This window comes from Marmota monax, unplaced genomic scaffold, assembly GCF_021218885.2.
Source record: "Marmota monax isolate L192 unplaced genomic scaffold, Marmota_monax_Labrador192_F-V1.1 WCK01_AAM20220418_F8-fsc00055, whole genome shotgun sequence".
Classification (NCBI taxonomy): Eukaryota; Metazoa; Chordata; class Mammalia; order Rodentia; family Sciuridae; genus Marmota; species Marmota monax.
Window position 1 is genome coordinate 9,634,997 of NW_026695205.1, and position 287,669 is coordinate 9,922,665.

The 287,669-nt window shown below is 45.2% G+C and overlaps 7 protein-coding genes across 16 annotated transcripts in view; 4 read left to right on the forward strand and 3 right to left on the reverse strand.

Annotated features, from left to right (window-relative positions):
• Nucleotides 1-13,721: 13,721 nt before the first annotated feature.
• Nucleotides 13,722-45,133, forward strand: Gpr161 (G protein-coupled receptor 161). 3 transcript variants are annotated; one of them, XM_046429983.2, is made up of 7 exons: nt 13,730-14,265; nt 15,841-15,965; nt 27,537-27,954; nt 33,769-34,493; nt 39,385-39,489; nt 40,490-40,609; nt 42,311-45,133. In XM_046429983.2, exons 3-7 carry the CDS (start codon nt 27,581-27,583, stop codon nt 42,574-42,576), a joined length of 1,590 nt encoding a protein of 529 aa, XP_046285939.1. In that variant the 5' UTR covers nt 13,730-14,265; nt 15,841-15,965; nt 27,537-27,580; the 3' UTR covers nt 42,577-45,133. The 3 variants fall into 3 exon arrangements, with proteins under 3 accessions (XP_046285943.1, XP_046285939.1, XP_046285941.1); XM_046429985.2 differs by lacking the exon at nt 13,730-14,265 and adding an exon at nt 14,700-14,886; XM_046429987.2 differs by lacking the exons at nt 40,490-40,609; nt 42,311-45,133 and adding an exon at nt 39,651-39,886 and having other exon boundaries at nt 13,722-14,265.
• Nucleotides 45,134-50,533: 5,400 nt separating this feature from the next.
• Dcaf6 (DDB1 and CUL4 associated factor 6) lies at nt 50,534-161,952 on the reverse strand. Of its 6 annotated transcripts, XM_046429976.2 has the most exons (22): nt 161,793-161,952; nt 147,721-147,782; nt 137,503-137,595; nt 127,925-128,110; nt 123,419-123,532; nt 120,733-120,868; nt 118,399-118,613; nt 112,482-112,575; nt 110,786-110,905; nt 110,038-110,298; nt 102,289-102,459; nt 94,726-94,785; nt 81,424-81,541; nt 76,608-76,723; nt 75,659-75,745; nt 75,109-75,436; nt 70,099-70,140; nt 58,702-58,840; nt 56,807-56,963; nt 56,146-56,234; nt 54,353-54,458; nt 50,534-50,936 (listed from the first exon to the last, which is right to left on the reverse strand). In XM_046429976.2, exons 1-22 carry the CDS (start codon nt 161,887-161,889, stop codon nt 50,872-50,874), a joined length of 2,856 nt encoding a protein of 951 aa, XP_046285932.1. In that variant the 5' UTR covers nt 161,890-161,952; the 3' UTR covers nt 50,534-50,871. The 6 variants fall into 6 exon arrangements, with proteins under 6 accessions (XP_046285932.1, XP_046285934.1, XP_046285933.1 ...); XM_046429978.2 differs by lacking the exon at nt 102,289-102,459; XM_046429977.2 differs by lacking the exon at nt 70,099-70,140 and having other exon boundaries at nt 161,793-161,951.
• Nucleotides 161,953-162,745: 793 nt separating this feature from the next.
• Mpc2 (mitochondrial pyruvate carrier 2) lies at nt 162,746-180,192 on the forward strand. Its single transcript, XM_046429988.2, has 5 exons — nt 162,746-163,048; nt 174,190-174,230; nt 178,042-178,126; nt 178,628-178,739; nt 179,886-180,192. Exons 1-5 carry the CDS (start codon nt 162,940-162,942, stop codon nt 179,920-179,922), a joined length of 384 nt encoding a protein of 127 aa, XP_046285944.1. The 5' UTR covers nt 162,746-162,939; the 3' UTR covers nt 179,923-180,192.
• An 8,996-nt stretch (nt 180,193-189,188) lies between these two features.
• Nucleotides 189,189-245,611, forward strand: Adcy10 (adenylate cyclase 10). 2 transcript variants are annotated; one of them, XM_046429990.2, is made up of 32 exons: nt 189,189-190,606; nt 191,553-191,657; nt 192,576-192,614; nt 192,706-192,849; nt 194,067-194,272; nt 196,163-196,256; nt 197,571-197,659; nt 200,350-200,541; nt 201,595-201,713; nt 202,086-202,162; nt 203,978-204,167; nt 204,442-204,497; nt 206,692-206,845; nt 208,785-208,977; nt 209,794-209,880; nt 210,336-210,610; nt 212,096-212,232; nt 216,253-216,381; nt 218,264-218,542; nt 218,675-218,965; nt 225,463-225,532; nt 226,404-226,635; nt 228,463-228,570; nt 228,962-229,137; nt 233,353-233,509; nt 234,483-234,687; nt 234,766-234,862; nt 235,626-235,741; nt 236,538-236,655; nt 238,680-238,875; nt 244,053-244,241; nt 245,135-245,611. In XM_046429990.2, the coding sequence occupies exons 1-32, from the start codon at nt 190,459-190,461 to the stop codon at nt 245,294-245,296; spliced, it is 4,830 nt and encodes a 1,609-aa protein (XP_046285946.1). In that variant the 5' UTR covers nt 189,189-190,458; the 3' UTR covers nt 245,297-245,611. The 2 variants fall into 2 exon arrangements, with proteins under 2 accessions (XP_046285946.1, XP_046285945.1); XM_046429989.2 differs by lacking the exon at nt 189,189-190,606 and having other exon boundaries at nt 191,351-191,657; nt 245,135-245,607.
• A 9,038-nt stretch (nt 245,612-254,649) lies between these two features.
• The window catches only part of Mpzl1 (myelin protein zero like 1), a 47,626-nt gene continuing 14,606 nt past the window's right edge, over nt 254,650-287,669 (reverse strand). The window contains exons 3-7 of the mRNA XM_046429971.1: nt 273,697-273,863; nt 267,360-267,573; nt 266,551-266,683; nt 263,959-264,061; nt 254,650-257,128 (exon numbers count right to left, since the gene is read on the reverse strand). Coding sequence (XP_046285927.1) covers nt 257,027-257,128; nt 263,959-264,061; nt 266,551-266,683; nt 267,360-267,573; nt 273,697-273,863 — 719 coding nt within the window. The 3' untranslated portion in view covers nt 254,650-257,026. The remainder of the gene's footprint in view (nt 257,129-263,958; nt 264,062-266,550; nt 266,684-267,359; nt 267,574-273,696; nt 273,864-287,669) is intronic.
• LOC124083391 (transcription initiation factor TFIID subunit 9-like) lies at nt 270,503-271,189 on the forward strand. The gene has a single exon (XM_046429992.2). It carries the CDS (start codon nt 270,506-270,508, stop codon nt 271,172-271,174), a length of 669 nt encoding a protein of 222 aa, XP_046285948.1. The 5' UTR covers nt 270,503-270,505; the 3' UTR covers nt 271,175-271,189.
• Nucleotides 274,665-275,424, reverse strand: LOC124083390 (chromobox protein homolog 3-like). 2 transcript variants are annotated; one of them, XM_046429991.2, is made up of 2 exons: nt 275,296-275,424; nt 274,665-275,212 (listed from the first exon to the last, which is right to left on the reverse strand). In XM_046429991.2, exons 1-2 carry the CDS (start codon nt 275,317-275,319, stop codon nt 274,685-274,687), a joined length of 552 nt encoding a protein of 183 aa, XP_046285947.1. In that variant the 5' UTR covers nt 275,320-275,424; the 3' UTR covers nt 274,665-274,684. The 2 variants fall into 2 exon arrangements, with proteins under 2 accessions (XP_046285947.1, XP_058430372.1); XM_058574389.1 differs by having other exon boundaries at nt 274,665-275,379.

The following is a 287,669-nucleotide window of genomic DNA, read 5'->3' on the forward strand; positions in this document are numbered from 1 at the left end:
TCCTTAGGAAAAGATGAAGGCCCTGTTGAGCGTTTCTTAGGAGTCTGCACCTTGGAGGGCTATCCAGAGCCCTGTACCCTCAAGGGAGATGCAGCTGCTATCACGGTCTGCAGTTGGAGAACCTAGAGCTTGTGATGGCCAGTGCTGGACTCAGAATCAAACCCCAGAGACCTGACTCCTCCCACTGCACCATGTGAGGGAAGGAATCCTTCTCTCTAGAGTCTGAAAGAGTGGTTTCTTTTTTCCTTTCTCTTGAAACAAAAACAAAAAAAAAAACTGCATAATTTTTTTGTCATCTTCTAGAATGTTCTGTTTGCATACTTAAATTTTTACACATTTAACACAATGTCGGAAGTAAAATTTGTAGTTTACATTTAAAAGGCCAGCATATCATTACAATCTCATCATTTTTGTGCATTCTACATATTTTATATATTACATGTGAATACATCCTATGTGTACATTTTAATTCATACACACAGATACTTTGTCGTGATCTGGCTGGTTTTTTTTCTCTTACAACATCCTTGCCCTCTCCTCGCCCCAAAACAGAAACACTTACAGCCTGGTGTGTGTTTTCTCATTGATTATAAGACAAGAATTGAGGGATTGGCCATTATTTATTTTATATCTTTTTAAATATACAGTTTCATATACTTACATGCCTATAAAATTTTTCTGATATTACTTTATTTTCTTAACAACATACATGGTGAAGATGCTTCCAAATTGATACCACTTTAACTCTCTCCGGCCTAATACCATAACCCATCCTGTGGTTAGTCTACATTTTATTCATCTTCTCTATGTTTGAGTGTTGCTTTGTTTATATTTTTTTCCCAACAATGTTGCAATAACCTTTCTTGCCTACCCACTTCTTCTATTCTGGTGCTCTGACTCTGTGGGATAGACTTGCAAGAATAGAGCTTCTGGGTGAAGGGCATGTATTTATTTAACTTAATAGGTACTGCCAGTCGCTTTTTAAATGGCCACAAAAGCATAAACTCACAGCACTGAATGGGGTTGCAGGCCCCGTGTTCAAATTCTAGTTCTGAGGCCAAGCCACCTCCAGAAGCTCCATTTATGAGTAAGTGGGTGTTTCCCAGACCAATGAGAACCTTCAGAGTTCTACAGGAAATTTCAATAGAAAATAAGGCTTTGGAATGTGAGATCCACTTTCCTGGGGCGGTTTATGAAAAGGCAGGAATAGGGGGCAGGAGTCAAGAGAGCCATTTATGGAACCCTTGTTGCCAAAGGACTTCAAATTTAAATGTTTCACCTAATAACCCAACAACATTGTAAAGAACAGAGACGCCGGTCAGGACTGAAAAAGAAAATAATCATCACTCAACCTTAAACATTCCTCTTATCAGCCCACCCACCCCACTGTTAATATTTGTCTTTTCATACATTTTGTGCTCGTAGCACAGTTATATGGTAGAACATTGCCATCTGTGTGGAGCATTTTAAATTCAATTAAGTCTATACCTTATGTGTAACATATGGCCATCATTCAAGCTGAAGTTGGAAGAAATATTTCAGCAATATTATTTGTTGTAAAAAAAAACTATATAGATCAAAATACTTCAGTGAGTCTGATGTTTCTGAGTAGAGAAACAAATTATTGCATTGTATTAGAGAAGATTATTAAAAGTATGTATTTGCTAAAAGTAAATATTGAGTCCGCCAGATGTTTTATAAGCCTCTGCTGGCTCTTCTGTTCTTTTTTGGACTTCTCCCTCCTTCTCCCTCCTGCTCCCCCACCTCCCCTCACTTGCTGAAGCCCAGGAAGGGCAGGGAGTCGGGGTTCTCAGGGCAGCTCTTCCTCACCAACCAGAGCCTGGGTCCTGGGCTGCGGCTTCTGCAGCTCCAACACTGGCCACTGGGGGCCTCATACCTGACCTGAGGAGAGGGACAGTGCCTTCTCTGTAGAGTAAGTCTCATGGTTCCTTTCAAAGAAAATCCCACCACCACCACCACCACCCCCCCCCCAAAAAAAAAAAAAAACCCAAGGGAAAAGAAAGACAAAAGATGCTCCAAAGAGCAAAATGGTTTTCAAGTTTAAGGTGCCCAAAGCCCACGCCTTGCTGTCGTGATGGGCACAGCCTTGGTCTACCTCCTCCGTCTAAGGAAGCACAACCAGGATGAAATTAAACCTGCCATGACTTGAGGGTTAGCAAGGCCCAGCCGCTCTCTCCAGCCGTGCCCCTGCCCTGGGGAGATCTCCTCTGCAGCCCATGTGACCTCTGGTTGTCTACTGGCCCACAGGGAAAATCTGGGCTGCCTGCTCCAGTCTGGCCATTTTGCCCTCAGTCCCCGCGGTCGTCAGTGCGGGAAGCTTTGTCCTCTTGAGCTCCTTCCCTGGGCAGTCCTGCCTCCACTCACACCTGTGGCGCCCACTTTAGCAGGCCTGGCCACGGTAGGACCAGAATCCAGGTCCTTTAACGCCAGGGGCTGACATTTATACCATAATCTCCGCCTCCAAGGGCCAAGCGTGAGGTGACTTTTTCTTTTTCAAGTCAATGGCAACCAGAATAGAAAGTTATGATTTTAATATGTGAATAACAATGAGCGATCTTGAGTTCCAAGGCTGAACAAAGTAAATGTATGGAAATAAATACTGTTAGAGTCTGTAAACAAGTCAGGATGGTGCCCGGCAAATGTTAGAGTCTGTAAACAAGTCTGGATGGTGCCTAGCATTTTGCCAGAGGGAGTGATTTGTGAAGTAATGCCAACAAGCCATTAAGTGTAAAGATTCCTTATTGGTTGACTGATGTATCTAGTTTATGCTAATTAAGATAAGCTGTGCAAAATGTATAAATACCTCTGTTGTCCTACAATAAACGGCTCCACTCCTGCTATATCAACGTACACAAGTTATTCGTCACCCACCCCCACCCCCACCCCCGGTTATTTTGCTGCAGCCGGACTGCAGCAAAATACACTCTGCCTTCTCAAGTGGTTCAGGTTTTCAGTGAATTTCTTTCTCTCCAGCTTGCATGTACTAGTTTTCAAGAACTCACATTGGTCAGCCTGCAGGGTACTTCCCATGTTCAATTCCACGACTGGCCAAGTCAAGTGCCAAGAGGCAACTTGAAATCAGCATTGTATCATGGCAGTAAACAGGGGTGAGAAAGCCTGCTCCGAGTAAAGTCCTGACACAAGTGGGAAAGTTCCAGTGATAACCCTGACTTCTGTCGGGTCTTAGAGATCAGCTGTCAGTATTGGTGCTTGAAGCCTATGTTGGTAATTTTCTGTTACTACTACATAAAACCTGATATAAATCAACTTATAGAGAAGGAACATTTATTTGGACTCGCAGTCTTAGAGGTCAGTCCATGACTGATCATCTGTTGCTTTGCACCTGCGGCGGCACAGCACATCATGGTGAGAGTGTGTGATGGAGGGGGTCGTTTGCCTCCAGGGGGCCAGAAAGTGAAGAGAAAGAGGGAGAGATCAGAACCCACAACTCCCTTTGAGGGACTGCCCCAGCGACCTAAAACCTCCCACTCAGCCCCCCTTCTTTTTTCTTTGTTTTTGAAATGGGGTTTCACTATGTTGCTGAGGCTGGGTTCAAGTGATCCTCCCTCTTCAGCCTCCCAAGTAGGTGGCCAGGTGCACACCACCTGCCCAAAGGTCCATTTGATAAAGTTTCTGCCTCCTCCTGACAGCACCAAGCTGGGGGCTTGAACACAGCACCTTTGGGAGATTCCAGGTCCAAACTCGAGTGGAGTTGAGCATAGACATGTTTTGACCTGCTCAGTGTCTCTCCCCAGGCAAGATGCATGCGGGATGTTTCCTGGTGCCGTGGAATGTTTCCCTGTCCCACAGTGTGTGCGACACAAGGATGGATGGGTTTCCACCCCCATTCACCAGTGACTGCAGGGGACACAGACGACTGCGGCTGAAGGAGCCGAAGTGGCACAGTCACTGTGCCAAGCTCTACTCACCAGGAAGCTTATCCACAGCAGGGGTCACGTCCATCTAGGGCAAGCCTCAAAGAGTCTGTGGGAGGGACGAGCCTCACGGACCAAGGCTGGAAAATAACCTCGATCCCCAGACACTGGCCATGCGGCGGCACCGATCCTGGTTAAACAAGCTCTTTGGAGTGACCCTTATCTCCACTAGCTTCCACCCGCCTCCCTGCGTGTCTCCTGGTGACATCCCTGTAACTTACCTCCTGGTCCAGATAGCCATTCCATCTGTCATTCCTTCACAGAGTTATTGTTCTTTGTCCAAAAAGCATACAAGCACACTCTGATCACTTCTTTGGACAACACTCTCTTAGGAAAATCCCCTTGTACATATAAAAGTAATGAACTTCTATACTTTCTCTTGCGAATCAATTCTTACCTTAATTGGGTTCCTAGATCTAGCCAAAGAGGCCACACAAGAACTTGGGGAGAAGAAGGGACAACTCTCTTTCCTGCCTTGCATATGACACTGCTTCATCAAGGGTTGCAAAATGGTGATTCTAGCTGGGCACAGTGGCACATGTCTGTAATCCCAGAGGCTCCGGAGGCTGAGGCAGGAGGACCATGAGTTCAAAGCCAGCCCCAGCAACTTAGCAATGCCCTAAGTAACACAGTGAGACCCTGTCACAAAATAAAAAATGAAAAAGGGCTGGGGATGTGGCTCACTGATTAAGCACCCAAGGGTTCAATTCCCAGTACCAAAATTAAAAAAAAAAAAAATGGTGGTTCTAAAATTCTGTCCTTCTGCATTTATTTGCTGGGATTTTTTATTGAGGAAAACTTTTTCTAACTACTCTTTGATTACAGTGAAATGCAATTCCTACAGGAAAAATAGAATAAATGTTTGATTCCTTATCTACTAATTTCTCAGAGGAATAAATTGGTTGCCTAGCAATCACCAATGGTAACAAATAGTCTAAAAAAAAATCAAACATAAGCTCAAAGATTCTTCTGTGTTGAATATATCCAATCCATTGTAATTATCATTCTTTGTGAAACTGGAACTGTCTGTCCCTCCAGATCAGCTCTTTTATCTTTCTTGAAATGACCCCACTGGTGTTTGAGATTTATTTTCTTTTCTGGTACAAGACGATGTTCCAGATCCATTTCCTACCCTTCCTGGTCCGTTTCTGCAAGGATCTGAAATGCCAGGTCCATTTCTCACCCCTAATGAGGAATGATATTTTGGGGCCACAGGTGGCTGCTAGGGGTGTTCATCGCTACAAGAGTCCCCCTTGCTTCTGGGTGGTCTTTTCTTTTGCCTTTTGAACAGAAGTGTTAGGAAATTGTCTAAAGAAAAAGCCACAAGGCCACGCAGACTCTTTGTGCAAGTTCCTCTGTAGGTTTTTGTGTATCTGCTCCAACTTCATTCCATCTCTTCTTCACTAAAAATCGCAGGTCCTGCGATGGGAACATGATTACTTGTTGCCTTTTCTAAGCAATCGCTGTAGGTGTTTCAAACAATGATAGCCAGATACCACTGACGTAAGACAGCTGAGTGGACTTGAGGGGCTTTGGCTCTTGTTTTAAGATTCTCTCTGACCCTAGAACACGCCCCACTGGGGAAAGACAGTCCCAGTACTGCACTCCAAACACACTTGGAATCCTTTCTCCATGTTGTTGTGGCAGAAGGCGAAGGTAGCTTCACAGAGAAGTCCATTCTAATCCCCCAAACCGTGAGGATGACGAGCTGTCACTCTGGAGGTTGGGTTGTGCTATGTGACACCATGCGCCTTTAAATGGGGATATTACCCAGTGGGTCTCAGCCGAAGGCAGGAGCACTTCAAGGCAAGGAGCTCTCCCTGGCTTAAGAGGGTGTGAGGGGAAAGAAAAAAAAGAGAGAGAGAAATGTATCACAGTAGATTGGGTAGAGAGAGGTGATGGGAGGGGAGGGGGGATAGGAAGGGCAGCAGAATACAGCAGACACTAGTGTGGCTGTATGTATAAACGTGGCCGTATAACCAATGTGGTCCTGCAATCTGTACACGTGGGAAAAATAAGAATTCATACCCAATTTGAATCAAATGTATGATATGTCAAGGTCATTGTAATGTTTTGAGCAACTAATAAAAAAATTAAAAGAGAGGGAAAAAAAAGAGGGAGTGAGGAGGTCCAGAGAGATGGGAACCGAGCGGGATTGGCCCACTTTTGCTGCTGTGCATCGAGGGAGGCCATGTGGGGAGGGGTGTGGGAGCATCCAGCAGCAGGGGCCCACAGCCCAGGGAAATGGAGACAGTCCCGCCACGCAGGGAGCTGAGTTCCACAGCAGCCTGAAGGTGTTTGGAAGCTTAGTCTCCACCAGACCCTCCGTGTAGGAGCCCTGCTTAGCCAGCGGTGGCTTTGGCACTGTGACACCGGCGGGCTGGGAACCCATGGAGCCAGGTAGGTCTTCTCCAAACCACAAGGTAACTCATGAGCTCTGGGCTGGTAAACTTGGAATAATGTTTATGCAGTGACAGAAAAATAATAAGGTTCTTATGCCACCTATTAATTCTAGTTTTTCTCCCATTTTAGGGTTAATTCTTCTTTTTTGAGTTAACTTTTTTCAATTTTGTAAAATATGTACCTAGTTTCAAAGTCAAAATCACATAAGCAAGGACTCCCTTTTGGGTTCCTTCCACCCACTTGTCCTTTTCCCTGTATTGGTTTGGGGCTTGTTCTTCTGCTTTTGAGTGTGAGCAAACACCTGTATGTTCATCTGCTTTTCTCTTCTCTCTGGAGGGTGACCTGCCACTGCTCAGTGCCTGGCTTTTCTGACTGGACCAGGCAGTGTGGAGGCCACTGCGGTTGGGCTACGGAGATCATCTGTTCTTTTGTGCAACTCGATCACAACTTGGTCAGCCAACCCCCTATTGATGCATGCTTGGGCCTTTCAATCTCCTGTAATCACAAATAATTCCAGTTTTATCAGTGACACTTTTAATTTGGGGTCTACTCCTGGGAGCGCTACCATTATAGATGGAAGGGCGGATGTGCATTTATTTGGAGTTCTTTTCCGTCCTGACACCAAATCTGTGGTGTCTTTTCCAACACTTCTCCGTGCCCTCGTTCTCCTACTCCCAGTGGGTGTCTCACAACTTGATTCGATTCTGACACTAACTCTTGGAGTTGGTGTAGACAGAGGGCCCCCCTCCAGATGTCAGTCCAAGTCCTAGACCCCTGGCCCCCGGCCGACTTTTTACTTGACTTCAACTCGGGGTGTCCAGGACCCTCCTCAGGTCCTGGACCACTCTGAGCTCACAGGACTCAGGAGGGCACTTTCGAGGCTCTTGCCTTTGCTTCTGTCTGTCTGATGGTCGTGTGGGCAGAGGGGAGAGGTCGGAGGGACGTGGGCCCCCAGCGCTGTTTCCCTTCAGCCTTCCCACGGAGCATGGGCCACACTGTGGATTGATGCCTCCTGATTAGTGAAATAGGTGCGTCAGTGTAGCTTGAAAAACTGCTTGCCGAGGGACATCACAGACACCAGTGGACACACGAAGACACACACACGGCCGCTCAGGCCCCCAGGCCCTCCCCGCCTCCCCATCGCGCTCCTCCTGGCAGAGGTCAGTGTCACCTCCTTCTGCACTTTATAGAAATGGAACCAGCCATGAATGTCCCCGGGCTCTTCTTAAAACTGATCACTGTGCTCTGGAGATTCACCCCCCCCCCGGTGTGTGCAGCTGTGAGGTCGTGGGTCCTCTGTGTGCGGATGTCCAAGGGCCTGGGAAGATCTCCAGGTGGAGACCTACAGACAGGGCGCCTCCCGCACCTCCAGGACCGTCAGAGTGGGTCGACAGAACCCATCAGATGCACGGGGCCCAGCAGAAGAGGATTTAACTTGGTTGGGCAGTTACCAAATCTGGGGTCCAGTGGCTGCTCCCTGCCCCAAGAAATCAGGGCTGTGCTCTGCTGTGACAATGAGTGAGGCCCTAGACAATGACATGTACTTCTTAGGAAAAGCTAGTAGAGCACACGGCACGGCTGAGGAGACCCGAGCTCAGAGGTAGAGCTCTTGCCCAGCATGTGCCAGGCCTTGTTCCATAGCACCACAACCCACTCTCACACACACACACACACACAGACAGACACAGACACACAGACACAGACACAGACACACACAGAGACACACACAGACACAGACACAGAGACACACAGAGACACACACAGAGAGACAGACACAGACACAGACACACACAGAGACACACACAGACACAGGCACAGGCACACACACACAGAGACACACACAGACACAGACACAGGCACAGGCACACACACAGAGACACACAGAGACACACACACAGACAGACACACAGAGACATATACATAGATACAGATACACCGAGACACACATACAGATGCAGACAGACACAGAGACACAGAGACACACAACAGCCGCAGACACACAGACATGTGGCACATGAGGCGGGGAGGAAAAGGGAAGGTACTGGGGAATGAGACTGAAGAGTTATGTGCAGGTACAGATGTGGCATAATGAATCCCACGGTTGGGTATAATTATAGTGCACTAATTAAAATTTTTTAAAAACCCACACATTCTCTTAGCAATATGGTGAAAACCTGTAAATGAAATGAAAAAACCTTGTCAGGCCTTAAATTGGAGCACTGATAGGGGCACACATATTCTCAGTAAAGGGCCCAGGAAGTTGTGCTGTGTAGAGCTGGGTGCATAGATATGTGTCTCTGAACGCTGGTTTATTTACACACACATACACTTGCAGTGAAATAATGAATATGTTTCACCAATGTTAAGAAACAGTGTTTGAAATATTTTTTCACATTTATCATCTCTGAAATTATGCTGCTTCTTGCTATCAGCGGTATCTTGTAATTGATTATTTGATGAAATATTCTCTCTCTCTCTCTCTCTCTCTCTCTCAGCCGTCCTAACAGGCCCACTTTAAAATCTTTTTGTTTGTGTGCTGGGGATGGAACCCAGGGCCTCACTCCTGTTGGCAAGTGCTCTGCCGCTGAGCTAATAATCCCCAGCCCCAACTTTAAGTTCCCGCCACAGCAGGTGTGCAGCCCCGGCGGGCACCCACTCCCTCTGCCACAGTGGTCACCTGCCCTCCTGGAGGGGGCTTTCACAGCTTCATTTCTAACTCCCAGCTCTTATTCAGCGTTGGCTTTTTATCTGACTTCCTACTTCCTGAGGAAGATGGAAGCCCTGGAATGTCCACAGCCCAGTGCCCAGGGCAGCCCCCCCAGCACCCAGATGACTGTCCCTGCCCTGCCTCAGCCAACCCCGCACCAGGCACAGTCTGGCCGCCTGCCAGCAGTTTCCCCTCTCTCTCCTCCATCCTTTCTACGTGATTGTTACTATCAGTGCAGAAACATGCTGTTGTCTTCTCTGTAAGAAGAAAACAAGGCCCAGGGCTGTGGCTCCGTGCAGCAGCACCGTTCTCGCATGCATGGGGCCCTGGCTTCCATTTCCAGGGGCAGGAAGAGAGGAAAACCTGCCCTTGGCGCCCCCTTCCACGCCAGGCCATACCCGGGATCTTGCACAGGTGCACACACACTTTATGAAAATGGAGTCGTACTACTTTAAAACTCCTCAAACGCTTTCTGTGCTCATCCAGTTTCTCTCCTTTCATCACTATTAAGCTCGCTCCAATTGGGCTTTGGTCCTTGTACTCTGCAAAACCCTCTTGTCGAGGTCATGAATAACCTCACCAAGTCCAGTAACCTAGAGGCAATCCGTACGCTGAAGAGCCCACAGTTTGTTTGTTTGTTTTTCTTTTCTTTTTTACTATTTTTTAGTTGTCAATAGATCTTTATTTACTTATATGTGGTGCTGAGGATCAAACCCAGGGCCTCACACATGCCAGGCAAGTGCTCTACCGCTGAGCCACGACTCAGGTCCCCTGAAGACCCCGCATTTACATCTGTCTTATACCTGTTTCCATCATCCCTCCCTGGATGACCAATAGACGACACTGCAAACAACGTGACCAACCAGATCTCTGTCCCCCATCATTCATCTCCGTCTCAGTCTCCATTTTTTCCACTAGTGGATGTTTAAGGACCCGGGATTCCATCCCCAGTACCACAAAAAACAAAGCAACACAAAACAAAACAACAACAGGACATGCACAGGTGCACACACACTTTATAAAAGTGCAGTTGTACTATTTTTACATTTTGGGGAGCTTTTTCATTTACTATATCATGGACAACTTTTCATGTCAACCTAGCTCTTATTTCATTGGTTTTTAGAAATGTTAACTACCTAGAGATATTTTTTTTTATTCTAGAAAAATTTCTTAATTTGTTTGACATATTTGGGAAAGGAACTGGCTTAGTTTGCCTTTAATTATAAAGAAAGGAATTGTGAAGCAAGTTATTTGTAAATTGTGTGGGGCGGAAGTTCGAGGGGTCAAATCTTGGGTCTCATACATACTAAACAAGCACTCTACCACTGAGCTCTATGCGCAGCCCTATTTGTAAATAATATTAATGAATATTAATGTGCAATTTAGAAAATAAGTGCTTCCACATTACTAATAAAGATAGTAAGAGAGAAGTCTCATTTACTTTAAAACTAAGGAAATACCCCAGAGGCCATCCTTTCCCACTGGCTGAACCAGCTTTGGGGGAAAGCTCAGAGCTCTTTCAGTGAGTCCACTCCTGCTCCCCGGGCGCTCCTGCCGGCTCCCAGAAGTGTGCATTGCACACACAGGTCGGACTCAGGAGGAGCTGGAGGGGCTGCAGAGCAGAAACTTGAGTGGCTTCCAAAAGTGATCTCCATTAGTGATTTTTAACAGCCTTATTCAGTTTCTCTACTAGACTTGGAAGTATTCAAATCTATTTCTTGCCAAATATCTACCTCTCACGAATTCAGCAGGACCCCATCTCCCTGCCCTGCCTCCCCCGCTTTGTTACTTAACACTGATGTGGCCCTAAGTGCCAGTCCCTATTCCAAATGCCTTGTAGTTCTGGAATCATTTGATCCCTGTAGCAGCTAGTACACAGTCTACCTCCCGTACGTGTGTTCATGTGTGCCCACGTGTGCACAGGGGCACCTGCATTTATTGGATGCCTGCTGTGTATGCTGTTTCCCTGCACTGTGTGGGTCTGTCTTCACCGGCATCCAGTGAGTTAGGTACAGCTATGATTCCAGGTAAGAGGTACAAATCCTAAAGCAGGGAGGAGCTCCCCGAGAGGTGCGTTTGCCCGCTCTTCCTCGTGCCTGGGTCTCAGTTCGATAGAGCTATTTCATCAGCCACATTGGGTCCGTGTCTTCCTTTGTAGGATTCCTCCAGCATTTTCTGGAAGCAAGACAGAACAGAAAACTGCTTACATAAAGGATATGATGAAAGAAGAAAGAATCACGCTGGAAGGTCAAACGTGGGGTCCCTGGCATCTGCACCAGCCGTGGGCCCCGGGGGTGTGATGCAGTGTTCTGGGCCCTGACCCTGAGCGGCCAGGTTTGTTAGAGAAACGGTGCTCAACTGCACACACCCCGGGGCAGAGTGGTTCTGCTTGCCCTCCTTTTCTGTGCTCTGCAAGTCTGGGCTTTGCTCGGGCTGGCTTCTCCTTGTAGTCCAACAGTGGCTGCCCAAAGCTAGAGCCATAGGCTTCATTTACAGCCACCAAGACAAGACGTCCAGCTGTCCAGGGTCCTCAGCAAAATGTCCCAGAGGCTTCCCTCTGCCCAGAGAGTCTGGAGGCTGCCTCCTAACCTGAACCACCACGGCGGCTGAACACAGGAGATGCTGGCCTGCAGAGCCCAACTCTGGAGCTGGGGAGAGGCCCACATTGTGCAAACCCCGAGGCTGACCCCAGAGGAAGCAGTGGTTTCCCAAAGGAAATTTGAGGGTGTGCTCCCTGCGGCAGAGGGAACAGATGTGGAATAGCATCGCCCTGTGAATGGGGCCTGGGACCCGCTTCACAAACCACCCCCAGGGCAGGGGGTTTTTCTGGGGGTTTCTCTTTTCACTTTCTTGATGATGGAGTCCAACTTATTAAACGTCTCTCTGTTGCATGTGCCTGTGGTGTTGATCTGAGAAATCTCAGGCGATTCTTCCATGTCCTGCAGCTTATGGATCAGAGGTTCCTGAAGATAGCATTTATTTATTTTTGTCATCATTTATTTTAAAAGTTTTGTGAGGCTGGGCCCTGGCTCTGCCCGGGCGAGAGGGAAAGCTCTGTGTGAACTCCGTGGAGGACCTGCTGTCCCGCAGTTTACCAGAGGACGCCTCCTGCAAGCCAATGCTCAGAAACAAACAGGACTAGATTCTAAATTGGGAGCCATTTTATAAAGAAAAAGCACAGGGAGCCGAGGTGGGGGGATAGGGTGTTAAGGAGCCTCTCTCATACGGCTCAGGGAAGACTTCTCTGGGGAGGGCACGTTGGAGCTGCCATGGGGTCAGGGAGGATGCCTTGGCCTGGGGAGTGGATTGGGGGTACTCGTGCTAGTTTTTGTGGCCTGATGGACTGAAGTGACATTTTATATAAAAGAAGTCTCATCAAAGGTGGATTCTTCAACACACACTTGGGATTCAGTTGGACGAGGCCTGTTATTATCCTAATGAAGACGTCTTTGGAGGATCTTTCAAAAGAATGGCTTATAAAACCAATTTGGGAGCTGGGTGTGGTGACGCAAGCCTGTAATCCCAGCAGATCTGGAGGCTGAGGCAGGAGAATTGAAAGTTCAAAGCCAGCCTCAGCAATTTAGCAAGGCCCTATAGCAACTTAGCAAGACCCTGTCTCTAAATAGAATATAAAAAGGGCTGGGGATGTGCTCAGTGGTTAAATGCCCCTGGGTTCATTCCCTGGTACCAAAAAAGAAAAAGAAAAAAGAAAGAAAAGATGGGGGGAGGAGAATTTCTTGTTTTGAAAAAAAAATTATATTCTTGCATAAAATCAGTATTGTGTTTTTTCACACAATAGTTGCTTATATATAGTCACCTACACATATAGTGAAACACTTTGACAACAATTTTTCTATTTGCATCTAACCCAATGCTGCTCATAGCTTGATATTAGCTCTAGAAGAAAAAAAGAAACAATCTTAAGAGAGCGATGGAAACATGAGTTCTTTGGCAGCAGTTTCTATCCCTGAATGCATGGTGAGTTCTGAGGCTAGGAGCTCTGGGGTAAAACATCTTTGTGATTAATAATATATTTGATAATGAGCAGGAGGAAAAAATATGCTTTCCACTGAAGGATTTAAAACGAAATAGAGTAAGCTGGGAAGACTGCTGAGTGTGGAGGACATCTTTCGCATCTAGCAGGGAGGTGGAGCTGGAAGAGCCGTGCTTGTTTGCCTTGGATTCTCATTTCCTCAGTGCTGGTCTGTGGCATACAGTTTCTGATCTCCTTTGAATTCCCACTTTCAAAAGGACTTAGTCCTCAGACTCCATGACACTGGGAGATTTACTTGTGCTATCTCATTTAACCTTTTCAACCCCACCAATAGGCCATATGAGTGTCCCCATTTTATAGATGATTAAGGTGAGACTCAAGAAGGCTAAAGAACTCCCCCAGAGCTGAGCTGGTGACTGAGTCAGTGTAAATTAAATCAATAACCAGGGATTTCAGAACAAATGTCTGAGATACTCTTGAGAACAGCCTGCTTTGAGCCGGTTCAAGCATCTGGCTTGCTGGGTGACCTAGACTTTAAAAGAAGCTGAGCTCCAGCTTCTGACCAAATAAAGCATCTATCCCACGGGAATAGTAAGGCATCCGTTTCCTTTTTTCCTCCTCATTATCCCATTTGTCCCTTAAGCAGTCTGGGTGTTTGGCAGGTGCTAGAGAGTAAATTATTGTTCTAAATGGTGCCTCAGTGGCCCAATAATAACAAGGAAGCCGCTCCAACGGATGGTATCACTCTGTAGACAAGAGCATAATTAATGCGTTCATTAAAGCCGACGGATCCGGGGGAGTTGAAGCCCTGCCCAGAGCAGGCAACCCTTTTCTGCTGGAGTTGAGGGCTGGGCTCTGGAACTTCCTAGCTGACTGTTCTGCTGCCGTTTCCAGGGTTTCGGTCTGTTCTCTCTTTTCTCAGCAGCTGCACGGCTGGCTTCAACTCCCCCCACCCCCCAGACCGATGCGTCGGGGACGCCGGAGGCTGGGGACAGGCAGAAAAGCGGGGCGCGGCAGGGGACGGGGGGAGGCGCCCTGGTGGCCTGGGAGCAGGCCTCGGGTCCGGGGGGAGGCGGCCGCGTCGTAACTCGGTTTACACCACCGCCCCCTCCCACCTCCTGCCGGACTGGCCGGCGGCGGCCCTGCGCCGTGTCCCCGGGTCCCGCCAGCGCCGGGCGGGCCGCACCGACTGGTCGGCGTGGAAGGTGAGCGGCCCGCGACGCCCGGGGACGGGGCACGGGGACGGGCGACAGCCGGCCCGGAGGAGTCCGAATGGCCGCGGCGCCGGGGCGGGCGGGGACGGGGCGAGGAGCCGAGCGGGCGCGGAGACAAAGGGCGGCGGGCGCCGTGGGGCGCGGGCGGCCGCCAAGTTCCGGGCGGCGGGCCGCGTGGGGCGGCGGGCGGGGCTGAAACCCGAGACCCGCGTCCCGCGCGGCCCGGGAGGGAGCGGCGGCCGGGCCCGGGGAGAGCGCGGGCCGGACCAGGGCCGCGGGGACGCCGCGGGGAGCGCGCCGAGCGGGCGAGGGTCCCCGCGGAGGCTGTCCCCGGCCGCCGCGCCGGGCCCGGGGGCGCTGCAGCTCTTTGTGGGGCCCGGGGCGCCCCTCCCTCGGCCAGGGGCCGCCCAGGCGCACCCACCCGCGGGTGCAGCCCGCCGTTTCCCCGGCGCCCCCGGGCCCCCACAAGTCCTCCGGGAGGGGACAGCCGGTGCGCGCCCGGGACTCGGCGGAGGAGGGCCGCGCCCCCCGGGGCAGGGGGCTCCGCGCTTCGCCCCGGGATCGGGCGTGGGACGAGGCGGCCGCGGCCCTCGGTGGGATCCGCGAGGACAGGTAAGCCCCCTTCTCTGGAAGGGGACCAGGGGCGCAGTGTCCCGAGCCTTGGCGGCGGGAGCGTCCTGGAGTCGCCCAGAGCTGGGGTGAACGCCTCCGCCCCCCAGAGCTGCTCGTGGAAGATTCGGTGGGTTGGGGGTCGGGGGTCGCTCGGCCTAAGGCGCGTGGGGTGCGAACGGGGGCTGGAGGGCTGGGAGGATGTCCGGAGCGTCCGAGGGATCGGCTCCCAGTGACCACGCAGCGGGCGGTGGCACCGCTCACGGCCGTGAAAGGCTGCATTTTGTCATGGTACCTTCCCTCCGTTTTGCACAGTGCTCCAACAGCGGGTCTTCCGACCCCCCCCCCCCGCTGTGAGGTAGGGAGGTGGTGTGAGTGTGCAGGATCTGTCCAGGGAGGACACCGAGACCTCGGGCCAGCCAATCTCACCGCATCCCTGCGCCCCTTCCCGGTAGAGCCGGCAGCCAGTGCTGCCCGGCCTCCGACCCCGGCCTCCACTGGAGCTCTGGACAGCTGTGCTCACCGCAGCCAGCGGAGAGCTGAAGGCCCGGGACAGGGCTCTTCATCCACCCTAACTGGGAGGCCAGCCGTGGCCCCATCACTTCTTCAGAGGGCTCCTCTGCTGTGCTCGTCCGTCCATCTTGTACCCGTAAGGTGCTGAAAAGCACTTTCGGCTACAGCGTCTTGATTCAGTCTCAGGACAGCCCTGTGACTTTTAGGGGGCGAGGAGACTGAGACTCGGGAGAGGTCAAGGAATCTGCCCAGCTTGCCCTTGAGGCCAGGACCTTTGACTGGGCACTTGCTCTACTGGCCTTCGGGTTCCACACGGGGGTCCCTGAACTCAGGACTTCTCCCTGCCTTCCAGAAACAACGACCCCACAGAAAGAAGCCTTCTTGGCATTTTGAAACTAAATCCAAGGTCTCAGAGTACCCCAAATCCATCTCTCTGTGTTGCAGGCTCGCGCACTGGGAGTGCTCTGGCAACCGGAGGCCCAGCCGTCAGAGGGGCGTGAGTTCTGCGTCTGGGTTGTGGAACACAGAATGGGCTGAACTGGAACCGACCCAACCGGCAGCCAAAGGAGGTAGAGTTCTGTGGGGTACCCCTCCGCCAGTAGGTAGTGGAGGGCGGTGCCGAGGGTCCCCGCAGGACCTCCCACCCACCCACGCAGCTCAAGGGCCTGCCCTCTGGGCTCCACGCTCAGTGTTCCCTGCTCAGAGTTTTGGAGAAACTGCGAAATTTTTTATGGAAAAAAGTTCCATATTTTTAAATCTGTCAACTAACTCAACATTCTAAAGAACGTACAGGGTAACTGAATTGTGTGCGCAGGCTGGTCCCGGCCGCAGGTTGCCGGTGGGCAGCTTCTGGCCCACCCTTTGGAAGCACTGTCTTTCTAAACTGCCTGACTGGAGGGAAGGAATGGTGTCTTCATGCAGTTTTTCTTTAAGAACAAAAAAAGAAAACCAACAACTTAGAGATACCATCAGCTCTGCTGCCGGAAGAAGGGTTGACCTCATGACTCAATTCTTTATTTTATTTTATTGCATAGTGCTGGGGATTGAACCCAGGGGTGCTCTACCACTGAACTACACCCCAGCCCTATTTTTAAATTTTATTTTGACATAGGGTCTCACTAAATTGCCTTGGCCTTCAACTTGCAATCCTATCTTCAGTTATAACTGTGGGACCAACTGGAATACAGTGGATATATACTTTGAATATATACTTTTAAACATATATAAATGTGGGACATATATAATAACGCCCTGTGGTTTGCTTTTTCAATTTAACAATATAACTTGGAAGTCTTTCAGTATCAGTAATAGATGTTTTCATTCATTCTTTTTAATGGCAACATAGTATTTCATAGTATGGATTCATTATAATTTATTTAAACATTCCTTGTCCACGGACTCTTAGATTGTTTCCAACCCTGTCTTTGTATCATTATTGATCTGTGTGCATGCAGAGAGTCTTTCCAGGTAGAAATTGTTCCTAGCAGTGAAATTGGCTGGTTGAAGAGAATGCACATTTAAACTATTATTTAAGCAGAGTTCTCTTTATTTATTGATGTCTTAGAGATTGTGCAGAAAAAGAAATTTAATTAATTAGCTTATTTAGTTTAGTACTTGTTTGGAGATAGTATATTTTAAAGGTACAAGACTGAAAGTTCATGAAAGGTAACATCTCCCCCCTCTCCTGTTCACCAGCCCTCTGTTTTCCTTTGGGGATACAATTAATTTTGCCAGAATTTGTTTATTCTTTCAGAGAGAATCCATGTACCTACAGGGGGGAAAAGGATCTTTCATTTTTTTTCCCCTCTTTCAATGAAGCTTTTAGAAGCTTCATCTAGATCTTGGAGACTATGCCATATCAGTCATGTGCATTTTAAAGGCTGAGAGTCTTCCAAGTTTACTCTTTTTAAAAAACCTTGAATCAATTTATACTTTCTCTAATTGTTTGGTCAAATCATTTGTCTATTTTTCTGTTGAATTTCATGAATTTGTGAGGCTCTTTCTGCATTCTGACCTCTTGTTAGTAAATCAGGCATCTTGTTTCTATGTCTTCAATTTACCTCTTGTACCTTTTATGGTGCAGAACTATTTAATTTTTATGATGTTAAATTGGTGTCATTTTTCTTTGTGGCTCCAAGTTTTCTGCTTGTTTAGGGAAGCCTCCTATTTCAGATTTCCCTATATCAAAGTTTCCCTGACCTGCTCTTCCTCTCTCTCCTGTCTCTGCTGTTCTCCATCTACAGTACCCTGCCCTCCTGCCTCTTTCCCTTCCTTTGTGGGTCTCCCTCTGCTCTGAGACCACAGGTAGATGGGGTTTGCGTCTGCCCATGGGCTTCTGTAGCCAGTCTGTTTTCTTGGGCTTCTTAGGGATGCGCTCTCCCCGGCACACAGAGCAGAAGCGAGGGCGGTGCGGGCTGGATGGCCCAGTGCACGTCCCAGGTGGCCCAGGAGCAGCCACAGGAGCACTTGGAGGCTGGGGCGTGGTGGGGCAGCAGAGGGGCAGGGCGTCCCCAATGAGTACCTTCTGCAGGAGTGGGGAGTGGCATGTGTGATCAGGCTGAGCAGAACCTTCAGTCTGGCAAGAGTGGGGAGGACAGATTGAGTGGGGGTGAGAATGGAGATAGAAACATCTGGTGATGATGGCGGGGAGAGGGTGAGGCTCTGAGCTGGGTAGTGGCAGTGAGCTAGAATTTAGTGATGGCCTGGACATCTGTGACGGGAGTGGAACAGACCAACGTGTGTTCGATTTTCTCATTCAACACTGGAGAGTCTGCGTGGCAATTCATGACTCAGAGGGGTTCGTTAGTCTACCCAAGGCCACATAGTCAGAAAGTGTCAGTCGGGGCCTTAGCTCTGCTGGGGTTACCTGGCAAGACCGTCGAGGACACCCTAGCTGTCTGTCTGGAGAGTCTGGGTGGTGGGTGGTGCTTTTTCTAGGATACACAAGAACATGGAGAAGAGCATATTGGGAAGGTAGAAGCAGAGATGCCGGATTCCCCTTTGTACAAGTCTCATTCCTGGTGTCCGGGTGGCACCTGGGAGGAGACATCTAGCAGGTGGGTAACTTGACTCTGGGCGCTGCAGTGCTGCCCAGGATGTCGATGGCTAATTTGGAGTCACTGGGGTTTAATGGGCTGAGCGAGGGAGCTAAGGAGACAGGAGGGATCTCATGCAAAAGGCCCCTTCCTCCTACATGTGGCAGGAAAGCCAGTTCACATGGAGCTAAGCCAACAGGAAAGTTACCGGCTGTCACAAGGGCCCCACTACGCTTGGCTCCTGGGTGGGTTCAGGGTTCAAGTGCTTTCCTTGGGACCCACGTTCTCACCTTCTGTGTTGGCCTTCCTAATGCTCCATGAGGTGGCCCCTGGCATTCGGGCTCCCCAAGAGGGCAAGGGGACCTGCAGGTGTCTGTCCACTGGAACGTCTTCTCCCAGCCACCAGCAGTGGTCTGCTAGGCCCCTCTGCTCTGCCCCAGTGACAGGCAGTTGGATGAGGCTGATGGGGGGGGCAGAGGTCATGTGTCCATGTCCACCGAGGCAGTGGGTGGGCGGAAGTGGGGCTCTCCAGAGGAAACGCAGGGCGAAGGCAGAGTGGGGGATGGACCGTTGAGGAGGCTGCACTTGGTCTCCTCTGAGGGTGAGCCGAGAAGACACAGTGAGATGGCAGGATGGTGGGCGGGTCATGAGACTGGGGAGGAGCTGGGGAGGGAGAGGGGGCTGGAGCAGGACCCGGAGCCGGGAAGGGGGCGTCTCAGAGGGAAACCACAGCAGTTGGGGTGTCCCATGCTGCAGAGAGCCAGGGAGGCCCCTTGGGTTTGGTCTTTTATTTTGAACCTGGCTAGGACCACCTTCAGAGGGCTCCTTCCCTGCCTGTCTTCCAAGTTGCCATCACAGCTGGGGCGGCTGGGTAAGGGCAGAGGTGTGGTCGCGAAGCCCCCAGGAAGCATGGGCGTGGGCTGCAATCAGGCCTGTGACTGGGGGGAGCGCACTTACCTCTTAGGCTTCCGTTTCGTCTGGAGATGGACCCGTGGAAGGAGCTACCCGGAGGCCTCTCAGTTCTGAAACGCTGCCCCTCCGGGAGCTTGCCGCATCTCGTCACCCCTTGCCACCCGGCCAAGCCTCCACCTCCGCCTCTCGCTGGCCTCCTGGGTGCACGCCTCACCCAGCAGCAGTGTGAGCCCCTGGGACAGCAGAAGAGTGGCTTCCCGCCCTGCGGCCGCGCGTCCTGCGTGCCAGCCCCAGTGTCTCGGGAGTCTTCGGCTCTCCTCCAGCTCCCCCACTTTCTTGCTCGTTAGAGAGGCCACGCGCGCCCCGGCCTGGGGACCTTCACGGGGCTCTTTCTCAGCCTGAAGTCCCTGGCATCATTTTCTGGTCCCCATTCAAATGTCGCCTCCTGAGAGCCTTCCCTGACTGCCCAGTCCCAACCCACCCACCTGTTCCCTCCCGGACCCTGTGCTGTAGGTGGGGTGGGTTCTCCCCTACAGTTCAGGTCTTGGAAGCTTGTTCCTGGTGTGGGGATGTTCAGGGGTGGGGTCCTCAGGGGTGCAGCCCGACAGGAAGTAGTGAGGACAGGGGGCCTGCCCCTGGGAGGCATCAGTGTTGTTCAGTGGGACCCCAGTAGTTCCCTGGAGAGTGACCCATCCCGGTGCTTCCGTGTCATCTCTTCCTCTCGCATGTGCTTCTGCCAGGTGCCACCCACCATGACATGACACAGTCAGGGGCCCCAAATCAAAGTCAGTGCCATGTTGTTTGGAATTTCCAGCCTCCAAAACTGCAAGCTAAAAACCTCTTTTCTTTATAAAGTACTCAGCTGCAGGTATTTCATTGTAGCCATAGAAAACAGGCGAATGCACCCTGTTTTATTTTCCTTCATGGCACCTGCTGACCTGGAATTATTTTGCATTGTTATTATTTGCTGCCTGCCTGTGTCCCCTCTCGTTAAATGTGAGCTTTGGCATGTCTTGCTCCATGCTATGCCCCAGTTGTAGAGTGGAGCTGAGCAGAGAGTAGGGGTCAGTGAAAATCGTTGGAGCAGCTCAGTGAGGAATGAGAAGGGGAAGGCTAACTGGAAGATAAGAATGTGGGAGGCTCCAGAAACCAGTGGCAGTCGCTGCCACGAGGAGGGAGAGAGAGGACACCTGCCTTCCTCCTGCATCTGTCTCACAATGGCCATCAGAGAAAATGTACTTGGGAGAACTTCTCCCGTAAACCATTTAAAAATGATATTCTAAATTATAGAAACGGATGTGCGTTTGCTTGGCCGTGCGAGGGCGATGAACAGAACAGTTATTGGTCCGCCTGGTGGTGCGGGTGGTCTCCCGCCCTGCTCTCCACCCCTTGCCTCCTTGGAGCTGTGCCTTTGGTATGGAAGGACAGTGCGTGTCCCCCTGTGTCCACCAAGGTTCACAGTGAGACATTTTCCCTGTAGTCTTGGCACCAGCGACACCTTGGGCTGCTCACCTTTGCCATGTGGGCTGTCCCCGTGCACAGGGTGTTTAGCAGCCACCGGCAGCTGTGTGACATCATTTCCAGATGTCCCCTGGAGTCTCCTGCTGGGACGTCTTCAGACGCTCCCCGCCACCTGGTCTTCTTCACTCGTGTCACTCAAGCTTTTCTGATGAGTGAAGAGATTCTCTCTCACGGGGAAGGGGCTGTGGCCAAAGCCAGCAGGGGACACCAGCCCCCAGGCACAGGTGCAGGTTTCGTGGGAGGCTGGCACCTGGGTGACCTGCCTCAGCTGGGCAAGGAAGTGCTTCTCTCCCTCACCCTCGAGCCCCGGGCCCTGAGCCCCTAATGGAGTCAGCGGAGCTCCCGTTGCGTTCCTGCGAGGCTGCCTTCCCTCTCCCTTCCACCCAGGTAAGTGGTCGGGAGAAACCGCTTTCTCTTTTCACGTCTTCAGGGACTCACTGAAACATTTTGCGGTTTGTCTTCTGTCCGCCGCTCGGCCGATGCTCTTATCTACCTTAGCGCAGACATCCCTCTCCGCAGTCCTGAAAGTGCATTAATTCTGTCTTCAGAGGCTCAGAGAGGTTAAGAGACACTCACAAGGTCACGCGGAATTCCCATCCAGCTTTGGAGAGGAGTCCAAAGCCCGCGTTCTTTCTATTGACATCAGGCCTAAGTGGACATAAGTGTGTAGGGGAATATAAATATTTATGTTCCCAACAGCAGAGTGCTGCTGGGAATTCAGAGGGGAACTGAGGAAGCTTTTGCCAACATCTGGAAGGAAGAACAAGCATCCTAGCCTAGAGTAGAACCTCGTACTATGAGAAGACATGCTTCTCTGAAAAAATAGCTAAAATATAAAAGGGAGAGTGTAGCCAGTAGGGGTAGTGAGGGTCATTGTATGTAGAATGTTCCAGAAAGTCTTCCTCCGAGTTCAGCTCTTCAGGTGGCCTTGAGGCTGATGGTATTTGAACAGGTGACAAAGGAGGCGAGTGCCCAGGACCTGGAATGGCTTACGCGGGGATGGAGCTTTCTGGGCCGCGGATCCTCTCCTGCCCTTTTTGGTATTCCAAACTGGAGAAGTGCCTAATTATGAAAAGCGGCTGAATCAATGTCAGTGTAAAAGTGGATTCCTCAAGGAGCATCCGTGGACCTCTGCAGTGCGCAGATTTGTGTCCTGTCACTTGTTGGTCTTTGGACAGTGCTCGGCGTCCTGGTCGGGAAGGCCTCTCACAGTCACCGGCCTCCACCGTTGGGAGCGTCTGACCTGAGGATGTGCAGCAGGATGGTTCAGAGAGGAGGTAGAACCAAGGGGAAGCGAGGTGGCCCAGGGGTGGTGATGCTGTCCTCCTGGGCAGTCCCATGCAGCCCTCCTCCACGGGCAGAGTTGGTATTTGAGCACATTCTGCTGGCACCGACTGCACCCACATGCCCACCTCTCTGCAGGTGCAGCACCAGCTGTGCCCTGCACGGCCACCATCTCCTTCCACACTCCTCTCAACCTGCTGCGACCTGAGCAGCACTCTTTGCCAAGGGAGAGGGACTGCTCAGCGTTGGAAGGAGATGGGCACCGTGTAGGGCACAGTCGGTGCTAGCCAGAGGGCACTGCCTGTGTCAGTCTGAGGGGTCGCTGCTGCACATCTCCTGCAGCCTCCTCCCAGGTTTCAAAGAAAGCTGCACCGCATTGACAGCGAAGGTCTTTGCTGAACCAAGATTCCATGCATCTTGGGTCCTAATGACCTTGAATCATTATGCAAATTACCATTTTGTGGACTTTGCTTTAAAATATAGATGAATCTATGACAGATTGGCATGAATTTTGCTTAAAACTTTGATACCCAGCGTTGGCATTTTAAGTGGTGAAATCCACCAATTCAGAAAAAGCTCCACCTTCCAGGACGAGTCCTTGCAGAGCATTCGCTGGGGCTCGCTTCATTTCTAAGGGGGTTGTTCCCGAGGCCCTCTCCTTGTGACATCAGGGTCTCTGATTCTGTTTAGGGTTGTGCTGGGAGAGGCTGACCAGATCAGGGCTGGGGGTCGGTGCCGGGGCTGGAGAGCAGGACAGGGTGGATGGGGACGATGGGTGGGGTGCGAGGCCCCAGCACCAGCGCTTCCCGGCCACACAGCAGTCACCTCCGCCTGCGTGGCTCTCCTCACGCCCACGGTGTGTGAACTCGGGTTATGTCTGAGCGTGTAAAGGAAACTGCTGCAGGACTCACCTTGGTAGGGGTGGCTGGCGTGGCCTGCCCAGCGGCTCCACAGCTCATCGGGCTTGGGCTGCTGGGGGGTCCTGTCTGCATTGTGGGACACTTCAGCTGCCAGGCCAGAAAACGGCTGCTCACCGTCACACGTGGGTGTGAGTTCCCCTGGGAGAACGGGAAGGAACAGGGCCAAAGCCACAGCTCTCCACACCCGTGGGCTGGGCCTGATGGCCACCAGCCTCTGCAAGCCTTCCCTAGGTGCCGTGGCCCTCCACGCTGGTCAGTTCTGTTGGTGGGGAGAGGAGAAGGGGCACCGACGTAAGTACCAGCGCCTGCCCTGCTGCTGTGGGACACCCTACCTTGTCCAGGGGTCTCCTGTGGTTCCCTTGTACGTCTGTCCATCACGCAGTGAAAGCCACTGGGCGCAGCCACTGTCCTAGATCTGACCAGAGTGTCCACAGACCAGGCCGCCTTCGTCCTCACGGATTCTGCAGTGTTGAGAGAGAGAGAGGTCAACCTGATAAACATCGGAGCACACCCAGAGAACGTACTGAAGGGGCCAGAGCCGGGCTGTGCGGGAGGCCGGGGGAGGGTGGCGCAGAGTGCCCGGGGAGGGCTTTGCTCACCTAGGCGTGAGAACAACCCGCCAAGCTATGTGGGGTGAGGGCATTCTGGGCACAGGTCAGCAAGTGCAAAGGCCCTGGTGAGGCCTGCGTGACGTCTGGAGAAACAGTAGAAACAGTAAACCAGTGTGCGTGGGGCAGGAGTGAGGGGGCGTTCATTCTGTGCTTGGAGCCGTCGTGGGGACCGGGCTGGACCCTGTGGGCGCTGCGGGTCTAGGTAGGAACTCTGGAGGGCAGTGCTCCTGTCCCACGCTGGCTGCCTTGTCAGGCTCACTCTGCTACCTGGGCAGAGTGGGGGAGGGCCCAGCAGGTGGACTGGTGGCAGCTGTCCTCATAACCCGGAGCCTGGACTGGCGCGTGGCGGCTGAGATGTGGTCAGACGTGGTCAGGTTCTGGGCAGGTTGCTGGCCCAGAGTGGGTGTGGGAGAACGCGAGGCATCAGGACCTGGGCTTTCGGGTCTGAGCTCCTGGAGGGCAGGAGCCATCGGCGAGGCGGGGGGAAGAAGTGGAGAGTGGGTTGGTTGTGCACACACTGGACGCAGGAAGCAGGCGCCCCAGGCCCTCCTGTGAGCAGGGCCTGCCGAGTAGCCTCTTGGCCTTAGGGTCGTCCCAGCCACTCGGGCAGCTGTGCCAGGGGGACTGGAGTGGCCTTTCACCTCTGGGATGGGCTGGGATCCCGGGTCAGGGCAGGGGCTTCCCAGAGCCTGCTGTGGAAACCTGGCCTGAGCCCCTCCCTCCCCTGGGGAGGCCCGGGAGAGACTGCCTCACTGAAAGGTGTCAGACTTGCTAAACGCTTGTTAATTCATCCACAAGTAGGGGACAGTCCACGTGGAGGGGGACGCAGCTGCAGCCAGCCTGGGCGGGGGCGGGGGGCAGGGCTGGTGGTGAGAAGCCCGGACCTGGCCCAGGTCAGGCTGGCTGCAGAGCCCGTGCCAACTGCGCTCTTGACCCGTCCACCACTGAGCCCCAACCCCCGTCCTGTACTGTTGGATTTTGAAGGGATTTTTTACAAATTAGAGTGATTGGTCCTTTATCTGTGATGTGAGTTGCAAATGTTTTCTGACAGTTTTTCCATTGTCTCTTTCTCTGATCGCGCTGTTCCCCTTGTGCAAGGCAAGTCTGGAGTAACAGGCTTATGTGGAAGCTTTATTTTGAGCACCAATTAATAATTTAGTTATAAGAGCCCACAAAATCCAGAGCTTGCCAAGTTACAGGAACAACTTCCAAAGACACGGGTGGGCAGTGCACTTACGGAGTCTATTCGTGGTGCAAAGCCGGAGTAACGAAGAAGTTGGGTAACCGAAATCAACATGCAGAGGGTTTTAACAGCCTGGAATCAGGAGCTGAGTGTACAAAATAAAATTTAGTAGAAATAATGTTTTGTATTTAGGCTTAAAAACATTAATTCCATATGTTCAAGATGGGGGACATCTGCCTTCCCAGAAATTCATGGATGTATTAACTTGGGTCTTTGTAGACCACACACTTACATAAAGTACAAGAAATGCTTTCCTAGAGTGACTCGGAAGGAGATTGTCCCCATCATGGAGAAAGCGGCCCCTCTGAACCTACCCTGATCAGACCAGAGAAGCATTTGCAACTTACATTAGAGATGAAGGACTGACCATCTGTGCCGGCCTGGGGACACACATCAGGGGCCACCGTCTCTGTGAGCAGGCACCAGCGGATGAGTAGCCGGTGGGAGGCAGACATTTCCCGGGACTGGTCGGTCCTTCTGAGTGGGGAGGCCACTGCTCGGTGCAGCCTGGAGCAGTGTGGGCAGATGGGCCTCTGAAGGGCAGCTGTGCAGCAGGTGTTGTGACCCTTGCCAGGGGCAGGCCTGCTTCTTCCCCTGTGGGCTCCTGTGGCCATGGGTCCTGGGACAGAGCCACAGGCCCACTAGGAAGGGGGTTGTCCTGCGGCTGAGTGGAGGCGGTTTGGGCCCCGGTTTCTGTCATGTGGCTTGCAGGACCGTGGAGAACGAGAGCAGGTGGGGAAAGGGCTTTTTGGCTGACTGAAGTAGGTGAAAAGTTTTGGGGGAACTTGAGTCTGTGGGATCTGACATGGAGCTGTGTGAGGCTTGAGTGGCAGCCAGGATCCCGAGCCCGTTTCCTGAGCGCAGAGTCTGCACCTTGCAGTCTGTGGGCAAGACCTCAGATGGGCCTCTGCTGACCCACCTGTGGTCAGTGCCGGGTCCTCGTCCTCCCTCCCACGGCTGCTGAGAGCAGTGCAGCGTCCCCCATGGACTGTACGTGACCCCTGCTTGGGGAACCCAGAACGGCTCCTGCCGTGATCTTGTCCCATACGTGCAGGAATCAGCTGAGGACGGGGCCCAAGTGCCGACTTTGATTCTGTGGGTCAGAGTGGCTCTGAGCTTCTGCACCTCTGGTAGCTCCAAGGTGGTGCCACCTCTTCAGTTCAGTATCCCCCCCGAGAAGCAGAGTCTAAAGCAGCACTCTGCAGTGTCCCCCATGGACACTTGTAATGGGGTCACTGCTCCCACTGGCTTGCTCAAAGTGCAGATTCCCAGCTGTACCTGATCTCCAGGACAGGAATCTGTAGTGGTGATACCTAAAAACTGGCTTTTTGAATTGGTACATCAGGTGATTCTGAAGCACATTAAAGGTTTTGAATAACTGGCTTTGGGAAAATGGTTAGGCCGGTGGTGAGTCATCTTTCTGTTACTATAATGAAATACCTGAGATAATCAACTTCTAAGGAAAAAAGGTTTGGGACTGAGCATGTAGTTCAGGGGTAGAGTACTTACCTAGTACACATTGAGTCCCTGGGTATGACTCACTCCTTTCAGTAGCACCAAGTGGAGGCCGAGCCTTTAGCACAGGGGCCTTTGGGCTCTGCAGACCCAAACTTTGGGCTGGAGAATGACCCCCAGCACTGCCCAAAATCAAAAAAGCCAGCACAGTTGTGCATGCTCTGTCCAGCTTCCTGCTGTCCATGTTGGTGCTGCCGTTCATGATGACAGGCTCCCAGTAAGATGGGAGGCTGAAACAGGATGATTGCAAGTTTGAGGCCAGCCTCAGTCACTTAGCAAGACCCTCAGCAAGACCCTGTCTCAAAATAAAAAATTAAAAGGAATGGGGAACTGGGCCCAGTGGTGCATACTAGTAATCCCAGCAGCTTGGGAGGCTGAGACAGGAAGATGGCGAGTTCAAAGTCAGCCTCAGCAAAAAGCGACTCAGACTTTTACTTTTATTTAGGGACAGAGTCTGAGTTACTCAGACAAGTAACTCAGACTCTGTCCCTAAATAAAATACAAATCAGGACTGGGGACGTGGCTCAGTGAAGCGCCCCTGGGTTAGATGCGCAGTAAGAAGAAATGGAAAAGGGCGGAGGGTGAGCTCACCGTGGCTCTCAGTTCTGGAGGTGGCCCGCAGCAAGGCAGTCTACCGTGGTGGAGCAGAGATGGTCACCTCAGGGCAGTCGGGAGATGAAAGAGGAAGAGACGGGGGTCTTATGGTCCCCTCCAGGGCACGCCCAATGCCCTAACCCTCCCATGAATCCTGCCTCCGGAAGGCTGCACTCCTCCCAGTAGCACCAAGTGGAGGCTGAGCCTTTAGCACAGGGGCCTTGGGGCTCTGCAGACCCAAACTTTGGGCTGGAGAAGAAGTCCTCAGGTCAGAGTGAGTGAGCCACACACAGGGGAGGGAGCACACCGGAGGACTGGCTAGAGAGGCTGGCTGGGGGGCTGGCTAGGGGCTGGCTGGGGGCTGGCTAGGGAGGCTGGCTGGAGAGGCTGGCTGGGGGGCAGCCTGGGACTTCCTGGCCGAGCCTCTGCTGCCTTTCTTGCAAGCTGCATGCAGATGATGTGTGACGAGGCCCCTCCTGTCCCCGGTCCTGTCTTGTTTCTGCAGCCGTCCAGCATGCTGTGCCCACCCCAGGCTGAGGCACACTGACCATGAGCCTCAACTCCTCCCTCGGCCACAGGAAGGAGCTCAGCGACCTCCCCGCGGAGGAGAGCGGGCCAGGGGGCAGCGGTGTCCCCGAGTTCGTGGCCATCGTGGTCATCGCCGTGTTCGTCTGCCTGGGCAACCTGGTCGTCGTGGTCACCCTGTACAAGAAGTCCTACCTCCTCACCCTCAGCAACAAGTTCGTCTTCAGCCTGACGCTGTCCAACTTCCTGCTGTCGGTGCTGGTGCTGCCCTTCGTGGTGACGAGCTCCGTCCGCAGGGAATGGATCTTCGGGGTCGTGTGGTGCAACTTCTCCGCCCTGCTCTACCTGCTCATCAGCTCGGCCAGCATGCTCACCCTCGGGGTCATCGCCATCGACCGGTAAGCTGGCCTCAGGGAGTGCAGGGCCACGGAGAGGCAGGGCCTGGTCCCCGACTCAGACTCCCAGGCCTCGCTCGGGGCGGGGTCCAGCCGTCTCCGCTGCTCTTGGCTCCTGGCCCGGAGCCCTGCTTCCTTTGCCTGGGTTCGGGTGGACAGTGGGCCCCGTGTGACACCCGGGTCCCCGTCATCCAGGGCGGCAGCCGTGTGCGTCCGTTCCATGCAGTGTTCTCCGCGATGTTTACAAGTGACGAAATTGCCCGGTGACGGGTTCTCAGCATGGTGCCCTGTTTTAAGGGACGCGTGACTGCAGTTTTTTGTAAGCTCCATTGCTTGAAAGCACAAAACAGAGGCCGGCCTGGAAACCGCTGACCCTCCTTTTCCCCGTGAACGCGGAGCCCAGGAAGGACAGGTGCAGCAGGCTGGGCCCACTCCTCCCGACGTGGCCCGCTGGCTCTCACTTTGGCAATGGCCCCAGGGCCCCCTCACTCCTTCACAGTGCAGGACGGAGGGGCAGCAGGGGACAGGACAGCCTGGGCAGTGCACACAGTGGCACCGGGAGCGGCTGAATGTGCCTGCTTCAGCGGGGACTGTCCCTGCTGGCTCCTCTGGGCCCTGCAGGTGCTGCAGACCCCGCTGTCCTGGCAGAGGTGGCCGTGCAGGTCTCAGCCCCTGGCCAGGATTCACCTGGCCCTTCACTCCCCACGTGGAGAAGGAGGGCGGGTCAAGGTTCGTGCCATGTGGTCAGTGGCCGGCAGACTGGGGTGTCCTCACTGGTGCCAAGTCCCCAGGCTCTCTGGACCCTCGGGTGTTCGGTGGTGTGTGGTGGTGGACAGTCCGTCAGGAGCACAGGCCTCCCCTGGGCGGACTCCTGTGGGCCCTGTGCACAGGGCGAGGATGGAGAGGACGTCCGGACAAGGAGCCCGCCAGCTTCTCCACGTGTCTGGTTTTCCCAGTGATGAGACAGAGAGTAAAAGGGGCCGTGCCAGTGACCTGATCCGCCAGGGACAGTCCCTGATGCTGTGTTTGCCTCCAGCGGCTTTGGGTGGTGCACAGTCGATTTTGAAATAGGCTCTGCACACATGGTTTTGTGGCCTGTTTTGTCATCTTCCGTGGTCTGCAGCTTCTTTGGGGTGCGAGGTGGTCCCTGGGTGTGAGGTGGTCCCTGGGTGTGAGGTGGTCCCTGGTTATGTGGTGCTCCCTGGGTGTGAGGTGGTCCCTGGGTTCGAGGTGCTCCCTGGGTGTGAGGTGGTCCCTAGGTGTGTGGTGCTCCCTGGGTGTGAGGTGGTCCCTGGGTTCGAGGCGCTCCCTGGGTGTGAGGTGCTCCCTGGGTGTGTGGTGCTCCCTAGGTGTGTGGTGCTCCCTGGGTTCAAGGTGCTCCCTGGGTGTGAGCTGGTCCCTGGGTGTGAGGTGCTCCCTAGGTGTGAGGTGCTCCCTGGGTGTGAGATGCTCCCTGTCTGTGTAGTGCTCCATGCTGTGCATGGCCGTGCCTTTGAGACTCTGAGGTTTCACGGGTCACCCTTCTGAGGGGTGTGTCCCTCGGAATTGGCTCGTTTTCAGGGAGGGAGACGGTGCTTTCCTGCAGCACCTCCGGGTGTGACAGCGCACAACCTCGGAGACATTGCCAGCCATGCCCCCAGCCCACTCGCTGAGAACCCCAGTGAGTGGAGTCCACCAGGCTGCTCAGTGGTCACTCAATCTGAGGGCACTGGGAAGGAAGGGCGGGAGAGGCCGGGGAGAGGGAAGAAATCCGTCAGGCTGGGTGGACAGACAGCCCACAGAGCAGAGGCAGACGGTGGAAAGAATGCAATGACAGTCACCAAACCCGCGAGTGGAAGCCGCCAGCAGGGCTCCCCGTGAGCAAGTCACTGCTGCTGGGGGTCACGTGTGGTCACCTCGATCGGAGCCTAGGTGGCTGGGCTGCTGGGTGGCCTTCCGCCCACACCGTGGGCCATGACACCCGTTCTGAAGACGGCAGCTCTGAGGACAGGAGCTCTGCTCAGGATGAAGGTCGCTGCACTGTTAGGGCTCCTTCGTGGGGGGCAGCCGAGTGCTGCTGCAGCTGGGAGTGGGGCCGGCTGGCGGGACAGTGCTGTGGCCATGGCGGGGGCAGGCCACACCTCTGGAGCTGGGCTCCTCACAGGCCCTCCGTTACTCAGGACAACCCGAAAGCCTCTTTGGGGTCTGAAGGGCTGTGCAGGCTGGTGTCTGAGAAGGACGGAGAGCCGCAGGGGACAGCCCACTCCCGGGGCCTGTGGACAGGGACTTGCTTTTGTTCCGTTTTTCTTTGAGCTTACAGGAGCTTCGGTTTAAACCGGAGCTTCCAGTCTGCTTACGATTCAGGGCACATAGACCAGCTTTCAGTAGGAACGTGGGCGGGCGACTGCCCTCACCTTGACAGGGCCGTGGATTGCTGCACTCCAAGGCCTATACCCCCCTCTGCAAATCAGGACTAAAAGCAAGGTGGCCCCAGGGCCTGTGGCTCCTCAGGGGAAGGACCCGAGGGCCTTCCTGCCTCAGAGGCACACTCGGGAGGGAGGGGCACTGTCGTGTTGGGGCGCTGCCAGTGGCTGGACCTCGTCAAGCAGTGACCTAGAGCCGTTTGCTACAGGCTTGCCGTGAAGTCGTGACACGGCGGAGTGGAGGCCCGCAGGACAGCCCAGCAGAGGACCGCCTGTTGGCTGCAGTTATTGTCATGACTGCCGGAGCAGGGTTGGTCCAAGGAGCCAGGACGGTTAGCCTGCAGCAGCCTGGTCCCCCACAGCCAGCTGACACCCCCGGGGTTCGGAGGGCTGACACCCCCAGGTTCTGAGGTCCCCACTCTGTAAAGAGGTGGAGAAATGCAGGAATCTTGGCCCGTGTCTTCTGAGAAGTGAAGGAATCTTCCTGGAAGTGTCCCCATCCCTCCCTAGCCAACTCCTTCACATTCCTGTTGCCTGGATGGCGTCATGCAGGTCGGTGGCTCAGCTGGGCACTCGGCAGGGGAAAGAGGACGCACAGCTGCTTGAGTCACCCCAGGGCTCAGAGGGCCCACTGTCCCCAAGGGTCACGGGAGAGGGCCGGGGGCAAGGGGAACAGGCGAGAGCAGGCCCTGCCCACTGCCATCTGCCTCTCAGGCTCTGAGCCATCCACTCCTAGGAGCGGGCCCGGCCTGGAGGTGGGCATGGGGGTGCTGCTTCCCGCTCACGAAGGAAGCACCGCAGCTCTGGGGGCTGAGCTAGAACGTGGGGAGCAGAGCAGTGGGAGCACAGCAGTGGGAGCACAGCAGTGGGAGCACAGCAGTGGGAGCAGAGCCGGTGGGAGCACAGCCGGTGGGAGCAGAGCGGTGGGAGCACAGCGGTGGGAGCAGAGCCGGTGGGAGCACAGCCGGTGGGAGCAGAGAGGTGGGAGCACAGCGGTGGGAGCAGAGCGGTGGGAGCAGAGCGGTGGGAGCACAGCAGTGGGAGCAGAGCCAGTGGGAGCACAGCCGGTGGGAGCACAGAAGTGGGAGCACAGCAGTGGGAGCAGAGCTGGTGGGAGCAGAGCCGGTGGGAGCACAGCAGTGGGAGCACAGCCGGTGGGAGCAGAGCAGTGGGAGCAGAGCGGTGGGAGCACAGCGGTGGGAGCACAGCCGGTGGGAGCACAGCCGGTGGGAGCACAGAAGTGGGAGCATAGCTGGTGGGAGCAGAGCTGGTGGGAGCACAGCGGTGGGAGCACAGCAGTGGGAGCAGAGCTGGTGGGAGCAGAGCTGGTGGGAGCACAGCCGGTGGGAGCACAGCCAGTGGGAGCACAGCAGTGGGAGCAGAGCTGGTGGGAGCAGAGCCGGTGGGAGCACAGCCGGTGGGAGCACAGCCGGTGGGAGCACAGCAGTGGGAGCACAGCCGGTGGGAGCAGAGCGGTGGGAGCACAGCAGTGGGAGCACAGCAGTGGGAGTACAGCAGTGGGAGCACAGCAGTGGGAGCAGAGCAGTGGGATCACAGCAGTGGGAGCAGAGCTGGTGGGAGCACAGCAGTGGGAGCAGAGCTGGTGGGAGCACAGCCGGTGGGAGCACAGCAGTGGGAGCACAGAAGTGGGAGCAGAGCTGGTGGGAGCACAGCAGTGGGAGCACAGCCGGTGGGAGCACAGCCGGCTCCCAGGCATCTCCTCCCCGGCTGCACACCCTCTGCAGAGGCAGACCCACGCGTGGGTGCAGCGGCAGCCGCGGCAGGGCCCTCTCCCCAGGCCGGATGTTGGCCTGACTCAGCTGCAGATCAGAGCAGCCCCGCTGAGCTGTGGGGACACTGGAGGCAGCCTCTCCTAGAGGCAGCCTGTCCTGGAGGCAGGTGGCACTTCTGCTCTGGGACCAAGGGTGATGCAGAAAGTGCTGCTGGAGGGTGTCTCACGATGACCTGGAGGTCACTCCCTGCATCCTGCTGCTTAGGGCAGCATTGGTGTGGCCACACTGTCCCCCACGCCATCCTCACAGGAAAGTCCTGCTCACGTAAGCGGCGGTGCGGTGGAGGGAAGTCTGGACGGGGCTACTCCAGCCCTGAGGTCTGAGTTAGACCAATGGCTGACCTTTACCAGTGCCCATTCCCAGTTAAAGGTCCAGTCCGGGGCCGTCTGGCCGCCGCCTGCCCACCCTCTGCATCTTGTGTCCTGCCCCTGCCTGCTGTGCCCTTCCTGACCGACGGCACCAGCTTGCCCTTCCACCTGCCTGCACACCTGCCCGGCCCGCTTTCTGCCTGGCTGGCCTGGGCAGTGTCCCCCACCTTTCCAGGCCTGGGTGTTGGTGTTGCCCCCTTCAGGAGGCCTGTTCGCCCGTCTGACTTGGGTCTCTGACCTCCACCGTGGAGCCGACTGGGGCCCCGCCCCGTCCCTGGTCCCTGGACTCTGGAACACGGTGGCTTGCCAGGCACGGCTCACATGTGCCGTGGGGACCATAGGGTCAGGTGGCCCGCATTTACGTCGTTTCTTCTCTTGGTCGGGCGGGCCCTGTACTCTCCAGTGGCCTTGCCTGTGGAAGGAGAGCCACACACCGCGGCTCACAGCTGTGAGGTCTGGCCTGTCCCGCTCCCAGCCCCGCTGCCGCCCGTCTGCCTTCCCCGCCGCTGCTCCTCACCTATATGTCCAGGCTTTCAGGAAGTGCCCACTGAGCAATGTCCACGTTCTTCATGTTCTTTTTTTTCAGGGCGGGGGGCGTACTAGGGATTGAACTCTGGAGCACTCGACCACTAAGCCACACCCCCAGTCCTATTTTGTACTTTATTTAGAGACAGGATCTCACTGAGTGGCTTCCTGCCTCACAGTTGCTGAGGCTGGCTTTGAACTCCTGATCCTCCTGTCTCAGCCTCCCCAGCCCTGGGATTACAGGTGTGCACCACCCGCCCGGCAACCTTTGGGTTCTTTAAGATCCTGGACACTGATCTGAGTGGATTACCATCAGCAAGAGCAGCCCTGTGACCCCCTGCAAGGGCTGCTCTGATGGTGGGTGGGTTCTCCCAGGACTGTACCCTCGCCTCTGGCTCAAAGCACAGGTTTCCTGTGGGGAGGGAGCACACCAGTGTCCCTGGGATCCCAGGCACCTTCCTGTGCCACCTGGAGGCCAGCGTAGTTTCACAAGAGTTAGGCCGGGGACGCCAGGATGCGGAAGGCCACCTGGAAGCAGCACCTCCGAGGTCTGCTCCCCCAGCGCCCGCCGGCCCATGCCGAAGGGCCTGCAGAGCTGTTCCACCGACGGCCGGCCACTCCTGTGGGGGGGGCTGGGTGGGCCCAGGGCGTGGGGCCCCCCGAGAGCAGGTGCCGCCCCCCTTGACGCCCTCTCTTGCCTCCCTCTCTTGCCTCCCTGCCCTCTTCCAGCTATTATGCCGTCCTGTACCCCATGGTGTACCCCATGAAGATCACGGGCAACAGGGCCGTGCTGGCGCTGGTCTACGTCTGGCTGCACTCCCTGGTCGGCTGCCTGCCCCCGCTGTTCGGGTGGTCTTCGGTGGAGTTTGACGAGTTCAAGTGGATGTGCGTGGCCGCCTGGCACCGGGAGCCTGGCTACACTGCCTTCTGGCAGATCTGGTGCGCGCTGTTCCCCTTTCTGGTCATGCTGGTGTGCTACGGCTTCATCTTCCGCGTGGCCAGGGTCAAGGCGCGCAAGGTGCACTGTGGCACAGTGGTCATCATGGAGGAGGACGCCCGCAGGGGCGGGAGGAAGAACTCCAGCACCTCCACCTCCTCCTCGGGCAGCAGGAGGAGCGCCTTCCAGGGAGTGGCCTACTCGGCCAACCAGTGCAAGGCCCTCGTCACCATCCTGGTGGTCATCGGTGCCTTCATGGTCACCTGGGGCCCCTACATGGTCGTCATCACCTCCGAGGCCCTCTGGGGGAAGAACTATGTCTCCCCAGCCCTGGAGACCTGGGCCACCTGGCTGTCCTTTACCAGTGCCGTCTGTCACCCCCTGATCTATGGACTCTGGAACAAGACTGTCCGCAAGGAGCTCCTGGGCATGTGCTTTGGGGACCGGTACTACCGGGAGCCGTTCGTCCAGCGGCAGAGGACCTCGAGGCTCTTCAGCATTTCCAACAGGATCACAGGTGACTTGGGAGGCAGTTAGGAAGGGACCCACCACCGGGCAGGTGTAGTGGGGGGCTTTCTTCCCAGACGCTCGGTGGGTGGGCGGGTTCTCCTGTGGCCTCACCTCCTGCTCAAAGCACAGACTTCTAGCTAGACGCGGTGGCACAGGCCTATAATCCCAGGGATTGGGAGGCTGAGGCAGGAGGATCGTGAGTTCAGAGCCAGCCTCAGCAATAGTGAGGTGCTAAGCAACTCAGTGAGACCCTGTCTCTAAATAAAATGCAAAATAGGCCGAGGATGTGGCTCAGTGGCCGAGTGCCACCGAGTTCAATCCCTGGTACCAAAAAAAAAAAAAAAAAAAAATCCAAGCACAGGTTTCCTGTGGGTAAGGAGCACTCTGTCCCTGGGATCCCAGACACCTTTGTGCCACCCAGGAGGCCAGCGTAGTTTCAGAAGAGTTAGGCCAAGGACACCAGGATGCGGAACTCTGTCTTCAAAGCCCCGTCTGGGGCCCTGGTCTCAGCGCGGTTGCTTCCTCTCTGGAGAGAAGGGGTCTGTGTGGCACAGGCCTGCCCGCCCCCTCCCCTCGCTGCGTCCCCTGCCTGGCTCCCTGCCCAGCCAGCTGCTCACCCAGACCTCCCTCCCAGGCCAGGGGTGTCCTCTCTGGCAGGTGGCAGTGCCAGACTCAGCCCTTCACTGAGATGTCACCATGGGGACCACCTGCCCCTCCCTCTGCCAGCTGACCCCCGTCAGTCTCACCACACTCTGAGACCCAGAGGAAGCCTACTCTCCAGGGCTCAGGTTTCTCTCACTTTTGAAACAGTTTTAGACTCGCAGGAGCGTGGGACACCGACAGGAGCTCCGCAGCACAGGCCAACAGGCGCGGCCGGGAGGCGGGCTCACGGGGCCTGTGGAGCCCCCCTCACAGCAGGGAAACTGGACATGGGCAGGAGTGTGCTGGCGATGGCCCCCGGGTCCTGCGCTGGCCGAGCCGCTGGGCCCCCTGGTGACTTCTGTGGCAGTCTCTGTTAGTCACCTTTCTCCTCCAGCGGCGGTGGCTCCGGCTGTGGGTCCTGCCCCATGGCTGTCGCTCTGCTCTTCGGAGGGGAGGCAGCTGGGAGTTCTGAGGAGGCCACGCGGCCCACGGCAGGAGCAGCTCCAGGGCGCAGTGGGGTTGGGGTCTGACCTCCAGGCGACTTTGGGCAGCTCCTCAACCCGCTATGAATTTCCCCTCATGAGAGGGAGGGGTCCCCACTCCCCCTCAAAGGGAGAAAGAAGTGACTCCTAACAGCAGGGACACTCGGTGGCAGAGGTGACAGGGCATACCGATGGCTTTCCTGGCGTTTTCCGAGTGTCGTCCTGGAGACAAGACGCCAGTCCGAGGGTGTTTAGTTCAGTCATGGAGAAAGGCTCCTGCCGTGTCCTCGCCTTCCGCCAGCCGGAGCCCTCCCTGTGCAGGGCCACCTGTGCGCCGGCAGGACCTGTGCTGGCGTCCTTTCGCTGGCCGCCCCATCTGTTCAGATTGTGCAGAGTCCGTCTTCCAGGCAGAAACGATGGGCGCTTTCTGTTCCCGCGAACTCGAGGACGAGGCAGGAAACGAGGAGGACAGAGGGGGGAGGGAGGGGGCAGCCAGTGGGGCATCTGCCCAGTTCCCAGGCGCCTCGCCATGACTGTCCTCGGGGTCCCGCGGCTCTGACCGGGGCCGGTGGAGAGCAGCTGCTGTGGTGGGGTTGGCCAGCCAGTGGCTGCGCCCTGTCCCACGTGGTGAAGGGCTGTCCTGTGGGTGCCTCGGGTGGAAGAGCTCGTGGACGACGGGCTCCGAGTCCTTGGCCTCCTCCAGGGACAGGACCTGGGGAGTCCCTTGGTTCCTCCTGGCAGGGCCTGATGGCAGCAGGAGGCAGCCGCAGCGGTAGGAGTCGGGAACGAGGCAGGAAGCGCCCGTCCTGGCCGCGCCCTGACTGAGCAGGCAGGAGGCTGGTGCCCCTGTCTCAGCGCTCTGTGGCAGGGCTGTGGCCGGCAGCTGATCCCTAAACCCAGAGGTCGTTCCTGCCACAAACCTGCCTCTGGGCCCCCTCCTGGCCCCCGGAGTGCCCCAGAGCTCCTGTGGGGAAGGATGGTCTGATCCACTCCAGAGCCAGCAAGAGTGCCCTGGGGCTCTGTCTTGGTCCTGCGGGTGTCCCTGTGCAGGGCGCCTGGGAAGCTTTCAGCAACAGGTGCAAAGGCAGAAGCCCATTCCGCAGTGCCCCGAGTCCCCGCTGACCGGAAGGCCTCACGTGACAGCGACCCCTCAGCTGCAGGTCTCAGCCACCATCAGTGGGTTCAGAGTCTCTCATTTCTGTTTGTCTGGAGTGGAAGCTTTCCGTGGGGTACCATCTGCCACGGGGCCACCAGACCTTCTGCTTGTGGGGTCACCGGCATGTTCCCACTGGCATCCTACCTAGCAGCTGAGGTGTCTGGGCCTCCTGGAGGTTGTGGCAATGCACCTCATGGTGGTGGGGGGGTCAACCTGAGTGGACCTTGGCTTCAAGTGATGAAAGGTGTGCCCCATGCCAACATTGGCCTTAGGCTCTAACCCCAAGTCCAAAGCTGGCAGGCAGAGGGAGGAGGGGCCTTTGGGAGAGCAGGCAGCCCTTCCGCCTGCAGCGCCAGGCCTTGGGAGCACGGCCGGACACAGGTGCCCTCACCTGGGGCTGCGCTCTGGGCTCCTGTGGCTGCAGACAGAGCCTCCCGCTGGCCTCCTGAGAAGGAGGCTGCTGCCTCCCATCAGGCCCTTTGAGGTGCCAAGGCTGAGGGGAGGCGAGGGAGCCCTTGAACTTGCCCCTTTGCTATTCTGAGTAGCTTCCGGGAGGCACCTTTGGGTTCTTGGTTCCTGCAGGTGCCTGCTTCACCCTGGAATCCTGTCGTGGTTTCAGTTCTAAAAGGATCAGTGGCTTCTACCCACCACGTGCTCCTGGGAGCCGCAAGCCCAGGGCCTGTCCCACTGTGCTGCTTTTTTAGGGGTTGGATTGGGCCCCAGAGATGTGTCGTTCCTTGGGGAACGTTGCAGGGTGCCTGGACTTTCCGGCGGGAAGTGCTGGGTAAGCAGCCATGCCACCTGGTGCCCAGCCACAGTGGTCTGGCACAGACGGTCCTCCCACTGGTGGACGCTGAGACATGTTCCAGGCATTTGCCACGGCCTCAGAGATGGTGTCCAAACCCATGTGGCGTCCACCCCCACAGCTGGCAGGGGCCCTGCGGTGCTGCTCTCCACACCAGGCCTCCTGTTGAACACAGCCATGATCTGCACCCAGACCTGGGGGAGTGGCCAGGTGCAGGGAGGTGCTGGGTGTCCTCTGGCCCCAGCCTGTAACCAACACCCAACAGTGGGGAAAGCAAAGGTGCATCTTCTTGTGGGGTTCCCAGAGGTGATGAAAACAAAGTTCTGAGGGAAGCTTGCTGGGACTGCCATTCCTTTGCCACCACCATTTCCTCCCTGGCTCCAGGGAAGAAAGGAAATAGTACATTCTGTCACTTTGTACCCTCAGAAGCACGAGGAAGAAATCAAAGATTGAGGTCTTCTACTGGGAGTGTATGGTAGAATACAAGAGCGTCTTTAAGGTAGATCATTGTCTTAGACCATTTTCTGCTGCTGTGACAAAACACCTGAGGTCAGATAGTTTATAATGGACAAGGATGATTCTGGAGTCTGGGAAGCCCAGGAGCATGGTGTCATTGGGCAAGGGTCTCTGTGCCATGTCATATCGCGGCGGGAGATGGAACAGCAAGAGCAAGTTGAGGCCAGACTCACTTTGACACCACGCCCACTCTCGAGGTCACGCACCAGCCTCTAGAATAATGAGGTTGACCCATTCATCAGGCCCCACCTCCCAACGCGGCTGCCCTGGGGATGACGTTTCCAACCCGAGCTTTGGGGACCCATGCCAGCCACGCAGTCGTCACATCTGCTGGGCAGGTCTTCCTGGGGCATCTCAGGAGTTTTGCGTTTGTCTTCTGTTTTAATTTCTCAGAGCTTTTGGGGCCTGTGGTCCTTTTCCGGGAGCTCCGGCCTCGGGTCTTAGGGATTCTTTATTTTCGCTCAATGGGGTCCCCATGGTGGCTTTTTCCTTAAGCTCTTTGCACAGTCTCCCCAGGCCCCCCGTCCCCCATCTTCCTGCTGGTGCCTTTCCCAGCTGCTGCTGGTACTTGCCAGACCCTTAACGTCCAGCACCGCAGCCTGGGCAGGCGGCTGGGAAGCCATGCAGGCCCGCCCCGCAGGCTCTTCGGCCTGGCCCTGGTCCTTCTGGGCAGGTGATGGGCAGCTCTTGCTCTCCATCTCCAGGGCTTCTAGCTTCTCCCGGGGAGGGGTTCTCGGTCCGCCCTCCTGGCAGGTCCAGTGGGACGAGGCCGGGGCTGCCGAGTGTGACTTCTCACTCCCGGCGTCCCCCGTGTCAGCCCACCCTCGCCGTGCGTGCCCACGTCTCCCACCTCTGCCAGCCCTGGGGGTCGGGCAGCGAGGCTGAGGGCCGAGAGGCCGAGGGCCCAGCTTGGCCTGCCTGCAGCAGCACCTGGCCTCCGGTGCCCACGCCTGCTGGCCCTGCCCTGCCGGCCTCGGTCCCCTTCCCTGGCCGAGTCCCATCCTTATGCGTGTTTCCAGCTCCCAGCATCCTCTCCTCCTTTGTATTTGAGCAGGATTTCGGGAGGGGGACCCGGGGTCTGGCCTCCAGGCTGACTGCTACCTCAGGTGCCCCCACCCGCCTCACTGCCCGGGCTCCCCGTGGAGACCCGAGGCCTGCCCCAGTGGGATGGGCAGGGGGACGGAGGGCAGCAGAGGTCTCCTCCAGGGCACAGAGTGAGTTTTGCCAGGGAGGCCGGGCAGAGGGGAGTGGGGGTCAGCCCCTGGTCACCGTGTCACACACCCATGTTGCTTTTCAGACCTGGGCCTGTCCCCACACCTCACGGCACTCATGGCAGGAGGCCAGCCCCTGGGACACAGCAGCAGCACGGGCGACACTGGCTTCAGCTGCTCCCGGGACTCGGGTAAGCTTGCCGGCTGGGCCTTCTGCCGCTGTGCCCTGCTGCCCTGTGAGAAGGCAGCTCTGGGCCGCTCTCCTGCACGGGGTGGCTCTGTGGTCGAAAGTGTCTGAGAAGTTGATTCAAAAGTAATTTGTTATTCTAATTATAATAACCTCTGACCCGAGGTCCTGGAGTCCACCTGCTGGCCTTGTCTCCCGCTGGCCCTGGGCAAGCTGCTTCGTCTCATGCACCCGAGGGCCCCCACTTGGCAAAGGGGGGCAGAAGCCCCTGTATCAGAGGGCGTCTGTCCCTGGCATAGAGGAAGCCCCCGGCGAGCTGTGGCCTTGTCATTGTGGTCCACCACGCCTGCTGCCTGGGAGAAGCACCTCCCAAGCCCACCCAGTCTCGCTGAGCCCCTCCCTGCCCACTGGGCCCGCACCGTGAGCCCGTTCTGGGACTGTGGGCCTGGGTGAGCACCCCACCCCCCCGAGGCTGCCAGGGTCTCCACGGGGCCAATTCATGGCTCCACGCTGCTGAAGAAGCAGGGCACTGGCCACACCTGTCACCCGTCCTGCTGGGGCGTGAAGGCGGCAGTGCCCAGCTCAAGCAGTGGCCTGGGCAGGGGTGTTCCACTGGCCGCTCCAAAAAATCCTTTGTTTTTCGTTTTGATTCCCTAAGAACTTCAAGCTCCCAGGTCTCCGTGGGCACATGGCACTGAAGGGGTCACCCAGAAGACCCTCTCCCCCAGCCCTGCCCGCCTGCCCCTCCTAGTCTGGCAGCACCCGTGCGGGTGGCTCATAGCCCACTGCCCAGGGGGGATACCGGGCGGCTTCTGTGTATGGAGGCCGCTCCCTGCTGTGTGCGGACCCCAGAGTGTAGTGACGGCTGGGGCGGTTCGGGGAGGTGCTGCAGGGCAGTTAGCTGCCCCTGGCCAGGGTTTGAAGGAAGGGAGAGGGCCGAGGGGTGTTGGGAGGGAGGGGACCTGGCGTTGCTATCAGACTGCACAGTCCACCCTCCGCCTCAGGGACAGACGTGATGCTGCTGGAAGACTGTGCGTCTGAGGACACCCCGCCCGCCCACTGCACCTGCCCGCCCAAGAGGAGGAGCTCGGTGACATTTGAGGATGAAGTGGAGCAAATCAAAGGTGGGTCTCTGTGACGGATTGCTTCAAGAAAACAGCGGGGGAAAGGAGGATCTGGGGGAGACGGCTTGGCCGAGCCCTGCCTGCCCCAGACACCCCCCCCCCCGACTCCCAGCCCTGCTGCTCTCACTGGAGTCCGCAGGCTCCTAGCTCAGAGCAAGCGGCATCTAAGCCGGGGAAAGCAGCTGCCCAGCTGCCCGCACACCGCCCAGGCCCTGGTTCCCTCTCCTTCCTCGTGGGCGATGTGCGATTAGGAACGTGGACCTGGCCTCTGAGCCACAGCTCCTTCCAGTTGGCCAGCGAGTAGAAGCCACAGCTGCCCCTAAGCTGAGGTGGGCGCTGCAGCCCCTCCCTCCATCTCCCGCTCCACCTGTTCTGAGCACCCTGCCCCTGCTGCTCTGGGCCTCGGGGTGCAGCCTGCCGAGTCCAGGGACCACAACAGAGCCACCCAGCTGCCCACAGATTTCAGACTCTGTTCCCTGAACCCAAGGGCAGGCAGCAGCCGCGTGGCTGGGAGGTGGATGTGGTGGAGGGCCAGGGTTTTAAGTCTCCAGAATGGTGAATGCAAACATGAGGACAGGCCCAGCAGAGTCTGTAGCCATCATTCATTTCTTCTACTTTCTCTCTACAAAATTAATGTCCTGCTGAATTCAGAGTGAACACAGAGGTGGTGATGCACGGCAGGGGGAAGAGACCGAGTCATCCACTTCACAGACAGAGTCGAGAATGGAGCGTGGACCAGCAGCCCCCCAGGCTTCATAATTATTATTTTTACAGAAATGACTATCCCACACAGGGCCACCTGTCCCTTCACACCTGCGTCCTGGGAGGGCAGCCCTGAAAGCACCTTTTTGTAGGCCTGAAAGAGAAGGCACTGGCAGGGTGCCACCCCTGCCCCGTGAGAGGCAGAGCAGGGAGGCCAGTCCTCTCCTGTCTGCCCTCCTGGAGAGTGGCATGTAAGCTGGGCATATGGCCCACGCCTGGAGTCCCCGCCACTCAGGAGGCTGACTTAGGCTGAGGCAGGAGAATGGGAAGTTCAAGGCCAGCTCAGCAACTCAATGAGCACTTGAGACCTTGTCTCAAAAGAAAGATTAGTGGATGTGGCTCAGTGGTGGAGCCCCTGAGTGTGATCCAGTGCTGACCCAAAAGGCAGGGGGTGAGTAGGTTGCTGCTCCTTAGGAAATGAGAAAGGCAGTGCGTCTGTGATGTAGGGCCAGGGTGTGACGTGAGGAGCGGCCTCCCTGTCCTCTTCGTGTCGGTCGCCAGCGGTCCCGATCCTGGTAGGGTTCCTTAACATCTCTCCACCCTGAGGTCCCATGACTTAGGAAGCTCTAGCAATGTGGAGAGGAGAGAGCTGGCATCTGGGTCTGTGGTGGTTGCAGCCACGGATGGTACCCGAAGCTGGGGATCCGGAAGAGCAGAGAACTCTTCCCAGACGGCTGAGCACCTCGAAAGGAACTCACTTGTACTGCAGAGACCCTAGGAAGTAAGCGCCCTCCTCTGTGCAGATGAGGAACCAAGGCCAGACTCAGTAACTTCCGAGAGTTTCTGGGTAGCAGGTTGGGAGTCCAGGATTGTAGCTGGGGAGTCTGGCGTCTGCCACCGCAGTGTGCCTCCCCTCCCAGGGCAGGGCAGCTGCGGCCGCCTCTGCAGCGCAGCCATTGGTCCTGGCCCTCTGCTAACTTCTCTCTGCCCTCTCCCCAGAAGCTGCCCGGAACTCTGTCCTCCATGTGAAAGCCGAAGTACACAAGTCCTTGGACAGCTATGCAGCCAGCTTGGCTAGAGCCATTGAGGCTGAGGCCAAAATCAACTTATTTGGGGAGGAGGCTTTGCCGGGTGTCTTATTTTCAGCACGAACTGTCCCAGGGGCTGGTCCCGGGGGTCGCCGAGGCAGCAGGGCTCTTGCGAGTCAGCGGCTGCAGCTGCAGAGCATTGAAGAGGGGAACATTTTAGCTGCAGAAGAGAGATGAGGGCCCCAGGAAGGGCTGGGCTGGATGGAGCCAGGGGTGCTGGCCTTCACGGAGTCCCCGGCCATCTGTGCCAGGGCCTGGGACATGTCATCACGCTCAGGGAAGGAAGCACCTGGTGTGCAGCCGCGGAGGGACTGAAAACGATGGCACCGGTCTGTGACTTCAGTATCTGCTGTGAGATGCGTGTCGGCTGCTTCTAGGTCCCAGTGACAGAACCAGAGGCATCTGAAGCACCCAGGGCGGATGGAGGTGTGGCCCGCAGGAGGAGCAGGGACTTGGAGGAGACCACTGCACGGACCCTTTTCTCTTCTTCACAACCTGTACCAGGAGTCCAGCCGCACACTGTCCCCGACGCCTTGGGCAGAGGCGGCCCAGTGTGGCTGAGCGCAGCAAGGCACTCCCTCACCTGCAGCTTGCCCTGGGCGCTGTGGGCTCCAGGCAGGCATCACGGGGCAGCCACAGGTACCCAATAGTCCACGGGGAGCATCCAGGAGCAGGGATCTGGTTAGGACCTGGCCCACAGGCTGCCAGGACACCCTCCCCCTCCCCACTGGCAGATTCTTTGGTATTTCAAAAGAAGGGAGAAACCACTATAAATAAGACAGAAAAGGCAGGTGCCAAGTGTTCCACTTCCAGAATTTAACAACAAACACATCTGGTGAGGACAGGTCAGTGCGTCACCAAGACTGACTAGGGTTGTGGCACCAAGCCAAGTCAAGAAGCGGACACTGTTAGTAGGAGGGCAGTTTCTGCTGGTCCTGTCTAAGTGCCCTGTGAGAAGGGCTGGCCTTGGGGCCACACTGCTACTCCTGGGAGCAAGTTCCTGTTACTGTGGCCCGGGGGCAGCACAGGATAGAAGGCACTGGACCTGGACTAAGCAATTCGAGTCCTGGGCCCGGCTCTGCCTCGGTCCCCACATCATGGGACACCCTGTCGCCTCTCGACATCCTTTGTAAAATGGGAAAGGGGAGTGGGGAGTTGACCTGTGGTCTCCGAGATCATTTCTAGCTTCTGCTCTTCTATGATATCGCTGAATTGATAAATTAGATACAGGGAAAAAACCTTCGGAAGTGGAGCACAAGACCAGAACTGGAACACCTGGGTGTAGCTCCTGATGGGTGTGAAGCACTGCCAGTCCGCCCTGGCCATGGCCTGTGTGGCTTGCTGTTTGGAGCACAGCCCTGATGGAGTGCCCAGCACCAAGAGTGAGGGAGGAGGAGGGTGTGGCCCCAGAGGTGGAGGCACAGTGGTGAGGTGTCTCTATGGCCAGGTTCCTCTCTTCCTGTTGATTTGCAACAGCCCTTGGAGTGTGGGCTTGTAGTTGCTGTGGTGAACCCCTCCTGTGCTGCCCTTCAGCCTGGTGATCACCTAAGCCAAGTTCAGGACTCTCCCTTGCCCTGGTCAGCAGGGGTACTTCCAGAACTTGCTGTGGATGACTTCCGAAGTGTGCCCCTTGGGAGTCTCACCATCCTCTGGAGAGGCAGCCTTTGCCGTGTGGCAGATACCAGTGGCTGGCTGGTCCCTGCCCTGCAGCTCACAGAAGACCTTCTATGAGGCCTAGGGCAGCCACCTCATAGTGCCTGACCTCAACAAGGCAGGTGCACAGGCTTCCACTGCTGGCCCACAGGCAGCCCACGCTCCCGCTGCCAGGTGGTGTCCGTTTTCTATGTATATCTGTGTGTATCCTGTCCTGTTTCAGAAGGGACCATATTCCTGATTAGTATGCACAGAGACAGAACAGGGCAGAACCTTACCTCTGGAATGAGTTCCTGTTTAGGGATTTTTGAGTGCAGTAAACTGGCTTGGGACCCAAGGGCTGAAGAAAGCTCCCCTGATTATGCTGCTCTAGGGAAAGAATGCAGACTCCAAGCCCCCATTGCTGACCACAGACCAGCTGGGATACAGTAGGATTTAGTCTGAATTATCCTAGAATAACTGCATCTCACAAAAGGATTCGCCTTCCTTACTGAGCGAGGTCCATTCATTTTACTCTTCTACTGGACACTGCACACCTGCTGTTTGTGAAGCACCAAGCTAGGTGCTAGGGGCAAGAACACTAGAGTATCTTCTCCCTAATTTTGGGAGAAATACCTGGGAGATGTGATTCTAATACAAGTCAAGTACTGATTCTAGAAACAGAGGTGGGTATTTCCAACCAGGAGTTATGAAGACCCCCCAAATTGGTGACAGTGCAGCTGTCTTGAAGGATGTCTGGTAACTAGAACCATATTCTGCAGTATTCAGAAATTCAGATTTGCTCGGTTGACCTAGAGGGATGTGTGTGCGGGCACCAGGGGGCAAGAACATTCTACAGTCCCCAAGCATTTTGGAGAACACTGCTTTTGCAGCTCAGAACCCCCAGCTAAACCCACACTCATACGTGGTGAACCCACGGACAGTGCAGGTGGGACATCTGGCCACTTTTATTTAAAAACCTCAGTCCTGGCAGGGGTGTAGCTCAAGGGTAGAGTGCTTGTCTACCATGCATGAGAGTCCTGGGTTCAATCCTCAGGACCACGAAAAAACATAACACAACAAAAATAAAAATCCAGACCCACATCTTCTGGCTTTGTTGAAAGGGGAAAACTTGTGGGGCTTTTGCAAGTCTTTGCTTGTTTCACTGAGATTTACACCTGGCTCCGCCCTGTGCTGCTCTGGATGCCAGCGGTGGGGGCTGCTGTGGCCCAGGAGGCACAGGGTCCCACGCGGAGGAACCCAGCTCAGCACCTGGCCCTTTCCCTGGCCACACGAAGAAGAGCTCGGGTCCTGAGACGCTAGGTGGCAGCAGCATGGCTGAGAAGGAGGGGACTGTGGCTGAGGGCCACCCTGCTTTGATCCTCCCCGCCCACTGTTCCCATTCATTTAGTTACCACCTCTGCTCAGCTGTGTGACCCTAAGCTAATCACAGCTCCTGGAGCAGTGGGTGGAGAGTCAAGACAGGACCACCTAATGCTCAGGTTCCTTGATTCTCATTTGCAGAGCTGCTTGGGGTCTTTCTGCAAAGAATCAAACCACCATTGACACTAATTCAATATTTGCAAAAGGCCAACAGGAGAGGGAGCAACAGTGCACCGACGAGGGAGGTACTGAGGGCTGTGCGCTCTGACAGCCTGCCTGAGAAGCCGGATGCTGGGGTTCTGTGGTGTGCTCAGGCTGCCGCCTCGTGGCTGGGTCTTCTGGGCAAGCTGCTTGGTTTCTTGTGCAAAGTTCTGGAATCTGTTTCTGTGTGAGACACAAGAGTTTAGGGAGGAGTCCCTCACAGGGATGACAGGAACGTGGGCAAAGCACCCAGGGAGGGCCTAGGCTGCCAGAGAGCAGGGCCAGTGGCTTTTCTCCTCAGGAGCTGCCCCGAGCAGGTTGGATCGTTCCTTTTACAGGGGTCTCCGTGGCAAAAAAGTGAGAAGTTGTTGAAAAGATAACTTTATCCTAGAATGGAGGTGCTGACAGCTGTCATTTGCTGAACAGCACAAAAGGACTGTGAGGAAGGGGACGGCAACAGGGAGGTAGGGAGGGAGCGCTGAGTAGCACCAGGAGCCAAGGAGTCTGAGGGAGCAGGAGCCTCTACTAGAAACGCCCTTCCCCCATGCGAATGGCTCTTTGCAAAGACAACGTGCTTCTGTATCGCCCCGAATGATCATGAGAGAGGATGAGTCCCAAATCATGATCGTAATTCATACAGAGCAGGGGCATCCTCTCTGGGAAGTGCTCCTCAGGAGGTGAGGACAGCTCTCCCCAGCAGTGACAGTGCTTGATGGATTGTGGCTCTTTGGTCACAGCACCCAGAGCTCCAGGCCTCTGAGGGAGGAGGCAGAGACAGGCGTCCGTCCATGCACTATCTGCAGTGAACACAGAACCCACAGGGAAGAGAGAGGAAGTCAGTCTCAGCCTGATGCTTGGAAAAATGGCCATGACTAGCCATAAATGAGGATGGGAAGGGCAGACCAGCGCCATCCTTATGGTCAGAGAGAAGACAAACAATCCAGGAAGGCCCAAGAAAACTGCCTGAGGTCTCACAAGAGTTAAGCCAGAAGCAGGGCCAAACTCCAGGTCTTCTCCACAAAGAGAGGGAGTCTTCTCTTTGTAGCCCAGAGGATGGGTGCAGTGATAGCCGCCTGCAATCCCAGTGGCTAGGGAGGCTGAGGGAGGAGGGCCACCCTTTCAAAAGGACTGGGGATGTTGCTCAGTGGTTAAGCACCCCTGGGTTCAATCCCTGGTACCAAAACAAAAAACAGTCACTGTTATCAGAACAGGTCAGAGGCTTTGTAAGGTAGGCAGAAAGAACTACCATCAACCAAAGGGCATGGGAGGTGTTAATATCTGCAGCCTGACCTCAAAAACTGAAGACACAAGGAAAGCAATTAAATTTGTTGAGAAGAATTCAAAGCACAAACCCAAATCTGCACAAGATTACCAGGAACACAGTTTTGGCCAGTGTTCCTTTTATAAGGATATAATCCACATAGCTGTGTTCATTTCCTTCAGAGGCATTTCCTGAGCAGTATCAATAGCTTAGGAATGGGTACACTCCTCCTTTCCTCCACACCACCATTCTGAGATGCCGTGAACCAATGCCAATCACCCCAACTCCTGGCAGTCAAGACGCACCGAGCGCAGCGCAGGCTGTGCCTGTCCATCAGTGTCGTGCACATGCCCAAGGGACAGTCCTGCGCTGTGTTCTGACAATGGACACCTGAATGCACTGGGTGTTAAAAACTGCACTACAAACAAAAACCCCAATCCTGAAATATATTTAACTTGAATTTTTGGGATTTTTTTTTGAAGAAAAATGTTTAGGATTATAATCAATATTTATAAATGTTATTTAGAATAGGTTTGTCTGATTAAATGTGTTTCGGGTACATGTATAGTGGCAGAAATTGTGACTCTGTACTGGGACTTGGGCCTGTGGATGATTCTGGGTGCCTCTCCCCTCCCTGTTTTTGCAGTCCTGTTCCTATCTCGAGCCTCCCCCGAGGGAGAGGACTCCGGGGCAGACTCAACAGGTATATCCATTCATGCATTTTCATAACTCCCCATGGCAATTACATTCATGGAATATCATTAAATGAATAATTCTCAGCATGCCACAAAAAACACTCTTAAGCCCAAAGTTTTAAAAGGAGATTTAATGAACATCAGTGGTTTATTATTTATCCATCAATCAAGATATGTATTCTCTGTCCCATAAGCAAAGTCAAAGAGGGTGAGAGGCAGATCATATCATTGAGATGTAGCAACAAAACCCACCACTTTTGCCTGACCCTACCTGTCACCACTGAAGCCACCTTCTGTTTCCTGAGGGAGCCCCAGGGTCCAGCCTCGCTCCTTGGGGCCCAGCCTTGCTCCCTGGGCCCTGAATCTTGATGTGGCTGGCACCTGCTCCCTTTGCCTCTATGGAACGCTTCCTCTCACTGCTGCCTCACTACATGTCTTGCCCCGATCCTGAGTCACAGAGCGTCTGTCGTTTCCCTATGGACAGAGGTCCTAATTCCTCTGACAAGTTAAAAAAAAATTTTCAGAGCAGTTTCAGGTTCACAGGAGAACTGTGCAAAGCAGTCCTGTACCTCCTGCCCTCCCCCAGCCACAGCCTCCCCATCAGCGCCTGTGCAGGTGGAGAAAAGCCACTTGACCTTCTTCTGTTACCTTTCCTGCTCCCCGACCCTCCTGAGTCCTCCAGTAGCCTCTGTCCTCTTGATTTCCCTACACCCTCTACAGCATATCCATGTTACTGCTTTATCAGTGAAAGAAGTGACATCTTCTGTGTGCTGTGTTCCTAAAACATCCCCTGTGACATGGGATGGAGGGTGTATAATCACCCCTGCTTCAGAGAAGAGGAACCAAAAACCCAAAGAAAACAGGGCACAGAAGTAGCTGAGAACCAGAAACCAAAACCATGGCACCCTCCAGGAATCGTGGCGTCATTAACCTGTTTGCTAAGGCTCTGACCCTTCGCCATGCTGAACAACACAGACACACCTCTGTGGCTTTGTCCACCAAGTGCCAGATGGTGAAGCCATTTCCCTTGCTTCACAAAGCTAACCATCTCCTTTTGGCAGGTGGCGGCTCTCAGCTTGTGCCACTTAGGGGGAGGAGAGGTCTCTGATGCTCCATGCAGGAGAGAGGCTCTCCTTGGCCATATAGTGAAGCTGTTCATGGCCCAGCTGAAGACAGGTTATGTCTCGGTCCCTTTTTTCCCAGGATATTTAGATTTCTGAAAATAAAAGGTATATTTAAACTACCGCTAATTAAATGGAAGTATTACTTTTTTTTTAAGAGAGAGCACATGCGCGCGCCAGAGAGAGAGAGAGAGAAATTTTTTAATATTTATTTTTCAGTTTTCAGTGGACACAATATCTTTGTTTGTATGTGGTGCTGAGGATCGAACCCTGGCCGCACACATGCCAGGCGAGCGCGCTACTGCTTGAGCCACATCCCCAGCCCCGAGATGTATGCAGCCATCGAGGGTCTGGTTTCCACCTCCAGAGTAGAGTCAAGAGCAAGAGGTCAAGGCTGGTGCTGGCAGTGATGGATGAGGTCCGTGAATCTACAGCTCTGACCCTGACAACTCCATATTTCTTTCCCATGTCACGGCTATAATTTTGGCAGCACTGGGTGGCTAGTTCCAGGTGAGCAACAGTAATCCAAGCGTGTAATTTTATTTCTTCTCCAACTGTTGGCTGGTAAGGAACAGCTGCTAGTGGGAATCGTCACAGAGAGGCTGTGGGTTTGCTGCTCTCCTCTACAGGGAGATAGTTCCAAGAGCTCAGGCTGTAGTTTCAAGTTATCATCTTCTTAGAAAAGAAGAATCAACATGTTATCGCAGAAATCTGTAACAGCAATGCTGTGTGTGTGTGTGTGTGTATGTGTGTGTGTGTGTGTGAGAGAGAGAGAGAGAGAGAGAGAGACAGACAGACAGAGATACTGGTTTTGAAATTATCCTGTTGAACCAGTGAATAGTGGACAAACCACTCTACCGTACTTGATTTTCTGCCCCCAAGGACACAACAGATTGACGCCCCTCTCCCCACCTAGCAAGTCCAGCTTCTGAGAGGCTTTAGACATCAGGAAAGCAGCACAAAAAAGTCATAGATATATATGCTGTGCTCATTTAGATAATAACCAGAGTAGAGAAATTAGAAAGTATATAAAGAGAGAATAGTTTGGTATTAAGAAACGATTTTCCTTATTTTGTAAAAGGATTGAGGAGATGTGAGCATACAATTAGACTGAGGGAAAGACCAATAGAATAAATTTAGAAATGGGGAGGGAGGATGCCTGCAGGGTTAAGCCTACAGCAACAGTTTTGGGGCATAACCTCTAAGGTACAAAGGCCTAGGTGTAAACTATGTCAGTCCTGCTAGAGGGGAAGGGGACACTGGGTGCAGTGGCGCACACCTGTAATCCCAATGACTTGGAGGCTGAGGCAGGAACACTGCAAGTCTGAGGCAGGCTTAGCAAAACCCTATCTTAAAATAAAAAAATAGAAAGTTCTGGGGATATAGCTTAGTGATAAAGTTCTCCTGGCTTTTACCCCCAGTACCATCCTTCCCCTCAAAACAAAACAAAACAAAAACTCTGGATGGTCAACAGCTTACAGTGAAATCTGGAATTTGGAAACAGAGGTAAAAAACCAGAAACCAGCACCTTCAGAAGCAGCTTGTACCCATGTTGCTTCAGTGACTGAGTGCACCAGGCACCACTGATCATGGGAGGACGACCCACAGGCAAAGACCAAGGGCTTTGAAAAGAGAAGTGAAAAGCCTTTAGTGTGATTTTATCATCCCACTGAAGTAAAAAAGGAAAATGTTATTAAATTTAAAAAGAATAGAGAAAGTCCTTTTTCATTACAGAAAGATTAGAAAAGGCAGGTAACAGCAAGGCATTCAATAAAAACTCCATTTTAGGATGTCTTAAAACAACCAACTTCTTTAATTACAAAGCGACAAACATGCAAACGGCAAGTGTAGAAATTTATTTGACCCGCATTCTCCCTACAATGAAAAGGACCCTCGGCACTGTCCTGAGCCCCCTGCAGATCAGGGAGCGTATTGCACCTTGTCTTCCAGCACTCCTCACACACGGCAGAAAGCTGTAAAAACATTTTGTGTTTTGTTTTACGCACTCTCCCAAATTCATGCACACACTCACTCCAAACTAATGTTAGGTCATCCCCCCAAGGCGGAAAACTCCAAAAACCATAACCTTAAAATTGCACTAAAGTTCTGTAAAGAAAAAAATATAATGAATGTCTTATACAAATTCCAGAACATCCAAGTGCTTGCCAAATAGAGGTGGTTACTCCTCATCTTCATTTTCATTCTCCTGACCAGAGCCTTCTGATCTGTCACCCTCCGACCGGTCTGGAAAAAAACGGACAAGACAATCACATAAAGAAATGCTTTTAAGGGGCTGGGGTTATGGCTCAGTGGTAGAGCGCTCGTCTGGCACGTGCAAGGCCCTGGGTTTGATCCTCAGCACCACATAAAAATAAATAATAAAGTTAAAAAAAAAGTTTCCCAACTAAGATTAAAAAAAAAAAAAAGAAATGCTTTTAATATTAAAACTACAAATATTTTTCTACATAATTCAGAAAACATATGTAAAACCAGTTCACAACTGTATGTAGGTAAGTTTTTAATTTTGCCTCTGAAGGTAAACAAAGATACGGCACCATGAGACTAGGATACTTTTTTTTTTTTTTTTTTGGGTACTGGAGATTAAACCCAGGGGTGTTCTAACCCTGAACTACATCCACATCCCTTGTTACTTTTTATACTGAGACAGGGTTCTCCTTAAGCTGCTGAGGCTGGCCTCAAACTTGGGATCCTCCTGCTTCAGCCTCTGAAGTCGCTGGGATTACAGGCATGTGCCATGGCACCCAGCGTGGACATTCACAAGAAAGCATAAGTTTTACATATACAAAACACAAATATTAAAAAAAAACAAAAACAAAAAAAAAAAACAAAACTTGTACAGATCTTGATATATTTGAAAACCACCGCAATTGTGTAAAGCTCTTGGCCCTCGCCTGTCTCCTTGGGGGCATGCTTTGGCCTAACCCTTTACTGCGGATTCCCTGACTTGAAAGCAGTAGCATTTCCTCTTTACCCTGTTTCCCCATCTTCATCTGTTGTGTGGCAACTGAAGAAACTTGATGAAGCAGCCCACAGACTTTGAGATGGCTGATGCTGCCTGACAGCAGGTTATTGCCTCTGACATTACTGCTAGTACCATAAAAGAAAAAAGAAAGAGTTCTTTGACCTACTTGGTTGCTGGGTGAAAATCTTATTGTATGAGGGCAACAGTAAAAACGAGACCACAGGTAGGTGAATGGTTGCAAAGGCAGGTATCTTTTGGAGGAGAGTAGACATCATTTGCTGATGGAGCGATCTGTCAAATAACTATGAGTTCTATTTGATGATAGGTACTGAAAACCCACCACACAAACAATGGCTATTGAGATCTCCAAGGTCCACAGGTATAAAGGAGAAATATCAAGAGCTAATGTAAAATTTTACGTTAATATATTTAGACTCAATCTTAAAAACATGGAGAGGTAAAGAAGAATTTTAAGCAGGGGAGAAACCAGTCTGGATTCTAAAATATTCTAAGAGCTTAGAATGGTCCATACACACCATTACCTTTTTCCAAAGCTTCTCAAAGCTCTTAGAGGATGTTGGAACTGCCTTACATTTCAAGAAGTGGCCTAGAAGCCAGATGTGGTGGCATACATGATCCTAGCAATTTGGAAGGCTGAAATAGGAGTGTGTCAGTTTAAGGACAGCCCCAGAAACTTAACAAGACCATGTCTCAAAATTAAAAATGAGCTGGGCGCAGTGGCTCATACTTGTAATCCCCAGCAGCTTGGGAGGCTGAGACAGGAGGACTGCAAGTTCAAAGCCAGCCTCAGCAAAAGTGAGGTGCTAAGCAACTCAGTGAGACCCTGTTTCTGAATAAAATACAAAATAGGGCCGGCGATGTGGCTCAGTGGTCGAATGCCCCCCAGTTCAAACCCTGGTACCACCAAAAAAAAAAAAGGGGGGGGGGGTGCTGGGGATGTAGCTCAGTGATAAAATGCCACTACTTTCAATCCCCAGCACACACACACACACAAAAGGAAGTATCCTAGAAATTTTTAGTCAACTATTATTCATGAGAATAATTTTGTTTGTCTCTTTAAAATACAGAAGATCACACCCTACTCAGATAACATGAATCAGAATCTTTAGGGGATAGAATCACATTATTTGATTATTTATAGTTTTAAAAAGCCCCAGAGGTGATCTGATGAGGATCCTTCATTAAAAAAATCACAGCTGTGTGGGAGTGCTGGGGAATGATACTGACCAAATTATATTGTCATATTGTGTAGATGCATGAATATGTAAAAACAAATCCCATCAGTATGCACAACTATAATGCACCAATGAAAAAATGTGGAAAATAAATTTTTTAAAAATCACAGCTGTAGCAGGATGGAGCTACTGTTTAATTCCTTGGACCTCCCAGGAAGTCTTCTGAAGGATTACAGTAAGCAAAGGAAGAAATGTGGCCTGGGATCAGATCACCAGAGGACTGCATGCCTTAGCGACCTGAATACGTCACAGGGAAGAAATGAATGGGTCAATGAAGTAAGGGCTTGGAAGCTGGTTTCAAATTCAGGCTTTTGACATTTATTAGATGTGTGATCTGGTGCAAGTATTAAAAATAGCGTACTTTGTAAAGGGTTGGGGCTGAAAGAGGATAAATCTCTGAAATGATTACATAATACTTAACATATATGTACTCTATAAATGGTAGCTATTATTACTAAACAATCAGTCATATCTAATATGAAGAAATCATGAAACCAGTGAAAAGAGATAAATACTGTTTATAATGAATACTGAACTTTTTCTGTTGTTGTGAATACAGATTCTTCAATTTCCTCTTAAATCTTAGCTGTATTATATGGATTTTTGGTTTATCTGTGGCTCTGAATCTCAGTTTATAATATAAAACAAAAAAATTGAAAAAAACACTAAACTATCTGTTAAATCTTAGCGTATTACAATGCTTTTATCTGGGCTGTTTTTAAATAAATCTATTAAAGTATACATATTTCTGGTCACAGTGGTGCACGCCTATAACCCCACTGGCTAGGGAGGCTGAGGCAAGAGGATTTCAATTTCAAAGCCAGTCTCAGCAACTTAGGCCTTAAGTAACTTACTGAGAACCTGTCTCAAGATAAAAAATAAAAAGGGCTGAAGATGTAGCACAATGGCTAAGTGCCCCTGGGTTCAATCCCTGGTACAAAAAGAAAAAAAAAAAAAAAAAAAAGAAAAAAAAAATATATATATATACTATTTTAACATTTTAAGGTTTATGGTACAGTCTGTACTCTGAGGAGAAAAAAAAAAAGGAGCTGATAAAAGTTTCATTTTGGGGCTGGGTATGTGGCTCAAGCAGTAGCGCACTCGCCGGGCATGCATGCGGCCCAGGTTCGATCCTCAGCACCACATACAAACAAAGATGTTGTGTCTGCCGAAAACTAAAAAAAAAAAATAAATATTAAAATTCCCTCTCTCTCTCTCCCTGTTTAAAAAAAAAAAAAAAAGTTTCATTTTGACCATTTTTCAATATAAATCACTGCTAAAAGGTCAAGTGTTCATAGAAATCCTAGTTAAGTTGCTTTCATTTTGTGATATTAAGGAAATTATATAAATCCCTTTGAAGTAGAACTTTTAATAAGATGTTGTACAAATATAACAATATTAATAGAATAGTAAACTCTTACCAGCTCGGATGTGATTCAGAGAGGCTAACATCCTCAGCATGAAAGAGGCTGGGACGGTGATGGTGTTTCTGGTTTCTTCCAGCATCAGCTCGTTGCGGGTTATGACCTACAGGCAAGGTAAGCAACCATGTTGACAGAGTGGCTATCTGCTCCCAGAAGATGAAGGAAATTCTAAGAAATTAGTAGATCCCAGCAGGAATGATTTCATTTGCCTTTCAGCTACTCAACAGCAAATAATTAGTTCACCTTGTATTTAAAGGAGGAAGATCAGAGAACACTCTTTTAACTAGCAGAAAGACTAAGAGGAAATGTTGTGACTGCTTAGAATGTTCAGAGTTCAAATGAGCTCTTCAGTGCTGGCTCGTGTCCAGATCAGTCTTTGTGCTGATTTCTCATTCAACACAACGTGTTAAACTGTTATCCCTAGTCATGTACGTGTATCCCTTGAGAAGATGCTATTCTGAGACAAAGTAAAAAAAGAAACTTTTGGGCAAGCTTTGGCAATAAACTGAGTAGCAAGAATAGTACCCAAATGCATAATATTCATGAATAGCTACGGACCGAATGTGTAATCATGAGCAAAGGGAAGAAGAGGAATAGTAGAGTATGTGGTAGGAAAAGAAAAGGAAGAAAGAAAGTGTCAGAGAAGATGTAATCTCAAAAGTTCCCCTATGATGTAACAACCGTCCCACGTTCATCAGGGTTGCCCGTGGGCCCTGTACAGACCTGTCCTGCCTACCATTTCCATCCAACTGAGATGCTTTGTCTACATACTCTGAGGTTCATGCACACTGACGGTCCATCTACCTTACAGTCTCTTGGCATGTGCGAAGCCTTGTGCTCAAAGCTCCTCTGCTCCTCTGCTCCTCGTCTAGTTCCCAACATCTCTGGGGGAGACCTCCCCTTCCCATCTACCATATTTACCAGCACAGTGTTCCAGCTTCAAAACAAAATGTATACGTCTCTGATACTGATCCCATTATAATCTAGTTATTTGTTTATATGCCTTTCCAACTAGACTTTAAGTTCTATCTTTTTAAAGTCAGCACTATGACTGACAAATACCATGTATTTTATAAATCTCTATACAATGAATATCAGCATAGGTGGTAGCTTGTGCTGTGAACCGTCCATCTTGGTAAAGTAGTGCTTTCCAACTTACACTTTTAAGAACAGACCCTCATTTTCCTAAGAAATCTCATACAAAAACCCACAAATAAAAACCCTCATTAAAGTTCGGGAGGAGTTCAGTCTTCCTATCACCTGCTTTTTCTCCCAATTCCAAAAGAAACTGAGAGCTTTACAGAACTTAGTTTGGAAATTTCTGCTTCAACAAGAAGCTAAGGAAAATTTAAAATACAGTAATTAAGGAAAAGATTCTCTAATCATTTGTTCTGTTATCAACTGATTCCAGAGGAGACCATTTCCTTTTTAAGAAAAACAGAAAATGTCTATGATTAGGGAGGGTAGCTTATAGTGCACAATTATTTTTAAAAGGACAGAATTTCTTAATGATTTTTATCATAATTAGCACACCAGCCAAATCTATTTGTCTTAAACCACGACATACCTAATCTGATAGTACTAAATTTCAATAATATAATTACAAGACACCATTTTGGTTTTAACTCTCTAGTCTTATAAGCATGTTTTATCTTAATTTTTCTTTATAAGAGTTTACCTCATTAACTGCATTAACTTGTTTTATGTTACTAATAAACTGCTTTTTCCTTAGAATAGCATGCTAGGAACCAATTAAATATGGCCTATCATAAGTATAATAAAAATCTTACTTCATCAGCAAGTTTTCGGTTAAAAATCCTTGACTCTTCTAGTGGTGACCAGATTTTTATGTCATAATCTATGCCAGATGAGGCTAGAACTAGAAATAAAATGTACATATTAGTATAAAGCTTAGAAATATGCCATTAATTCAAGACATGAACATATGAAGCATATATATAAACAGCAAAATCCAGCTTGAAGGGATACCATACCTGTTCCTTTGCCTGTTAATTAAGAATATAAGATAATATATTTTGAAGATCTCTGAAAAGTAACCCTTGAATAAAACTTTAAGACCATTTTGAAGTCCCTTAAATTTCTGCTTATTCGCTGCTGTATTGCAAGACACATGATAAGGTCAAGCATAAGAGTAAGCCAATGCTCTTTTGCTCTGGTAAATTAATTCAGATACGTGAAGATTAAATAGACTTCTAGGTTCTTTGGATAATGCCAAGTTTAGTCCTTCCAGACATCTATGACTGATGAGATCAAATGTAGGAGAGCTACTAAAGACACTCTTAACCTGTTTGCTTAGCCATTCTGCTGCGGCAGACTGTTCGAAACGCAAGCATAGCACACTCAGCTCCAGAGGCACTCAGCAGGACACTCTGGGGGATGCTCGCATTGTACAAAACCAGGAGAGCACAGTGCTGAGGAATGGCGCCTTACTGGGGTCAAACGGATGTGGCTGCAAGCAGTTCACCACATGGTTATCCGCTTCCAGAAGCATCAAGTGCTCGGCTGTATGCCGATCCCAGATGAAGATGTGGCCACAGTCGGAGCCACTCATCACAAAGTTAGCGCCCCAGAAGTTGGCTTCTTTTATCTAAGGGTTTAAAAAAAGTGAATTATAATAAAATTCAAATTAAAGATACCAAAACAAGATCTATTCTATTCTTACGTTAAAAAAAAAGAAAGAAAGAAAGAAAGAAAGAAAGAAAGAAATTAGCTTGGAAAAACAAAAAAGTTAAAAACCCGAAGAATGCCTTGGTCTTCCAGCATGAAGTCATTAGCAGGGATAAGACAGAGGCAAGGTCTGCAAGGTGCCCCTGACAACAGACTTGGCTTTGTTGGATACTATTTTTATAGCACCCGAAACACTATTTGGCATGGAGCAGATACTTTTCTAATGACTGCTAAATGAATGAATGGGATTTCTGGGTTTTGGCAGTATAATAGAAATTTATTTATGTGTGTCGAACTCTCAAAATTGTTCCATTTTTCGCTTTATAAGACAATTAAATGATTCAAAGAAAAAAGAAATTGTCAGCAGGTGCAGTAGTGCATGCCTGTAATCCCAGTGGCTCAGGGGTTAAAGATAGTATGATCATGAGTTCAAAGCCAGCCTCAGCAATTTAGAGAGGCCCTAAGCAACATACTGAGAGACCCTGTTTCGAAATAAAATATAAAAAAGGGCTGGGAATGTGGCTCAGTGGTTACACACCCCTGGATTTAAAATTCCCTGGTAACAAAAAAAAAAAAAAAAAAAGAGAAAGAAAAAAAAAAAGGAAATTATATTTAACTAAAGGAACAAAAAATACCATTCTTTTTCATTAGCAATCAGAAGCTTATACAATTCAAGATCTTGGAAAATATAAACCTAAGTACATTAATGAAGCAATAAGAAAAAGCAATATGAGATACTAGAATGAATATAAACAAACACAAGAAGGAATACAACGACATCTTTTGATAGACACATGAATGAATCATCACAAAAACCTTTGAACTTCAGATCAGGATTTTAAAAAAACATCTTTTCTGCAGCTGCTACTATGCCATGTTTGGTGCTTACTCAGAAGAGGGGAGCCAGCTTTGATGGCACTTGGAGCTACTGCTGCATTTAATACTTGTCTTCTTTTTAAAATCCCTTTCCCTAATTATTTTCATCTAAAATTTTTACCAGAAAAGTGAACAAAACATAAGCTGGTTACTGCTATTAAGGAGAATCCTTTAAAAAAGTGATTCAACTGTTAGTATTGATGATATCCACAGAGACAACCAGCTTATTATTTTCTCACCTCAAAGTTAATTTCTACCTACATCCTAAAGAAAGCAGGTTAAGACAGATTCTGTCATAATACATGATGGTTCCAAGTAGTAGTTTTATTCAAAATCCTGAAAGGCTCTATTACTAAATGTCATAATTAAAGTAGTTTGTTTCTATTGTGTAATCAACCTGGATGTCACAAATCTAAGTTCTTCTTTCCAAATCTAACAAAGGTGCTAATATATGCTTTAAAAAAAAAAAAAAACTATAGCAGGTTTCCTGGTAGACATCAAGTACGAAAGAGCAAAAAAGAAAGTAAAGCCATAGCAACCTGTGTATGTTATAAGAAAGATCAATAAATATTTATTCAGAAGGGTAGAATTTTCTTATAAAAATAATGCTCTTCCATAATATGTCAGAGGATTAAAAGAACCATGTTTGAATAAAAAGGTAACTGAAGGTTCAGTGTTATACTGAAACCATGCTGGCCATGTAGGAAGACCAGTCATTTTGGGGAAAACGTTTATATAATGAAACTGCTATTTCACCCAAGAACGCCAGGAGCATTTGGTACCATTGTCCTGGAGTTGCGATGACCCTTGTAAACCATCTTTACTAGAGGCCTTCTAATGTTCAAAGTATCCAGTTCTTCCATTTCTTTCCTTTCTTTTCTCCGCCTGAAGAACTCCTGAATGCGGGCAACAGCAGAGCGCCTGTGTATTAGTATTAGAACAAAACAGAAAAATTAAAAAAAAAAAAAATTTCACTGGGCAGTTCAGAACGACAATGAGGAACTTCATAATACAGTGACTCCAAGACATACTTACATATATTATTTCAAGAATGCACCCCCAACCAAAAGCATAAAAAGGCAAACACAACAGTGAGACTACATCAGACTAGTTGAGTTACTATAACAAAATATTTTAGTTAAGAGGTCACTTAGAAATTTGGTACTCATTGAAAAAGTAAAGGAAATAGCATGCGACACACTGGTTTTTTAAAAAGCTACCTTAGAAAATCAGAATACACACAAAATTCATGTGCAATTTTACTACAAATAAAATATTTCCTAGTCAACATTCTCTATCCTCTTCATATTAGGAAAAATAAAAAGTGTAAAGAGAAACCAAAAGAAACTACTAGTCAGACATAATAGCAAGTGATAAACTAATAGTTTGAGATTTAAACATTGTTTAAATATGTTCCAAGAACAGACTAGTCAGGAAAAAGAGAATAAATATTAATACATAAGGAATAAAAAACTTTGAAATACATCCTTCTATATGAACTCCACACAGGAGCAGAAATCTGGAGCTACTAACACAGATTTACCCTCCTAGGAAATGAGGCAATGATGGAATTGAGGATTCAACTCTTTAAACTGATTTACTTGTAGAAGAAACTCCTCCTAACTTAAGTTATTACATAATAATTTTGTAGTTTGAATTTGTTACTTAAAATATTTTTATTTTGACATAACAGAACAACAGTTTATTTTAAAAGCCTACAAATCAGAAAGAAAAACAAACTACATAACATTAATACACAAAAAAATGTTCAGTTTCACTAATAATAAAATTAGCAACAAATTACTCTCTTTTTAAATTTACCCAATTGAAAAGATTTCCCCATCTATCAGAGTCAAGAGTGTGGGAAACCATGCCACACTGTAGGAGTTTCAAAGACGTTCTACCATCAAAAGAATGGACACTGACTTATCCTAAACACTCCACGAAGGACAACACACACACAGGAAGGCCTAAAACCACAGGCCCACAGTCTCCCCCATGGGACAGGCCCATCTGCCAGAACCAGCACTGGCGGACAGAGCATGACAGAAGTCCACATGCCTTCATACCTGCTCCTTTGAGGAAAAAATTGTCTTTTTCCTTAAAGAAAAACAATTTACCGACTTAAATTTTTTTTAACCATGTGTTGATTTTGCTTGTTGGTGATGTTTAATTAAATGGAATCATACAATACATATTCTCTTGTGTCCATTTGTGTGTGTGCGTGTGTTTGTGTGTGTGTGTGTGTGTATCGGGGATTGAACCCAGGGGTGCTTAACCACTGAGCTACATCCCCAGCATTTGTTTATTTTTTTTATTTTGAGACAGGGTCTCACTAAGTTGCTGAGGCTGGTCTTGAACTCACAATCCTCCTCTTAGCCTCCCATGTTGCTGGGACTACAGGCGTGTGCCACCACGCCCAGCACATGTCCAGCTTCTTAGCTTCATCCGTGTTGTTACATTTAGCTATAGTTCATCTTCTTTGCTGTAGAGTATTACTTTGTGTAAATATATATTAATCCATTCTACCACTGGTGGATATGGGGCGGTGGGAAAAAAGTGTGGGAAACCATGCCACACTGCATATTGGACGGTAAGTTTTGATTACTGTTCATTATTATCAACATTTGTTTGTCTTTTGGTGAACATATTTACATTTTTATATTGGATACATACCTCAAAGAGTAAACTACTAGACACAGGATGAGCATACTTTTCAACTCTTAATAGATATTCCCTGTTTTCCAAAGTGGTTGTACAAATTTAAACTCCCATTAGCATGTATTAGAGTTTCAGTACAATCATTTTTTAAGAAAAAAATTAAATATATTTAAGGCTTAAAACATGTATAAGCTTTGACTGAGTATTTTACTTTGAAAGTGTAATCTGTATTAAAGCAAATATGCACATATACAGATATCTTTTTTCATCATAGAACTGTAAGTGACAAAGACTGAAGAAAATCATCTAAAATGTTCAGGTAGAAAGGACAGTTTAAATTATGACACAGTCATACCATAAAATATCTGTTGCCAATAAAAATGGTAAAAAAGATCCATAAAAAACGACATGAAAGATACTGAATTCAAGACACAGGCTCAACAATAATTCATAGGAAGCAAATGTACACATGCACAGGAAAGGATTGAAGAGAGGAGTGAATGATTGGTAAGTTGCTAAGTGATTCTATATTCTGTACTTCCTTTTTTGGGGGGTACTGAGGGTTGAACCCAGGCGTGCTTGAATAGTGAGCCATATCCCCAGCCCTTTTATTTTGAGTTAGGGTCCCACTGAGTTACTGAGACTGGCCTTGAACTTGCCCTCTTCCTGCTTCAGTTTCCTGAAGTGCTGGAATTGCAGGCATGGCCACCACACTTGGCTGTACTCACTTTTACATAAAACAAAACATCACACTCTACGCTATTCAGGCTAATTAGAAAAGTGTTTAAAACTTTCTCTGGGGTTGGGGCGTAGCTCAGTGGTAAACATCTGTCTGGCATGGGAATTGATCCCCAGCATCATGGGCTGAGGGGTAGAGATGGGGAAGAAGATGAAGCAACAAAAAATTAAAAAAAAAAAAACACAATCTAACCTTTTTCCTCTAAGAAGGGAGACTATGCAGAAGGTTCAAGTTAGATCTAGTTAGATCTAACAACCAGACAGGAAGCTGACTTGTTTTAGTTTTCTAATTATCCCTTTCTGATTGGGAGGGAAAAAGTGGGAAGGATTGTGAGGTCAAATGTTCTCAAAAGAGACAAAATTAAAATGGTTGGAGATCTATCCCTTTTTTCCTAAAGTGAAAGAGATTAGAAAGAACACTATGAATTAGTTAGCAAGTGGTTAGAAGGGGTTGTAGAGGTACCTCTAGAATAGACTAAGTGCTTAGCATGCTCATGACAAGTTCCTGGTTTCAATTCCTAGCACAAAACAACAACAAAGGTGATTAGGAAGAAATTAATAAAGGAAAACCTCTTTCACTAAGAAACTAGAGTAGGCAGCAGAGGAAATAACCTTGCTGATAAGCAAAAGCTTTTAGAAGCTGTAAAGGGAAGAAGAAATTATGTGGGACAGGTTAAGAATTTATGAATGGCATCTCATGTAATAAGAATAAATGTGGACAAAATTAAGGCTGTTATTAATGAAGTGATAATAATCAATAATTAGAACTATACCAAATCATAAAGGTTCATTTGAAAGTTTTGCTATATAAATTGGTCTAATTTGCTACTTAACATTTGTTTGGTTTAACTGTCCTATCAAAGAATCTTTTTTAAAACCTCCAAGTTATACAGTTGTTATGTAGTTTAAATTAAAAAATTAGATCACCTACCGTGAAGGAAAATTACAAAAATTATAAAAGCAGGAGAAAAAGCTTTAGGTGCAAAATTTCAAACTAGAAGATACAAAGTGACAACAGATATTACAACTATACACACAGTCGTGTAAATATCCTACTCAGCTAAAAGTTGTAAAGAAACGATAAACTCAGATGCACTGAAACAACTTTCCTAGAGGACACTTTATAAGAAACACTGAACAACAATTGAAAGGTCATTGAAAAAAATAAATTGGTAACATATCACTTTGCAAACTGATAAAAAAATTAAATGATGTTTACATATGAAGAATACCAATTAGCAAATATTTATTAAAACTTATTTGCAAAATTTTTCTGAGACTATTTAGCTATAATCAATTAACAAACAAACAAACATGGTACTAGAAATTGAACCCAGGGCTTCATGCATGCTAGGCAAGTGCCCTACCACCAACCTGTATCCCCAGCTCCAGTTATTACTTTCATGACATGTTATGTTCATTTGGCATACAACTTAAAATCATAAAAGACATTACATGGCTAAATAAAAAAAGGAAAAGTTGGAGGTAAATAATAAAGTAATAAATAACAAAGTACATTCCAACCTAATGGAGGAAAAAATATTAATGAAAATAAAACAAAACAGCTGGATGCGCTGGCCCACACTTGTAATCCCAGTGGACTGGGAGGCTGAGGCAGGAGGATCCCAAGTTCAAAGCCAGCCTCAGCAACTTAGCAAAACCCTGTCTCAAAATAAAAATTAAAAAGGGCTGGGGATATGCCTCAGTGGTAAAGTGCCTCTGGGTTTAGTCCCTGGTCCCCACCCTGCAACCCCCGAAAATAAAGAAAACAAAAAGAGAAGTAAAAAGTTTGAAGTCAATCCCAAAATAGCCATAATCATAATAAATTCCAATTAACTGACCTATGGAGAAAGAGTCCAGAACATATCTAAAACATAAGGATGAGAAAGGCCTAAAAGATACTGAGCAAATACCAATTAAACTAAAGGCGGGACAGGTGCAGTGGTGCATGCCTGTAATCCCAGTGGCTTGGGAAGCTGAAGCAGGAGGATCTTGAGTTCAAAGCCAGCCTAAGCAAAAGTGAGGTGCTAAGCAATTCAGTGAGACCCTGTCTCTAAATAAAACACAAAATAGGGCTGGGATGTGGTTCAGTGGCCAAGTGCCCCTGAGTTCAATCCCTGGTATCAGCTCCCCCACCAAAACCAAAACAAAACAAAACAAAAATAAAAAAGGAAAGGCAGCATAGTATGTTAATCAGACAAAGCAGACTAAGGTCAAAAAGAGCATTAAATACAGAGGCTCAATTTTTGATACAGGATGGAGGGATACAAGGAGGAAGATTTGCCATGTTTGTCTCAAAAATGCATTGATGAAAACTATAGAATGCTAAAGAAAGAAATTAAGAGAAAACCTTAGAAGATGGAAAGATCTCCCTTATTCCTGGATAGACAGAATAAATATTGTCAAAATGAGCACACTACCGAAAGCACTATACAGATTTAATATAATTCCAATCAAAATCTCAATGACATCCTCATAGAAATAGAAAAAGCAGTCATGAAATTCATCTGGAAAAATAAAGAGACCCAGAATAGCTAAAGCAATCCTTAGCAAGAAAGTGCAGCATGTGGTATCATTAAACCAGACCTTAAACTATACTACAGGGTAACAGTAACAAAAACAGCATGGTATTGGCATCAAAACAGACTGGTAGACCAATGGTACAGAATAGAGAACACAGAGACTAACCCACATAATTATAGTTATCTTATATTAGACAAAGGTGCCAAAAAAAGTACAATGGAGAAAAGATAGCCTATTCAACAAATGGTGCTTGGAAAACTGGAAATCCATCAACAAAATGAAATTAAACCCCTATCTCTCACCACACACAAAATTCAACTCAAAGTGGATCGAAGACTTAGGAAAAAGCCAGAGACCCTGCATCTAACAGAAGAAAAAGTAGGCCCAAATCTCCATCTTACATTAATAGATAAAGAGAAGGAGCCACACAGGGACAGCAGCAACACAAACTAAGATTTTCAGAGGTTGAACGGCTCCTTCCTCAGTCAGATCAGGCTGCAAAGCGCAGGCAAAGCTCTGTCCCTGCCCTCCCTGGGCTGGGCTGTGTTGTGAATCAGCTGAGCCGAGAGCTCACAGAGGACAGAAGATGTCTCGTCACCATCACCAGCATCCATCAGTAAGTGCACAGCTGGCTCTTGAGTGGATAAAACAACTATATCAAAATTGACTCATCCAGGAATTTCAAAGTGCCAACAAACAGCACAAGAATATCAGTAGTTTTTCTATTTTGGAGAAACATTTAAAAGAGAAAGACTGAGTGAATCTGAAGGACATACAACTAACCTAAGGAAATAAAATGTAGATTCCTGACTTATATTTTTATTATTAAAACTCCACAATCCAGAAAATTCTGTTTCTAAAGGTTCAGCAAAATTTTGTAACTCCAAGGTTAAATTAAGAAGACATAAGAACCAGAAATGGTCTATAAACCACATTTTGAAAAATACCGATTTGTCACATTTAGTAAAGAACTAGGCTAACTATAAGCATACATCCATTAGGCAGCATTTTTAAAATATAAATCATCGATTACTTTGCCTGCTGTTTTCAACATAGTAAACCATTTTATAGAACACCCTATAGACAGCTGAAGAGGCACAAAGTATTGGTATTTTAGGTATTGTTAAAAATAGCTTGCTGGAGAACAAAGAATCTTTGGCATAGAAAAATCAAAGATTGGAGAGGACTGATTTGTTCAGACTGGGAAAAAATGACTTAAGGGTTTGCTGGGTGAGGTGATACACCCCTGTAATCCCAGCGGCTTGGGAGGCTGAGGCAGAATACCTAGTTCAAAGCCAGTCTCAGCAAAAGTGAGGCACTAAGTAACTCTGTCTCTAATAAAATACAAAATAGGGCTGGGGATGTGGCTCAGTGATCCAGTGCCCCTGAGTTCAATTCCCAGTACTCCTTCCACTGAAAGACTTAAAAGGTAATTCAGTTGGCCTAACAAGGCTAATAAAAGACACTGTTCTAAAAACAAGACAGGAAGATGACTAGAATTACAGCAGGTGGATTTTGAATATGTAGACATTCTTTTCTATACAGGTATAAAACTCTAAACAATGAGGTTGTAGACAGCCTCCTTGTCTAGGTTTCTAATGCCTAGAATGCAGTAAGAATGATCTGGAAGGACAGCATTTCTAAAATTGTGGGATTTTCATAGGTGTTCCAGAAAATAGTTTTATGATCAAGTAAGTGTAGTCAATGATGAATTAAAGCAGGTTTCTTTGCTGAAAGTTGTCTTAGAGGTTTTATTATGCTAATTGCACCATGAATCTCAAAAAGAGGCACACACAGTGTAATAGTCCCCAAATTTTGTCATCAGAACCTTCAGACAAAAGTCACCTCCATCTTCCCAATTTTATAGTTGAATTCTTGTTTAATAATTTTTTATTTATACACGACAATGGAATGCTTTACAATTCTTATTGCATATATAGAGCACAATTTTTCATATCTCTGGTTGTATACAAAGTATATTCACACCAATTCATGTCTTCATACATGTACTTTGGATAATAATGTCCACCACATTCCACCATCATTAATAACCCCAGCCCCCTCCCTTCCCCTCTACCCTATCTAGAGTTCGACTATTCCTTCCATGCTCCCTCTCTCCCTATCCCACTATGGATCAGCCTCCTTATACCAAAGAAAAAAATTCAGCATTTGGTTTTTTGGGATTAGCTAACTTTACTTAGCATTATCTTCTCTAACTCCATCCATTTACCTGCAAATGGCATGATTTTATTCTCTTTTATTGCTGAGTAATATTCCATTGTGTATATATGCCACATTTTTTTTTTATCCGTTCATCTATTGAAGGGCATCTGGGTTGGTTCCACAGTTTAGCTATTGTGAATTGTGCTGCTATAAACACTGATGTGGCTGTGTCCCTGTAGTATGCTGTTTTTAAGTCCTTTGGGTATAGACTGAGGAGAGGGATAGCTGGGTCATACAGTGGTTCCATTCCCAATTTTCCAAGAAATCTCCATACTGCTTTCCATATTGGCTGCACCAATTTGCAGTCCCACCAGCAGTGCATAGTTGAAATCTTATATCCAAAATTAGAGTTGTGTTTATTTTGCAAAACTTGAGTTTGATTTTTCAACTCAAAGAATGAAGAATTAAGTTTTTATAAACTTAAGCTATTCTTACACCACCAAATATTTCAACAGCAGAGTCTCTGTAGTAATTATCACATTTATATGCCTTTATAGTTTTATAATAGCTAAAATCTTTGGTAACAGAACCAAAGCTATTAGGGATATGTGTCAAAGAAGAATCCACCACGTATGAGTAAGAAAGAGAAAGATACTAAAAGCAAAGAATAAATTCCATTTATCTATGTTTCATTGTAAGTGTTAACTATAATTATGAATACCACAGTTTTTAAGTATTCGGGTTCAAAACCCACAAGTTCTCTTAATTTATACCGTGTATACATTTTTTTTTTTGAATTGACTTAGTGATTTCAGAGAAAAAAGCCTAATTTAGAATCTGATTATTCAGACAGGGCAATTAACTAAAATTTATCATGAAATTATGAATTTAAAAAGTATGGGCTGGGGATGTGGCTCAAGTGGTAGCAAGCTCCCCTGGCAAGCGTGCGGCCCGGGTTCGATCCTCAGCACCACATACAAACAAAGACGTTGTGTCCGCCAAAAAAACTAAAAAATAAATATTAAAAAAAAAAAAAATAAAAAAAAAAATAAAAAAAAAAATAAAAAGTATTTATAGGGCTGGGGTGTAGATCAGTGATAGAGCTCATGTGTGAAGCACTGGGTTTGATCCTCAGCACACATAAAAATAAAATATACTGTGTCCAACTACGACTAAAAAAGATTTTTTAAAAAAGTGTTTATAGTACAAATAAATTTATGAATTTAGAGGATGTATTTCCTTTTTAAAAGTAATTCTTTTAAGTGCTTTAAAACACTTGTTTTATAGAAAAGTCATGTTAGTGTTGCTATTTCACTTTACCAACAAGAAAGGGCTTCCCTTCCTACGTGGGGATTTCTGCATTTCAGCATGCGTCTTTATCCTACCTGAAGTGTGTGGTGGATGGGTTGGTACAGCATCTTGCTGCTCCTGCTTCTCTTGGAGGGGTTTGGGGGAGGAGCTGGAATCTCTGCCTTACAATGGATTAGTAGACAAGGGAAGAGCAGCAACTGGCTGCTGTCTTCAGCAATGTCTGTTTACCAGGTGACTCTTACTGGTGGCTGGACAGCTGACTTCTAGAATGTTCCCTGCTTTGTTAGCCTGCCTGAGACACTGAACCCTGCTGCATCAGTGCCTACACTGTGTGTAAATATGACATGATTTCTGGTGAACACTTAATTTTCTTCAGGGTCTGGAATTTAGGTTGCTGTGGTTGGGTGCAGAGGCCGAGAGGGTGTCTCCAAGACCAGCCCCCAGGGAATACCCCGAGTTTTGAGTGAAGCAGGCTTACCTGGGTAGAACCCAACACAAGTGTTACTGCATGTCATTACTGAATGAAGGTATACATCCTGCGTGAGGCCTCCTGGAAGAAGGCTTGAAGGCTGTGCCTGGATTCTTCCATTTTAATATGTTACGTCCTTGGAGTAATAAATAATCTCTGTGTTCCAAGTGACTTTATACCAAGGAGTGTAAATTTCTGTTAAATTATTCTCTCATACCAAGTCATTAAATATGTGAGAAGTCATACAGCCTCTAAAACAACAATTCATAAGCCTCTCATTGATTTAATGTTTTAGAAGGTCGAGGAACAAAGCAGTAAGTGACATTGTCTCGGGAGATATGAATAGTAACCTAGTGAGTGGGTTTGTCAACTTTTGATTTCTATATGCACATATGTATTACACTGTTCTTAAAGGTGCTTACAGTCTTGTATAGGAAAACAAACATACATGCAATAAAATATGATAGGCACATAGTCGGGATTATGAAATACGTGGGCTAGGTAAAGTTTCCCAAAAAAGCCCAAGACGAATATTGATGAGGCAGCCAAAAAGATGACAATGGTGAGGGGAAGTCATTTCGGTCAGAGGGCACAGGTGGCATAATGCACGCATTTAGTAACACCCCAAGTTCACCTGATCTCAGCACCAGTCAGAGATCAGAGAGGCTGCACACCAGGCAGAGGCTCTCGCTCTGCCCCAGCAAGGGCCATAGGGAGTCTCTGGAGGCAGGGTCACAGGGAAGGCCTGAAGCGGATAGGAGGACTACTTTAAGAGACCACGTGCGAGGTGACCAGAGAACAGCAGGATGTAGGTAGAGGATGACTACCACTGTACCCATCATCAAGAGGAGCAGGCAATGCAGCACAATCACTTAGAATGCTAGAACCTTATAGTAAGACACACTCAGAAGACACTACACGACAGTTCCTAGCAAAGAACAGTTACATGAATTGTAAAGAGAATCTGCAATTATTTTATCTTAACAGAAATTTACACTCCTTGAACATCTATCCCTAATTGCTAACAGGGGAAGCAGAATTAATGTGTGTATTGTGTAGGAAATGACTGTCTTCCAATTACAAGTTTTCCCAGATAATCTCTATGTGAGGGAGAGAAGTATAAGTGTAATATCATTAACTCCAAAGGGAGGTTACTGTCACATTTTCTGTTTAACCACTGTCTATTAATTCAAAATAATCACCTCTTCAAGGCTTTAGCTTTTCTAAAATTCATTTAAAGGAACATAGTACTTTTAAACTACAATTTTCATTGAAAAAGAAGAAACCAGTTTTGAGCTCTTGTGCTAAAAAATATAAACCAAGAAAATCACACAGTCTTGAAACAAACTGGAATGATGATGGCCTGGCTGGTAGCTCTTCTCTATTACTAATTATCTACTGTCATTAGATAACTAGTAATAAGCTAATTTGCAAAAAGTTATCTCACATATACCATAATGTTCAGTCTAGAAACATTAGCACAAGAGGAAAAATAAGTTTGAGACTTTTACATGAGAATCCTGAGGACAGGAACTGATATTTATCTATAATTTTTGGCTTATTTTATTATTTCTGTGATACCTATGAACAACTATTAATTTTACATTTCTGATTATTGCTACATATTTCATATTTCTACTCTGTTTTTGAAACTGATGGTAAGTAACAGATAATATACCTCTAAGAATTAGGTATAAGTTGATTCTGTCAGTAAACCAGGTTTTGGGTAGATGACTGATAGGATTGAGGTTCACTTTAAAGTTCTACTTAAAAACATACTCTCATATCAGACCTTCAAATTAGAGATGAGTTTGAGGGTCATATATCATCTTGATCTGTGACATCCTTAAGTACTGAATTATAAAAAAACAGCTTTGAGAAATCAGAATCTTAAAACCTATGCAACATAATTAGAAGCAAGTTCATTTTTATTTGATTTCAGGAAAAAATAACGAAAACTTGATAATTATTACGCCAATCAAGTTTTTAAAAAATTTAAGTTGCATTCTTCAACAAAATACTCAAAGAGTACCCAATATTCAAAGGATACCATTTTGGATTACAGTTATTTTGTCATGACACACTTGAAGAGAACACCAGATATATCTGCACACAGATTTCTTTTATTTTATTCCCATGCAGTGCATGCAGCTAAATATAGTTTGTGAAAAGCAACCTGCTTTACAAGGCTTAGCAGAGTTCAGTAAGTTCAAAGGAGTATTAACTGTTAATAGGAAAGGTGGTTAGCTGTGGAAAGAGAGGACCTGGCAAATCCATCATAAAGAAGAAATAATGAAGGAACATTCTGAATTACCTCATTATTCTATCACCTATTGTAGTTCCTCTGATATTAAATCTAGTGAAGGGAACACAATAACTAAAGTCACTTACAAAGACTCCAAAGAACCAAATATGTAAAGCATTAAGGTTACCACTTTTACCATCAATCATCTCAATCTAAAAAGAAATTTGCTTCCCTTTGTGACTTAGGGAATTAAAGAAGAATATGTCATCCAACTAAATGTGTACAAAGAAATTAAGCAAACAGACACAATCACTGAAGAAAGATTAGAAGGAAGACACTGCTCTCAATCTCTTTTATCTTTCAAATAAATAGAACTGAACCTGTCACAGAATGTGGGGAACTGTACTGAGTCATGAATACCATCCCCTGGAACACCTACATTATGCTCCGCAGAGCTGAGCTGTGATTTGGGAAATAAATCATTAGGCCTGGAGCTGACTCATGTGGCCTAAGCACAAGAGGATATAGAAGCAGCAAGCAAAGAGTAACAGGGCTTTTACCTCCCTAGGAGACCAGTTCTTTTTCTTTACTTTTTTGCCTCTGCAATTTTCTTTTAATAAAGAGTAAACTAGAATCACCAAAAATATGGAATGAGTGGTTATAATGATGACTGCTAACACAGGTTGGCAAATTCACAGTACAAAGAATTCTGGCTTTAAAAACAATGGCCACCTTCCACAGAGACCAGAGTAGGTGGATACATCCACAACGCTATGCAAATAATATACACTTTAAAAAAATTATTAACAGGCAACATGGGATTAATCTTTTTTAAAAATATTTTTTAGTTGTTGATGGACCTTTACTTATTTATTAATTTATATGTGGTTCTGAGAATCGAACCCAGTGTCTCATACATGCTAGGCAAGCGCTCTACCACTGAGTCACAACCTCAGCCCAGGATTAATATCTTTAATCTCTAGGGAGAAAATTGTTAAAGCTTCTTAATTAAACTGAGGCTACAACTAAAATTATTCAACATCAAGTGAGCACTGCTTCAGGAAGTTTCATTTGCTTGTTTTGCACATCAATTTCATTTTCCTCTTAAATTCAGCAAGAGAAGAACTACCAGCCAGGCCATCATTCCAAGGACTGCTCCACAGTTGATCTGACATTAAAAACTGCATCTCTTCCGCCACTCCAAGAGCACACACTCGACCTTCTGAATGCATCCCATAGGCAGTAAGGGGCACATGTGCTAATCTCGTGTGCTGCTTTTTAATTCCAGGATTACAAAGCATATATGTATTTATTTCACTTTTAGATTCATTTTCCATTTAATATCTAATATTAATATTTAATATATTCTTGACCTAGACAAAGTTTAAGGGACCAAAATATGTGGTGATTTATATAGTCCATTGTCTTAAACTTTGGAATTCTGCCAGTAAAGGCATTTTCCACAGACTTATGGCTTGGTTTCTCTCTATATGACTGACTGACTGTAAGGAGGGATCTGCAAACTGTAGCCAGCTGTTTTTGTAATGGCCTTTAAATTAAGAACAGTTTTTACATCTTAAAATGCTTATATTTAAAATGTTATATAAGTACCTCATAATAGTCTCTACTTTGCTTCTAGGTCAGCAAAGCCTAAAATATTTATTATCTAGTCCTTTAGGAAAAAAATCTGCTGACCTCTGCTGTACAGGGTCCCAGTTACTCATATAGACTTACTACAGTTAATCAGAAGAGCATTCTGTTTAAAAATATCTATGTTAGTTGTTAAGGCCTTTTTTTCTAAGACATCCTTCTCATGCTTGATCTCAGTCCAAAAGTGAAAACCTGGGTCATTTCTAATTAACCAAATTATAAGAATGCAATTTTTTAAAAAAATCATTACTCTGCAATACAAGGAACTGCTGTGATATTTTTAGATTACACATGTCCAAAATAACTTATCTATGTCTTTTAAATTTAATTTTAAAAATTACATTTGGAAAAATAAAATTGAAGTAAAAATTAAATTGGGGCAATAAATTATGAGATCCATTATGGAGTTGTTCATATGAATTAAGGTGTAGGTTTAATTAACTATGCACTTTTACCATATTTACTTTTGGGACTAGCAACTAAACTAATGTACCCTAACTAAACTAATATGGACTGGGCTTTTCAAAAGGCAGCAATGAGGGACCTCTACGATATGCACACGTTTAGGGGGTCATTTCATCCATGTGTGATTGTAAGAGCCAAATGTTCCCGTTTTCATGGCAGCACTTCAGGATTCTTAGCCTCTTCAGATACAAAAACTCATCTTATCACATGCCTAAATTACAAGCTGATAAATAATAATTCTCAAGTTCTTAAGAAACAAAATTATCTCTTAAGACTTTCTTTCTTTAGAATAAAAGTCAACTTATTTATCTCTTTAAATTTAGAAGTAACAAACTGGCAGTAGTCTCAAGGATAAAGCACTCTTTTAAAAGTGCAGAAATATTAAAAGCATACTTAAAAGCATATTAAAAACATACTTAAAAAACATATTAAAAGCATACTTCTTATAGGTAATTCAAATTAAGTCAAGATGGTGCTGAGGAGGTTAGAAACTACAAGAAAAAAAAAAAGGAAAATTCTCACCATTTGTAAATTCTTGAAAGAGAAAATAATAATGCAAATCTCAAAGGAACAACTTATGTAATTATGAAATGAGTACTCTAATCATGCTAGTATCACTGCAGTATATGTGTTTGTGTGTATTTATATACATAAATACTATTTTTACTTAATTTCATATATTTATTAAATTTGTTTTCCATGTTTTAAATAGCTTGTATATTTCTTCAATAATTACTAAGTATCTTGAGGGGTAAGAATTTTATTATTCTTTTACTATTCAGTAAGTTTATTACTGTGACCTGTAAAACAAAACAAAATAATATACAGGGCAAACTAAGGTTAACATCCAAACTGAGCATACAGAATATAAATAACATTTAATTTTTAAAAAGGTAAGGAAACCAATGTGAACCTAGGGTGTTTTTAAATCTGGATTTAACCATGAGAGTTTATGCATAAAATGGGGTCACAGTTCTAGGCTGATGTCCATAATTACCAACTTTGGAAGATCCTGCTAGTCTAGTTTAGAACCTGGGTTTCCTGGGTTAATGAAGCTATCAGGTGCCAACTGTGGCAGATCCAAACCCTAAGAAAATCCCTAAAACATATAAATCATCTAAGTATTATGAAAATGGTAAGTAAATGATAATCTCTATAGAAAGATATTATAGTTTCTGGATTCTCTAGGATTCTTATTCCCTCAAACCCTCCTTTCTTATTGATGTCATATTATTGGGTTTAAAAAGAAAATTTTCCTTATGTCAAGGATATACAAAACTCCTTTTAGCACCTCACTTTCCTCAGCTTAGCATAAAAAGGTGTTACTTAGCCTGAACAGAAGATGCTAAATAATTACAATTTTCTGCAATTGTCTAATAGCCATTAAAAAAACATTAATTCTTTAAATAAATGAACACAGAAAGTGATATGGTACACATAATTAGAAACTGGACACTAAAATTTTGTTTTTATGAACAATACAGAAGAAAAAATTTTAAATTAAAAATATAACTTACATACATAGAAGACTATAAGTGAATAAGCTTAATTAATTATAGAACACAGTTTTTCACTCAGGGTGTGGAAACCATCATCTTGATTTTCAAATTGTACTGTGTTTGTTAACTATCTGCATATATTATGAGGTGATGATATTGTAAGGGACTCTGCTGTGGGTATGGAAAGAAAAAGAAGTAACTTTTACTCATCTAAAATATATATTAAGGGGGCTGGGGTAGTGGCTCAGCGGTAGAACACCTGCCTAGCACATGTGAGGCCCTGAGTTTGATCCTCAGCATCACATAAAAATGAATAAAATAAAGGTATTGTGTCCATCTACAATTAAAAAAATAAACAAATATTTAAAAAATAAAACAATATATTAAGAATGCTAAGGACTAAATGGGTGGTAGGAAAAGAGAAGATGTTTGATCCAAAGCAGAAATGCACTTGTTGTGCATTTGAAAACAGTCTCATGGCAAAGTAAACATTTCCCAAAGATGACCAAGGAAGGGCATATCCTTTCCAATTAGAGAAAGGGGTTTCCATTGACCCCGAAGGTCATGCTGCTCAGGGTTTTTACCTGTCATCTGTCAGTTTTTCTCTCTTGGAGCTGCTGCTCACTGTCATTGTTTTTTAAGTCTACATGGCCACAGAGAATAAATATCTTGGGGTTATTTAATACAGCCATCATTTAGTGTTTTCAGTGTGAGCCAGGTCCTATGACTGACTGATTTTTAATTCTTACTAAAATGTAAGCTGAATATAAATATGTGAAATGGTCTGAACAGAACCTCACTCCTGTGTAAACTAGGATTTTAAGAATAAACTGGATTTTCTGGAATAAGACAGAACTTACAATGACATGATATCACTGATTATAGTAAGTTTTCTACAAGTATGGAATGTATTATTTATTTTATCTCCTAAAAAATAAAATATGTTCTTGTGATCACATACACTGAAAAATGAAAAAATAATATGAACGTATCAGCAATTCAATTTTTTATTGTTGCTACAATATTTGTTACTTACTGTAATTTTTCATTTTCTAAATCAAGTCATTAAGCTTATTAAAAAGTCAGAGCCAGCAGGAAAGCAGAAAAACTTAACATAAAACAAAAACAAAACAGATAGAGGTCAGAGTACCTATAAGGCAATCTGACAACTAAATATAACTTAGCTTTAAGAACAACCTTTTGGTCAATGTCAACATTCCTTTCTCTTCATCTGCAAACCAAGGAGTAATCTGCTCTGTACAGAGGCACAGAGCAAAGATGATTTTTTATTTCTCTCTTAATGCAATGTGTTCAAAGAATATGCTATGAAAATAATTTACTGTGGGTTATACTATGAGAAACCCTTAAGGAAGGGATGAAAAACATCCTCTCTCTTATGTGACTTTTCAACAAACCCCTGTGAAATGTGCTTTTTACAGCTTAAGCTAATTAAAACTTTACTCACCTATCACCAGGTCCCGTTCGATACCTTGCACCTGGTATCAGCACTGGGTCATCATCACTGTCATCTGTGTCCTGGAGCGCAGAGTCCCTGGCTGATGTTTCCTCATGAGCCAAAGGACCGATGGCTTCTGTTTGGGACTGGGGCTCAGGACTGGTATTAGTTTCAATGGCAGCACTCTCACTCCTGTTCTGATCTACAGTTTCCAGTTCCTTGTCTTTTTCAGACAAGGTAGATTCTTCTGGAACCCCACAAGGGCTATCAAGACTGAGATCATTCCTTTCTCCTGAGCTGGAATCCAATGGCTCAGCTGTGAAGTTATCTAATTGTGCTGACAGAAAATAAAGTAGCACCTAACAGTTAGCGATATGGACAACATCACTTAACCTAACTTAGTTGCTGACAAAATAAATATGAAATTTCATTCCTCAACGAGGAAAGCTGTACAACACACCCATTTAGAGGTGGTCTCTAACTGTGGAGGACTAACACAGATTAAGTTTGTTCATTTCCCCATAAGAAGCAATTATGTAGAGGGAGCAAGAAAACTTACCTATATCTACACAGCTCTGAACTGGGTTTTCTGCAGATGTACCTTCCTCATATTCTGGCATATTCTCTGATACTTCTTCAGAGGCTTCTGGAAATAAATCAAATCATTATTAAATCTTAATTTTTTTGAAAAATAAATACCAACTTAATACTCCAGCTTCCCTATAGATGAAGTGTCATAGAAACCTTTGACATTTAGACAAAACTTTACCCCAGTACAATGCAAATATATATTTGTGCACAGAACTGTACAAATGCAATCAAGGGTAGATGGGCCCACTTCCTCTTCCCAAAGTCCAGGCCCTGAGCTTTGTTGAGTTCTATATGCATAATATCTGCTTTAGATTACCCCTCACTGCTGATATAACTTGTTCTTGCTTTTTCTAACCTAAAAACATAATTCATTTGTAACTTCATTTATCAAGCATTTACTGAATATCTTCAGTGTTCTAGTCTCTGTGCTGGACACTAAAACTTAACTAATGTTTGTGTAACAATATTCTACTAGGAAAGGGTTCTAAAAAGTTCCCTAAACGGCATTTCATGGGCATCATTCACACTTTGTTTAGGCTTGACTGCTTCTGTTTTCCCTCTATAAACCATCTACACTGTTTAACAATCAAGACATACTATGGATTTCACTGCCACATATGAAACTGGCACAGTTCAAATTAACACTTACATCTCACACACTCACATCAAAATGACCACTCATCCTAGTCCTGGTATCTACACGTGGGACTGTGCGCTTCACTATGCCTTCCCGTCCTGATGGCCTAAGGTCCCCCCCTTTTGTATTTGCTACTTATCAATGTAATAGCTGGGCTACAGTAGGTTAAGAGTAACTTGTTAAACATAAGAAACAAAAGTGTAGCACTGGAGGGAACAGAAAAAACAGGTGGACATCCAACACTGGGGATTCATAAAGACAAAACAAAAAAACCCCTTACTTGTTTCACTGTCTCCTTCTGGTGCCTGCATTGAGCTCTGCGGACCCAAGGATCCCTCCTGACCTTCAGATTTGCAATGGCTCCCATTTCCTCTAGAACTTGAGGCTACACTGCTCCTACCACCAAAAGACAAATGGTTCCACCACAAAGTTAATAAAAGTGAACTTTAAGGATGCTTTTTGTTTTACAACTAGAGAAGTATAGCAGAAAATTCAGAATAGAAATTAAAAACAAAAGATTAATCTAACATACTTTCAGTATAAAGAAGATTTTAAAATGAGGAACACCTGTTCGCTGTTTTGATGCTTCTATGATCTAGTATGCATTTCTACACATCTGTGTGCATGCGCACACCAGGGTATAAATCCAGGGCATCTAAGCTACACCCCTCTAGCCCTGGTCTCTATGAAATTTTAAGTGAATTATATTTGACTCTCTCTTTGTCTACAGCTAGTCACCAGACTTCAATTTTTAATAGTTTTATAGATTTTGATCATATGCCCTTTTAGACTGTGGTTCAGACTATTTTTATATTAATACTTGAATGGAAGGCTGTTCATTTCTTTGGTCTCTGAAATGCTCCCCCATTGATCCCTTCCAGTTCTGGTTTGTTGTTCAAATATGACAGCAGCCAGGTGTGGTGGCACATGCCTATAATCTCAGTGGCTCAGAAGGCTAAAACAGGAGGATCTCAAGTTCAAAGCCGGCCCCATCAACTTAGCAAGGCCCTACGCAACTTGGCAAGACCCTGTCTCTAAATATAAAATGGGCTAGGGATGTGGCTCAGTGGTTAAGTACTTCTGGGTTCAATCCCTGGTACCCCAAACAAAAACAAAACAGAATAACACAACAAAAACAACAAAAAATCAAATACAGCAGAAGACTGAGCATTATGATTTTATCAAAAGAGGTGATGGTTTCTGCTTTAGTTTTAAAACCCACCTGATTATAGCTGTGGTGCTATTAGTATTCTGGCCACAAGAGAGTACTAAACTAATTTAAATGAGCAATTTTCAATGAGTATTCTGTGACAAGTTTCGGGAAATGTGTAAGGAGGAATTGAGTCGGAAAGAATATAATGTATTATAACATGACAGATTAAAATTGAATTCATAAAAATGTAATAATTCTCTAAATTCAGAATAAATATGAAGAAGTAAGCTTAAGAGAGACAATAACTTAAAATGTTAATTATAGATGAACAGCAGTGACCCAATAAACAATGAAAATTATTACGAATTTTTGCCAAGATTTTATAACAACCCTTTTAGACTAATTGCAGAAGTAAATTTGATATTTTTAAAAAGCATACATGTATAACTTGGTATTATTTCAAATAAGAATATATACCTACATGAGTATATATGCAGAGAAAAATGTCAAAGAGAGCTATGTACCAGTGTTGCAAGTGTCATCTTAATAGGATCACTACAGATGAAATTTTTTATGCTGATTTGTTTATTTTTGCATTTCTTTTTAACCAGTAGGAAATAGGCAGCCATTGAGGTAAAGATAAGCCACTACATGTTTCTTTTTCCCACAGAGAAAGCTGTGGTATAGGTATGAATAAAATGCTTAGTGTATAATTCATAATAATTAAAATATTATGGTTCCGGTGTAGGAATATAGATATTCATAGAAAAGACACACTATCCAAATAAATACATTTAGCATAGTTAACATAGCATTTTAGATCACAGAGAAAAAAACTGTTTAATAAATGATACTGGGACAAAGAAACAGTCGTGCAGAACAACTAATGCTATAGCTCTATATTGTATTTTATAGGAAAATAAATTCCATAAGTGTATAGTTTTTAATATAAAACCATAAAAAAAGAGGAAAATAAAAAGAAAATTTCTCCCTAATTTTAGGAAAGACAAAGCTTTTCTAAGCATGAGCTCATAGGTTGAAATCAGAAAGCAAAACCACCCTAAGTAAACTACAAAAGGAACACCAAACTGGGAAAAATATTTGCAACATAAATTATATCCTCAATTCTATATTAAATAGACATCATAAGTCAATAACAAATCTTCAAAATAAACCTTTGAAGTAGGATTATTTTGTAAGCCTACTCATTTCTAGGTAAGAAAACTGATAAGAGCGTTTCCACAGCTTGTTAAACCAGAGTCCAAGTTGTATGTCCTACTACTTCATTTGTCACCAAAGAAACTAAAATGAAAGCAAGACACCATATTGGATTAAAAAAAAAAAAAAATAAGACTGCATACTTTTGAGGGCCCTTTTGAAAAAAAAAAAAATGGAATTATGACTTTTCCTAAAACAATGTTTTTATAAGAAGTCAGTCTGTTTTGTACAGAAACATAAGAAAAGATAAGGCAAAGTAAAGGGCCACAGATATGATTTTAAAATGTTAAGATCAAAAGTCAGGACTCATGAAGAAACCCAATGACTGCACCTTTAATACCTGCCTAGACCCCAGGCACTTTTCACTACCTCCCCCCCTTCCTTTCCTCACTTTTCTTGGCACAGGGAATTGAACTCAGGGGCTCTCAACCACTGAGCCACATCCCCAGCCCTATTTTGTATTTTATTTGGAGACAGGGTCTCACTGAGTTGCTTAGCACCTTGCTTTTTACTAAGGCTGGCCTTGAACTTGTGATCCTCCTTTTCAGCCTCCTGAGCCTCTGGGATTACAGGCGTGCGCCACAGCACCCAGCTTGTCATTGCCTTTGAATGGTTCTTCTGACTTGTACCTATGGCAAACCCTCAGTGCAGAAATCAAAACATCTTCAATTCTTTTTTCTTTTTTTTTTTTTTTTTTAGTTTTTAGTTTTCGGTGGACACAACATCTTTGTTTGTATGTGGTGCTGAGGATCGAACCCGGGCTGCACGCAAGCCAGGCGAGCGCGCTACCGCTTGAGCCACATCCCCAGCCCCTTCTTCAATTCTTCTAGATACCTTCTCCTTGCTGGTTGGCCTTCCCTGCTACCTCTCTCCCGTTGGTCACTCCTCTTCAGCTACACTGGTCTCTTAAAGATCCATGCACACAGGTCTGCTTCTGTCTCACTGGTTTTCTGCCTAGAATGCATGTAGGGAAAGCCCTGCACACACAAATGGCCCTCTGTTCAAGGGTTTGCCCAGTGTTACAACCTCCATGATGCTGACCCCTCCCTTGGTCTCCTGATCACCTCTACCTGTTCCACTTTCTCTCATGGTGCTCAGGACCCCCTAATACTCTACACAGAACACTTTATCACTATGTTCACTGTTTCTTTCACCTAGAATGTAAGCTCTGGCATAGCAAAGATTCTCTTATCTATTTTTTTCACTGATCCATTTCCAGTGTCTAGAATTGTCTCTGGAATATTAGGTATTCAATAATACTTCAAACCCTACTTAATGAAAGATTTTAATATACACATAAATGAATATAAACAGTGAATGGAATAAAACAAATATTATCATGTATCAATATAGTTATATGTCAATAAATAACTACTAAGTAGTGTTAGTACATAAGATATTTCATATTAATAGCATGTGATATTATAATATATAATAAAATGTTAATTTCAAATAAAATAGAGTTTATAAATTGATATAATTATGAAATTATATCAATACACGATCATACATCAAGAAATAATACACTGTTGATCTCAATTGACATTAATATATTCATATTAATAAATTTAAATAAAAAATGTAAATATCTCATCAAACAAGCCAGTAGGCACTGACAAAGAATATAAGAAGCTTACATGATTTTTTTAAATGTAAGAATCAGAGCAATGTATATTATCAGATGTCATTAAAGAGAACCTATACAACCATTAAATAAACACAAAGTTCAACCTTATTAGTGATAAATTAAATAACAATTAAAATTATTTTAAAGTCAAATACACAAGTTAAAAGATAAATGACTACTGTGAACACTGGCCTGGAGACCATCAAATGCATTCATTCATATGCTGCTGATAACAATGCAATGAGAGGGCCCTTCTGAAAATAATCTGGCAATACCTTTTCTCTAGATACAGTTCACTTATGGATAAATAGCTTTTCCTGCCTTCAGGTTTATTTATCAAGATAAGTAAAGTATTTATGTCAGATGTGGTGGCTCACACCTGTAATCCCAGCAACTTGGGAAGCCGAGACATGAGGATGTCGAGTTAGAGGCCATTCTCAGCAACTTAAGAGAGACCCTGCCTCAAAAATAACAAGGATTGGAGATACAGCTCAGTGGCAAAGCACCCGAGGGGGTTCAGTCCCTGGTACACGGTGGTAGTGGTGGCGGGGACTAGGGGATGACGGACGACAGAATTACAGCCCAATGAAAGGAAAATGCTTAAGTCATTCACACCATATCTATCTGATGAACTAGTAAGATAATATTTATGAAGACTAGTAAAATGGGAATATTTAATATAAGACAAAAGCAGGGGAGAATAGATGTATTCGGTATAATTAAAATTATGTTGTGAAACAACAAAAGTCCTACATAAATGCATATTTTTACATAGAACCAAGATTCCACATTTTTACACTAATAATTTGAAGGTTATTAATATTATATTTTCTATCAGAAGAAATATGTCAGGATAAGCAACATCATCTGGAAAATTTCTAGAAATGTAACTTCTCAAATCACACGCCAAACATAGTTGAAGTGGGGTCCATCAATCTGTTTTAACAAGCTCTCCACGGAATTGTGAAGCACACTGATAGTTTGAGAACCAACACATTATAGCAAATCAAAACATAAAGATGATAAAAAGCTAAAAATGCACATCTCACACAATCCTACAAAATGGCTAAGAACATCTTCACAAAAAGATTAACTTACCATTCATCTGTAAAGTTCAGTTTTATTGTGCTTGTAGTTGTTCCTTCTGTGCTGTAGTGCAAACTTAAAACTGGTTCACCTGTCCCTGGTTTGGGGCTCAGCTTTTCATTACTGTTATCTGAAAATTGTGTTTAAAACATTTGAAAATGTCTTTGAAACCAGTAAAAATATGACATTTCCTAAAATTTATAAAATTTAAATTAGACTGTCCTTGTCGTAATTCTCATATCTGTTATAATTCTCACTTGAAATGTCAGGTAGCCCTGCATCAAATTCTAGCACTGAATGACTCCTCTTGATTCAGAGGGAAATCAAATACACTGAGAACCATATTTAATTGTTATGGAAACAATATTAATATGCAGTGACATACATTATCAACCGGCACCTTCATTTAACAGAAAGTTCATGGTTATTATTCTTTAGTTGTTGGAGCATCGAGACTAACTCATGTGGGGTCCTTCAGGAACACCAAGACACAAGAGGCCAGGGCTCTGCACGAATTCTGCTGTAATTATATGCTACTGAATTTCCTGCTCTCTCAAATTCAGATCTATCCTCCAGTGAGAGATCATGGCCTACACTCCATAGAGGGGGTGTTTATTATGCTTGAATATTTTCTAAAACTTTGTAATAATATTACACATTTTGGTATACTTCATCTTCTATTCTTGACTAATCTTACAAGGAATTTGTTTCTTAATTATGGAAAGCAAAATCACCTTAAGAATTATAGGGATATCTATACATATAAATACTTACATATATGTCCATATATATATATATATATATATATATATATATATATACACACATGGTTCATTTATATAAAGTCTTATTAAATGACAAATAAAATCAACTCTACAGAAATTGATATATACTGTTCCAAAGCTCCTTCAAAGGAGGATATAAATATTCAAACATAAAGATAGCACTTTAGAAAATTTTCACTTTATGATGCCTGCGATCTTGGTGAAACATTAAAGTACACAGGGAATAAAATGAATATACAGTCAAATATATGACACTTTCACTAGCTGCTGCAGAAAGAAAAACTTCTAATATCATGATTAGTTTCTTATATTGAACACAGGACTAATGTAACATTACTAAAAATAAGCTGCTTTTTTTTGGTGGAAAAAAATGAAAGCAATTACAATTTGATAAAACCCAATTGCTTAAGGTTTTAGTTTTTTGCAGTGCTGGGGATTGAACTCAGGGTCTCATGCACACTAGGCAAGCTCTCTATCACTAAGCTAAGCTATACTCAAAGGCCTGCTCAGGCATTTTGATTGCTAGTTCCACTTTATATTACAATGAAGGACATAACGCTTTTCATTCCTCTTAAAGATGTGGCAGCAGAACCTCTGCTTTAGCTTTTATCATATAAAAGACAATTAATAAGACTTCAAATACAGAACTGTAGTAGAAGTCATCTCTTGACTCCCAAGAAATGAGCAGTTAAATTGACAGTACCAATGTCTTAACTTCTAACTCGTGAAAAACTCTGTCCTATGAAATCAATTCTGATCTGAAAACACTGTAAATCACAGAGTTGGCATCCCAAATGGTAAAAAACTTTCTGTATAATTTTTGTTGTAACTTTATTCTGATTATCAACAGCTGCTAAAAAGAGCTCATTACAACTGTCAAAGATTTGGTATTACATTCAGTGTTTGAGGTTATTTTACCAAACAGTAAAATAAATGAATGAATAGACTTTTAGCTTAGGTAAAATGATTAAGAATATATACTTTAAAAACATCGCTCCTCATCTTCATCATCTTCAAAAAATTCACCTCTCACTAGCCATTTGTCCTCACAGTTTATCCCCCTTCTTCAATTAGCTGCAACTTTTGTCCCTTTGCTGCCAGTCGCTATGGTCTTTAGGCTCCCGGCATTGGCAGGGACAGACAAAGATTTGGATGATCAAGGAAATGAGAAGCACTGTTGGGGCTAGTTCTTCCGTTTTCTCTCACAGTATCTCATAAAGTGTTTTGCTATCTGTTTTTCCTTTAAGGGTGAAGAAGGAATGGGAAACAAAAGCAAGCTCAGGAAAGAAGGCAAGACTGAATTTCTGAGGCCTACCTTGATTATACACAAGAAGTTTTGTGAAATTTAAATGCTCTTTCAAAATCTTCCTTTTGAGAAAAATTAAAGAGAGACAGCTACAGATATTTACAAGCTAGGACCATAGGAATATAGAAAACAAAGAGATCAAAATCATGCAGAAACACGTTTAAATTTATACAGTCCCATCCCCCCCAGCAAGAAGTCCTCTGAGATGATCAGTAACAACTAAAACTTTTTTCCTAGGGTAGCTACTACAGTTATTCAATATCTCAGGGATATACTGTATATTGTAAATCATATAAAACATGATAGCATTCATTTAATTATAAAATGATTACAGTTGACAGAATTTGCTCATTGAAGTTGTTAATGAACTCATCAAGCCTGTATAAAACTGGCCCTTCACTCTAAAAATGGATACTTCCATGTAGTTACCAAATCTCCAGACTCCTAAGGGTAGTGATTTCCTTATAGCCTGCACATAGACAAATTTGTGTCTCTGGCAGAAACAGTGCACAACACAGAACCTGTTTTCCTTTTCTGTGGTATTAGTGGGAGTCTACCTAAGGTTCAAAACTCAACTTCATAGCTTCCTTCCACCAGCCTCTTCCTAGCTGAATCCTCCACTGTGTGATCACATATCAGGTTGAATTTTCTCAGTAATGTAGAATCCTGAGCTAATAATGAATGCCCTCACCATGTTTGTGATAAAATGCATATTTCAAGCTACAAATGTTTAAGAAAATCTACAAAAGACCTAAAGAAAAAAAATCAAATGTTTTATTTTTACATTTAAAAAAATAACTGCAAACATCTAAAATTTCCTAAACTTGTTGTGTGTTAGAAGGTGGCTCAGCAAACACATACTTTTTAAACAGTTTTTTTTTCACAGCCTTACTTACATAACACACAGTATACATTACTGAAATGTTTCCTTAATAACAAGTAGGTTTTTATTTAAAAGCCTTAGGGTTTAAAACTTCACCTAAATGTACAAATGGCTTTATTCAGAAAGCACAGTCACAGTAATAGCTGCAATTTACTGAGCCTGACCATCAAGATGTGCATGAACACACATACACATGTGTTAACTGTGTTTAAGATCTTTGTAGCAAGTATCATCTCCATTTTACACGATGCTGAACTTTTTTTTTCTGTTACACAGCATTTCCCGCAAAGACTTAGAAATAATCTGAATAAAAAAATAAAATATATTTAAATTATCAATTTTAAATAAAAATATCAATTGTCAGTGTCAAAATTCCTCAAAAATGATATACAATTCACATCAGCAACATTGATATAACTGATAAAAGCTCTGGTAGCTCAACTATGATTTTGGCCCTGGACTACAGGAAAGCTATGTGTCTTCCAGCGCACATTTTTCCTTCTTCTAAAAACACAACAGGAGAATTCCCTTGTAGTGTGCTCAACCACACAGAAATGCAATGGAGGGAAAAAATCACTCTTAACTTGTTAATTAAATGGCTATTTTTAGATGTCTATTTATATTGCTTAGTATTTATAACTATTTAAAACAACTAATTAGCAGCTTAGAGTGCTATCCAGGTAAACTACCACTGACTGAAAACATATGCTTCAGAAGCAGAGTAGTAATCACATAAACATCAAGGTGAAACAGTATAAAGGACTTAATTTTCACAACAGAAAAGTCAATTATCATGAGACTCAGGAAGCCAAATTAAAAAGATTCTTTCTAGAAATGATACTAGGGACATTTCAAGCCAGTGTGTTGGCTTAAAAAAAAAAAATTCAAAATGGGTTGAAATATACTTTGAAAGCAATACTTTTACCTGTTATATATAATGAAATATTTTCCAAGTCTTTCACATACCATAAATTACTTTTTGTAATACATATACTTTGAAACAGTTTAATCTGTATGTTTCCACCATGAAATTATAATCATTAGTGGTGCTATAAAAATGGTACAAGCCATACCAAAAATTAGGTGTGATAATAATAATATAAAACATACTATCTGGTACTTAAGTCTGTTTTAATACTGATTTGAATATTGTTACAGATCTAAATGCTGATATTAATGCATAGATCCTTAACTAGGATACCCCTGGAGACCTGGACTATGTGAAAATTTAAATAATGCATTCAAAATGAAGATAATTAATGAGGATACTAGCAGTAATAACTTATTTAGAACTACCATGTCTAACATTGCTATCTGCTGCTGGGTATGACTATATATTAGCTAATTGTATAGCTGGGATAAGCTGTGGGACATAATAATAAGAGATTTTCTACAATATGGAAACCTATTATACAATATTTCTCATTTCATCATACCAAATATTTTTATATATTTATTTATTTGGTACTAGGGATTGAACTCAGGGGTGCTGGACCACTGAACCACAACCTTAGCCCCCCTATTTTGCATTTTATTTAGAGACAGGGTCTCGATGAGTTGCTTAGTGCCTCACTTTTGCTGAGGCTGGCTTTGAACTCAGGATCCTCCCGCCTCAGCCTCCAGAGCCACGGGAATTCAGGCATGCGCCACTGTGCCCAGCTAATTTTTAAAAAATACTTGTAGATACACTCAATACCTTTATTTTATTTATTTTTATGTGGTGCTGAGGATCAAATCCAGTGCCTCACACATGCTAGGCAAGCACTCTACCACTAAGCCACAACCTCAGCCCTCGTTATAACAAATATTTAAAAAATCAAATCTAAACTAGAATAAAATATATGGTGAAAACTTCTGAAAAAATGTAGGCATGACAACAATATAGTCTATTCAAATGTTTCAGCCCATCTTACTTGGATTATGTAGAAGAAAAGGCAAATTCCTAAGGTCTAGTTTCTAAACCAATGCAAAGCCTTCCATTTTCATAGATCAGGAAATCTCCAACTTCTCTGAAGATTCTATATTACAGAATACAATCATATGTATAAGGAACATGTTCTGATTCACAGAGGAATGCTGCTTCTTGGAATGGAATCTATCAGAAAACACCTATCTATCATAAAGACAACTGTGAGGCAAAGCATTTCACTCTAAAAATGGATTTTCATGCTTGGGTCTATAAATAAAAAGTTAAAAACAAGTACAATTTCAGTAATGACATACATTAAGAATTCTCTTCTATGTAATCTTTTAGATATAATATTGTAGTCAAATTTTCTTCTGTCAATTAAAACTCACCCTATGTCCATTACAATAATTTTAATCCAAGAACTATTTTGATGATACAACACAGCGATGGAAACTGAGCTGAAACAGGGCTGTTGCCTGTTCTACACTCTAGGATTTACAGGTTGAAATCTGATTCTATCTTTTCTACTGGATCTCCCTTTCAGAACTATTAGACTTGTATAAGAACCTATTTCTTTCTTAACTTTCAATCTTAAGAGCAATACAGGAATAAAAAAGGTAAAGAAGCCTACCCTCATAAGTCTTGCAAAAGTACTCTTAAAAATGTAGGCATGGTATCAATAACGTTTCTTTTCATGACTGTTTCCTCTGGTATATATTCACCTTCTTTAAAAAAAAGAAAAAAGAAAAAAAAACCTGTCGTACACACTGACAGAGTGGATAAGTTACTGTGTTAAAATGTGATTTCCCGGAAAAACACACCCTCTAGCCACTGCCCTCCCTCCTTAATGGTCTGAGAGGGGTTTCCTGGCTCTCACCTCTACCTCTTCACTCCTGCGCCATCACCCCAGGCACTGCTCCACTAAGGAAGGCGATCACCTCTAAGACCACCAGTAGAGTGGAGGATCTTCTCAGATCTTCCACTAGACTTCTCGTCTTTAGGACACCACACTGTTCTTTGCCATCCACTCTCTACTTCTCCCCTCAGTCTCCTTTACTAGCTCTCCTCTCACAAAATTTTTAATTTTTCAATTATTTTCCTGGTTTTTCTCAAGATGTTCTAGATAATCTACTTCCACCTCTACTTCTTATTTTCATCCTAGTTGATTTCAATGACTTTCAATGGCTTCACTTTCTTAACATTTCTATATGCAGAAAATTTCCAATTTACTTCTAAACCGACATCTTTTCTGAACTCCATATGCACTGTGAAAGTTGCCATGATCAAAATGAAGTTATTTATGCCCAACCTTAACAAAATGGTGTCAGAAGATCAAAAAGCAGGGCTCCCACACACACATGCTTATGACAAAAACTATTAAAAAACTCTGAAAACCACAACCTTACACAGAGAACACTTCTGCAAGGATAACTGCCCCACAACTGCCTCTTCTATCTTGGACAGACACCATCCTTGTTATTAATCTTAGTAGCCAATGATTATTATTTTAAAGTAATTTATGTAATACTTCTCCATTTACCAAAAACCCTTTCCTTCCTTTACACGCTGATTATGCCTATTAGCCATCATAGCACACATATTCCAGATTGTGTCTATCAAAATGTGGGAATCACCCTTATCGAAAAGTTTTCTGCTAATCTCCATCAGTAACTCCCCAAAGCACCACAAATAAGTGTACAACCTCAGGGGGGGAAAAAAAAAGAGTACTTGTATTATGATAAACTCCAGATTTGTGCCTTGATCCTAGTCACTCCAAACAGAATGTCTTTACTGAAATGTTTCTGCATGAAAATTCTGAACTGTTACCAAGTCTTACATTCTGGACTCCTTCTCAACCCCTCCTCTCACTGGCTCTACTAGCAAGTCTTACTTATTCTATATCCTAAGTATTTCACTCCATCACATCTCTTCTTACTTTTATTACCAGGTCAAGTATCACTATGAGAACTTCCTAAGTGGTTGTTAGTGTTTAGATATGAGGTGTCCCCCAAAAGCTCATGTGTGAGACAAACAAGGATTTTCAGAGGTAACATGATTAGATTATGAAAAGTGTGACAAAAATTAGTGGACTAAGCCACTGATGTGGACTAACTGGGCAGTGACAGTGGGCATGTAAGGTGTGGCTGGAGGAAATAGGTCACCAGGGAGTGTCTTTAGGGTACATATTTTGTCTCTGGTAAGCAAAGCTCTCTCGGTACTTGGCTGCCAGGTCCTGAGCTGCCTTCCTCTGCCACACCCTTCCACCATGATGTCCTGACTCACTTTAGGGCCCAAGCTGTGCAGTCAGACAACCACGGACTGAACCTCTGAAACTGTGAGCCAAAATAAAAACTTTTCCTCCTTTACATTTCTCTTGTCAGGTCTTTAGAACACAGTACAGAAAAGCTGACTAAAACAGTAACTGTCTCTAGTCAATCTCTATATTCAGGACATCAGGGAATCCTACCTCTTTTAAATCCTTTATTAGCTTCCCTCTGATTTTTAATTTAACGCCTCAGGTGGTCCTCCTCAGTTTGGGCCTAGGGCCCAGGCAATTCTCCCACTCATTCTACTATCAGAGTTCTGCATGTCTCTTCCTGCTTACCTTTGCACACCTGCCTCCCCTGGCTGGCTGACTCAACTCTGGGGTCTCCTCAGGAATGGGGTCCCTGGCCCGCTGTGCGAAGGAATGAGGCTCCCTTACAAGTAGCCCTACGATAACACTCACCACACTCCTCTGTCTTTACAATTAGATGAGGCAAAGCACAGAGATTATGAGCAGGTGCTGGAACCAGGTTGCCTGGTTGGACTCACAGTTCTAACATTTACTGCGTGTGACCTCGAGACAAGTTTGTTAACTTCTCCTTGCCTCAGTTGTGTCATCTGGAAAACAGGGATAATAACAGTACCTACTTAGTAAGGTCACAGTAAGGATTAAAGAAATGAATGTATAAAAGCTGCTCAAAGCAATGCTCGGTGCAAAGTGGACATAATAGTAAGTGTCTGTGCTATTGTTCCTGTTATTATTCACCAATTCAGTCTCTAACAACAGATAGCATTAGTTTCATTCACCCATGCATCCTAGAGCCAAGATGGGCAGTGAAGCCTCAGTTGAATAAATGAAGCAGACATACAAATGTGGCTCTTGCACTTATTTCATTTGTTTTTATGCCTTAGCTTCTTCATGAGTAAAATGAGGTTGATAATAACATTCATTCATTAGTATCAGGATGAATGAGATGCATAAAATGCTTAACACAGTGTTACATAAAAACTCAATAGATGTCAGTCATTTTTATCATAGACAATTGTAAGTTAGAAAACAAACTGGAGGTACAGCTATAGATATGATTAAGAGGAGAGTACATCGAGTGCACACACAACACAAATAGGGTTTAACTTCCAAAACATCAAAAATGACACTAATTAAAACAATCTAGACCTAGTAGTTGCAGCCTCTTCAAGAACTGAGTTAGGAAGACAGCTTTCACCCAGGAATTTAAGACCCACTGGGCAACAGAATGAGACACTGTCTTAAATTAAAACTACTAAAACAAGCAGGTAGCTGCATTTACAACTCTGAAGGTTTAGAGTAAATATACTTTTGTTTATCACACTGTAATTTGTTTTAAAAAATCAATACAAAAAAGCAAAACACTGACTGCAATCAACCACTTCAATAATGTACACATGCACACAATTATATGACCAGTGTTAACTCTACATCATGTACAACTAGAAGAATGAGAAATTATATTCCATTTATGTATGATTTATCAAAATGCATTCTAGAATCATGTATAACTCATTAAAATAAAATTTTAAAAATATTTTAAAATAATGTATACAGTTATTCAAAGAAATGAACTTTTCTTCAGTGAAGCAAGCCTATTAAAATTAAAAAAATTTATTAGCAACAAAGTTATCCCTAGGAATCTTCTCAAATAAAGAAATTTAGGGGACCGGGGTTGTGGCTCAGTGGTAGCACGCTTACCTAGCATGTGTGAGGCACTGGGTTCGATTCTCAGCACCACATACAAATAATAAAAAATAAAAGGTTCATCAACAACTAGAAAATATTTTTAAAAATATTAAAAAAAAAAAAAGAAAGAATTTTAGGAATTACACAGGAAAGTGCCTGGGCACTTGAAAGATGATGAATTAATATTCCAATGCATAAATATAAAACTACAGTAACAATTTTAAAAAAACCATCATCATCTCTTTAAAAACAAAAAAAAATTATGCTCAATCATTAGTGAGAGATACATTAAAAAAGACAATGTTAAATGTATTACCTTTTACATTTTACAGGGTAAAACAGAACAGGAGTGTTGGTAAAGATTAAAACCTTCAAGGTCTGGGGGCATAGTTCAATGGTAGGTAGTGTGTGCTTACCATACACGAGGCCCTGGGTTCAAAACCTCAGCACCAAGAAGGAAAGGTTAAAGACCTTTACAGTACATATAGGGCATTAATAACCGTACATTAGGACATTAACTACTCCCTCTGTCATTAATAAAGAATTTCTGTGCTTAATCTGTACGTAGAACATGCTTGGTCTTCAAACTACAGCTCGCTACCATACAAACCACATTCAGGCTGCAGCAAGGTCTGAATATGGTATGAAGACTGCTACCATTTCTCTCTCTTCACTCTTAACTGAGCTTTCACGTCTCCATTTTTCCTAAACCTTTCTCTTCACACACTGCCATCAGGTTTGTACTTCTATCATGTTGTAACTCAAACTTCATGTCCAAGTAATCAACAGCCCATGTGCTTCCAAATGCAGCCCTCTGGAAGCCTTTCCTTTAGATCTGGCGTTCCTTCTGCCCTACCTCACTTCTCTCACCCTTCTTTTCCAGTCTCCCTAAGCTAGGTCCTTTTGCTCTTTTTCCCTGGAGAGCAGATTCTTTTCATTTCATCCTCTTACAGACAGTATCACCCATTCCCATTTTTTCCAACTATCCATAAATGTATGGTTCCTAATGTTTCATCTCGACCTCTGACTCCTGGTGACTTCCAAAATCATATAGCCAAATAGCCGTCTATGAGACTGCTCCATTTGTACATCCAATGGTCTGAATACGGTTTGTATGTTCCTCAATGCTAGTGCTGTAAGGCGGGGGCTTGTGAGAGGCTTTGGGTCTTGGGGCAGAGTCCTTACAAAAAGATTAATGTCAACTTGCAGAAGAGATCTCCTCTCCAGGAGACTGCATCAGGTAGTTCTGGAATGAGTTGTTATAACTGGGTTTGGCTTCCTTAGCTTTCTCTTGCTTCCTCTGTTTACTTTTTTTTAAATATTTATTTTTTAGTTTTAGCTGGACACATCTTCATTTTATTTTTATGTGGTGCTGAGGATTGAACCCAGGGCCTCATGCATGCTAGGCGAGCACTCTACCACTGAGCCACAACTCCAGCCCTGGCTGTTTCACTTTTTAACCATGCATGGAGTAGCACAAGGTCCTCATAAGAAGCCATGCAGATATAGTGAGAATAGTGAGCCAAAATAAACCTCTTTCCTTTGTAAATTACTCACATGAATGTATTCTTTAATAGCAACTGAAAACAGATTAAGACACACTTCAAACTCTACATTTAAAACAATATCTTAAAGGGATATTTCTTTCCCCTAAAATCAGCTATTCCTCCTGGAAACTCTCTTGGCTGATGGTTCACTATCACCTTACCCAGACATCATTTTTACCTAATCAGTTCCAAAGTCCCATTTATTCTTCTTGTCCTTTTCAGTGCTGGAGATTGAACAAGGGCTTGGTGCATGCTAGGATGGCACTGCACCACTGAGCTAAAAGCCCAGCCTAACTCCCATTTACTCTACCTCTCAAACTTTTTTTTAACCAATTTGACCATTCTCATTTCCCACTGCTATGGCCTTAGACTGACTTCCTCATCGTTTCCAACTGGATGAATGCAGTAGCAGCCCCTTATGTGCTCCTACCATTGCAACCTCCCACCAATCATTTGTAAAACTTCCAAAATGCACTTGCCAATATTTAAATATGGTCTCATTTTTCCCAAGCTGAAATACTTTCCCAAGCTTCCCAGTGCTTAAAGATTCAATCAATCTACTTACTAATTCAACACAGAAACAAACAATCCCCTAAATTAATGTATGATTATAAAGCAAATGTGGGAAAATAACACGCCATAAAGGAAAAGAACTTCAGAAGGCAGGGAGACCTTATTATTTTTGACAAAGTGAGATTCAAAGGATAAACAAAAGTTGCTTAACAGAAAAGCAGTTCTAGTAAAGGAAAAGCAGGTCCGGGGGTTTGAGAGGTAAAGGAGCTCAGTGGTAGGACTGAAAGGAGGCTATCTGGCAAGACTGTAGCAAGCAAGCAGAGTGGCCTGAGACACGGCTAGAGAGATGGGGCCAGGTCATGTAAGCAAAGCATGGATTTGGATTGTTTTAAAGGCCTTTATGGAAGCAATTAAAAAATTGTAAGCTGATAAATGACACAAGTATATTTACATTCTTTAAAGTGTCACTCTGGATGCTAGTAGAGAATAGATGACAGCCTGGGTGAGAAGAGCAGCTAAGAAAATATTACATTAGTCCAGAAGAGACAGATCGGTGGTGGGCAGTCTCCCTTAATTTTTCTGGTAGAAGTTATCTTCAGGTAACCTAAGCCCTTAATTGAAGCCCTCAGGACATTAATCCTACCAAGCAAAGGCATGTAAAAAAAACAGGACTTAAATAATTTGGAGATATATTTTCCACCATTACAACATTTCTGTTCAGAGGTCTTACCACAAAGCTATATTTTAATGGTCTATTATAATGCACTTTCTGCCAAATCATCTCAATATTTGACCTCACATCTTACATGGCTAAAAGACATACTATACTGTACATGGCCCCAGGGACAAAAAAAAACCTCTTAATTTCCACTTCTAAGCTAGAATTATTACCATTTACCCAGGAGCTGAGTTCAAAGATCTGCATGTTGAGCTTGATTCTTCTCTTTTTGTCATGTCCCATATCATGCATACATTCTCAACTTAAAATGAATTTAACATTTAATACAATCTATGAAAATTACTGTTATATTATAAGAGTATGAATTTGGCCACTGTCAAATATATAATGCTATAACTGTGATTCACTTTAGTTAGTCTTCTGTGTTGCTCTCTCTATAATAAATGTATAAAGATAAAACATTTAATTCCTTGGTTCTCAAAGTCATTACTAATTTTTTTTTTCACTTACAGGAAAAAAACCTATAATAATACTGGTCATTCTCAAGTTCACGTAGAATAATTTAAGGTTCAAAGTACAGAAGTTTTCTACCCTGTTTTAAAAATTGTTTTCAAAGATTTTGCAAAGATATAGTTAAAATTAGACCTACTTCACACTATATAAAAATATTTAATTTCCCTATTGCTATTAACAAGTGAGTCAGCTTACGTGTGTAAACTTTCAGCCAACCAAATCTTACAGCTTTTGCTACTTGAAAAAAAAAAAAGTCTTTTAAATAAATATTTCTAAACTCTATCAGGCACCCACCTGCCTTTTTTAATAGTGAAAAAAAATAAAAGCATTTTAAATTTTTCTTTATGACCTAACATCAAAAATTAGTAACATTTATGATACTGTGTCACAAAATACTTAGAACACTCAGGGAACTGTGAGTGGAGAGAGTAACCCATTTGCCCTAATTCCACAGAGGCTATTTTAGCTGTTTATAGTCTTCCTTTCTCCACCCTTCTTTTCAGATGCCCCCCTTTTGTCAGAATGCCTTCCTTCCCTCTCTGTGCTGTATTTGATGGGCCAGTAAAAAAGCTTGAAAAATAAGTAATCTATATCATCAGGTTCTCCTCAAGGCTTCTCGGACAAGTCTACCCCTCTGATACTTCAAAAAGTGCAAGTGCCAAGTAGAAGCCATTTTCCCTTCTGATGGGTGGCTTCTCAGTTTACCTCTGGGTTCCTAAGTATATTCCTTATAGTTAAAGCTAACAGAAGTCAGATCACCAGATAAATGAGACCAGACTAAATCAAGTGTCATTACTATGAAAATCTAATGGAATATTACTATGCTCAAATGACTTTTCCTAAATGAGTGATGAGTTGATTATGCTAACCACACACCCACAGTTCTACATAATTTTATGAGAGATACCTAGCATTTAAAATGGATATAGTTTATATCCATTACAACACTGTTACAGGAAAAAAATTCAAATTTGCCATAAAAGGTCAAAGACAGAAATTAGCTTACACAGAGCATAATTTGTAAAGGCCAAGGGGGCCCTTTGTGCACAATACCACCTGGGGTATTTAGTCTATAAAATACTAATGTTAAGACCATAATCAAAATGAAATGCTATGTAAAAATGAAAAAGAACTTTGTTTATGCATTGCAATAAAACTATGGATGGATGGGCATAGCGCATCTCCTGTTGCACGCACCCTGTTGCTCGTCAAGTGACATGGATCCGAGCTGTTTGTTAACCACAGAAGAAGGAGAATCTGAAACAAAAATGAGATTTCAACTTAAAAGTAAGCAGCAGAAAACTGCACAGCAATGTTATGATCATCTATAAGCTTAAGGAACAATGTATAAGGGTGGGGAATAGAAGTAAGTACTGTGGTGTTTTCTCTAAGCAGTGAGTAAGCAAGGCCATGTGCTTATGATTGTTATTTCAGGCAAGCATTTAGCAACTTTGAGAATAAGTTGAGAAAATATTCTTCTACTTCCATGCACATACTTTTTTTTTTCTTCAAATTCTTTCAGCAAAGGCACAGAGTACAAGGTAGATAAAAATTAGAAATGGGGTATCGCCACTGAACAGGAGAGACTCCCTGTCCTTCTCAGATGCCCTCTCCAGCTCCTGATACAAATCTAAATCTCGTGGAAAATTTAAAGCATGAAACGAGATGCTCACTGCACTTAGTGAGATGTTGTTTGTTATACCATAAGCTGAACAAGTAGCTCAAGTCCAGATGTTAGACAAAGGAAATGGTTTATAAGATACTCAACAAAGTAATTACTTTTATAGAAACATACATAATGTTAAAAATTCTAGAATATATTGTGCGTATTAAAACTATACTCAGTGAAAGCTTAGATTTCTTTTTCTTCTTCTTCTACTTTTTTTTTTTTTTTTTTCAGATACTGGGAATCAAACCCAGTGCCACTGATCTACATCCCAAGTCCCTTTTATTTTTTAGAGACATAGTCTCATCAAGTCACTGAGGCTGGCCTAAAATTTGCAATCCTCCTGCCTCAACTTCCCAAGTCACTGGGATTATAGGCAGTGCCACCCCGCCTGGCAAGCTTAGATTTCTTTAGAGGTACCTGGTAGGGAAAGAAAGAGAGAGGCAAGGAGAATGCTTTTAATACTCTGGGCTCTTTGGCTTCAAATAAAACAGATTTGTTTTTATATTTTGGACATACTGTGTTTCTATATGAGAATTTCTAATAATTGTATTTTACTATGTGAAAAACTCTGGTTTAGGAAGACATCCTGATAAAACAGAAAAAAACCCTCCCTTGCCTGTGGGTTTTTTTGTTTTGTTTTGTTTTGTTTTGGCAGTACTGGGGATTGAACCCTGGACAAGTGCACAACTGCTGAGCAATACCTTTAGTCCATTTTATTTTGAGAAAAGGGTCTCATTAAGTTGCATGGGGAGACCTCAAATTTTTAATTACCCTGCCTCAACCTCCTAGTAGCTGGGATCACAGACACGTATCAGCATATCCCTGCCTCAATTAAGTTTTGATTTTACACTTGATTTTGACAATAATTAGCATGCTTGGGCCTCAGCTTCTCCTTTCTTCCTTATCAAACTGTAGATCTAGTAGCCTTATCAAAATACTGGGGAATACAGGCTGAGCATCCCTTATCCAAAAATTTGAAATGCTCCAAAATCAAAAGGTTTTTGGATGGCTGACACGTGACAGGTCAGAGTCAAAACAAAATTGAAATAAAAACATCAGTGTTGGGCTGGGGCTGTAGCTCAGTGGTAGAGTGTGAGGCACTGTGTTTGATCCTCAGCACCACATAAAAATAATGTGTCCATCTACATCAGTGTTAAAGAGTATGATATACACAGAACACATAATGAATTAACATTAATGAATTTCATGTTTAGACTTGGATTGGATCTCCCAAGATATCTCATTATGTATATGCAAATATTAAAAAATCCAAAAAATTTAAATTTGAAGTACTTCTGGTTCCTAAGCATTTCAGATAAAGGATACTCAACCTGTATAAGGAGGTAGTCCCTTTCCATTCTTGACTTGAGTTTCAGAATCCCTGTAGAGCTACAGTCATAGGAAAAATGTGGGCACTAAGCATAGCTCTCCCAAAATATAAAAATAATTCTTAATTTCTAACATCCTATTCTCTAGCTCTTAGTAAATATTAATGGGACCCTTCTACTCATGATGGCATTTCATTTCCCCAAAAGTAAATGTTTTAAGTAAAGATCATCCTTAACTGGATAACTGAGGGAGGTTTTACAGTGTATCCTGGATTCAGGACACTTTTATATCATTTGATTGCTTTCATTTGTACATTTAAACATCTATATTCCATTACTCATGCTACTTGCTTCAACTTTAAATCTTCCACTTTCTAATATCATACCAGTTTGCTCATAGATTTTTATCTTACTAGATTTTGATGAAGCATGATAGTTAATTGAATAGTTGTTACTCATCCTTACTCATTACCTCTTCATGAGACAGTTAAGGAGTCTTTGTTAAACTAAAAAGAAAGCCAGAATGGTAGACTTCCAATCAGTTCCTTAACCTACTATGCTTTACTTTGCTTTGTAAGACTTGTCACTTACCTATTTCAGAGTTAGACTCAATACTGTTGTTTCTGAAGAACAATAAATAATCTTTAGAAATAAAATTATACTCTTTAAAATTTAAAAAAACCCTGCAACTCAGTGAAATAAATATTGGAAAAATCTCTTTAAAAAGTCCCTTGTAAGACACAGTTCATCTCTTTGGATTTACCATACATAATCATTGTATTCTCATTTAATAATTAAGAGCTCAAAAAAAACTATAAGTCCTCCAAGAAACCTTCTTTGCAAATATTTGTCCCAAAATATTATGGAATGCATAAACCTTATTGAAGTAAATTCGTCTTTTTTAAGTTTTTTAGTAAAATTAAAGAGTAAGTGAAACCACATCAATCAAGTATCTAGAATGCTGTCACCTCTATAAAACTGTTTTCAGGCTTGAAAAATTTAAAAGATTAAATCTTAAATTAAGACAGAAAAATACTCCCAAACTAAAAGGGTTTCCTGTTTGATTTTATAGTCTCTTACAGATATTGTGCATTTCTGGAAAATTATTTGTTATTCCACACATCTTAAAGGCTAATCTTTGTGAAGAAATCCCTCAAAATAAAATATTTTAGTTATAATCTCAGGACAATGCAACTGTTTTTGGAAGGTATATTTTCTTGTCACATAAACATATTAAGTGACATGCTTTTATGCCACTAAGTGTGCATAAATACAGTATCTATAGTTCCTCTTAAAAATGTTTTTAAGTTATTAATAACCATCAAAAGAGCAAATATAAAAAATTGTACTTATTAGTTTACACTGACTGCTTCAACTGTTTGCCACATTGCTTCCATCTCTCCATGAAATACCACCACAAAGTAAAATCTGAATATATGGTCAGTGATAATTTAATGTTAAATGCAATATGGTTGATCAGCATATGTAAAGTGTTTAAAATTATTTATTTTATTTTTGTGTTGGAGATTGAACCCAGGGGCATTTAACCACTGAGCCACATCCCTGGCACTTTTTTTTTGATTTTGAGACATGATCTTATTAAATTACTGAGGCTGGCTTTGAATTTTCAATCCTCCTGCCTTAGTTTCCTGAGCCACTAGGGTTACAGGCATGCGCCACTGTGCCCATCTAGAATTAAATTATTTTTAAGGTAGAAATAAACTTTAAGTAAAAGCTCATTTTATACTAAGCTCAGTGTATATTAGAGTCAATTACTTCCAAAAAAATTTGCAGGTCAGTCTTCAGAAAATTATCTTAGTCCAATAACACTAGAATTTCCCCTGTAGAAAAGACTGACAATTATATAATTGTCAATATATAATAGTTGTTATATAAATAATAATAACTCTTCATCCACACTTCTTGATTTTGAATGTGGCTTTTTACTCAGTTAAATTGTAACTCTGGACAAATTATTTAACTTGCTTAAGTCTCACTTTTTCCACGTATAAAATGGGCCTTATCATAGTATCTACCACATAGTGTTCTTGTGAAGACTTAATGAGGTCATCCATATAAACTTTTCAGGTGGCACATAGGAAAGGGCAATTAATGTTATTGCTACTTCCCTAGTTTTCAGAAATATGATAATGAAAAATAGTAACACAAAAATGTTCTGAAAACTATGGAACATATTATCACTTAAAGTTGCTTAGGACTCAGTCATTTAAGCAGTTAAAAAGTTCTTACAGAAGTAGGCAAATATCACTAACTACTTTTACAAACACTAGAAACATGGATCAAATGTATCTATTTGAGAAATGCTACAATGTGACTGCCATTATGTACACTGTGGGGAATCTGGGGAAATAGTGAGTCTACTTGCACAAGATCGTGTAAGTGCTGATTTTTTCCAATATGGCTCAGTTTTGAAAAGCCCTTTTTCAAAATTAATCACCAATGTTTTATACCCATTTTTGGGGTATAAAAGTTACTTTTTTTTTCCAATTGGCAAAACCGTGCCATAGAGTGAAAAAACAGTTCCTACCTGACCCTCTCTAGGCTGGCTCCATGCTCCAGTGGGGCTCTGTGGTGGTCGGGCCAGTACCAGCAGAATCCACAGGGTGCTGTCACTCTGAGCAGGAGCCAGCAACCCATGACTTCGGGGACCTGAAATGGAAAAGAAGAGTTGGGCTTAAAATCAGCCATATGCTGAATGCCTCTGCAGTAGCTATTTAGGGTATTCACCTGGTAAACACTGATACAGCTCAATACAGATCCCTGAACTCTTATCAACCTTGAATGTCCCTGAGGTGAGGACATTTTAAAATAGTAAGTGAAAGCTACTATTATTAAGAAATATAAATACTATATATGCAATATAGTCTAACCCACCTTTATGCCACCTCTGCAAATTGTGGAAGGTATAGTATCTAAATAAATTAGTAATTGGGAAACTGAAGCATAAGGCAGTCAAATGACCTATAATGACCTATATCCAGGGTTATCCAGTCTTAGGGCCAGGGGCAAGAATTCGTCAGTCTAATATCAAAATAATGACATGAAGAAGAAAAATCTACCTCTTTGTGATTAAAATTAAACAAACAACAAAAATCTCTGAGATATTTTTTATGTATTTCCTAGAAGTTTAGAAAATTATTTATACTGTATTCCCTAAATAGTTATATTTCCTAAAAGTCCAGAAAAAAATATGTATATACTTTAAAAATATTTTAAAATAACATATTCTGACTTGAAAAAATCTTATTTTTGTAAATTAACTCTGAAAGATTATCATTTGTAGGTGTCAGAGACTCTTTTAGAACAGTGCTTTTCAAATTGGGCTTGGAAGACCAGAGGAGCCTGGCGGGCAGCATGAGGGCAAGCAGGGTGGCTCATCACTCATCTCCCTCCACTGTTAAATCAAGAGAGCCACTTTTACATCTTTCAAATCAGAACTTCCATAGAAGACTGATGAAAGAGTTCACAGCTGAAAATAAAAAAGGAAAATCACTTTTAAAAATCTTTTAACAACGTTTTATGTAACTTACTTTAAATAATAATTTGAAACTGAAGGTGGTATTCATTTGATACCTTGGGATTATGTTTTAGTCTTCAAATGCCAAGAAATATGGACAACTAAATAGATAATATTCCACTTGGGATTATCATTAACTACTATCAAATCCTTTCCTATATGATCCCACTAAAAATGTAGATTACTATTTCTGCATAGTAGTTTGATATTTTGATCTCACTTCCCCACAGAAATAAGGTATTATGGGTTCATCTTCCACTTAACCTTGCACAAAAGATTCTCATGAGTCCTGTGTCTTGAATGAGTATGAAATATTTGCCAGACAATGTAATAGTTAAGAGCCACAGACAAATGAACACAAGTTGTGCCACAGATGAGACTTATGAGGGCCCACCTGCATGCTGCCAAAACATTTAAGCATCTTATTGCCAGGTGAAGAGTGCAGCCTGGCTGAGTGGGAGCATGGTTTCTAACACTGGATCACATGGACTGCCTCAGGGCCCCAACCATGATGCCCAATAACAATGAAAAGATGTTTCTCACTTTCGGATCTGGCAAGGTGTCTACTCAACTTTAGCTTTTTAAGGAACACAAGCCAGATGGTGTTATTAACTAGAGTAATACTGAGAGATTAGAAAGCCATCTTATTCATGGAAGCCATATAATCACCCTAAATTTGTGATTCTAAAAAAAAAAAAAAAAAAAAAAAAAAAAAAATGTTTCAATTCAAATTTCTGAACTAGATATGAAAGGTTAATAAGTCTCAAAGTATTTTTCTCACATCTACAATGTACACTTCTTTCTTGTAGATGAAGACAATTGTGCTTTCTATTCATACATCCCTTTAATACTTGGTTTGTTACCTGCTAAATTTCAGTATTTTTAAAGATATTTATACATGTAGGGACATATTATTTACCTTTTTATTGACTTTTATGCTTCATTTCTTTTTACTTTCAAAATACTTTGGTTTAGAGTGTTATTATAGCATAAAATGCTAACAGTTTTATTAATGAATGGCATTATTGTAATCTGATCAAACTTTCCTACTGCTAGTTTTAGGGGTAGGAAGAGATCTCTTATAGGAAAAAAAAACAACACTCAAGAGACACCTTTGCCTGGATAAATTTCCGTTAATATTACATTGAATTATACATGAAGAACATGATTTGTCTCAACCATCATATCTATATTACAGTGGCTAAGATTTATTTTATATTTCCATATGCTTTTGCCACCAGCGTACTCACTAGAACAGATATTTATAAAGTGATGGCTGTCCAGTTCTGCTCACATACAATACAAACTAATCCCAAGTAATTACATAGGAGTCCCCAAAGTAATTAATGCTCAAACTCATCAATGCTCAGGATGGCAGAATGTCAACATCTTATAAACTCATTAATATGACAACCTAAGTGAACATTTATAACGTCTACTATAATAATTATACTGCAGGATTTACAGTACATATTGTTCACCTTAAAAGAATTAAGGTAACATTTTTTTGTTGTGCCTTTCATTAATTCTCCCAACAAATATTGAGCATTATAAACTTTTCTGTTCTTAAAAGAATAAAGCCATCAAAATACTCCAGAGTGGCACAGATTATCACTATTTTATGAGAATTTGATAATATAAGAACAGGAAAATGAGGTCATGAAGTAGTTTGGCTGTCCTATATATTAGGAAGTTAACTGTATATAGAAAGGATAAATGAACAAATATTGAAAAAACAATCTCATGACAGAAGGGAATGATTGACTCAGCATGTTAGTATGGCCTAACCATACTATAATTCTAAAGCCTAGCATTACTAGGTTTATGAATTAGCTAACTATTAAAGCAACAAACAAAGAAGAGCTAGGAGCCCATAAGCATAGATTCATTTCAGCATATACAAAGTTTCAACAGAAACAACAGCAGGCTCTAAATTCACTAGATAATTATTAGAAAGTACACCAAGCTGTAAAAGTAACAAACACTTGCCCTTCTCCAAATATGTTACAAATAAGGGATTATTTTATATTCACAGCTCTGGCCAATGCTGCTGCCAATCTGTCCCCTCACTTGAGATGTGGACACGGCTATGTGCAAGGGAGGGATAAGCTAATAAGCTGAAGCGCATTAGCTCTCAGTCTGAATGGGGACAGGGAAGCATCTCATTACGAGCAAGATTAAACAACAATGTTATCAGCTGCTAAAGGACACTTGACATTAATAACCTGAAGCCTGAGGGTCCTGGGAAGAGCCCTCCTGAGAAGACTGATCAGGAGTGGAAGGCTGCTGCTGGGCGCGTGCAGCGAGCTCCTGCTGCCTCTGCTGCTCAGCCTTCTTAAGCCTCAGTTGTTGCAGGCGCTTACGGAGCAAAGCTATCTCAGGCCCCCTTAAAAATTCTGACACAGACAGGAAAAGAAAGGTCAAGAGAAAGTAATAAGGTGGAAAATAAGAAGAATTTGGTAACACATTAAAGAGGGGAAGAATATAAATTAAACACTCATAGATGAAAAATAAAAACAAATTACTGCTTAAGAAGAAATTACTGGCCATTAATTATGAGACAAAGTATACACAGACACTCAAATGCTTCTCTTTAAAACTATGATGAATTAAACACATTTTTCCAGGAATATTTAAGTAATTAAACAATATAAAAATAAGGTCCTCCATAAGCAAAATACTATGCTGTACACTCTGCCACTAAGCTACACTATATATCACCAGCACAAGATTTGAAATTGAACATTCCTTTCCTAATTTTCACTTTTAACATTTTTAACAAAATGACACTAGGAAATAAATACCAATTATAAAGTATCGCTTAAATGATCTAATCTATACATAAAATTTTTTAAAGTTACTTCACTAATTGCACTCAAATTACTAAAATTTAATTAAAGTGATAAAAAGTTATGCATTATAGTCTTTACAAAGCTCTCTTAAAAAGCTTTCTTAACCTTTATCTGAAGAAATGATTCAGATGAAAAGAAAAATAACAGGAAATTTTGCAAATAGGTATTTGCTGAGTGTTTCCTATGTATGAGGCTTTGAGAATAAATTAAGTAGTGTACAAAATAAGTCCCTACTCCTGAAGAGTTTGTGTTCTAAGGGAAAAACAGACATCTGCAAATGAACATACACAAGTGTTTGTAGTGTCCCATGGTGGTGACTTACCAAAGAAACTGCCAAAATAAAGTGAGGGAAGGAGATGGTGGGGAGGAGATGCTATCTTGTACATGGCCCCTGGGAACAAAGACCTTGAGGATGTGAGGGAGTGAACCTTGTAGATATCTAAAGAAGAGTGTGCCAGGTGGGATGAAGAGCAAGGGCAAATGCTCAGTGGGAAGCTTGTCAAGATGTGAGATACAGCTTAAAGGTACAGGCAAGAGAATTTGTTGAAAGTTTATACAAAGTGGTCCCAAAGCTTTTGGCCTAAGTAATTAGAAACAGAGTTATCATTCCTTGCAGTGGGGAACAATGAAGAGGAAGAGTCAAGCTAGGGAGAAGAGAGAATACACATCCAGGTGGACAAATGAAGACTAGGTAACAGTCCAGTGTTCACAGGAGACAGAAATCCAGTGTCACTGGTGACATTACTGTAAGCCCCCAAACAGCAAGTGATGACAGAAGAGGTCTACAAATTGAACCCAGAGGACATCAATGTTTAAGAGGAGAAAGGGCACAAAGGACAGCTTGGCAGGGGACTGGAGAACTGAGCTACCAGAGTTCTACAGGGTTAAGTGAAGAAAGTGTGTCAAGGATGAAGTATGCACTTTTATCAAATGCTGGTGGTGCACTGGAAGATACTGAGCTCTAGATTTTGCAACAAGTAACTGATGACACTGAAAAGAGCTGTTTCATTGTAATAATATGGGCCAGAACCAGAGTACAGCAGGTTCAAGAGGATGGGGAGGTATTAAAGTAGAGACACAAAGCACATGGACATGTACTCTTGGTAGAAGTCTTATTGGTAGGGAATAGAGAAATAAGAAGATTGTTGGTGGGGAAAGAGAGTCAAGAGAGCTTCTTATGTTTTAATTTGGGAGATAATATGTATGTTTATGTCCTAATTTAAACTGTTTAATCGTCGGGGAGGAGAAAAGCTAATGCATAAAAAGTGAGCAACTGCAGGAGAGAGGTTCTGAAGTAGACCAAGGAGGTGGACTCCAGGGGGTAAGAGGAGGCCTGCCTTTGGATAGGTGAATTATAAACTTCATCAGCTATAACCAAAAGGGAGTCAGTACATACGGGTAAAGACTTGACAGTGGTATATTTAGTGGTTAGAGCATGTAGAATTTCGCTCAGTGACAGCAAACTATACAAACTACCAAATAACTTTCAGCCTCTCATATACAGATTATAAGAGTAAAATTTTTGTTTTACTGTTTCAAGTATCAATCATGCCAGAAACACTAATCACTATTATTAGAAATAATTTTATTCAATTAGTAATTAAGATTTAAAAAATAGTTCAAGTATCATCAATGTCTCTCATTGTTAGCTCTTCCTAGTAAATTTGCTAGTAGGAAGTAGGATGCCCTAGGCACAGCTACTTCCTTTACAGTTCCATATAGATACTATGTTTATAGTCAGCTAATAGTAATGCTTTTAGCAACATAATATAAAGCATTATTATACAGCCATAAGGTTTGTCATTTTACCTCTCAGAAGAAGACTACCATAATAAAAGAGTACTTATTTGTGAAATTCTTCTAAATATCAAAACCAAATAGAAAAAACTCACAAAGAATTCACCCAATTTCACCCGAGTTCCAAGCCCTCCCTCATGAGCGGCCAAGACATTTTATGAGGATAGAAGTCCTCATTCTAGAACCACTTAGTGATATGGCAAATAAGCAGCAGGTTCCAGATAGACACACTTATGCTCCCTCCTTGAAAAATCAAGATTTAGTTACAATAATCTTAGGAATCATTTATTCAGTGTTTCCAGTGCTATTTAAAGGAGATTTTTTTTTTTTTTTTGAGGCTAATTGGTGGCTTTTTTCTCCCTTAGGTTAAATTTTCTTTTTAACGAGGCTAGGAAAGGAACTCACCAATTAACTAAATAAACAGTATGCTTAACAGACATAGAAATACACGTTATATCTTTTTAAAAATGTATACACAAATATACATAATATATAAATGTGTGTAATGTTTAGAAAATTTGTATTTATTTGGTTTTGGTACTAGGGATGGAACCCAGGGAACTCGACCCCTGAGTCACATCCCCAGCTCTGTTTTGTATTTTACATAGAGACAGGATCTCACTTAGTTGCTTAGCGCCTCACTTTTGCTGAGGCTGACTTTGAACTCTTAAGCTTCCTGCCTCAGCCTCCTGAGCTGCTGGGATTATGGGCATTTGCCACCAGGCTTGGCTCGACACAGTCTTTTTTTTTTAAGCTGTAGATGGACACAATATTTTATTTCTTTATTTTCATGTGGTGCTGAGGTTAAAACCCAGTGCCTCACATGGGCTAGGCAAGCGCTCTACCACTGAGCCACAACCCCAGCCCCTCTACACAGTCTTAAATATGGCCTAGGCAGTGCAGGAAAGATAATGGATCCAAAATGATAACTGGATACCTAATCGTAGCATCTCTCCTAGGTATCATCAAAATAACACTAAATAGACTATACTCTGCTAGACCAATTTTAAATTGGTCTAACTAAATTCTCATAGATAGAATGGCTATTATTGTAGGGGTTGGAGGGACACACTCAAAAACATTAGAGATAAGACATGTCCCTGTTTTTGTTTGAGCATATTCCAGTAAAAGAAATGTCATAAACAAATCAGTCAAAATGAAATAATTAGAAAAATTTGTAAGCACTATTCAGGAAATAAAACAGGGTAATAGAAAGGAGTGTAAAAATTTACAGAGAGTAAAAGGACTCTATCTAGGACAGTTACAAAAGATCTCTCTTGGGTAGTAGTTCAACTGAGACCTAAGGAAAAAGAAGTTGGCCATGTGATAAGCTATGGGGTAGACTTCCCAGGTACTGAGAACAGTAACAATTTAGGTTCAGAACCAGAAAGAAGGACAGGGGCAGAAGAGAATTTGACACATCAAAGGAAATGAAAGGAAATCAGTATGTTTGGAACATCTCATCTTGGACTGAGAAAGTAGAATCAGATGAAAGCCATGTAGATCCTTATAGGTCCACAACAAAGAGTTTGATAGATTTTAAACAGCAATTATATAATCTGATTAATATTTTAAAATACTCATTCTGGCTGCTCCATGGATAATAACTTATAAGGAAACAAAGTAGATGGCAAGGAGACAAGAAATTATGGTAAAAGGAAAGGAAGTAAAAATATTTTATAAACAGAACCAATAGGACTTGCTGATGAACTGGGTATGAGACATGAAGGAGAGGAGAGAATAAATAACTCATGGCCTATTAAAATAAGCAAATAGGTAGCATTATAATTTAGTCATAAATGAACTAAGATAGAACTGATTTGGTGTCAGAAAAGGTAGAAGGCTGAATAAAGTTTCAGCAGAACTGATTAAATTCAAGATGTCTAAACATAATCAAAAAGAAGTGTTAAAAATAGCAATTATAGGGCTGGGAATATAGCTCAGTTGGTGGAGTGTTTGACTCACATGCACAAGGACCTGGGTTCAATCCCCAGCACACACCCCCCCACACACACACACACAAACACACACACATAAATAAATAAAATAAAAAATAAAATAAATAAAATAAAAAATAAAATAAAAATAAAAATTACCGGGGCTGGGGTTGTGGCTCAGAGGTAGAGCGATCGCCTAGCACGTGTGAGGCACTGGGTTCGATCCTCAGCACCACATGGAATAAAGATATTGTGTCCACCTATAACTAAATATTAAAAAAATAATAATAATAGCAATTGCACACAGGAGGCTGGAACTCGAGGTATAAGATCAGACTATTGATATAACTTTAAGAGTTATAAACTTAGAGGCATCATTAATATCTATGGAGGATGGATAGAATCACCTAGGAATAGAGAGTATATAGAAAAAACAAGAGAGCCAGGACCAGGGGGTAGACAAGAAGTAGATAAGACACTCAGAATGATGGTTACTGAAAACGAGACACAACCTATCAGTAAAACAGGCAAATGTGGTGTCATCAATGCCAAGAAGGAGAACGTTCCAAGAAAGAAGTGACAGACTCTGAAATGAAACTGTGTCAAACAAAATCTATGAAGATACTAACAGGGAAGTATCCTGTAAATCTGGCAAAATGGAAGTCACTTGTGGCTTTGATAAAAATAAAGTTTCAGAGAAGGACGACTTTAAAAAGCAGATTTCAGTTGGTTGGTGAATAAATGCGTAAGAATATGAAAGCAGTATATGTAAGCAATTTTGAGGACCATAATTATATAAAAGGGGCTGAAACACAAGGCAGTAAAGTGGCTATAAGGAAATATCGAATTCTTAAGAGTGGATCTTTTAAAGAAAGGAGACAAAAACATGTTTGAGGCCAAAAGGAAGAATTCAGCAGAACAGGAAATAATGATGTGGGAGGAACAAAGTCCTTGAGAAATTGTAAAGGGATGGGAACTGCAACAGTTAGCACTTGACAGGAAAAGAAACATTTCTTCCAAAATGTGTTTCTGCTTCTACCACAGATAATGTGACACAGATGTTGGAAAGCTGGGAGATTCAATAGCAGGAAAATGAGTGCATTTCTTTTCACTGTGAATGAAAAGTTACCAGCTGAGGGTGGGTCAAGGATGCATGGAGTGCTAAATTTGAGAGATGGGAAGGGGTAAATAGTCATTTTGTGTAGTTGGACGGCAACAGTGTTGACTTCTCAGACCCACCTTGTGGGATACCCCCTGAAATTGGTCATGACTTTCTTCACCACCATAGATTAAGTTGTACACTAAGAAAACCAAAAAATTAGGGTTCAACCAGTGTGGAGTTTTGCCTGGCAATTTTTCACACTGTCCCTTTCCTTCAATATTGGAAATGCAAGGGATATGAAGGAAAGGGATAAACATTTACATAGTCTTTGCAGCAAAGCAAGTGCAGACAGAAACATACTTGTTTTTATTTTCTGTCTCTATCCAAGGTACTAACAGGAATCCTGGCTCTATGTTGAAATTTCCACTACTATAGTCCCCCAACGGACAATTCCCCATATCTATAAAACTATCTGGACTTTGATAATCTTTTTACATGTGAAAGTGATTGTGCAAAAAAGCAAACATAATACAAAACAAAACCCATTAAGTTCTTACTGCTGAAATATTGAACTCTGGGAAAAACCAAAGGGCTACTGTCAGAACAATTACAGTCATAACCTTTAGATATTATATTTAATATCAAATTATTTTCTTTAATAGTCTATTTCAGAATCACTAAAATATTTTAATTATCCACAGTTTAGTCAACCAAAAATCTCTCAATAATCTCTCACTTAAGAACATTTCCTTGCTCTCTGAAAAATTTATGGGCAAAGGTGCTAAGCAATATTCTAACAACGATCAACACAAAAAAAATTATTTCAGCGATTCAAATGACTAGTATTTTTACTAAAAGGAGCTTAGCAATTTGAAATACAGTATTAATGTATGTTACTTATCCATGAAAAAAAAGTTTTAGAATGAAGCCCCAAAATATTTAACTCATAAATGTGTTGAATAAACAATCATAATGAGTTAGGTAAGACTCATTGGCACCTGAGCATGGATCAGATAGTCTTCTTGCTAAGTTTTCCTGATAACTTGTAATTCATCAAACTCTTTACAAATATATCCAAGAATGCTATCACTTTAAAAATTTTTGCTTTTACCAATTTACCTGCTTCGGCAAACAAATTTTTAACTTCTTTTGCCCTAGGTCTCAAACCCAACAAAATACTCTACTTGCCCTTTCGTTGAAATGCTATCAATCAAAACGTGGAAAAACTAATTTTGTAGGTCATCTTTAGCTTTTATCATGGATAAAATGTACATACTGTTAACAGTTATGTAATTGACTTGGCTTCTATTCCTATAGAAACTGAAAATGAATTACTATAAATGGGATATACTGAAAAATAGTGCTCAATTTAAAACATCCCATATATGGTGATCTGGCATCAGTTTCTAGAGAAGCAAGAATAAAGTGACAGCTTGGCAGTGAAGCTGTTAGGAATTTTTATAGGTTTCAGCTTGGCCCACCAGCTGTATCTCTTGCTAATACTTTTGGCTCAATATCAAGTAAAATGCTTCTTTAGGAAAACCTTAAAAAAATAAATAAATAAACATCTTATTGGTTATTATGACTACATGTATTTAGTTAAAATCTCAACTAAACTATATCCATATCTATTGAAAATTACTATTTAAATACTGTACATTTCATAGAAGAGAAAAAAACGGTATTTAAACAATTTAGGAATGGATTTATTTTCAATAGCATCAAGTGTCAAGAAGATAAGGATTTAGTAAAATACTTATTTTTTACATAAATGTATTGGAGAAACATTTTTTTTAAGCATATTGTGTTGTTAACAAGAGACCATATCCAACAGAAAGCATACTAAAAGTATTTCATGATTTGAAGAAAAAATAATCAAGAATATAAAACCACAGAACTAATAACAACAAGCTACATTTTTACTATCTCTTTAATATACATACATAACCAAATAAATCTAGAAAGATATTTTGGTCTATAATGATTTGTAAATAATCTTTAAATGAAATGCATTAAGCTATGCCAAAACTCTACCTGTTGGTACATATTTTTTTTCAAAACTGTTATGTGTAAACTGAAGATTCTTGCTATGTGTTAAAATTTACACAAGTTAGGCAAACTTGAATTTTGTGTTTAGGTCACATGTTCATACACTGTATGTCATTTTGATCATTTATTCCAGCAAGAAGTTGGTGTGATTTAGTATCTTTCAAAACAATCTGTAAAGTTTCCATTATCAGAAATCAAGAGAGGAACAACAGCCTACTTGAAGAGTAATATCCTCACCAGACTGATGATGTGTATGGTGTCCAGATGCCTCAACAGACTGCCTCTGTTCACTGTCTGGAGACGACAGCAAAGAAGTAGAATGAGGGCTTTCTGTAGAAGAGGATGTTGCATGAACCTGAGCGGACACAGCAGAAGATGTAGAAGGTTGAAGAAAGTGTTCAGCTGGAGTATCTACATCCATTGCAGTTTCACCCACTTCCAGATCAGGACTCGATGGGACCGTAGGGAGAGTCGATACATCTGACTGACTTGTTCCACCTTCCAAAAACAGGTTAGTGCAAACTCAAATATTGAATGCTTTAATAAATCAACAATTTCAAAAGATGCAAAGCACAAACAAATTTTATAATTTTAGAATACCAGAACAGCCACTGTGGTGTGGTTCACTTGACCAAATAGGTTTAGTAGTGAGGTTTAAAAAAAAAATCTATCTACAACACATTCCTGTTAAACTAATCAATCTTTTCAATGATATAAAAATTTGCTCATAGAATCTTGCATATTTCCATTCTCAAAGTACACTTAAAAAGGGCTTAACAATGAGGAATTTCAGAATCTTCTCTATTTTGTTTTTTTGAGAAAAACAAAATAAAGGGTAGATTTGGCGTAACTGGAAAGGACAAACTATACAAACCTTATGGTTATTATAGATATAAAACAGTATAACTTAGATGATATAAATAAATGGATTTCATAAGCAGCTTTTGCCAGCTTTCTGATGCTTATAATTAATAAGAAAAATTACCTCTAGGTCGAGACCTTCCTCGGCCTCTATTGCTCTGTGCAACTTCGCTTGCTTCTTCAAACCATCTTGACAGCATGTCAGACATTCTCTGCATCAGTGATACATTGGGACTCTGCTCTCCTATTAGAACATGAACCTTATTAGGGATTTTACTAATCAGTCAGGCTCTTTTACTAACACAAAAACCTAGATTTGAAGGCTTTAAAGTGCAAGCAATTTTAAAAAAATCAACTTACCTACATAAATTATAGGAATACTGAAATATCCATGAAAGCTCTCACTGCAATTTATAGCAATTGTATGAGTGACTTTCCCTATGTATGGAAAAATCCTTTTTTTATTTGCAAGAGAACAAGCAGGGAGGGAAGAACTAAAATACCTTCTGGCTCCAGCTAATTTCCAATATCTGAAATATGCTTCCAGTGAAAAATATGGTTTGCATCTCCTTCACATTTTCCTATTCTTAGGTACCTCCACATCTCCCACCCTTATCCTAATTTATCTACAGTTTTAAGTCTAAGTAAGAGTGCCTTGCTAGAAAGGGCTCGTGAGTTCTAAGTTAAACAGACTGAAAAATGGCTTTTCCTCTTACTAGAGCATTATCATCAAACAGATATAAGTGGAATTGGGCTTTTGCATGAATTTTCCTAAAAACTAAATTTTCATCATTTTATAAGCAAATTCTGGATATTTAAAATTAGCTGAAACCAGAAAGTATTGTGTCTCTTCCTTTACTCCTTTCACCATGTTAAATAAACAAGCCTTCTTAGGGGCATTTTAAAACTTAAAGTATAATATCAAATTTAAAACATGACAACTCTATTCTACAGTCAAGTCATTTAACATTTGTTCTTACGTTTTCTATGGATTTAGACTTCTGCACTTTATATTATATAGCTTCACATTTAAATATGTATTGTAAAATAATATTGAGGATAATATACAAAATAATATACTTTTAATCATGAGTTTTAGAAGTCATTAGAGTAATATTTTGGCTAAAGACTCAATTAATATATAATACTTTCAGATTATTCTAAAGTGAGCCTTCATTTTCTAGTTTTTATATTGGAAACTAAACCCAGAAGTATTTTATCACTGAGTCATATTCCCACTCTCACCACCCCCCTTTTGGAAATGGTCTTGCTAAGTTGACAGGGCTGGCCTTGATCTTGTGATCCTCTTGCCTCGGCTTCCCAAGTTGCTGGGATTACAGTTATGTGCCACTCTGCCCTGCTCTAAAGTGTGCCATCTTAAATCTCCCAAAGTATTTTTTTGCACTTATAAAAGGCACTTGAAAGAAAGAAAGATGGATATACTATTATAAAACTCTCATATTACAAATTTGAGAATTTCCACTCATCTTTGTATCTAACAGAAAGTAAAAATTGTCTGATAATACCCAATGTTCTAAGCTCAATGGGCATGTTTGTATTTTTAGTAAAAATACAAATTAGTGCAACATTTTTGGAGAGTCATTTGATAACTATCTAAATTAAATGTTCTAATGATGTTCTTCAGCCATTCTACTTATAGGAATTTATTCTAAGATATATCTACACAAGCACACCAAGAGAGATGTACCGGAAGTTCACTGTAGCATCCTTTATAATAGTGATAAAGTTGGAACTGAGTTACAATATTAATTTTTAAAATACCATATACCCCCCAAAAAAGCTGACCAACGTATAGTTACCATCTCGTTCTCGTTCACTCTCAGGCCTTGCTCTGGGCCCTGTATCTGACCAGTCACCACGAAGTCTCAAACGCTTAACTGGAGGTTGTCGTAACTAAAAATTAACAATAAAAAGTTAAGTCTAAAAGAAAGCTCATTTGCTCTCAACTCCCCGTGTCCCTGTGCTGGGACATTTGCTCTCAAACCCCAGGCCTATGCATGCTAGGGAAATGCTTACCGCTGAGCTGTACCTCCCACCCTCAATTCACAAAGCATACTTTAAGTCTAACAGATTACTGCCGTCTTCTTACCTTCTTTATTCAGTATGGAAATGAGACGCCAAATCAAAATGAAACCATGATATAAATGACATCAGTCTTTTGCAGTATTCATGATGGTAAACATCTGGTGATGCTGACAGTTTTTACTAAATCTCTTCAACCTAAAGTCTGAAGGTAACTTTGATATCATGTATGTGTGATTTCTACTCCTGCCTCCTTCACCTTCAAGCTGACAAAAGTAAGTGAACTGTGTGCCTCAGTCCTACAGGTGAGTCTAGGTAAAGCACACTCACCCAAAGACAGGAGCTACTGTTTTCACTTAGTCTCGACAACTCACTCTCCAATTCCACCAGCATCTATATCAAAGATGTTTCACTCCTCAACTTTCTACTCCAACTTGCTGCCCTCATTTTTGGATAATAACTTTTCCTTCTACTTCAGAAAAACATAAAGAAAGCCCTGTAGAAATATGTATCTATTTCCTTAGCTTAAGTCTATAAATTTGTCCTTTATCTACACCTTCATAACTACTTCAAACCTTCCCCAAGGTAAGGATCATTTACTCTGTTTAAGCCTAATCTCTCCACTTGTGCTTTTTATTTCTCCAAATCCTCAAACTCACTTCAATAATTATCCTCTCTATTCTACATCTGTATGTCTCCTTTCACCTTGTTCTCTCAAATACACAAAAACCCCCTCAATTTTATATTTCTCCCCAGCTAGAGTTCTTTTTCCTGCTTTTAACTCTACTCTGAAGCTTCTTGCGAAAAGTCTACATTCACTTCATCTACCATTCCCTCCTCAATACTGCAGTCAATGTTCCCACTGATTTCACTCTACCAAGATCACCAATGAAAGGATCACTCGGCAAGTTCATAGATCTATGATAAAAGTGATAACAATACGATTAATAATTAAGTGTCAGGTCAAATGGCACCTTTAAGTGACTACCTGACACGTTCATTGCACCTGACACATCTGAGAACTCCTTTAACTTCTACATTTCTCAACATTTACATTGCAACACAAGTCACGTACCATAATGCTCAACATTTTATAAAGTCTACAATCTGAATGTATATTCACAAAGGTGTGCAACTATTGTCACTATCTAATTCCAGAACATATTCATCATCCCAGAAAGAAACCTTATGCCCATTAGCAGCCAGTCCACACCTGTCAATTCAACTCAGCTCCTAGAAACTGCTAATCTACTTTCTCTTTCTATTGATTTGTGTATTCTGGACACTTCATATAATTGGAATCATACAACATAAGGTCTTGTGTACTTGGCTTCTTTCACTTAGCATAATGGTTCCAAGATTTTCTTTTTTCTTTTTTAAAAACACCTTTATTTTGTTTATTTATTTTTATGTGGTGCGGAGGATTGAACCCAGGGCCTTGCACGTGCTAGGCGAGTGCTCAACTGCTGAGCCACAACCCTAGCCCCCGCAAGGTTTCTGACACAATATTTCATTCACACTTATCAATATTTCATTCCTTTCTATAGCTGAATAATATTCCATCCTATGGATATAACATTTTGTTTATCCATTCATCAGCTGATAAGACATTGATATTTCCACTTAGTGGCTATTCTGAATAATGGTGCCATTATTCATGAATAATAAATAACCAATATGTATGTCACAGGATAACTCATTAATTTTTTAGGCACTACTAATCTTTTCCAAAGCAGCTACACTATTTTACCTTCCCACCAGTAGAGTATAAGGGCTCCAACCTCTTCCCATCCTCACCAACTTGTTATTGTTTGTCTTTTTTTTTTTTTTTCCTTTTGGTTTTAGCTATCTTGATGTGTGTGAAGTGATGCCTGACTCTGGTTTTGATTTGCACTTCCTTGATAACTAGCTTTGCTGAATACCTCAGTATGTGCTCATCGGCCACTTACTTGTGTATTTTCTCTAGGGAAAAAAAAAAGTCTATTTAAATTCTTTACCCATTTTCGTAAAATTCTTTATACATTCTGGATTCTACAATCTAATCAGAGTTTTAATTTAGAAACATTTTCTCTCATTCTGTACTCTCTTTATTTTTATTTTATTCTTTCAAATAACAGTCAAGGGCTGGGGATGTAGATCATTCATAGAACACTTGTCCAGCATGTGTTGGGCCCTGATATAATCGTTAGCACAAAGAAAAGAAAACAGACAAATAAATAAAATAACATTGATTCCCACCCCCCTCACGATTAAGGAGGTTTTATTTTAAAACCTTAGTGACAGCTTAATTGTAGATTTTCTGATTTCTCCTGGACACCAAACCAAGCAACAAGAATGGGGTGAAGTGGATTGCTAACATCTCCAGCAAATGAGACAAAAAAAAAGTACATCCCACAAAAGCCACATCATGTGAAAGTATGGCAAAGAACGACTGAAAAATCATAAAATCTACACAGGAGACCTCAGGTTTATCTAGAACAGGGGAAGATCAGTGTGGCAACAGTCCAAAAGCTCAATTATTCCGAAAAGAAGGCCTCACCCTTTAGAAGAACTATATGTAGAATATGCAAGCAAAGGACCACCATTATAATTTATTTTTGGAACAAAATCTTTTTTTTTTTTTTTTGCATTACAAGAACAAAATCTTTTTTTAAAAAAATAGTTTTTGGTTGTTGATGGGCCTTTATTTTATTTGTATGTGGTGCTGAGAATCGAACCCAGTGCCTCACACATGCTAGGCAAGTACTCTTCCACTGAGCTACAACCCTAGCCCTAGAACAAAATCTTTTCAAATTAAAAATAACAAGTCTGATATGGAGAAGAATATGTGAAATAACCTAGTCAAGAGGACTGAAATGGCACAACATTTATTCAGTCAGTAAACAAATATTTTTGATCACCTTTTATGTACTATTATAGATGTTAGAAAATTTACTGTTATAGATCTTGGAGCGAGTACTATTCCAGGGCTGGGGATGTGGCTCAAGCAGTAGCGCGCTCGCCTGGTGTGCGTGCGGCCCGGGTTCGATCCTCAGCACCACATACAAACAAAGATGTTGCGTCCGCAGATAACTAAAAAATAAATATTAAAAATCTCTCTCTCTCTCTTTAAAAAAGAAAAGAGTACTATTCCAGATCCAGAAAAAAAACAATGAATAAAATAGAAAAAAATTCCCATTGTCATAGAATTTACTCTCCTCTTGAGCAGATTATGACCCCTAAGAAGATGGTCACAGCAAAGACCTGATAAACACAGAGGTTTGGAAAACCCAGGTATGTGGGAAGGAGCATTTCAGGGAGAGCAAATACCAAAGCGCAAAGGCAGAAGCATGCTCAGCCTGTCTGCTGCTAAGTAGGTGGATGTGGGTAGAGCCAAGATCAATAAGAGCAGAAATGTGCACTTTTAATATTAGGTCTTAAAGGACCTCAGCGTGGCTTTGCTGGGAGATGGGGAGCCACTGGCACACTGATCAGAAAAGCAACACAACATGGCCCATGTCTCAAAGATCACGAGGCTGCTGTGTAACTAAAGGACCGTGCAGGTGAAAGTAGAAAGACTGGTTAGAAAGACACAAATGATGGAGGAAAAAGACTTTCATGCCTGTCATCATGGCAGTAGTGTGGTCGGGACGGTAAGCAGTAGTCCTCTGGGATATATTTTCAGAGAAAGGTTGCCAATAACAGGAGAAAAGGAGAGAATGGATTTAAAAAAGAAGTTCATCAGGCAGGGAAATGCCAAAAAGATACTGGAGGAAAAGAAGAAAGACGATAAAAAGAAAAAATGCAAAAATAAAACTGAGGGAAAAAAATACAAAATATAAAATTCTTAGAAGGCATGAGGAAATAAAGAGGCCCCAACAAATTAAGAAATACACAAATATATGGAAACAAAGGAAAACAAATCAGAAACTATTATTCATGCTTTAAAAACTGCCTTTACTCATGTTTTCACTCAATTATTTTCTCCCTTTTTCTTCTTTTACAGAACACAGTATTTATAAATACAATTTTACTATTTGAGTTTTAGAATTCAATTTCTTATGTATTTATTTATATGCATACTTCACTGGATAACAAACTCCCTGAGTAAGGGCCATGCCTACGCAGTCCTCCTTAATTCTCCAGAGTAGAATGTAGAACTTGTGTACAGTAGGCACCCAATAAACCTTTGGTGAGTTAAGAATAGTTGGTCTCAATACTGCTGTCAGGGTTTAGTATAAAATTTGAAATTAACAGGAAGAATCATTAATTCTGTCTATATACATCCTCTAATCATTTACTTTGTTATAAGTAGGATTGGTTTTTTTATAATTTTACTCCAATTTTAGAATTGTTTTTCTTATTTAGTTAATTCAACAAAGATTACTGAGAAAAACATGTTGAGGAAAAGAACCTGTTCATGACTCAGCACCACTCACTCACTCTGATGACATAAGTATCTTCAGGCCAAGGACTCTGGCAGTCGAGCCGGTTGGCCCACTTACAGATCTGTGCACTTCCAACTCTCCAGTCATCTTACAGGTGCAAAGCTGACTATAACTTACCCACAAATTGCAAGGGGAAAGTTAGAAGCAACAACAGAATGACAAGGCAGATTCTGTGTTTTCAACAAGTCCAATAAACTCATAAATAACTTTCATTAGCCATCATACATACCCTCCTTCTTTGTCAACTTTCTAATTCACACAATGCACTTTCACATTTAAAATCCTAAAACAGATTTATAAAGAAATTAGAAAAACTGAGTTTAGCTGGGCACGGTGGTGCATGCTTGTAATCCCAGGGACTCAGGAGGCCAAGGCAGGAGGATTCAGAGATCAAACCCAGCCTCAGAAATTTAGTAAGGCCCTGAGCAACTCAATGAGACCTCTCTCTAATAAAATATATAAAAGGGCTGGGATATGATTTGGTGGTTAAGTACTCCTGGGTTCAATCCCTGGTGCAAACAACAATAACACTGAGTTTAGTTTTGCATCTCATAGGAATTGCAAAATTGCTACTGTTCAGTAACCTTTAAAATATGTTCCTAATGGGCACTGTGACAATACCTAAATCACTACTGATAAAAATCAATGTTTATTTCAAAAGACATTCACCAGCCAAACTATAGGGTGAATAGTTGGGACGTTATAAAATACAAAATCCAAAGTGAAAAACAATATATGGAAAGAAATTTAACAAGGTTAAAGAAAACAATTTTATTTTTTAAAACGACTTCTTTTTTTTTTTTTTAAATGGACACAATATCATTATTTTTTAATTTTTTTTTTTTTTTTTTAATGTGGTGCTGAGGATGGAACCCAGGGCCTCACGCATGTGAGGCAAGCACTCTACCACCAAGCTACAACCCCAGCCCTTTTCATGTTTGAGACAGATTCTCACTAAGTTGTCCAGGCTGGCCTCATTCTCCCAAGTCACCAGGAAGACAGGTATGCAACACATTTCCTGGCTTAAATATTTTATTAAAAAAAAAAAACAAAAACTTTTCTCTAGAGTCACCTTCGCATTCATTAGCCCTGTGCTTTCAGGTGTGTTTTGTGTTCTTGTTCCCTAAACCCAAAGTGCCTTATAAGTGATCCATGTATATATGTATGCATGTATGTTTGTGTGTATATATTCGGCTTTTAGGCCTCAGAAATAACACAATCAGTATTTTCTTAACTGAATAAAGAATATGGTTTTGAGCAAACCTACCTCTTCACGTCTCTCTTCTGCAGAAGGAGTTTTAAGTTCTCGTGCTGTATCATCTTTTGGGTCAAAAAGATATATGTAGTCTGAAGAGTAACTAACGAGAATCTCTTGACCATCTTCACTGTAACACAGAGATGTCACTCTGCAGGACTTATTATTAAGATGGGAAGGAATAAAACGGGCAACCATTCCAGTAGTCCCTCGACCTGCATAATTCCCTAAGAAAAGAGGGTGTTATTTAAAACATCTTAAAACTCTTAACCTGAATTATGAAATATGTGATTTACTGTAGCTATATAAATCTAAAGCTATCACATTTATTATCTAGAATAGGGTTGCTTTATCAAGAGTTTATAACAAAAAAAGAATACCAAATAAAGATAACATCTACAAAAAAATTCATGATTATCTGGAATTCCAAATCATACAAATGTTCTGTTTAAATATCAGTTATTTAATAAATTTGTTCATGATCATGGTTATACAAAGTCATCTTCCAAAAATTCCCCTCAAACTAAAATAACATAAATTCTACAACAGGAAAATTACTTTCCTCTAGTAGCATATTAAGTAGCTTATGATTCCAATTTTAACAACTTCAGTAGCCTTTAATACAATTCGGTATGACAGGGAGGGACAACTGGTACTTTGTGGCCTAGAGGTCCAGGAATACTGACTTCCAAGAACCCCACAAAGCTATGTAAACGTGCACAATCAAGTGCTGTCCTGCTCAAAATTGTCAGTTGTTTCCCATCTGTTAAGAACAATAATTAGGGGCTGGGATTGTGGCTTTATTTTAATAAAATAAAGGTATTGTGTCCAACTATAGCTAAATAATAATAATAATACCTACAATTTCATATCCTGTTACTACTACTGTTTCCCCCAAATATGCCTACCCACACTGACAGGACATAGTTCAAAACAGGAGAACTCTCATCTAATATTCCCATTTCATAATCTATTAATACTAGCATCATTGTGCTGACATAGTCTTGCTGTCACCAGAAGTCTGTCAACATCAAACTTCTCCTGGTGGAGTACTTCACCACCTTCCATGAGTATGTAATGGAGTCAAAAGCAAACAAACAAACCCAAATAAATCTGCCCATGATGTTAAAAAAAAAGACACTCTTGGTTTCTGCCCAAGGACAACTTTATTTTTCACACAGTTTAAAACATGTGAATATGTGTGTGTGTGTGTGTGTGTATTTGATACTCATGTTTATGTATGTATATGCTTAAAACTAATTCTGGCCTTCCTTTATTGAGAAAATGCTAATGGAATTTGGCTTTCAATTGTTTATTCTAGTAGTGGTCTGATATCATGCTGGATGAGGAGAAAAAGCACTGGATTAGCCAAGCGCAGTGGTGCACGCCTATAATCCCAGTGGCTCAGGAGGCTGAGTCAGGAGGATTGCGAGGTCAAAGCCAGCCTCAGCAAAAGCGAGGCACTAAGCAACTAATTGAGACCTTGTCTCTCAATAAAATACAAAATGGGGCAGGGGATGGGGCTCAGTGAGTGCCCCTGTGTTCACTTCCCAGCACCAAAACAACAACAAAAGAATGCTGCAGCATCACTAATAGCACTTGAAGATAGGTAGGCAAAAATATATGCTATACAATAATAAATACCCAAGTCACTCATCTTTCTTTTACCCTACTATGTTTAACATGAGTCCTCTTGACTGAAAAACAGCAGAGTACTCCTAAAATTCATGTTTACCCAGAACCTCAGAATGTAATCTTTTTTGCAAACAGGGTCTTGGTTGATGTAATTACATGACATGAATTATACTGGATTAGACAGACCCTAAATTCAATGTGGCTCATGTCCTAAAAAGAGTGAAACCTGGACACAGAAAACAGAGGAGAATAGAATGTAAAGATGGAAACTGAGACTGAAGTGATACACCCAACAAACCAAGCAATGCCAAGAATTGGCAGCAATCACCAGAATCTAGAGGGGGAGGCATGAACAGATTTTTCCTGAGTCTTCAACAGAAACAAAACATGAGACATCTTGATTCTAGATGTCCAGCTTCCAAAAACGTAAGACAATAAATTTCTTTTAAGAGACTCATTATATGGTGATTTATTATGGCATTTTTGGGAAACTAATACATAAAGTGTTAAAGAATTTTTTTTTAAATGAAACTAAAAGTATCATCCCCAAAGGGTCTTAAAAACTTGATGCTTTTTTAGAAACACAATAATCTATATTATTTAACTATGTTGTATTTCTTGAAAGTTTATAACAAAAACTTTTAATGGAAAATTTCATAAAGATTTGTTCTTTGAAATGACAGTCCTTTATATTCTCTATAATCCCCCTACCTGTGGCTCTTGTGCCCAGCATTCGTCGATCATATATTCGTACTGAGCTATCCGAACAGCCAACAGCAAGATAATATGGTACTGGTGGACAAATAGCTACAGATGTGGCAGCACGGCGACAGTTAATTAAAATGTCCTAAAAAAGATAAGACAATATCCAATACATATAGCTACACAGTAACAATGATACCATATTTAAAACATTTTCCCCTTAAATAAGAAAATAACTTTTCTCAGAAGTTCTAATAAAACCAGCAAAACAAAAAGAGGGGAAAGAGGTTTCCTTTTAATATATTTCTTAGGTTTCTATTAAAAATTACTTTCTAAACACTTGTCCTATATGAAACCCCCCAAAAATAGTTAGTATTCCTTTTTAACACTTTATGAATCTAAAGATCACTTTTTTCTTTACAGCTTGATAAGCAATTTCAAAACTGATTGACAGTACTGTAAAAACAATCAAAATAATAACAGAGAACACTAACCTTAGATTTTAAAAAACTATCACTATTTGAGTAATATAAAATATATTGGGAAGAGGGCAAATTAAAATTAGCTCAAATATACAAAACACTAAGCAATGACATCAGATCATCAGCTGTTACAAAGAGAATAATTCAAGAAATTTACATTACTATAATTGAAACCTCTTCTTCAAAGCTAGCTATATTTCATATGATAATAATACTTATCTGATGTGCCTGCTAAACATTCCCATGCTCATGAACAATAAGCATGCATTTATAAATGTAAAATATTCATACACTACCTAGTAATGGATGGCTAAGCCATTAATACCATTAGAAATGCCTGGTCCACTTGAGAGTAAAGGTAGAAGTATGATCTGCTTTGCTTTTGTCTGAGAAGTGTTCATGAGTACATGAAACTCATAATATTTAACTATAATCCATTGTTAATAAAATACAACAAAATATTCTGAATTGATTTTAAATTTCCAAAGTTTTCTCAAGTGGTAAAATCTTTTCTCCATACCAGCTGAAAACTGAAACAGCACATGAATAAATACAAACCCTTCTATAGTAAGATAGACCTTACTATAAAGGAACTTCTTACATCTATAGATGCATTAGAAAATATAAGTGCCACCACCTTAAAAATATGTGTGTAAGGTACACTGTTGATTTCATATTACTTCGGCTAATGACTCAAGCTCTTTACTCTATTCAGGATAGCCACACTTTGTTAATTTACCTTAAACTTTGCTTATTAACCTCAAAATATTATTACCCAGAAGAGATTTACCAGTGCCTTTCCTAATTCTAAGTTGTTAGTAGTTAATTCCTCTGGTTATTCTATTTCATGAAAATTTGGTTTAGAAAAGCATAACTAAATCCTCCTATAATAAAGTTTAAAAGAACTTGAAATAATAGATTTTAGTATCAAGCACATTTTTAAGAAACAGGTATTGCAAATGCTCCCACAGTCTGATATGTTAAGCTGAATTCTGCCTCCAGTTCCTATTTGCTTATGTATGTTTATGCAAAAATACACACATGCATATATGAAACCAAAACTGATTAAATTTGTATATTTAAGATTTTTTCAATTTCTACTTCTTGTTTTCTATTATATTTTTCAAATACATTAACAATCTTTTCATTCCTAAACCATATTAATTACGGTAACTTGTTCAGTTAGCAACACTTAATTTTATTACTAGTATTCTTGTTTTTGTTAACTTTCAGTAAACAGAAACTGCGTAACACTTTTTATTTTCATTTACTTCTTCAAAACAATCAACGGCTAGGGATTCGGTTCAGTGGTAGAGTAAGTACTTGGCTAGCATGAACAAGGCCCAGGATTAAATTCCCAGTATTGGAAGGAGGGGGAAAAAAAATCCAAGAAAAAGCTATAGTGCTCTAACTAATGCTTGACAAATAACAACACTTGGAGTTAACAGTGTGGGCCAAAAGACTGAATGACTTCTCAGAGCTTATATAAGTTTAAAATAGTACTGAAAAGTCAAATATTGAAAATAATGCTATATCTTTTAGAGAAGTGAGCTAAATTTGAATGAACATGTTGACAGACTTTTTTCTTTCAAAAAAATAACATAATTCTTGTTTTAAAAGATTGGGGACTGGAGGGAAAATACTGAACTTACATAAGCTTTTATCACTGGTATTTTGATTAACCAAAATGGTCTACATGAGTAAATCAGAGATATTGACAAATTCTCCAAGTTTCAATACTAGAGTATATGCTAAATAATTATACAAATTGTCACACACACACACACACAAACACACACACACACAAACACACACACACACCAGGGATGAACCCAGGGGTGCTTAACCACTGAGCAACATTTCCAGCCCTTTTTATTTCTTATTTTGTGGTAGGGCTTGCTAAGTTACCTAGGGCCTTGCTAAATTTCTGAAGGTGGCTTTGGACCTGCAATCCTACTGCATCAGCCTCTGGAGCCACTGGGATTACAGGCATGCCCCACAAAGTCCAGTTAACAGATATACTTAAAAAATATGCAGTTAAAATATAAGTTCTTCAACTTCATTAAAAATACCTTATTTAAGAAATTTTATGATTGAAGATGTTAGAGAAATGTTTTAAAGTTCACCCTGAATCACCCAAAGATAAATTATTGTGCAAATGTAATTATAACCATAACTTTTCTTCATCATTTCTACAAAAACTGGATTCTTACATCTTTGCAATCTTCTTTTGTGCAGCTAGTTTTGATGCGTGTGTCAAACCACCTAACAGTTCCGTCTTCACCACAAGACAGGAAAGTGTAAGGGTCATTGGGTACAGTCATGATCTGAAGACAGAAATGGAAGTACAGAAAACCTTATTGAACATTGAAACAGGTGGCTTCAAAACATACTGCTATTATTTTATGAAACAATTAAGTTAAAAGCATTAAGTTAAAATTCATTCATTTTAACTAATTATGACTTACCTACACCATGAATCAGAATAATACACTTTAGACAGAAAGTTAATATTATAAGCTTTTATCAACTTTGATAATAATCTCCAGCTTCAAAGATTCTCCACTAGCTAACTAGTTCAAACAATTCCAAAACTAATTTTTATGTCTTTTTCTAATAAAATTATCATTATATTATAAGTATATGATAAATGTTCTCTCTGATGCTAAAAAAAATTACTGGGGAATGCTGAAATGATTAACGCTGATAAACTGAACTCTCAAAAAGAATCTTACATAGTGTGACAGTTACACAACAACATTAATGGCACTGTACTATACACAAAATATGGCTACCATGAAGAATTTTATATTATATGTATTTCACCACAATAAAAACATTTTCAAAAAGTTAAGAATAATTTAGATGTTCCTGTAACCACTTCTAACTTAGCTATGACAATAATGTAAGTTAATGTCCTCTGTGAAGTCTAGCAGAAAATTCCCCTTTCCCTCCATATCTAGAAATACATACTATCAATCTTGGGTATTTAGCATTCCCATACATGGAAGATATTTTTCTGTTTTTAAACACTGTGTACACAAAAAAGTGTTAAACTCATTCATGCATCAAAAATACAAATTAGCACCACCTGGAAATACTACAACATACCACCAGTACAGCCAAAATGAAAGAGACAGATAATACTGAGTATTGATGTGTATATGGAGAAACTGGAAAAATAAACACTGTTAATGGAAGTACAAAAGGGTTCAGACACAAAGGGTACAGAAATAAATACACACACACACACACACAGAATGGAAAACCATATGTCAATATCAATTAAAGGTTGTTCATATGCCTCTCTTGTAACCTAGCAATTCCACTAAAAATAAATGTCTGCACAGAGCCACTTAAAGATATGCACTAGAATGTTCATAGTAACACTGTTCAAATTACTCAAATGATTGAAACAAACTGAATTATCCAACAACAGAATGGGAACAGTAACTATAATCTACTTCTAAAATAAAATACTACATAAGCAATAAAAATGAACAAATCTGGGCTGGGGATATAGCTCAGTTGGTAGAGTGCTTGCCTCGCATGCACAAGACACTGGGTTCAATCCCTAGTACCATTTAAAAAAAAAAAAAAAAAACCCAAAAACTAAAAAAACAAATCATCACTATCATCATCAACAAGGATGAATCTCAAAGCTTTGTGAAAGAAGCCGGACACAAAAATAACAGTTTTTTAAACAACAGAGCCAGAAATGGGATGCGGCTCAGTGGCAGAATGTCTGCCTAATATGCATGATACTCAAGTTCAATCCCATGCACCAAGAGAAAAAGGAAAAAGGCCAAAAAAAAAAGAAAATGAAAGAAAGAAAAAAACCATCCTGTTTTTATTTCTATAAAGATCAAAAACAGAAAAACAAAGGTGTGTTAAAACTTAAAAATTTAGAGGTTTAGAGGTCAGGATGAGGGAGCTTCTGGCATGCTACATGTTCTACAGTTCTAGGTGACAGTTACATGAACAGATTTGTTTTGTGATAATTCAAATTCACTGAGCAATACATTTCGATTTTTTTTTTAATTTTCTTTTTTTTTTTTTAGGGCTGGGACTGTGGCTCAGTGGCAGAGCACTTGCCTAGCATGTGTGAAGAGTTCAATCGTTAGTACTGCATAAAAATTAACAAAGGTATTCTGTCCATACACAACTACAAAAAAATTTTTTTAAATATTTTTTTAGGTGTTGATGGACCTTTTTTTATTTATTTCTATGCAGTGCTGAGAGTCAAACCCAGTGCTTCACACATGCTAGGCAAATGCTCTACCACTGAGCCACAACTCCAGCCCCCTATATTTAGGATTTATGTGCCTTTTCTCAATGTGTTTTTTTTTTTTTATAAACAGATACAACATTTTTTATACCTTTAGTTTTTTTATTCATTTTTAAGTGGTGCTGAGAATCAAACCCAGTGCCTCACACATGTTAGGCAAGCCCTCTACCACTGAGCTACAACCACAGCCCCTCAATTTCAAAAATTCAGAACAATGGATAGAAGAAGGTCTAATATACAGCTAATCAAAATTCCAGCACAAAGTAAATAAAATAACCAAAGACTTATTATTGACTACAAATTTCCCATATTATTGAAGATGCCAATTTATGACATGAGAACATCAATAAATCCCTAGTATGGGGGGAAAATTCCATACTAAGATACATTGTTGTGACATACAAAAGAACTAGCCAAAAAAAAAAAAAAAAAAAAAAGAACTGAAAATAGTTAAAAAAATAAGAGAGAGAGAGAGAGAGAACGAACACCTATAAAGGAAGCACAATTAGATTGAAAGCTAACTTTGTGACCTCAAACAATGAAACTCAGAACACTAAGGCTATCACCTGGAACAGAATAACATCAAACAAAGGCTGTACTTGGAAAAACTGCCTTTCAAGAGCTGGTATTGGGGGTGAGGAGGAGAAAGAGGACATTTTCCAACAAATAACAGAAAAGAAAAGGAAATTAAAATCATTTTTTATCAAAAAAGTACCAGTAAAGGTACTGCCAAATGGTTTACTTTAAAGAACAAAAAGATCAGGAATGATGAGTCAAAGGTATTTATCTTGTAAATACAAAGGTAAACCTAAACACTGACTAGTGAACAATGATACTGTCTACTTCATGAAAGAAAACAGAATATAACCAAGTTCTGAACAACATAATTATTTAAAATTAAATAAGAGCTATTTTACAGTCCTTCATTTAGGAGAAAGTATGAGGATACTGACTTTAGGCTTTGTCAAATATTCCTGAGAAACCAAACGAGGCAACCTCCAGAATAAAAGACACGCATGTCCACCTTCTAAGCAAGTAGCAGAACAAAACAGACAAAAGGAAAGACCTCCAAGCACTTTGAAAAGTGGATGAAAAAAGGAGATGCCATCAATAGAGGAAAACTGGAAAACACACACAGAGTAGGGGTGTGGCTCAGTGGTACAGTACTTGCCCAGCACATTCAAGGCCCTGTGTTCAAGTCCCAGCCCCACAAAAACAAAACAAACCCCATACAATAAGACACATAAATAGACCCAAATGTATCAGTATTCACCATAATTTTAAGTTGACTAAAATTTCCAAAGATGGGTCAAAATTTTGAGAATGGGTAAAAAACAATACCCAGTTCCCTGTTATTGATATAAGCAAACACCAAAACATAATATAAAAGAACTGAAATTCAAATGATGGAAAACAATTAACAGGTTAATTGTTTTTGATATAAAGAAATCAGAAGCAAACATTTTAAAAGTGCACTAGGTGCTGTGAGTGATATTTCTGAACTAAATTAAGAAGTATAAACTGAGTCATAAATCACTCTACCTCATTCAGTTCAGCTCAAGGTTTGAGTTTATAAACAGATATTCCACAAATCTCTCCCTCTTTTTTTTTTTTTTCTTTTTTGGCCTACTAGTATTTCTTCTAATGTGAAAATTTGATAAATGCTACGATCTTGATATATAGTTCTCTGAATTCCAGGATTTCATGTGTTTGAATTTAATCCCCATTCTGAGTAGTAAGAGGGTAGAAATTTAGTTCCAACCATGACTGTTAGAGGTAGAGGTATTGAAGAGGTATAAATGGGATTAGATCAGGCCATTAAGATGCAACCCCGATTGAGTGCTGGTGGTTTTATAAGACCACAATACCCATGTACATATGTGTATGCAGGTGTTCCCTGTCTACTGCCATATGAAAACCTGCAGTGCCTCAGGACTCTGCCAGAAAGGCAGTGCCTCAGGACTCTGCCAGAAAGGCAGCACCTCCAAATATACACCCATCAGTCAAGTAAAATTCTTCTCTTTATAATCTACCCAGTGTTATTAGCAACAGAAACAAACGTACACAGTAAGTTTGCTACCAGTGACTTTACAAAAGCACATGATAAAAGTATTTGAGAGGTTAAAACCTAATGCAGAGCCATGTAGCGCAGTAACAGAGGCAACCTTAAAGTGCTGGCATCTGTTTCCTTAAAGTATGTTTGCTCAAGCAATTACAAACCATCTCATAAGACTATTACGTGCATCTTATTTCTTAACTTTATCCACAAGTCTATCAAGATAAATTTTCTCAAATGCTTGCTGAATTCTAATCTATCATGAATATGTACCTATATATACACATCTATGTGTATATACATGCACACACATCTCACATTCTTATTCAAAAACATAACATTTCCACAGATAGAATGGATATCCTAACACTGTACCTCATATGTAGTTCCATAATGGCATGTAAACTGGCATTGTCTGTTGGTTTCTGCATCTTGCTCAACATTTGTATAAAATATTACTCCATCTCCAGAACAGGATACAATCTGCTTATCATTTGTGCATGGTAAGAACTTTGCACTAAATATATTTGCTCGATGCCCTGAACGAATTGTCGTCAAAACCTAAAACACGCAGAGAAAGTAGTTGTAATTAATTTTTCCTAGGAAGAAATTCATATTTAATATAATCACAAGTAATAAATTCTCATTAACATTCTCATCTCAACAAAAGATTATCCTTTAATTCCCAACTATCATAATTAGAATCAGAATCTCACATATTTTTCCCTCTGAGATGGGAAGACTGCCTATCATCAATGTGAACAGTGCCATGAAAAGCAAATGTGCATTTTCCACTTACATGGTTTATTTCACTCAATCATAAAACTACTAAGAAAGAACTATTTGGACTGACTTTTGATATTGACGGGATGCTGGATGATTAAGTTATTCCCTTTTAGGATAAACAAACTGAATTTAAATCACTCATTGTCAAAGTAACAAAATGGTACAGATGAGGCTATAGCAGAAGTTCCAATAACTTACTTATATTATGAAGACCAAAATTACTGTAACAGATATAAAGTTTAAAATTTTAATATATTTAACATACACTGCAAATAAAGGAAAAATTCCCCTAGCACTAAAATTTGGAAGGAAAAATAACCAACAAGACCTGATTTTTTTTTCCCTCAAAGATGGGCAAAAGATCTAAATCGAAAATCTGCAGATACACAAATAACCCTTAAAAAAATACAGAAAAATACTCCTTTTTCGTAAGAGAAATGCAAATTAATATTACACAAAGATACTAATTCTCTCTTAACAGAACTTGGCAAAAATTCAAAAGCTTGACAAGTGAGCCTGTGGAAAACAGGTTCTTAACCATGGCTAGTGGGGTGCTAAATGGTACACCCCCAGTGGGGAGAAATTAGGAAACTCAAAGCACAAAGTGTACCTCAAACAATATCTCACACACACACACACACACACACACACACTCACACAGAGTTACTTATTGAATTTTATTTTCAATAGAAAAAACAAGAAACTAGTTGAATAAACAGGCATATTTCCACAATGGGTAGACAATGATGTATACAAGGTAAACAGGAGCATCTGCTGTGACTGTGAAAAAACTGGGGAAAACAAAACAACAGAGCTTGGTTTTGTCCCATGGAATAAATTTGTGATAATTTGAGCATCCCCCACCCCCGCAAAAAAAAAAAAAAAAAAAAAAACATTGATAAATCACAACACATTGAAAAAAAATAAAATCTGTTAAGTCCATTAGTTGCTTTTTTTTTTTTTTTTAAAAAAAGGTGACAGGAACAAAAATGTTGTATTTACAGAATGTTGCTCTAGGTTGAACTCTGATGTCTTCCAAAGGCCCATGTGTGAGAGTGGAGCTACTGGGAAGTGGTAGCACCTTCCACAGGTGGGCCTTCTGGAGGTCCTCAGTTCCCTGACAGCGTGTCTCTTAAAGACTATTGTAGACCCTGGTCTGTAATTCCTCTTCTCAACTTCTTGGTTATGAAGTTAAGAAAGAGGCTTTGCTCTTCCACATGCTCACCAGAGGTCCAAACAACCATGAAAAGAAATCTCCAAAACTGTAAGACAAAATAAACCTTTTCTTTGTATAAGTTGGTTATCTCAAGTAATCGCTCACAATGGCAGAAAGCTGACCAACACAAATATAAACTAATAAATGTAGAAGGCCATGCTTGGGAGTATAGTTAAGTGATAGTGTTTTGTCTATCATGTATGAGGCCCAGGGTTCAATTCCCTTCCTAATTAAATAAATAAATAGAAGGAATGACAATTTTTAAAATTGCTCTTTCATAAAAATTGATTCAGATAGGAGTCATCAAATGAAAACTGCCAAATGAAAGGCCTGGGAAAGAATATTCACACAGTTTCAATAAACCATCTCACAGGATAGCTATTAGTTTCAAAGGGTAACCCAATGGAGGGATCAAATCTAACATCACCAATAAGAAGTCAAGCCAATATCACATACCACCTGTGGGGGATTCTCAACAAAAATATTTACTCTGAATCTACTCATGAAGATCAACCAGAAAAATCCAAATTGAGAAAGATACTATAAAAGAACTAACCTGCCATTGATGTCATGAAATAAATAGAAAAATTAATGTGAAGTCCTTGAAATAAGATAGATACCACAGTCTTTAACCCTGTTGACACATTAGGGTGGTTTACAGTAGTAGCTATGTGTAAGTCACTCATACGGCTATAACTCCTTAGTCTAAGGTTTTCAAGTAGCTAACTTCCTGTAAGTCACTCATATATTATAGTCTGTAAAACTGGTGGTATTAAACATTTTCACCAATACAGAAAGTTGTATATATCCTCTTTATGTGAACTCAAGAACTAAGCACCAATAAAAATCAAAACATGATTATAATTAAAACTCAGTGTGATGTCATAGTTTATTTAACCAGATTATAATCTAGTCACTATAAACTGATAAAATCATTTCTTAAACTACTCAGCTGATGAATAGGTTCTGTGAACCTATAAGCAAATTTCGAAGTACCTTGCAAGATCCAGCTAGAACAGCCAGCCAGGCCTGTTCATGTACCACTATCTAACCTAAATAAATAAACAAAAATTTTTCACAAGGCAGAGAGCAACAGAAATATAAAATATTTATCTTAGAAAAGATTTTAGACATGAAATTGTGATTCTTAATTTATGTAAAAGGAAAATGGTTTGGAAAACTTAAATAACTTGGCACGAGTGATAGAAAACTAACACAAGCCTACATATACCATTATACTAATAATAATGCAATTAAAAATTACCATGGAACTCTTCTTCATTCAGAGACCTAAATATAAATGAAATAAAGCTCATGCTGAAGTAGTACCAAAAAAGACACACCGGTACAACTACTGTGCCACGTATCAAATTACTGCCTCTCAACTCCAAATTTACCTTTTATTTCTACAGACTACACAGTGGATCTGGCCCAGTTAAGTGTGTTTCCTTTGTAAGTTGGCGTATTGTAAGCTCCGATAACAGGAAGCTCTGCAAGGGAGAAGAGTTCCTTTCCTTTCCTGATGTCCTCCCCTGAGCCGGCTCTGAGACATGCACAGGTTCCACAGTGCCCGAGACAGTGTGGAGAGCTGCAAGGTGGTCAGCTATGACAAGCTCCCACATAAACTCTGCAGTACCTAGCAGTCACCTGCGTCTCCTGCAATACCATCTCCCCAAGTCCTGAGACAGGCTGTAGGACAGTGCCCTAGAGGAGATATTCCAACAAGTTCCAAGGGAACGCCCCCTAGTTCCACTAGCATAGCATTACAGCAACTGCTCTGCCACCCAATGAGCCATATCATGCCCTTTCCAACAAAGGTCCAGATGTCAGCATTAGAGAGAGGGGGCATTTCTTTAAATAGTTTATCTCAGCAGTGGCTCACTATATCTGTTATTTCTGTAATATTTTCAAGTCTTTTAAACATTCTAATAGACAAGCCCTTATTATTCTGATCCCGTTTTATTGGTAATAATTCTTCATATTAAAGTTTCCCTGTTGAAATTACTATGTGATTGTTCTGGGTCTACAACTGCTACCACCAGTCATTTTAGTTGCTACTATTGAAAAAAGAAATAAAGAGAGATACATTTTCAGAATTATTAAAAAGAATAGATGTTAAAAAAGATATGGCATTGGGGGCTTGGGCTATAGCTCAGTTGGTAGAGTGCTTGCCTTGCATGCACAAGGCCCTGGGTTCGAGCCCCAGCACCAAAAAAACAAACAAAAAAACTAACAAAAAAAAAAAAAAAAGATATGACATTGGAAATGTAATAAAAATGACCCCCCAAAACAAAAACAAAATAACAAAGAGCTGAGAGGCAGCTGGGAAATATACAGTCAGCAATTCCTATCCATGGTTCCACATTTGCAGACACAACCAACCACAGACCAAAAAAAGTTTTGTCTCTACACTAATCATGTACTGATTTCATCATTATTCTCTAAGCAACATATAGTACAAGAACAATTTACATAACTTTTGTATTTATTAGGTATTATAAGTAACCTAGAAATGACTTAAAAGTACATGGGAACATGTGTGTGGAATTATATGCAAATACTATCCATTTCATTATATAAGAGAATTGAGCATCCACAGATTTTGATATGCACAGAGATCCTGGAACGAATTTCGCATGGGACAACTATATTCCTATTCTTAACCAGAACTTTAAATGGTTCTAAATGTTGAAGATCTTACAAACTTTTAAAATAACTGTTTATAGATGAATGGATAAGAAAAATGTGGCATATATACACAATGAAATATTACTCAGCAATAAAAGAGAATAAAATCATGGCATTTGCAGGTAAATGGAGTTAGAGAAGATAATACTAAGTGAAGTTAGCCAATCCCATAAAAACAAATGCCAAATGTTTATAAGGAGGCTGATTCATAGTGGGGTAAGGAGGGGTAGCATGGGCGAACAGACAAACTCTAGATAGGGAAGAGAAGTAGGAAGGGAGGGAGGGGGCATGGGATTAGAAATGATGGTGGAATGTGATGGACATTATTATCCAAAGTACATGTATGAAGACACAAATTGGTGTGAACATACTTTATATACAACCAGAAATATGAAAAATTATGTTCTACATGTGTAATGCTTTCCACTGTCATACATAAATTTTTAAAAATTATTAAAATTAAAAAACAATTCACAATTGCTAGACTGTGGAACCAACCCAGATGCCCTTCAATAGATGAATGGATAAAAAAAATGTGGCATTTATACACCATGGAGTATTACGCAGCACTAAAAAATGACAAAATCATGGAATTTGCAGGGAAATGGATGACACTAGAGCAGATTATGCTTAGTGAAGCTAGCCAATCCCTAAAAAACAAATACCAAATGTCTTCTTTGATATAATGAGAGCAACTAAGAACAGAGCAGGGAGGAAGAGCAGGAAGAAAAGATTAACATTAAACAGATACATGAGGTGGGAGGGAAAGGGAGAGAAAAGGGAAATTGCATGGTAATGGAGGGAGACCCTCATTGTTATACAAAATTACATATAAGAGGTTGTGAGGGGAATGGGAAAATAAACAAGGAGAGAAATGAATTACAGTGGATGGGGTAGAGAGAGAAGATGGGAGGGGAGGGAGGGGGGATAGTAGAGGATAGGAAAGGCAGCAGAATACAACAGTTACTAATAGGGCATTATGTAAAAATGTAGATGTGTAACCGATGTGATTCTGCAATCTATATTTGGGGTAAAATTGGGAGTTCATAACCAACTCGAATCTAATGTATGAAATATGATATGTCAAGAGCTTTATAATGTTTTGAACAACCAATAAAAAAAATAAATTAAAAAAAATTTAAAAAAATAACTGTTTAGCCACGAATAAAATTGATTTCCCTTTGTAAATGGTACATGAGTCTAAAAAATGTCACACAAATGCTTTTTACTAAAACCAGTCAGCTGTTTATATCTTTATCATTCAGTAGTTACGTTTTCTTATTCTTGAAAATTGAACATTCTTTTGTTATTTTAATGATATATATGACAAGAGAACACATTATAATTCATATTACACATATAGAGCACAATTTTACATATCTCTGGTTGTACACAAAGTAGAGTCACATCCTTCATGTCCTCATATATGTACTTAGGGTCACGATGACCATCGCATTCCACCATCTTTCCTACTCCTCTGCCCTCTCCCTTTGCCTCCCTCCCCTTTCCCCTTTGCCCTATCTAGAGTTCATTTAATCTTCCCATCACCCCTGCTGCAGCATATTATGAATCAGCATCCTTAAGCCAGAGAAACCATTCGGCATTTGATTTTTTGGGATTGGCTAATTTCACTTAGCATTATATTCTCCAGCTCCATCCATTTGCCTGCAAATGCCATGATTTTATTCTCTTTCAATGCTGAATAATATTCCATTGTGTATATATATCACATTTTCTTTATCCATTCATCTACTGAAGGGCATCTAGGTTGGTTCCACAGTTTAGCTGTTGTGAATTGTGCTGTGTCCCTGTAGTATGCTGTTTTGAAGTCCTTTGGGGACATAGCTGGGTCAAACAGTGGTTCCATTCCCAGTTTTCCAAGAAATCTCCATACTGCTTTCCATATTGGCTGCACTATTTTGCAATCCCACCAGCAGTGTATGAGTGGGCCTTTTCCCCACCATCCTCGCCAGCAGTTATTATTGTTTGTATCCTTAATACCTGCCATTCTGACTGGAGTGAGATGAAATCCTAGAGTAGTTTTGATTTGCATTTCTCTAATTGCTAGAGATATTGAACATTTTTTCATATATTTGATTGATTGTGTATCTTCTTCTGAGAAGTGTCTGTTCAGTTCCTTGACCCATTTTTGATTGAGTTATTTCTTTTTTAGGTGTTAAGATTTTTTAGTTCTTTACATATTCTAGAGATAGTGCTTTGACGAGCATGTGGTAAGAATTTGTTCCCAAATAGTAGGCTCTCTATTCACCTCACAGATTGTTTCTTTTGCGGAGAAGAAGCTTTTTAGTTTGAATCTATCCCATTTATCGATTCTTGTTATTAATTCTTGCGCTATGAGTCTTATAAAAGAAGTTGGGGCCTAATCCCACATGATGGAGATTTGGACCTACTTTTTCTTCTAATAGACACAGTGTCTCTGGTTTAATTCCTAGGTCCTTGATCCACTTTGAGTTGAGTTTTGTGCATGATGAAAGAGAGAGGTTTAATTTCATTTTGTTGCACACAGATTTCCAATTTTCCCAGCACCATTTGTTGAAGAGGCTATCTTTTCTCCAATGTACATTTTTGGCAACTTTGTCTAATATAAGATAACTATAATTATATTATGTGGGTTAGTCTCTGTGTCCTCTATTCTGTACATTGGTCTACAAGTCTATTTTGGTACCAATACTATGCTGTTTTTTTTTTTGTTTGTTTGTTTTTTACTATTACCCTGTAGTATAGATTAAGATCTGGTATAATGATGCTTCATTCTTCTTGCTAAGGATTGCTTTAGCTATCCTGGGTCTCTTTTCCAGAAGAATTTCATGACTGCCTTTTCTATTTCTATGAGGAATGTCATTCGAATTTTGATTGGAATTGCATTAAATCTGCATAGTGCTTTTTGTAGTGTGGTCATTTTGACAATATTAATTCTGCCTTATAAAAGAACAAGGGAGATCTTTCCATATTCTACAGTCTTCTTTAATTTCTTTCTTTAGCATTCTGTAGTTTTCATTGTAGAGGTCTTTCACCTCTTTTGTTAAGTTGATTGCCAACTATTTTACTTTTTTAAGGCTATTGTAAATAGGGTAGTTTTCCTTGTTTCCTTTTCAGAGGATTTGTCACTAATATACAGAAATTCATTTGATTTATGGGTGTTGATTTTGTATCCTGCTACTTTGCTGAATTCATTTACTAGTTCTAGAAGTTTTCTGGTGGAATTTTTTGGGTCTTCTAGGTATAGAATCATATTGTCAGCAAATAGCGTTAATTTGAGTTCTTCTTTACCTATCCATATGCCTTGAATTTCTTTCGCCTAATTGCTCTGGCCAGTGTTTCAAGAACTATGTTAGATAGAAGTGGTGAAAGAGGGCATACCTATCTTATTCCAGTTTTTAGAGGAAATGCTTTCAATTTTTCTCTATTTAGAATGATATTGGCCTGGGGCTTAGCATAGCTTTCTTTTACGATGTTGAGATATGTTCCCGTTATCCCTAATTTTCCTAGTGTTTTGAACATGAAAGGGTGCTGTGTTTTGTCAAATGCTTTTTCTGTATCTATTGAGATGATCATATGGTTCTTATCTTTTAAGTCTATTGATGTGATGAATTACACGAATTGATTTGTGCATGTTGATCCAACCCTGCATCTCTGGGATGAACCCCACTTGATCATGGTAGACTATCTTTCGATGTTTTTGTGTTTTAAGCAAGTTGAACATTCCTAAGTAGTAGTAGTAATTAAAATAAGGTATCTGAGAATTAGTCACATGACAGTGAGTTGACTAGTATCTAAAAAGTTTTAAATACTATTAAATTTTTAAAAGATTAAATTTCAACTAAAAGTAATGAAACAATGACTAAGTTGGCAACTTTGTTCACACTATTCTAAACATTAAAATACCCAAACTTTAAAATGTTAAAATATTATACTAAAGTAACACATAAAACTAATTTTCTCAATTCATATTTTATACATAGCACATTGTAAAATAGTTAAGGGATCTTTATAAATGTGTTCTGTGTACATGAAAACACTTCTTATATGGCTTATAACCAGAAGAGTTATGCAACTGAATGCTTTGTCTGGAGTAGCAATTAAAAACTCCCCAAATGAATAAGGCAAACTGTTACAAACATGATAGAAAAACCTTCTCCTTTAAGAAATCCTTTTTGTACAAGTAGAGCACATCTAGCTTTGTGTCCTCAATATCATTTCCAATTTTACCTTGAACTACATAATACTACAGTATTTATCAGACTATATTGCTAATATTTAACCATTTGCTATTAACAACAAACTGGACACTTTTCAAAATCTACAAGAACAAGATCAAAATAAATTAAGAGCACTGTATGCCTACAAATTATACTTTATATCATTTTACCTAGCACATTGCTGGGCAGAGAATAGCAACTTTGTGTTCTAAGAAAATGTAACAGTACAATAAAAATATAGTTCATAATATTTTAGGGAACAAAAGAATGAAACTAGTAGTGGCCTGTTTCACATAACAGCCTAAAGTCTGCACAGTAAAACCTTTACTTTTAAAAGTAATCTTTCCTTAAAATAAAAATTAATAGTGAAAGTAAACATACTAACTATGCCAGTTGAGATAAGCTCATTCTAGGTGACAGAATAGAAATTTTTTTCATTATCTATAGAAATTTTAAATAAATTTTAAAATCGAACACTTTTACTATTCCTTATAAATATTAAAATCAGCATACTTGAACATGTTTATAAAATTGAAATTGCTATATACAGAATGTCGTAAGTATGAGTAAGGATTACTGAGATTTAAAACTCCAATTCTTTTGGAAAACTAGTAATCTAACTTCACTAATGTGCATTATTAGTTCTACTGTGAATATTTATATCCAAAAATATTTATGAAACAAAAAAAGCACCCAATTTGGAGATACCCTTGCTTTATAAACAGTAAAAATTTAAAGTTATTTCTAATATGCTATAAATAAATGACAATGGTAAGGAAATTCATTTACTGAGACACCTTTATGCTAAAGGTTTAAAAAAAAAAGGGTCATTGTCTTTATGCCTAACAATGTTACTGGGATAATGTCACTTGGACAACTATTATGCATTTGAATAAAATGAAGCATATTTAAGTTTTCTAGAGTGTAAGGCTGATTAAAGTCTCACACAGCCCCCAAGGGAACTAAGGAAGCTACATGTAATAACTTCTAAATTTTATCATTAATTTTGGCAAACCAGAGTATTTTTTTTTTAACTACTTTACCTTTCTGCCGTAAGGATTACTAATTACTAACTTGGTGTCATCTGAGCCAGATAATATATATTCTCCAGTGTCATTCCAACAGATTGTATTAACCTAAAAAGAAAGCAAAAAAAGAAATATAAGCAAACTGTACATAAAGTATATACAAAATATCTTTCACTTACCTGATAGTACAAAATTTATATCACTAATGAGGTGATATCTATAGGAAAAAAGTATTAGAATTTATGTATTGAAATAAACAGACTTCAGTTCTTAATTCCACTGAAAGAAACCACTCCAACCTAACAATAAGTGAAAAGCTGAAAAGACACAATATCAACAAGTCATCTTCAGAGAAGTGAGAACATAGGAGAACTTGCTACCACTAAGTCCACAGAGACCAAAAGTGAATACAGGTAGTCTTAGTTTACTGGAATGCAAAACTAAAACTTCAGCAGGAAACAATGTCAGGACAAGAAAACCTGAACCATAACTGATGAAGCTATTGGAGGGTCAGAAAGAACAAGTGTATTGTTAAAAATTATAGGTAACTGCCATCACAGGGACACATATTTTGATGAGTTTTAACTTCAGTGGCTCATCTAGGTTCTCAAAATAAAATTTTAGAGAAAAATCTCCTTGTCCTTCAGTCAAAGAACCATTTTGAAATTCAGTAAAGTACTGCATGCTTAACAAGAACTATCCTTGAAAGAAACTATTTAACAAGATCTAAATCTGCTAGAATTTTATCAGACCTTAAATGACATGGATAAAGAGAAATTCTAAACTCTAGCCATTTCTATCCTTCTACATCATAGACCCAATTTCCGTCCACTTTATTATCAATCTAACCTAAAGTAGGTAAGAAGGGGCATAGAATCCATTGTGAAGTTCAGAGACCAAAGGCACAAACACATTAAGAGATTGAGACATAAAAATAGGAGTACAAAACACTCCCTTCTAGACCCTTACTGCCACATTACTAAAAACCTATTTACAGCTGGGTGCGATGGCACACACCTGAAATCCTAGCAGCTAGGAAGGCTGAGGCAGGAGGATGAAGAGTTCAAAGCCAGCCTCAGCAACAGCAAGGTGCTAAGCAACTCAGTGAGACCCTGTCTCTAAATAAAACACAAAACAGGGCTGGGGATGTGGCTCAGTGGTTGAGTACCCCCGAGTTCAATCCTCGGTACCCACTCCCCCCCGCCAATAAAAAAAAAAAAAAACAACCCTATTTACACCAGTTCCTTTTACCAAGTATACCAATGAAAGGCAATAAGAAAAAAATTACAAAGCATACTAAAAGGCCAAAATAAAATGTGAAAGGACAAAGCAAGTATTGGAACCAAACATGGCAAAGCTATTGGAAATACTGGACTAGGAAGTGGAAACTACTATGATTAACATACCAAGGGCTCTAAAGCATGTAAGAACAGAGGGCAACGTAAAGCAGAGAGAGAGGGAAGTCTAAGATAAAAATAGAAAAGAAGAATGTCTTTGATAGGCTGATTAGTAGATGGGACATAGTTAAAGAAAGAATCTCTGGGAGGGAAAGGGAGAGAGAAGGGAAATTGTATGGAAATGGAAGGAGACCCTCAGTGTTATACAAAATTACATATAAGAGGTTGTGAGGGGAAAGGGGGGGAAAAAACAAGGGAGAGAATTGAACAACAGCAGATGAGGTAGAGAGGGAAGATGGGAGGGGAGGGGAGGGGGGAGAGTAGGGGATAGGAAAGGTAGCAGAATACAACAGTCACTAATATGGCATTATGTAAAAATGTGAATGTGTAACCGATGTGATTCTGCAATTTGTATTTGGGGTAAAAATGGGAGTTCATAACCCACTTGAATCAAATGTATGAAAGATGGTTTGTCATGAGCTTTGTAATATTTTGAACAACCAATAAAAAAAAATAAAAAAAAAAAGAAAGAATCCCTGACCTTGAGGATATAGCAACAGCAACCCACAAAACTGAAGCAAGACCAAAGCTTGGAGCAAAAAAGAAAACAAACAAACAAATCCAAACCCTAAACAGAATAACCAAGGACTGTCACACACAGAAGATTCAATTTGTGTATAATCGATACACCAGAAGGTAAAGGAAGAGAGAGAAAAAGGAAAAAAAAAAAAAAAAAAAACTGGAGACAATAATGACTGAGAATAGCCCCCAATTAATGTCAGATACCAAACCACAGATTTAAGAATCTCAGAGAAGACCTGGCAAAATGAATAGCAAAAGAACTCCACAGGCTGGGGTTGTGGCTCAGTGGTAGAGCACTTGCCTGGCACATGTGAGGCACTGGGTTCGATCCTCAGCACCACATAAAAATAATAAATAAAATACAGCTATTGTGTCAATTTTCAAATTTTATATATATATTTACTTATTTAAATAAATAAAAAGAACTTCTTTACCTAGACATATAATTTCACACAATAGAAAAAACTAAAAATTCTGATTCTGAAAGAAGCCAGAGGGAAGTAACACCTATCCACAGACAAATAAAGATAAGAATTATATCTGACCAGCACAGTGACACATGAGGCTGGGGAGGCTGAGGAGGAGGATATCAAGTTCAATGCCAGCCTCAGTAACTTAGGCCCTAAGTAACTTGGTGAGAGCCATCTCTAAATAAAATATAAGAAGGGCTGGAGATGTAGTTCAGTAGTTAAGCACCTCTGGGTTCCATCTCATGTAGCAAAAAGAGAATTACATCTGACTTCTCAAAAATCATGTAAGAGGGGCAAGTGAGGCAAGCGTGTGGCCCTGGGTTTGATCCTCAGCACCACATAAAAAATAAATAAATAAATATAAAGATATTTTAAAAATTTTAAAAATCATTTAAGAGAAAAGAGAGTAAAATGAAAATACTTAAGTGTTAAGAGAAAATAAACACTAACCCAGAAATTTCTGTACCCTATAAAATTATCCTTCAAAATCATGGAAGAAATATTTTTTTTTCAGCTAAACACACACTGAGGAAATTTATTTATTTATTCATTTATTTATTTATTGCCCAATAGACCTAAATTCTTTAGAGAAAAGGAAAATAATATAGATAAGAAACTTGGTTCTACAAAAATGAAGACTATTAAAGAGGAATAAATGATGATAAAATACTTATTATGCTTCTTCATTATTCTTAATTACTAAACAAAGAGCACTTCTTATTGTTCAAAATAATTTTCAATTGTATACAAATATGCTTATATCTATGTCTCAAACTGAAATGAATGACAGCATTAATACAAAGTACAAGAGAGAGAATTCAGGGTTAATTTTGTACTCAACTACTAATAAAGCAGTATGGTGTTCTCTGAATAAAGCAGACTTGGATTCGATGTGGATGTATTTTGCAAACACCAAGAGTTTTTAAAAACAGTAAACCTAAGAGAAAATGAAATAAAAGGATCAATTAAATCACAAAAGGCAAAGAGACCAAAGACAAAAAAATGGAACAAAAAGCAAGGGCAACAAATACAAAAGAAAAAATAATAATGATAATCCAACTATATCAATAATCACTTAAACATCAACAGTATAAATGCACCCATTAAGAGACTGACAGAGTGGAGCAAAAAAAAAAAGTCCCAAATATATGTTATCTATACTTTAAACATAAGACACTTATTAATAGTAAAAATAAATAAAGAGAAAATATACATAATGTAAGGGTAAAAGAAATTGAAGTTAAAGTGTAAAAGACAGGGCATTGTAAAGTTTCTAAGCTGCAAGGCCTGAGTTAAAAAGTAAAGGACCAGGTATTGTTAAGTTCCTATGCTACACCCCCAAAACCTGAAATTCCTGTAGTTGTTAGGACAATACCCGGAACTGCCCAGTAAATATTCCCCTGACCATCTGGTTGTTTAATAACCTAGGACCCTGCGCGGCCTTGCACATAGGCATCGCAGGGCCTAAACCAATTAGTTTGAATGTACCTCCCCCCTTAGAACTCACCTATCACTCCCGCCAGACCTGTTCCCGCCAATGAATGAACTAATCATGTTTAGGAATTGTTGTTTGATTTTCCCGTGGTGTATGATGATTTGTTAAAGGAGACTGTGATGTATGTAAAGTCCCCACCCTCCCCAAAAAGTGTACTTAAGCACTGTTCAACCCCTGCTAGGGGCTCTGGGCTGCTCTCCCTTCTTGAGTGAGCACGGAGCCCCAGCACGCTGGATTGGATCCTCAATAAACCCCTTTTGCTGTTGCATGAGCCTCGGTCTCTGGGTGGTCTCTTCCTCCGACGTTCGCCGGACCCTTACAATACTAACTAATCAAAAGAAAGATGGCAGATACAGATTTCAAAGCACAGAGAGGGATCAGAGAAAAAGGAAGGCCTTTCATACTGATTCAAAGGTCAGTTCAAGAAGACAACAATGAATAACATGTAGGTGCTTAACAAAGTACTTGAGGCAGAAACTGACAGGAACACATAAACAGATGAATCTACTGTCACACTGGGAGACTTCAATACCTCCATCAGAAACAGATCTAGCAGATTATTCTATGTACAGTTATGTCATGTAACAATGGTCATAAGTCCTGAAAATGAACCATTAGGCCATTTCATCCTCATGCAAACTTCAGAGTACACTTACACAAATGAAGACTACTTTATGATGAATTACAAAAAAAAAGAAACAAACACATGAAGACTACTATGACAAAAGGAAGCACTATGATCTTAAGGGACCACTTATAAGATAGAGAAGATAAAAGCAATCTATCACTGATCAAAATGTCACTATGCAGCACACAACTGTATCTTATTAAGTGAACCAAGACAAGAACTGAAGAGACTACATACTATGGAATTTCAACTACAGGATATTCAGGAAAGGAAAAAATTATGAAGACTATAAAAATATTATTGGCTGTCAAGAACAGCAGGCAGGAGGGAAGAATTTTAAGACAGTAGAACAACCCTATGTAAGTACTATAAAGGGGTTACATAGCATTGTAAGCTTGTTCGAACCCATAGAAATCTCCAACACCAAGAGTGAATTCTTAAACTCTGACAATAGGTGATTATGCAGGTTAAGTGTAACAATTGTACCACTGGGGATGGGGGGATGATGCTGATAATATCGAAGGTTATACACATGTACAGGTAGGGAGGGTATAGAAAATCACTATACCTATGTCTCTCAACCTTGCTGTCAATCTAAAACTGCTCTTAAAAAAAAAAAAAAAAGTCTGGAGCTCCAATGCAGCAATCAGTATGCAGTACTAATAAAAGAAGTAAGTATTAGCTGGGATGTAGCTCAGTGCTAAAGCATGTGCAAGGCCCTGGGTAAAATCTCAAAAAACAGTAACTACACACACACACACACACACATAAACATACATATATACATACACACACCCCTACTACACAACCCATTTGTTCTACTTCCAGCTATTTAACAAACAAAAATAAATGCATTATATGTCCTCACAAAAACTGCACACGAATGTTCATGGCAACTGCATTTGTAAGAGCCCTCAACTAGAAACAACTCAATGCCCATGAATAGGTAAAGAGACAAGCAAATTATGGTATACCCACATAATGAATGCTACTCAGTAATAAAAGGTATTAAACTATTGATACACTCCACAACATGAATGAATCCCAAAAATGTATTCTAAGTAAGACTTGAATGTGAAAGCAGCCAAAGAAACAAAAGCACACAGGGACCATGAGTATAGCTCAGCGGTACAGTGCTTGCCTAGCACGCGCAAGGTCCTGGGTTCAATTCCCAACATATACCAAAAACAAAACCTGGATGATTCCATTTATATAAAATTCAAAAAAATGTGAACTAATTTACAGTGATGAATAGGAGGTCAGTGGCTGACTAGGTGGTGGTGAGAAATGAGAGGGCACACTGACATTAATGGGTGATGGATAAACTTATGATCCTGACTGTGGTGATGACTTCATGAATGTATACACAGCTAAACTTATTAAAATGCACAATTTAAATAGTATAGTCAACTATATTTCAATAAAATCTCTACAAAATTTAAACACAAATACTGAATTCATAAGCATACAGTTATTTTGTAATTTTGAAAATTAGACTGGCATTGTCCCTTTCTTATCAGCTACACTGGATGTCAAAAGGTCTTCAAAAATACTACATGAAAATAAAGTCCGACTAGAATTCTATAAAACCATCCAAATCATTGATCAAGTGTGAAGGCAGAGAAAAAAGAGGTTTAAAGTTGTAAGAAGAGTTTACTTTCCACTCACCCTTTAAAAAATATTTGAGAATATACTCAGCAAAACCTGAAAAATGTTTTTAAAACTGAGATGATGCACAATACACAGCTGTATAAACTTAAAAATATAAAAATGGCAACTGCACATCATGAAGGAGAATCAATTTGCAGTTAGCTCTAAAATAGTCTCCTTTGGGTAGGTAAGTAAAAGTTTTGACCCCAGGTCCAGAAAAGACATAAAATTCAACACATAACACACTCTAAGACTCTTAAATGAACAATTCATAAGTGCCACATGTATGCTATGTGCTCCTCCTGATATTAATTGAAAGGGGAAAAAAAATCCGAAACATGTCTCCTCAGTCAAGTAATCCAGAACAGAGGGGGCAGGTATGTTGACTAAGATCAAATTAATGGGCTTATGTAACTAAATGTCAGAAAATACCCACCATGGGGTTGGAGGAACCTACCAGAAAAAGAGACACTGATCAAGGTTGGCACACTAATTAATTAGCATGGTCAGGGAAAGCTTTTCTGATAGGTAATTGTTAAAAGAGTGCTGAACGAAATGAAGTAAGCTTCACAGAAGTGTGGAGGAAGAGTTCTAGGTTTAAAGCATAAAATACATAGGGCAGAGGTATACTTGGCATATGTAAGAACAGCAAAAGTAGAAAGTACCAAATAATGCAGGGCCTTTCAATGGTAGCCTCTGGTACATGTCCATGATCCCAGTAACTCAATGCTGAAGAGAATCCTATGTTCAAGGACACCCTGGGCAATTTAGCAAGACCTTGTCTCAATATAAAATTAAAAAGGGCTAGGGGACAGGCATGTGGCACACACCTGTAATTCCAGTGAGTCAGGATGCTCAGACAAGAGGAACACAAGTTCAAGGCCAGCCTCAGCAACTTAGTGAGGCCCTAAACAACTCAGTGAGATCCTATCTCAAAATAAATAAATAAAAACGGCTGGAGGATACACCTCAGTAGTAAAGCACTCCTCGGTTAAACCCCTGTATCTAAAGCAGAAAAAAAGAGGGCTGGATCTGGGAGTGTAGCTCAGTGGTAGAGTGCTTGCCTAGCATGATTGAGGCACTGGGTTCAATCCCTAGTATTCAAGAAAAAAAAAGTTATCTTTATGAACAACAAAACAAAAGGACTTTATATATGTGGTTCAAAGTTAGAGTGAATACTGGAGAGACTGAAAACAACAATAATTCTGAGAAGCCCTAATAATTCTCAGAAAGCATAAGTTGTCAGGAATTGCCACATAGGAACCAAGTCCCCCCCAGCTTTGAGCAATGAGAATGTGGAGATGTCCAGCCATGGGCTGTGTGTGTGTCAACTATGAGCATTGAGCACACAAAGTGGACTGAACCAACACTGCCCCTCTGATTGGGAGGGGGACATATGGGTCTTTTTGCTAACTAACCATGACTAGATTTGTATGTGTAATTTAGCATTTGCGTATTGAAGATATTTTAGGAAAATCAGAGTGGAATAAAGTATAAAATAAGGTGATAGTGCGAGTAGTTTAGGCAAAAGAAGAGGATAACCTAGGACTGGGTACAGTTCAATGGCAGAGAACTTGCCCAACATGCTGGGTTTAATCACCAACACCTTGAAGGAAGAGAAAAAAGAGAGAAAGAAGAGCCTAAATTGAATAGTAGACAAAAAGAATGGGATGGATTCCAGATAAATTCTCAAAGTAGAATTTATTCATGGGTAGACTGAATGTGAAAGCTGAGGAAAGAGAGATCAAGGATAACTAGAAGTTTTTTATCTTAAGCATCCAAATGGATGGCAGTTCTATTTACTGAAATACGGAAAGTTGCAAATTCAAGGAAGAAAAAATTAAGTATTCGTTTGACAACTCAAATTCTATGATAAATCTTAGCCTAACCAAAAGTAGGAAAACAAAATACCATAAGCTTCTTTATTCATTACAGTATATAGTATAACTTAAGTACACTTGCCAAGGAGAATCTAATCAAACTGCTAGAAGTGACTTAATAACATCACAAGAAAACAAACAAATCTAGCGCGTGAAACACTCCCATAGGAAAATTGCACTGTTTCCTCTAACAAGTCTAGCAGGGTACAGACCTGAATAAAAATTTGAGAACTATAGTAGGGACTGAGGCATAGTAGCTCACTGGTAGAGCACTTACTTGATACGAGCAAAGCCCTGGATTCGGTCCCCAGTACAACAAAAATAAAAATTAAAAAACTTGGGCTGGGGATGTGGCTCAAGCGGTAGCGCGCTTGCCTGGCATGTGTGCGGCCCGGGTTTGATCCTCAGCACCACATACAAAGATGTTGTGTCTGCCGAAAACTAAAAAAAAATAAATATTAAAATTCTCTCTCTCTTTAAAAAAAAAATTAAAAAACTTAATAAGAAGCACAGTGATCAAGATACGGAGCTGATCTAGATCATCTCTGAACAAAATAACTATAAAAAGATACTGTTATAATGAGGGAAATTTCATTATAGTCGATGTATTACATGACACTAAAAATATACTGTTAAATCTTATTAAAATGCAAAATGGTGCTGGGCATGGTGGTGCATGCTTATAATCCCAGGGGCTTAGAAGGCTGAGGCAGGGGGATGCGAGTTCAAAGCCAGTCTCAGTAAAAGCAAGGCACTAAGCAACTCAGTGAGACCCTGCCTCTAAATAAAATACAAAATAGGGCTGGGGGTGTGATCAGTGGCTGAGTGCCCCTGAGTTCAATCCCCAGTAGCACTCCCCCCAACCCCACCACACCATAAAAAGCATAATGACAGTTTGGTCATATAAGAAAATGTACATTAGGGCTGGGGATACAGCTCAGTTGGTAGAAAAAAAGAGAAAAGAAAAAAAAAAAAAAGAAAATGTCCATTGCTTTAAAATACTTAAGGCAAGAGTGAAAGAACTAAGGAAAATGAAACAGAAGTAAACATTAACAATCTTTTTGTAAATTTAAATATTTATTTTTTAGTTGTAGTTGGACACATTACCTTTATGTCATTTATTTATTTTTATGTGGTGCTGAGGATCGAACCCAGGATCTCACACGTGCAAGGCGAGAACTCTACCGCTGAGCCACAACCCCAGCCCCTCGTTAACAATCTTAATAACTGCTAAATCCAGGCAATGAGTGTAAGAAAAGTATGTTTAAAACTTTTAAAAAGAAAATGGCTCTGTGTTTTGGACCTGTTAAATCTGAATGCCTATGAGACACGCAACTGAAAAAGTTAAAGTGGAGTTGGACCCGCTATTCCAGGAGCCACGGAACTAGAGACAAAAAGGTGGAAGGTCCCACCAGAGTCTCTGGCCACCTAACATCTAAATGTCAAGAGCTGGAAGAGTCGTCAGCTAAAAAGACAGAAGACAGGACAGGAAAAAAAAAAAAGAAAAAATAATGAGAAATAACAGAAAAAGTATTTTTAAGAAAGGTTGGGTTCAACTGATGGTTAAAGTTTCTAGAAAATGATCACAGTTGTGGAAATACAAAAAGCACAAGTAACTACAAAAGCAGTTTCAGCAGAGTGAAGGAGGAAGGCTTTGAATATTTGAAAACTCATTTTAAAAAAACCTTACATGTACTTTTCTAAATTCAAATACACTTTTTATCTTTTAATATAAAAGCACAGTAGTACATGCCTGTAATCCTAGCATCTCAGGAGGCTGAGACAGGGGAATCACAAATTCAAGACAGCGCCTCAGCAACTTAGCAAGACCCTGTCTCAAAACAAAGGGGCTAAAGATGTAGCTCAGTGGTAGAGTGCCCATAGGTTCAATCTCCAGTACCAAAAAATAAACATAAATTTAAAAATCTAGACTATTTATTTAGTGATCCTAGGGATGGAACCCATGGCCTTGCACATGCTGGGAAGGTACTCTACCACTGAGCTACACCTCCAACCCTTATTCTCTCATTTTATTAAAGTTAGTTACAAACCCTCCTAGGATGATTGGGGCCTATTATCAAATATTAATTTAATACACATACTTCATAATTGAAAATTAACTATTACTTACACAGCCATCATGCACATTTAGAGTTGCTTCAAGTTTCAATCTTTGGATAAATTCTCTTCTTCCTGTTTAAAAAGAAAGAACTAAATAAATCATAGAATCTACTAGTGACAAAAAATATCACAAAGAAATTAAAAGCCTAAAATCTGGCATAATAAGGTAGACTCAAGCTCAAATTTCAGCTCTGCCATTCATAAGCTGAGTGACACTGGGCAAATTAAAATTAACCTCCTGAGCCCTGGCTCACGCATTAGCAGACCTACACCTCATGTGTACAGGACTAAATGAATCAAGGAATGAAAGGACTTTGCACAGTATCTGGGCCACGTAAACATTCAAATATATATTCATTGATCAATTCATTCAACAGATATTTATGTGGTGCTCCTTGTTCCAGCTAATTTCAAGAGCTTGTTACAGTGGTAACAAAACAGAAAAGATCGACTCCTCTCATAAAAGGATAAAGACAATGAACAATATGTCAAGTTAGTGAGAGCATTATGTAGAAAGAATAAAGCAGGAAGGAGGATAAGTGAGGGTTGTGGATAGGGATAAAGTTTTTAATTTTAAATAGGGTGACAAACAGTGGTAATAAGATGCCACCAATTTTTAAGCAAATCTCAATTTTAGAAATCTTAAAAATATATCAAATTTTAGTGATGAAATGTGACACCAAAAAAAATAAAATTAGCCCAAGGTCCAGCAACAGCAGAATAGCTAAAATATTGCACAAATAAAGTTCCCTCTTTGAGCTGGGCATGCAGCTCCCAGTAGCTCGGGAAGCTGAGGCAGAAGGACCGTGGGTTCAAAGCCAGTCTCAGCAACAGCAAGGTGCTAAGCAACTTGTCTTTAAATAAAATACAAAATAGGGCTGGGGATGTGCCCCAGTGGTTGAATGCCCCCAAGTTCAATACCTGGTACCCACCCCCCAAAAATTTCCCCCTTTAAACTTTTAGTCAAAGTTCAGTTTGTCCCTCCAAGAACTTTACCAAAAATGGACTAAAAAGCATGTTTATTCAGAAACCGTAGTGAAAGAGAGCTGAATTTATGACAAAAGGTGACAATGAAATAAGTACAATCAATCAGGCTTGATGAGCTCTCCAATAAAATTAAATCTGACTATATTCTCCATATACTGTTATATAGGACAAATTATTGTGTTTTCTTTTCACTCAAGGTAAAGATCAAGATCCTCCTTGAAGCCAATTTGTTTTATTTCCCTAATTATAACTGTTAAGATGGCTAGGTAAAGGGTAAACATACAGGTTAAAATGTAAGTTATGGGGATGTTTTGTGGAGGATGGTCCATGGTACCTAGATTTTAAAAATAAAACAACCTAGAGAAACTCAGTAAAGTGTTTTCATGAACTAGGTTGTTCTTCATATAATTAACTTTTAAAATCTGATTTTGTTTTAAAAAGATGCTACCTGTGGCAAACAGGTAATTTTCTTTTTAAAAACTCCTCTCCTTTTGGCTAAAGACAGTCTTGATAAACCTGCTAAATTATAAATTAGACTTAAGAAACAAAGTATTCAAATTAACAATAGGACAGCAATTAGAACTCATTAAAATGCTAAAATACTAGAAACATATTTTTTCCCCAATTTTAAAAATCTGGTTTCAAACCCAGCTCTAGCCATTTTGGTCTAGAGAAAATGGTAGTAGGACATAAGAGAACAGAAGATAAACTGAGCTGTTCTGGCAAAAACTCTCACCTGTGAAATTTGCACCTAAATTCAAGCACTGAGACATGATACAGTTAGGTCCTAAATGACATTTTTACATGTGACTGTGGAGATAAAACTGACTGTGCTGTCCAGATATGGGCTTCTACAAGATAAAAACCACCATAGAGTAAGAAAGAACTAACTTATAAAAATTGAGCTCTCTAAAATTAAACTCATGTCTGAATGTCATTAAAAACTGTGAAGGTTCTGCCCTATGTGCAAGATCACCAGCTAGCCTGATACTATTTCTTGCATAGTAGCAGAAGACTCAAAAGACTTGCTACCTACAGCATGCAAGCAGTGTGAGCTTCAGGTTCACACTGGCTCCCGACCTCCCAAGCCCCAGAGGGCACCTCGGAGAGGTGCGGGTGGATGGCACGCAGTGAGTCTGGATCACCAATGAAGAGCCTGAGCTGGGGGACCCAACCTCTTATCCAGCATGTTGGCCTCAACTTTATCCAGAAGTGCAGCACTGTTTGTGTTAAACTAGACAGTAAACTCGCCCTCTGTTCCAGGAGACAATGTATCTTCCAAGGCTGTTCTCTATATAAACATCATTGAAAAGACAGTCCAGAAAAAAGCAGTTGGGGGGGGGGGGGGTCTCTGCTCACAAGATGTGCAGAATGAAAAGAGGCCATGGAGAATCCTCTCCCAACAACCCCATGTTTGTTATGGATGAACTTACTACTATGCCTTCCTATTCAACTCTTTCTGTACCCCAAGATCCCTTTTACAATTCTACCTCCACTTTGATATTCTACTCTAATGACTGATAATAAGCTCCATCAGAGGAGCGCTCATTTAGTCAAGTCTCCTCAGTGTTAGAACAGTGCCTAGCACAAAGCATTCAGTATACATTTGCTGAATTAGTGAATAAATAATTAGGATATTATCCCATCCTGTTTTCCCAATAATACTTAGTGAACATCTTTCAATGACACTTAAGAGCTAATTATTGCTCATTTTGGTAGTTGTATAACTTATTAAACAACTTCCTGATTTGTGTGTCCACATATATACCTCCACCTCCACGCTACAATGTTTGCGACAAGAACATAGGTTTAATAAATATCTATCTTGGGACATACAACATTTATGCTGGGTGAAACTCTTTATCCCTCAAAGCCTTAGTTTTTTACATTTGTAAAAGTAAGAATAATACTAAAAATATCACAGGTTTGTTATAAGAAGATTATAACATTATGATTAGCATATGCACAACTTCTAAACATGCCTGAAATACTGTAGACATTTAAAATCAGTTCTCTATATGTGTGTGGGTTGTTCTAATTTAAGATTGTCTGAAAAGACAATTTTTTTTAAATATATAACTTCAGTAAAGGAGTTAACTGACTGAGGAAAAACAATTATGCCAATGTTACTGAAAAGAAATGGAAGAGCATTTTAACAAAGTTATATTCCATTTTCATTTGACAGTATTGTCCTCTGAGCTTTCTAACATGAACTTCTCACATACCACACATACTGCCATTCCTAGCCCACTATCAGGCCTTCCTTTCCTATTCATGGGCCCCAACTTGGTTCATTCAGGCCACTATAACAAAATGTCTTAGTCCGGGTAGCTTATGAAGAAGAGATTCTTATTTCCCATAGTAACAGAGGCTGGAAGTTCAAGATCAAGGTACTGGCAAATCTGGTGTCTGGTAAGAGCCAGTTCCCTATAGATAGCACCTTTTCACTGTTCCCTCAGATGGTAGAAGCGGCAAGAAGCTCATCAAGACCTCTTTTATAAAGGCACTAATTCATTCATGAGGGCTCTGCCATCATGACCCAATCACTCCCAAAGGCCCCACCTCTTAACACCATTACCTTAGGGGCTAGGATTTCAACACAGAAACTTTGGAGGGGCACACACATTTAGACCCACAGCAGTCCCATTGGCCGTTAGTTTGATTTCAGAAATCACAAGTGCTGGGTAAATCCCCAGACACATTTTCATGACCCCACGGTAACATGTGTCATGGCTAATGACTAAGCCTTTAGATACAACCTTTTCTGGTTGCCGTGGCTCAAGGTAACAAGGAGAAATGCACACCAAAGACAACCACCTTCTCCAAGGAGCAGTGGGATATAGAACTGTTTTCTTCTTGGCACAAGGAGGAGAACGCCATGTAGCAAGTAAGAAGAAATCAGGGAAAATTTAAATGGACACGGAATACCCACTGTGGGCTACAAGGACAGCTCAGAATCTACAGGAACCCTAGACACAGGCAGTCTATACTCAGTGGCCAGCTCTTCTCCATGAGCTTCCATCAAGCTCTCATAGGACTATGAAAACTGGGCAGGACACACAGAAGATCCTTGTCTGAAAGAGTATAGAACTCCATTCATTTTCTAGGCTGTTCCCTCATGGGAAGCAAATGCCTCGAGCCCTGGCAGACAGGACCTCAGCAAACTTCCCTACTCAACACCCACTTAGGCAAAGGCAAAATGTCAGGGGACAAACTGCCTATCCTTAAGGGAGGGGCAGAATTGACCCACCCAGTCCTCCCATACACCTTACATTGAACAACAAGCAAAAAGAGTAAGTGTGGTAGCTCCAAACTGTCTCAACACAGCCAGACTAAACTGTTCCCCAGAACTCCTTCCCTCTATGTTTCTGCTTAGAATGAGTCACAGTCATTTTACAGTGGGCTTAGAGGGCGGAAATAAAACAGAAGCCATATTATTTTTAATACCTAGAAGTCTGGAGCAGATGATGCTCATGTATCTGACAAACCTTAATACCTACCTACTACCTCATCTTGCTGGAATAGACAGCAACTAGGCCTTCAACTGCCCCACTTTCCCTTGTATCCTCCTTTAGTTTCTTCAAACACTAGACCAACTGTTATATTTAGGTCCATGACAAAGTGCGTCAGCTGTTCCTACAGAACACCCGTATCAATTAGATTAGAGACACTGTGAATTGACACAGTGTTATGTCTTCTTGGGATCCTGCTTGGGCTCTTTTGAAATCACATATCTTGTCTTTGTTCTCCCTCACTTTACAATGCCTTCCCTTCCCAACTGCCTGTCCTGCAGATGTCAAGCCCCAGAATCAGACATGAAGAGAATAACTTATAAAATTGTTTTGGTGAGTAATTAAATAAGGTCAAATCCCTATAAAACATCTTTATGCATATGTATGCACGTTCTGCTTCTCTGATTGAACCCATGCATGACAAACACTCAGCAACTCAGCAGGAGGGAAATTTCCTCAATATAATATGAGCACCCCACCCGCCTACCCCCACCCCTGCCAAAAAAAAAGACCCTATAGCTCACTTATTTAATGATGAAACAGTGACTGCTTTCTACCTAAAATAAAAAATAAAACAAGGATATCCACTCTACAACTGTTATTCAACATAGTTCCAGAAGTTCTCACCAATGTAACAAGGCAAGGAAAAGACAAATTTAGATAAAAAGAAATAAAACTATTCCTATAGGAAGATGACAGAATTGTCTGTATTCAAAATCCCCAACAATATACTCAAAAAACTACTTGAACTAATAATAAGTATTCAGCAAGGTCAATGGATACAAGATTAACACACAAAAAGTAATCACACTTTTATATACCCACAATGAACATGTGGAAATTGTACTTAAACACAATACTATCACAACTGGTCTAAAGACAATTAAATTAAAAAAAAATTGTTGAAGATCTGTATCTTGTAATTACAAATTGCTGATGAAAGAAATCAAATATGTAAACAGACAGACATACTGCATTCATGTATTAGAAGACTCAATAACACATGACTCTTCCCAAATTGATGTTTAAGTAAATACCTGTCAAAATTCTAGCAATATATTTGGAAACATGGACAAGTTTATGCTTAAGAGTTATATGGAAAGGTAAAGGACCTAAAACAATCATAATAACTTTTAAAAAAAGATGAAAAAAAAAAAAAAGGAGAAATCATTCTACCCTAATGTTAAAGATTAGTATACAACTACAGAAACACAGTAGTCAGAGGAAAGACATGGTGGCACACAACCGAAATCCCAGGAACTGGGGAGCCTAAGGCAGGAGGACACCAAGTTCAAGCACAGTCGTTGCAACTTAGTAAAACCCTACTTCAAAATAAAAGGATTGGGGGCCTAGTTTAGTGGTAAAGAGCCTGGGTTCGGTCCCCCCACCCAAAAAAGAGAGAGAAAACAGTATGATATTCACAGAAAGAGAGAGATCAATTAAGCAGAATTGAGCACTCAGATTTAGATCAACATAAATACGTCCAAATGATAAAAAAAAAAAAAGATGCAAAAGCAATTCAATAAAGGAAACAACTTTGAAATACACTGTGCCAGAATAAGTGAACAAAATGAATTTCAGAGCCAGGCACAGTGGTGCACACCTGTAATCCCAGTGGCTCGGGAGGCTGAGGATCAGGAGTTCAAAGCCAGCCTCAGCAAAAATGAGGTGGTAAGCAACTCAGTGAGACCCTTCTCTAAATAAAATACAAAACAGGGCTGGAGATGTGGCTCAGTGAGAGAGCTCTGGAATTCAATCCCTGGTACTCAAAAAAGAAAAAGTGAATTTCAGGCTGAATCTCATACCTCATATAAAAATTAACTCAAAATAGATACTGGACTTAAATGTAAAACTGTAAAATTCTAGAAAGAACACATAGGAAATGATCTTTAGAACACAGTATTGAGCTAAGTTCTTTGACTTATAATGCTATAACAATCCATAAAAGAAAAAAACGCTAAACTGGACCTGTCCAAAATTTAAAAGACACCTCTGATGAGAATCCAAGGGCTGGGTTGTGGCTCAGTGCCTGACATGTGTGAGGCACAGGGTTCCATCCTCAGCACCATATATAAACAAACAAATAAAGGTCCACTGACAACTAAAAAAATATTAAAATAAAGGTATTGTGTCCATCTACAATTTAAAATTAAAAAGAATGAAAAACAAGCTACAGACTGGTAGAAAATATTTGTAAACCACATATCTAACAAAGGACTAATACCTAAAATACATAAAGAAATCTCAAAACTCAACAGCTGAAAAATAATAATCCAGGAATGAAGAAAACTGAGATATTTCACTGAAAATATACAGGTGGCAAAAAAACACATGAAAAGATATGAAATATCATTAGTCATTAGGGAAATGCATATTAAAACAAATGAGACATCACTACACATCTAGCAAAAATTATTAAAATTTAAAAAAAGAGATAACATCAAACGATAGGATACAGAGAAACTACATTTCCCATGTAAAAATGTAGTTTTTTTGGTAAAATGCCCTGGAAAACGAGTATGAAAGCTTCTTACAAAATTAAACAATACACTTACCAAACAGCCCAAATTAAAATTCATGTTAGTATAAAATCTGGGCATAATTTTTTTTTAATACCAGGGATTGAACCCAGGGGTGCTTTATCGCAAAACTAAATCCCCAGCCCTTCGTTTATTTTTTGAGATAGCATCTCACTAAGTTACTGAAACCTGCAATCCTCCTGCCTCTGTCTCCTGAGTCACTGGAATTGCAGACATGCATCAATGCATCCCCCTGTGCAAAAATATTAACAACTTATTCTTAGCCCCAAACTGGAAGAATCCAAATATTCAAAACCACACACTCATACTCTAGACCACTACTCAACAATAAAAAAGAATAAACTATGCACACATCAAGTTGGATGGATCTCAAGATAATTAGTCTGAATGAAAACTCCAATCTCAAAAGGTTACACACTATAATTTATAAGGTTAAATACATATACTGTCTATACAACATTCTTTTTCTTTCTTTTTTTTTTGGAGACAGGATCTCACTATTTGCCCCATGAGTACAGAATTGCAGGCTCAGGTGATCCTGCTACCTCAGCCTCCCAACTATGGGCATGCAATACCATGTGCAGCCTAAATAGTATTCTTTAGGTGACAAAAATTATAGGGATGAAGAACAAAATGGTGGCTGCCAGGGGTTAGCAGTGGGGAGGGAAGGATGTGGCCAAGGTTACACAAGGGTCTCAAAAAGAGTCCTTTAGATAGAACTGTTCCCTATCTCATTAGTCAATTAACTAATTAAAGTCAACATTAATCTATTAAAATTACTTAATTAAAATTAGTAGGTTAAACTGCATGGAATACACACACACACATACACACACACAGACACATACAAATGAGTCCAAGTGACCCTGTGAAATCTAAATGAGGTTCATGAATTTTATCTGTCAGTTTCCTGGTTCTTACACTATTAAAAAAGTTAACATAGGAGGTCCTGGTGGTAAAGTTTATTTATAAGTTTGTAGTATTTCTTACAATTGCACATGAATCTACCATTACCTTAAAATAAGAAGCTTTTAAATATATTTAAATCCACATCCCCCAAAAATACACTCCACAGGGAGGGAAAAAAGAAAACTCAAAGTCCAGATAGTTTCAAAGTTGGTATCTATCAAACATTTAAGGAAAAGTAGTTTAATTCTACACAAACTCTTCAGACAAAAGGGAACACATCCTAACTCATTCACCAGCATTATCCTGATATCAAAATCAGGTACAATTTTGCAAGAAAACTATAAACTAGCTCAAAATTCTAACCAAAGTTGAAGTTAGCAATACAAAAAAAATAATGTACCATGACAAGGGAAATTCAACCCAGGAATTAAATGTTGGGCTCAATATTCAAATGTTAAATCATTATGCTAATATGCCATATTAACAGAATAAGTGAAAGAAAATTCAAAAACTCATTTCAGTAGAGAAAAAAACAACTTTGACAGAAGACAAGAGCCAGTTATGAAGAACCTCTCAGCAATCTAGGAAAGGAATTTCCTAAGTCTGAAAGGGCATCAACAAAAAGCCTACAGCCAATTACATACTTAATAACGAGAGACAATCTTTTCCATCTAAAATCAGAAATACCAGGGTACAGCAGCACACACCTATAATCCCAGCAACTGGGTAGGCCTAGGCAGGAGGATGGCAAGTTCAAGGCCAGCCTCAGCAACAAACCGAGATCTTGTCTCAAAATATGAAATAAAAATGGTTGGGGATGTAGCTCAATGGTAGAGTGCTTTAAAAAAAATCAATAAATAAATTGTATATTACATCCTCAATGAACAATTAGATATTGAAACTTAAAAAAACAACCCAAGACAGCTTGAAATTTTTAATTTATGAAAAACTTAAAACACTGCTGATGGGCTGGGGCTGTGGCTCAGTGGTACAGCACTTGTCTCACAAGTGCGAGGCCCTGGGTTTGATCCTCAGCACCACATACATAAAAAATAAAGGTATTGTGTCCACCTACAACTACAATTTAAAAAGAAAAAAAAACAAAACTTAAAACACTGCTGAAAGAATCTTAGAGCATCTAAATACACACAAATAAACCAGAATTGTAGTTTGAAAGATTCAGTGTTGTAAAGAGTAATATTCTCCCTGAAATAATGTATAGATTCAACTCAAACTTCCAAAAGAAACAGGCTGCTTATAAAATTTATATAAACCACTTACATTTGTTCATAAAGAAAATCATGTCTTTAAATCTCTCTCCTGTAAATACATGATTTGCTAAAAGTCACCAATTTTTTAAATAACTTTATTTATTTATTTATTTATTTTTAATGTGGTGCTGAGGATGGAACCCAGGGCCTTGCACATGTGAGGCGAGTGTTCTACTGCTGAGCCATAACCCTAGCCCTTCTTTTTGTAGTTTTTTAAAAATATATATATGAAAATGAAAAAGGCCCAGGGGCTGGTGTTGTGGCTCAGTGGTAAAGCACTCGCCCAGAATGCACGTGGCACTGGGTTCGATCCTCAGCACCACATAAATGTAAAATAAAGATACTGTGTCCACCTACAACTTAAATAAATATTAAAAAAAAAAAAGAAAGAAAGAAAAGAAAATGGAAAAGGCGCAAAACAGCCAAGACAATTTGGAGTAAGGAGGGTGGACCAAGAACAAAGTGTTACACAGTGGATTTCAAAATAAAGTACCAACAAAGACAGATATCTAGATCAATAACTTGTTGTTGAGACACTGAAACATACAGCCAACCTATTTTCAACAAAAGGAAAAGGACAAATGGTGCTGGATCAATTATACATGTGTATGTAAAGAAAGGAAACCTAACTCTTGCCTGACAGTATATGTAAAACTTTACTAAAAACTATTCACAGAACTAAATTTCAAAAGCTAAAAGAAAAAACTTCCAGGGCTAGAAACGAGGCTCAGTGGTAGTGCACTTGCCTAACATGTGCAAGGTCCCGGACACAATCCCTAGCACCATAAAACAAACAAACCAAAACTTCCAGGAAAAACGCAGTACAATTTTTGTGACTTTGGATTATGTAAAGATTCTCTGGATACGAAAAGTATAAACTATAAAAGACTTTTTAATAAAAGACAAGATAAAAACTGAAAGAAAATGTTTTAAATTTTTTGATTAAGGACTTTTACCAAGACTACATAAAGAATTTTTACATATTAAAAAGGTGAACTTGAACACTTTTAACCAAAGTATATAGACAGGGGAAAAAAAAAAAAAAAGACACTTGATACTGTTAATCATTACAGAAAAACAAACTGAGAGAGTAACAAACACCTATCAGAAAGGATAAAATAAAGAAGACTCACTACACCAAATGCTGAGGAGAAAGTAGAGTGACTAACTCTCATACATTACTGGTAGGAATTAGTATGGAACAATTATTTTGAAAAACAGTGTGGCAGCTCCTTATTAAGTGCAAAGCACTTATCGTGCAATCCAGCAATCTCACTGTACATATTTACCGCAGAAATGAAAACTAAAAAGTATCCTATCCTAGTTATTTTGTCCAAGGTGTAAACAAAGTTTTGCTTTTTATATACATTCCTTATAAGCCATCAGAAGACATCAAAAAAACGTTTAAAATCTGCTTTAAATACTTAGGAACTTCACCCACCCTAACTCTGAAGTCAAAAACATTCAATCAAAATTATAAAAATTATACACCACCTAGAAAAGTTTTGCAAACCTCAAGCCGAGACTCATTAGTGGGTATTCTACTGGGTCAAGACCAACTTTTTAAGAACATGATACAGAACAGAAAATAGAACTTACCCTATCTAGTAAGGCTAAGTTTACATCTGAGGGATCTTTTATTTTAGCTGAATCACAAGGTGCCGTGTAAATGTATTTTTACCGTATATCACGTCAAAACATTCAAAACTCTGACCTAAAACATCATTAGATCAAGTTTTATGCTACTAGAAGGTTTGCCATTTCTTTGATTCATCCCCATGCCAGAGAAGAATGAAATCCAGAGAGGTGTTACTAATGTTGTCTACAAATGTAATGACTTCAAATATCCTCTGGTAGTCTTTACCTTAAAGAATTATGAGTATACTTTATTATGTTTGCTATATTTGACAATCACTTTTAACTACCAAAACAATACATTTTCCACTTTCATTGGGATTCTGAGACTAAAGAATTCTACAAACTTTTCTCCAGTGACTAAACAAGGAAGCAAACATCAGAACTTACTGATCCTCCTATTATATACTGTAACTTGGCAACACATTATGAAGAACCTGGTAATTCAGAATGTAGATGAATTCAGGATTCACTAGAGAGTAACCTGAAGGCAAAATTATCTATTTCAATACATAACCAACTCACAATATTCAAAGGACACAGACTTCCCCTTACAAAAAAGGAAATTTTAACATCTATTAAAAAGTTGTCCTTGGGCTGGGGTTATGGCTCAGTGGAAGAGTGCTTGTTTGGCATGTGTGAGCCACTGGGTTAAATTCTCAGCACCACATATAAATAAATAAAAATAAAGGTTCATTTGACAACTAAATTAAAAAAAAAAAAAGTTGTCCTTGGCTGCATAATCACGGCTTAAGCATTTTATATAAAACATTTTATGTTATAGTAAACAAATCCTTAACAATTATAGCCTTTTAATTTAGAACAGTTAGAGTAAAATCAACTGCAGGCAAGTATGTGCAAAAGAAAAAAAAATGAGTAGAAATAATGCATGCATACAAATAAAGAGTTTCTTTTCTAAACCAGGTTTATCTATATAAAACTGTATATAAATGTTTATGAAATATGTATAGATAATGAGTAACTGTAACAATCACTGAATTCGAAAGGAACTGCTCTACAGAAAGTATACAGTATCTTGAGAAACTGAAACTTTTAAACTTAACATTGTTATCTGATTCTGGACTTCTGACAATTATTCATTAAAAAAAAAAAAAAAAAAAAAAATCCTACACTGGAACTTAGATCAAGCTCATGGAGATTACAATCCCTGAACAAACTTTTGAATTCATGTAGGTCCAAAATAAGACTCCCTTAGTTCAGGGGATTCTTGTGAATTTGGGAGCTATAAAGGCATACATCTTTCTCTCATAAATAACATACACAAAATTATTCATCTTCATTCCCACAACATAAAAGGCTATTTTGTGAATAATTTTCTTTTCGAGCTGGGGATGTGGCTTGTGGTAGAGCACTTGCCTAGAATGTGCAAGGCCCTCCCTGGGTTTGATCCCCAGAAGTGCAAAACAAAAATAAAATGTTTCTATATACCTTTTGTATGGAAAGAAAAGAGATAATTAATCAATTTATGTACAATCAGTTATGAAGCTTGAATACTGCTATTAGAAAGACACATGCTTTGGTGAAACAAACTGTAAATGTTAAGAAGAAAAAAATCTGTTTTATCCTAAATTTTAGTTACTTAGCAGTAATTCATTATTATAAATACAAATAATGGAACTATATCAGAAATATATTCACCTTACAATACTGTAAAAATTATAAGGTTTAGACACTGTCTTTAAAGGAAAAAAAAAACCTATCTACTTCCTAAAATCTTGGACTTAGAATTAAAAGGAAGGCTTTGTAAGAGTACTTTTATTTTTTTTTAAAGAGAGAGTGAGAGAGGGAGAGAGAGATAATTTTTAATATTTATTTATTTTTAGTTATCGGCAGACATAACATCTTTGTATGTGGTGCTGAGGATCAAACCCGGGCAGCACGCATGCCAGGCGAGCGCGCTACCACTTGAGCCACATCCCCAGCCCCTGTAAGAGTACTGTTAAAAAATCATAAATTTTATCAGTCCAGCCTGGCAGCCACTCATGTAATACCAACTGTTTGAGAGGCTGAGGCAGGAGGATCAATTTGAGGCCAGTATGGGCAACTCAGCCAGATCTTCGAAAAAATTAAAAAATAGAAAAAAAAAGGGCTGGTGATATAGGTCAGTGGTAGAGCACTCCGGGTTTAATTTCCAGTATTCCACCCCCACAAGTCATTTTTTTCACCATCCAACAAAAAAAGAAAGTAACTATGTGAGTTGATGGTTTCTACTTAGAACAAATGCACAAAGTCCTGTACAAAGACCTTAGGTGCACTGCCGTTAGTAGCAGTGAACATCGCATAAAGCAAGACAGTGGAGTCCGCTTCAGTATTTCAGTTTGTTAAAAATTATGTAATAATTTTTAAGAAGAGTGAATCAATCTTAATGGTCCTGGAAGGATGTCCAAGACGTAGTGTAGAAAAAGCAGGTGTCTTTTATTCAGGCTAAACACACGCATATACGGCATATGTGATGGTCAAGAACTCAAAGAAAGCTAGACAATGTGGTGCTGGCCAGCAATCCACTCGGGAGGCTGAAGCAGGAGGATCACAAGTTCGAGGACAGCCTCAACAACTCATTGAGACCTCAAAATCTAAAATAATAAAATGGGCTGGGTATGTGGCTCAGTGGTACCGCGCCTCTGGGTTCAACCCCTACCAAAAGGGGGGGGGGGGAGAACTCAGAAAAAGTTCTGGACTCAGGAAACAAAACAGGACTCCCTCCAGGGCGGGAGCGAGTTGGCAGGGAAGGAGTTTCGCAGGGAAGGGGTTTCGCTCCCTGGGGCGACTCCACCGAGAGCAGGAAAAGCAAGGCGAAAGTCACCTAACTCCGGCCAGGCCACCCACCAGCCGGGCCGTTGGCCCCCGGGTGCCATTTTCCTCCCTTGCCCAGGGAAGTCGCGGGCGGACCGCGGCCACACGCCGTCCACCGGCCGGACGGCGCTCGGGGACCGGCCACAGCGCCCGCCCGAGCCGGCGCCGGGCCGTTCAGGAGGCTCGCCCGGCGCCCCGGGGTGGAGGCGGGACGTGAAACCCGACCCCGGGCGGCGGCGGCGGCGGGGGCGCTCCGGGGCCGCGGCCGCCCGGTTGGCCCGGACGCCGACTTGCGCCGAGGGCCCGCCCGCGCCGCCCGGCTCTCCGCGGCGCGCTCAGCGCACGGGGCGCCCCGGTCGCGGGGCTCGGGAGCGACCCCGGCCCGGCGGCCCGACCCCGCCCGGCCCCGCTCACCCAGGTAGCGGCTCCGCAGCCGGGACGGGTCCTCCAGCCCCAGCGACCTCCTCCGCACGTCCCACAACAGGTGCGGGCAGGAGCCGCCCCGCGACATGGCTCCGCCGGGGCCGCGGAGCTGGGGGCACCGCCGCGGGGGAGGGGCGGCGGGACGCGGCGCGCGACTTGGCTCCCGCGCCGCTCCGGCACCGTCCGCCGCTCCGGCACCGTCCGCCGCCGGCCTCGCGCGCAGCGACTCAGACGGCCGCGGCGCCTTCGTGCACGGAGCCCGGCCGCGCCCGGGCCGGAGCTCGCCTCATACTCTCCTGCTCAGACTACCCAGAACATCCAGAGCCCGGCGACAGTCCCTCCCTGCCCCCTCCCGCCGGAGGAGGAGGCGGAGGCGGAGGCGGTCGCGGCTCCTCCCTCCCTCGGCTCGGGACACCGCCCCTCCTCGCCTTTCTCGCGAGATGACGCCCCCCCCCCCCCGCGGGGCTGGCGGCCAGCGTTCGTGACGGCGGCCCTCACCCGAGGAAAATGAACTCAGGCCGCTCTAGCCAGATGGAAGAGGAGTAGAGAGAGAAACCGCCTGAAGTCTGTAATCTCTCGCCCACGCTTCTCGATCCAAAGGAAGCAAGAGCGTTGTGCGGTGTCATCTTTAGTGCGGGCACGGAAGGCCCGAAAAGCCCATGTTAACTGCGGGCCTCGTTCCTGAAACCGAAGGGGCAGTGCAGCCAGACGAGCTTCACCTTCCCTTCTCCATCATGGCCGCGCGGACAGGAAGGAGAAGCCCGGGCTTCCCGTCCCGCCCGAGCCGCGGAGGGCGCCAATCGCTGCAGGCGGAGGGGCCCGCGCGTGCGCTCTGCCGGCCGGCTCTGGGCTGACTTAGCTGGGCGGTCCCCGCACCTGTTGCCATGACTCCTCCTCCGTCGCCGGGTCGCTTGCTGGAGGCGGGTGGGTTGGCGCAGAGCCCCCGCCCCTTCGCCTGCGCTGGGCGCGGGCCCTGGGAGGTTCGCCGGGCGGGCAGAGCCTGGGGAAGGGCGTCCTGGGCAGAGGCGGCCGCGAGGTTCCGTGGCAGGGAACGTGAGGAGGTTTCCTCCGCCTCCAGCCGGGGACCAGGACACTGCGGCGCTCCCGCCCCACTGCCCGCGATCGCCCAGCGGCCGAGATGGCAGCCGCCGGCGCCCGTGGCCTGCGGGCCAGCTACCACCGGCTCCTGGATAAGGTGGAGCTGATGCTGCCGGAGAAGCTGCGGCCGCTGTACAACCACCCGGCAGGTACGGCCCGGCCGCCGCGGCCCTCCCCGACCCTCGGAGCCCGCTGACACGCCGCGGCGGGCGGCCCGCGTCCGCGTCCGCGTCCCGCGACCTTGGCGCGCCGCCGCCGGGCACCTCTCCCGCACCGGGCCCCTCCCCGGCGGCCGCCGCTCGCGGGGGCGAGCGCCGCGCAGGTGGCCCGCGCGGGGCCCGGGGAGGCCGTGCTCCGCCACCTGCTGCGGCCGGCGGGGCGAGCCCCCGGGCCGGCGTTGGGCCAGCCTCGGCCGCCCCGAGCATCCCCGGGACCGATCTGATTGCGTCGGCGCCGGCACTTCCTAGGGTGACCTTGGGCAGAACCCCAGGTCTCAGTGCCTGGGATGTGGCGGGTGTGAGAATCACAGGTGCGTGCTCGATGGTTGGTCAATGCTCCCTAGATGTCCGCTCTCTCTGGTCCCACCGGAAAACAGTGTCCTTGTGATGATGATGATAATAATTCTGTAAGAAACTGGCAGCTCTCAATTCCTTCAGCTATTTATTCAAGACCTACAATTCGGTTATTTCCCATATAAGGGGAATTAATGATACTTGGCTGGGGACTAAAATCAGATATATTCTGAGGTCTTTTTCAAGCATAAAATTTAGCAAAGGAAAGCTTGTTTTAAATTGAGAGATGTAAGTGCTACTGAGAATGTGGGTTTTTTCCCACTTTTAATTCTACCCATATTCGACTGTGAAGCAGCCCTCTGGAATCCTATATGGTTGCTAAATATGATTTCCATTTTGATAATGTGTTGAAATATTCCTCTGAATTATACTTTAGTTTAATCCAAAATATTATTTACTATAATACTGAATCCATTATAAAACTAATCTTTAAGGAGAGGTGGTTATTGATTAGGAAGTGTATTTGGTTTGTCTTTTAGTTGTTTTTGCACTTAGACTTTTAGAATTGTGCTTGTGTTTTTTTGGCAAAGACTTTTGGGGGGTTAGGCATAATTTTGAAATGATATGGGCATTACAGTCAACAATTTTGATAGGATAGAGGAGGAACAATTTTAAACTACTAAAAATAATACAGAATTAGAAAGTTGTCTTTATTTCTTCTTGATGATGTAGTCTCCTGTTGATCTTTTCCAAGGTCTTGGCTTTTAGTCACATGTAATTATTGCTTAGAATTACTTATCTTTCAGAATAGATTGTTTCACCTGAACATCTCTTCAATTGGTTCAGTTATTTTAATCCATTTCAGAGTATTGGAAGGAACAAAGGCTAGAAAGACTAAGTTGAGTCTTGCCCATGTGATCTTAATCTTAAATTTCTCAACCTTTATTTTCTACTCTATAAAATGGGGATAATAATTATCACCATTTAAGTATTTTTGAGAAATGATGTAATGTCTGCAAAATATGTGTTTGCCCTTCAACTCTCAACAAAAGTTGGTTCTCATCTGAGCTTTTGAACAAGATGCAGAGTAAAGATATCTATTTCTGAAGTTATTTATGATTAAAAGTTGAGGAAAACCAAAGTAAAAATAGAGAACCACAAAAATATGACTGCTGACTATTAGTCTTAGATAAAATCTGAGGAAACATTGGTTCTTTTTCTAAGAGTTATACAGAGTAAATATTCAAAGGTTTTAACATACTATTTTGCATATTGTTATTGAATCACCCTTTAAGCATTAGACTAAATTCCCATTCGGGAAATTTTTTTAATGTTATGAAAGGCTAAATATTAATTGCTGGAAATAACACATTGCTGATTCTAAATTTTTGAGATTTTTTAAAATTTTTTTGTGGTACAGGGGATTGAACCCAGGGCCTTGTGCTTACAAGACAAACACTCTTTCAACTGAGCTATATCCCCAGCTCTTTGAGATTTCTTTTTATCACTAACATGGATATCTAGACAAGCAACAAGAATATGTTTTTGTGTACTGGAATGTTACATGATCCAGTATCCTTAGGCCTTCATGTCTTTGCCTCTGTGTTTCTAGCACATCATGATCTGCCTCTATAAAAAAGAATAGAATTCTGACAAAAGGTGCGACCTAGTCAGGTTCCTCAACTCAGGGATGTCACTCCCTCCCCACCACTGCCTGACTGTATGTTAAAGTATGTGGCTCCAAACTAATCACCTGTATGGCTATCCTCCGGACCTGCATGGCTATCTCCGGGTATGCTTCAGAGAATACTTGAAAGTCAGTTGCCCAGTGTTTATTAAAAGCTTAGTTGGTGCTATGGTAAGTGACGAGGAGTAGATAAAGGCAGTAGGGTAGAGTGCCATGACTGACTCTTGGTGGGTGTAAGAACAGGGACCAGATATGCACATGTGGACGCGAGCTGTCTGTCTATTGCTGTGGAACCTGACTAGGTTGCACCTTTAGTCAGAATTATTATTATTTTTTAATAGATTTAGATCATGATGTGCCAGGAACACAGAGGCAAATGCATGAAAGGCCTCAAAATTCTAGGATCATGTAACATTCCAGCCTTCCTACCTCAGGAGTTTGTCAGCAAGGCCATCACCAGATAAGGCCCCTAGATCTTGCACCTCTATAATTGTGAGCCAAAATAAACCTCTTTTCTTGAATATCTCATCATAGTAATTAAAATGGATTATCTACCACTAGGGGAAAAGACATTATTAGTTAAACAGATGTCATTGCTTTGCTTGTTATGTGCGAGTTACAAAATAGAGTGGATTGAGCTGATGAAACAGTAGCCCAGTCATGTTGTTAGCATTAGATAAGAACTAGCTTTTGCAAAATAAAAATGAATAATTTTTGGCAGTCAGTCTGTGTCAAAATCTAAGCTTTACAGATTCTAAGGACATGTGCCTGTAGTTGGTCACATGATAGTGAACAGGTGGACTTGCACAAGACTAAGGAATTAAGGGGTGTTGCAAAGGAAGGGGAGAGGAAGAAATAGGGAAGGTTAAACAATGGATACCAGTTACATTGGATAGGAGGAAGGAGTTTGGTGGACTATAGGTAACAGTTGGGTACTGGACATCTCAAAAAAATAATAATAATACAAGAAAAGATCTTGAATGTTTTCACCATAAGTTACAAATGTTTCAGGAGATAGATATGTTTGCCCAGATTTAAACATTACACAATGTACACATGGGGGAAAACATCACATCTGCATTAATGTGTAATTTTTATGTTTCTTATATGAACTAATAATATGAAATAAAAAGGTAGCAAGTGATAGAGGAATGGTATTAAAGGTATGAGAAGAGGTAGTGGGAAGGTAATGATTTATATGGCCTCCAAGATTTTGTTTTTAAGTATGTTTTAGTTGTAGATGTACACAGTATCTTCATTTATTTATTTTTTATGTGGTGCTGAGGATCGAAACCAGTGTCTCACATGTACAAGCCAGGCGCTCTACCACTGAGCCACAACCCCAGGCCCCTCCAAGGTTTTAATAAGAAATTTTTTTCACATTGGAACATAGTGAATGCCTCAGTTCAGTGTCTGGATGTGTCTGGATGTGTATGTGTCAAAATCACCTGTTCTTTCCAAGGAGGAAGCTTTCCTTGAGGAAGGAATCACATATACACATGACCTACTTTCTCAAAGTCATATAATATCTTACTAAGTAATTCTTTTCAGATGAACAAATTAGGAAGTAAAATTTGGTTTGTCAAAGCGTGTGCATGAAAACTAGATTTGTTAATTTGTTTGAAAATTTATGTCTGTTATTATTTGTTCTGCTATTCATCCGGAGAATTTCTTAAATTCTTTTATGAAAACTTAAACTTTAAAAAACATCAATTTAATTTTAAGACAGTAAGACACAAGAGAAAAAAAAAACATTATAATAGTCTCTATATTGTTTATTATTCTTAAATGGCTCATAGTTTTATATATACATATAGAGGGGGGAGAGGGAGAGGATATGCTTGTATGAAGTTTCTAAATTGTCAGTTTGAGGCCTTTTCATTCCAAAAATAGAGGGGTTTTGTTTGTTTGTTTGTTTTTGATACTGGAGGTTGTACCCAGGGGCACTTTACCACTGAGGTATATCCCCAGCCTTTTTTATTTTTTATTTTGAGAACAAGGTCTTGCTAAGTTACTGAGGCTGTCCTTAAACTTTCCGTCCTCCTGCCTCAGCCTCCCTAGTCACTAGGATTAAAGGTGTACACCACCATACCCAGTTCCAAAAAGTAGAGTTTTAAGAAACAAGGTGAAATATATTGTTAATTTTTTATCTAAATGAATGAACATTAATGGGTTGGGGTTGTAGCTCAGGGGTGGAGCACTTGCCTCACATGTGTGAGGGACTCATCACCACATTAAATAAATAAATAAATAGATAGATTATAATATTGAGACTATCTACAACTAAAATATATATACATTTTAAAAAAGAATGTACATTTATATCTGATAGGGACACATTTCCTTTCATCCTGGGCTTTAAGATGACGTCATATGAGGTGATTTTTGTTTCACTCAGTTTATTTTTAGCAATTCAAATTTTCCACATAATCAAGTTGTTGCATTTATCTTAATGGATATTAACAGTTAATTTTTACTTTTACTTATCCTGATAATAAGGTGATATAAGCACTTCAAATACCATAATTATCTCATTTATTTTTATGTTCTTCTATGAGAATAACTATGACATGGTATAGAATCCAAACCCTTTTTTTTCAAGGTCTATAATAATATATGTAACATTGTTGCTATTTGAGAAACATTCATTTGTAAATGCTTTGTTTTGTCAAAACTTTCTGTTTAGGCCTGTTGAAGTAAGTTGTGATGTGTTCTCACTGTGTGTCCAGTGACAGACTGATTGTTGCATGCAGATTGCTTGTTTCTGGAAAACAGCTTCTGTATCTGAATTTATTTGACTTTATTATTTACTTTTAAGGCAGAAAATAATTCATTAAGGTAAAAATAAGTTTTCTCTGAAATTTTCAGAGAAATTATGTAAGCACACTTATGTAAGCACATTTTTTTTTAAGAATTAAGAAAACACTATTTGTGTGTATATATAGGTATCCACCTCTGATTACTTGTTACTTGTAAGTCGTCTCTGGTATCTCAGAAAAATTAGTAACTTAGAATGTGTTATATATTTGCTACCAATGTTTTTCTGTTAGTACTTTGCACTTGTTAAACTAAGTTAGGGTTTGTTTTCATTGTTTAAAAATGCCCCTGTTGGTCCAGAGTTCTAGCCACCATCATTTCATGTTTGAAGTTTTTTTTGTTCTTGTTTGGTTTGGTAGAGGGCTGGTACATAGTTAATATTTTAAAGTAGCTTGGAGCATTGAGTAAATTAGTTACCAGGCAAACCTACTGAAAAGCTTGGCTGTTGGTTAACCCCATAGAATCAACCATTAAACTTGTAAAGAAACCAGAATCTGGGGCTGGGGATGTGGCTCAAGCGGTAGTGCGCTCGCCTGGCATGTGTGCGGCCTGGGTTCGATCCTCAGCACCACATACAAACAAAGATGTCGTGTCTGCCGAAAAAACTATAAAATAAATATTTTTAAAAATTCTCGCTCTCTCTCTCTCTCTAAGCTATAGCTATATAGGTATATTTATTTAAAAAAAAAAAAAGAAAAAGTGCCGCAGTCTGGCTGGTCACAATTCAGGAGCCACTTGTCAAAAGAAACGAACTTTATTTTTAGAACCACACACCACACCACACAGCTCCTCAGGAAAAACCCTCAGAGCCCAACTGCCACCACCAGCTTCCCCGCAAGCCTCTCAACCTCCCCCACTCCTGCTGTTGAGGCCGATTGGCTGGGTCATGTGGGCGGAGCCAAAAAAAAAAGTCCCCCAATGAGCAGCTCCCTGGTCTGAAAGGGCCGGGAAACAGCCCAATGAGCATCACAGCAGAGGAGCCAATCAGTTGGCAGCTAGAAGTTTCCTGGGGCTGCTGTGAGCCAATCATCAGCTGGCTGCTGGAAGTTTCCTGGGGCCCCTTTCTGCTGTGGCTCTCAACAAAAAAGAAGAAGAAGAAACCAGAATCTGGAGACATTATCCAGGAAACAGTTTGGGGTGACAGAAGAAGAAACTTTAGTTTAATTACAGGAAGAGCAGCGCCTGCAGAGGAATCCAGAGTAGCCATGAGCACACTCAGCCAGAGGCAGCAGCAGTGTGCTGACTTACCTGAGCCCCAGCCGAGCTCCTCGCCTGAACAGGAAATAAACTTGGTATTTGCACTGTACATGATCCAGAAGTTCTGAGTGCATCAAAGAGAAATGACTGAGGTGTCATAACAGCAATTCCAGAAGCATGGCCTAGATGGAGACTTGAAGGAGTTCAATTATAGGATCAGCACATTATGGCTAGGAGAAGAGTGCCCTGTGGTCTGAGAGAGCAGACCTAGCCTTGAGTACCAGGCAGTGTCAAGGCAATCTGGGTCACACCTGAAGATGAACTATCTTGGATCCACCTCCATCCTGAACATGGTTAATCCAATGCAATTCTGTTGACAAATACATAACTGTCTACGAAGATTAGGCAGCAGTCCTTGTTTTTAAGGAAGTTATTGTCGGTTAAGTAACAGATGGCATAATGATTTGATGAGAACAGAAAAATGTACAGACTACTTTAGTAGTTGAGAGAAGGAGCATTTCACCGGAGGAGGTCTTCTGTGAGAGAAAGCTCAGATGAGTGTTTGAAAGATGGAGTTAGGTGAAAACAGGGCCGAATATTGGGAGGGGACAGTGTAGGCTGAAGTATAGTCTCAAACAGTGTGAAACTAAAAGCCTGGAGGCTGCCCACACCTGTAATCCCAGTGACTTCAGAAGCTGAGACAGGAGGAGGCTGAGGCAGGAGAATCGGAAGTTCAAAGCCAGCCTCAGCGATTTAGTGAAACCCTGACTCAAAATTAAGAGGAAAAAAAAAAAGCAAAAAGGACTGGGGATACAGCTCAGTGGTAAAGCGCCCTGGGTTAAATCTCTAGTACCAAAAAAGTGAAACTAGTTGAGTGTTCGCCTATCTTATTAGTCTCTGGAAGCCAGAGTTTCTTAACCTTGCACCATAGACGGTTTGAACTGGATGAGCCTTTGCTGTGGCGTTGTCCCCTGCATTGTAGGATGTGTAGCAGTATCCCAGGCCTCTAACCCCTGGATGACAGCAGCAGCAGCACCTCCCCCGCCTCGGTGGTGGAATCTATACAGGAGGGCAGAATGTCCCCTGGGAACAAAATCACCCTGCCCAGATGCTCTGACCTGGTATGAAATCTAGTTAGATTAGAATTAGAAATGTACATTCTGGAAGCTGGTGCCTTTGTATGTTCTTTTAAATTCCTTTTTCATTGGTAAAAGTTTCTTTTGAAATCCCAGTCTAATAACTAAAAAGGAAAGGAATTTTTTTCCATATTTTGTTGAAGATAGAAAGTGATGTAACCAGAGTTCTAGATATGGTGGTGACAGAACCTAGGGAACTGGAGAGAGGATAAGTACAGTAAACCAGAGTTGGAGGTAGATGTTTTTCCCCCCACTCATTTGTAAGCTCATCCAGCTTTAGAACTCCTTGATAGTGCCAACTCTGTCTCCAGATTCATCCCACAACTTAAGATATGGAAAATCTGAAGGTGGGCAGGATAACATGAAAATGATTACATTCCAGATATCTCAGAAAACAATGTTTAGGATTCTAGTTGTTTGTGCCCATAGGGAAGACAGGGTCTGTGCTATGATCTTCTAGTGTTCAAAAAATCATTCTAAACATGGTATACAGTTCCTTTGCAGAATAAGAGGAGAAAAGAAAATTTAGATTTCAGTAGAAGGACTTTAGAATTAAATTAAAAAATGAGCAACTTAAAAATGTATGCCAGCCTTTACATATCTATAATCACCCCTCGGTAGACACAGGGGATTACTTCCAAGACTTCATTACACATCAAATCCAAGAATGCTCAAATCCCTTAGATAAAATAGCAGGATATTTGCATATAACCTATACAGGTCCTCCTGTGTATTTTTTCAATCATCCCTAGATTACTTACAGTGACCTACACAATCTAACTAGTAGTTATACTGTGCTGTTTTAGGCAACTAAAACAAAAATAAAAAGTCTCAAGTATTCAATACAGGTGCAGTTTTTTTTAAAATTTTCAGTCTGCTGTTTGTGAATTCATGGGTGTGGAGCTCACAGAGATGTATTTTAAAAGTTGTTTGTAAGGACTGGAGACTTAGCTTAGAGGTCGAGCATCCGTTTGTATGCATGAGGCCTGGATTCCATCCTTGTTGGGGGACAGGGGGTTACTTGTATATGTATACATGCATACACCTGTGTATTTGTATAATATATACATGTGTATACTAGAGTAATAAACTCCAGTTAATATAACCTACTTTCAACTCTGCTGGCTAACTTTCCTAATTATTTAACATTAATACTCATACAAATGTGAAAGTGAGGCCAGAAGTTTTGAGAAGCTATAAATTTGATAGGTAAGTAGATACACAACTGACAGGTAAAGTACACTATAAATCCTATTATATTAAAATAACATTGAGGGGTGGGGTTGTGGCTCAGTGGTAGAGGGCTCAGCACCACATAAATGTAAAATAAAGACATTGTGTTCACCTAAAGCTTAAGAACAAATATTTTTAAAAAATCACATTGAGTTAATGAATTTAACTGTAAGATGTTAATTCATTTGAGAGGAGTAAAAAATAGCAAGAACCATATTAAATTTGGAAGAACAGACAAAATGTGTAACATGCTAATATTTACTGCTAGAGGCTAGTTATAGTTCAGAGTCTTGAAACAGCCCCTTTGGAAATGGAAAGCTCCAAATTGTTCTAGGTCCCAAACTCCCTCAGGCTGAGAATGGAAACTAAAAGATTATTCCGGCTGGAAGGCTGGAAAACTGGCTTCTTCTCTGGCCAGCAGAGCCTCGCTCCATCTACATATGTACATCTCCTGACTTTTTTTTTTTTTTTTTTCTATTAATTGTCACTCCTTCCGTAGGACCAGGGGAGAAACGATCCGGCTGCTTCCCAGTTTAATCAAATTGCATTAAATTCATTTTTCCTTTTTCCATAGTTGGCTTATTTCTAGTTGTGGGCAGGCAGATAGCCAGGATCCAGGCAGGTTCCCCAGTTTGGCTGCTGGGAATACTACCTGGGATGTGTTTCTAAAACTTCTCAATAAATAAATTTTGCAAAGAAAGCAGACTGCCCAGTTTTACATTTGTCAAATGTTTCTGCTTAATGTTAAAATTAACATTGATTCAGTCAAAATGCACCCAAAACAGGTGTTGTCACTGGGCTCATTTTCATTTGGGTCCTTGCTATTGCCAAGGTGTGAACTAGTTTGGCTTTGATGGAAGCACTTGAGAATTTAGTTTCACTGAAATGTGTTTATCTGGCTCCCAGACATGATTTTACTTCAATAGCCTTTCTGTGCTTAGGTTATTAAGAGCCACCACTATCTTTTATTTACTAACATCTCCCCAGTGCCTGGCACTCTAAGTCACACAGTGAATACTGTGGGTGAATGATTGAAGGGTGGCCCTGTCTGCAACAAACTAGACCCAGCTCTTTACCCAGCTCAGTGCTTTTTCCACTTCATTATCTTTTATTGTTTGCTTTGTTTCCAAATAATGGGTTTAAATCAGTTTTATCTAAGTGTGATCTCAGCATGTGTGAACAGAACATCATGTTATGAATGAGAGTCAGTACTATTTTGGGGGAAAGAACAAATGCATCCTCACCTGCTAGTGCTTTTGAGAAGTGTTAATTGGGAGTAGATTAAAAAGTAAAAGGTATTCTACTTGGGTGATGGCACCATTTTAGATGTGATTTTTGTGACACATAAAGGCAAATTTTTTTTGCAAAGTAGAGTATTAAGGCAGCAGTAATAACTTGTGAATATAACAGGATATTAAACTGAGTATGTTTATGAATCACTGTTCTCTTACATAAAATTCCTTAATTTGTACATTAAGACATAAATGTCTTCTGTTGATCCAGTGTGTAAGAGCATACACAACATTTTCACGGCTCTGGTATGCAGTGGACTTGTTATGTTTAGTTGTGTTTTAAGTTCCCCTGGACAAAGTCTCTTTCTGTCCTCTCACTGTGTCCCCTGAAGGTGAGCAGCAGTGTGTGATGTGGAGGAGTTACGTAAAGAGCAGTAGTTGCACAACAGGGGCCAGTTGCAGTCTGCTGATGAAGTGACCTGAGTTTCCTTCTAGCTCTGAAACATCATGCTCATCAAATACTGAGTTATCTTAGAAACCAGAATATTTTCAATACTTCAGGCATTTATTTAACATTTTGCACAAAGCAGGTGGGTACATGGTGACTAAAAAAATCATGGACCCTGCTATTGATGAGTTTACAGGTGGTCTCTGGTCTCTCCTCTTTCTCATGAGGACTTTAAAGTTAGGTTCACTGAGCCGGGGATATAGTGGTAGAGTGCTGACCTAGCATGTGTGAGGCCCTAAGTTCAGTCCCCAGCACTGTGAAGAAGAAAAATTAGGTTCGTGGATGGTGGAATATGTAGTTTTGTTTTTGTTTTTGTTTTTGTCTTGCACTAGGGATCAAACCCTGGGGCTCTCGACCCAATGAGCTACATCCCTGATACTTTTGATTTTTTATTTTGCAGGTCTTGCTCAGTTGCTGAGGCTGGTCTCAAACTTGAGAGGCTGGCCTCAGTCTCCCCAGCAGCTGGGATTACAGGCGTGCACTGCCACGCCCAGTGAATATATAGAAATTTTGCAAAAACTCTTACTATGATATATATGGAAAGATGTCATTTATGGTTATAAATATTGATAAAATCAATGTATACACAGATATCTACTGAAGCTCATATTATAAAACTTTATTATAAATTTCATTTTCCCAACTGGAAGATTATCGTTATCATTAAGTTCCATGTTCAAGGCAAAGCTTTGGAATTAGTTTCCAAACTATCTCCATTATAACTTAGCTTGTTGTTAGTGAATCACAAAAGTATAAGTAATTGACAAAGATCAAACAAGTTTCATGACAGATTTATGCTGTGACACTGTGGTAATTTTCTAAATGTTAAATACAGAGTAATACAGAAAGCATAGTAAAAATTATTATATTGGTAAATCTTTGGGTTTTTGAAATTTGGTAATGGTTGTTAAAAGATATGTATGTGTAACATGTTTGGTTCATTCCTGAATTTTTCTTCTTTATTTCAGGCCCTAGAACAGTTTTCTTCTGGGCTCCAATTATGAAATGGGTAAGTCTGAGTTTTTGCAGCATCTACTGAAAAAAAATTTCCTCATTATGATTTTATTAATTTGAGGTAAATTTTATGAAAATATACTTTATTATTGGTATACCTCTAACTGATTTTTTGGAAAATATTCTTGGGTGTATCTTTTACTACACAGAGGATGCCACCTACTTACATCTTTCTGAAGTTCTTAGATAACAGACCTTTTGGGAAACATTTCCTATCAGAATATACAAGCCAGGAGTGATGATGCTTACCTGTAATCCCAGGAACTGGGAGGCTGAGGCAGGAGGAGCGGAAGTTCCAGACCAGGCTCAGTGATTTAGTAAGACCCTGTCTCAAAATAAAAAATTGAAAGGGCTAAGGATTGTGCTCAGTGATACAGTGTCTGTGGGTTCATTCTCCAGTGCCAAAAAGTAAAAAATACAATTGTGGGCCCCTAGGAACATGCAGATTCATCCTAAAGTCTTAGGACAGGGGTAAGGATATAGCATTTGAGAGGGCCTGGGTTCCATCTCCTGCTCGGCAAGAAAGACAGAAGGATCGCTTGAGCCCAGGAGTTCGAGGCCAGCCTGGGTAACATTGTGAGAACCTATTTCATCAAAAAGAGTAAAAAAATTATGACAAGGAAATCATTAACCTAGGTAGAACCCCCAAACCAACTTTTCTTATTAACATAGTAGATTGGTGGTACTGAAAGCTTACTCCTAGTCCCTGATGCTGATCCAATAGCAAGGACAGAGTTTTGAGAAAAAGGAAACAGAAGTTTTATTGATTTACTAGAAAATGAGAAAATGCAACAGGCTCACATGTCAGGCAGTAATTCTAACTGCCAGGGGAAACAGAGGGCTTTAAAAAGGGAATACAAGGATACAGAACTTTATTCCAACTAACTAATGAATGTTCAACATATGTCCTTGAGAGAGCTCTTGTTCCAGTTTGTAGGTTTGGAGTTTTATTTTGTTTTGCTTGGTACTGGGGTTTGAACCCAGGGGCTCTCTACCACTAAGCTACATCCCTAGGTCTCGCTAAATTGCCCAGGCCGGCTTTGAACTTGCTGTCCTCCTGCCTCAGCCTCCCAAGTCACTGGGATTACAGGCCTTTCAGCATGCTAGGCAAGCCCTCTACCACTGAGCTATATCCCCCACCCTGGCATATGTTTTTTAATAAGTAAGAAAATACTAAAAGAAAGAATTTTACTCTAAGCCATCTCATAAGTATTTATTCTAAACCTAGTGAAGATAACCAGATGCCAGGAAAAAAGTGTGGGCTTCAGGCATTTGAAGAACATGTTTTAATTGATGAGAGTAGGGGAGCTAGCTTGAGTCTGCCAGATGTCACATGTCTGTGCTGGATTGCTGAACACAGCTCTTGTTCAATCTTCATCCAAAAAAACTGTTTTCCAAATAAGGGTTCTGGGGTTCAAAGAACAAGGTGACCACAGATGCTAATTTTAGTAGGTGACAGAGTCAGGATTGAATATCCAGGTCTGTTTGACTCCAAAGCCTTTGCTCTGAGCACTTCCATCATCTTTAAACAGAAACTGAGTCTGGTGCTTTCTGAGTGTGTTAGGGAATATCTCACATAATCCTGAAGTGAGCACTTTCTGAACCTGTGGTTCTATTACATGAGTGAAGTTCAGAGTGAAGTTGACAAGGAGCACGGGAAAGATGCAGAGAAGAGCACTCCTTTATGCAGGCACATAATTTCATTCTATCATCATGTCAATCTCGCAAGGGTAGGCAATAATAATCTCATTTTACTTGTGAGGAATTTAAGATAGGTTAATGTAACCAGATCAGAGTCATACAGCTAGTAAGAAGTGGAGATTAGATTCACAGTGAGATTTTGTAAAATAATTTCTATGAGATTAGAATGTTATAGAAGTAGACGGGGATTTTTTTTTTTAAATATGGGAAAGACAGGCATGGTAACCATGTCAACCACTTGTAGTACCAGCCAGGTTGGAGGCTGAGCCAAGAGGATCACTTGAGCCCAGCCTGAGCAGCATAATGAGACCCTGTCTCAAAAAAGAAAGAGAGACGGGGGAGGGAGGGAGGGAGGGAGGGAGAGAGAGAGAGACAGAAAGGAAGGAAGGGAGGGAGGGAGGGAGAGAGAGAGAAACAAACCATGGGAAAGGAAAATCAAGACCTTTGTGGGACACAACAATTACTAATACCCCAGGAAATAAAATGTGTGCTGGGAACATAAAAAGTCATAAACTGCTGGCTCTTTCCAAAAGAGAATGCCAGAATACCACTCAGAGTTTCCGTGGACATGCTCAGTGAGCCACCCCCCTGTGTTAGTCCGTTTGTATCACTGTGCCCAGAACACCGGGCAGGAACCACCCCAGAGAGGAAAACTTCATTTTGGCTCATGGTTTCAGAGGCCTCAGTCCATACACACCAACGCCATTGCTGTAGACCTGAGGTGAGGTGGAACATCATAGCAAAAGGGTACCACGGAGGAGGGCTCTCAGTCATGGCACTGGGAAGCAGAGAGAGAAAGGAAGGGGCCTCAGGGAGCAGGCCCCAGTGACCACTGCCTTCTCCAGCCGTGCCCGCCTTCCTACAGTTAGCACCCAGTCAGGCCATTCAAACTGGGATGGACTGGTTGCGCTACAGCTTTCAATCCAGTCACTTCATCTCTGAATATTTCTGGAGTAGCACTGGAGTTTTGGGGGTAGAGGGGAACCTCATATCCAAACCACAGCATACAGTGTAATGCATGGATCCTGCAGAATAATTGAAATTGGTCCCTTTGTTCCCCTGATAGGCAATTTTCCACCCTGCAGAAGAGGTAGAACAAATAAGGAATAGAGAAAATACACATTGGGGCCTGGAAGGAGGGTGTAGGAGGGATAAGTTTTAAAGTAGAGTCATTGCTTTCTTGAACTACTAGATTCATTAATTCAAAACAATTGGGGCTTGTTTTAAGTTTTTTTTTTTTTTTTTTAAGAGAGAGAGAATTTTTTAATATTTATTTTTCAGTTTTCGGTGGACACAACATCTTTATTTTATTTTTATGTGGTGCTGAGGATCGAACCCAGTGCCCCGTGCATGCCAAGCGAGCGCATTACCACCTGAGCCACATCCTCAGCTCTTGTTTTAAATTTATGTATGGACTCATAAGTATTTCTGTGTTCTGTTAAGGAGCAGAACCTTTTGCTGATTTCTATTTTTCATACAAAAGCATCCTTTAGCAATTCAGTAAAAACCTGAAATAATTTCTTAAAAACATTCTCTAATAACATACTTAGAATTTGCTTAAAATACTTCAAGAAAAATGAGAAAAAGAAGGAGGGGAGGTAAAATCTCAATAATTTTTAACTCTGGGTCTGAATTTTTCATTAATAAAAATTGTTTTATTTTGTATTCTATTCTCTGCAAGAAAGTAGCTAACTAATTTTCTAGTGAGGACTTGTTATCTTCTCTGAGTGACACTGATGGTGGAACAGAGTGGGATAATTTACAAAGTCAGTATTCAAAACCTAACGGAAGAAATGACCATGTATACTTTGATATTGAATGACCTAGCAAAAAAATTAAAATCATAACAGCTTTTCTGATACTTCCACATTTAAAAAGAATAATGGGGCTGGGGTTGTGGCTCAGAGGTAGAGTGCTCACCTAGCATGTGTGAGGCCCTGGGCTTGATCCTCAGCACCACATAAAAATAAAACAAAGGTATTGTGTCCACCTTCAAACAAAAATAAATATTTTTTAAAAAACAGAATAACATTGACAGAAAATTGAAAAACATTATGCCACGCTTATTATGTCTTTTTTCTTTCTACGTGTATGTGCATTTTCAGGGGTTGGTGTGTGCTGGATTGGCTGATATGGCTAGACCTGCAGAAAAACTCAGCACAGCTCAATCTGCTGTTTTGATGGCCACAGGTAATTAAATTAATATCTTTCATATTCCATGAACAACATAAGTTATTTTGTTTTTGTTTCACATCCGTTTATTTAACAATTTAATTTTAAAAATATATACACACTCTTAGTACTTGCAAAGGAATTTAACAGTGTTATCTATCTCTAGGAAGTCACTGCATTATGCATGGAGGGGACAGAGAAATGTAGCTAGACATAAGTATCAACATGGGTTTTTGTTTCTCACATTTTTGTCACAAACGTATTTTTTTTATTCTCAGGAAAAAAAAATTAGAGTTAATATTCTCTTGTGCTGTAAAGGTTCCCTGTAGCATAAGAACTCGGGATCGTGGGGAACACTGGATCAGAGACCTTTTTGAAGATTAGATCAGTATTTCCTCCTTCCTCCTACATCATTGTTTTGCCGTAGTCCTTTTGTATCTATTTACTCTAATATGAAATATTCAGATAAGTCATTGCAGCAGGAGGTATGCTTTTTAAACAAATACTTTGTTTCAATAGGGTTTATTTGGTCAAGATACTCACTTGTAATTATACCAAAAAATTGGAGTCTGTTTGCCGTTAATTTCTTCGTGGGGGCAGCAGGAGCCTCTCAGCTCTTTCGCATTTGGAGGTAAGCCTACCGACTTTCATATCTGCTTCAGAAGCTACCCAGATGGCAACATAATTTTTTTAGGATTCACATATAATGCTAGGACAGGAATGTGCCTGAAGCAGAAATTTAACATTTCTAAAAAAGTATGGTTTACAAATAAATTAAAAGCAGTTACACAGTATGTTTCCTAGCTTTTAGACCTAACTGCATTGTCTACATGGATAGCCCTTTTATACAGTCCCTTTTATTATTAAGACAGCATCTAAAGTGTGAGGCTTATAAGTAATTTCCAATGTAAATCTCTGATGATTCACATTCAGTAATATATATAAGGCAGGATTTAAGTGTATGAAATTTTGAAAATGACATTTAGGGCAAAGTCACTGGTTTCATTGGGAAATATTTCAAAAGCCCTGGAAGTTTTTTAAGCCATTTACTCACCAGTAAACATTGTTTGTCAGTGACTGATAATATGAACAAATGTTTGCAATCAGGATCTTTTGGAAGTCTGTGTAGCACAGTAGGCTTATGGGATAAGTTCCTTCTTGAGCTTAAACTATTTTCCACTTGTTGTAAGCTGGGAAGGATAGTAAGTGAAATCCAGAGTGTTATGGAGGAGAGACTCTGGCTCAATTTTCTGAATAATTAAGAAAATTAATTAAGATATTGAGAAAACAGTCCTTAGTTTCAGTAAACATAACCTGTTAACCTGTGTTTAAAAAAAAAAAAAAAAACACTTCTAGTGACTAAACTACAACCCATTCCCAATTGATTTTATTGTTAAATGCTTACTGAGTAAGTGACAAATTCAAGTTGACCAGATTCTAATAAATTTTATGCATATGTTCACGTTTGTCATAGTCTTGTATAGCCCAAGAGTGAAAATATTCATTAAAATAATACTTTTGCACAAGAAACTATATGTCATGTAAGATGTTGAAACTTCTTGGCAGTTGGGATCTTATTATCTGCGATACAAATCAAATGCAGATGAGCCCTTGGATCACTTCTGCCTGTTCTTATCTGGTTTCTGGGAAGACTGTTGGCAACTACACAGCCACCTGACCACTGGGAAAGAGAAATGGAATATGCTTCCTATTCTCTCCTTACTATAAATTTATCTATTATTACTGATGGTTATTTTTCTTTCTCTCTTCTTTATAGATATAACCAAGAACTAAAAGCTAAAGCAATCAAATAAAAGAGTTCCTGATCACCGACCCTAGATGTGGACATAACCACTGGGACCTAGCTTATTATTTGGTTATTTTAAGGCATTGCTGGCTGTGCTGACATTTGAAAGGCACAACAAAAATCTTGCTGAAACTGGTAGCTAGTGCTTGATTCCATAGAAAATAAAGTAAATTTTAATAACAGTCTTCTCTTTACACATGACTTAGGGAACTTATCTGTGGATACTAGGAATACTTTTTCTACCATCTGTCCATAATAAACCATACTTGGTCATACATCCCATAGCCTGCGGTTTTAGTCAACAAAGTATGTATATAAAAGAACAAACAAATTGAGCAAGCTAAAAGACCACTGAAAGGCTATGTGCTCTGCTTATTTAGTTTAGGATGGTCAAGTGAAAGGAAATCGTACTGAGGAGGATGAGAAATGGGTGGTGGAGTAAGCTCACAGAATGACTTCACACTACCTGAGAACATTTTGACCTGACACGAAGAATCTGGTTTTATTTATTTATTTTGCATATTATGTGAAATTTTTGAACAACTATAGGATTTTCTTTCTTTTTTTTTGGTGGTGAGGGTGGTGGCCCAGGGGCACTCTACCACTGAGGTACATTCCCAACCCTTTTTATTTTGAGAGAGGGTCTTTCCAAGTTGCCTAGGCTGGCCTCAAACTTGTGATCCTCCTGCCTCAGCCTCCCAAGTCGCTGGGATTATGGATGTGTACCACCACACCTGGCTACAGCTACAGATTTTTAAAATAGTATTCTTATAAAGATCAGTTGAGATTTTGTTTTGTTTGGTGTTTTTGGGGGGAGAGGTGTTTTGTTGGTACAGGGAATTGAACCCAGGGTACTTTGCCACTGAGCTACATCCCCATCCCATATTTTATTTTATTTTATTTTGAGACAGAGCCTTGCTAGGTTGCCCAGGCTTACCTCAAATCCAGTGAGGTGATATTTTAACACAGCACCTGGGCCATGAAGCATGTTAGATGTGTATATTATATTCTGTAACTAATGTAACATAGCAGGAAGAGCTGAATCAGATGGCCTGAATCTGAACCCCAGTTCTGTGATGGATGAGCTGTGGCTTGGAGCACTGAGTGCCTAGCAGAGTGTCTGGGACCCAAGGAGGCTTTCTGTGTATGTTATAACCTTCCTCCCCAAGGTGAGGAGAGACGGGCATGGATTACTCCACACTGGAATTATGCAAGTCTGTTTGATTTGGGTTTCAATTTTGGGTGGGGGGATAACTGGGGATTAAACTTAGGACCACTGAGCCACACCCCCAGCCCTGTTTTGTATTTAATTTAGAGACAGGGTCTCACTGAGTTGCTCAGCACCTCACTTTTGCTGAGACTGGCTTTGAACTCACAATCCTCCTGCCTCAGCCTCTCAAGCCACTGGGATTACAGGCGTGAGCCTCTGAGCCCGGCTTTGGCTTCAATTTTGAGTACAGAGGTTTTTTTCTAAAAGTTCTAATAAAGTTGACCTTCGTTAGAACTATAGTCATATGAATAAGTAAAGCAAGTTATTTCAAAATTTGAATAAGCGAGACAAAATAACTTGATAGATTGAAAATAGGGTCTTGCACATGCTAAGCACACATTCTTGACACTTGGGTGTCCCAGCCAAAGAACTTTTTAAATTAGTGTAATATACTATGACTGAAAATTGGCAACTAGCAGTTGAAAATCTTAAATTTTATCATCTACCCCTTCACCATAGTCTATTTTTGAGGAGGAAAAGAGAAGAGATTTTGACATAAGCAAAAGTGAAGAGGTTCTCAGCTGTCAGATCATTGCCTTTGTTTCATAAACCATACCATTAAATTCAGCTATTTGGCATATATGTGTTTCCAAGGTGAAGCATCTAGGAAAAACATGAAATGGGGCATAGAAATGAAAAATATATATGTTGAATTGATATTTTACTTCCTTTTCATGAAAACCTGCTCTTTCCTGTGATCTCCAAAGCACCCTTTGCCAGTCAAATTGTAGCATTTAGCTACAATCACAAGCAGTCCTGGTATTCCTCAAGTCATCCACAGGACTAGGGTGTAGCTCAGTCACTTGCCTGGCATGCACCAGGCCCTGGGTTTATCCCCAGCACCACAAAAAAAAAAAAAAAAAAAAAAAAGCATTTGAGGTGGGGAAATAGAGGTAGGGCTCTTGTCTAGCATGTATGAGTTTGATTAAAAAAAAAAAAAAAAAGATGGGGAGAAAGAATATTGGGGCTGGGGTGTGGCGAGTGGTAGAGAACTTGCCTGGCATACATGAGGTCCTGGGTTCCATCCCCAGCACTGTGGGGGGAAAATATTAAAAACATTGACAATTCATCTGTCATTTCTGCCCCCAAACGCTTAATCTCTCTCATTATTGAATCTTAAAATTTAAATGACTCTAAAATGTAGCCTGTCAAAAACTCTTATTGCCTCTTGGAACTCATAATCTAATGTTTAAATACACATTTATTTTTAAAAACTCAGAAAGATTTATGTACTGGAAGTTCTACTCTGACTATAGATGCTGAACTCCATGAAACAATCTTCCACAGTGGTACAGATCACTTGATCAACTCAGTGTAGTTGAATTGAATTCTCTCACAATTTTCTAACAAGTTCTTATCTATGGCTTTATTTAATAAGTTTTGTCAATGCCAGGTCTGATAGCCATGGGTTTCAACTCACCTCTACTACATAGGACTGAGATTTCATTAACATTTGTCTCTGAGATTGTCATTTTTATTTTCTTTAGGTACTGGCTTGGACCCAAGGGTACTTTACCCCTGAGCTACATCTTCGAGATTTTTTTACTTTTGTTTTGAGACAGGGTCTCACTAAGTTGGTGCAGTTCTTACTAAATTGCTGCAGTTGGCCTCAAGCTCAAGACCCTCCTGCCTCAGTCTCCTGAGCTGCCAGGATTAGGCATGCACCATTGCCCCTGGTGGATTTGTTATTTTCAAAAGTAAAACAGGAGGGGGCTGGGGGTATAGCTTAGTTGGTAGAGTGCTTGCCTTGCATACACAAGGCCCTGGGTTCAATCCCCAGCACCACACACACACACTCAAAAGTAAAACAGGAATAGTAGTACTGACTTCATAAGATTGTTGTAAAGATGAACTGAGACAGTGTTTTAGCACAGTGCCTGCTTCATGCTGAGTGTTAAAAATATATAGAAAATTCAGAAAATAGTAAACTTAATTGAACATAGACTCAAAAGTACTTTTTTAGACTTAGCAAGTTTGGATTTAGCTGCAAAAAATATATATATATGCCTTTAACATATCCTTTTTTGTGGTTTGGCATTCATTTCAAGGAAATGTTGATCCAGATCACATCAATGCTGCTATTTCTTCATAGTAAACAGGATTTTTTTTTTTAATTTTTTATTGTGGGTTGTTCAAAACATTACAAATTTCTTGACATATCATATTCCACACTTTGATTCAAGTGGGTTATGAACTCCCACCTTCACCCCATACACAGATTGCAGAATCACATCAGTTACACATCCATTGATTTACATATTGCCATACTAGTGTCTGCTGTGCTCAGCTGCCTTTCCCATCCTCCACCCTCCCCCCTCCCCACCTCTCCCCTCCCCTCCCCTCCCCTCCTCTCTCTCTACCCCCTCCACTGTATAACCCTGAGGGTCTCCTTCCATAGTTGTTAAAATGACAGTGAAAGGTTGGATGTTAACCTAGGATTGATCTGAAAGCCAAGGTTCCTCTTTAAAGGCAAAGTCTCTACTAGAATTTGTTTGTATAACAAAACAAATAGAAAGCCCTGGCATTTGCTAAGACTGGCTCCCTCCCTAAGGGGTCTATTTAGTTACAGGAGGTATGATTCTAAGACTGGTTTTCAACTTATACCACGTGTTAGCTTTTCATTGCTGCAACCAAATACCTGACAAAAACAACTTAGACTTACAATGAAAGGACAACAATAAGTAACTTAGAGGAGAAAAAGGTTGTTTGGGCTCAAGCTTTCAGAGAGGTCTCAGTCCATGGAAGACCAACTCCGTTGCTCTGGCCCAAGAGGAGGAAGAACATGGTGGAAGGACCTGGTGGAGGGAAGCTGCTCAGCTCATGTGTCTACCTGTTGAGATCAGAGCCCTCATCACTGCCTGCAAGTCCTATCTATCTCTGAACCTTGCTGCAACCAGGACCATGCTTCTAGCACATGATGAGTATTTAGGAGTATTCCAGAAACAAACCATGATGAAATTCTACTCAACAAATATCATTAAGTGAACCTTTTTTTCCTCAAGGCAACCATGTTTCACAACATTTTGAAGTGCATGGTAAATTTAATTGTAAGGCTGGATTTACTTGATAACATTTGAGTTTTCAATTATATTTTTAATTCAAGTTTTTAAATGTGCCCTTAAAAGTTAATTATTGTGATATTAGTAAGAACAGCTAGAAAATCCAAACACGCTGTTAGAAAATATACCACCCTCTGAAAACATTTTGCCAGTGTCACACTGGATTAAGAAAATTCAAGCCAGGCACACTGGCGTACACCTGTAATTCCAGAGACTGGGGAGGCTGAGGCAGGAGGATCACAAGTTTGAGGCCAGTCTCAGCAACTTAGTGAGACCCTGTCTCTAAATAAAAATCAAACCCAGTGGTAAAGCACCCCTGGGTTAAATTAGGGTAAATTTGGCTAGAAGCATGCATTTCAGAAGTATGTAATTCCTCAATTTAAAAAATTTACCTCTCTGAAATGAAGTATTGAATTATATATAACTGGGACATTCTGTATTCCTAGTGCAAGCCATAATCATAACAGTGGGTGCCCCCTATCTGAGGTGAGTGCCCCAAGACCCCAGTGGATACCTGAAATCATCTGTTATCTTCCTGTACATCATACCCATGATAAAGTTTAATTTATAAATTAAATATTTATCACAGAGATTAACAACACCTTATAATAAAAATTGTGTGTGTGTGTGGTCTGTCTCATCTGCCATGGAGGAAATAGCATATACAGGGTGGATACTCTGCACAAAGTGATGGTCCTTATCTCAGGACAGAATAGGGCAGCATGAGCTCCATTGTGCTATGCAGACTACAATGTAAAAACTGGGACTTTGTTACTTCTGTAATTTTCTGTTAACATTTTCGGGCTGTAGTAGACTACAGGTCACTGGAGCTCAGAGAGCAGAACCACCATAGATGAGGGATAGCCACGTTGTCTAAAATGAGGCGCTTGCTCCCTCAGGAGCCACAGAGGCCAGTCTCACTAAGTTGCTGAGACTGGCCTCTGTGAAAATCTGCTCTTGCCTCACTTTAGTCACCCTCCATGTGGTCAGGAAGAAAGCTGTGGAAACTGCTTTGGGGGTGACATCAGGGTCCCCTTTCCCCACTCCCCATGTCTAGCCTGTGCTGGATCCCTGGGCCACTCCAAGTGGCGGGGGAGGGCAGCCAATCAGAAGCCTGCTTGGGGCACGTGCAACAGTGGACTTCAGAGGAGGGTTGGCCTGGAAAACGGCTTTCGGACGAAACTGTCATTTTATTTATGGACCAGCTATGGACAGACATGGCACTTCTACTGTCTTCCAAATAGTGTCACCCAGCCCCTTTCACGTCTTCTGCACTCCTGGAAGATGCAGTCCCTGAGTGGGCTCTGGCTTTCCTCAGCCTCGGAGAACAGAGGTATGTGGAAGCAGGAGTCTCAGGACGAGGGTCGGGACAGAGCTGAGGGCAGCCATCTGGGAAGGAGACGGGCATTGGGGTGTAGAGGAGCCGGGACAGCCGCGGCTGGCCGTCAGGCTTGTCGGGTCTAAGTGAGGGTGGAGGTTTGAGGGCTTAAGTGCACCCTGTGCTCTGCACCCTGCTCACCCTCTTGGCCTCTGCCGCCACCCCTCAGTCACAGCCTCTTCCCATCGGTCACTGGATGGCGCCTACCCACATGAGGGTCACAGGAAGACGCCTGGGAGAAACACCAACGAATGTGGTCTCAACAGGGAGCTGACAACTCAGGAAAGAAACAGGAGCAAAGATAACCAAGGACACTGGTGTAGGCAGTGAACCACATAAGCTTAAAAGCACCAGACCCCACAGCGGCTCAGAAGAGAGCGTGGGGCGCTCGAGGCCAGCAGGCCGTCCTGACCCTGCCTCCAGCCTGCCCAGCTCCTCGCCACTCTCCAAGCAGGACCATGAGGATTTTTTTCCTTGGACTTAGGATTGAACCCAGGGGTGCTCTACCACTGAGCTATGTCCCCTGCCCTTTTTATTTTTTATTTTCAGACAGGGTCTTGCTAAGTTGCTGAAGCTAGTCTTGAAATTGAGATCCTCCTGCCTCATCTTCCTGAGTTACCAGGATTACAAACATGTGCCACCATGCCCAGTTGGCATGTTGATGAAAAGTTGAACATAAGCCGAACTGTTTTTGAAAATTCTAGAAGAGATTTAGAGAAACAGAGGATAGTATCTATCCCAAACTTCTCTGTAATTTCCATACTGAGACTGCTGAGTCTTCCCTAAGCAGAGCAGAACTGCAGACACGTCCCTCTTGCTGGCCACCCTGGGGCCTCGCTCACATGCTCAGTCCTTGACTTGGTGTCTGCGCGCCTAGATGCGTTCATGCTTCCACAGCACCCACTCGGATCCCGCTCTCCTCTCACTTCTTCAAGTGGCCACACAGTTGTGGAGAATGCCATCCGTGTGTTCAGCGCGCTCTGAGATGGGATACACCTTTTTTCTGGGCCGTCACATCCCCAAAGTGTCATAAATCATATTCAAATGGGATTCCAGCCTGAAAGAGAGGAAAGAACATGGACTCTCACTCCCTCAGACCCGAGTTCTCCAGCTGTGTGACTGGGGCAAGTCAGCACCTCTGAGCCTGACTCCGTGCTGCTTGGAGGGTTAAATGAGGTGACCTCATCATGCAAAACAGTCTTAACAAATTATGATTACAATGTGCTCTATGTCATAGAAAGTACATATCTCTGTCACTAAAACCATGCCCTAGTGTTGCAGAACTTAAGATAGGATTACTCTAAAATAGAAAATTTCTCGTATCATCTATAGGTGGCTGTTCAGAAGAAAAACTCCCAAATATTTTAGATGTGTCTGCTTTTTTGTCAGGGGCAGGGAGGGACATCAAGGATTGAACCCAGGGGCACCACTACGGCCCCAGTGCTTTTATTTTTTTTAACTTGAGACAAGGTCTTGCCCATGTTGGCTTCAAACTTGCCATCCTCCTGCCTCAGTCTCCCAAATCACAGGGATTACAGGCATGGCCACCACACCCAACTAGATGTCTCTGCTTTTTAAGCCCATGAACAAAAATATTCTTTCACTTGTCATTTCAATCAAAATGCATCTGGTTTCCTTGCTTAGTATTCATAAACTTAGAAAAAAATCTGTCCTCAAATCACTTTTTTTAATTGTTTTTAATATTTATTTTTTAGTAATAGGTGAACACAATGTCTTTATTTTACTTTATGTGGTGCTGAGGATTGAACCCAGTGCTTCACGCATGCTAGGTGAGCACTCTACCTCTGAGCCACAACCCCAGCCCCTCAAATCACTTTTTTTAAAACAATGAAGTTGTTTGATGGTGTACAACTGTAATCCCAGCTACAAGGGAGGCTAAGGCAGGAGGATCTCAAATTTGAGACCAGCCTCAGCAACTTCAGGAGACCCTGTCTCAAAAATAAAAAATAAAAAGCACTGGAGATATAGCTCAGTGGTAGAGCACTCCTGGATTCAATCCCAGGTACAAAAACAGAAAAGGAATCAGCCATCATCTCTTCCCACTAACTTGTAAGAATGGCCTCTACCCTCACAGGCAGGCAACTAGGCAATCTTCCCAGCTGCCCAGAGGGGGTGTTCATCTTTACGTCATGTGCGCCCAGGAACTGCCAGTCATCGATCCTACCGACCTTTCCGAGGAAATGAGTCTTTCCATGCAGCATTCAGACTCAAGCCGTAGGTCCACATGGTGCCTGTGAAGAGGGGTGGAAAGATGCAGTGAGGCTGCTTGTTAGGGGACCATGTCTGGAGCTGGATGCGGAGGCGCACGCCTGTAATCCCAGCAACTTGGGAGGATGAGGCAGGAGGATCTCAAGTTCAAAGCCAGCCTCAGCAATTTAGCAAGGCCCTAAGCAACTTAGTGAGACTCTGTCTCTAAATAAAACATAAACAGGGCTGGGGGTGTGGCTCAGTGGTTATCCACCCCTGGGTTCAATCCCCGGTAAAAAAGGAAAAGGAAAGGAAAGGGCATGTCTGGGATATATTATCCTAAGAATTCACTCATTTTCATTTAAAATTCAACTTAACTGGGCATCCTGTATTTTCACTTGCTCACGCTGGCAATCTCACAGGCAGGCAGTAGCCAGTGGGAACAAATTAGAGACAGTGCGCCAGTAGGACAGGAGGGGACACTGCACCCCGCTCAGCTCCTCGCGGTCGTCTCAGTTCTGGGGCTGCTCAGCACACCTACAGGGGCCTTTCCAGGGCCTCTCTGGCTATAAGATATAGAAGGCCACTTATTCCTCGATAAACTTACTCCCTCCACCAGAGAAAAATTGCCAGCTTTCTTTTCTCTCTTTACTTTTTCCAGGAACTTGATTTTTTTTTTCCTTTTGGTACCAGGGATTAAACTCAAGGGCATTTAAACACTGAGCCACATCCCCAGCCCCTTTTTCTTTTTTATTCTGAGATGGGTCTTGCTAAATTGATGTATGTTCCAATAAACTCCTTATTGTTTAAACCACCTTTTAAAAAGAAGAAAAAAAGAAGTTCATCAGTACGCCTTATCCTCTCTAATTCCCACGGCGGAGAACGCTGAGACAGAAGCATGGAGGTTGAGCTTTGTCCTTACTCCTCGTTGATTTCTTTGCTCTCAATAAAGCCAAAGAATCCCTCTGAAGTTTTCTTAACTTAAGCATTTTCCCTAAGTCTGAACTGAGTCTGGACGTTCAGTTTCTCACACCTTTGTTTTTCTTTGTTCATTCTGTGGATCAAACCCAGGGCCTTGTACATGCGGAGCATGCGCTCCATCACTGAGCTACATACCTGGCCCCCAAATTTCCCTTTTAAAGTTTACCGAATATCTAACATGTACTACTCATTTTTAGAGGTTTCCATAATTCTAAAGCTTATCTGTTAAAAATACTAACATTTTCCTTAACATTAAAAGAAATTGCTCAACTCAGGAGGCTGAGATAGGAGGATCACAAGTTCAAGGCCAGTCTCTGCAACTTAGTAAGGCCCTAAACAACTCATTGAGACCCCGTCTAAAAAAAAAAAAATTAAAAAAGGGATGGAGATTGTATCTCAGTGGTAAAGCCCCCCTCGGTTAACTGTCTAGTACTCCCATCCCCCCAAAAAATAAATTGCTTCCCTTAAGTCTAAGGAGCTTATGTGGCGGGCTTACTCTTTCCTTTGAATACTCCTGCATCCCAATATGACCTGATTCTGGTTGAAATTACCAACCGGTTCCTTCCTGCTGGCCAGAACGAAAACAAAAGTGACCACTTTTCTTTCCTTTTCTGTAGTAAATCCTCTTGTTTCAGAAATTGGTTTGCTCTGGAAAACCTGGAGCACTGTTACCGTCTGGCTGGCAGAGTTGGGCCTGAGCATCTGATCTCCCCAGAGTGAAGGAGGCCCCGGGAACCCTGCTCTCCTCCGATCCCACGGGCGGGGGCTGAGACTCCAGCTCTGCCGACCTCCAGGCTGCCTTTCCCAGAGCCTCGCCCGCTCAGGCCTCCCGGGGCCCCCGAGCTGCCACTCTGTACTGGACACTGACCTTGACGCATGCGACTTCTTGCCTGTGCATTAAATACTCCACATTCATCTACAAAGAAGAAAACTCACCTTCACTGTGGTTGTTTGTGGTGCTGGGGATCGAACCCGGCCTCGCACACTCGAGGCCGGCGCTCTGCCTGCTGAGTGGCATCCCCAGCCCCTCACACCTGTACTTTTATCTAATTTTTCAAAAAAGGAAAGATATAAGACAGGAAAAAGGGGGAAGGGACGGATGCAGGACGACAGGAGAGGGTCTGGCCAGGGGAACCGTCTCCCAGGCTCGCGAGGGGCTGTCCCGGCGTGGAAGTGACGGCCTTGCTGCGATGGCAGGCGTGTGTTTGGGCAACGGCTGTTTGGGGTTGGAGGGCCTCAAGGTCTGTGAGGGCTTTCCTGCTGCACTCAAGGGGGTCCTTTTGAGATGCCACTCACCCACTCTGCCACTGTCACCACCCAGCCATCTAGATAAGCAAGGCCAGGTCGGAACAAAGCCGGTGAAGAGCAATGGGCCAGGTGCGGGTCGCATGCCTGAGGCAGGAGGATCCCAAGTCTGAAGCAGCAACTTAGCAAGGCCCTAAGCAACCTAGGGAGTCCCTGGGATGGGGCTCAGTGGGCAAGCACCCCTGGGTCCAGTCCCCAACACCAAAAAAAAAAAAAGAGAATGAGAAATAGGAAAGTGAGCCACGAATGTGTCAGACTCCACCATCCCCAACTTTTCTTCCTAGAAGGCCTATTTGAGGACCGTCTCCTGTCACCAGGAAGTCCTGAGCACTTGTCCTGAGCATGGGCACCGGGCGAGAAGAACTGCAGGACCGGACCATCGTCAGGATCGCGGCTCACCTCCCCGACCTCATCGTCTACGGACACTACTCTCAGGAGCGACCCTCTGTGGACTACTTCGATGGAGTCCTGATGTTCGTGGACATTTCAGGCAAGTGCTGAAGGGGCCCTGTCCAGTGGGCCTGAGCCTCTGGGCTGGCTCTCTGGTCCTCAGCACCTCAACTGCCAGTCGTGGGCAGAGCTTCAAGAGGCCCACGCCCCACACCAGGGAGGGGACTCCAGGCTCCAGCGTCCCTACTCCTGTTTCACTGACTCATGCCCCAACCCCACTCCCGCTCCTATCAAAGCAAACTCAGAAATGATGGCCCTCGAACTTGCCACTTCTTCAAAGGAGTTGAAATGTGTGTTTTTATTCTCCTGGAATGAAAGTTCTATTCCCAGTTACAGGAATTGCAGCCATCACTGTACAAGTTGAGAGTCTGAAAAAAAGAGCCATCTGGAACCTCTCCTTGGCCCCTAAGATAATGAACACAGATAGAGGAGGCTGCATGTGTGACACCTGACCAGCCAAAAGATCATTAAGAAGAAACTCTGAGCCACGTGCAGTGGTGCACCCCTGTAATCCCAGAAAGCCGGGGCCACGCTGAGGCAGGAGCATGGCAAGTTGGAGGCCAGCCTCAGCAATTTAGTGAAGCGCTCTCTCTCTCTCTCTCTCTCTCTCTCTCTCTCTCTCTCTCTCTCTCTCTCGGTACTGGAGATTGGCATTTACCATTGAGCCACATCCCCAATGCTTTTTTGTATTTTACTTAGAGACAGGGCCTCACTAAGTTGCTGAGTCTGGCTTTGAATTTGCAATCCTCCTGTCTCAGCCTCCAGAGCCACTGGGATTACAGGTGTGTGCCACCGCACCTGGTGTGGCCCTTTCAGGGGATGTAGCTCAGTGGCCGAGTGTTCTGGGTTTAACCCCAGTACCAGAAAAAACAAAAAGGAAAAGAAACAAACAAGCCCCCTGCTCTCGAGCGCAGCCATGGTCCGCATCTTCTAGCTCAGCTTGTGCCTCCGAGTAGCCAAGAAAGCCAGCTGCACATTTGTTGCAGGTTTCACTGCGATGACAGAGAAGTTCAGCACAGCCATGTACATGGACCGCGGGGCCGAGCAGTTGGTGGAGATCCTCAACTACTACATTAGCGCCATCGTGGAGAGTGAGTGTCCCCACGGCCCCGGCTGGAGGAGGTGTTGACGCCTGCTCCTTCCCTACGTGTTGTTTGTGGCCAAGTGCAGTCACCCAGCTGACTTCCTTCCCCAGTGTGTCGGAAGCAGGTCTTTCCCTGCATGGGCTGTGGCACACTGAAGGAGGTGGACAAGCCTCAGGGCACAGACGGCCCGAGGGAAAGGTGCTGTGCACCCAGCATGCTCAGCTCTTCTGAAATCTGGCCTCCATACAGCCCAGACTAAGGGAGAGTGTGAGCAGATCCCAGTGGCAAATAATGAAGCCACCAACCGTGTGTCCTGAAGCCCTCCCAGCGGGGTCAGGCCTCTGGTTTGCAATGATAATTTGAACTGTTCAAGAAGAGAAGGGTTTGCGGGTGGGGTGATCTCTATGCCCACAGGGCCATCAGCTCTGAGTTCCCTGGCAATGCCGTAAGGTCACCCTCTAGGCAGCGCTTCAGGCTCACAGAAGCAGACATGGCCGATTCCTTCTGCACCCTGCTCAGCACGGTAGCTCTCAGCAAGTCCGTGCAGATGCGCAGCTCAGAGAAGAAAATGTCCCTTTACAGCGCAGTGGAGACAAACAGCACAAACCCGCAATGACCCCGTGGACTGCGATCTCCCCACTTCCTGCCTCCTGTGCTGGTGGGGTCCTGTCACATGGGCACACACATGTGCACACACACTCACACAAGCCCACCTTGTCCCCGGAGGAGGGCAGCCATCCCCACAGGCACAGAGTGGAGCCCTGAGGCCTGGCCCAGCGTGCTCCTGACAGCCTGGAGGCACCGCTAGGCCTGGTGGGAGGTGTCTTGAGACCAAGCCTGTCCCCCGAGCTGCTGCACCTGTGGCAAGGACCCCTTGGCCAGTGGCGGAGGCAGAGCGAGCTGACCCCCTTTGTCTCTCCTCAGAAGTGCTGATGTTCGGGGGAGACATCCTGAAGTTTGCAGGTATGGAGGACGCACGGGGGGCTGGCTGAGAGTGCACCTCACAAAAGCTGCCCTCCACCCAGGCCCCAAGTCCCGGGTGTCTCTCCCAAAGGTGACGCGCTGCTGGCCCTGTGGAAGGTGGAGCGGAAGCAGCTGAAGAACATCATCACCGTGGTGATCAAGTGCAGCCTGGAGATCCACGGGCTGTTCGAGGCCCAGGAGGTTGAAGAAGGGCTGGACGTCCGCGTGAAGATAGGTGAGCTCCTGGGCGGCTGCGAGGCCGGAGAGGGTGGCTCTGGAGACCGGCGGAGCGCTGTGCGCCACCTGAGAGAATCTGGGCCGGCCGTGACGCCTGCCCAGTGGACTACCACAAAAGCAGCGTGGCTCCTTCAGTAGCTGGCACACGGGCACCACCGAGCAGAGGGTCCTTGTTAGAGCCGCGGCTGGCATTACTGTATCTCGCTGTTTCTCGAGATCGTGTGGCATCAAGCACAACCGAGGGTAGCTTGCCATTGGGTAGATTCAGCGAGGACATCAGATGGGGGCCACCTGTCCCCCTTGTAGGAATGATGTGCAACAAAAGCCGGTCCACGGCTCCCGCTGTCTGCAGCACTCCCTAAGGTCAGGCGGAGTGCGGCTCCTGCCGCTGTGTTCCCACAGTGCTGCGGACACTACGCAGCCAGCTCTTCCCCTTGACCACTGTCCCAGGGTGCAGGCATCATTGTGCCCATTTCACAGGTGAGGAATAGGATCCTGCAGTGCAAACCATGAGTCACATAGCAACGTAGCGGATGTTGGTGTCAGTGTCCGCTCGGCTAAACCCTTTACCCCAGGAGCCTCTGTCAGAGCCGATGGGAACGTCAGAGGTCATCCAATTAACTGTTCCTCGCCTCCTTTAACCTCTGCCCCCTTTTGCTGTTATTTTAAATTTTCAAATAAATTACATGTTCTGTTGGGGAAAAAGAAAGCCCTCTTTTTGTTTTCCAAGTAAACACCTAGAGAGACGGACCTATAACCCTTCTTGAGAATGACGGGAGCCCCAACCCTCAAGACTCGTTTCCCCTCCCCTCTGGCCATGTCTAAATGCGGGACTCTAAGGTTTCATTTTAGTTGAAGCCTCAATCTCTTATAAAATGAAAATCCTCCCCAAATCAGGATTATTAGAGTTTTTTCTATTGCCATTATGTACAAATAAACCAAAGACCAGGTAAAATAACTTTGGGCACTGGTAGGGACATCTGGGGACAGAATTGTCACAGAAAGGCTGATACTAGTAGCTGAAATTTCTAGCTTCAACAAATGGGGCATTTCAGAAGACCCGAGCCTGGAAGGGACATTCTCTGATCCTCATGTAAAACGTTGGAAAGGGGATTTGCCTTGAGGTAGAGTAGTCAAGATTCTGACTCCTCCAACAGCTTGTGCTGCTGGGAATCCCCAGGACTTGTGCCCACCTGTGGCTCCCCTGCTTGCCAGGGCTGGCTGCTGGCCACATCTCCATGCTGGTCTTTGGAGATGACACACGCAACTACTTCCTGGTGATTGGACAGGCGGTGGATGATGTGCGCCTTGCACAGAACATGGCCCGAATGAACGATGTCATTCTGTCACCCAACTGCTGGCAGCTCTGCGATCGGAACATGATTGAAATTGAGAGGATTCCGGATCAGAGAGCAGTTAAGGTAGGTGTGACTTGCTGCCTGCAGAACGTCCTGCCAGCTTGTGCCAGAGGTTGGTTCCCCAACATTCCTGGGCTGCAGACAGGGTGGAGCCAGTCTGGGCTAGACTAAGTGGGCTTTGGCTTAGGAGCCATGTTGGTGGGCTGAGGAAGAAAGGAGGCTTACTGTGGGTGCCTAAGGATGTGGAATTGAGGTATTGAGGTCCTGGCAGGGGCAGGGGCGGGGACGGTTAGTGACCTTGCTTAAGGAAGGACCTGCTGGCTGTTACCTGGGAGCAGAGTGAGTTGTTTTGGGGGCAGCCATTGGCCCTGATTATCCCTACCCAGCACCCTCCTACCCAGGGCTAATGCTCACTAGCATGAGGACTGGAGGCAAGTGATGACAGCCAGGCCACTGGAGGGAGGTCAGGCCTCTTTCTTGCCTAGAACTGTCCTTGCAAATTGGCTAGTTAGAGAATCAGTGCCTTGAAGACAGATATGGTGGTTCACACCTGTAATCCCAGCAACTCTGGAGGCCGAGGCAGGAGGATTGAAAGTTCAAAGCCAGCCTCAGCAAATTAGCAAGGCCCTTTCTCAAAATAAAATATAAAAGAGGGCTGGGGTGTGTCTCCGTGGTTAAACACCCCTGGGTTCAGTCCCCGGTACCCTGTGCTTTGAGAGTGTGAAAAGGGAGGAGAGCTGAGCGGGCAGGGAGGGGCTGGCACCACGGAGATGAGGCCCAGGTGGGAGGCACTCCCGCCCCGGGACATCCTTCCACCACCCTCCCACCACTGACCCCCCCCTCCCCCGCCACTCCCGCTCCTCCTCAGTCCACGCCCAAGCCAGGAGCCAGCTGGCTAGGGCAGCCATGTCCCCACCTGCCGTCATTTTCACACCTTTCAAAACGGTTTTAATTTTGAATTGATTTTAGACTTTCAGAAAAGGTATAAAAATACAGTTTGCACATATTCTCACTATCAAACAAAGTTTATGTGTTTGGGGGCAGAGAAGGCAGAATACTCCAGAGGCTGGGCATGGGGTGGGTTGCACCCTGCCGTCCCAGCTCAGGAGGCTGAGGCAGGAGGACAAGGCCAGCCTCATCAACCTCAGTAACTTAGTGAGAACTTGTCTCAAAATGTAAAAAGGACTGGGATCTAGCTCAGGGGTAAAGTTTAATCCTCAGTACCAAAAATAAATAAATAAATAAATAAAATCTTTTAAAAAAGAAAGAAAGAAGGAAGATTTCAATGCTCAGTATATATACCCAGATACACAGAGGGCCCTTCCAGAGGACTAACCTTTATATCTTTGGCCAAGTTTCCCTTGATGAAAGAGCATCGTGTGGATCTGTTTGTGTTCTTTCTTGTGCCCCCATTTCTTGACGCACCCAGAATGCACCTTGGCTATGGTTCTCCCACTCTTCTTCTTTTTTTAGGAGGGGATACTGGGGATTGAACCCAGGGGTGCTTTACCACTGAACTACATCACCAGTCTTTTTTATTTTTTATTGTGAGACAGGGTCTTGCTCAGCTGCTGAGGCCGGCCTCAAACTCTGATTCTCCTGCCTCAGCCTTCCCAGTTGCTGGGATTACAGGCAAGTGCCATAGTGCCTAGGTGAACATTGAAATCTTAATGAATAGTTGGAGAAACTTTTAAATTTTTCTCTTTGGAGCTGAAGATGGAACTCAGCCTCTCACATGGTAGGCACATGCTCTCTCTGAGCTATAACCCCAACCTCTAAAATTTTTACTTAAATTTTCAGTTTTATAAATTAAAGATCTTTTGTGTTGAAGAACACCAATCACTGTTTACCTAGACATGCAAGAGCATATTCCCGAATTTCTACTGGAAATTCACACTAAAGGACCAGATAACCCTCAGAACAAGTGAAAACTTCTCTTTTTCTTTTATTTAGGTTAACTTCTTAAAACCACCCCCTTCTTTTAACTTTGAGGAATTTTTCACGAAGTGTATGACCTTCATGGATTATTATCCTGGTGAACACAAAAGTAAGTACCCTCCATGTAGGTGACCCCTTGCTCCTCAACACAACCCCCGGTCCTACCAGCAACCCAGGGACTGCTTCTCGTCCCCTAGAAGAGCAGTTCTCAGTAGCACCCTCTCCCCTGGACACTGGTCCCCGTCCTCATCTTCCAAGCTTTGGCTGAGTTTCCCTTGATGAAAGAAAAAGTGAAGCCTCTTTGAATCCGACTCAAGACTCAGAATTCTCTGAAGAGCATCGTGCGGGTCTGTTTGTGCTTGTTCTTGTGCCCCATTTCTTGACGCACCCACAGTGCACCTTGGCTATGGTTCTCCACTCTTCAGTCTTCTATTTCTTCTTTATTTTAATTGTTTGGAGGCTGGGTTGGGCTGGGGTGCCTGGCTCATCACAGCTGGGCTCCAGCCATCCTCCTGCTTCAGCCTCCTGAGCAGCCAGGTCGGGCGTGCCAGGCTGAGCCACTGACACCTTGTCCCTGCTCTCAAGCTTCTGCCCTCTTCCCTGTCTGGGGCTGCTTCTCAGCCACCAGTAAGCCCAGCTCAATGGCTTCCTCTCCAGCCTCGCCCGAGGCAGAGGACAAAATTACGACAATTTAGAGATCACCATTGGCTGTAGTTGGTGAGTCCAAGCAACACCTGGGTCCATAAAGGAGAGTAAGGGCTCCGAGGAGGGGCGCAGACCGAGTTGGTTTTGTAAAGAGAAAAGGGCTGTGGAAGCAGGATCAAAGCAGAACAAGTGACTGGTCATTTCAAAGTGACTTTCTTGGGAAGCAGGGCCAAGGAGACAGACAGAAAAATACCTGGTAGCATCCATCGGCCTCGAGCGCCTTTTCATGTGTCAGTTGTGCCAATTGACACTGTTCTGTTGGGAGAGTTTGCTGATCCCTCTTGTCCTGATTCTCCCAGAAGGTCAGAGACCTTCTGCTTGGTTTCATCTGGGGACCTGGAGCTTCATGACAAGTGGCTCCCTTTTGACCTAACCCAGTCAGGCCCCTGTAGGAGCTTAGTCCAAAACAAAGGCCTCCTGCGGTTTCCTTCAGCAGTCACCACCCTCCTGCTGTCCTTGCCTGTCATTCCTGCCCTTCTGACTGCATCCTCCTCTAGGGTCATGCGCTCTGTCCACTCCCATTCCTTTGGCTGTAGCTTTAGATGAAGCCCAGAGGCATCACCTCCCCAAGTTCCAAAGCACGATGAAAGTGAGATCGAGGTTTAGAGCTACATGCAGCTGAATTTTGGGAAACCCAAGCCTGGAAGAACGTGGATGTCCCTTGGCCAAGGGACCAGAGCCTCCTTTGCTAAGTCCACCCCTCCTCCTGCCCTCCTAGACTTCCTGAGGCTTGCCTGCATCCTGGATTCTGATCCTAAACTGGAGATGTCCCTACAAAAGTATGTGATGGAAAACATTTTGAAGCAGGTATGTTCGTAATTGAATTTTTGGCTTTTACTAATGGCTAGTAAAATTGTCTAGTGAAATTAGGACATTCTGTATATGTCGATGACAAACTTGAAATTCATTATTCAAACCAGGATACTACCTAGGTTGGGATGTTGGGCATAGCTCAGTGGCAGACAGCTTGCATAGGATGTGCGAGGCCTTGGGTTCAGTCCCAGCACAAAAAAAGATGAAAGTGGCCTTATTCGTAGATCCACTGTGACAACAAGCATCAACCAGAGGCCAGGCGCCGTGGAGCCCACCTCTAATCCCAGCGGCTTGGAAGGCTGAGGCAGGAGGATCTCAAGTTCAAAGCCAGCGTCTGCAGGAAGGCCCTAAGCAACACAGTGAGACCCTGTCTCTAAATAAAAAATAAAAAGGGCTGGGGGTGTGGCTCAGTAGTTAAGCCCCTGGATTCAATCCCCAGTACAGTACAAAAAAAAAAAAAAGAAAAGAAAGAAAAAGAAAAGAAGAAGAAGAAGAAGAAGAAGAAGAAGAAGAAGAAGCAGCAGCAAAGCAAAGCATCAGTCAGGCTGTGTTGCCTTATGCGACTGGACAGGCAGGAGGAGCTGCAAGCAGGTGATGCAGGAGCACCCGTTCTGGGTGCCACAGGGCACACTGGAATACGTGTCAGGGCAGCGTCTCTCCAAGGCCCTCGCATTAGTTTTGAGACTTAACAATATAGATAATTAGAACACTTTAAACTACCCTCACCTCCCCAAAGCTTCCCTTTCCATTCCCTTAGATCTGGACTTTCAAATCCACGAAGCCACGGGAATCCCAACTAGCTCTCAGCACTCGCCACACGCCGGTCACTCTGCTATTGCATTTACTTATTTATTTAGGCACCAGGGACCAAACCTAGGAGCACTTTACCTCTGAGCTACATCCTTTTCATTTTTTTATTTTAAGGCAGGGTCTCGCTAAGCTGTAGAGGCTAGCCTCGGACGAGCTGCCCCAGTCCCCCGAGTAGCTGGGGTTGCAGGCTGTACTGTCATGCCCAGCATAACTCTGTTTCACATGTGAGAAAACTAGAACTCCTGTGGTATAAGAGGTGCTGCTGGGATTTAGACCCTGGTCTGGATGAATACTATAGTTTGGGCGTGGGCTGTCCACTGTTCTGACGTACATCTGTTTTAATCCTATCAAAATGCAGTTGTGTCCTCCAGGACATTTTTGTACGACCAGCTTGACCTGTGATTAGAGGCCTTCGTGGTGTGTGGGGATTGAAAAGGTATTAGAACACACCTTCCACGGTCAGCCCAGTGTGGAAACTGCCTGCAGTGTCAGGGGCTGGGGCTGGGGGGCAGAACCACTCAGCAAGCAGGAGACCCACCAAGGCCGAAGAGCCGGTCATTGTCTGCAGCCAGGGCAGGAGCAGGAGCACTGGGACCATCCCATCTCCCCCAGGCAGGGCGCTGGCCAGCAGGGGTTTGGGTTGGGAAAACGCCCACATACTCACATCACACACGGAGGAGGGCACCTTCCTGAGACCAGGTCATGGTCACCTGTCCAAGAACCCAGGCGGGGACACCTGGGGGGAGAGTCCTTTATTATAGAGTCCTTTCTGGGTCCTGTAGAAGGAGTGAGCCAGCGACCCTGACTCCGTGATCAGGGCTGGTTCCTTGCAAGCTTCTCTGCAGGGCTGCGTCTGCCCCAAACAAAACACCAAACATCTTCAAAGGAGCACAGCTGCTACGCAGGGGTGGTTGCCCCTAAAGTCACCTGCCTCGCGGCAAATGCTGGTGTTGCTATTGTCCTACCCTGGAGAAAATCACTTCCTACACCCGTTCCCACCGCCCCAAGGGACATAACAAATTATGCTTTGGTTGGGGCAACCAGGTGGGAGCAAGGTCTGCAGGAGGGATACGGAATCAGGGTGACTCCCAGGGAAAAGGATCACTCTCGGGTGATAACGAAGGAACACCTGGTAAGAGGTCCAAGTATATGCGCGCTCCTGACTTCCGCGCCACCTGTGGATGACTTGCAGCAGAGAGGGGACCTAGATGAACTACCGGAGAGGCAGGAGCTGGTGCCATGTGCACTGCTGGAGTAGGGTCTGCAGAGTTGGATTCTAGTCTGCGGCTCTCTCCTCACAGGACCTTGGGGGAATTGTGACACTGTATTATCTGATCTGTAAAATGGGAAAAATAAAACTGATTTTATTTTGCCTGAAGAGAGAGTGAATGTAATGTGAAAATCTTCCAGAAGCCACAGGGTTATGAAAAGGCTGAATTACATAGTACACTTTTGTTTGCTTCTGGAGGTGTTGGGAAGGCATCCAGGGCTCTTTGCATGCTAGTCGGGAGTTCTACCAGGGCTGCAACCCCAAGCCGTAGCTTGACAGTCTTATCCTACTGTCAGAGAGGCCATGAGAACAGCAGCTCTTCCCCCTGTCCTGAGGCCTCACAGTGGCATGTGGGAGCTGGTCCTTGGGGAGATGGAGTGGTTGCTGGCTGAACATCCCAAGGGGTAGACCCCACTCCAGGCCACTCCCATCAGCTCAGCTCCGGGAGGCTGGCTCTGCGACGACCTCACACACCCTGACAGCTTCAGCTTCCTGGCCTCTCCAGGCTGCTTTCCTCCCAGGGACAATCTGGGTGTGGGGCAGGGGTGGCGTAGCCAGGAAGGGTCCACCACAAGGGCCCAAAAAGCTGCTTTGTATCCCGCAGATCGACGACAAACAACTTGGGGGTTATTTGTCTGAGCTTCGCCCGGTGACGATTGTGTTCGTGAACCTGATGTTTAAAGAGCAAGACAAAGCAGAGGTCATAGGCACGGCCATCCAGGATGCCTGCGCACACATCACTTCTGTCCTGAAGGTCTTCCGAGGCCAGATCAATAAAGTCTTCATGTTCGACAAGGTAAACATGAGCTAAGGGGTGGGACCTGCCAGCAGTTGAGGTCAGTGTCCACGGCCAAGCTTGTTGGCCAGTGGAGGGGACAGACAGGTGGAGATCTGACCCAGAGGTGTCAGTCTCTGTGCGTGGCACCCAGTGGGTGCCAGGCACTGCCCCGGTACTTTGCACACATGCACTCCTTTCCTTCTCACGACTGCTCCAAGCAATAGGTGCTGCTGTCGTTGTCCCCATTCTGGAGGCCTGGATCCTGGGACAAGTGGGGACAGGGCTCAGACCTGGGCGGCCTGCCACATCAGGGGCCCCACCTGCCACATCAGCATTTTCATCTGTGGCTCATCTCCGCCTCTCAAGTGCCTGTTCACTGTTCTCAGTCCGGGTCTTAGTTCTGTTCTGTGAGGGACGAGTGACCTGAGAAGTGGTGGTGAGAACTGACTCCCTGTCTCTTAAGAGCAGGGCACGTGATCTGCTTGCTCCTCCAGCAGGCACTCAGTGGGCATTTCACAGAGGCTGCAGCCACTGAGTGCCCTCTGCCAGCTCAGCTGGGCGGGGCCATGGACTGTGAGAACTGCAGGAAGTCCAAGGAGTGCTCACTTCCAGCCTGAGCCCTGGGTGCCCACTTCACCGTCCGTCCCTTCAGGAGGGTCCCGAGAGCACAGGGTCTCAGAGAACAGTCTGTGAAGTCTCTCAGGCAAGGCTCCCAGGGTACCGTGTGGCCCCAGCGAGTCACTGAGCATCTCTGAGCCTTGGCTCATTACCTGCCGCTCCTCTTTTGTTTGTTTATTGATTGATTGATTGAGAAGGGTCTGGCCGTGCTGCCCAGCAGGATGGCCTCCTCCTGAGACGTGCAGAGTGCAGAATTCCTAATTGCCAACCTGGCGCCTTCTGCTCTGTGCTCTCTGACTGACTTAGAACCCGTGGCGTAAGACGTGGGCTACAGGAGAGCAGACAGGAGGGGGTGCCCAAAGGAACGGGCACTAGAGGAAGTCCCACTCAGAGACTGGAAGTGGCTCCAGGGCTGGGAGTCCAGTGCCACTGGCCTCGCTGACTCTCCCGCAGGGCTGCTCCTTCCTCTGCGTCTTTGGCTTCCCGGGGGAGAAGGCCCCTGACGAGTTCTCCCACGCCTTGGAGAGTGCTGTGGATATCTTCGACTTCTGCTCTCAGGTCCACAAGATCCAGTGAGTGTTGACCCTGACCCCACCCGGGGGCCCCTGACCCTTTGAAAATATAGGGGGGTGCTGGGATTACAGCCCATTTGGTGGAGTGCTGTCCCGCCTGCACAAGGCCCCGGTTCAATCCCCTGCACCACACACAAAAGATGTGGGGGTGGGGCCCAGGACAGAGAAGGAGGAGGAAAAGAATCAAGGGCCCAGTTCTGGGCCTCGTCCCTCCCGCTCCTCTCCAGGCCCCGTGCAGTTGCCCTACACGGATCCCCAGATCCCGCCTGGGAGAACCACCGCTGGGTCCCCCTTCACCATCCCCCCTCCCAGGCCTCTTCGCTCCTGTCATTCTGCAAGTGCTCATTATCTCTCCCTCCCCCACCACGCCAGCACCGTGTCCATCGGCGTTGCCAGTGGGATCGTCTTCTGTGGCATCGTGGGGCACACCGTGAGGCACGAGTACACGGGTGAGCCCCAGCAGCCCGAGCGCCGGCCCTGGGCGGAGCAGCAGGGAGCCCAGCAGGAGCACTGTCACTGAGAGCTCTGTGCGGGACAAGGCGCTGGAGGGAGGAGCCGGAGGCCCTACCCATGGAGTGGCGCTTTTGTAATAATGCCCTCGCTCTTGGAATAGGTCAGGACCCCTTCTTAAAATGATGACTATTGGCATTTCTGAAAATAACACGACCTTCACGGAAGAGTAGGGACGAGTAGCTGAGATCCCTACTCCCCTTCCTCCCGCGAGGTTCAGCAATAAGGCATCTAAAATACTGGACACCCCCGAGCTCCCGAGATACTTACGTCCAAGTGACACCATAAGATTTCCTTCAAAGTAGTCCTGGGTGGGCAGTGGGCAGGCGAGGGTGGGGCAGGGTGGGCCGCGGGCATTGTTGATCTGGGCTTGAATGCGAGGTGAAGCTCCCCACAACAGAGTTTGTCAAAGGGCAGACTAGTTCAGAGATCATTCAGGACCGGGCAAGGCTTCATTCTGTAAAACAGAGTGGCGTCCTGAAGGGCAGAGCAGGCGGGAGACAGCAGACACAGAACAAAAAGCAGATTGGTCCCTGGGTGGTGTCCTGGGAAGGCAGGACGGGGGACAATGGGGAAGGGCCTGACTGGTCAGCTTCAGGTCAGCTCTGGCCTAAGGACGAAGGCGGGGAGCTTCAGCGGCTTGCCACTGGGGCTGGCCCATTGGGGAACCAGCGTTTCCTGCTCCTGATTTTCCCTCAAGTCCAGATCGCAGCTTGGTGGGAGTACATGGAGCTTTAGCATGGGGGAGTCTGTTTTGAGTTTTACTCTGGTTTCTGGGGGCCCAGTGCAAGAGCTTAGTCCAAAACAATGGCGTCCTATAACTTTCATTTAACAAGGTTTATAAAAGGATGACCTGGCTGGGGTGTAACTCAGTAGTACTGAGTTTGCCTGGCATGTGTGAGGCCTGTCTTTGGTCCCCAGCACCAGAGAAAACAAAACAAAAAAAAGAGAAAGGAATGTTTATGTTAAAATGAAATATCTAATGCTCATTTAGTAGTAATATTAAATAAGTGCTTACAAGCAGCCAGGCACCACCCAAAGATGTGAGCATATATTAACTCTCTTTTTTTTTTTTTTTTTGGTGCTGGGGAATCAAATCCAGGGCCTTGCTTGTGGCAGGCAAGAGCCCTACCACTGGGCTGCGGCCCCGTCCCTGACTCATTAATCTCCACAAACCACCCTCTGAGATAGTAATAGTGTCATCCCGTCTGGTGGACAGGAAGCTGAAGCCCAAGTACCTGTGCGTGGTAGTTAGAGGCACTGCAGGGCGTCCCCGCTCAAGGTGTCCCTCTGCCCGTCCTCCACGCAGCCCGCTTCCAGCCCCGTTGACTTCAGCAGCCACCAACTCAGGTCCACACGGTGCACACTTGGTCTGTGCCTGGTTTAGTTCAGTCCCATTGCGTGCTCTTCCCACGGTGGCAGAGGTCAGCTAGAGCCCATGGGGGAGCTGTCAGGCCTGGCCACCCGGCTTGCAGAGCCTCCCCGTGTCCCTGGTCCTCCCACCCCAAGCAGTGTACTCTGGGCCTCCCAAGTGAGGAAGACGCTTCGCTGCTGGCTAAGTGAGTTCCATGTGGGACATGAGTTTGTAGCTGTTGACTGACTGGATACTAGAAGGCCAAATGCTTGTGTCACTCATGAGTGGCAAGGGAGGTGACAGGTGAATGCCCTTGGGATGACCCTCAAATGACATTCAGTTCAAGGGCTGTTTTTTTTTTTTTTAACCCTGCTCTTTGACTCTCTCCTTCCTGTTGTAGTCATTGGTCAAAAAGTCAACATAGCCGCCAGGATGATGATGTACTACCCAGGAATCGTGACCTGTGACTCTGTCACCTACAACGGCAGCAACCTACCAGCCTACTTTTTTAAAGAGCTTCCAAAGAAAGAGATGAAAGGTGTTGGCGATTCTGGGCCAGTCTATCAGTGCTTGGGCCTGAATGAGAAAGTGTGAGTGTGGGTGGCCTCTCCTAGGTCCCTGTTGGATGTCTGGCCTGCCCAGGCCCTGCTTCCAGAGCAGACGCAGCAGACATTCATTGAGCATGTGCAGGACTGTGGGACTCCATCACCAAGTGGAGCTCCTCTCCCCTCCTGCGGCCCAGGGTCCCTAGACTCAGGGACAGACTCTTGCTGGAGATGGAAAGGGAGACTCCTGGGGACTAGAGCCAGACGCTCGGGCCCTCATCTTGCCCATCTTAAATCTGACCTCTTTTCTCTCCTTCAGCATGTTTGGGATGGCATACCTCATCTGCAACAGAAATGAGGGCTACCCTTTGCTGGGTAGGTAGTAAGACTTGACTTGAAAAAAACCTGTTTTTTTTTTTTTTTTTTGCAGTGCTGGGGACGAAGCCAAGGCCTTGTGCATGCTAGACAAGCACTCCATCACTGACTGACACCCAGCCCGAAACCACAGGACATCCAGAATAGTGCATCCATAAGAGCCTGCAGCTTATTATCACAAAATGAGAATAGAACCATACTCCAAGCCAAGAAAGAGACAAGTAGCAATACTCCAGGAACACTCACATATGCTCTCCCACTTCCTTCCCCACGGAATTCTAACACCCAGGATTACTTACACCTATTTAAAAATGTTACATAAGCCAGTGTGTTGGCGTGTGCCTGGGCTCCCAGTTTCTTGGGAGGCTGAGGCAAGAGGATGGGAGGATGGCTTGAGTCCAGGTGTGCAGGGCCAGCCTGGACAACACAGCAAGAACCTGTGTCTTTTAAAACATATATAAAAATAAATAAATAAAGCATTATAAATATATAGATAGATAGATATAGATATAGTTATAGATAGATGAGCCAGATGTGGTTTTTATCTATAATCCCAGCAATTAGGGAGGCTGAGGCAGGAGGATTACAAGTTTGAGGCCAGTCTTGGCAAGTTAGTGAGGTCCTTAGCAACTTAATGAGACCCTGTCTCAAAATAAAAAAGCTAGCAATGATCTCAGTGGTAGAGCACCTCTCAGTTCCATCCTCAGAACCACACACACACACACACACACACACACACACAGCCATCCGGTGTGCAGAGTGGTTCTTGCTAATCTATATCCAGATACTTACATTAACAGCTGCTTTTCCTAAAATGTCTACACTTGGATTAATATCTGAGTCTTTATCCATGAATTACAGATGGGTCCTCCACAATCTTTTGTCCCACAAAGAAGTGATAGTTGGCCCTTAGTCCCCAAGTATTTCTTCTGTTTGTCTTGATTGGTGCTGGGGACTGAACCCAGGGGCACTTACCCGCTGAGCCACATCTCCAGGCTGTTTTTTTTTTTTAAGAGAGAATTTTAATATTTATTTTTTAGTTTTCGGCAGACACAACATCTCTGTTTGTGTGTGGTGCTGAGGATCGAACCCGGGCCGCACGCATGCCAGGCGAGCGCGCTACCGCTGGAGCCACATCCCCAGCCCCATCTCCAGGCTTTTAAATTTTTTATTTAGAGACAGGGTCTGGCTACGTTGCTTAGGACCTCACGAACATCGTCCTGCGTTAGCCTCCCAAGCTGCTGGGATTACAGGTGCTCCCCGGCACCCATCTTGTCCCTCAGTCTCTTGACAGAAATGCTCCATGTTTTGAAATCATGGTCCTTTTGCCTCTCTCCTATCACCCAAGTTTCAAGGGCTGTGAGCTGAGCTTCTGATTTGAGCTTGTATTTAAAAACACAAGAAAAATAACAGTGACAGGGTTGGAACCCAAGGTGATTTTTATTTTGCTCTTTTTTCCTTCTCCTGAGTTTCCCATATTTTCCACAGTGAGCAAGTGTTAGTTTTATAATCAGGAAAAAAAAATTAACTTTTAAAAATAATTTAGGTTGCCCTTATGGTAATAATAATGTATATGATTTCTGGAGGTGAATTGGATTTTCTTAACCCTAATAACGCTTCTTAGCAGCCCCGAGACAATGTGGTTTGCATTTATGAGGGAAGATTTCCTTCATCACAGAATTGGAAATAAAAATGTTTTCTCTATATTTGTTCAGTATTAGAGCTCTAATCTCAATAAATCTATAGTTTACTACTAGTATGATGTAGAAAGAAAAAGCAAGCTTTAGTATTAATAGACTTGGTTTAATTCCATTTAGTATGAGCAAATTAAATGGAATTATAATGAGTTTAAAATAATACTTTTACTGAGGGGCTGGCTTGTAGCTCAGTTCCAAAGCTCTTGCCTAGCATGCAAGAGGCTCTGGGGTTCCATCCCCAGCACAGGAAAAAAAAATCAACTTTCTTTTACAACTGTGGTACTAAAATACAACTGCAAAATCACCTTGTTAACTGGAAAATTCTCGAGAAAGATTTTAAAAAGTTTGCAGGGCCTCAGTAAAGTCTGAACCATGCCATGTAAATTCCTAGGATAGTCTTGGAGGGGGGTGTCCCTCTGTGCTTTTTTAAATATCTGGACTTCTTTGTGTTGCTGATTTTGCTCCTCTTTTTTTAAAAAAATAAATGAAAACAATAGGGCGTGATAAAGAGATCAGATACTTTATGCGTACCATGAAGGAATTCTTGATGTCTAACTGCAGCCGAATCCTAATGTACGAAGGATTATTTGGATATGGAAAAAGCCAGATACTTATGGAAATTGAGTACCTGGCTCAAGGTGAGAACCACAGGTGAGTCCTGGGAATTCCCTCTCCTTGTCAGAGGCCCTGCCCCCTTAGAGAGCAGCTCCATTTACTTGGCATTTCAATAGTTTTGGGGAGATATGACCCTGCACCAAATAGATGATGATGAATATTTTGGGGTGATATGACCCTGTGCCAAATTTGATGATGAATTAACAAGATTAATTCTTTTTGTTTTGGTGGTGCTGAGAATTTTACCCAGGGCTTCATGCATGCTAGGGAAGTGCTCTACCACCCAGCCACATCCCCAGCCCTGATAAATATTTTGAACTAAGGAAAAGAGAAACTTTCTGGTCTGGTTGCTGGAAATCCTGATTTGAAGCCAGGTGGGGCTTGGGTATTTTAAACTTCCTAAATAATCCCAACATGCCCACAGGTTGAGAACCACTAGCATAGACATTGTGATCAGGGCTAGATTTCGCCAGCAGAACCCACACAAGTTTGTCACCCTGTGAGTGGAACAGTGACCGTCCTGGGGACTTGCTCTGGAAGGCGGAGCTAATATAATATCTTACACTGTTCCTCTATCTTCATGTGTGGGGTGTGGAAGGCCCCTTCTGGGACAGTCTGCCTGGCCCCTTGCAGAAGTGACAGTAATGATGACCACAAGGATGACTATGGTGTCCCTCTAAGGGGTGAAGGGGAAACTACTTGCTGACCCCTGTATTTCTATCACTCCTCAATGTCAGGCCTGAGGAAAGCCCGTTTCAAAACCCTGCCCGCTGCCAGGGCTGATCCACAGCAGGGGGGAGGCGTTCCTTCACGTAGGCACTTACCAGGTCCCACAGGGTCCGGGACCATTGAGGGCTGTGCAGGTCACCAGAGAACCACGGACGGGGTGGCTTGACAACAGGGAAGCCGGTCTCACAGTTCTGGGGGCCCAGCCAAGGGTCCAGGCAGAGCTGAGCTGCTCCCTCCCGGGTCGAGGAAGAAGAGCTCTCCCAGGCCTTTCTCCTGGCTTCTGGCAGCTGGCCGGCCCCGTCGGATGCTGTTTGGCTTGTGGAAGCGTCACCCAGACATCTGCCTTGGTCTGCACGTGGCAGCCTCCCCTGTAGTCTCTGGGTCCAAATCTCCCCTTTTCATAAGGACACCAGACAAGGGGGTTCGGGGACCCAGCCATCTCTAATAAGGTCTCATCTTAACTCATCCCTCTCTAACCATCCTGTCCTCAAATGAGAGATCCCTGGGGCCATGACTTCAGCGCAAGGACTTGGGGGGACGGATCAATGATCCCGAGCAATACCTGATCGCTGCCCTCAGGGAGAAGGGAATGTGACCCAGCCTTGGGCAGCAAGGAGGGTCTCCAGGAGCAGCCTGAGAGGCTAACAGATGAACAGCCATGGGGGGCCACGTGGGGCCACCAGCAACTCCAGGGACACTCCAGGATGCACGGATGACCTCAGCAAAGGTGGCGAGGATGCATCCACTTGCTGGCAGTGAAGGAAGGTCACTAGGCAGAGAGCAGGGCTGACGGTGAGACCTCGGGAAGTCTCATGTCACAGAAGGGAGCGTGGACGCAGGCCCTTGGGCAGTGGGAACCATGAACAGCTCCGGGTAGGCGTGATCCGGTGGGGTGGGCCGCCCCTCCCAGGACGGGGCTCAGGCCAGGGCCCTGTGCCGAGGTAAGCTCCTCCACGGAGCAACACCTTCAGCCCAGTGGGCAACCAGCCAGCTCCCTCAGGCTCCTGTGGGGCGCCGCCGTCAGATCCATGGGGCAGGGGCAGGGACAGCCGGGCCAGGTGGCGGGAGCTGGGTGCACAGGGTGCACAGGGAAGGGGAACGTCGGCAGCAGAAAGCAGCAGCTGCCACGGAGCTTGGAGAGTCCGTCGTCGCGGCTGAACCAGAGGAGTCAGAGCTCCTCTTCACTTCAGTATTTCTGAAAACTGTAAGCCAAACTCTCTTCTGACTCTTGGTTTCTCATGAACAGAACCATTGCTATCGCGTTGACTAAGATCAGCTTCCATCAGAACTTTTACACCGTCCAGATACTCATGGCCAACGTGCTGGGTCTGGACACTTGCAGACACTACAAGGAGCGGCAGAGCAACCTTCAAAGCAGAGTCAGGAGGCTGCTGGACGAGAAGTTCCACTGTCTCCTCAACGACATCTTCCACGTCCAGGTACCCGCTAGGACTGGGCTCTGCAGGGAAGGGCCACAGGGCAAGCACAGCCACTCCTTGAGGCTTCGTGATTGACATCTCCTTGGCTTTATTACCCTTGTCTCACTAGAGCACCAGGTGGTGAGGAAGTAGCTCCCAATCCTTCCTGAAAATCCACCATGTTCTTTTCTTAACAGTAACAAGGTCCTAAGGGTTGAAGCCAGGGCTTTGCACATACTACGTATGCACAGCTCTACCTCGAGCCACATCCCAGCCCCTACATCCACATTCAGAAGACTTTCTGGAGGTATCTGGAAATACCACACTCAAGAAGTCCCAAACGGCCCCCGGTTTTGTTGGGTTGTTTGTGTGTGGTACTGGAACTTGAACCCAGGGGTGCTCTGCCACAAAGCGACCTCACTGGCCCCTTTTAAAATTTCTACATTTTATTTTGGGACAGGGTCTCACCAAGTTGCCCAGGTTGGCCTTGAACTTCTGATCCTCCTGCCTCAGCCTCCTGAGTGGCTGGGATCACAGGTGTGTGCCAGCGCGCCTGGCTAATGGCCACCTGTTGGTTCCTCTCCAGTAGAGCTGCACAGTCCCAGCCAGCCTGAGCACAGGGTCACTTTCTCCCACAACTGAATGCCCATGCAAACACTGGGTGTGTTCTCTTCTTCCCTTGGCTCAAGGACAGGCCATCAGGGCTGAAAAGACATAAGGACATCCAAGGAGGATCTCCCTCGAGGCACAGGCAGCTCAGTGGCTCGCCCAGGGTCACACAGCTGGAAGTTCCTTCACTGTTTCCTGCACTCAGTGTTCTCATAATTTTTCATACAGTTCCCTATTTCTCGGGAGATTTCCAGGATGAGCACTTTGAGAAAGCAGAAGCAGTTGGAAGCACTGTTCATGAAGATCTTGGAACAGGTAAGAGCACCTGTGTGTCAGCCACTGGCCACCCGCCCAAGGGGCTCTGGCTCCAGGAAACATTTGGAAGTACGTGAAAGCTGGGCCCAAAGGTGCTCCCCTCTCTTCCAGTCTTCCAGCTTTGAGCTCAGAATCAATTCAGAATTTAAACAGACTCAGAGGAGTCCCTCAAGCCCACTCCTGGGGCTCGCCTCTCCTGCCTGCCTGACTTCCTTCCGTTCCATCATCATTATACCCAGGTTTGCCCAAATAAGAGTCCACTGGTGGTAACTGATATGAATTGTAAGTTGTTGAAATTCAGATTCATGCAGAGTTATTGAAAAGACAAAGATTCGGCTTGGTTCTTTCCCTTCACCGTAACAGACCATCAGACAGCACGGATACGCCGCCTGCCGCAGAGCACAAAGCCCTGAAGTCCTGCAGCATTTTTCTTTCTCTTTTGTCACCTTGTCCAGACAGTGAAGGAGGAAAGAATCATTTTCATCATCGATGAGGCCCAGTTTGTGGACGTGGCCTCCTGGACCTTCATGGAGAAGCTCATCCGGACGGTCCCCATCTTTATCATCATGTCCCTGTCGCCCTTCGTGGGCCTTCCCTGTGCGGCAGCCAGTGCCATCATGAAGAACAGGAACACCACCTACATCACCCTGGGGCCCATGCAGCCCAGCGACATCCGCAACAAGGTCTGCCTTGACCTCAACGTGCGCAGCATCCCCAAAGAGCTGGAGACGTAAGTCACGCTTTCCGCCGCCCCCAGGTCATCAGACGCTCCAGGATGTGCCTGCAAATGCCTGTCCAGTGTTTTTCTGGCCCTGCCTTTAGAGGGGCCGCATGCTGTGCCTGGTGGGGCGGTGCTGCTCACCTCTTCCTGTGGCTCCACGCTGCCCCTCCCCACACCCTGCTCAGCGGGTGTTTCCCCTGCATCAAGCTGGACTTGGGTCTACCTGTTGTGGTCTACCCATGATAACAGTCACTAGGAGCACAGTCACAGAAGGTGGTGGGAAAGGCAGGCTGTGGCCTGCGACCCACCATGTCTCCCGTGGCCGGCAGGTGTGTGGTCTGTCTGTGGCAGCTGTCCAGGCTGACTCTCCGAGCTCCTCAGGGTGCCTCCACTGGGGCCTTGAGATGAGCCCCCTAACAGCATGCACTAGTTCTCTCTCTCAGGATGGAACCCAGGGTCTCGAGTACGCCAGCCAAGCACTCTAACCCTGAGCTGCGTCCGGGCCCTTTCTATTTCATTTAGAGACGGTCTCGCTAAGCTGCTTCTCCCTGTCCAGTAGCTGGAATTGCAGGCAGGTGCTGACCCACCCAGACGACAGTGTCTCTCCTGGGCTGGCTGCTGACAACCCTCCTGTTCTCTGCTTTTGTTCTTTCTAACGATGTTGCCTTGCTCCTGGAAGGAAGATGGCTTGGACAAGGGGTCATTTAAAATAACCCCAACCCTATCCTGAAACAACAAGATAAGGGCTGGGGATGCAGCTCAGGTGATAGAGCACCCTAAGGTTCAGTCCCCAGTGCTCAAAATAGAATAACTCCAGTCAGGCATTGGGCTCTCTCTCTCCCCCTCCCCGCTCTCTCTCTCTACATACCTGCATTTTCCTTTTGATCCAGCAATCCCAGTTCTAGGAGACTATCTCAAAGATGTGTTGACACAAATATGAAGTCACATATGTACAAAGTTTCTGTCAAACTCTATTTGTATTAATACGAGACTGGAAGCGATCCAATGTCCATCTCCAAGGGGAGCTAAGTTCAACACCCTAGGATGCATGAATCCCGGAGGACTGTAGGGCAGTAAACAGAAGTGAGGGAGACCTGTGATCGGCAGGGAGGAGCAGGATGCATGGTTGGTGCTATGCCTTTATTCAGAAAAGTGGAATAGGGGTGTGTGTGTGTGTGTGTGTGTGTGTACACCCATGCACACTTTTGTTCATATATTTTAGAAAAAGTATTGGAAGGATAAACCAAAAATGCATCCAGTTGTTACCTGCATCTAGGGAAGAGAAGCAAGACTGAGGATGCACCTTTTATTTAGTTTTAACTTTGGGAAGATAAAAATGTTTTATGTAATTTAAAAAGAGAAAGAAAAAGAACCAGATGAAGGCAACCCCTGAAACTCGAGAGCAAAGTGGGGCACATGGAGAATGGGAAGGGGGTCGTCTCGAGTGGCGGCAGGCGCTCTGCAGTGAGGGCCGCCGCCTTGTCTTGCCGGCAGGTACCTGGTGGAGGGCAGCTGCAGGATCCCCTACTACTGCGAGGAGCTGCTGAGGAACCTGGACCGCCACCAGGTGCTCGTTTTCCAGCAAATGGAGCCTGAGGACAAGACCAAGGTGACCTGGAACAACCTGTTCAGTAAGTCTCTCGCGGACTCTTTGTCTTGTTTCAGTACTGGGTTGAGCCCGGGGTGCTCGGCCACTGAGCTACGTCTCCAGCCCCCTGTGCTTTTTGTTTTGAGGCAGGGTCTCACTCAGTTGCCCAGGCTGCCTCAGCTCACCATCTCCTGCCCCGGGCTCCTGAGTTGCCGGCGCCACAACGCCGGGCACTTAGTGGTCTTCTGTCACTGTCCTCACGTGGAGAAAGTGTTGAGAATGGGCCTTCCACAGGCTGCTTCCTGCAGGGTCAGAGGGCTTGAGGGGGGCGAAAACCTTGGGTCTGACACCCAAACTGTAAGAGGACAAAGAGGCCAGACCCCTGAACTAGGCCAGCACACACCTGGGTCAGCCAGGAAAGCCGCCAGGGTCAGACCTGAAGAGCTCGGCGGCGCCCCAGGTGAAGTGCCAGCGCAGGAGGCTGCGCACAGGGCCCACGCTGCGGAGCCTGCCGCGAGGGATGGCACGACCCAGACCAGCTGGAAACTCAGGGAAACAATCTCCTTGCCCAGAGGAGGAGGGGCCAGAGAGCGGGCTGAGTATACAGTTCGGGGAGTAGACGGAAGCTCCTTCGCTTTGAGGCTTTTCTGAGAGGTGTTTCTGAGCTGCCGGATTCTGCAGCTCCCAGTCTGGTAGGTGTGAGGCAGAAGAAACCCAGGAGCTCTCCGCCACGATGTTCCCTGGGTCCCCAGGTCCCCAGCTGGTCTGCTCCCCCTCTTCCTGGGTGTCTTCTTGTGTTTGAGTTGTATGTGGCAGGAGAAGAGGGAGAGAGCTCGCCTCTCTGTCTCCCCGGAAGGGGATCTTTCATTTTTGTGACTTTCAATGAGCGATGGTGATTTGACGGCTTGAACCACTCGGTCACCACTCAGTCTGCAGGGTCAGATTCTTCCTCTGGGGCTGAATTTAGTGGCACATAACAATAAATGCTGTTGAAGATGCAGGGGAACACAGGAGCTCTTACCCACTGCTGGTGGGAGTGTAAACTGGTATGGCCACTACGGAAATCAGGATAAACATTTCTCAAAAATCGAAAGTTAGGACTACCATACGATCCCGGGTCGTTACCCAAAGGGATTGAGGTCAGCATACTCCAGAGACACCCGCACCCATGTTTATCATGGCACAAATCACAGTAGCCAAGTCGTGGAATCAGACTAGGTATCTGTCACCGATGGAGAGAATGTGGCAGATACATACACTGGAGTATCACAGAGGACAATCGTCATTTGCAGGAAAATGATAGGACTGGAGAGCAGCAATCTCTGAGTAAGTCAGCGAGACTTACCAGATAGAAGAACCCGTGTCCTGTGCTCCCTCTGTGTGGAGTGGGGGAAGGGGAGCGGCGAGAGAGTAAGAGGGAGACATCATAGAGAAGAGGAGGGGATGGGGAGAGAGGACGAGAATGACCAAAGTATGAGATGGGCACGCAGGAACACACCGCAGTGAATCCGGGCATCCTGTATGATTAACATGCACTCATAAAAGTTTAAAAGATTAAATGAGTCAAGTGTTTCCCCGCTTTAAAACTTCTCAGTGTCTTCTGTGAGACCAGGGAGCTTGTGTTTTGGGAACAGTTGAGGAGTTGACCTTTCATCTCTAACCCAAGGACACCCCAGTGGAGTGTCCAGGGAGCCACCATAAGCCACGAGATTCCATGAGAAGCAGGGATCACCGGCACTCAACTCTGACGCTGGCTCCTGATACGGAGGAGGGAATAAATGCATGCGAATGGATCTGGGGACAGACAGAGAGAAGGCCTGTTGCTGGGAGGTTCCAGGAACGAGAAGAGCCAGTGGGGAGAAAAGGGGACGAGCTGGAGAAGTCCACAAGGAGCAGGAATGGCGGGCGCCAGCACATCGTGATTGCGCCAAGTGCCCTGAACTGTACCCTTTGAAGATGGTTAGTTGTAGGTTCCATGAATTTCACTTCAGTTAAAAGTCTGAAATGAATACACGATCCGAGACTGGATCTCTTTTTGGAAGAAAAAGAGATGTTAAAAGACACTGTGGGGTAGCTGACAAACTGGCAGGTGGACAGAGGGTTGCAGGAGCCGGTCCATGTCACCTTTTCCAAAGGCTGTAAGTGTACTGAGTTCTGTAAAGGTGTCGCTGTTCTCAGGAAACACGGAGTGAGGTGTCTGGGAGCAGAGGGCGCAGGCTGTGCAGCATGTGTTCACACCTTCCCGAAGCACCTCTCTGTGCAGGAACCCAGCGCGGAGCAGGTGGCCCTGAGTACAAGGCGCCCAGCGCTCGCTCTCTCCTCCCGTTTACACGACCGAGTCACACCATGAGGCGTCCTGTTAACTTGTTAGCTATGGTCTGTCCGTCCCCACGTGAGGCAGGAGCTTTGTAAACTCCAGAGTGCCCAATCCTGGAAGGGTGCCTTGTGCCTGGAGGCTCCCTGGGTAACCGTGGATGGAGCGATGCAGAGCGCGGCTGCTTTAGCAGTGGGTCCCCGGGGAGAGTATGCGCAGCCCAGGGCAGCACGCTCGCTGTCCCCTTCGCCTCTCACACCCACACACTGGCCTCTTCTCGGGTGCTCCCCTTCCTGGGCTTCCCCATCACACCCTCCTCCTGTGCCCCTTCCCTCTCCTGGGCAAACCCTCCCGTGGGGGTCCCGGGCTTCACCCTCACTCTCTGCTTTCTCCCCCGCCCCCCGCCCCCGACGTTTCCATTTATTCATATTTTGCTGGATTTGACGTGCGTGTGTGTGTGTGTGTGTGTGTGCGTGTGTGATCTCCAGCCCTAATCTCACTTTTAATCCCAGGTGCTATATATTGCCAGGTGTGCGTCGGCTCTCCCAGGGACCCCCTGGTGTAACACTTGTAACTTAAGGCACTGTCCTTTCTCCACCCGGTTCCCAGCTGAGTTAATGGCTCAGCATTTGCTTTCTGGTGACTCTACCCCCACTTACCTGTTCCTATCCACCATCACTCTTCTGCTTGCTTTTTTTTTTTTGCCTTTTTTGGGGGGAAGGGAGGGCACTGGGGATTGAACCCAGGGATACTTTACCACTGAGCCACATCCTCAGCCTTTTTTTATTCTTCTGTTTTGAAACGGGGGGCTCATTCAGTTGCTGAGAGTCTAGCTAAATTGCTGAGGCTGGCCTCAAGCCTGTGATCCTCCTGCCTCAGCCTCTCAGGTTGCTGGGAATACAAGTGTGCTCCATAGTACCTGGCTTAGTCTTTGCTCTTCAGTTCTTAGTCACTCTTCCTGGTGTTACCACTTGCCTATGTGTCTCGTAGCTCTTAAGCACCTCAAGGGCTGCGCACACGCAGCATTCATGTTTTAGCCCTTGCTGGAGACAATGCATTTAAAGTCCACATGCACACTGAAGAGTCAGATCGTCTGCCACTTGCTGTTTCTGCCACTCACGGGGCCCTCTTTCACGACCTGATGGTCTTGCTGTTGGCATAGGACTCACCTCTGCAGGAGATGCGGCCTGGGCCTTGCACTGGTGTCTTCCCCTCCCCACCACAGTGTCTCCAATCTGCCAAGTGTGGGGGAACCACGGGGAGGAGCAGGCGGTGCATGTTGGGGTACCCGGAGACCCAGTTACTCGGCAAGGTCACCTTCCAGACCTCCCTGTTTAAATCTCTGGCTGCAGTCATGCCCCAATCAGAGCTGGGTCTCCCTCGCCTGTGCCTGAGCGTGGGACTGCAAGTGTGCATACTAATGTAGGTCACTGTGTGTGCTGGGAGGGATCCTAAGTCCCCGTGAACTCTATTCTTACCAAACTGTGCATACTAGGGAAGACACCAATATCGGTGCCATTTACTGTTCTGGGGTGGGAGTTGTTGGGGGAGAACAAAAGCATTTTGAGTAAATTTCAATTTTCATAAATCAGTTTTTTTAAAACAAGCTATCCCAGAATATCTGGTGAGGCGGTGCTCCTCTCTTCCTGCTCTTTCTCACACAAGATCCACCTCAGAGCTTACGGGAAAGCCAGACTTTAAAGACAGGATATTAACTCTTGGCTTCCTTCCCTTCCCATCTCCCCACAGAGAATTTCGTTAAGCCAACAGAGGAATTAAAAGGGTTTTCTCTTAGAAATGAGGAGGGAAGTGAAGAAGTCTGTAACCTGGTCAGTGGTGTCAGGCTGAAAAACCTGTCGCCCCCCGCGTCACTGAAAGGTAAGGGGCACTCCACCTGGTGCCGGCTCTCTCCGGGTTCCGCCTCCACTTCCCCTGGGATCCCCCCTGCCCCAGGAGGGAGGGGCCAGGGCTCTCGGCCTGTCTGTCCTGCGTTGCTCTCGGCCTGTCTGTCCTGCGTTGCCCTGGCCTGTCTGTCCTGCGTTGCTCTCGGCCTGTCTGTCCTGCGTTGCTCTCGGCCTGTCTGTCCTGCGTTGCCCTGGCCTGTCTGTCCTGCGTTGCTCTCGGCCTGTCTGTCCTGCGTTGCTCTCGGCCTGTCTGTCCTGCGTTGCCCTGGCCTGTCTGTCCTGCGTTGCTCTCGGCCTGTCTGTCCTGCGTTGCTCTCGGCCTGTCTGTCCTGCGTTGCCCTGGCCTGTCTGTCCTGCGTTGCTCTCGGTCTGTCTGTCCTGCGTTGCTCTCGGCCTGTCTGTCCTGCGTTGCCCTGGCCTGTCTGTCCTGCGTTGCTCTCGGCCTGTCTGTCCTGCGTTGCCCTGGCCTGTCTGTCCTGCGTTGCTCTTGGCCTGTCTGTCCTGCGTTGCTCTCGGTCTGTCTGTCCTGCGTTGCCCTGGCCTGTCTGTCCTGCGTTGCTCTCGGCCTGTCTGTCCTGCGTTGCTCTCGGCCTGTCTGTCCTGCGTTGCTCTCGGCCTGTCTGTCCTGCGTTGCTCTCGGCCTGTCTGTCCTGCGTTGCCCTGGCCTGTCTGTCCTGCGTTGCTCTTGGCCTGTCTGTCCTGCGTTGCTCTTGGTCTGTCTGTCCTGCGTTGCTCTCGGCCTGTCTGTCCTGCAGGCTGGTTCTTCTACTTCCGATTAGGAGCCTCCCTCCCGTGATGTGTTGCGAGTCTGATTTGGACAGGTTTGTTCAACTGCAGAAGAGAATGAGGAACAGCACATTTTCAGTTAAACAGAAGCCAAATATGAGAGGGAAAAGTCTAGCATTGAGACACTTCTGCCGTCTACTCTTGTGAGAAAGGAATGACAAGGCACTGAATGTCACAGGGGTATTATTAATTATGCTTGGAAGAAAAATGGCTTTCGAGAAATGTTCTAGTTTGCACTCAGCCCCAACGCATGCCATCCAGAGTGACTTCAGACCTTGGAACTCTGTCTTCAGTTGGTGCCATTTGTGTGTCCTTCTCTACTGCGTCTCCTGCGGTGGGAAGGAGGACTAGCCCGGCTTCTAGTGTGTTTTGGGAACAGTTGAGGAGTTGACCTTTTATCTCTAACCCAAGGACATCCTGGTGGAGCGTCCAGGGAGCCACCGTAAGCCACAAGATTCCATGAGAAGCAGGGATCACCGGCACTCAACTCTGACGCTGGCTCCTGATACGGAGGAGGGAATAAATGCATGCGAATGGATCTGGGGACAGACAGACAGAAGGCCTGTTGCTGGGAGGTTCCAGGAACGAGAAGAGCCAGTGGGGAAAAGAGAGGACGAGCTGGAGAAGTCCACAAGGAGCAGGGATGGCGGGTGCCAGCCGCGGCCTGCGTGACCCCTGCTGTCTGTACACATCCCTGTCCCACTTTGACCCAAAGTCAGAGCCCTGGAGGCAGCCTCACTCTGCTCCTGTGTGTCTTTAGAGCTGCAGCTGCATTTTCTCTTTCAAATTTGTCTTAGTTGTAGGTGGACAAATGCCTTTATTCCGTTTATTTATTTTCACGTGGTGCTGAGGATGGAACCCAGGGCCCCACACGTGCGAGGCGAGCCCTCAGCTGCTGAGCCCCAGCCCAGCCCTGCAGTGTGTCTTCCTGCACAGGAGCGAGCTGCGAACCAGACTTAGCTTAGCTGGGTGTCTGCAAGAGGAGCTGTAGAGCAGGACAGGGCCTGTCCAGGATGTGGGTAGTCAGATGGGTAACTAGTGTCCTTCTGTGTGTGGCTTTCCACCTGCAGAAATCTCTCTGGTCCAGCTGGACAGCATGAGCCTCTCCCACCAGATGTTGGTGAGGTGCGCGGCCATCATTGGCCTGACCTTCACCACGGAGCTGCTGTTTGAGGTTCTCCCTTGCTGGAACATGAAGATGATGATCAAGGCCCTGGCCACCCTCGTGGAGCTGAATGTTTTTTACTGCTTCCGGAATGGCAAGGATCTTCGACTGGCCCTGAAGAAAAATGCCACCTCCTTTGAGGTTCACCATCGCTCCTCGTCTCTGAGACCCAGCGAGGAGATGGGTGAGTCGCACCTGAAGTGACCCATATTTCCCCTTGGCCAAAGGCGCATAGACTCACGGGCTGATCTGTGCTGGGTAGCGGGTTTATCTCTTGCCCACTGCCTGGCTGGCAAGCCCTTCCTGTTCCCTCCAGCTCACAGCGAGGAGGAGGAGCTCCGGGAACTGGAGGGCGAGGTGATCGAGTGCCACATCATTCGGTTCTCCCGGCCTATAATGCAGAAGACAGCTTACGAGCTCTGGCTCAAGGACCAGAAGAAGGCCATGCATTTGAAGTGTGCCCGCTTTTTAGAGGAGAATGCCCACAGGTGCGACCACTGCAGAAGTGGGGACTTCATCCCGTATCACCACTTCATGGTGGACATCCGCCTCAACACCTTGGACATGGACACCATTAAGAAGATGACTAAGCCTCGGGCAATCCAAGGTAAACCTCCTTCATTCCTAATGAACGCCAGCTATTCCTGGGAACTCTGGAGACTAAGATCTAGAAGCAGTGAATCTGGACCCCAGGGACTTGGCTTGGGCACAGGGAGGCTGAGACCTCAGCAGCCTGTGGGGAAGGAGAAGGTGGGGACTGTCCACACAGCTCTGTCTAGCAGAACCCGCCTCACTGTGAGATTGACAGGGCCCAGGTTTGGGGATCCGGGTTCTGGCCTGACTAGAGCCTAAACTAAAATGCCTGTATGAGTTCACAGCAATGGCTGGGATCCAAGGGGGCTGGGATGGTCCAACTTGATGCAGCGGGAGTGCGGTTGTGGCTTTGTTGATCTAGTGTGAAACAATTCCCAGTGGAAAGGAATAGGAGCGGGAGAGAATCCGGCAGGGAGGAGCAGGCAGGGCTCCAGAGAAGTGTGCTTGGTCTTAAGGCAGGGTTTCCAGACCACAGCAAAGCAAAGGTAGAGAGGCCACACACTTGCAACAGAGCTGGGGAAACAGCAGAGGGCTCAGGGGCGCGAGGGACCAAGGACTCAGTTCCCACAGGCACGACGCCCAGCAGGGTCACGGTAGCAGCACCAAAGCCAGCCGGGAAAGGCCCAGCTCACGGGCCCTGGCGGGAGGGCCTCGGTGCGTATGGCTGGGTTCAGTGGGAAAGCAGGGCTAGACGGAGAGGGTGCTTTATCATGAGGATATCAAACCCCGGGAAGAACTGCAGCAGGTTCAAAATATTCACTCCCATTCATTCTCTATTTTGCATGTATTCTCACTGGATCAAACCTCAAAGTGGGGGGTTATTTTCCCTTTATGGACAATGAAATTGAGGCTCTGGAAGCTTCAGTAATTTAACACAGAAAAAAGTGAGGGATGTTATTTAGTCTCCTCTTCATCTGATGGCTCCCCCTATCCCAGCTTCCTACAGCGAGGGGTTGGGCTTTTAGGGTCATGCTTTACCAGAGATTGCAAGAGGCTCTGCAGCGTCAGGTCCATCACTTTTTAAAAAATAATTCTTTTGTATATATTTTTCTTTGTTGGTGGACTTTTATTTTATTCATTTATTTATATCTGATGCTGAGAATCGTTAATGTTCTGAGCCCCTGGGGCTGGGGCGCAGAGCAGACTTCAGCAGGAGGACATCAAGGGAACTCGATTGTGGCTGAGTCCAGAGTCCCTCAGTAGCATTTGTTAAAATTCTCCTCAGATGCTATATTTTTCCAAGGCCATCGATGCCTTTTTAATTAGTGTTATAAAGGTTGTATTATGTGACGTGATGTTGACGTTGACATTTGAACCAAGATACAAAGACACAATGAATGCTGAGGTCCAAGTTGGGGTCAGAGGTGGATCTGCAGAAACTGCCGAGGAAATAGCAGAGTCTGTCGTGGATAAGGAAGAGCGTCTCTGGGGAGAGGTGGGGGTCCTCTGCACCTCCAGCTGGCTGTCTCTCCACCCACCGCCCAGCACAGAATTTGGGCCGCCCGCCCGCCCAGGAAGGCTAAAGCAAGGGACCTGGGCTGCACTGGGATCAAGCTGCCCCTCCCAGAGCGTGGAAAACATGTGTAGGGTTTCCCAAAGGTCAGACATAACCCGGCTTGGAGAAGAAGGCAGTCTGGGGAGTCTTGGACACGTGAGAAGACCCCCACAGAGGCCTGGGGCAGGGGGCAGGCAGTGGAGAAGGAGGAGGAAGCATTGCCTGAAGGAAGGAGGACCTCGGGCAGCCCCTGGGGAGATGGGGGAGAGGGCGTGAACCCAGTGACCCCTTCCAAGGTCTTAGTAGAGTGCCGTTTTATTTGGGGGAATAAGATAGGCTGGCAGCTAGCAGGTGGGTTCTGAACAGCTGGCCTCCAACAGGTTGGCTCAGAGAAGAGGATTCCAGTTATTTTTGGATCCTGCAATAGACCTTGGCCAGCTAGCCTGTGTCACATGAGGCCACTCTGGGAAGTGCTGCTGGTGATGTTACACTGGAGTGAGGCCAGGGCCTTACCACTATGGTCAGGACCTCCTGCCTGTACGAAAGTCTGTCACCTACACAGACTTCACACAGAGCCTGTGTGAGACTCCCTGCAAGTCTGATCGCAGACGCGGGAGTCCATGACCGTCCTCTGTACTTTCAGTGGTTCTTCTCAGGGTCTTATATTTTCTACATATTGCTGCCTCGTACTGCTTTTCAAAAAGTCAAATTGTGAAATTTATCTGTCCCCCCCCACCACCTCTTCGCCACCATGGTAGATGAAGATTTAACTCTTATACAACTTCCCACCATCTCTTTCCCTTTCCTGTGTGTGTGGGGGGGGCAGGGGGGTCTGGCTGTGTGGCCCAGGCTGGCCGTGAGCTCCTGGGCCTTAGTGCTCCTCACGCCTCCCCGTTAGCTGGGACACATGTGTGTGCCACAGCCCCGCTGCCCCTCCTAGTATCTCGTCACTAGCACCCCAGATGAATCAGTGAGTGCTTCCATGTCGACTGTAGAGATTTCTTAGAGAATGTGTATTTGTCCTAGAGTTTCTAGGAAAATCTCTGAGGCAGTGTCTTCCTCTAGGACATCCTGCTTTGGCCTGGGGAGTACCGCAGTCCCTAAACTTCCCACAGGTGGAGTCGGTCCACTGGACCTGCTGGCCAAGGCCTTACCTGGGAGAGACTTAGGAGGCTGATGTGAGTCAGAGTGAGGAGTGGCTCCTTCTCCAAGTCTCCTTTGAGCCTCACATCCTTAAAAATGGTGTTTTCTGTGACTCGATCCATTTCAAGGGTCCACAGCTCCTCCTTCATCCCTCCCCTGGCTCAGCAGAGTCTGCCTCCCCCTTCAGCTTCCAGAAACTCAAGGGCCTTGTTGGACATTTCATTTATTCAACAGATACCACTGCGTCAGGTACATTAGTGAGCAAAGCAGCATTCTTTTGGGAAAAGTGGATGTGAAGAAGAAGTAACCATGATGATAACAAATCTAGGGCTGGGGTTGTGACTCAGAGGTAGAACGCTTGCCCAGCATGCATGAGGTACTGGGTTCGATCCTCAGCACCACATAAATGTAAAATAAACATACTGTGTCCATCTAAAACTAAAAAAAAAATAAATATTAAAAAATAACAATAATAACAAATCCCACAGACGGCAATGGAACTTTGGGCAAGGGGATTAGGAAGAGAAGGTCATTAGGGTAGCCCTCAGGAGACTCATGTAGAGACAGAGCAGGGTTTTCTCGTGTGGATGGCTAGGATATAGTGTGCCAGGCAGAGGGGACAGCCAGCACAAGGTCCCTGTCAGGAATGTGGCCCCTCCCGTTCTCCACCTGAAGAGTGTACACCTTTAAAAAACATTTTATTCTCATTTAATGGGGTAGATGTCCTGGGGCTCGGGCTGGGGAGGACCCAGAGGCAGAGTGCTTAGCCTGCTCAGTCCTTCATTCACTCTGAGCACTAGAAACAGTGTCTTGGCCTGGAGGAGCAGGAGGTACAAGGAGGAGACAGTCTGACCCTTCAACCTGAAGTCTTATTCCAGGCCTTTGAAACTATGGGGTGAGCAGGTGGTGTCTTTGCTTTCTTCTTCTCTTCTATGAGCATTTAGTATCTTTTTTCTTTTGATTTTTATAAATAGTCCTTGGAGTAGGAAGCTCAATATAATAACCTTTATAAATGAAGAAAATAGAAAACTATAAGTAATATGATCCACTCAGTGGGTAATAAAGGCAGAGAGGATATCTCGCATACCCTGTTTTCTCTAGCCAATATTCTTTTCTCTGCATCTAATTCTCGCACCATTATGTGTGCATGTGTGTGTGTATATATATATACACCCCCACCCCTTGCAAAGCATTAAACTGAGGGCCTTGCACATGCTAGACAAGAGCGCTACCACTGAGCTCATCCTCAACCCCTACCATTACAATTTGAAACATTTAAAAACAATACATATAATAATATAGGACACTGAAGGAGGAGGAATAGCTTTTCATTTCTACTCATCAGTTTTTTTTCAACAAACATTTATTTATGTATCAAATATTTATTGAGCCCCGATTCATGCCAGGTAGTGGTGTCCATATTGGGACCATAATGGTAAAAATGATGGGATGGTCACATGTCCATTCACAAGTTTGAATTTCAGTGGAGGCCAGAGGACAATAAAAAGATGAATTAATAAAACCGTCCAGGGGCCTTGTGGGACCAAGTGAGTTGGGACAAGTTGGAGAGGATTGCTCAGAATTACTGCTGGCTGTGTATTACAGGAGTTCGGCTAGAGGGACTTAAACTTATTATTAAGTTCATTTTGCTCTTATGTAAAATGTTCTTCTCACAAGACACTAGCACATCAGGAACCAAAATAGCTGCTGGAACTGCAGCCATCATGTTCCCATTTAGTGCCAGGAGAAAGAAGGAAGGAGGAAGAGAAGGGGAAGAAGAAAGGGATCCGCCCCCTTTGAGGAATTCTCTAGAAGTGTCCTACCCAATATTTCCTCTATATCCCATCACAGAGTTTGAACCCATGACTGTATTCAGCTGCAAGGGAGGCTGGAAAATGTAACTAATTCTGAATAAAATTGAGTTTTGTTAGTAAAGAGGGACGGAGAGAAGGAGACGGAGCTAGAGATCCAGGTCAGGTTGTTAAAGACCCACTCCATCTTCTCTATAGAAACAGCCCGAACGGGACGGGCTCCGCTCCTGTCCAGAGAAAGTCTTGGCAATGCAGGAGGGCAGTGCCAAGGGAAGGAGGGCAGACGGGAAGGATTCAGGTGTGTTCCTGGGTGGGGTCCACCGGACGTGCTGCTGGGCTGAATGAGGAAGGGTGGGGAGAGCAGGGAATCTAGCCTCTGCCTGGGTTCTTGCCTTGAGGCAATGAACCATGGCAACCAGCAATACTAAATTAGGAAAGATGTGCGAGGGTCTAGGTGTGTGGAGGAGAGAGATTCAAGAGCTCTGTGTGAACACGGTAACTTTGCAATGCCTGTTAGGCATCCAAGTGGCTCTGACCAAGGAGGATTTTGGATGTGTAGGCATGTAGCTGGAGTAGATGGTCAGGGCTTAGGCATATGAATTTGAAAGTCACTGGCACATAGATGGGATTTAAAGTCATGGGCAGATGAAATAAGGGGGAAATCAGGATGGGAAAGGAAGCCCCGTGCCCAGCTGAGCCTTAGCAGCATTTAGATGATGGCTCAGCAGGCTGTGAAGGAGGGTGGGGACCGAGGCAATCTGTGCTGTCAAAACTGGTGAAAAGAGAGAGCAGTAGCTTGTCCTGAATCCTGCTGAAAGGTGTGATCAAATGTGGGCAAATGCACAGCCCTTCCATTCGGCAATGCAGGAGCCACTGGGAACCTCGACCAGAGCAGTTTTATTTCTTCTGTATTTTTTATTGTTGCTCTATAATTATACATAATAGTGGGATTCATTGTTACATGCTCATGCAGATGACAAGATAATGGTGTAATCTGGTCAGTATCACTCCCAGTATCTCCCCTTTCCTTCCCCTCTCCCTCCCTGGTCCCTTTCCTTCCTTCTACTGGCCTCCAAGAGAAGCTTTCCAGGACCAGGGGAGAGAAAGCCCAACGCATTCAGCCTCTACTTCCGAGGACAAGTGGGAGAAGTCCGCAAGGAGAGGGGTCTGCAGGAGGCCTGATGGCACGTGCAGGGCGGGGCGCTTGCTCCGTGGTGGAAGGGAATAAAAGACAACTCCTGAGATGCTCACAAGGCATTTCTAGAACCGCGGCCGTGGAGCTAGCCGACCCTGTAGTAGCCCTGCCTCTGCCACCAGCAAATCCGGACAGGAGACAGTTCCTCCCTGGCTCTAGGGTTTTTCCGCTTCCTGAATGGAGTCGGCTGGATTAGACAGTCCTCCTTTGTTTTCTATTATAAGATCATCTCTGCTGACATCTGGTTCAGCAAAAGGCTTTCACTTCAAGATTCTCCATCCTTGACTCAGCATTTTGGGGCATTTCATTTAAATTTTATCTGTATTTTCCCACTTGAAACTGAGTCACTTTGTTCAGGATGGTTAAATTGCTATTTCAATTAGCGCAGGGTAGAGGAGTTAGGGTACCGTTGTCAACTATGACCAATAGGACATCTCAGAGGCTTCCTGAAACGGAGGGATGGTTTACGTCCTGCTCCTGTGATACCCTGGTAAAGCTTAACAAGTGGCCTGGCTGCAGTTAGTCTGGCACTCAGACCGCTCCTGGGTTGCTGTCCCTTAGGTCCTCAGAGTTGGTTGCTTTCCTGTGGAAGGAGAGAGTAGAGCATACACATAACCCCTCTCAGCCCAGAGGTGACATCTTCTGTGTAAGAAGTATTCTCAAGGCTTCTCATGGTGCAGCAGGGCTGGGGGATGTGGCTCCTGGCTGGGCAGCAGCCCTCTGTGGCCAGAAGGGAACCGGAGTCTTTGAGCACCACATAAAAATAAATAAAATAAAGATATTGTGTCTCATCTAGAGACCAGACCCCTCTGCTACAGGGAGCATTACAATTATCCCCACAACTCCTTTGTTTGTTTATTTTCCAGCTAAAGAAGAGATCAGCTTAGCTAAATCAGAGGTTCCTAAGAGATCTGAGTTTCTTCCTGAAAATCTCAGGTACAGCTATATATAACCATTTAGGAGATAAGAATATAAATCATTATCAGTAAATTCACTGTTAGACTCTTTCATCTGGTCAGTCCTTTTGGCCTCTGAGATACAATGGGAAAATGTCCAGGCTATGTGTGATGACTTCAACAGTCAGTAGTATCTGTAGTAGGTTTAAATGCCTTGTTCTTGTTAGTTTTTAAAGATATTTTCATATCAAAGGAGTACACTAGCCAGGAGAGGTTGTGCATGCCTGACATCCCAGCGTTTCGGGGGTCTGAGACAGAAAAGATTGTGAATCAAAGCCAGTCTCAGCAAAAGCAAGCCACTAAGCAACTCAGTGAGACCTGTCGCTAAATAAAATACAAAATAGGGCTGGGGATGTGGCTCAGTGGTTGAGCACCCCTGGATTCAATCCCCAGTTACCCCCGCCCCCCGCAAAAAAAAAAAAGAGTATGCTAAGCTAGATGTGGTGGGTGCACGGCTGTAATTACAGAGAACTGAGAGGCTGAGGCAGGAAGATATCAAATTTGAGGCCAGCCTCAGCAACTCAGCCAGACCTTGACTCCAAATCGAAATCAAAGGGCTGGGGCGCTGGGGTTGTAGCTCAGTGATAGAGTGCTCTCCTCGCATGCGTGAGGCACTGGGCTCCATCTTCAGCACCACATTAAAATAAATTAAGATATTGTGTCACATCTACAACTAAAAAATATTTTTTAAAAAGGGGGTGGGGGGTGGGGGTGGGGGGTGGCTCAGTGGTGGAGTACTTACCCAGCATCAGCAAGGCCCGGGTGCAATCCCCCAGTACCCCCCCCCCCAAAAAAAAAGCCTGCTCTGTGTATTACCTGTTTATCTCCTACTTATTTTTGCATTTAAACAGTCCTGAAGAAATAAAAGATACGATCTTGGGGTTCTTTGACCTCATTATAACCAGGCTGAGGGCAGTCGAGGAAGACATCACCCCCCTGGAGTCCTGCCAGTGTGAGGAGGTCCTGGAGATCGTCATCCTGCCTCTGGCCCAGCATTTTGTGGCTCTGGGAGAAAACAACAAAGCCTTGTATTACTTCCTGGAAACTGCTGCCGCTTACCTCATCCTGGGCGATAACTACCTGGTAAGCTGCCGGGGAAGCTCCCGGAGGCTTTTTTTATCGCACCATGTTCCTGACTCCTGCCATCGCCCTTTCCTCTGAAAACCACCTTGCTCAGAGGCGGTGTCCAATTGAGAAAAGAGAGTGGGAACAAACTGCAACCAGGATCAAACATCGATCAGTACCCTGCTCCCTTAGAGTCTGGCATGGCCTGTCTCCCTGTGTGGGAGGTAAGTGGCCCTATTCCCAGCTCGATACAGCGAGGACTCTGGGTATCAGAGCTGTGGTCCAGCACAGCCTTCCCCAGTAATGTCCCCGGTGACGTTCACCCTCTGGTACCAGAATGCCTTCGAGCATGGAATACCTAGAGGTCTTCTGACGGGTGCAAATCTGGTTTTAATCTCATCTCCAAAAAGGCCTCCTCAGGCCGGGGTTGTGGCTCAGTGGTAGAGCGCTTGCCCGGCATGTGTGAGGCCCTGAGTCCGATTCTCAGGACCACATAAATAAATAAAATAAACATCCTTTGACCACTAAACAACATGTTAAAAAAAATATTTTTAAAAGAAGGCCTCCTCCACTTTTTCTTGATGCAATTTGTGCTAAAATCATCACATATAGCTTTAGGCCCCAAAGCACAAAGGCATGTGTCTCCAGGATAATTATAAATAAGGCTCCAGGGCAATGTGACCCATAGAATGCCATTGAAATGATCCACTGCTAAGCAACTTGGGTTGAGCTGGGCTTGGCTGAGGAGGTTTTTTTACTGCAGACATTCCGGGTGCTCTGATATGCTGAGACACCTGTAGGTCTCAGGAGCATGGGCAGGGCAGGCAGGCTGGGCTGAGGAACCCAGTGTCTCTCCACCTGTCTGACCTTAGGGCCTCCTGGAGCTGCTGGCCGACTAACCCTCCCTGAAGGAATTTGAGGAAAGGTCTCTCTGGGCCTTGCTTCCTCTGCCTCCAGCAGCTGCAGAAGCTCCACACACCTGAGCGGCTGTGTCCCCAGTCCTTGGCCACAGTGCTGGTCTAGGCTGTTTTAAAGTTGCTGTCCATCACAGCAGTCCAATCAACATTCATACCTTGGATTCATATACAATTTTAAAAACTAAACCATTAAGAATGTCAGCCCCTCAAGTGTTTAAACATGGAAGTCTCGTATGTATTTCAGGCATGTAGCTGGGGCGGCAGTGAGGAGGTGGCCAGGGGGTTCCAGGAGGCAGAGGTTTAGGTAGCCTCAGAGACCAATTCGCTGAAGCCTGTGGGTTCCCCTGTCACTCCACACGGAGTGGTGACTGAGGAGGAAGACAGTGACTGACAGCAGGGGCCGGGTGCAAGGTCCCAGTGCGCCCTGCCAAAGAGAACCTGGCTGGCTGGCTGGACAGCAGCTGCCTCCTCACGACCCTCCTGGCCTCCCTTGGCTGCAGGAGGCTGGCTGTGCCGCCTCCGGTGCTCCTCTCCAGGTCTGATCTTGTCTTGGTGTTTGCTCACGCCCTGGAGGCTGGCGATCAGTGAGGAGAGCTGCCTGGGGCTCACCTTCCTCTGCTGCCTCCCAGGGATGGCCTCGGCAGAGGCAGTGGGGCGGTCAAAACTTGCAGCAGCAGGAGGAAAGGCGGGATTGCTAGTGGGTCCTCTTGGCCGAGGGATCCTGCACCCAGGAGCATGCGACAGGGAGCTCTGCCCAGCAGCTGCTCCCTGGAGCTTGTTGTTCTCAGTGGGGCTGGGGACAGGGGAGGCCCACAGTGGTGCCTGCCTCCTCTCCTCCACCACGTACGGCGGGGGTTGTGGGGGGGCTGGTGTCCCTTCAGGGGTCTGTCCCGCTGGCTCAGGGCCGCTCTCTCTGTGCTGCTTGCAGGCATACGTGTACTTGAACGAGGGAGAGAAGCTGCTGAAAATTCTCAGGCAGAAAAAGTCCTGGAGAAGGACTTTTGAGTCTGCCACATTTTACAGTCTCAAAGGCCAGGTAAGAAGCCACTGGAGGCATGACTCAGTGGTCATTAGCAGAAGTCACCCTTGAGCTTCCCAAGTCCTCCTGCCACCCACACCAGAGTCCCGCCTGAGCCCCGAGCCCCCAGCCCTCACAAGCTCGCTGTCCCGGGCGACAGCTCTGTGAACCGTTTCAACAACCTCTAGGAATGGACGTGAGCAAGACGCCAAATGCTGACCCTAGCTGAGCTTCCTTCACGCCGTTATCCAGCCAGCAGTCACAGTTACACCCCCCACGCACCCCACCCCACAGGAGGGTCGTTTCCGGGCCACAGAGGAGCTGTGTTTAAGCATCCCGCCGTCTGTGGCTGGAACCTTCAGGCCCACCCAGACTCAGGGCTTCTCCTCTTCCCTCCGGCTGCCTCCAGGTCTGTTTTAACATGGGCCAGATGGTGCTTGCCAAGAAGATGCTGAGGAAGGCGCTGAAGCTCTTCAACCGCGAGTTCCCCTACAACATGATCTCCCTGTTCCTCCAAACCCACGTGGAGAAGAACAGACACTTCCACTACCTGAACCAGCAAGGCTCGGAGAGCTCCCCTCCAGGGTAAGGGGGAGCTGGGGGAGCGCAAGGCAGACCCCACACCACCCAGGTCAGCCCCCAAGCCCCGGCCTCTAGGGGGCGCCAGGACCCCTGTTTAGCTCTGACCAGTGGGAGGAAGAGCGTCTAGGAGGGGCTCCTAGGCCAGGGCCGGGTCCCCAGAGCACCTCACAGGCAGCTTTTGTCAGAAGGAGTTCAGATGACAAAAGTATGAGGGTCCCTCTGCAGAGCGAGCTCCAGTGGCCTCCTCTGCTGTAACCTGCTCACCACCAGGCCACACTGTTGTAACCAGCACCAGCCAGCCCAGAACCTCAGTCTCAAGCCCACTTCCATTCAGTGCTGAGACACTGGGCATTGTCCCAACCCAGGGACATTGGCCAAAGAGCAAACTACTGCCCGTCCAGGTAGCCCGATGAGGACGCGGGGTGCCATGGTCAAACTGTACTGGTAAGATTTGTGCGTTTGCTCCCTCTAAAACTGGAACAAGACAGGGCTGCCCTCCTTCACCACTTCTACTCAACAGAGTCCTGGAAACTCTAGCCAGAGCAATTAGGCAGGAGAGAGAAATTAAAGGGATGGGAATAGGAAAATAACTAAAACTATCCCTGTTTGCTGAAGACATGATTCTTCGTGTCTATATTTAGAAGACCCAAAAAAACTCCACTAGAAAACTTCTAGAACTCATAAATGAATTCAGCAAAGTAGCAGGATACAAAACTAACACCCATAAATCAATGACATTCCTATACATCAGTAATGAATAAACGGAAAGAGAAATAACCCCATTCAAAATAGCCTCAAAAATACATTTGGGAATCAATCTAATAAAAGAAACATAAGACCTCCACAATGAAAACTACAGGACTCTAAAGAAAGAAATTGAAGAAGATCTTAGAAGATGGAAAAATCTCGATGTTCTTGGATAGGCAGAGGTAATATTGTCAAAATGACCACACCACCAAAATACAGACTTAATGTAATTCCTATTGAGGTTCTGATGACATTCTTCACAGAAATAGAAAAGGCACTCGAGAAATTCATTTGGAAAAATAAGAGGCCCAGAATAGCCAAAACAATCCTCAGCAAGAAAAGTGAAGCAGAGGAGGCATCACAATACCAGACCTTAAATTATACCATAGAGCTATAGTAACAAACAGCATGGCACCCAAACAGACATGAAGACCCACGGAACAGAATAGAAGACACAGAGACACACCCACATAAACACAGTTATTATACTAGGCAAAGGCACCATAAACATGCATTGGAGAAAAGATAGCTTCTTCAACAAATGATGCTGGGAAAACTAGAAATTCATACATAATAAATGAAGTTTGTTAGAGTCTGTAAACAAATCAGGATGGCGCCTGGCAAATGTTAGAGTCTGTAAACAAGTCTGGATGGCACCTGGCATTTTGCCAGAGGGAGTGGTTTGTGAAGTAACGCCAGCGAGCCATTAAGTGTGGAGATTCCTTATTGGTTGACTGCTGTATCTAGTTTATGTTAATTAGATAAGCTGTGTGGAATGTATATATACCCCTCCTGTCCTACAATAAACAGCTCCCACTCCTGCTGTATCAATGTACACAAGTTGCTCGTCACCCCCCGGTTATTTTGCTGCAGCCGGCCTGCGGCAGAAGTTAGACCCCTATCTCTCACCCTGCACAAAACTCAAAGTGGATCAAGGGCCTAGGAACTAGAACAGAGACCCTGTGCCTACTAGAAGAAAACGCAGGCCCAACTCTCCATCATGTCAGCTTAGGAACCAAATTCCTCAATAAGACTCCTAAAGCACAAGAAGTAAAATCAAGAATCAATAAATGGGATGGTATCAAACTAAAAAGCTTCTTCACAACAAAGGAAGCAATCAAAAACATAAAGAGAGAGCCTTCAGAATGGGAGAAAAATCTTTGCCACCTACACCTCAACTAGAGCATTAATCTCTAGGATATATGAAGAACTCAAAAAACTTAACACCAAAACAAAACAAAACAAAACAAAAATAACACAATCAATTATTGGGCTAAGGAACTGAACAGACACTTCACAGAAGAAGAAATAGGATTAGTCAACAAATATATGAAAAAATGTTCAAAATCACCAGCAATTAGAGAAATGCAAATTAAAACTACTCTGAGATTTCATCTGACTCACGTCAGAATGGCAGTTATCAAGAATAACAATAAATATCATGAGTAACAATAAATATCGGTGAGAATGTGGGGAAAAAGGTTCATTCATATACTGGTGGTGGGACTGCAAATTGGTGCAACCACTCTGGAAACTAGTTTGGCAATTCCTCAGAAAACCTGGAATGGAACCACCATTTGACCCAGGTATCCCACTCCTTGGCATATACTGAAAGGACTTAAAATTAGCATACTATAGTGACATGGCCATATCAAAGGCTCAATTCACAATAGCCAAGCTATAGAGCCAACCTAGGTGTCCTTCAGCAGATGAATGGATAAAGAAAATGTGGTGTATATACACAATTTTAGCCACAAAGAATGAAATTATGGCATTTGATGGTAAATGGATGAAACTAGAGACTATTATGCTAAGTGAAATAAGCCAATCCCAAACAACCAAAAGCCAAAAAGTGTTCTCTCTGATATGCAGATGGTGACTTGCAATGGGGGTGGGGGGGGCGGTGGAGAACCCAATTGGACAGGGAGGAGAAGGGGACGGGAGGGGGAATGGGAATGAAAAAGACAGTGGAATGAATGGGACATCACTTCCCCATGTTCAAACATGAACACAGAACATGTTCAACCACAAGAATGGGAAGTTATGCTCCATGTATATATGATATGTGAAAATACACTCCACGGTCATAACTAAAAAGAACAAATTTAAAAAAAAAAAGAAAACTGTAAGTAATTTTGAACACAGTCCACAGAAAGCAAAATGCACTATAATTTTAAACTCTTCTTTAAAAATAAAAGATTTTTGCATTTCCGTGGGTGGAAATTTTGCATTATAAAACATGATAATGGGGGAGAGAGAGAGTGGGTGGAAGGGTGGGTGAGGCAGGAAGGTCGACCATGGCGGAAGCTGGGTATTGAGTGCACGTAGCTCACTAGACTCTTGTTGCCAAGTACAGGTCTGACAACTTCCATAATAATAAGAGTGTCCAGCGTCTTCCACCTGTTGGCAGTTCATACAAGGAGGCTGTCCCTGGGTGGTGGCCTGGAGAGCCTACAGAGGACTTCTCTTCCATTTTGAGAGAGACCCTAGCGCTATTCTTGTACCTTCTGCCTAAGATGCAGCATGGCCGGGTTGCTCCAGCTCTTTTAATTTCACCAAGAGCTGCCTTCCCAGCTTCCAGAGTGGCCCTTAGATGTGGGGTTCCCTGGGTGGCAATGAGATGAGCCAGCTCCTTTACACTGGTGGAGGTGGGCTCCTGGAGGCAGAGGGGAGGGCAGGAGCTTAACAGGGATCTCTGAGAGGCCTCAGGGCCGAGGTGGGCAGCTGCTCTTGAGTCTCTGATGACAGTGTGTGTGACGTGAGCTACTCAGAGCATAGGCATTCTAACAAAACTCAAAGTACTGGGACCCTGTATTTTCCTTGGCTAAACTTAATGACCCTAGTTGGCAACCATGTTATAAAAGGAATAAGAAATACCTGCACAAGGAGAAAAAGTAGAGAAGCGTTGGGAAGAAGGAGTTGGGGTCGCTGTTGCCTTGCCACACCCACCAGGCGACAGGGCAGGCAGGACCCTGGGTCCCCGCCTCCGCTCCTCATTACTGATGAGTGCCCCGCGTTAGCGGTAGAGGGATCGTGCCCTGTCGTCCGTCCCTGTCTAAAGGAAAGGACCCGGATTCTCCCGTCTCTACCCCGCATCTCTACCCCTCCCCCCGCCCCGTTCTCGTGGACGGTGAGACCCAGGGGTGCTGCAGCCCTGGCCCTCTGCGTCCCACTGCTGGACCGAGGGTGTCCCGAGCGTCCTTGGCTCCGTGGAGCAGAGCCCTGGCTCCCGGCCGCGGGGTGCGGTGGAGGCAATAGCCGGGGAGCCTGCGGGGCTGGTCCAGGGCTGGGGTCCGTCGTTCCTTCCTCTGCTAGAAGGGTGGTCATTCCAGACCCAAACGTGATGAACGGTGCATGCCCCTTAACCAGCGAGCGCCCACCCAGACCCGGCTGCCCACGGGGCCCCGCGGGAGCCTGCTCTGCGCCGCGGCCTCACCCCCTTGCGCTCGCCCTGCGCCCTCCGCTGCACAGGAAGAAGAGGCTGGCCCAGCTGTACCGGCAGACCGCCTGCTTCTCCCTGCTGTGGCGGATCTACAGCTCCAGCTACTTTTTCCACTACAAGTTCTACGGCCACCTGGCGGCGGTGATGCAGGTGAACTCCGCGCTGGAGACGCAGAACGACCTCCAGGTAGGGCGCCTTCCCAGCGGCTTGCAGTCAGGAGGGGGTTGGAGAAGCTCTGGCCCGGGGCGCCCCGCTCTTCTCCAACTTCACACTCTTAGAAATGATCAAGGATCCCAAGTGGCTTTTCTCTATGAGTTGTATCTGTTGACAAAAACTGCGACAATTCAAAAATACTTTAAAATAAAAGTAATAAACACATATTAACATTCTTCTTTTTTCTTTCTTTTGGTACCAGGGATTAAACCCAGGGACACTCTACCACTGAGCCACAAACCAGCCCATTTTATTTTTTATTTTGAGAGGGATCTCACTAAGTTGTTTACAGTCTCCTAAGTTGCTAAGGCTGGCTTTGAACTTGGGGTCCTTCTGCCTCAGCCTCCTGAGCTGCTGGGATTTCAGGTGCGCCACTGCACCTGGCAACATTTTTATTTTTTAAAAGAACTCTGTTTCCCCAAACAAACAAACAAAATACAACGACATTGTATTAAAATTTGGCAAATAGCTTAATGTCTGGTTTCACGGAAAATACTAGATTCTGACACCTGCTTCAGCCTTTACTCTGGCGCAGCTTCACACAGGTTACCTCTGGAAACGTGCACAATACACCCAGAGAATGAGGGCAAAAGGGAGAAGCTTAACGGATGATTCTCTTTTAAAAGACATTTTCAGGCTTTCTGTTGTGCAATCATTTACTTATATTTATAAGCTATTGCTTTTATGTTTCACAAAAATTAAACATTTTACCTTTTGTTTAAGGGACGTAGGCAAGAGGGGCCATGGGGCTTGCCTCCGATGCCCCAGCAAATAGATGTAGAAACTCAGTTTGATTTCTGGAAACCCATGGCTTTGGCCGGTGACCAGCTTTATTCCCAGGCTTGATAACCCACGGTTCACTGGCAGGTGCCAGGTGATGTGCCTGGGCTTGGGTCTGGGGACCACCTCAGGCTTTCCCCTCTCCCCTGCCCTGCTGCCATTTCAGATCATTAATGCTTACCTGGACTATTCACTCTACCACCAGCTGGCTGGCTGCCAGGGCATGTGGTTCAAGTATGAGTTGATGGCCATGGAGCAGATCGTGAACCTCCCGCTGAAGGGCGAGGGCATTGAGATCGTGGCCCTTGTGGCTGGTCGACTGGCCCACATCAAATACATAATGGGCCACCTGGACCTGGCCATCGAGTTAGGTAAGGGCTGGTGGGTGAGAGGGAAACGAAGACACAAATAATGCCCCCCCACACACACCGGGATTGTTTTCTTCCCAGGCTCTCGAGCCCATAAGTTGTGGTCACTGCTTCGGAATCCCAACAAACACTATCTGGTCCTCTGCAGACTTTGTAAATCGCTCTTCCTGAAAAGCAGGTATTTATCTTGAAGCCTATTTATTTTCCAAAGTCAGTCATATTGCTGAATGTTCAGGGCTCATTTTTATCCTGGTCCATAGGGCAGGACGGGGAGTCCGGTTCCCAGTAAGATGGGACAGCTGGGGGCCTTCTTTTGCCTTTGGATACCTCTGTTTAACAGAATTCATTCATAAGCATCATGGTTGCTCTCATGAGACTGACCATCCCTATTTTGGAAACAGGACTTCAAGCCCGACAGGTGGTGGGAAAGGGAAATGTCTCATAGGAAGGAAAATGCCCAGACAATAGCAACCAGGACTGAAGGCCAGTTTGGCCTGACTATGGTCACCCTGGTCTCAAGATCTATGAAAAACAGGCTGGGGCTGAGGCTCAGTGGTAGAGCACTCGCCTAGCGTGTGTGAGGCCTGGGTTCGATCGTCAGCACCACAGAAAGATAAATAAGTAGGGCTAGGCATAGAGCTCAGTTGGTAGAGTGCTTGCCTTGCATGCACAAGGCCCTGGGTTGGATCCCCAGCACCCCCAAATAAATAAATAAATAAAATAAAGAAGGAAAGTTATTGTGTCCACCTGTAAATAAAAAATATGTATATATGAAAAAGAAGAATCTATGAAAAAACATATTGGAAAACAAAACAAAACAGATGGCAGTTTGGGTTTAAGGTTTGTTTGGTTTTGTTTTACTGGGCAGGACCAGGACTAGACCAGGGCTCACTTCTCCCCATCCACCACTTGGTGATCCTACTGCCTTCTCTGTTCCACAGATACAAGCAGCTGATCCAGGTGCTGGGGTGGCTGTGGGACCTTTCTGTGGCGGAAGAGCACATCTTCAGCAAGGCATTTTTCTATTTTGTCTGCTTGGACATCATGCTCTATTCTGGTAAGTGCAGCTCTGGAATTGAAGAGAAGGTGGGTGTGGCCCCTGTGCTGTGTGGTAAGGCAGCCACCAGGGCTGAGGCCTTGAGACTGCAAGTTTTCAGGCTGCATGGATATGACGGGGAGGGAGAGGTTGGTGGCTGTGCTGACGAGCGGTCTGACAGGTGCCAAGATTGTGGAGGAACAGCAAGAAGGAGAATCCCGTCTGGAGTCAGTTACACTCTCAGCTCAGTTTACCCTGGAGCTGACAGGCCTGTCTGGCCATGCACCGTGTGCTGGGAGGGCTTCATGTTTACTAGGGTATTCTTAGAGACTGTGCTTTAGATTAAAGGACTGGGTTGCTAATGATGAGAGTGGCAGGCACCAACAGCTGTTAGTGAACCTGACGACCTTGAATTGACTGCAAGTGGGCAGCCCTCGGTGCACAGTTCACCGGCAGGATCAGCGGGGGGCTGTTGCATTTCAGAAAGGGCTGCACATATTGCTGCCGGTCCGGAAGCCTGGCTGGGAAGGTTGGGGAGAGGCCACACTAAGGTCCTCTTTGTGCTCAGGCCAGGAAAGTTGGTTTAGACTCTGCTCTTGCCTGGTCTGGGCTGTGGAATTGCGTTGTGAACCTATAGCATTCCGTGAGAGCAGGGACTCGGCAACACAGGGGTGTAGGACTGTCGTTCTTGAAGTCCACGGGACCCTCTGGCTCATAGCAATCAGAAAGGACTGTCTCCACAGTGGGCTCTGAGGCCCGCAGGACGAGCACCCCCTCCCACCCGCCCGCCACGCTCTGCTGCTGCTTTCTCTTTTAGGCTTTATCTATAGAACGTTTGAAGAATGTGTGGAGTTCATATGCCAAAATGAAGACGACAGACTTCTCAAGTTCCAGAGTGGAATCCTCCTGGGACTTTACTCCTGTGTTGCTATCTGGTAAGTGTCTTGGATGTCACTAAGTTTCTAAGGGGAAACGTCTCCTGGAAGAGCTCCAGGGAGTATTTCCAGAAGAAAGCAAAAGCCTGTGTAGCTTCCACCCGAGTTGGCTGGAGGGCGTCACAGAGTATCCACCCGGAGACAGGAGGGAGGGGTTGTCTAGTTCATCACCTCAACCAAGGACAGGGACGTGGCAGTCTCAGGTGTCCTGCAGTGAGCAGTTGCTACACACACTTTGCTGGAGAAACCGGAAAGGGCATGGCCCGACGGCCTCTGTGTCCCTGGTTCTTGTCTGTGGATTGAACTGAACCCAGACAGAGTCCTGGATTGGGGGGTAGTGGCGGGATTGCATCTGTACCGAAAATGTACATTTTCTTATCATTTTCCCCTAAACAATACAGTAAAACCATATTTACATGCATCACACTGGGTTAGGTCTCCTAAGTCCTCTGGAGGTGACTTTAAGTCGACAGGACAGGGTGCATACGTTATGTGCAAATCCTGGCCATTTGCTGTAAGGTACTTGAGCATCCACAGGTCCTGTGTGTGGGGAGAGGGGTCTTGGAACCAGGCCCCCAAGGGGAAGGAGGGGTGGCCACACTGCTTCTGAGGAGGGTGGAGCCTCCAAACCAGTCATGAGTGGTGCTTGCCCACCTGAACCCACCCACATCAGAGCAGACAGAAACCACGTTAAGAAGCCGGGACTGCAGGATAGGGCACCCTCAGCAGCGGGCAGTCCTGGGACCTGCAGGCCTCTTCCCCCTGTGCAGAGAAGATGCACATCATGCCCAGGCCTGCTGCCCTGGCTCTCAAGACGAAGGACAGAGACAGGGAACCCCGTGCACTTGCCTCGTTCTCTCCCCAGACCACCAGCCAACTGCAGCACTCCTCGCTAGAGGAGTGAGGAAGCAGGCGTAACCTGGGGCTTCACCTGTGGAGGCCCTCACGTGGAAGGAGACGGGAGGAAACAAGACTCTCTGGTAGCCCACTCCCCAGGACCCTAGGCTCAGTCCCATCAGCTTGCTAAGCCTTTGACCAAGCAAGCCTCCAGCGATGGCCACACCTGTGCCTGATGGACAGCAAGCCTCCAAGATGGGTCACAGCCAAACGTTCCTTAAATTCCACAGCCACCCCTCAGCTCAAAGTCCTTCCAGTCTATTTCCCACCCACCTTCAACTACATGCAGCCACATTGTCCACTAGAGGTCTTGAGATGAGAGTCAGTGACAATATGGAGACATTCTTATATAAAACGTCACAAATCAGAGCAGCTTCAAATTTGAATCGAAATGCCTTCTTATTATAAAATTATTTGGGAGAACTCAAAAATCTCCAAATTAATTACCCTTGCCAATTAATGTTCAAAGTCAAATTCACTTGCCATGTGGGTTGAAGTTCAATAATAGTCCAAATGTCATTCTAATTTTCTCTGTTTTGACTGGAGAGTTTTTCAACAGTTGTGTCCTAGGCCAATGCGTCTCACATTTAGTGGGCATAAGAGTCACCTGGAAAAGGTGAGCATGGTGGTACACACCTATGCCAACCTCAGCAACATGTCAAAATGCTGCCTCAAAAAAAAAAAATCACCTGGCCCCACCTGTCTATTTAGTAGAATCTGGGGACCTGAGAATTCACATTTAAAAGGGGAGCCCAGGTGGAACTGAGGACACCAGTCTGCTTACACCACTCAGGAGTGCTGGCCCCTGCATCTCTCTTTGGAAAAACTGGAGCAGTTTCTTCAAGCCCAGAATTTATAACTCCAAGTGTCTGATATGTCTCATTTTTTTAGACTCTAAAGAAAGATGGTGGCTAACATTACCTGGGTGCTCCTAAGGATCTGATTCATTTCAAACCATCAGTGAATTCCGAGTTCTCGGGGCCTCGTGGCCCACAGCCTCCTGTGTTTTCAGGCAGGAGGCCCCCAGAGCCCCAGGGCTGGAAACTGCACCCAGAAGCAGTGGACAGGATGTGAGCTCCCTGTCCCCAGGGGTGGCTCTGATTGTCTTACTTCCCTGTGGTGTGCAGGTACGCCAGGCTTCAGGATTGGGATGAATTCCACACGTTTTCCAGCAGAGCCAAACCCCTGGTGTCAAGGAGAACCCCCACAGTTCTTTACTATGAAGGAATTGCCAGGTACCTGGAGGGGCAAGTTCTCTATCTGCAGAACCAAATTGAACAACAGCTGGAGAATGCCCAGGACCGTGGGGTGGAGCTGCTCAAGGTGAGGCCCGGGGCCCTGTCCCTCCTCCACTGCATGGCCGCCTACTTACTGGGCCAGCCAATTTCTGACTGCAGAATTTACATTAGACGTTTATTTATGATAGACATTTTTGAAGGCAATCTTCCTAAACACCAGAAAGAAGAAAGTATGAGCTGCTTGTATCCCTACTACTCAGCGATGATTGCTTTTATGCACTGAGATATCACCTTTCAAGTTCTTTGATGTGTGTGCGTACACGTTTCCATTTGTTGTGATTTGCTATTAAACATATTATGAATAATTTCCTGTCATTAAATTAAAACAAAGCATAGTGTTTATCTAATATTATTATTATATTATTATATTATATAGCCCAAATTTTCTTGGATGAACTTTTCTACAATATTTTATTGCTATTGTTCTGATAAGCAACCTGGTAGATAAGTCTTTGAACATGACAATTTCAAATATTCAACTGATATGTATTAAGAACTAAACTAAGTACCAGAGTAAAAGAATGAGCAAATTAAGCTGGGTGTGGAGGCATATGCATGTAATCCCAGCAATTTAGGAGGCTGAGGCAGGAGAATTGCAAGTTTGAGGCCAGCCTTAGCAACTTAGCAAGACACTGTCTTAAAAAAATAGAAACAAAAATTTCAAAGGACTGGGCATATACTTCAGTGGTAGAGCACTTGCCTAGTGTGTTCAAGGTCCTGAGTTTAACTCCCCAGTATGGGGGTGGGAAGCAAAGTAGATCTGGGACCGCCCAGGGGGGTACAAGCCCCTCAGGGAATGAAGGGTCAAACTGCCGGTGTTAGCATTTACCTTGTTCTCATAAAAACTGAGCACTGATGTGTTTTTATTGTTGTGTGACAAATTTAATAGCCAGAACCAGCACCCAGGGCTGAGGCTTTATTTAGCTCAGTGGTCGAGCAGGGAGCATGGGCTTGGCGTGTGCGCGCCTCGATTCAATCCCCAGCACCCTAAACAAAACAAACCGACAGCACCCGCTTCCTGTTTCACAGTTAGGCAGGCTGGAGGTCTGGGAGGGCCTGGCTGGGATCTCTGCTGAGGGTCTTATGCGGCTAGAACTGAGGTAGGGGCCCAGCTGCGTTCTCATCTGTAGAAACCAAGAGTCTGTTTCCCAGTCTTGCAGGCCATGAAGACACAGGCCCACTTTAGACAAGCTGAATGATAAGACCTGAACAAGGTAGCTGGGCCCACGGAACAGGGCAGCTCACTGAGTTCTGAACGTTGCCACTCCTGCTTTATGAGAAGAGAGCTTGGGGCTGGGCACGCAGCTCAGTTGGTGGAGTGCTTGGCTTGTGTGCAAAAGGCCCTGGGTTCAAAAAAAAGAGAGTAGAGAGTGATACATGGCCCGGGGGAGGGCTCATTAGCGTTCCCCCCAGAAACACCTCAGGGTCTCTTCCCAGCTTACCAAGTCACTGCCTCCGAACAGGTGGATGTTCAGACTTTGCCCACTGGAAGGTGACATGACACGGAACAGGGGTCTGCAGCTCAGATCTGTGCAACATGCGCTGGCTCTCGGGATAGGGAAATCGCTTGGTTATATAAAATGTCACTGGAGAGAGCGAATGTCTCTTACTTAAGAAGATACTCAGGAGGAATCTGGGATGTACTTAACTCCAGGTCATTCAGAAAAAAATATTCTTGGCCATCTTACACTGGATTTAATTCATTCCAAGTTTCTCTTTTCCCCAAATGTCAGGTGCATGAGTCAACTGTCATTGTCACTTTTAGAGATGAATTGAGTACTGATGAAAGTGCCCCTCACTTGTGGTCAACCTGATCAATATGTGAGAACCCAGACAGAAAAATGAGCAGGTGATTAAATGAAGGTCCATCAATAGTAAAGAGATAAAACCAGGCAAGGCCAAAAACAAGCAGACGGTGCTGGGATCACCACAAAGGCCTAAAACACTAACAAGACTCAGTGTTTGGCTTTTGGATTCAGGGAGGGAGTGGGGATGGAAGCCCGGGGCCAGGACGGGGCCCAGTGCTGGGTGGAGGCTCAGACCCTGGGGGGCAGAGTCTGGATCCTGGAGAGCAGACCTTTATTCAGCGGTGGCAGCCCCAGACTTACTGAGTCCCAGCCAATTCCATTTAGCCAACTCCCTGGGCCATTTCCATAGGCTATTATTTTTGGTGCAGGCCAGACAAAGAAGGCCACTGTCCACAGGTTGCGTAAGTGGGCCTACCTCACAAGCCCTGTGTATGACCTTGAGTGCCTCTGCTGAATCAAGGTGTTCATGACCTTGGCAGCATACTACAAGCAGCCTGCTGGAGGCTTTGACGGAGGAGCCTACCTACAGCCATTTGGGGTCTGCCCTACAAGACACATTCTGCTCTCCCACAGTCCTGGACATTCTGCTCTGTGTTCCTCAGTCCTTATTCTCTGTTCTGTTTTGGAGGTTTCTATTGGAATTCCTGCAAACTCAGAGATTCTCTCCTCCGTTGTTCCTAGTCTACTAATGAACCCATCAAAGGCATTCTGCATTTATTTTCTTTTTTATTAATCTCTAGCACTTGTTTTGGGTTCTTTCTCAGGAGTTCCATCTCTATTTTTCCTGCCATCTATTTTACCCATCAGAGTTCATATTAATCATAGTTGTTTCAAATTCCTAGACTGACAATTCTAATATCCCTGCCACGTCTGGTTCTGTTGTTAGCTCTGTCTCTTCAAATTGGTTTCCTTTTCCGTATAATGTTTTCTTGATAGCTGGACATGATGTACAAGGTACTAGGAAGCAGTGTCAAAGGTCTTCAGTGGTGTGGGATAAGGTGTCTGGGAGGGGAGGTGTCCTGTGGCCCCATGGCTAGGCTCAATCTTTAGAGAGCCTGCTTAGCTGGACCCTGAGCCTCACAAGTGCAGTGCAGCTGCCGCTCCGAGGGGAGACAGGGGTGCGGCAGTCGGCCACTGCTCTGATGAACCCCTGGGGGCGAGACTGCTTACGTAGGTCCTCCTGAGAGCACTGGTATATTTCAAAATGATCCCTTTTTGCCTTTCCCTGCTGGAAGCATAAGGGAATCCCCCCCCCGCCACACCCCGCCCCACCCCGCCCCCATATTTGCTGCAAGAACCTGGTCAATCTCCTGGAGGTGAAACTCTCAAAATGTAAGTTTTTCAAATTTACTTATTGTCCCTTTTTTTTTTTTTTTGATGGTGGTCAAATGCACACAGCACAAAGCTGCCCACTCCAAGTGTGCAATCCAGCAATGCTATGGAGCACCATCTCCTCCACCTGTCTCCATAACTCTACATCTTGCAGAGCTGGAACTCTGCCCGCTAAGTGCACAGTGGTTGAGCCTTTCCAGTTTCTTACGTCCTCTATTTCCTCACTGATCTCCTCTGGCTCTTCTCCCTTCTGTCCAGAGTGGAGTCCTACAGTCTCCCACTCTTCCTCCAGGTTGTCTCCACCTCGGTTCTGCCAGTTCTTGCTTTGTGATTTTGATGGTTTGCATAAACCTCCTCTTGCTGTGTGGAACCTCTTTTATCTATCTATCTAGATATTTATTTATTTTTGGAACATCTTTTTAATGACCAAACTCCTCTTTTGTCTCTTTTTTTTTTGAGAGAGAGAGAGAGAGAGAGAATTTTAATATTTATTTTTTAGTTTTCGGCAGACACAACATCTTTGTTTGTATGTGGTGCTGAGGATCGAACCCCGGCCGCACGCATGCCAGGCGAGCGCGCTACCGCTGGAGCCACATCCCCAGCCCCCTCTTTTGTCTCTTATAACTGTTTTTGATTTAAACTCTATGTGTCTGATATTACAGATTTTCATATAACAGTTTGGTAGCTCTGATGGATATCAGATTCTTTCTCCTCCCCAGCATTTGCTTTTTTTTTTTTTTTTTTTTTTTGCTATTTTTTGTTTTTATTTTTCATTGTTCTGGGCTGTCTCTGTGCCCTGGATCAGCAGGAAGGCCCACGGAAGCTCTTCTCTGGTCTTTCTGAGCCTGTGCCTTTCCTTGGGTGTGCACAGTCACTTTCTAATTCTCTGCATACAGGCAGCTGCTTTGGAATGCTCAAGCGGGGGAGAGAGAAGAATGGAGACGGGAGGTTCACCAGCCCTTCAGTGCCCTGGGTGTCCCTGCAGCCAGAGGAGGGCTTTAACGATGGCAGGAGGTGCACTGCCTGCCAGCTGCTTGCCTCTGGGACTGTCACTCTGTGTCAAAAGCAGCAATCAGCGGTCAGAGTGCAGATCCCAGGTATCTGGGGCAGGGTCCTTTTTGTCCATCTTGGATTCAGCAAGTTGTATGTAGGTCACTCAGGAACAGGTCACAGCTGCTTGCTGCGGGGCTGGCGCAGGAGACAGGCAGCTGCTACTGTGCTAAGTGCTGAAGTTGGCCAAAATTTGCTTCAACTCACCATCCAACCCAGACTCGTGCAAAGCTTCCAAGGACCCCGGAGTTCTGAAAGAGTTGAGTCCTGCAGACTGCCAGGCGGCTGCTGTCTGAGTGGGAGACAGACCCTGGCGCTTCCTGCTCCACCTCTTCTGCCTGGAGTTTTAACCCCCAGATGCCCCTGATGAGTCTCTGAACTCCTCCGGTGCAGTGCAGGTCCCTTACCCTGGCACTGTTTCCACAGCAGCTTGCCCTGGAGGCCCTGTGTGCTCCTGTCGGTCTGCAGTCTTGGGGGTGGCTGTCTGTCCTGTGTCTCGCCCCTCCTACAGATCTGAGAAGAGCTGGGCAGGTTTTGGTCTGTTCAGATCTCGACTCGTTTACCACGTGGTGATTTCCAAGCTCCTTACGTGCAGAACTAGCCATCTTTCCTCCTAAATTTTCAATCATTCACTTGTGCTGCTTTGATAATGAGAGTAAGATGTTTTGTTTTCAAAGTAGTCGCAGACTGGGGATGTGGCTCAAGGGTAGAGCACTTGCCTAGCACGAGTGAGGCCATAGGTTCAATCTCTAGTACTACCAAAAGAAAAAAAAAAAAACTAGTTGCAGAAAACTATTGGCAGGCCACCGTGGTCTGGGGTGGGCCCTGGCGGCCCCTCTCCCTCACGTTACCATTCTATCTACCATACTTAGTAGGTACGTCTCTGTAACACACTTTTTCCCTCGATTGCTCATATATTTAAAATGTTCCCAAACCATCTGTGGAGGAAATGACTTTGTGGTCAGTGAGCTGTTTCGGACTCTGGTTGTACCATTCTGTTGTTTTCCTTTAGAACCTGGAGAGTCTTGTGGCTCAGAACACTACTGGCCCAGTCTTCTACCCGCGACTCTACCACCTGATGGCCTACGTCTGCATTCTGATGGGAGATGGGCAGAACTGCGACCTGTTCCTGAACACAGCCTTGAGGCTCTCGGAAACACAGGGGAACATGCTGGAGAAATGCTGGCTGAACATGAGCAAGGTGTGGACCCCCGCTCGCGGGCTGCAGGGGGCTGCTCTCAGGAAGCCCCACAGGACAGCTTCCCAGTCAGGCTCTCCCCGGCATGGGAGGCCCCCGTCTTGGTCCACTCGGGCTGCTGAGACAACACTGCAGCCTGCACGGCTTAAGACAATAGGAATTTACTGCTCATGGTCTGGGAGCTGCAGGTCCAAGATCAAGGTGCCGGATCTGGTGTCTGCCAGGCCTGTTCTTCACAGACGGTGCCGTTGGCTGCATCCTCACATGGTAGCTGTGCAGGGGGGAAGCTTGGTTCCCTCCTGCCCTGTCTAAGGGCTCTAATTCCATCCAGGAGGGCAGGGCCTTCATGGGCCTTATCCCTCCCAAGGACCCTGCTCCCCAACGCCATCACCTGGGGTGAAGTTCCAACATAGGGATTGGGCCCTACTGCCCTTCCACCCCTGTAGCCATCACAGCCTGTCTGGGACCCCACACAAAGGGGCTGCATGTCCATGGATCAGGCTTGTGACCTCCTTTTCCCCTTATGTCCCTGTGGACTCTCCCTCACGCAAATCCTGCTAGCATGGCTCCACCCTGTCTTCCTTCCCTCTTCCACTCTGCGTTACATTTGTTTCCCGACTTGTGAATGTTGCATGTTGCTTTGTTCCAAAGCAAAAGCCTAGTTAGTACCTCGCCTTAAATTTGGTATTGTTGGGTAGGGGAATGAATTGTGTGTGTGTGTGTGTGTGTGTGTGGAGAGAGAGAGAGAGAGAGAGGGCCATGTCCCAGGGCTGCTGTGGGCCACAGGTCGGCTTGTTCAGCGACTTGGAAAGTTGGAGGGCCTTAGCATCCTGGGATCGGACGCGCCACGCTCACACGGGTCAAGAACACCAACCCACCATTCTCTGTGCCCTCAGGAGTGGTGGTACTCCACCTTGGAGAGCTTGGAGGACCAGTGGCTTCAAACGGTGCTGAGCCTCCCCCCCTGGGAGAAGATCCTATCGGGCAAGGTAAACATCCATGATGTTCAAAAGAACAAATTCCTGATGAGAGTCAATATCCTGGACAACCCTTTCTGACACTCCAGGAGGAGGCAGGCGGTGGCAAGAACCGCCCCCGACACCTCGCCCGCCCGTCTTCCTCTGCAGCCCGCCTCCTGCACGCTCCCGCTCCCATGTTGGTTTCTTCTTTCCAGAGGGTCGAGAGGGGCTGCAGGGTCCTGCTCACTCTCCTAACTCCACCCACCCACGCACCTCCACCTCCCCTGAGCTTTGCAGCCTGTGTTTTCCAGCCCGGGCTGGTTGTATCATATGGGAAAACGTCAGCACCAAAGCGGGTAGCATCCCGAGTTGTGACAGACATGTTTTTAATTAATGTATTAAACTCAAAATGTTTATTTTAAAATGTCCAGTTGTTAAATCTTTTTAAGTTAACACGAAATTGTAAATGACAAACTTTCATCGTGGTCTCTAAGGACAAGATTGGAAAAGACACACTTTTGCATCACCTGACTACAGCTTCCAAAGCCAGGCGGGTGTGCCAGCCCCTCTAGCCATGTGCGTCAACAAGTGGGAAATTAGCTTTTAAAAATTGCAATAGTAGGGGCTGGGGATGTGGCTCAAGCGGTAGCGCGCTCGCCTGGCATGTGTGCGGCCTGGGTTCGATCCTCAGCACCACATACAAACAAAGATGTTGTGTCTGCCGAAAACTAAAAAATAAGTATTAAAATTCTCTCTCCCCCCCAAAAAAAAAACTTAAAAAATTGCAATAGTAATAATTTTGATTATTAATAATTTGGAGCATTTTTATATGCTCAAAGTTGGGTGTGCGTGTGTTGTGTTGGGTGTTTTAATTGAGAAACAGTAGCATTCATCTCTATTTCCCAGATGCCGAGGCACGGCTGTGTGCTTGTCCTCTGGGCAGCATAGCTGAGTCCCCTGGAGCCCTAAGGTCAGCCACAGAGGCCGCAGGCCTGGCTGCTGGGGAGGGAGGGCTGGGCAATCAGAGCTCGGGGCTGGGAAGGGAGCCCTACCACCAGCACACCCCGATCCCACGCGCTCCTCACGCTTCCCCCTCCCCATGCCTGGCTGTGAGTGTCAGCAAGGCAGGGGGCGAAAAGCACCGAGGAGCGTGATGAGTAGACGCAATCAGTGTCACCGAGCTGTGGTCCTGAAGCTGCACGCTGTCCCCAACGCCAGTCAAGGCATCTCCTTTGTCAGTGCCTCCAGCAGTTTATAGGCTGTTCCTCCCCTGCTTTCTCTCATTCGCTCATCCAAGTAAGCACCACACGCCGAGCACCGAGTAGTGTTGGAGGTCGAGATACAAAGGCAACAGAGACGATTCCTGACCTCTGCCAACTCTGAGGGCCACAGGGAAGACCGACAGATGTCGCTCAGCCCGTTCCATGCTGTTCCAACGTTCTGTCTACCCGGACCACGGGGGAAACGGGGCACACACAGACCCAGGTGTTTAGGACGCTGCTGCAGTGCTTGAAGCCAGGCCACCTCTGTGACATGGTCATAAAAAGCCAAGGCCAGGACACTGAATAAACAGTCAAAGACCCAAGGACTTCCCGTGGCGTGGGAGACCCACGCCGTCGGCCCAGCCCACTCTCCAGTCTGTTCACATAGCACCTCCCCTGGCCTCAAGATGTGCACTCCTCCACCTTCCGGGCATCCTTGGAAGCAAGGAAAGGTCTGTCTTTGGTCCCTGCCCGCTTTCTGGGTCCACTACTTACCTGTGTTTTTTAGAGGCTGGGCTTGGTTAAGGTCTCCACTGACCACTTGTAGGAGGTGATCTGTGGGATAAATGAGAGGAAGTCTTCCTTTTGCTTACTCCCTGTGGGCTAGGGCAGCCTGGCCCAACTGGGGTGGACCATGTCATCTGAGGATGTCCATTTGTCCCTTGAGTCTCCCATTTGCCATTTGTTCCTGGGCAAAGCGAAGGCATTCTTCCTATAGTGCCCTCTGCCACTGGGGGTGGGTGGAGGCACAAGAGGGGACGTCAAGCTCTTGACAGCGCTTGCCCAGAGGACAGCAGGCTCGACGTGGCTTCCCTTGTGCCCTGGGAGACAGAGGCAAGTCCATCGTGCATGGCTGCTCTGCCCTGGAAGTGCGCCCTCCTCCCACCCCAGCACTGGCCCTGCTGCTGGAGGAAGAGCACGTGTCAGGCACCCACCAGAGTGACCAGCTTCCCAGGAGACCGAGTCTTCCAGGAGCACACCCCGTGCTGGGGGTGCCCGTCCAGCAGACACTTGCCCTCGGGACTTCAAACGCTTCCTTCACATTCTATTTGCTTCTGACCAAGACAAAGCCAAGATGGGCAAGCCTGGAGAAGACAGGGACAGGCAGTCCTCGTTGGAGGCACAGTGGTGTAATTCCCTGAGGACTGACCACAAATGTGACAGCCAAGACATGGAGTCAACCAAGGTCTCCACAGACGCATGGAAGGATAAAGAAAATGAAGTGTGAACACCCAATGGCTCATCATTCAGCCACAAAGCAGAAGGAAGTTCTGCCGTTTGAACACAGACTGAACTGGAGGACACTGAGTGAATAACTTAGGCACCGAAAGGCAAATACTGCATGTTCTCACATGTGGGAGGTAAGAAAATTGATCTCCTAGAGGTAGAGAGTGGTACAGTGGTGACCAGAGCCTGGGGGGGGGCCGGGGGAGTGAGAGAGAGGATGATTGACAGGTACAGGGACCCAGGTGTAAGCCAGCTGCCAACAATTAATTGAATAGTTCAAAATGACCAGTGGAGAGGACTTTGAATGTTATCTACACAAAGAAATGACAAATGTCTGAGGGGAGAGACCTGTCACTTGCCGTGATCATTACACATTGTGTACATGTATTGGAATATCACCGAGAGCCCATAAAGATCTACAGTTACATTGTGTCAGTTAACATTCCTTTTTTAAGGAAGGCAAGTGAGACAGGCGGAGGTGGGAAGAAACTGGATGGTAGTCTGGAGCCTGCACCTTCCACATGTCTGAGTCCACGTGCCTCCATTTTCTCAGGAACCCAAGCTTGGTTTCTGGTCCTGACGGGCCCTGCTCAGGGCTCATCTCTGGGGGAAGCCAACGGCCTGCCCCGGGGATGGGCGTGGCGCATCTTCTGTGTGGACAGCAGATGGCAGCACTGGCTCTGGGATGGCTGCAGCCCCGGGACCTCTCTGGTTCCTGGGCAAGTGCCTTCTTAGCTCCTGGCACGCTGCAGCACCCCAGGGTGCGTCTCAGGAGCACCAGGCAGCTACTTTTAGGAGAAGGAAGATACAGATAATCCACGAGGGCTTCGGGCCCAGGGCAATCAGAGAAGCGATGCTCTGGGTTTTGTTTTGTGTCATTTTTTAGGAGCCTCTGAACACTTGTCACACCTGTGGGCTCCGGGGAGGGCAGAGACAGAGGTCCAATCCCCATTCTGTCTCCAGCCCTGAGCCCAGTGCCTGGACATATTGCCAGAGCTCAGAAAGCACATGTCAATCAATGAGTGTAGCCACATTTCCATTTGATCGTTTCAAGCTAACTCTTCAGGCAGCCTCAGGAGAATGAACTTAGTACTTACTGAGCAAGTAGACCATCTGGTCCCTCACAGGGACCCACAGTTACTTGCCCTCAGGTGAACTAGCCAGGCTTTGCCCAGGTCACAAGGACAAGTGGAAAAGAGGCTGCATGGTAGGCAGGTGGGTTTTGGACCCCAGCTCGATGGGTTGGATCCAGTTGCAAGCTGTGTGTCCTTGGACAAAGCCCCTTCCCATCTGCTCTCTTGTTTGTAAAATGGGGACAATAACAGCATATTGGCAGGGACACTCACAGGTGGCTGTGGGGTGATTCAGGGAAGTTCTGAGGGTGTGCCCACTGGGTCTGGGTGTGGAGAAGCCCGCTGAGCACGAGGGTGTGTGACGCCGTGGGACGGGCAACTCCAGCCTTGTCTTGGGGGTTGGGGGCTCAGGGCACAGCCCACCCGCGGGAGCAGTCACCGAATGACTCTCCTGAGGAGGTGCATGCACACATTAGCTTTGGAAAGACCACCACTCCTCTTGGTGCTGGGAACTGAACCCAGAGCCTTCCGCCCTGGGAGCAGGTTCCGTACCACTGAGCCCCGCCCCAAGCCACCTTTACTTATGGAGAATGGATTAGAAGTGGGCTGGGCAAGATGGAGGCAGGGAGGTAATGATGTGAGCCCGAAATTAGGGTGACCTGCAACCAGGAAGTGCCCTAGAGAGAGACAAGGGCAGTGACATGAGACGCTGGAGGAGGCAGAACAAACTGAGATAGGATGGCTCTTCAAGGAGGTGTCAAAATGAACCCACAGAGGCCAGGTAAGGACTGACCCTTGGCCAGCCTTCGTGTGGTGCCATGCTGCTAAAGGGACAGTGTGCCTGCCCTTCCCCCCCACCAGGCCTTGTCAGCACCCAGGTCTGCACTCCTGACCCCCTGGCCTGGGTCTGCTCAGGTACCCACCCTGCTCCTGACTCTTCAGCCCCCGGCTGCTCCTTACCTTCTGCCACTGCTCTTGAACATGGTGCTCACCTCCCTCACACCCTCCCATCATCTCTGCCCTCCTGCCCTCCTGCTGGTCAATGTCCAGTTCCTTGTGTCGGGCTAAACTGCAAGGCCACATAAGCATTCACTCTGAACTTCGGACGCCGCCGTCTGCCTACGGTTGGCAAGATGAGCTTGCTAAAAGACAAAGACCCTTCCTTATACTACTAAAAGTCCCACCTGCCCTCCAGATGGAATCCCATTTTTGTGCCTGGAATGTAAGGCTTTTAAGGCAGAGCTCGCCTCAGGTCTGATGCCTGAGGAGCCTGGGCACCCTCCACCAGGAGCAGTGCTTTCAAATGCCTCTGCCTCAGAGCTCCTCCTGGGTTGCTGACTGACCCTGCTGTGGCTTAGGACGAGCTCCGAGCTCACCAGGGCAGGGGGGTGCTCATGCTTGTCTCCCTGGCAAGGGGTGCAGCTCCGAAGGCCTGTGGCAAGCGCAGGCAGCCCTGGGCCACGCCTGGGACCTGAGGCTGCGAGCACTTGGAGTGAGCAGGAGTGAGTAAGGAGACGTGGCAGAAAGTGGCAGCCCCCAGGCACCACCCTGCCCACCAGGTGTCCATTCCAACAGGAAGAGAGGGTGGGGTGTCACAGCTGGGGCCTTCCGAGAAAATGAGGCAATGCAAAGACCCCTCTTCAAACCCGATTCAGGAGACAGAATTAAAGACAGGTAGTCAGGACAGACAGACAGGGTCCATGGAGAGAATGGAGGCCAATTTGGGTCTGGGAAGTTGGAGGGACTGAAATGTTGATTTCTTCAGAGCCCTTCCTCCACCCTGCTCCTACCTGTGGCTACGGTGACCTGTCCCAGGGATTGTCCCCTCCTACAGGAAGTTGTGAATCACCCGCCTTCCGGCCCAGGTCACTCCACCAGGCCCCTCCAGCCCCTCTCTTCTCACCTTGGGGCCCTCCCTCCGAGCACCTCCTGGCCCAGTCACTAGCAGGAAGGAGAGAGACCGGGGAAGACCAGGGGAACAAAGGAAGCCTGTGGCACATAGAGAGGCGGACGCTCTCACTTCCTGGGAGACCCGGATAGCTATGGCCCCTGCTCCCTCCCGGAGAAGCCCACGTTTCCCCTTTTTAAATAAGCCCTGCTTTATACGCTTGCACTTGAACACGTGGGGAAGCAGGATAACTGGAGCTATCAACTCTTGTAACCAAGTCGGAAAGATTCCAGACGTTGCTCAGAGTAATAGGCTTAGTTCAGTAGTTCATGGAAGGGAGAGGGAAAGGGAAAGGGGACACTCTCAAGGGAGAGGTGAGGGACAATGCACCTGTCCTGCACTCCTGTTTTGTTGGGGATCCAAGAGAGGTTTCCAGAGAGTCCCACTCAGGCTCACCTCTTTACTTTTGATTGACAGCAAGATGACATCAGATTTTCAAGTCCCCACTGCCTTGACAATTTTAGGTCACTTTGTTTGGCTCATGCTGACTGGTTCTAATTGGTTTCTTACCCATAAATTCTTACTGATTTTATGGTTAGGAGGAACTATCCTTATCTCCCAGAGATTCAGGATCGGGTCACAAAAGTCTCTTGGGTTCCTCCCATTGACATTATCTCTGGCCTGCATTTCTCCTGCAGATAACAGGTGGTTGGCTGAGGAATGTGACACGTCCTGTCCACTCAGGCCAGGCAGGGCTGCAGGTAAATTGCTTCTTGGAAAAGAAAGCATGTGGGGTTGCACAGTGGGCCCAGTTTACAGAATTATCCCCTCACACTCACGTTCCCACCATCCTCACCTGACCTGGCACACTGACACACATCTGAAGGTCACTGGTTCCTGCGTGGTGGTTGGTAGCAGTGCGTTCAACAGAACTTCACGGGAAGGAAACGTTCTATTTCTGATCAACGTGACAGCCCCCATAACATGGAACCACCAAGCTCCATGGTCAGAGTGACGGAGGACCTGAATTTTAAATTTAATCTAAACTTAAATGGCACCTGACCTGGGCCACCACATAGGACGGTGTGGGTCTGTACATATCTGCATTGAGCTTAAGATGCCAGACACAACCCCGACGTTTCAGCCAGGACTTCTCTACAGCAGGACAAGGCCGGCGTGGCCCAGGAGAGAATGGCCTCCAGAGAACACAGTCAGGCTGCCCAAGCCGCGCCTCTCACCAACATGGCGAGTCCAGCACACCAGCCAGCGCGCAGTGGCTGGCCGGCCATCAGTCCATTACACACCAGCCCTGGCACTCTGCTGCGCCAGCAAGGAGGGCAGGTCCTGAAGGGCTCTGCATTCCTCCGGGCTTACTGTACGTTCTAAGAGAGGCCCTGAAATTTAAGTGCAAATTTTGCTTCTTTTGTTTGGTTAAAAAAAAACCTTCGCCATAAAAAATTTCTATTCAAAGGCAGAGAGAGAACCGGTAACATGGTCTAGATTTGAACTTCAGTCTCTTGGAGTCTGATGGGTTGACCCCAGTACCTTTGCCCACCTCACACTCCCGCTGTGGTTCAGGTGGGCACCTGAAATTACTGAATGTCCCCCCCCCCAAGGCGAAGCAACCACAGATGTGTCCGTCACACAGCAGGATGTCTCTGGGGCCAGACTCAAAAGCAAACATGAGAATGTTAAACCTGCCAGATTTCCTCTTCCCAGAGGTAGGGAGACCAGCCACAGGAAACAGCCCTTCCCTGTGGTCGGGAAGACTCAAGGCCAGAGAAATGGAGACTGAAACTCCCAGCCTGGGCTGAGGACGGCCTGAGGACTGCGGCCACAAACAGCCCCCATCCTCCTGCGGGAGGAAGTGCGGAAGCAGTGCTCCCCGGGGACTCCTTTGAGCCCAGAGGCCGCGGTTTCCTCCCCTGTAAACAGCCAGGCCTCCCACAGCCCAGCCTTCAGCTGTGGCCCCGCAGCCAGGCCCAGGGCTCTGGGGGGGATGTGAGGAGGGCGGAGGGCAGGCCCGGGCTGCAGAGTGCTTAGGTCTGGCTTTCATTTTTATAGTACATCAGGACCAACGGCCATCATGGCACCGCAGCAACAACTGACACAGGTCCAAGGCTCAGAAACGGCTTCTAAGGAAAGACATGCAGGTGTGAACAACACGGGGCCCTGTCCTTTCCAGAAACTTCCGGCCCAAGGCTGGGAAAGGCAGCCTGCACCGCACGTGGGGTTTTCCCTTGTTATTAGAACATTGGGGTGCGGGGTCAACCTGGCCTTGTGTGTGCTCCTTTTGGTTTTAAAACAAAAAGAAATCTTCATTAGAATATGTTGGGTCCTGACTCAAAGAAACCATTTCTGAGACAAAGGGAATCTACAAACTGAGCAATAGAAGAAACCAAAGATTTGTTTGTTTTTTTTTAAATTTTTTTATAGTTGTAGATGGACAGAATGCCTTTATTTTATTTATTTGTTTTTATGTGGTGCTAAGGATCGAACCCAGTGCCTCATACATGTTGGACAAGTGCTCTGCCGCTGAGCCCCAGCCCCAGCCCTTAAATGTGTTTTTTAAAAAATGCTTTTGTTCTTGTAATCCCAAGCCACTGAGGGGGGGTGGGGGTGATGAGTGAGGCAGGAGAATTTCAAGTTGGAGGCCAGCCTCAGCAATCTAGGGAGACCATCTGTATCAAAAAAAGAGGGTTAGCTCCAGGCAGAGCCGCATGGGTTTAATCTCTGCACCACCCCAAATGCTTTGTTAAGTATGGCAAGATCTTAGTTGTTAGAAAACGTCCGTGTGGTTGAAGATACACAATAAAGGGTGTAGGGGTGAAATGGCTGCTGAGCACCGGTGTCCTTGGCCAGCATGTCTGTGTCTCTGTGCAGTCTGGAAACCAGAGCTGGCAGGAGGAGTCCCGTTACTGGTGGCCTCCCGTGCCCAGGGAAGCACAGCCTCCCTCTCGTTCTACTCCTGGGCCTGTGAGGGTCACCTTGGGATGTTCCTGCCAATACTCTCTCCCACTCAAGAGTGTAAAGCTATGCGGCCGGGACTCCTCACGGACCCTTGGCAATCTATGGAATTAACAGAGCACCAGAAAACTTGAGTGCTTTAATAGTGACTTGTACTTGGGATCCCTGGCCTAGAAGACCACTTTTTTTGGGGATTGAACCAGGGGCACTTAACCACATCCCAGCCCTTTTCATCTATTAATTTAGACAGGGTCTTGCTAAGTTGCTGGGGCCAGTCTTGAACTTGCCATCCTCCTGCTTCAGCTTCCTGTGTTGCCGAGATTACAGGAGGGCACCACCACGTCTGGTGTAACATGTTATTTGTAACACAGCTCTCAATAGATGAAGACCCCCAGCGACCTGCATCTCTACCACGCATGCTACCATCTCCCTCACGTCACCTGCACCCAGCTCCCGAGGACCTCATCAGGCACCCAGCCCCATTGTTTAAATACCGAAGTTAAGGGCTCTACTTTAGACAGAAGGGCCTGCCCCACCCTTCCTAACACTGGCTGAGTGACCGTGGCTGGGCAAGTCATATACTCTAAGCCTGACACTGTCTTTCTGAAAATGGGTATAAGATTAGTGCAACTATTATTAGCTCATAGAGCTGTAACAGAGTAAGAAATGCCAAGTGCCTGGCACATTGTACCAAGCACCAAGTAACTATTTCTAAGGTGTCTGTTACTCCTACTTATGTTTGTGGACCCCACGCCAAAGCAGGTTCTGGGAGGAGCTTTATCTTGACTCGTCTCCTTGTGCTCAGCACAGTGCCTGGCTCAGAAGAGCTCTCAGTATAGATTGTTGAATGGATAAATGCATCCACCCATCCGTCTGCCCACCCAGTCAACAAGCATGAACAGCTGAGGGAGCGGCTGTGCAAAGGCCCCGAGGCTCATGTGTTTGAAGAATAAAGAGGCAGGTGTGGCTGCAGTGGAAGAAATGAAAAGGTTTTATATTTTTTTCTGTTTGATTAAAAATCACCACACAATAACATTCAGAAATTAAAAATGATGTATTAAAATATTCACAGAAGTACAAATGAAAAAGATCAAAAATAATAATGTATTGACATTTTTTTTCCCTAGTTGGATACATTTCCATTGAGCAACTAGACGGTTAGGAGTTTTAATTTCCTAGGTGATCCCTTTTAGGTGGCCCTTCACAAGACTCATGAAAAATTTGGCCTCTTTCTGCTTGTTGCAAGTCTGGCCCTGGTCACAAGGGCCAGACAACCAGGGGGAAGTGGTGGACCAGTGGGCGGAGGCTCTGCTCCTGGGTACCAGCCTCTGGTAAGAGGCTTTTCCAAGCGGCTTCCAGGGCAGGCAGGCTGGCCAGGACGCTCGCTGCCCTGGGGGAAGGGTCAGGAGGGATCTTCTGCCACGAGGCAGAGGCAGACAGTGTGAGGTGTCCACTGGGCAGGGAGGCCAGGAGTCGGGGAGGGGAGGAAAGAGAAGTGTGTGGAGCCCACAGGGCCCCGGCCTCCCACTCGCATGGTCCTACAGGAAGGAGAGAAGGCAGGCTCACACCTGGGCTCTGGCACTGGGCCTCCCCACCACACCCCGGCCAGCCACCCACGCAGGAGCCTGCTGAGGGCTCCCGGGGTCTTGAAAACAGGCAAAGGTCTCGGGTCGAAGGCCAGAGTGCTGGGTGGAAATGGCAGCCAGCTGAAGGGCAGCTACGGCCAGCAGGTGTCCACCAAGCCCGTCTGTGGCTGGCGAGTGCACGCAGTGTGGCTGCAGCCGGGGGAGCAGCAGAGCTCAGGGGTGGACGGCGGGCCCCGCAGCAGCCCTTTCTCCACTCACCACCTTGGAGCACCTCTAACCCGAGTCGTGCCTTTTCCCTTTAAAATGCTCTTAGGACGCAGCTTCCCACACTTCCCACAGGGGACCGAGGTGGGAGGGGGAGCAGCTCTCAGGACCCCAGGGGAAGGGCCCACGCCCCTGCCCCCACCTTCTAGATGACACTCTTCGCATAGCCAGGGCTCCGGGCTGTTCTAAAGGGGAAAATGTTTCTTTTAAAACAAAGCACTCTGGAAGATGGGAGAATGCAACCTGCACGGCGGTCTCAGGAGCTTTGCCAGCCCAGGAAAACCTGAAAACGCAGAGAGGTGGCAGGGCGGCCGTGGAGGAAAATGAGAAAACAGATCCCTCTCCTTCCTACACCACTGTTCACTGTTTCAAGTAACGGGGGGGCGCGAAGGTGGGGGACAAACCAACCACAACACCAAAACAGGAAGAGAAGAGAGCGCACGGGGCCACTCTACTTCCACTGATTCCTAAAAGTCTTGACCCCTTGAACCCCAATCGTCTTGGGGGTGGGAAGCTTTGGGGAGACCAGGCCGACTGCCCGGGGCTGCTTTGCTGGAGGCCTGAGGCTTCTGGGGGAAGGTCATCCTGTGCAGTTCGAGGCCAGAGCCCTCTGACCACCAGGGCCCTCTGACCACCAGGGCCCTCTGACCACCAGGTGATCCAGCCAGCCCAGATCCCTTCCCATATCCCCTGTGGGGACGGAGCCAAGGCCTCTCTGGCTTCCTGTGTTATGGCCACTCTGGCCCAAGGAGGAAGGACCAGGGTCAAGAATGTGATTGATACCTTTCTCCTCCACAGGTGCCACACTCCCGAGCTCAGCCTGGCCTTTCCATCAAATCACCCCCATGTGTTGATCTAAGGCACCTGGAGGGGAGCGGCACCAGTGGCACCTAGTGGCACACTTATCCTTGCTAACCTGCTGTCATGAACCCACACACTGACAGGACATAAAGGGTGTGACATTTAAGGAAGTCGACATAACACATAAAATTTGCCCCATGTTTTAGAAAAGCACCAACACAAATTTCTCGAACCTTCTGTAAGTGGCATAGTTAACAGATGCTGTCTAAAAGCTACAACCAAATGAACGGTTCTGGCGCGTGTGATAGGGCCCCTGGCTGCGTGTCCGCCACGGGATCTCCTTCCTCCAATGACAATAAATGCTAAGACTGGTTGAGCCCTTGGATTAAAAGGCCACGTCCACTGGAAACACAGAAGTCTGCTACTGTCTCTGAAAGGCAACCACATCTAAATGGTGGTGACAGGAATGTTTCTGAAATGTCCCAACTGTTAATGACTCCCAAAGCATGTACAAAAACGGCAAGACGTTTATACGTAGGCAGATTCACAGCCTCACACCATCTTCTCGACATGCAACGCTGGCCCTACAGCAGGAAGATTAAATAGAATACACATGTCCTTCACCCACATCCTTCCCTCCCTCTGGGTCTACACGTGTGTGTGTCCTTGCCTGGGTCCCCAAGGCCACACGTGGTTATGGGCTACATTTTCTGCACAAGAGTCCAGTTTGGGTTTGTTTCTTGTCCAGGATGCTCTGGGTCTTAATTTTTCCGGATGTCCGCATACACCACGGATTCCGACTTGTTGATCTTGTCACTGTGATGGCCGCCGGAGTGGTCTAACTGCGCATATATGACTGGGCCCTGGAAGAGAAGCAGAATTAGAGGTCTTGGGCAACCGCGTGCCTACGGGACAGGTGTCCCAACCACGGACGGGATGTGGCTCTGGTTCTAAAGCACACACCTCCCTCGTCTGTGTGTCTACAAGAAGATTTCCCCTGCAGGACCTCCTGGACCCCTGTCCACCAAGGCTAGGCACAGGTGGTGACTCTAAAGCCAGCATGGGCGCTTTGTTCCATTTCTCTCGTACGTTTGGAAGCTTATGTGACAACACAACACTCCTCCTCAGGAATATCCCTTGCTTTAGCCCCACAGAACTCTGCAACCTTAGCAACAGTGGTCAGTCTCCAGGACCAGATGGGCACGTCTGTCAACCTGAGACCCGTGGAAACTATGGAAAACACACTGGGTGCCACTCAAAGACACCATCAATTTGAACTGGTCATTTTAGATAAACAGGTACTTTTATTATTTATTTTGTGTGTGTGTATGTTACTAGGGATTGAACCTATTTTTTTCTTTTTATTCTTTCTTTTGAGACAGGTTGCTAGGTTGCTCAGGGCCTTGTTAGATAGACTGCTTGAGGCTGGCCTCAAACTTGGGATCCTCTTGCCTCAGCCTCCCAAGTTGCTGGGATCACAGTGTGCACCACTGTGCCCACTATCTTCAGTGTAACTACTGATGGCACCGTGATCCTCAGGACTCCAGATACTGTTTCTTTTATTTCCTTTTTCAATCTTTTGGTGCTGGGGGTCAAACCCAGGGTATTCTGCAAGAAAAGCAAGTGCTCTACTACTGGTCAACACCCCCAGCCCCTTCTTTGACTTCTAATATCAGAAAACTCTTCTTCCTGGTTTAAAATATGAAAAGATGGACTAAAGCACAGGTCTCTTCTCGGCAGTGAAGCAGCCGCTCAGCCCAGCCCAGGGCACACAAGGAGCAGCAGCCGGACAGTGGGCGTCTGCCTGCAGGGGAAGCGAGCCTTGGGCGAAGGCTGAGGTTCCCCCGGCCAGCTGGCCGCACGTCTGACTTCTCCAGCAGCAATAACAACACAGCAGCATCCCAGCCAGGAGCCCTGACAATGTGGAGCTTCGTGTGTGTGCTGCGGTCTTGTGGGGCTGTGGCTCCGACTTCCCCAGGAGGGCCAGGCCCCAGGTACGGGCTGCGGGCTTGTAACGTAGCAGGGCCCGTGTGACTCACAGGACAGTCCCCCAGCACCGCATGCGGCTCCAGCGCAGGAGAGGCCCCGCGCATCGGTTTCTTCACCTCTAACATGGCCCTAAGAACGGCATCCACACCTGAGTCGCTGAATGAGGTCCTCAGGCAACCCAGGTCTGTCTGTCAGATAATACACTAGTTATCATCGAGCTGCCGTTACCCGGGCATCTTATCACACGAACACAATTTGAAACAGGCTGAAGCAACTGACAGGGTAACCGGGGGGTCGAAGCCCAGGTGCAGGCATCGGGTGGGGGTGCTCTCACTGAGGCCCCTCGTGGGTGAGATCAACAGACCACACACACTGTCCACACTGAATCACAGAGACCTCCTACCTGCATCCCAAAGCTGCAGGAAAACCGAAGGCCGATCCACAAAGACGCAGAAAGACGCTCAGAGGACAGCGTTCCCACAGCTGATAACAGAGCCCTGCCCATGACCACCGCGGGGAGGGGTCCGCAGGGTGCAGCAGCATCTCCTCAGTGCAGTCAGCGCCGTCCACTGAGCAGGATCTACCCCTCTACTGCTGGAATTGGGGCCAGTCTCCTGACCTGCTCTGACCCACAGAATAAGGCCCGAGGGACATCACCACTGTCACACCTAGGCCTCCATAGGTCTCGTAGCTTCCACTCCTGCACTGGCCTTGGGACCCGCACCCAACACTCTGCGAACAAGCCCAGGCCAGCCTGCTGGTGACATGGGACACATGGCCCAACTGTCAGACTGTGAGTAAGACCACACTATGGCCGCCCAGCTGGTCATCCCTCCAGCCAATGCAGGTGCACAAGTCAACTGGCTCGCCCCATCAACAGGAGAGCCTGAGCCAAACACCCAGCGGCTCTTACACAGGAGGAGACCGAGAAACCCTGTGAGTGGGAAATGCAGAGGAGCCAGGAACAGAGGTGGTGCAGAGTGCACCTGCACCCGCAGCAAGCCTCAGAGGCCGGGAAGTCCCTCCTAGAGAGAAGGCCCCAGTCCCACCCAGGACGCTGGGCGGTTTTCCTTCAACCTGCTCAGCTGTCTGAGGTCACTCCCTCTCCCCCTGGGATGTGACAGAGTGACTCAGGTCAGGGACCTGTCAGTTGAGGCCTTGGCAGAGGTGGGTCCAGAGGAAGGCAGGAGCTCGGGACCTGCTGGGGGTCCTCAGAGCTCGGGGAAGTCTGCTCCAGAGGGTGCTGAGAAGCTGAGGGTACGCGGGGTCCCCACGGACCTGGATTTTGAGGGCCAACGAGACTACTCAGGACTGCAGAGGACACCATGAAACAAGGTCAACTTGGAGATGACCCTGCCATCGCGGAGACAGTCACTTGGGTACGCAGAAATCATAAGGAGAAGGACAACGACAAGACCACACCAGCCTACCTATTTTTGCAGTAAATCTCTTCTTTTGGCACTGGGGCTTCCCAGGTAAGCCCCCGCCACCGAGGGTCCACACCCAGGGCCGCCACCGAGGGTCCATACCCAGACACTCCTCCCCCACACTCTCCTTCATGTGCTTTGTTTTGATATTTTCCCTCAAATATTGACTCACAAAGGGCCTTAAGTACTGAAAATGTTTCCAGAAACAAACAGCCCGACGTAGATCGATCCTTTTAGTGATAACTGGAGAGAAATGTACCTCTGAATTCTACTTGTATCAAATTTATTCCCAAGTAAAAACATACTGGAAGGTGGGCCAGGAAGAGAGGGTTCTGGAAGAACAAAGAGACCTGTCTGCAAACACACGGGTGCCTGAGCAGGCACCGCGGCTAGCCGGGCAGCGTCTCCCCACCTGGAAGGGGTCACTGTGCTCTTTGGGCACACGCTCACCGCTGTTGACAAAACACTCTCAGTACTCACTCCAGTGTTTGAAGAGCCAGGTGAAATGGCAGCACCTAAGTACGGTGGCTCTCTGAGGCAAATGGAACCAGTACTGACCATCAACTCAGAACTGAAGCAGGACGGGAGGAGCACCCTTCTCAGGACCTGGCGGACGGGCTGACACCAGCTCCGCCACTGATGACTACCCTCGGCTCAGCACCTCGGCCACAGCTCAGTTTCTACAGGGGCCACAAAGAACGCAGCGTATTCAGCTGCCGGGAGGCGAGGAGGGAATGCACGCAGCGATCTTATGCATCTCGGTGTCTGCGTATTAGAGCCAGCAAACTCTTAAATATCCCAACCACCTTTCTCCAAAATTACGGCCTTTTGCAAAACCATGCCCAGGAAAAGATCTAGGAAACCAATTCTCATCAAGTACTTACACAAAAATTATTTGAAACTAAGCTTTATGAGAGATTTCTGGCTCATTTCCTCCCTGTGCTGCCCCCACTGCCGCCCCCACGTCCTGACCGCACGCCTTGTGCTGGGGAGGGCTTCTGGCTCTGCTGTTCACCCTCCCTTTGCCTCCTCTGCCCCTCGGGGTGAAGCAGGGTGACATCTAAGCCAGTCAAAATTTCTGTCCCCTTGCAGGTGGCTGGAAGACGTAACAGCGTGTGCCTGATTCTTGGACAATGGGATCGAGGACATGTTTGCTGGGGGGCTTCCGTTAATCAGTCTTCTCCACTAGTCACGGTGGTGACCAAGGGCGCATGCCTGGAAATTAGGGTGCTCCTTTTAAAGTTCCCTTTGTGGGGAGCTATTATCCTTTTCTTCTTATGGTGAAATAGCAGGGAGCTACTTACTCATCCACAGAGTGACTGCTGACACTGTTCAGTTCTCAGGTGGCGCCTACACATGGAAACGCAGGAAGATGAGAGAACCCTTGGGATGAACTCAAGGGAGAGTCTGTAAACATTCCTGCCATGTCCCCACTCCCAGCTCTGACTGTCACAGACCCATGTGCACATCACACAGGCCTAGGGTTAGAAGTGGGGAACAGATGAACCACACCTCAGAGACAAGAGAAGGGATGCCCATGTTAAAAAGTCTCTCCAAGCTGACACCATTAGCTGGTCCCCAGGGTGACCTGAGTCTGGAACACACGACTAACCCCTACAGCGCCACGTGGGGCTTATCTAGATGTGAAAATCTCCCCAAGGTTGTTTGCCAGAATATCCGCAAACACTTTTCTCTACCTGGTGGAAGAGCCTGAGGTTCTCTGAACACCCCGGGAGTCCCCTGAGAGCAGCGCTGGGTGCTGATCTCTGCCTTGGTCCTGTGGCAGCCAGCCGCATGGCTCGTGTAGGCACTCAGATGCCCACGGAAGTGATGAAAGAGGACACAGCGGACACAGTCAGATAACACATCAGCTCAAACTGAAGACGGTGCGTCTCCTGTGGCCTCTGCTGAGAGCTACGCTGGACAGGGCCTGGGCTCTCTGCAAGGGAAGCATCCCCGATCGTGCAAAGCAGCACCATGGTGACGCTGACACAGCCAGCAGGGTCACTCGCTGACACACTGAGGGCTTAGAATGCCGTGGAGTATCTGAGGCAAATGTTCTGACCCGGGACAGTGTCCTCCAAGGCAGTTAGTGTGACACAGAAGCCGGACAGCACAGCACACTTCACGAAGGAACACTTGCAGAAGTGAGAGGGCCACCTCCGTCTCTCACCACGGGCCAAGGACACGCGGATTGCACACCCAAGTCATTTACCCTTGGTAAGTCTAACAGAAAGGGTACAAACAGGACCTGGAAGACAGCCAAGGAAGGCTGGTGCTCTGCTTTCCTCCCCAGGGATGAGAGACTGAACCCGCAGCGCTGTGTCCGAGCTGCACCCCAGCCCTCTTTTTTAATCTTTATTTTTTATTTTGAGGCAATATCTCTCTAAGAAGGCACCCATGCTGGCCTCGAACTTGCCATCATCCTCCTTCCCCAGCCTCCTGAGTGCCTGGGATTCCAGGTATGAGCCACCCACTCTGCTGACAAAAGTGACTTCTACCCAACCTGACCACCGCTATTTCACTTATTTTTGGGGGGCTGGGGATTGAACTCATGGCCCACGAGCTACACACATGCTGCCCCTAGGCCTCAACCCAACCCTCTATCTTTTAATTGGATTGCTCTGAGCATTAATGTAAGGTGACCATCAGTGTGGTGAGTCAACCTACTGCTTCACAGGAGACCCCTCTTGATTTGGGTTTTGCTTTCTGTGGTTTCAGTTACCCACAGCCAAGCCTGGCTCAGAAACAGACACAGGCAAGTCTTTCTCTCCAGACTTCATTTTGGATGTTCCTACTTCTGCCCTCCACTTCACTGACCTTTTCTTCTATGGTATCTGATGGGTCTTTCATGGCACCCCATGCCTCTTCAGTTCTGAGTTCCCTGTGATTCTGTTTTACAGATCTACTTTTCCCCTCATTATGTTCAGGGTTTTCTTTACATCCTTGAGTCTGTGGGATTTACAACACCTGTCTGAAGTTCCCCGTTTATGAACCGTTGCCTCTGACATTTCACCAACGGCCTCTCAGCCGGCTCCTCCTGGTTACGAGTCTTCTCCTCCTCTTTGTATGCCTAGTAAGTCTGATGGGTGCCAGAAATGGAGAATTGCACAGTGTTGGCTATGGGGTTTGTTGTGTTCTTCTAGAGAGAGCTAGATTCCTTCTCCTTGTCTGGAGTGTCTGTTTCTGGCACTCTGCGGCCACCTCACACTGCACCTACCTCCCCAAACCACTCCCCTCCTGCACTGCAGCAGCACCCTGCAGGGCTGCCAGCTAGTGGCCAGGGCCTGGCTCGTTGTCCTTTCTCCCGGATCACAGAGATGTACAAGCTACTCCCACATGTCTTAAAGCCCTGTTTCTTCTCTTCCTTCCTAACATGCTTCCAGCAGGAGAGCCACACCCAGAGCCACTCTCAGTCCAAATAGGAGACTGAGGCTCCGGACACAGAGAGGGAGATCAGGACCTGGCCAGGAGCCCATGCTGCCTCGCACCCCAGCTTTGACCCCATCCCAGTTACCTGGCAGCAGAGCACCAGGTCTCCTCACCACGGAGTCCTCCAGGGAGCAAGGTGCAGGCCTCACCCACAGGGCCTCTCAAGCACGGCCGCCGTCTTTACTTCCTCTAAGCCTCTGTCCCACTAGCACCTCCGTGGGGCAGGCAGCGGGCCAGCTCAGCCGGTTCTGCGCCCTGAAGCACCACGTGGTCTCAGGCACCCAGGCAGCTGCCCGGCAAGGCCACAGCATGGCCAGATGGTGCTGCCCACAACGCCACAAGGCCACTCTGTGCCAAATTCCAAGTGAAGTCACTTCTCCTGCATCTCTGCAGTAGGTGGGAACCGAGCCTGCCGATCATCCAGATAAAGCCTCCCCTGTTTTCCTACAGAATCCATGAAAATCATTTTTGTTTTACTCAACCCCAGGAAGTTGGCTTTTCCTGTGAGTTTCTTTTAGAGGACTTCAGTACAGAACACAATTTGCTCGATTTTCCTTGGGCAATTCACTGAAGACTCTCTCAGCTGAGAAAGCCATTTCTTAATTCTACCTGGGCCACGGGAGTCACATTCTGAGCAAATAATGTGTTAGTGTGGTTGGGCGGAAACCTCAGCAGGGCAGTGTCCTCCACACACGGAGGCTGGGGTCTCTCGAGAGTGGACCTTGAGCAGGATCATGCTTGCTCGCGCTCTCTCTCTCTCAGCTCTGCTTCCTTCCTGAACCCAGAAGGGACAGAGACCAAAGTTTGGAGCTCGGTGCCGGGGCAGGACAGCCGTCGGCCATTACCTGGTGGGATCCGGAAGGCAGACTCTTTACCAGACCCTCTGTGTCGGAGGAGGACTTCCGTGGAGCCTGCTTAACCGGAGACAGACTCTCTGATGTGTTGCAGCTGATGTAATGGCAATTTGGAAAACAAATGTAAAAAGAAAATTAAAAATTAAAATGAATGAAAACAAACACAGAATGGTGAGTGAGGCCAGACGCAGCGCAGATACGTGAACAGACAGCGGACAGTGGGCACCCGAGGGTCACCTGTCTTGAAGACGGTTTTCCACCTGACACTCGTTCTCTTAAGTGGTGGATCTATTGCAGAAATCAGCGTGGTGCCACCCCTTCAGCCCCGTTTCAAATGAAAACAGGGGGTTCTGATCACAACACAGCCTGGGCTGCTTTTTAAACCCTACTTTGGGCAAAAGTCCAAAGGAATGAGTTTATACCTTAATGCAATCTGCTTTTGCTATCGTCAAAAGCAAACATCTTCTGAATGTATTTAAAAACTACATCCAGAGTGAGTCTTGGCTTTTCTTCCCCCATCCTCTGGTTCCCCATATTCTGTTTCACCACTAGTAACACAACCACACCAAAAGCAACAGAAAAAGACAAAGAGCAGACAAAGAGACCACCCAGGAAGTCATGAGGGTGGGAAGTGTGGGGTGCCACTCGGCAGGTGAACTCTCCCGGTGAGAGGGCTTCAGCAGCAAGGCTACCGAGAGAGGGGACGGGAGCTCCTGGAAGGGGTCATCAGCGGTCCCTAAGGGATGTGTCATCAGCACAGCTTAAGTCCTTTTTTTAAAAATATTCATTCTTAAGTTTTAGGTGGACACAATACATCACATTTATGTGGTGCTGAGGATCGAACCCAGTGCCTCGGGCATGCTAGGCGAGCGCGCTGCCACTGAGCCACAACCCAGTGCCGCAGCTTAAATCCTTTAGGGCAGTGTTGTGAAAACTTTGGAGTTCGGGGAGGAGCACATTTAAAGTGTCAGTGCTCAGACTGAAGCACACCACAGACGCTGCGTCCATTGGGACGGGAGCCTGCCTGGCTGAGCCAAGGTCGTGTAACTGCTCTGAACTAAGAAGGCTCAGTGACCGATGATAAAACTCATGTGTGAAGAAAGAAAACAAAGACGCGCCCGTGCACACAAGCGTGCACACACACACACACACTCACAGACACACACACACGCGCGCGTGCATTTCCCGTGAGAGCACACACAGCCACAGGAACCAACTTCATCTGGACGTTGTGCGCAGCTGCCTGACATACTTGTGGACAGACCTCGAGGGCTGCTGGTTAGCGGAGCAAGCTGGTTAGTGGCCACAGGGAGACGGCTGAACGGACACGGAACGTGAACAGCAACAGGCAGTGTGATTAGTTACCATGTGTCTACTGGAGAGGAGGAGCCCAGCCCTGCCACAGTCCCAAGCGTCTTCTACGTCAGCTCTCCTTAGGAGTGGGGGAGAGGCAGCTGACCAGCACACCAAGGGAGGGAGGCAGGGGAGGGAAAAAACCAGAGTGAGAAGAGCAGCACTCGTGATGCCATGCAGGGTCCTAAAGAACATCGCTCTGCCTTTATTAGCCCCAAAGCAAGAGCCGGCACGCCACCACCTGGATTAGTCCTGTGCTGAGACCCAACCCTCTGCCTGCTCAGGAAAACTCTTGCCATGCAAGCGAACCAAGCCAGCACCAGAGAAGCATTCCACGCGGGCCACGCCCGAACCGGAGCACTCAAGCCCGTCCGTCCACTCGCAGCACTCCTAAGCTCCACACCAGCAGTCCGCAGACGAGGATCCGCTGTCAACCAGCAAGAGAGCGCACGGCACGCAGTGCTCGGCCAGCCCTGCAGGACGTCCCGCACCTGCAGCACTGCGCCTGTGACACGGCCCCAGTCCCCACGCGAGCTCTATGTAGCTTATGTGGGTTAGCTCTCCAGCCCAGGTGGGAAAGGCAAGGTCCTGCAATCAGACACACCGTGCTCAAAGTGTCCTGTGAGAAGTCACAAACAGAAACTTTTTTTCCTTGCTGTTAGATTTTTTTTTTAAATATTTATTTTTTAGTTTTTAGGTGGACACGATATCCTTATTTTATTTTTATGTGGTGCTGAGAATCGAACCCAGTGCCTCACGCATGCCAGGCGAGTGCGCTACCCCTGAGCCACATCGCCAGCCCTTGCTGGTAGATTTTTATTGTCTTACGCCCCCAGTTTGGGGTGGGGAGGGAAATTACTAAAAGGAGGAGCCCCACATCATCACACCAGGCTAGGACCGTTAGGACTTCCTGACCAGGGTTTTGTATCGACCCAGTGAGAAAGCAGACTCTCGTTAGGTTAATGCTAAGAAATTAAACTCAGGTAGGGCAAGTGAGTGTGCAGCTTCAGAATCCCAAACGCAGAGTGGACCATCCCAAACAGTGCAGCCCACCCTGTCCAAAAGGGACCTGCCGAGCAGGGGCCAGCCTCCTGTCCACAGCCGGGAGAGGCACCGACTGGAGAAGGCCAGTTAGGGGCAGAGGCAACGCAGGTCACTCTTCACAAGCTCTCTCCACACACATGCAAACCCTGCCTTCGTCTCTCCACCTCCCGAGTCAGCGTCTCTTACCCAGTGTAATCCCGCTTAGAGCTCCTCCTTCGGTACAGGACGGCCAGGATCATGCTGACGAGCAGGGTGAGACCCACAACCACAGCAGTGACTATGCCCACCACCACCCAGACCGGGAACAGCGGCAGACTCTCTGGAGAGAGAAGGCGACAGCGGTGAGGACTCTCTGCAGGGAGGAAGGCAGCTCCCTGCGCAGAAGGGCCCGGCCCACGAGCCAGGCACCACCTTCCCTGTCCACTCAGTTGTCACCCAACCAGACACCAGTACCCAACTGAGGACACGAAAACGTTGGCTATAAAGAACCAACTACAGAACTGAGCACTTCTGATCCCCGGTCCTAAAACCAAAGCAAGACTGAGAGGTGTACTTTATTATTCTACTCAAAGCGGACATGAATTTCCTGCTTATTCTCAAAAAAAAAAAAAAAAGGGAAAAAATATTTGTACTGCTTTTAGAAATGTCAGATTTTTGTTCCTAGAAGACATCAAAACAGTATTGATTTTCTTCTTTCCCACTGTCCTCTACAACTAGCCACCATCAATTTAGGTTTCGTACAACCAACACTGAAAAGCCAATATCCCTAGGATCAGGTCCACAGGCTCCTGATGGGGGAATCAGTGGCACGGCCGGACAACGGGCGGTTCCCAGCAGCCAGGGGTGTGGGGTGGGCCACAGGTCCACAGAGACAGGCAGCACAGCTGTCTGGCTAAAGCCCTCCCTCCAAACACAACCGACAGGTCACTCTTGTTCCCAGTGGAGCCTGGGATAGAGGACGGCCACCACCATGGAGACGCTGAAGGGCCGAGTACCTTTCTCCACCACGTACAGCCTGATGTGCCCAGGCTGGACAACGATGTCCGGAGGGTTCTTGACGTCGCAGATGTAGGTGCCATTGTGAATGAACTGCATGTTTTCTATGTTGATGGACGCGTCTTTCTTGTCCAGGTCTCCAGCCCAGCTGATTCTGTCCTTAAACGGGGGGTAGTTGCCCAGGTACACTTGTCCTTGGGAGTAGTGGAAGAACTGCAATGGGAGCAAGAGCACAGTGAGCCACGCTCGGTGGCAGAACCCTGGAGCCTGGACGGGCCGCGGTGAGGCTCGGCGGTAGTGCTGGCCTGCATGCACGAGGCCCTGGTTTGATCCCCTTCACCACACATAAGACTCCACACCGAAAGAAATGCCACGCCCACAGCAGGTCTCAGACGCGGAACCCAAGCCAGAGGTGCCCGCCTCTGGAGGCTGAGCCCCAGCCCCCTCTCCAGCGTCCCCATGCTCTTCTCAGACCTGCTTTTAGCAGAGAACTTTCTCAAAGACCTTCAGACCCAGCACCATGGGAAGGGGACCGTCCCGGTGCTCAGATCTAAGCAAGCAGCTTGCTGGGGGCCTCTGCTCTCATTCCTCCTGGACAGGTGACGTGGTGCTGGGGACAGTGACTTGGCAGGTAACCCCACCCACCTCCTGACCTCATAACCACCTCTACTCTGTGAGTGCCCAGGTCCTGGCCTGGCATCAACAGTGTCTCACCTGATGGCCCACCACCTCACAGGTGGCTGCCCTGCCCTCCAAGCTTGTCACCTGCTGTAAACTTCTGCCTACTCCTCTCATCTCGACCGAGGCTGCTGTCTGAACCCTGCTGGGCCTCCATTCCCCCTGCAAGTGTCAGGAGGGGGCTAGCAGGAGGCCTTGGGAAGTGAGGGCTCCACCCTGGGGACAGGCCCATGACATGATAAGGGTCCAACCAAAAGAGCACGTGCTCCTGCCCCTCGGCCCTCGCCAGGTGCTGGGCCCTTGATCTTGGTCTGCCCAGCCTCCAGATCTACAGGAAATAAGCTTCTGTTCCTTACACTTATCCAGCACAAAATGGGCTCAGACAGGAAAGACTCACTCGAGCCACCAGCCTTGGAGCGGTCCTTGATCCTTGCCTTCTTCCCAGGTGACTCCCACCCCGCTGCCGGATCTGCTGTCCCCTGTCCTGTCTCCACATTTCCATAGCAACACCTGAGTCATGCTCATGAGAGTGGCCTCTCAACTGGTGGACTCCAGTCTGAGTGGAGGCTGATCTACCTTCTAGGCTAACTGAGGGCTGGGGCTGGGGCTCAGTGGGAGAGCACTTGCCCTGCAGGTGTGAGGTCCTGGGTTCAATCCACAGCACCACCTAAAAATAAATAAGTAAATAACTAAAGGTATGGTACCCATCTACAACTAAAAAAATTAAAAAAAAAATAAAATAAAATGGCTAAATGATCACCAACAAGCAGAAATAAAATAACTGTTAGTATTGCTATTTATCCAATATATACCCTGCATTTAAGCTGACCCAAATACTCATCAGAAACTGTGAAGGGTCTGAGGTTTTAACCTACTTGCAAACTAACAAATTTCCTGGTGGGATGTGGGAGGGCAGTTCCGGCAAAGACTTCATTCCATGAAGAAGACTCGGAGACGAGCCTTATTATTATTATGTAGGACGCAGCAGGAAGCTTTGATCTGCTCCCCTTGCCTCCAAGACCCCAGGGATGGCCCAGAGGGGCCTGGCCGGACGCTGCACATGCAGAGCCTGCATCACTGCCGAGGAACCCAAGACAGAGCCCAGATCTGTCTGTTGTCTGAGACAGGGTCTTGCTGCGGTCCAGGCTGGTCCTGAACTGGCCAAGTGATCCCCTCCCTAGCCTCCCCGGCGGCTGGGACTACAGGTGTGCCCCGCCACACCCAACCTCAAGTCCGAATCTTCAACAGTGGGCAGAAGGCAAGCCCAGCTCTCACCCGAAGGACACAGCGTCTTCACTACACTGGGCAGTAGGCAAATGTGTCCTCCCTCCAGAGGGGAACAGTGTCGGTCTTCCAAAGCCAGTCACCTACCAAGAAACTCCAGAACAAGGCACCGTGCTCTGCTCCCAGCCACGCAGAAACAGGAGGAATGCGCGCCTCCTTGCCTGACACTCACTCCCATGGCCACCCTGGAACTTCAGCAGAAACACAGCGACCTGCCCAAGGTCACAGGCCCTCCCGATGGAATTCAACCTAGCTTCGATGCCAAGGCTCATGCTCTTCCATTACTGAATGCCTCTCAGGACTGGTCACGTCTTGCCTGCTCAAAGCCCTTCACTCTCTTCTTTGCCAGGAAATAAACAAACTCTCAACCCAGGAAACAAGCCCTTCCCGCAGGAAGTCTGCCTCCCTCCCCACAGCATCTCTGCCCTTGCCTGGCATTTCTGGGCCAGCAGTGGTAGCAGCTCTGCGATGCTGCCCACGGCCGCCTTCTGAGTGGGTTCTCTTGGCGAGTGTCCTGTATTGGACTGTGACCTTAGAAGACAGGGGACGAGATGTGCTTCTCTGCACTCCTTAGCACACAGCAGGAATCACGTTTGTGAACTGAATTGATGAAGACGACCTTGGTCAAACCAGTGAAAGACAGGAATAAAACAGTAAAAATTCACAAGAAAAACCAGGCCTCATTTTCAACCAGTATTTAAAAAGTTCAAGCTGTAGGTTGTAAGACAGGTCTATCTCCTCTCAAAACACCTGTTTTCACTGTATTCAGCTGGGGCATCTGGAGGGAAGGACGGCACAAGGCTGGAGCTCAGGAGGAGGGAAACAGAGCATGAAGGGATGAGGTGGGAAGGGAGCGGGCCAGAGCTCCACACCGACTGCTCCAGAGAGCACACGAGCCGAGGGGGAAGGAGAGGCAGGGAAGGGCAAGTGCGCGTCAGACGCGGGACCCAGGTCCACAGACCAGGAGAGCCGTCCGCGTCAGACGTGGGACCCAGGTCCACAGACCAGGAGAGCCGTCCGCGACAGACGCGGGGACCCAGGTCCACGGACCAGGAGAGCCGTCCATGACAGACGCGGGGACCTAGGTCCACGGACCAGGAGAGCCATCCGAGGTGTGCTGGGCCCTAACAAGGGCTACCTGCTCCCTGATTGAATGTGTCCTAGTATTTTAGAAATAAAGAAGATGTTGGAATTTGCCTTCCGATATGTGACCACAATTCTAGATGATGCTAAAATTTATTCCAGCCATGCTAAGAAAGCTACTGTTGATGCAGATGACGTGCGATTGGCAATCCAGTGTCGAGGTGACCAGTCTTTTACCTCTCCTCCCCCGAGAGATTTTTTATTAGATATTGCAAGGCAAAGAAATCAAACCCCTTTGCCATTGATCAAGCCATATTCGGGTCCTAGATTGCCTCCTGATAGATATTGCCTAACAGCTCCAAACTATAGGCTCAAGTCTTTACAAAAGAAAGCATCTACTTCTGCAGGAAGAATAACAGTACCACGGTTAAGTGTTGGTTCAGTTACTAGCAGACCAAGTACTCCCACACTAGGCACACCAACCCCACAAACCATGTCTGTTTCAACTAAGGTAGGGACTCCAATGTCTCTAACAGGGCAAAGGTTTACAGTACAGATGCCTACTTCACAGTCCCCTGCTGTAAAAGCCTCAAGTCCTGCAACATCAGCAGTTCAGAATGTTCTGATTAATCCATCATTAATTGGGTCCAAAAACATTCTTATTACTACTAATATGGTATCCTCACAAAATACTGCCAATGAATCATCAAATGCATTGAAAAGAAAACGTGACGATGATGATGACGATAATGACTATGATAATTTGTAATCTGGCTTTGATGCATGTAACCTGTAAAACTTGGTCTTAAATCCATTGTACCGAAATTAAAGAAGCATACTGGATGTTTTCAAGTTGTGTGTTAGAAAACTTAAGTAGTATTTAATGAGTAAATAATAGTTCTTATTCTTAATTGCAATGTTGGATTTTCTTTAATAGGACCAGTAATGGTTTTTCATCAGCCTTTATGTGTAAAAAATAAAGTTGTTAATTGATTTGTTTGGCAAAAAAAAAAAAAAAAAAAGAATCCTTTAATCAGTAACTGCATTCTGTAGTTAACTGTGAGTATAAACTGATGAGGTAAGAATGTGAACCAGAAACGATCTTATTTGTGGGGGGGGACTGAGGATTGAACCCAGGGCTGCTCTACCATGGAGCTCTACTCCAGGCTTCATTATAGTTTGAGACAGGTCTTGCTAAGTTGCTGAGGCTGGATTTGAACTCGTGATCCTTCTGCTTCAGCCTCCCAAGCTGCTGGGATGACAGGTGTGCAGCACCTCACTGGCTCCAGCAATGCTCTTAACATTACGCCTTGGATTATGCAGATCTTCAACCCACACAACAGGGATAATTCCAGCGCTGGGGTACTGCTCGGTGGTTCCTTCCCCTTTCTCCTCCTCCGTCCCCCTCTCCTCTCTTTTGTAGCACTGTGTGTTGAACTCAGGAGCATTCAACCACTACGCTGCATGCCCAGCCCTTTTTATTTTATTTTGAGATAGGTCTTTCCAAACTGCTGTGGCTGGCCTTGAACTCGTGATCCTCCTGTGCAGCTCCTGAGTGGCAGGATGGCCGTGTGGCTGGCCTGCTTTATTGTCTATGAACTGAACAACTCCCTGTTCAGAGGATAGCAGAGGGAAGGCCGCACAAGTTGGCTGCAGTCTGTTGAGAGAACACATGCATGGAGTCTGCCCTCCTGCGATGCTGATGGCTGTGCCCCTCGCCCTGTCTAGAGCAGCTGAATGACTCCATCACTGGTCTTGAGACCTCTACATGGAGTCTGCTCTCACCCTTATAGCTACCTGAGGGGAGGCTCCTTGCAGAGACCTCTAGGCCATGCCTTCTGCACTCTGTCCCACCCAAAAGCACACCCACATGGCCCGGTGAGGAAGCTGAATGAATCTGACACCCTGACTCTACCTCACCCTTCCCCGCCTCCCACACAGGCCACTCAGTGGTCCTCCTCTTCTAAGTCCTGGAATCTGCAAAACAGGTTTAGGTCCTAGTGCAGGGCAACAGCTTTCACCTGGGGGACAGAGGTCATAGCTTTGGCAATACCACATGCAAAAATTAAGCCCATTGGCCAGACAGAATGGTGTTTTTCTTCCACTCGCTAGGACTATCTTGTATGTACTTGAAGTTTCCCCAGAGGAGACCCTGAGCAGCTCATGGTCTATAGACAAGGGACTGGCAATCCTCTGTCCCTTCAGCAATGGCAGAGGGCACATTCTCAACACCAGGAAGTTAAGTCCCGAAACCACGGCCTTAGGCAACCCCCATAGCCAGCAGGCGGTCACTGCTGCCGGCCTTTCCATCCGAGCTCCAGGGGGAGATGTGGGCACTTCTTGCTACGTCAGGGCACGGCTGGGGGCACTGCCCGGTGAGATGGACCAGATCTTCCCTCTTCCTCTTCTCTGGAGCCCTAGGGCCATGGAGAGCTCCACCTTGTGATGGCACCCCAGCTCCTCTCACTCCATTGACGCAGGAACACAAGTCACATTCCCAGCACGTGGACTTTGTGATGTTCAAACCACGGTGCTTCTCTGGGTGTTCTTACTTAAGGATGAACGACGGACTCTGTCCCTGCAAAGTGCTCACAACCTAAAATGTGTGGCACTGCTAAAGTAGGGGCGAAGTTCCAAGGACATGTGACAGGACAACAGGAACACAACAAGGTGCATGGGGGTGGTGCCTCGAGGGTCTGCTCCCCAGGTCCTCCTGACGACCTTCCTCCTCCAGCGCCCCATGTCAGAGCATCACCTCCACTTTACAGACCTCCGGCCCAGGTCTAATAAGCACCCACCCTGCACCCGTCCAATTTCTAACTAACCCCCCACCCAGGCCCTGCCTGTTCCACCCTCAGCTGCCTCTCCAGGCGTCCACAGGTGAGAGGAAAGCCATGCTGGGACCTTTCCTGAAGACCCTACACGCCTGTCGCACGGTCAGCCTGTGGGCTCAGGAGGAGGTGGGAGGGGAGCAAGGCGAATGCCTAAAACAGCCGAAATGGAAACCGGGCAAGTGGGCTTCAGGCACACCACAACCAGGGACCGCAGTCAGCTCAGGCCACCCTGCAGGGAAGAGGACTTCACAACAGGGCTTGACCATGGAAGGGCGTGGGAAGTGGGCACCAGGAGCAGGACAGATGCAGCTCATGTTCTCCTGGAGTACAGCCTGCAGCCTACAGCAGACCAGGACCACACTCATCCTGGAAAAGGACAGTCGAAGAATGGACTGTCCTCACAGGACAGCAGGACAGAAGCCTGCAGCAGGCCTGGTGGGGCAGAGGGCACTCCTACCGACACTGTGGTGTCAGCCCCCTCGGGCTGGAAGCTCCAGGAGACGGACGTCAACCCGCCGGTCACGTTAGTGGACTTGAACTTGCACGGCAGCTTCCCTTGCGTCCCGTTTGCCACAAAGATTTCTTTGGGTGTGTACACCTCCAAGGCCGACACACCAGCTGTCCCTGGAGAGAAGGAAAGCACAGGAGTGAGGCTTGGTGTGACTACCACGTGCACACTCACCAGATGACACAGAAGACACAAGGAGGTTGGCAGACACAGGAACTCACTGCTGTCACACCACACTGCAGAGCAGGGTGGTGCACGCCCCTGCGCCCAGTGACTCAGGAGGCCGGGGCAGGGCAAGCAAGCTCCACATACCCATGGAACCTGTCTCAAAACTAAAACTAAAAAAGTAAAACAGGGGCTGGAATGTAGCTCAGTGGCAAAGCGTCTGCCTTGCATTTGCAAAACCCTGGGTTTGACCACCAGTTCCAAAAAAAAAAAAAAGAATCCCACCAAAAAAATAAGAAAAGCAAAACAGAACTATACGTTTGCTGGCACGTAAAGATTTCCTACAGAGTAACTGCTGATGGTCTTAAGTTTTTAAAGGTTTTTTGTTTTGTTTTTTTTTTTTTTGGTTTTTTGGTACTCTCTTTTTTAAATTTTTTGACAGCAGAATGCTTTACAATTCCTATTACACATATAGAGCACAATTTTTCATCTCTGTGTAAGTTTTATCAGTTTTACTAAATCTAACATGTATGTTTTCAGAACTAACAGACATTTTTTTTTTGCATCTATAGAAAGCTTTTATTTGTTCAAAGTAACCAGTGCTACTGATGCAAAACAAAAAATAAAACCCAACAACTCCCCAATACTACTTTCAAAACCAACATATCAAACTTGATTTTCATTAGAATGTAGTTATTTTTTCACACTAGTAAATCAAAAACCAAGACCCATATTTTATATTATATATATATATATAAAACAATGCAAATAGTTATTGAGCTTCATCTTCTGGACAAGAATGCCAAGTTAGTTTCTCTTCATAAAAAGCAATTACAATTTGAGGACACTTCATATTTGCTTCTTTTGCCAGCACCAAGTCTGCCTCATCTGAATCTTTCCATTTCATAAGAAACATCAATTCTCCACTGCTGTCTGTGGCACCAATTATTCGTTCAGGATCAAGACCTCTGGCAAAGCCTCTTGGTTTGTCAGCAGCATCTCTTTTCTTCTTTGACTTGCTATCATCAGATTCGCTGTCAGATAAAGATTTTCTTTTGGTACCATCTTTTTCTTTACAAGCTTTTTGAGAATTAAGAAATGCTTCAATTAACTCTGGGCAATCTAAATTTTCTTCAGGTTCCCAAGTATTGTCAGCATCTGTAAATCCTTTCCACTTCAGAAAGTATTCCACCTTTCCATTTACTACACGTCGGTCTAGGACTTTTTCTACCACAAATTCTTCAGGCTCTGCCTCTTCAACTTTTTTACTCTTTTCATTCTGTTTCTTTCCCATTTTTTGCTTTGTACGCTTATGATTATTATTAATGCAATGTGTTATAATTAACACATCTAAATAGACATGTTCTTACACTTTTGCACAGCCAATGTAGTCTTATTGGAGGCCATTTTTTAAAATTGCAGACTTGAAGAGCTACACTCCGATGCTCCAGGTCGCGGATCTGCAGCGTCTCCAGCCCTGCGCGCCTCAAGCTCGAGTCACATCAGACGGGGACTAACATTTTAAAAGCAGTTTTAGGTTTACAGATTAAATGGGAAGTGGAGAATTCTTGCAATGACCCCCCGGCTCCCGTTAGTCACATTGTTCTCGGCTGGTCAGCAAGCCCATCACAGCACTGCTGACTAAGGCCCACAGCTCACATGAGGGCCACTCTGTGTGTACTCTTTGGAGACGATGACATGTTTCCACTGTCACAGTGCCACACAGAGCATCTCTACAGCTGGGCCCTGGTTCACTGCCCCCAAGTCCCTGGCGACCTTTCTCGGCCTGTTTCTACCTTTGCCAGACGCTCTACAGCTGGCACCAGCGTGTAGCCTTCTCAGACAGCCCCTCCCAGCTGGCCGAGTTCACTTCCACTCCCGCGTGGCCTCTGTGGCATGGTGTCCCTGGCGCATGGAGTTCCAGAATTCTCCTTCACCCACTGAGAGCCGGCAGCTGCCCCCGTGGCCTGTCTGTGGCAAAGTGAGGCACATCCTACTCCTCTAAGCAGCTCTCAGATTTGCACTGTGACCCCAGGAACTTTCTTCACCTACATTTAAAGCACTGGACTATATGTTTTTAAGCTAAGAATTTTAGGGCCATATATGTTTCTTTCTAACCTTCACTTAGTTTGAGTCTGTTTTTTTGAGTGAAGATTCCCATTTTAGCAGCAATCCATACTAGTTCCTGCAGTGGCCTCTGATTCCAGATCCTGAGAACAGAGCTGTGTTCATGCAGCCAGCGATGGGTGTTTTCGCTGCCATGTCCTGGGCTCAGGCTAGTGGAAAAGCTTCAGTGGGCAAAACACATGCTGGCGCACTGAGCTGGGCTGCTCCTTGAGGCTCTTTAAAATTCTTGGCTTAAACTCACCCAGCCCTTCAAAATAAGATATTTTAAAAGAAGCTGTTGGTAGTGAATATGTGCAATGTTCTGATGATTCTTAAAATGTAACAGGCAGGAAAGGAGCAGTACTGTCGCCAGGACTGATGGTCAGTTTCAGAATCTTACTGAGGCCTTAAGGATGATTCTGGCCAGGGAGAAGAGGGCACTCCCCCATTCCTCCCAACCATCTTCCAAATATTTATTCTCAGGACACAATGGGCACTTTTTGGCTATTCTTTTAAATAAACTGATAGCCACACTACATCAAGCAGATTTTTTTCTGCTAAAAGAGGGTGGATTATTATTATAGGGAACAATAGATTATTATTTGTGGTCCAAACCTCAAAACAAGCCCTTCTGTCAGACCAGAAGCAAACAAAAGAAGTCCCTTGCTATTGTGGGTAGGCAGAAAAGCAGCCCCGGGCACTGGAGTTCAGAACCAAGCAGGAAGCCAGGAGAGCCGGTTAACTAGTTCATGTAGGAAGGGGCTAGTTAGCAGCCCTGACTCACTCTGCCCTGTTGACTGGTTGTCTCCACAGAGAGCCCTGCAAGGAAAGCCAGGCTCTAAAGTCCACAAACAAGTTTCCTAGGGATTCTTGAGCCAGATCAAGGCCTGGCTGCAGAGCTGTGGGCTCGAGGCCAAGCAGCCACGTTTACAGTTAATGATTTTGAGCAGAAAGACTATCCAATATGCCTAACCGGCTTTAGGCACTCTAGGCTTGACCTAGTTGCACCAAAGCTGGTTACCATTTGAACCACCCCATCACTCTGGCTAATGGGAACACGCAGCTCTTGGAGCCAGGACTGAGTCCAAATCTAGACGATCGGCTAGTTCCAGAAAGAGGAAGGGACTCCGACCAGTCAGCCCACTTCCCTCATCCCCTGCTGACATCCTCCTCCCCAGGGCGCTCTGGCTGCCCTGGCCATTAGCCCTGGCCATTAGTCAGCTCCTGGTTTCCCTGTTTACCTTCCCTTTTCTGGTGATCTGGCTAAGACTGGGCCTACCCCAGCCGGTCACCCCAATGGCCACACCTAACCCGGGTTTTTCTGGCTCGGCATTGCTGACAACTGGGTCAGACGGTGCTGTGTTGTAGGGGAGTGTGTGGAGCACAGTCAAGTGTCGGGACTGTGACGGTAGCCTTTCTTCTGCCCCAGGCTGTGGCAGCCGCAGCTGGGTCCCGGTGCTCCAGACTCTGTGTCAGGGCCTGCATCCTCGCCACTCCGCACAGTCAGGCTTCCCAGTGTCCCTGACACCTGGCTCACTGATCCTGCTGCCAGGTCTGAAGCTAAAGCCCACCGTCCCCCAGCCACCCCAGCATCGGCACACGCTCCCCAAGTCCTCCTCCTGTGTGCACTGCTTCCCTGCCCACCCTCCAAAGCACACAGCCACAGGGCGGGCTTCACCCTCCACAGGCGGTCGCTGACCTCCAGGAGACCCTGCCTTTCTCACCTGGCGTGGGATAACCTGCAACTCCTGCATACCAAGTGTGCGTCGGCCACTCCCAACAGCCCTGCCTCTCATGGAGGCTCCTAACGCGCCCAGCAGTCCAACCACATGTCCCATCCACCCATCACTGCAGCCAGACCAGGGACAGTGCCTGGATCTAGCTGGCCAGACTCAGCTGCCCACCAGCCGAATAAGCAAGCCAAGGATGTAAAAAGGAAAAGCGAATTTCATGCAGCTTGATCGAACCAGGAGAAGCAGCTAAATTTCTCTGCCTGTCCCTCAGATTCGGTTCTGTCTCACTGCAACAAAAGCCAGTGACACCCACATGGAGATTCGCCAGGCTGTGCCGGCCAGAGAACATCAAGTTGAGCTTCCCTGGCAGCAGGCAGGCCAGAGGGTACTTTTCGCGTTTTCATTCTCGGCATGAGGCAATCTGGGATGCAGAAAAGCCCTTCCCAGCCCACTTTCCTCCACATCTCCACCTCTGCCAGCTTGTCCTTCTTGCTACTGACTGACTTCCTGTTTCCCTGAGAAACCCGAACACCGGGAAGGGAACTTCTCACACCCCCAAGCCACCTCTGCCCCCACAGCATCTGCCCACAGGTCCTGCCTTCCCGCCACGTGCAAGCGGGTGGTCTCTGCGGAGCCACCTGCAGCTCCTCTGCCCTGCCACCTGAGGACGCCGATCCGGCAATTCTCCCTCTTGCCCCTGACCTTTCCTTTGGCTGTGAAGTCATCACTGCCAGCCATTTAAGTGCCACATTCACACTCAATCCCAGTTTTAAGGGCAAAGCTCAACCCTGCAGCTGTGGCCCTTTCGTCCTCTATTTACAAATCTAAAAAGAGCTGTGTGCCCTGCTCACCGTGTCCAGTCTCCCATTTTCTCCTGAACGTGGATATTCAGCCTTCACCTCCACGACCACACTGGCGACTACACTGGCGCTGTCCTTCTCAGGGGCTGCCGCGACCTCCAGGTGGTTAGATCAGGGTTCCTTCTCAGCTCGCCTTACAGACCTACTTCTGGATCCCGCTCCCCCTTGATTCTATTCCTCTCCTATTGCCGCTCCTTCCCTGCTCTCCCTGACCTCCTCTGTCCCCGTCATTCCCTGAGCACTAGTCACACTCCTCTGCTCGTTCACCCAGGCTCAGACTCCGAGCAGCTCCACATGCCAAGCACACCCTTCGCCACGTACCAGCGTCACTTGGCTGAACTGACGCTGCCTCAAACTCAGCTCCTGAGTCCCGCCCCTCAATGTACCTTCCCACCGTCCTCTCCCTCAGCACATGGCAACCAGCCTTCCGGGGGCTGGGACCCTTCCCTGACTCCTCCTGCTCACCACGGCCTCCAAAGCTGTGGGCAAAACAGATGATCTCTACTGAGACCCGTGCCTAGAGCACGAGGCTCCCTGCCCCACCCAGTCGTGGTCTTGCTCGTGGACTGCTGCAGGGCCTTACCCACTGGGCCCGGTGGTCCACAGGGCCAGAGGCATGATGAGAGAGTCACATGTTAGATCCTGTCTCTGCTCAAGCTTTCCACGGCTCCCACATGGGGATGGGCTCAGTCCTTGCATTCTGCGGCCAAGTCTCGCAGACCTCTCAGACTTCGTCTCCCACCATCCTACTCGGGCTCCAGCAACCACCTTGGTCACCTTGTGGTGAAGGCGACCACTGACTAAGGTACCTCAGGACAGAGGGTGCTGTGGACGGGGAGACTGGGAGCCCTGGGACACTGGGACACTATGGGGGACAAGGAAGAGAATGCCTCAGGTAGGGAGGGTTCCGTGGGAACGCTTGCTTCAAGGTGCACGTGGTTTCCATGCACCTCACGGTCTGCAGAATCCAAACGCCTTTTCTTCTCTCCTTGTGGTGCTCAGGATTGAACCCAAGGCCTCGTGCGTACTAGCAAGCACTTCACCACCATGCTGTACCCCCAGCCTGGAATCCAAAGGACTTTGGCCAAGCTCACTGCTGCAGTCCCTGACCAAGTGCATGTGACCGTGAACAGCATCTGTTAGAGATGCTCTCCTGTGTGGGAAAGAGAAACTGCACACAGGTTTCCCCCTCAGCCTGCATTCCATGCAGCGAAAGCAAGGGACGATGTCACTGGTTTCCTAAACAATGGGGAATGGTGCACTTTGTCCAGCCCACCCCCACCTTCTTAAGTGACTGAGAGTATTATGGAAGTACATAGTGAAAGTATTGTGGATTCAGGCAGCTCCCCTCAGAGCCATAAAAGGGAGGTTTTACGGGCTCATTAAAATGGTGAAAATGCAAACATAAAGAACACTGAGATATACAGAAAGTACTGTTCTAATCTACATTCCATGTCACTGAAGACTGGAATCCCAGTCTGAATAAGACATACAACAGATTCTTTTCAAGCCTAGGATTTGCAATTATGGCACAGTGGCCAAGAAGGCTGTGACATGATTCCAGCCTTGGCCCAGAACCTCACAGAGAGAAGAAGCAAGCTTCCTGCTGACTTCTGGGAAAACCAGCAGCCTAGGGAATGAAGTGAAATGAGAATTGACGGCCAGCTCCAGGTCCTCCTTACACATAAGCCCCCGTACGTAGGAGCCCCTGCGTGGTGACGTGGGGGGGGCCTGCTTTCTCCCTGGGCCTTCTCCCAGGAGCAGAAGTCTGCTGAGTCATGCCAGAGTTTAAAGAGTAGGAACGAAATCAGAACCAAAAGGACCCTTCCCTTAGCGTTGTCCAGACAACAGGGCTTCTAACATGCACCTTACCACTAAAGGCAGCATGTAGTCAAAAGTGACAGTGCCGCTCAAGCCTGGACCCAGCCCAACCAACGACACCTGCAAAGCCATCTGAGAAGCAGTCAACAGGTCCTTAGGGCCAGCTGGCCGGGGTCATCCCTCCCATGACCGACTGACATTCAGAGCTTGATGTTCCTACCCGGTAGATGGAGACACGGGACATTTTAGAAAGAAAAAAGAATGAAGAAAAGACAGAATACAAAACAACACCCATCACAACAAAGACAAAAGCAAATTTGGGAATGGTTCACCCAAGAGGCTATTTCCCGAGGCGACCCATTTCAACATTCTGAATTATTAAAGTAACACAAAAGCAACGGTGGCGCCCAGCTCCCCGCCAGGACGAGCTTCCTCTCACACCGTGAGGTCACTGGAAATGTACTGAGCAGCATCGCCATGAACAAATCACTGGGGCAGTCGAGGCTGGCCTGGCGCCCAGCTGGCGGGTCACTTCGTGGCAGTGTCCACCTGCAGCAAGCGGGTCTGTAAGATCCTTATCTTTATAACAGGTCCTGCTACTTCCCTGAAACTGAAAGAGGGTTTTGTTTGAAAAATTGCTTGAAGCACTTTGATGTGGTCAGGATATCTCCCCGAGCCACCGAGCAACTGTGGCCTGTCTCTGTTCTCTCGCTATGCTGTGACAGTCTGACACTGCGACATCTCCTAACAAGCACAGATGTGGCCTCTTAAAAGACACTGAAAGAGCGGAGTGAGGAGCGCACTGAGCACAGAGCTGGAGGAATGGCTCCCCGGGACGGGGCGGCCCGTGTGAGGGACCAGCCTGGCAGGCTCAACTCCCAGGCGGGGAGCGAGTGCCCGGGGCTCACTTCACATCCACCCTGGAAGTGGGTCTCTCTCATGTGTACATTCACTTTAGGATAAAAACTTTTTAAAAGAGAAGGAAGACCGTAGTAAGGTGATGAGGGAACTCCCTTTAAATTCCAGCACGTCCCAGGGAAAGCATGGAATCCGGCAGCCATGCTCCTCAGAGCTGGGCCACCCTGCGGCTGATGCAGGCTCCTCTCTGCTATCTCCAGCTCCCCGGGTGAATGGCACAAAGTACGGGAGGCGACAAAACACACTCCATCCCGTGAGCCCTACACATGAATAAACCAGCTTTTCACTGTCAGGAACACACTCCGCTGCACTCTGTCTGAAATTATGCTGCAGGCCCAATCTCTAAGCGACTTCCTCCAGCATCCGCCCTGAGCCCCCCCACATCCTGTCCTCCCCTGTTGGCTCACACTCTGCTGGAAGGACCAATGTCTGTGGCCATCAGAATGCAGGGACGGTGTCCCCGTTCACCAGTGTGTACACCCTTATCGCCGGATGAACTCAGGACTTTCACAATGTGTTCAACAAATATCTGTCCGAATTTTGGGAAAAATGAATGAAAAAAATTAAGGAGAATAAAAACTATCAAACAGCTCAGATAAGCTCAGCCCTAAGATAAGCTGCCGCCCCTGAGTGGCTCCAGCCAGTGCCAGCAGCACAGCGTCCGCAGCAGTGCAGCTGTGGGTCCAGGGAGGCACAGACGGAGCTCTCAGGGGACTCCCAAAGGGGAGTTCCCGCCTGCAATCTCACAGACAGGGTCACCACGCCAGGCCAACTCCTTCCCCATGATCTATGGCCAGCGGGCCACGTCCCCAGCCTCAAAGACCTTTCTGTTTCTGAAATGAGCAATGTCCAAAAGGTCCTGAATCGGGCCAGTCATGGACTAATCAAGGTCCCTGCAAGCCCTGGTGTTCCTTCCTGGGCCTCGACATCTGCTCTGCTCTCTCCGGTGACTGATTCCCTTTCCTCAATCAGCCATTCATTCTTCCCACACAAGCTAGGACTCAGCCTTAGCCCCTGGGTCCTCACAGCCCAGTGGGGACAAACACCTCCAGTGCAGCCGCAGCGGCTGGGTCCTGGTCCCGACTGGGGGGCTGTTACATGGGGTGGGGCTGCGCGGAAGACTAGAGTCCACACATCAGTGCCAGAGCCGCTGGTGGCGCGGCCCGACGGTCTGCACCAAGTACCCGAACATTTTCTCATCATAGCAGATGAAAATAAGACACTTTGGGTACAAAGTCAGACAATTTTACTTCTAATAAGCTGCAGCAGTCTGTCTTACCATCCGTGTCGAGTACTCTGGGCTTGTCCGATAGGTGACACGCTCTCCTACTTCACACTTCCCAGGGCTCGAGGGACTTAAAGACTCCTCAAGCCGAGAACCACTGCTGCACCTTCAGCCTAGGTCCCTGAGCTCCCAGATGGTGGTTCACAGCGTGTTAGAGAGCTCAATACAAAACACCACCGCAGTGACAGAACAAGAGGCTGAAGGACACCTGGGCTGACAGCAACAGGGTTATGCCTCACCCCAAAATACGGCCCAAAAGAGAGGAAAAACCTTCAAACTGAAACCACTGAAAAGTGATGAGCCATTCTATGTGAGACCCCATGATGGCAGAGGCATCGCGACACCATGGACCACATCCATGAAACACACAGCAGCAAGCGTGACCCCATGGGGACACCACGTTTTCTGGGGTGCCTGTGGGCAGGAAACTAGGGGTCACCTCTGTGCCTTCCTCTCAATTTTGTTGTAAACTTAAAACTGCTCTAGAAAATAAAGTCTATTAAAAAGATTACTACTGCTGGGTCCCACTGCCACCTCTCCCCACTCTGACTTAATTGGTATGGGGTGTGGCCCCGGGCATTTGGACCTTTTAAAGGCCCTGGGGTGATTCGAAACACAGGACCACCCTCCAGCACACCAGTGAGATGTGGGGACCCCAAGCTCCTGCACCAGACCGCGCCTGGTGAGCAGGACAGGCTTGGACCTGAACTTCACGAAGACCAAAGCAGTGCTCTATGACCTCTGAATCAGTAACCGTTTACCAGAGAACTAACAAAACCCTGCCATTTCAGAACCGCACTGGCATGCAGAGTTAGCCCGACGGCCACAGATAGGCTGGCGGCACCCTCCCCACACGGGGAGTGACTCAAATGGAGCTGGTCCGTTGCTGGGTTATCCTTGGGCGGGCTCTGGGTGAACCCCAGCTTACTGCTAACCTGTCTGTACCCGTTTCTTATTTAAACCCAGGTGAAAAGCTCCCGCACGCCTCCCAGAGCCCGCAGTCCTCGGCCGGCACCAACAAGCCCCCAGTGCGTGCTCCTCTGGCCGCACGACGCTGGTTTCCACCCATCCTGAGGCCAGGCCTGCCTCTGGGACCCTCTGCCTGCCTGCTGAAGCCCCCAGCGGCCACCTCTTCGCCTCAGCACTCAGCACTCCCTGCGCACTCCATGGCTACCGTCCACTGAAGCAAAGTCCCTTTTGTTACCAGCTCCAGAGTTAACCCTAACTCCTGCGGGACTCCCATCTCCAGGCAGGAGGAGCCTGACTCGGCCTCTGTGCCCCAACACCAGCTGCGAATGACCAGACAGCTGCCAAACACTTAAAACAGATGACAGGAAGATATGAGGATCCCTATAACGTGAACCTTCGGTTAATGAAACAGAAGCACCTATGTATGTTTTACTACAATAAACAATTTGCCCTCAAATGGGCCCCGACTCCCAGTGAAGTGCTCCTTCACTCCTAGGGAAATCTAGTAAAGGCATCCAGACTAATCAGCACCGATTTCTCACTGCCAGAAAGGGCTCACACTTGGACATGAATTAAAACATGAAGAATGGAAACATCTGTCCCCCATCCTGTTGTGAGAAGGCTTCATCAGAACAAAAAGGATAATGAATGGGGGTGTGGTACATGCCTCTAATCCCAGCAACTGGGGAGGCTGAGGCAGGAGGCTCACAACTCCGAGGCCAGCTTCAGCAATTGAGCAAGACCCTGTCTCAAAATTTAAAAAAAAATAATAATTAAAAAAAAAGGGCTGGGAATGTTGCTCAGTGGTAAAGTATCCCTGGATTCCATCCTCAGTACCAAAAAAAGGTTAAAAAAAAAAAAAGAAGTCAATAAAACACGTCTTTATTGAATAGCTAATAAATGCTGGGTTCTATGGGGATGCAGCCTCATTAGCTACCATACATGGACACACACATGGGAACGTGTACTGAAAAGTGCTGTGTGTGTGCTGTGTGCAGGGTCTAGTCAAATGCAGAACACCGGAAAATGGCCTGTGGGAGAGAGGCTATGGACCGCCCGGTCTGTATCTGACATGTCGTTTATACCACTGTTTGCCCTGTGTAAGTCCCTCCTGCACCATCTCCCCTACAGTACCAAACATACCATGTGCAGTCACATTCAATGGAGAGGTCAGGCTCCCTCTATGGAGATGCCCTTGATTTTATCTGGAATGTGGACAGAATCAAGACAGACTGGAAGGGCACTTTGCAGAAAGAGAAAAACAAAGTTGGTGTTTAAAAGCAAATTATGTAGGTTAATTTGACTGGAGAGAGAAAAGTTCCTAAGTTGAAGGGGAAGGTTTAGATTAGATGAAAAGTTGGAACTGAAACACCGCTGGGGATTTTTAGGTGGGCAATACAGTAAAAGTGGAGTGTTTGGTTGAGATTGGCAGATACACAGAAATACACTTGGAATCAATCTTTTCTAAAAGCATTTTTGTTTATTTTATTACACCCTTGAGAGTAGACAAATACAAAAGTGGTGGGAGTAACTCATCTCTCAAAGACAACAGCACTCACAAAATCACACCTCATGAGTCTGAGTCTGAGTCCGCCTTAGGTATAGAATGTTTTGAAAAGAAAGTGTCACAAAGGCCTGAAGTCTTTAACATAGTGAGTACTAAGGAATTCCACCTGATAGTTATCAAATGACCCCTATATGCGCCTGGAAGTTACATTTTTCAACACCACAATCATTTTGATGGGAATCTTGCTGAGGAGTTTTGCTTTCTTCTGTCTTCATAAAAAGGTGATCCAGTGTGAGTACAATGTTCGGGGAGAAACAAGACATTTACAGAGTTTCAAACCGTTCCCCACAAGATAGTCAGGAATTCCAAAGGAGAAAAAACAGTTCTTTACAGTGAAGAGAAGGGCCCCAGGAACGGGACAAGCAGCAGCACAGGTTCCACAGATCATACCACCCAGGACTCACCCACCCAGGACTCACCATGAGGCCTCCTGCCAGTGCGGATGACCCGCCGAGCGTCCACACCCGCCCAGCGTCCACCTACCACATAACAGTCAATGAAAAATTCTAAAGAAAAGGAGGAAGCGCCGCAGACTAAGGGTGAGGAAAGAGCTGGGGGGCGGGGGGAGGGGGGGGGAATGTGCTGGGGACTTGCTGCTGCCGTAAAGGGCACGTAAAGGGCACGGCAACCTGAGCTGAGCGGCATGTTAGTCAGCACCACGCTCCAGGATCATTTCCTGACTCCCATCATGACCCTGTGGTTACAAAGACCATGTCCTTAGTGTCCAGGAAGAGAAGAACACGGCTCCTTTGCTCCTGAGCCAGGAGAAAGGGGAGGGAGGGAAGGAGAGACTGAGCCAGTGGGAAAAAATGTTAATCTGCAGAATCCAAGTGAAGCACAGATGGTATTCTTGGCACTCTTTCACGACTTTTCTGTAAGTCTGAAATTAAATTGAAATCAAAAATAAGAAAAATAACGCAGTTTTCCATTTAACCTTTACTTGGTAACCTGGAACTTATGTGGCCACCACGAACATGCTGTAACCTAGTGATGCCTTCTGGGGCGGCTTGGCTCTGCAAGGCTGAGAGAGCCTTGAACTTTGTGGAAATGCTTTTAACTTTCTTACTCTCTGCAGCATTGGATCAGGTCAGCTGTGCTGTTCAGCGCCCCTGAGGCACCTCTGTAAGTTTCACTTTTTAAATTTGTCTGTTATTTATTTTTTTTAGTCAGGCACAGTGGTGCACACCTGTAACTCCAGAAATTCAGACAGCAGAGGTAAGTTCAAGGCCAGCCTGGGCAGCTCAGCAAGACCCTGTCTCAAAACAAAAAATAAGAAAGCTGGGAATGTAGCTCAGTGGTAAAGCGCCCCTGGGTTCAATCCCCAGTACCACAAAATAAATAAGTAAAACATTTAAAAAAGTGTATTTTATTTTATTTTTTTGATGAGGTCTGGCTAAATTGCTTAGGCTGGCTCCAAACTTGCCATCTTCCAGCCTCAGCCTCCTAAGCAGCTGGGATTACAGGTGTGTACCACACAGACATCCTAAGTAAATTCTCTACTCTACTGCAGGTTTGGAAACAAATTCAGTGCATGTTCATTTTACAAATGAAAAAAACTCTAGCCCAGAAAGGTTAATTTACTGAACAGGAATAGGATTTGAATAATTCCAAAGTTCTTTTTTATGTTATCATGCTAATATGACCAGGGCATAAAATAAGAGCTCACAGTCTCTCAGTGAAGAACTGTTAGCAGTAGCAGGGGATTGGGGGGATGACTTCACCAATGATCTCAGCTTCCCACTGGCCTGTTCTGTCTACTTTCTCCTGGTCAGATAAGTTTCTGCAGATCAGTCCAACTTTGGCCCATTTCAGGATTTCCCCCTAACTGACCTCGGGTTTCATAATCTCTGGGTATTTAGGGCCTACCCTGTGGCTGGAGGTATTGATCCAAGTTGAGATTGCTATCACTTGATTTACACACAACTAGGCCAGTGCAGGGTCAGTCATCTGGAACCAGATCAGTGAGAACCATAGCCCTGCAGGGACCTGCTTCCCCTAGAGGCAAGTCCCAGGCACTTTCAGATAACTGATGTCCTGCCTCCTGACTCCCGGGGATTCTTCAAAGAAAAGAAGCCTCCTGAATTCCTCAGGGCCATTCTCCAGAGGGCTGGGGCTTACCAAAGGCCTCTGGATGGGAGAACTGTCTACAACAACCAAGTCTGCCAAATGGTTTAAACTGTATTTTGAGGAGGTTATTATGGAATAAATAAATATTAATATTTATTTTTTAGTTGAAGTTGAACACAATACCTTTACTTTATTTATTTATATATGGTATTGAGGATCAAACCCAGGGCCTCGCATGTGCTAAGCAAGCATTCTGTTGCTGAGCCACAACCCCAGCCCCATGGAATAACTTTTCACGCCACGTTGACATTTTGAAATAATTTTCAAAAACCCAAATATTTACAAAAATTTCTAGCAATGAGGGCTGCTCAAGCAACTTTTTTTTTTGGGGGGGGGCGGGGTACCAGGAATTGAACCCAGGGACGTTTAAC

Bases quoted from the DNA above. Each gene is read 5' to 3' on its own strand.
- Gpr161 (XM_046429983.2), top strand. From the start codon at position 27,581: ATGAGCCTCAACTCCTCCCTCGGCCACAGGAAGGAGCTCAGCGACCTC. The intron at 27,955-33,768 runs GTAAGCTGGCCT...GCCCTCTTCCAG, and splicing joins GGGGTCATCGCCATCGACCG to CTATTATGCCGTCCTGTACC. The intron at 34,494-39,384 runs GTGACTTGGGAG...GTTGCTTTTCAG, and splicing joins CATTTCCAACAGGATCACAG to ACCTGGGCCTGTCCCCACAC.
- Dcaf6 (XM_046429976.2), bottom strand. From the start codon at position 161,889: ATGTCGCGGGGCGGCTCCTGCCCGCACCTGTTGTGGGACGTGCGGAGG. The intron at 94,786-102,288 runs GTTATTAATGTC...TTTTTGTTTCAG, and splicing joins CCAGGACCCTCAGGCTTCAG to ATTCTCCTTCTTCTGTGGTT. The intron at 81,542-94,725 runs GTGCGTGCAACA...CACAATTTTCAG, and splicing joins GTCACTTGACGAGCAACAGG to ATAACAGTAATGAAAAGCTG.
- Mpc2 (XM_046429988.2), top strand. From the start codon at position 162,940: ATGGCAGCCGCCGGCGCCCGTGGCCTGCGGGCCAGCTACCACCGGCTC. The intron at 163,049-174,189 runs GTACGGCCCGGC...TCTTTATTTCAG, and splicing joins GCTGTACAACCACCCGGCAG to GCCCTAGAACAGTTTTCTTC. The intron at 178,127-178,627 runs GTAATTAAATTA...TTGTTTCAATAG, and splicing joins TGCTGTTTTGATGGCCACAG to GGTTTATTTGGTCAAGATAC.
- Adcy10 (XM_046429990.2), top strand. From the start codon at position 190,459: ATGGGCACCGGGCGAGAAGAACTGCAGGACCGGACCATCGTCAGGATC. The intron at 212,233-216,252 runs GTAAGTCTCTCG...ATCTCCCCACAG, and splicing joins GACCTGGAACAACCTGTTCA to AGAATTTCGTTAAGCCAACA. The intron at 226,636-228,462 runs GTAAGCTGCCGG...TGCTGCTTGCAG, and splicing joins TCCTGGGCGATAACTACCTG to GCATACGTGTACTTGAACGA.
- LOC124083391 (XM_046429992.2), top strand. From the start codon at position 270,506: ATGTTGGAATTTGCCTTCCGATATGTGACCACAATTCTAGATGATGCT.
- LOC124083390 (XM_046429991.2), bottom strand. From the start codon at position 275,319: ATGGCCTCCAATAAGACTACATTG. The intron at 275,213-275,295 runs GCTGTGCAAAAG...AAGCGTACAAAG, and splicing joins CCTCCAATAAGACTACATTG to CAAAAAATGGGAAAGAAACA.